Source organism: Zosterops lateralis (assembly GCF_965231275.1).
Source record: "Zosterops lateralis genome assembly, chromosome: 7".
In the NCBI taxonomy this organism is placed as follows: domain Eukaryota; kingdom Metazoa; phylum Chordata; class Aves; order Passeriformes; family Zosteropidae; genus Zosterops; species Zosterops lateralis.
The window spans coordinates 4,699,976-4,920,708 of NC_139767.1; the positions used below are offsets into that span (position 1 = coordinate 4,699,976).

At 42.3% G+C, this 220,733-nt stretch overlaps 4 protein-coding genes across 9 annotated transcripts; 2 read left to right on the forward strand and 2 right to left on the reverse strand.

Moving 5' to 3' along the window:
* The first annotated feature begins 296 nt into the window (after positions 1 to 296).
* ACADL (acyl-CoA dehydrogenase long chain) lies at positions 297 to 15,804 on the forward strand. Its single transcript, XM_083864923.1, has 11 exons — positions 297 to 426; positions 1,847 to 2,008; positions 4,483 to 4,620; positions 5,033 to 5,197; positions 6,082 to 6,148; positions 7,352 to 7,516; positions 8,165 to 8,266; positions 9,524 to 9,637; positions 11,696 to 11,823; positions 13,778 to 13,864; positions 15,151 to 15,804. The coding sequence occupies exons 1-11, from the start codon at positions 353 to 355 to the stop codon at positions 15,242 to 15,244; spliced, it is 1,296 nt and encodes a 431-aa protein (XP_083721049.1). The 5' UTR covers positions 297 to 352; the 3' UTR covers positions 15,245 to 15,804.
* Positions 15,805 to 16,595: 791 nt separating this feature from the next.
* KANSL1L (KAT8 regulatory NSL complex subunit 1 like) lies at positions 16,596 to 77,230 on the forward strand. 4 transcript variants are annotated; one of them, XR_014590572.1, is made up of 16 exons: positions 18,968 to 19,088; positions 22,392 to 23,509; positions 38,574 to 38,715; positions 42,405 to 42,602; positions 45,326 to 45,447; positions 49,703 to 49,904; positions 59,542 to 59,689; positions 62,885 to 62,995; positions 63,381 to 63,515; positions 65,842 to 65,966; positions 66,796 to 66,920; positions 67,733 to 67,787; positions 73,191 to 73,303; positions 74,763 to 74,916; positions 75,516 to 75,818; positions 75,912 to 77,230. XR_014590572.1 is itself a non-coding variant. In XM_083865384.1 (15 exons), the coding sequence occupies exons 2-15, from the start codon at positions 22,422 to 22,424 to the stop codon at positions 75,762 to 75,764; spliced, it is 2,967 nt and encodes a 988-aa protein (XP_083721510.1). In that variant the 5' UTR covers positions 16,596 to 16,804; positions 22,392 to 22,421; the 3' UTR covers positions 75,765 to 77,230. The 4 variants fall into 4 exon arrangements, 3 of the variants coding, with proteins under 3 accessions (XP_083721510.1, XP_083721511.1, XP_083721509.1); XM_083865384.1 differs by lacking the exon at positions 18,968 to 19,088 and adding an exon at positions 16,596 to 16,804 and having other exon boundaries at positions 75,516 to 77,230; XM_083865385.1 differs by having other exon boundaries at positions 18,967 to 19,088; positions 38,577 to 38,715; positions 75,516 to 77,230.
* A 6,795-nt stretch (positions 77,231 to 84,025) lies between these two features.
* RPE (ribulose-5-phosphate-3-epimerase) lies at positions 84,026 to 86,463 on the reverse strand. The gene is made up of 7 exons (XM_083864601.1): positions 86,333 to 86,463; positions 86,130 to 86,209; positions 85,917 to 86,056; positions 85,209 to 85,343; positions 84,976 to 85,062; positions 84,468 to 84,586; positions 84,026 to 84,288 (listed from the first exon to the last, which is right to left on the reverse strand). Exons 1-7 carry the CDS (start codon positions 86,452 to 86,454, stop codon positions 84,267 to 84,269), a joined length of 705 nt encoding a protein of 234 aa, XP_083720727.1. The 5' UTR covers positions 86,455 to 86,463; the 3' UTR covers positions 84,026 to 84,266.
* Positions 86,464 to 88,329: 1,866 nt separating this feature from the next.
* UNC80 (unc-80 homolog, NALCN channel complex subunit) lies at positions 88,330 to 215,064 on the reverse strand (the record flags this gene model as incomplete). Of its 3 annotated transcripts, XM_083865822.1 has the most annotated exons (65): positions 88,330 to 90,061; positions 91,082 to 91,251; positions 92,402 to 92,513; positions 93,432 to 93,513; positions 100,676 to 100,732; positions 102,742 to 102,880; positions 104,285 to 104,464; positions 105,605 to 105,770; positions 106,620 to 106,804; positions 108,357 to 108,563; positions 109,280 to 109,403; positions 111,267 to 111,392; positions 113,612 to 113,735; positions 115,994 to 116,194; positions 118,552 to 118,770; positions 119,079 to 119,114; positions 121,662 to 121,754; positions 121,955 to 122,125; positions 122,781 to 122,877; positions 124,485 to 124,623; positions 125,271 to 125,405; positions 128,709 to 128,977; positions 130,372 to 130,552; positions 132,187 to 132,288; positions 132,643 to 132,732; positions 133,597 to 133,691; positions 134,298 to 134,481; positions 135,228 to 135,314; positions 136,863 to 136,963; positions 138,220 to 138,363; positions 138,862 to 138,993; positions 140,001 to 140,187; positions 140,707 to 140,838; positions 141,205 to 141,386; positions 144,725 to 144,863; positions 145,575 to 145,682; positions 147,740 to 147,937; positions 150,623 to 150,723; positions 152,198 to 152,401; positions 155,847 to 156,012; positions 158,066 to 158,199; positions 160,775 to 160,910; positions 163,744 to 163,956; positions 169,656 to 169,828; positions 173,984 to 174,083; positions 174,574 to 174,680; positions 175,213 to 175,421; positions 177,479 to 177,580; positions 178,280 to 178,446; positions 180,804 to 180,952; positions 182,330 to 182,477; positions 184,343 to 184,489; positions 185,243 to 185,599; positions 186,230 to 186,498; positions 188,816 to 188,956; positions 190,592 to 190,814; positions 191,394 to 191,528; positions 196,274 to 196,535; positions 200,132 to 200,271; positions 200,755 to 200,828; positions 202,631 to 202,754; positions 205,274 to 205,572; positions 206,494 to 206,650; positions 213,640 to 213,688; positions 214,973 to 215,064. In XM_083865822.1, the coding sequence occupies 65 exons, from the start codon at positions 215,062 to 215,064 to the stop codon at positions 89,792 to 89,794; spliced, it is 9,942 nt and encodes a 3,313-aa protein (XP_083721948.1). In that variant the 3' UTR covers positions 88,330 to 89,791. The 3 variants fall into 3 exon arrangements, with proteins under 3 accessions (XP_083721948.1, XP_083721949.1, XP_083721950.1); XM_083865823.1 differs by lacking the exon at positions 152,198 to 152,401 and having other exon boundaries at positions 175,207 to 175,421; XM_083865824.1 differs by lacking the exons at positions 100,676 to 100,732; positions 152,198 to 152,401 and having other exon boundaries at positions 175,207 to 175,421; positions 184,358 to 184,489.
* Positions 215,065 to 220,733: the final 5,669 nt, after the last annotated feature.

Sequence of the window (220,733 nt, forward strand, 5' to 3'; positions counted from 1 at the left end):
ATCAAAACCCACTGACAGCAGGAGTTCGGGCCCGCGAAGGCAAAGCGGTGCTAAGGCTGGTGAGGGCCGCCCTGAGGGGAGGGGAGGGCTCCGGTTCCCGCCATCCCGCCCCGTCCCTCACGCCGGCTGCCACCACACGAGCCGCCTTCAGCCCCTTCGTCCGCCTGTCACCTGTGCTCCCCTGATTTCTCCATTAGAAAATACTAACCATCCTGCCGTTTGGCCACCCTCCCAGCTCAGCAGCCCTCAGTGGGGAGGCGGGGCAGGGGAACTCGGGGCGCGCCCGCGGCGGGGCCGCCCTGTCCTGTCCCGCCCTGTCCTGTCCCGCCCTGTCCTGTCCCTGTCCCGTAAGATGGCGGCGCGGCTGCTCCGCCTGCGCGGCCTCCTGTGCGCCGCCGGCCGCCGGCCCTTCTCCGCCCAGCCCAGGTGAGCGGCGCCGGGGCGGCGGGCACTGACCCCTGAGGGAGGGCGGGCGGGCGGGTGGAGGGGCGCCCCTCGGCTTGGCTTCCCTGAACACCGGCGTGGATGTGCTCGGCTGCCGGCTTGGGGCTGTGTGTGTGTGCGCTGTCCGTTCTGTGTGCAGGTGTGTGTTTGGGGCTGTGGGTGCCTGTGCTCTGTGTTCGTGCAGCGTTATCACTGCGCTGTGTGTGCGGGGCCGTGCCCCCATCGCGGGGACCAGCCGGGGTTTGGGCAGCCCCGGGAGCCCAGCGCATCCATCCCCGTGATCTCCCGACCTTTGCTCCACTTTGCTCGGCGGCAGCGAGTGCCGTGCTGGCAGCCGGGACAGCGGGCGCGACCTTCCCCGCCGGGCCCCGGCCGCCCCCGCCCTCCCGGGCTGCGGGGAGAGCAGGGCGGGGTGGGCCCGCGCCTCCACAGCCTCCCCGCCGGCTCCCAGGACTGTGGCTGAGGGTAAGGGAGCAGCCAGGCCCGGCCCTGTGTGACATGGGAGCCGCAACTGAACAAAAGGTTGGGCTTAAATTAAACTCAGCATCGTCTTAAACAGCTTTAAGAATAAGGTGGAGCTCTTGAGAGAGTCACTGTATGTCTAGCATTGAGAGCATAAAATACTCAACAAACAAATTACCGTATCCCATTTTTTTCCCAAGTATTATTAGAAGTAAATAGAGTCTGTGTTGCTGGGGGATTATCACACTGGCAGTAGCTACATATGGTAGTAAATAAAGACTTTTGCCTTTACAGCAGAGTAAATAAGCATAGGCTCAGCTGTGTTCTGTAGGGCTACACACAGTTGGTGTGCAGAGAAACTGAGAGATTAACAAAATAGTTTAAGGAAAGTGAATGGCTTTTCCATGTACTCAGCTCTGTACTTAAAATTTCTGATGTTTCATGTTAATACAATAAAAGCAAGTCAAAGAAACCAATGCACAAATATGAGAAGTGAATTTTCATTTCAGCCCTAAAGTAGTATGTCCTCCTTGATGTTCCAAACCCCTAAAAAAATGTTATGTCCCCTTCTTTCTTATTTCATAAGTTTACTTCCTTGACTGGTTTCTATTCACCACTATTTCAGTTTTTATTTTTTTTGTTGAAGCATTCTTCTATTTTTACATATATTTTCATTAGGGTAATTTAATTTTTTTAACCTCTATTTGTACTATTATTATTTTTAATTTATTTGAAGTGTTAAGGACAAACCAGCCTTGCTTTACCTCCAGTAATAGTCCAGTGGAGTGCAGTGGATGTTAATTCTTTGTATTTATCATGGGTATCCTTTAGACCTAATGGTGTGCCAGAGTTGGGATGTGAACATGGGAGTTTCCTCCCTTTGAGAAGGGTTAATAGGGTGCCTTTGTCCTAACAGATGAATTAATTTGTCTTTTTTCAGTCCTCAGCAGACAGAACAACATGGCACAAAGCGCCTGGAACCATCTTCTGCCAAAACTTTGACTGATATAGGCATCCGGAGGATCTTCTCATCAGACCATGATATCTTCAGGGAGAGTGCCAGGAAATTCTTTCAGGAGGAAGTGCTGCCTTTTCATGCGGAGTAAGATAACCTCTTAAATGTTTTGGTTTGCCAATATTCATTTTTCCCCAAAAATGCTTTTTGTGGTGTTACTCCAGATACAATGGGCTCTAAAGGTTATTAGTTTTCATGTACAAGCTTTCTATTTCAATTTTACCAAATTAAAACAAACTTGTGAAAGTCATGCGTGAAGGAAAATCACACATAATCAAAATTGAATGCATCCTTTGAGCTCCAGTGTGGGCAATCTGGCATCCTCAGCTTAGGCCCATGAGCAGACAAAATGCAGAGTTGCAGCAAAGTTTCCCTGCCTCCAGGATTAATTGACAGATGTTTCTGGGGCAGAGTTAGGGGACAGTTCAGTTCCCACGCTGTTGGGAAGTAGTCACTGAAAAAGGCTTTGATGGTATGTTACTGTCTCCCTTGAAGTAGATTTTGTAGCTACATGCAAGTACATATAGCATGGTGAGGTGAATTATGTATTACCAATAAACTTGCATGAAACATCTTTGTTTGAATTTCTTTTTTTTTTAATTTCTGTGGAAATATTCTGTACAGAGTAGAAGTGTTGCAATTCCACTGAACTAGAGCTGGAGGATGGTTTTAGCCCTCATTTTAGTCATATCCAATCACATTATAGTGGTGAATGGGAAAGAAATTAGCTCAGGGTATGGTTTTGAACTGAAAGGGTCAAGCTGTAGTAGTGTCTTAAGCAATTTCTAGCTTACTTGACATGAAAACAGCAAAGGATAAAAAGGGCTTATTCTGAAATTGCCCTGCTAGATGGGAGGATCCTGACACAGCTCAAATGTGTATCCACAGACAGCTGAGGTGCCTCAACTGAGTGGGTGAAGCATCATGGCTCTGGGGCAGTAGGAGGCTTGCACCAGCGTTGGTGACAGTTTTGGGTTTTTTTTTTGTTTGGTGTTTTTTTTTTTTTTTTTTTTTTTTTTTTTTTTTATTATTATTATTTTTAATCCTCAAACCACAACCTTATAGTAATATGCTCTCCCACTGTACAGTCATATTCTGTCCATAAAACCAGATATTTTCCCTCATTTTGTGTTGGAAGGACTTCCAGGGCAGGTTTGTGTTCATGCACTGGCTCTGCTTGAGGTTGCTGATGATCCTATTTGCATCTTGCTGACACAATTTCTCAGGGAGGCTGGATCAAGTTGGACTTGTATTCTTGCATCACTTCAGTGGCTGATGAAGCACTCTGTTCTCACACCTCTCAAGTAAACAAGGAGGCTTCAGGCACAGTTTATTCGTTGTCTGGACTGAGGTGAAGAGACAAATGCAGCATACTGGACGCAGCTGTGGATTATTGTGAGGAGGAGAAGCCTTGGTGCTGGGTGAAGTAGAGACAGGAATGTCCTTGAAAGTGGGGATTAGGGGGAGAGCAAAGATGGTTAAAAGAGATTTAAGATTTCCAGTGTAGGAGCAAAAGCTCTGTGAATCAGCTTAAATACTGGCACAGGTTTCCCAGAGAAGCTGTGGCTGCCCCATCACTGGGAGAGGTCAAGGCCAGGCTGGATGGGGCTTGGAGCAGCCTGGGCTGGTGAAAGGTGTCCCTGCTCATGGAAGGGGGTCAGAAATGAATGAGTTTTAAGGTCTCTTCCTATCCAAACCATTCTGTGATTCTACGATTGTGTTTTATATGTAGGCTAAGGTACTTGGTTAACTGTGGGTAAATAGCTGTGGTATAGCTCTACTGCACACAGGTGCCTCAGAGAAATGTTTCTGATATAATCTGTTTGCCATATAATTTTAAAATTGTGGCATTGGAAAAAAAAAGGCCTTAAAAAAAGGAAACCTGGACTGTTAATGGCCATCCAACGTTCCGTTGGGATGGCAAACCCCATGAAGAGGCACTAATTTTCCAAGAAGAGTTGGTTCCTGTGGTGTTAAAGTTTGCAAGCTGTCAGCAGATAAGCCTCAACTATCTATTAACACAAACTTGAAAGTACCTTAAAGCAGTAATTTACCAAGATGCAGACTGGTAAGAAATGCACAGGGACAGACTTTTATACAAAACTGACTAATATGGTATCATTTGGTTCTGATAAAGCATTTTTCGTTGGTAGTTGAGTTGGTAGTTGGAGTTGAAGCCTTTGACTTGAAAGATACTGATGTGTTTTACTCATTTTTTGTGTGGGTAAATTGAATATAAGAGGATAAAGACCTGCCTGTAATTATCCAGATGGCTGGGGCTAAATTGCCTAAATCCCAGTCTGGTGTAAGAGTCATAACAAGTCTTAATGAAATCTTGTCAGTTACACATTGGAAGCAGGAGTTCAAACTTGTTTTACAGTGTCATCTCTGGACTTGAAGATTACAAGCTCTGTGATTAAGCCACTGCTTCTTGGCTTACAGTTGTCTGTGCACCTCCACACTGCCTGTTGGTGTTCCAGTGTGAAGCAGCAGCTGTGGCAGATAAACAGCAGCACGTGGGGAGTTCAGTGAGTGACCCTGGTTTTGTGTTTGTTTTGCAGATGGGAGAAGGATGGCCAGGTGAGCAGGGAGCTCTGGGAAAAAGCTGGACAGCAGGGTCTGCTGGGTGTTGCCATTGCTGAAAAGCATGGAGGCATTGGAGCAGATATTCTCTCTTCAGCCATCGTCTGGGAGGAGCAGTGAGTACTGCATGCTTCAGGAAGAATTTCAATGATCATGTTGTTTGTGACTAGATTTTTTTTCCCCATAAGTTATCCTCATTATGGACTACATTTGCTTACAGAAAATGATGGTATCTTTCCTGTTTACATGTATGTAAATCCCTCCTGTTTTAAGTATCCTGGATCATTGTTTGGGTAACATTGGCTTTGTGACTGGGGGGAAGCTTTTTTTTTTTAGCCTGGTAGGTTATGTACCCATTTGACTATGAAATAAAATTGTATAAATAGTGATAAAAGTGCCAGAAGATCTCTGAGACTTCTGTGTAGTGGGGTTTTCTTCATTATTGGGTCTGTGTTGAAACAGTGCAAATTCAGTGTTCAAGTCTTTGGTAGTACTTTTTTCTGAACCTCTTCCCTCCCTTTTTTTCAGGATGTATGTTAACTGTACAGGCCCAGGGTTCAGCCTTCATTCAGATATAGTCATGCCCTACATTGCAAACTATGGCACTGAGGAACAGATTAAACGCTTTATCCCCCAGATGGTCGCAGGCAAATGCATTGGAGCTATTGCCATGACAGAACCTGGGGCTGGCAGGTAAGCCAAATGCTAAAACACTAGTCTCAACATTATTTGCTGTTTATTTGTCAGTGAAAAACATTCTGAGCCTCCTGGTTAGTTGCTTTACAGACTAGATTATCCTACATTATAGGTAAGACTGGAAAGACCTGTTATAGATTACTTTATTACAACATTTCAAGATAGTAGCTCAGAATCCATTTCTGTATTGTCCCACTGTGGGCAAATACACTTTGTTTTTGTAGTCTGAGTTTATAATTACCAACTTGCTTGTCATGTGAATATACTTACAACATGAAACATGGTCAGCAGGAAGTTGCATACTTTGGTAAAGAAGAATTTGCTTTACTATTAGTTTTTTCTGTAGGACAGAACACCTTGTTTTTCTGTCCTCTGAATCCTTTCAAAGAAATGTCCCTCCTTGCCCATCATATGTCTGGAGTAGACACTGCTAATCTGACCAGTTTCCAAAAGATAGAGGGCACTCAGGAAGTGCAAAACCTGTTGGTGTCATGTTTCTACAAGTGGCAGATGTTGCTCGTGGCTTTTCAGAGTCCTGATCAGGACTGAGCCTGTGAAGAGGATGTGGTTTTATCTGGCATTTGTTGTCTGGGGCAAACTGGTGAAAGAGGATGCTGACCTGCTGATGTCAGTGCTTGTATTTCACCAGCTCCCACAAGCAGAGGTGGGGAAATGGGGCCTCATGCTCCTGTATAGATTTATCATCCTTTTCCACAGCATGCTTGGGGTTTCTGTTACACTCAGCTACGTCTCTCTCTCCATTCACTGAGCCCATGTCTGGATGCTATAAAATCTACCTTATTTTGGACTGGGTAGAATTCAAGGTACAAATTGCAGATTCTTGAATGGTTTTTTGAAGGACCTTTTGAATTTTGTTTTAGTGACTTGCAGGGAGTACGGACATATGCAAAAAAAGATGGAAGTGACTGGATTCTTAATGGGAGTAAGGTAAGTGCACTGACAATACATACTGCTCATAGGCTTTGGGAACTGAGTACATTTAGCTGAATGCAGCAGGATGTGCACCACTCTCAGCATCTCCTCCCAATCATTTTACTTTTTTGTGTTTGGGTTTTTTGTGTGGGTTATGTTGTAGGTGGGGTTTTTTTGTTCCACTTAATTTTTTTATAGGTTTTGAGATATGTCTGTTGTAGGCAATTTACAAACTAATTTATGAGGCGGGCTTGTATACGGGGGTTTTTGTAGCTTTAAAACCAGCCAATTAAAAGGCCTTATTTTCCCTTAAACTGTGAAGGGGAGGGGAAAAAATGTGCTGTGTAGTATGAGCAGTATGGTTCTTAGTACTGATGTTTAACAATAAAATATATACATTACTGCTGTGAAATCTTCTGTGGCCTGACTAAAAACTTGTGTTGCCATAATGCAAGCTGTGGAATCTTTATTCAGGAGCTTGCTGGTCTTCTTATAAAAACACCAAAACAGCTGCCTCAGATGCTCTCACTGTGTTGTCAACCTGTGGCAAAGCAGTTTTTTCACTACTATAATGAAAAAAAAGAAGGCAGGAATAGTGTTGAAGTGGGAGTGTGGGTTCAACAGACTGTTTTTTTGAAAGCTGTGAAATGTCTTGATCTCCTTTTGTACTGCTGCTGATAACACAATATTGATAGAGACTTCTGGTCATAGCAGAATTTCAGTGGGGAGAATGTGTGCAAGCAGATCTGTATCATAGGTGCTAAAAAGGTGCTCATGCCACTCATTTGAAGCCAAACAGGATGGAAAACTTTTTTTTACTGGACTTAAGATGGATCCATTTGACAGGCTCCTGAGTTGTTCTGCAGGATAATAGTAAGCAGTTTTGACAAGAAACCATTGATAGTTCTGAGAGTACTGCCTTACTAATTTCATTTCTAGACAAGAAAACCTCTGTGTTTATTTCATATCTACATTTGATACTGTATTCCTTCTTTACCATGGGACAGACAAAAGAAACAGATCTGTGCATTCTTTAACTTCACACATCTGCCCCACAAAATACTTCTCAAATTAATGTCTGCCTTGTTCCAAAACACTTAATATCATAAGCTTGAACCTTGCCTTTGAAAGTGTCAATGTAATTTTACTTTCTGCTCCTTGGTGATCTCTTCTAACCTCTATCCACCTTGCTTTATTCTGGGTTGTGTTTTTTTGCAGGTGTTCATCACCAATGGTTGGATGAGCGACGTGGTGATCGTGGTTGCAGTCACAGACCGGGAAGCCCGGTCCCCTGCCCACGGGATCAGCCTTTTCCTGGTGGAAAATGGAACAAAAGGTTTCATCAAAGGGCGCAAACTGAACAAGATTGGCCTGAAAGCTCAAGTGAGTTCATACAGCATCTAATGCAACAGACTTGAGGAAAGTCTAAACGCACTTAATGCCTGGCAGCTGCTAAATAAATACAAGGTGGAACTATGGTTCTATTCTAGTAGTTAGACTTCAGAGCACAAACATGCAAGATATGTATCCTGATTTTGCCTGTGGAAGCCTGAAGGACATGATGTGCAAGGAGAGGCTGAGGAAGCTGGATGCATTTACTCTGAAGAAGCCTGGAAGAACAGGATCTTACTGAAGTGTTTAGCTGTAGAGATGGTGGGGCCTGATCCTTCTTTGAGGAGCAGAGTGAAAGGAAGAGAGGCAAAGGAGACAAGTTATGTTAAGGAAAATTCTTAGAGGAGTTATTAGGAAAAAACAGTCCACCAGGAAAGTGATTGGGTACTTGCACAGGGGCTGAGAGAGGTCCTGGAACCTTGATCTTTGGAAAGCTTAACTAGACAAGGCCCTCAGCTGATTGTTTTTCTGGAGCTGCTCTGAGTAGGATGTAAGCTAGATGACTTCTGGAGGATCCTTCCAGGCTAAATCTGGGATTTCACATTAAAGTGCACAACAGCATGAAAATTATAGGGGAAAAATGAGTTTAATGGGATGAGAATGTCAGACTCTCAACTCCTGCATTTCAAATCCTCTTAGGACACAGCAGAGCTGTTTTTTGAAGATGTGAGGTTGCCAGCCAGTGCCTTGCTTGGAAAAGAGAACAAAGGCTTCTACTATCTGATGGCAGAGCTCCCTCAGGTAAAAGGAATGTGAGTGTTTGCTGTCTGCAGGAAGAATACAGAGACAGTTTTTGGCATTTGTCCTGAAGTTCATGTTATTGTGGTGTACTGGATGCCTTTGTAAAACCCCCAGACATTTCTATGGGTTAAGCTCACAGGAGAAGTAGCAACCAGATAGTCTCAAGAGGTCAAAGTTACACAAGTTTACTGGCAAAATATAGAAAATCAAGGAACCTTGACAAAGGATGTGGTGCAACATCCAATTAACATAAAACACTTACCTTAGCATTAACTTAGCCTGTTTAGTTAAACATAGCATAAACTTAGCAACTTTAAACCCATCTGATTTATGTTAACTAAAATGTTCCATGAAAAGAGAATTAGAAGAAAAAAAGGAGAAAGATAGATAGAAAAAACACACATACAACTACCAACTCCTGAGTTCCAGTGAGGATGAGGTTCTAGCTGTTCTAGGTCTTCTGCAAGTAGAAGCATATTAAAGTTACATGGGGCTCTGTTCATATAACAAAGAAATTGTTCAGCTGCCAAAATACCTTGCTAGTTTACAACTCAGTTTATGAATTTATTTTGGAATTTTATTCCATTTTTGGAATTATTTCAGAGGACAAGGAGGCAATGACATTTTTTTAAAATGTGTCTGTGCTTTGTCCAAGCTATGATGTATTTACCTCATTTGGTAGGGATCATGTTTTTAAATTTCATACTGTGAGTAAATGCAAGACCTGATCAAAGGAAATCTTTTACTGCTTTAAATAGATGTGCTCGTGAACAGGTTCAATGCAGTGCATCAGACTGTTTCAATGTTGCCAGAAAAAATTGTTCTGCATTTAGTTTTTCACCATGCAGTGAAGAAGGTAAAACTAAGCAATTTTTGTAGGCTTTTTTTCACCAAGAGTTGTCCTACTGAAATTGTTAAGTATAGTTGTTTAAACTGAGCAGTGGAAGCCAATAATTGAAACAGAATCTGATGTGAATTCTTCAGGTGGTAAGATTCCTGTGGTCAGTCTGTAGCTATTTTTTGAGTCATTGTGATGAAGCATTACATCAGTAAAGACTTAAAAGTGAGCTTTAGACAGCAAGGCATTTGTCCAACTCATTAATTTCAGTAATGCAGTATGTCTGGTTTGATATTTTATGTGACTTCTGCTCCCACTCCCTTAATGAACAACACTGAACATCTGTGTCCTAATTGTGCATCTGATGCAGAGAAACGTAGGACTAACTCAACTGGCTTCTGTAATTTGTGTTTCAAAAGGAAAGACTGCTAATTGCTGATATGGCTCTTGCTGGCTGTGAATTCATGTTTGAAGAAACAAGGAATTATGTGAAGCAGAGAAAAGCTTTTGGGAAGACAATTGCACATTTGCAGGTGAGTTAGAACTGAGCCATTTTTGTACAGATTTGAGTACAGATTCTAGTGTGTGTTTGTTGTACCAGCTGTGTATGTGAAGTAGTGAACAAATGAAAATCACCGGGCTGATTTGAAATGGTTATTTTCAAAGCTTTCACTGTGTGCCTGTTTTTTGCCTCCCATTGTTCATTTTTGAAATGCAAAAATAATAATTCTGTAAGAGCACCAGAAAAGCCTTAATGTATGTATTTTATGACTTGGGTAGGTGACATCCCAGCAGTGCTGCTTCTGAGAGGGAAATAGGAAGCAGGAAATACAGTGGCTCCTTGCTGCTGCTGAAGGACGATTCCCTTGATGATCTTAGGCTTGCATTTTACTGCCTGAATTCCTAATCACAGGGTCCCTCACACCTGCCTGTGTTTGTGTGTGCCTGAAATCCTGGGGGCTGCATGTGCAGGTACCATGTTCCTCTGCACAGTGCAGAAGAATTATTTTGGAGGCTGCTGGAGGAGGGGAGTCCCAGCAGTGACCTTGGTGCCCTGCAGAGGTGCCTCATGAATGCTGTGATGAGATTCCTCGGGCAGCAGCAGTCTGGGTGTTTGTGTGTGACTGCCTGTGGAGCTGTTGAGTCATGTTTTGTGGGCAGAGCTCACTCAAAACTGAGTTTTGGGATGTTTGTGCCCACACTCTTTAGCTGCAGTCATAAAATAGATGGTGCTTTCCACAGGGTTGCTATTCTACAATTCTCCTCTAAATGACATTAACTGTTAGGGCTGAAGGAGGCCAAGCTCCTGCGTGTTTGGTTTATAGGACAGAGTTGACTCCTATGGGCTAAAGATGTTGGCTGCCTCTTTTTTTGATATACTTTTGAAATAATTAACAAAAAAAAAATCCATTTCTACATCTTGAGACTTTGTAAAACTCAAATCTTTAGTTGTGAAGAGCACCAGAACTGAAACTTCTAGAGGCTGGAAAGCTAGGATTTCCTTCAGGAGATCATGATCTTCATCTGTTTTAAAGTTGACTTTCAGGAATCCGTAATTCCAGATGGAATTTAATATGCACACTGTGTGACTGAAACACAAAAGAACTGTATTTTAACTTTTTTAAATGTAGGTAGGGGATGCTTCCTATTTGTAGTAGTTCACTGTGCAGAGATTTCCAAAATAATCTCCTTTTTTAGGCTAGGCCACCAGCAGGTGGACAATAAATTTCATAAAGTATATTATTTTGGCCAAAATAATAGATCTCTGCGTATCTCTTTAATTTCCTTTTTTTGTTGCTGATGACTTGAATGTGCATATTATAAATAATCATTTCCAACTAAAACTCTGCCTTGGGCTACTTCATTTAGTCATACCACATTACAACATTTGAAATTAATTCTTTCCTTGTAGTAGTACACTGGTCCAGTATGTTTATTGTCAAGGGAAGCAAGATTTTTTTTTAATGTATACATTTCTAGAACTGAAATAAAAAAGAACTTTTTTATTACTGGGTGATGTTTTTATCCCCTCCCTGTCAGAATTACAAGAAGGTGGTTGAATGCCTGCCTGCTCTGGTTTTACATGACCTTATCCAATGTGACAGAACTCAGTGCTGAAAAACTTTCTGATAGTCTAAAATGTCTTTTTTTTTTTTTTGCTTCAATCTCTTTGCACGTAGCTTAAACTCTGAAGAATACATATAAAAAGGATTCAATAGATGGTGAAATGTTACTAATTGGGAAAGTTCATGCCTCCACAGAGTGAAAGGACGTTCCCTCACAAGAGGGAGCCGAGACTGACAGAGCACTCTGGGCCTCCTGCCATGTGCTCTCTAGGAATTTGTTTTCCCTTTCTCTTGTGCTTTTTTCCTTAAATTTGTGTTTTGAATTGACCTTGAGAAGTAACTTTGTCTAATAAGACTGGTGCATACATAACTGACTGGAAAGTACAGTGTCTTCTGATGTACAGAGCCAAAGTTTGAAATAGTGATTTGTAGCGATCCTTTTGGGAAAAGCTGCATTTTCTACATTAAGTATTAAACTGCACTATACTTTTTTTCTCTACCCTCTCTACCCACATCCAAAACAAGACAGTACAGCACAAGTTGGCTGAAATAAAAACACAGATTTGTGTGGCCCGAGCTTTTATGGACAACTGTTTGCAGCTCCATGCAGACAAACGCCTGGACTCTGCCACAGCCTCCATGGCAAAGTACTGGTACGTTTTGCTTACAGTCATCTGGAAATGTTACTTGTATGATCTTACCTCTTATTATGTGGTCAACAAAAATCAGTTACATTGAAAACCTGGGTTGGTTAACCAGATCAGTTGCAAAATAAAGGCATACTTTTAAAATAGGCTTCCATTAATAACAAGATCTCTGCTTTACCTTCAAGTAAAAGTGAGTGCTCTATTGGTATCTAGACAAAAATTTACATTTTATTGTTAGCAATTTGTTGTTTGGTGGTTTTTTGTTTTCCTTGGTTTTTTTTTAATGGGATATATTGCTTAGTTTGGGTTTTTTTAAAGCAACATTTGAATATTTGGAGCCAAATTTAAACATATTTGAAGCTCTATGATACTGTTTAGTTAATGTTACTTAACAATAGCTGTTTGGCCTAGCCAGTTCTCAAAGCTATCTGGTTTTGGGAAGAAATAGTTGCCTACAGCTGTTGCTGTAACTGAGACTGAACAGTGCTTTCCTTTATTGTCCAGAACTTCTTCTGCCTCACCATATACTTGGTAGTGTTACATGTTAACTTAGTTTTACCAGAGAAAAACTGGAAACATCTAAGGTAGTGGTACCTGAATTTGTATAGTTTTAGCTTGTTGCAAAAATGGGAGAAAAAATCACATGAGACATGAGCAAAGAAATTTATAGAAGATACTCATGCTTACAGTTTTTAGGCTTTTCAAAGTAAGTATAGAGGAAATGAGCAGAAATATTTACAATGGAAGGAAGAGGTTTGAGTGCTATTCCTGGCAGTGATTGCCTAGAAGTACCAGGTACAGAAGCAGAGGCATTCAGCTTTGAGGAGGAGGAAACAACTAATGCCAGCTGAGATATGCAGACTCACTTGCTCAACAAATTCCCCTAAGCAAGGCTTTTGAAAGTCCCTCCCTTTCACAGCTGTTTACCATCATGATTTATGGTGGATTTCCAATTTCCTCAGTGGTGTCCCTGTGACCTTCCATAAGACTAGGTCTAGAAAATGCTTGCATGTAGAACTGCTTTATTCCCTAATGTATTGGGAGAGTCTCACTGGTTTTGAATTTTCCTTCAAACTTTTTGTATAGACAGTGGCTTGATTAGAGCTTTTTGGATTTTAAAACCTGGTTTTTGCATCTCTTTTATCATATCTAGAGAAAGGTCTGTAGGGTTGTTTTGGTTTGTTTTTTCTTGTGGTGACAGGTTGTGGTACATACCTAAAAGAATTTGAGAATATTTTTAGAAAAGAGTGTTGCAATAACTCACTGCTGCAGAATTACAGTTGATATAATAAAGCGTAAGGATTTAAATGAATGAGGGGATGGTTTGGGAAAAAGGCCATTATTCCAGGAGAAGCAATTGGCTTGTCATTTTCATTTCCTTTGTTGCCACTGAAAGCTGTACACTTAGAAAGTGGTTTTTTTTTTCATGTCTTCCAACTACAGCTTGAGTTTCCAGTACAGTGAGTTTTTTCTTTTTGCTATTAAATCCGTATTTTACAGTTAAGAAATGCTGTTGGAGAATTACAGTATGTTTTAGAATTGAAGGCCATTGTGGAAAAAGCTATTGACAAAGTTTATTGCAGGAAATAAATTATGCCCAGGTGATGAGTATGCTCAAAGAGTATCCTGGTGTGTTGCTAATGACAGTGGTGGGGGCAAGCCTGGTTCATTGTTAATTTCTGACAAAGCTGAGGGATTTGGCAAGGAAAGAGACTGTTTTAACTTGCTTCACAAAGGGATTTTCTTGGCCTGTGAGAAAGGTAAACAAGCCTGTCTTGAAACCTTTCCTTTTCTGAAAGCTGTCACATAAAGGGAACAAACCTTTAATGCATTAAATTGAACAGTATTTATTTCTTACTATATCATGCCATGTTTTTGTCTTGTTGACATATCTCTATCTTTTGTAATGTCTTGCACCATAATGTCCTTCTAAAAGCAGATTTCCTTTTGGCCATTTAAGGTGCTCTGATCTCCAGAACATCATCGCCACTCAGTGTGTACAGATGCACGGAGGATGGGGGTACATGTGGGAGTATCCAATTGCAAAGTAAGTGTAACAGTTCAGATTGTATGATAAAACATTACCAGCAAAGTCAAATGAGACACTTCCTTCCAGCTGTCTGTTGGCTGTTTAGTATTAGTAGTGATTTTACTGTTCCTTTTCTCATCATGTTTAATTGAAAGGGAATCTACTGTACAGATGATGTCTGCAGGAAGGCTTTGTTTGGGTCGTCCAAATAACTTATGAGCTGTTCAGCAATTATTGTCTGCTTTGTTTCTTGTTCTTTTCTTTTCACAAAAGAGAAGCTTTTTTTTAGAATAAAATGTTAATTGAAAAAAAAACAAAGGAAAACTATAAAAGTAGAAATGAGAGGAGCTGCTTCATGTTTTATCTGAAATTAAACGCACATGAGTGAAGAAAACGTTAATTAGATATCACTGAGTATCAGATTGTCAAATCAAGAGCATAACTGGCTACATTCAGCTTTTTTACACCTTTTAAAATGAAAAAGTTAAGAGATTTTTATGTTGAAAAAGGAATTTGCCATTCCCATTTTTTTTCCCTGACTTTATGAATTTAGAGACATTTATGGAGCTTTTATACTTATCCTTGTGTATTATCTGTGAAGTTTGTGTACAGGTCATGTGACACAGTAAGCAGAGATTTTGGGTGCTGTTTTTATTTAAAAAATCAAAAAGGTGGTAATCTGACAATAGCAACAGCAAAACCAGGACTGCTGTGCAGTTTTCATAAGTAAGCTAATTTTTTTAACTGAGTAGGTTTCGATTTTTTAAAAAAATTAAATACCTTGATTATGAAAGGATGCTTTAAAATAACTTGAAGACGTGTTTGGGGTGTCCTTGAACCCCTGCATGTCTGTTTATTATCTCTGTGGTCCAATAATATGTAGACTTCCAGAGAATGCCACATGTCTCCTGGGCTGCTCTCTGTGTGATGAAGCAGAATGAAGGTGGAAAAGCTGTCATCATCCTGTGTGCTGCCATTAGGAACAGGAATTGGGAGTGGAGGAGTAGCAGGTTTATAGGGCTTTATTTTTTTGTTTAATTAGAGGCAATAGTGGAGACTTTACACTATAAACAAGCAGGGAAGGGATACTGACCCAGTTCCTGGTTGGCACACAGCACTCTGGAAAGTTGTAATTTTCTGGGTAGTTGAAGTTTCTCAGAAAACAAGAACTACTTTATAAAGAAGGGTATATTTTGAAAAGAGGGATCTCTAAAGATAAAATGCTCTTTGTTTTTTGATTGTATGTTCATTCTGAGGTGTTGTTTGTAATATTTCCTTCTTTTGTTCTTTTTTTTTTCCCTCAGAGCTTTTGTGGATGCCCGTGTTCAGCCAATCTATGGTGGCACTAATGAAATAATGAAGGAACTTATTGCTAGAGACATTGTCAGTGACAAGTAGGGCAGATGCTCACTACTTCAGAGTCTTGCAGAATCCTTTTCTATATTAATAAATGGCATTAAATCAGACATCAGAATGTAAGTAAAATAAATGTGCTGTATTATGTTCTTCAAAGGAAGAGACACTTAAAGTACATGTTAGTAATAAGTGTGCTCACATGCAGGATATATAATATTTAATGAACTTAAAATTTAAATGTCTGTACAACACAGAGTAGTTCTCTGGGTGTTGAGAGTTGTGGTAGTAAAAGGCAATTTTATGTCTAGAATGTTGGGTAGCTTGGTCTTTCAGACTTGAGCCCATTGTGTTCAGTCCAAACCTGATTTTCAGAATCAAATCTCGAGAGAAACCATATTCTTAACAAGATTAAATATTAATATAACTTTGAATGTGTATTTCCCCTTGAGAAGCAGAACTTGACACTTGCTGTTGTTGCCGTACACCTGCTCGCTGCCTGGCAGCCGCCTGCTGTGCAGCTGACCTCTATGTTTACATCTAACCCAGAATGCCTTATTTTAATTACTTTGGTCAAATAACCATAATAAAGCATTTCTATGCAATCTCCTGCTCGTCTGCGGTTACTTCAAAGGCCGCGGGGAAACGGGACTTCTTCCTCCATGCCCTCAGGGCGCTGAGGGGGGAGTTCGGAGGGGGGGAATGCGATGCAGGTGAACTTGAGGGCTGTTTATTGGCGACAGTCACTTGGAACGTGTGTGTGTGTGAGGGTTTTGAGCTCTTTTAAGCGTGCCGGGCGCTGCGGGGCGAGCCTGTCCGGAGCGGGAAGCGGCGGCGCGCCCTCCTCTCCCTCACGGCCCCGGCGCGCGGGCGGAGCAAGGGCAGGGCGCTGTCCTCGCGTCAGGCGGGGCCCCGCCAATGGCGGCCGGCCACGCCCCCGGCCCGAGCCACGCCCCCCGGCGCCCCGGATTGGCCGCGCTCCTCCCCCTGAGGAGCGGGAGAGGCCCCGCCCCGCCGCGCTGCGCTTTAGCTGGGCGCGGACTCTTCAAGAGCGGCAGTGCGAGCGCTGGCGGGCGGCGCGCCGCGCGGGCTTGAGGCGGCGGCGGCGGCGCCGGCGCCGCTGCGGAGAACCCGCCGGACGCGGAGGCAAGCGCGGGGCGCGGCGCGGCCGGGCGCCGTGAGGCGGCGGGGGCGCAGAGGGGCCGGGCGGCGGTTGGTTCCCGCGGCGGGAGCGGCGGCTGCGCATGTGCGGGGTGGGGGCGGGGCGGGGGTAACGGTCCGTGCGCGCGGCGGGGCGGGGCCGGCGGCCCTGAGGCGGGGGCGGGACCCGCGCGCGGGCGGGGGCGGGGCCTCTCCGCGCCCGCCCCGCGCGTCCCGCCCGGGATTTAAAGGCCGGATGGAAACTCCCCTCCGGTAATCGGCGTGTGCCCACCGCCGCGTGTGCCGATGCCTCGGGGCCACCCTGAGCCTCCCCAGACTTGGGATGGAGTAGTTGGCAAAGCTCTGCGGAGCACCTCAGATCCTGGTCCCCCCGCCTGCCTTGGGAGTTACCCCTGAGCTGGTCTTTCCATCCACTTTTTACAAGCTTCCTGCTTGCAAAATGAGGTATCTCTCCTCCCGTAAATGTAGTAGTGACTGAGGTATTCTGTACCTACCCCTCTCTAATGAGTAGCAAATTAAAAATGGGAATTTTCAATTTCCGATTTGCAGTGTGAGCCAAATCAATAAAAAATCCAAATTATTAAAGTACACCTTTTGTCAAAGGGTAACTACTTCCTTTTTGTGCTTATTTTAATAAAAAGGAAATGCTAAAAATTACCCTGGATAGAGCCTGATGGATGTACCAGCTCAGAAAGCAGTCTGTGTGCCTCCTGCTGTATTATTGTTCCATGGTTTTAAACCTGGGGAATGTTCTGGGGAGCTCAAACTCCAGTCGTGTCATTTAGTGTCTTAAGGGCTGAGTGGGTCTCATTTAAGACCGGGTTTTATAGCCCTCTCTTCAAAGGGTGAAATCTACAAGTATCACTGAAATGTTGATAGGGAGTTTACAATGAAAGGTATTGTAGATATTTATGTTAGAGACATGTGTATGACTTACTTACAGAGGCACCTGTTGTACTACAAAAGACATTTAACATATATTAAAAATTGCTAAAGTTGTTGCTTTGCAAATATTCTGTTATAGACTGAACAAGAATTAGTTGATAGTGTGGTAGTAAACTCAGAAGTTCTATCGATTCTCTGTTCAGAAGCAGATCTGAACAAGGAGGAAAACAAACCTGTTCAGAGATTTTAGTGAGTCATGGATTTATCATAAATTAATACCAATGAGTTCCACCTTCAAGTGCCTCCTTTCTGATGTTTTTTTATGACTGAACCTTTGGGTGGTCTGTCTTAAATGGAGATCCCTTAGTGTTCAGGGAGTCTTTTTGGGGGGAGAGGTGTTGTGCTGCTTTTTGGTGTTGTTTTTTTTTTTTTCCAAGTAGGAGGAATTTGTGTTTGTATCTTCTGGGGTGTACAAAACACTGGATTGCAGTTTTGTCTGGATAATTGTGCCTGCACAGTCAGTGCTGCTGAGCGTGGAGACTCCCCACATAATCCTGTTTGGGTTTATAGGGGTTTTTTTCCAATCTATTAATAGAACAAAATACTAGAATGCTGCTTAAATAAACATCATGAGTAACTGGTCTGCTTTTGAAGTGAAAACAAAAGCTGCCTACTGAAATTATTTTTTTTCCACTCTTAAAAGCTGTTCCCAGGTGTGTTAAATATGGACTTGTTTCCTTTCTCTTTCACACTGCTAACCAGGACATGCCCAGCGGGACCAATATCTGTTTTATGGCTGTTGCTGCAGATATTCCGTGAGAAAACACAGACTATGCTGTTGAGCCATTCCTGCTATTCTTAGCCATCCCTGTGATCCTGTAGGTTTGCTGAGCCCCGGGAGCAGCAGTAAAGCCTGAGGGATCCCCCCCGGCAGGGAAGGCTCACAGGAGCTGCCCTGGGCAGGCCCCGTGTGCTGCACCGAGCTGAGGCAGTGCCGCAGTAGGGCCTCTCTGCCAGAGCACTTTATTTTTGTCCACTCATTATCAGGAGGAGCTGGGGATTACAGGACAAACTGCACAGGGCTGTAGGAAACCGGGTTTTGGCAGTTGTGTTGCAATTCCCTTTTGTAGCTGCCCTCTGTTCTGCAGGTTGTCTCTAAGAGGCCTTAAAACAGGTTGAAATGCAGTATTTTTGAGCATTCTTGCTGAGATTAATTTTGGGTGTTTCACTAGAGGCTGTCTGCTGTCAGGGACTTTGCTTTGCTCTTGAAATGCCACCTAGGCAAGGAATAAACAGTGGAAGTTGGCTTGTCTGAAACACTGTTAATCTGTGAATAAAATGGAAACAGCCATATTATTTGAAATGTTGTTTGTAGGGTTCTGAGTTTCAAAAGTAAAAGAAATAATAAGCATAAAAATCTCCTCCTTGTCTCAAGGAATCTCATTAGTAAGAAGAAAATTTCAGGTGTTTGTGATGAGTAAAGATTACTCAATTTACAAGGAAGGAAGGCTGCTACAGAGAAGCCTTAAAAAGTCTTAAAAAGTGGAGTTTTATTGTCATTGGAAACGAAAAGATCACAAACAAAAAAAAATCCACTAGTGGACAAAGCAATCCTCCCCCCAAGCAAAAATCCCCCAGAACATTGTCTGCAGTGTTGTGTAACCAAAGTGATAGTGTTATGCAAGGGGGAGAAGAGTCAAAAAGTGAAAGGATTGTAAACAAAAGCTGGGAAGGGAGGGAGTGCCACCCTGTGTGCTGGGTTTTGTTGTGTTTCTTTTAATAGGGTGCTGCTAATCACCAACATGAAGACACTAGCTTCAGGATTTCGGCACATTGTGTTGAGGTAAACCTGGCAGGGAAAGGGTATAAGGAGGAAGTGTCGAGGGAGGAGGAAGAAATCAGCAGAGGCAGAGGAGCAGGATCACTGGGGGATTAGGAACCTGTAGCTGCAGTGGTGGAAGGGAGCAGGGCGCAGGTCGGGCTGTGGTAAACTGCAATTCCCAGCTGTGTCCTCCAGGGTCATCGAGGCATTAGGGGAGGATAAGCATAAAGTCACTTTAAACATTGATTTAAAGTTGCTTTACTGTGTATATCTGGCACTTGTTTCTTCCCTTCCCCAGTACTTATTTAGTGTCAGTTTTTCTTTTTACAGTACTTCTTAGTCTTTCAGGTGGAGTATTTATTCAGCAGATGAAAAGCAAACTGTTTGACAGTTTAGCAGACTTTCAGCTGTTCCGGTTTTGAAACCTCAAGTAATACACAATGCAAAAAAATAAAAAATCTGTGAAATGATTTACCTATGACAAAAAAGCTTTTCCCAGAATTAAAGTACTCTTCCAGTATACCATTTTGCAGTACTTGTCTTCCCTCCTTTGCCTTTATTTCTTTCCCCCCTTGAAGATAGTAGGTTTTGCTCTGGAAACTCACTTCCAGTGTGGGTGGAATGAAATAATTTTTGCAGCTTTCTGCCAAAATTAAATAAAATGCATAAAATTGTAAATTGTATAACTTTTTGTCAAGCCAAGTGCTTGTACTAAAATTTGTTTATAATTTTTTTGCAGCTGATACTTTGTTTTGCTTCTGTACCTATGATATATTCTTTTGTGTGTGAACTTGTTGGAGAAATGCCAAGGGCTGGACACTGTGGCAGTACCAGCTTTTATGAGTTATTTTTGATGTTACTGTAGTGAGGTGAGCACACCTGAGTGTCTCATACTGTCTTCAGGGCAGAAACTTTGTATGAAATTTCCAAGTTGCTGGTTAAGGGGTTGAGTGATTTCCCTCTTCAAAAACATTTTACTTATTTTTTAGCTACATTTAAAGTTACTACTTAAAGTAGTTTAAGCATACTTGGTCACGCACTGTAAATTAGCTAGTGATTTGTCAATACTGTTTAGTTCAATGTTTGTCTTCCATGTGAGGGTATTTTGATTTCTTCCCCTCTTTCCCTTAAAAGAATTGAAAAGAAGTCCCCGCTATGGAAAAAAAAAAATGGAAATGGTATTCATTGTGATTCTGGAAATTTGAAACTGTACCAAAAGGGAATGTGGTGTTTGAGGGAATGTGATGGAGTTAAAACACAGCACTGTAAAGTTTTGTGCTGCTAGTTCTTTGAATAACCTCCATCTTCACACAGGTGTGTGACCCACATTTCCAAACTACTTTTTTTGCCTGAACAGCTGCACTGTGTGTGGATGTTTCCTGGGTCTCAGGAGTAGCAACCTATGCCTGTTAAAGCACTCAGACTAAGGGAGGTGGATGCTAAAGCTGGAACAGTTACAAGTACATTGCTAGGTGTGTGTAGATACCAGGCTGATGGTGCTCTCCTTGGAATTCTCAGGAAGAGGTCAGACACAGGGACTCCTAAGCTGACATTAACCCCACAGAGGAGCTGTTCAGTTCTCTCTGTGTTTTAGCCATGCACAATTGCTCTGACTTGCTCTAGTTATTTGGCGTTGTGCTAGGGGCATTGGTGTCTGAATTCATGCTCCTTTGGATTTACAAATTCATAGGCCTGCTAGCTTTTACAAGAGGAGAGACAGCCAGGTGCTGAGAGCATTGCTGAGTCACCAGAGCCTTTGGGATTTGGGGCTCCAGTTCCCAACAGTGCATTTCCCTGTCTTATCCTAGAATGGGCTTCTTCCTCAACAGCTGTCCACTGGGAGGGCTTTGTGCTGAGCTCCTCTTTAGGCTGAACTGATTGGCTTATTTATAAAGGTTAAAATCCTGAGGATTTTAATGGTATCATTTATGATTAGCAATAGGACCACCAAACCTGGTCCCAGTGATGTTAGGAGGGTGATGTATGGAGGTGAAAACCCTAGAGATGAAGTACACATGATGGAGCAATGAAAGGTGAATAAAGCGTAACAGAGAATGGTAAGGCAGTACTGGAGCATGTGGCTCTCTATGTTTTGAGGGTTAAAGAGCAAGTATCCAAACTGGTATTTCTCAGTTCCCTAGGTTTCCACATCTCACTTTAATGTTTGCACCTTCAATGTAAAAAAGAAACTGTAGTTATAAACAAGCTAAGGCTTCAGACAGATCTTTTCTTAAGATCCATATGTGGCAGCCTCAGAATCATTGACCCCTTATGGGATGTGTGCACTGAAAATTGCTGAGCTAGGCAGTTGCTGTGGAGATCAGGGAAACTGGAGACATTAAAAGGAGGGCAGTGCAAGTGCTGCTCTACTAGTGCACGGTTCAGCAGCATTTACTGTGGCATTTCTGTGCTGCACTCACTTTTCCTACTGCTCTTTTATGGTTTCTGGTTTTGTCTCTAGCTTCTAAATGAACAGCTCACAGGAACTTATCTTTTGGGCTTCTGCAGGCCATTTTCAATTAAATTGGGTTTATTTAAGCATCTTCTAAACAAAGCCGTAAGCACTGTGCAAGTGATTGCTGCATGGAATAGATACAGTGGCTTGGCAGCATAGCTGTGGATAAGAAGGGGTGAAGGTTGACATTGGTCTTTTGATCCCAAAGTCTGGGAACCCTTTGTTAATTGTCAAGCCACAAGCTAAAGGATTTGTCAAAGAGAACTGTCTTTTCTCAGTTTGTTATGAAAAATAATCTGTATGTATTAGGCAGACAGTGCCTGATGAATAAAGGGTGGTATACAAAGGCACAGGAAAGAATTCTTTTTTGGTAGGAAACTTCAGAATTTTCTGTTTTGAAAGCATTAGCCTTGCTGATTGGTTTCTAATGTGTATTTATAAGAATATATAATAATTAATCAAATAGTTGCTTTATATAGACTTACAGTAAATATGTTTCTCGCAATAGTGCCAGTGACATTGCTCAAGGTCATGTTTTTCAGCTTGGGCAAGGTTAGATGACAGACCTGAACTTTTTGGGTCTTGTTTCTCAGACTGATAGAATCAAAAATGAAATGAGGTATGAACAGTTATTCCCCTGAGACGTAAAGGCTTTCATTGCACATGGAACAGCCTCTGAATGAAATAAAGAAAAAACAGAAAGAGTGTTCTTGTTTGACTTGGGAGGCAACATAGTCTGTATTCTGTAGATAATGTCCTTTTTATGGAATTTTTGAATTGCATTGAAAGAATGAAATGTCTAACAGAGTTGTTGTATTTGTACTGTGTCACAAAAATGAGAAAATTTACATGGCCCATGTTATTTTCAGGTTTGCTGTAAACTACCTACCATAGCTATAATGACACCAGCCCTCAGAGAGGCAACAACAAAAGGTCATGGTATCCACTTGTCACCTTCTTTGTCCTCTAGAGCTATGGAGTCTGATACAGCTTTGTGCATGGAAAATTCCAGAGCAGTGGAAGAGAAGATAAAAGAGGACTCCATCGCACAGATTACTTGCTCAGTCCTGGGGTTCCCCACTGCTGAGCCCAACCTCAGGAATGATATCTTCAGTGTGCAGCATTTTGGTTCCCCACCATCCTCCAAGTGCTATCAGTCTGTTTTGTTAATGAGTACAAATTCTGCTTTTAGCAACAAAACTGGTAAGCAGATGAAAGCAGGAGAGCCTGGCTGCTCCAAGATGAGAAAGCCATTACATAATGGTGCTGACACGTCATTTGGTCCTATTTGTCGTTCAGAACCTGAGCAACAGGTCAAAGGGGCAGCCTTTCCAGAGACCACCTCTCCAAACTTGGCAGCAATGCAGAGACTTTCAGGGTCAAGTGTAACTGAATCCAGTAACACAGAAGAAATGCAACTTTTAAATGGTAAATGGTACAAGAAGAATGGGGTTTTGGGTAGGGCTTTGGAAGTCTGCACTGAAGCAATGAAAGGGGATTTATTGCACCAAATTCTTCAAGGGCCTTCAGAAGGGATTTCGAGCTGCCCCCAGGAGGAGGTGTGTGCTCGCTTGCTCCAGTGTGTCACTAAGCAACAAATGGAAATCAGTCGCGCCAAAAGAACTCAGAAGCGTTTACAAATGCTCCTGGCAAAGCACGTTATCAAACACTGTGATCAGCAGCTGAAATGCTTTGTGAAACATCAGCTTCAGAGGATGAAGGTTTTCCATGAGCCAGCTAGGTTTCTGAGCAATAGCTCCCTCAGATGCACTGAAGGTTGGCCAGAAAACAGCACAACTACTTCGGAGAGTAGTTTGGGTGTGGATGTACAGAACGGAGTTGGCGTCGCGCCGGGCGAAATCCGTGGCTTTGCACTTTCCACTGGAGGGCTGCTGTCCCGCGTGGAGAAGGACCTGGACTCTGATGCAACATGTAGCAGCTCAGATGACGATGGTGAGGAACAGACTCTAAGAACAACTGTGGAAGCGTAAGTGTTAAATTCCTGCTTAGACTTATGTGCTTCTTACTTATAAATCGGGATGGAAAGGTCTAGACCTGCAGATTCCATCTTGTGTGAGTAACTTGCTCAATAGGTAGTCTTGCTGAAATCAGCAAGGCTGGCAGTGTGAACTAGCTTTGGCAAAAAGTAAGAACTTCTAGTTAATGCATTTAAGGAGTAGTTGCTTTACTAGATTGCAGAGAACTAGAGTTTGTACTGCACTCTGTCAGTTTGCATTACATCAATACTGCTAATACTCAAATGGTGCTGTAAATGATAGCTGTAAATACTTGGGGTCAGAATGAAAATAATTTTACTTTTACTCTGGAGTTATTAAGAGTTAGTCAGTATTAGGATCTTGAAATCCACTATGTTGTGATAAAGAGTAAAAATTAAAAATGATCATCTGATGCAGGTATCAAGCCATCCGGAATTTGGTGGTTGGTATATTGGAAAAGTTTGGTTCTTTAACTTCTACTTCTAAAAATATGAATTTACTTACTGAAGTCACTCTGCAACTATGAATGTAACTAGCAATGGTGTTTTTCTGCTGCTGCTATCTTTTTCAAGAAAACCTAGAGGGAAATTCATTAACTAGTAGTGTCTTAAGTTGGCAGGAATCCTGTCACTACAAATTACTATGGCTTTGAAAATCAGTGGTGAGTAAGAGTAAATAGTAAAATTGCTCTCTGATAATGGTACAACCTTTTTTCTTTTTGTTTTTACCTCTCCCTTGCTATACTGTTAACACAATCTCTTCAGTCAAGAAATTTTAGGAGGCGGTGAATGGACAGCTGCTTTCCTGTTCCCAAAGCTGGAGAGATGAGCATGTCCTAAGGTTTATTGGGGTATAATAGTCAGGGCTGTGATACACAGAACAGAGCTGCACACAAATGCAGCACCTTGGTAGGAGCTTCATGGCACCCACATTTCTCATGGGCTCCTAAAGACAGGACAGGGTTTGTGTTTACTGGTCTTATACCCTTTGCTGTGAGAGTGTGTCTAGAAAAAGAAAATTAAAAATACTCAAAAACACTTACTTCCCATTCTGCTTCCTGAAAAGCGTAATGCTCAGAAGAAATCAAGTAAGCTTCTGAAACTGGAAGAGCTTTGCCCTATTACGTGTTTACAGCTTCAGTCCAGCGAGGCTGTATCAAATCTCTGCTGTTATCTCTAAGCTCTGTAGGTCTGAAAAACAGAGGAGAAAAGGTTTTCATTTTCTTTTATGCATTGTCAGGATGGTAAATACTGTGCTGAAGTCCAGCCAAAGCATGATGACTTGTCAACTAAATTAGGAACACCTTCAATATTTGAGTTTGCAAAATAATTATTCTTTTGAAATATTTTAATAAAAAACATCATTTGGGCTCTCCCCAGCACAGGAGAATCCATGTTCTTCTCCTAACTGATATACTTGAACTTCTGAGTAGTAGCTCTGCCTCTAGGATTCTTATCTTGTGATTGCATGAACTGAAAAAGAAAACTCTTAAGAAATTCTCGATTCTTGAACAGTAGTGGATAATGTAAAACTTGAACCAAAGTTTTGTGTGATAGTTTTCTTTTTTCTTCCTGCCAGGGACACTTGAATTTCTAATTCTCCTGCCAGTCCATTACCTTTTTTCCTTCTTATGGCTTTTGGTAGTTATCTTTCCACTTAAGGCTTACTCAGTTAACTTTGTTGCACTGATGAAAAAATCCACAGAGGATTATTAAGTGCAAACCCATTACCTTTGGCTCAGGAAATCCCCGAGCTGCTATTGCTGGCAGCTGAGGGAATGTTGGGGGAAGCTGCTCCCTCCATGCCTGCGCTGTTGTAACACTGTTATCTCATCTATGGCTAAGGGGCAGGAGAACCGGGTAAGATGATCTGTAGTCTGACTCAGTGTGGCCCTTTATTTTGGGTTGTTTATTCTTCTCCCTTTTTTTATGTTCTTTACTGGTGAGCAGTTGTTCAGCAGTGGCGCCCTTGCGACATTGGCAGGGAAAGAATCACTGGCATTTGGGGTGTGCTGCTGGGCCAGCAAGCTCAGAGTTTAAGTGCTGCCTGATTTAAGCTAAAGACTTGTCTGTGTGCCTCGGCTGAGGCAATGCTTGAATTAACACAGCAGTGAGGACAGGCTCTCTCTTATTTGGGTTTATCGTTATCTTCAGCTCAGAATGTTTTTCTTCATTTCTCCAACCTTCCTAAGATTTGCCTTTGTGGCTAAAATGCTGTCCCTTCTTCTTCTGGGTAGCAGAGGTAAATCAGTTATTCACCAGTTCAGGTGGTGAGATTTGCTGTTTCCTGAGCCTTGCCACTTTCAGGCCCTCTGGATTGCCTTTCCTCTGGACAAAAGAAACTAAGTTAATACCCATTTTTATTTCTGCTGAGTGGATTTACGTGCTTTGAATTGCCTTTCTTTTCTTGGGAACTGGCCTAAAGTGCTTTCCAGAAATAATGGGATCCTGTAGGTGAGACAGTATTAATTTCCTCACCTGTGTGGAAATTTTAATTTTTTCATAATGAGGGCTTTTACTCTGAATCCCTCCGTGATGTTTTTCACAAAACTGTAGATACTATAAGGTTCAATGTATGATAATGTAGTGATGAATAGAAGGAATGTTTTGGTTTTGCCCACATCTCAGTATACTGATTGCATTTAACTTAAGGGTATAATCACGCTGGTAACTGATCATTTGTGACTGTGTGGTTTTCACTCTTTTTGTGGCGGGAGGAGGTATCAATCCAATGTGCAGGGCAAGAAGGAATCTGCAGTTACCGTTTTTACCTGAGAACAGTCTGTTTCCCATCAGGAGGGAGAAGTTGATTCCAGCTCCAATTCCTTGTGCTAGTTAAAAAACCTGGAGTTATTTTTAGCATTTTGAACCTGTTCATTCTCATTATCTTGAAAAGAGTTTTTCCCAATGAGTATTGACATAAGCTCTTCTGAGCTGTATCTCAGTGCTTTGTGGCTCAAGTAAGATTGTCTTTATCCATCTATTTCAATACCTTTGTTGTTTAGTTGCAAATAGCAGTTGTAAGATATTTAAGCCATTGTTCCTGCATTACATAGATTCTGTCCTCAAGGCAAGAAAGATCCTTGCTCTGCTGATGGAGGCAATTCACAGTCCTTGTCAAACTTCTCTAGTTCCTGGAGTAATTGGAAAGGCTCATCTCATTTCAAGAGCTTAATCAAAACGTGTTGTATTCTTTTAAGTGTCTACTAAAAGGAAATATGAAAAAACAGTTGGCTGTCTTCAGGACCTTTGTCATTTTGCTGCTACTGTCAGCTCATGAATGACTTTAACCTGTCAGTTTTCATAGCACCACATTTCCAGCAGTAATTTTTGGTGTATTTTATAGTACATTCCATCTTTTGGGCACAGGCAATTCCCACAATCCAGGGGAGTCCTTCTCTGTGGTTTCTCAAAGGCAGCTTTTAGGTGCTGCTCTCTGGCTCACTGTTAAGTATTAGAAACCAGAGCAAGACACAGTGCCCAAGGAAGGAACACAAAGCTGACCATGAGTAATTCCTTTAGGGATTCATGACTAACACTTGATACGCAACGTGGACAGCATTTCACCTGCTGAATTTAATTGAAACTTGTTGATCTTTGTGGTTCCTGAAGATGAAGGATTATACATAGAAATAGCCATAGATTTCAAACAAGGTGAATTGGATGATTATGCGAGCTCAGAAGTTTTTCAACAGCACAGCTCCACTCTGGGAGCAGTGTGTGTCCTGCTAGGCCAACTCCACATTCCTACTGATGTATTTTGTGTCTGTTCCTGATGTTTTTGGAAATGCAATGTACCACAAAGAACTCTGATGCTCAGGTGGTCATTTGGGAAACCTTCAAGCCTTTGCAGAGTGCAGTTTTTATTCTGTGTACACTACATGTGTGATCTTCCAGAATCAAAGGATACATCACTGTGGTTCTTTGAAAAAACAGCTGCTCACTCCATCAAACAGTAATACATGTGTCTAATCAATTAGACAGAAAAACTGCTTGCAACAGATTTTTCTGCAAAATAAATAGCTCTTTCTACTCATGGCAAGTCCCATGCCTTGTTTTCCCAGTTCTCCTTTCCCTAGCCAAATACAATCCTTTTGCATCATTTGGTGGGATTTCCCCTCTGAAATGTTTTCATGCTTTTTCCTCTGATTTCTGAAAGACATGTTTTACTGATTATCCTCCAGCAACCTCAAGCCTGACAAGGACGCACTGTTATATTTTTCCATGCCCACAGGGTTTGTTGTGCCTGGAAACTTTTATAATGAATGTGAAGAGATAGTAAATCTTTCTTTTCTATTTTTTTCCTCCTTTATTTTTTTCCCTTTAGATTGCTAGTTGGAAAGAGAAGATGGGAAATCTGCCTTTAGTACAAACATGTGATGGGGAGGGGAGTGTTAAGGCAGAGAACATACAGGAAGGAAGAAAAAATTATGACTAGTATCTCCAGATCCAATCTGTTTGTTCTAGATTATTTTCCATTTTGCCTTGCATTTTTTCTTGTGGCTAACTGAGCAACATCAGTACAGGCCTGGCTATACACAGCACTGCTTAAGGGACAGGGTTTATTGCAAATCCTGGAGCCACATTGTAAAGGGAGGCTGTTTGTTTTTGCAAGGTCAGGTCCTAATTTTCCACACTGAGCTGTAATTTCACTTCATATCTGATGTGAGAACTGAATTACAAGTTTGGGAAGGGGAGGAAGAGAGTCTGCCAGGACAAAGTGCTGCTCGTAGGCACAAACCCCCACTTGTTTCCTGGTTTTAAGACTTTTTAGTTTATGAGTCCAAGAAATGTCTTATTTGCATAGAAGATTAATATGAGGGCTTTTGAATAAGTATAAAATCATTGGTGCAAATAATATGCTGATTTAAGAATGTTTTATATGTTGCTTTTCCAAGAATTCCATTTTCTCAATTCTTGGCTCCTATCACTAGGATGTGGGAGGAGAATCAAGGAAAAGATAGCTTTAGTTTGCCTTCTGTTTTAACTCTAAGGATACATGTGTTATTTCAGAATATATTTAACCTCACTTGGTTGGGTTTCCATAAGATGAATTAATAACTTCTTTAGGGTCCCACATGCATTTACTGTTTGGCTTTAGAGATTTCTTATGCAGCAATAAAAAGTTGCTGTCTAGCAAGACTTTGTTCTCACAATACCAGAGTAATGCTCTTGTGAGTGGGGATCCTGATTTCTACCCTGTAATTACATTCATTTTTTGGAGCTGCTGAAGGCAGACTGGAAGGTTTTAGTGAATGGCAGAAGGTTCGACAGGTTTTAACCTGCAAGAGAAACTTGGAGCTGGTAATCTCAAATCTTTTAAGTTGGATGGGTGTTGAATTCATATTAAATAAAAACTTGGCATTACTCTTCTTAATAACTTTTTAATACACAGTCGAGATAGTATAGTAGAATAGCAAGTCTAATAAGCAGGCACATGTGTATACATATATAACCTTGTATGCTTAATTAAATTGGAGACAAGAAGAATTTGGTGCTTGATGTCAAGTGCTGATTAATCACTGTTTAATGGCTAGCTTTTTTCTTTCACTAAGCCGTGAAATGTGTTTGTTTTAATTAAGAGATTTGTTTATAAACAACAATGAACTGTCTTTGTAACTTCATGTGAAGCAAGGGCAGTGTTATTTTGGTTTATAGCTAACATTGATTTAGTGAGAATCTACTTCAAAGGGATATACCCAGTGCCTTTGAAAATCAGCATACATGGGCCCCTGATACAGGAAATAATTTAAGTGCTTTCCTTTTCACATGAAGTAAAAAGTGTGCATAAAGACTTCCCAAAATAGGAATGCTCTCCTGTAACAGGGTTTCATTCATACTGCTAAATATGGGTTAGGAATGTGATGTTAGATGCTGGATTTAAATATATTGACCTGTGCTCTTTTTTACTGAAATGGTTGTAAATTATATTATTTTCATCCACACACTTTGCCTAGCTCTTGTGAGTCAAAACAAATTTTCTGTTGGGGAATTTAAATCAATTTAATTTTCAGTTAGCAAACTTCTAATTACTGATTCTGGCATTGGAAAAACAAATAAACCTGTGTTTGAATATCTGAGCACTATAAACTCCCTTTCTTCCCAGCCCATAGGGTAGAGTTGAGCAGCAGAAAAACTCAGTGAAATTCAATCCCAGGCTCCTACAAAACCCAAATACCACCAAACTGTTCAAACTACATTCATTGCACTCCCCAGCCCTTGTCCCTGCAGACCAAATGGCGAGGTTTAACCTCCTGCCTTGCCCAGTGAAGCCGCCAGGTTCTCTTTGGCTCCTCCTCTATTACCTCACCACACAACACCAGCAGCAGCAGGGGGGCCTCATGGCCTGGATTTCTCCTGCAGTGGGGTGAGGAGTGTCCCGTGTTCTCAGCACGGCTGCTGGGGCCCTGCTGCTGCAGGTTTCACACTCAGCTCAGCCCCCGGAGCTTCCTTTGCCTCGGGGTCTGAAGTGGGAGCCCTGTCAGAAGTGTCCAGCTGCCCTCCCGGCCAGGCGGGCACTCTGCCAGCTCTCCCTTCAGCCCTGTCCCCACAGCACATTCCCAGCGGTGGGACATGGACATCGGTGTGTGGTGGTGTCTTTGCTGCTGCTGCTGCTCTTTCTCACCTGTTTTCTCTGTCCTCCACTTCCCCACCTGCCGCAGTCCCAGCTGGGACAGTTTCCTGCTGCTCTATTGGGCTGTAACCTCTCCACTGCCAAAAGCCTGCTGCTGATTCCCAGTGCAGCTGGCAGGAGCCTTCCAGCTTCAGCTCTTAGTTTTCCAAAATGTCTCAAAAACAGTATGGTTCTTATACATTTTACATTGGAATATGAATCTATTTATTCATATATATATGTGTATACTGACTTATAAGATGGAATTGGAGCTTACATGAATACCATACCCATCTTTTCCTTGTAAGAATACACATACAAATTTTGGAATAAACTTCAGTGGCTGGACACCACTGTTATGCTGCTTGTGTGCTGTCACAATGTTTCATTTGCACAAATCTTTAAAGGAATGTGCTTTTTAAGTTCTACCTTATTTATGTTGAGCATGGGCTACAGATGTAGCACTACTTGGTTTCTTTTTGAAGGGCAGTTGTGTAATACTTAGAGAGAATTTCTAGGCCTCTGTTCCTGGTGTTTTGTTGTTAGTCTATTGATGTTGTGCCATTTCAAAGGCAAGAAAAGAAGCTCATTTCTAGGCAGCCCTGCTGTTATTGAAGTTTCTTTTTCTGCATTTTAGCCCTACCTGCTTCTCTGCTTCACGTGGGACTGGTGTACAGCATGTTGGGGTGCTGGAGCAGACAATAGAACCTTAAAAATTAATATTAAAATATTTTTAACAAAAGCCATTAGCAGATACTCAATTTACAGCATGTTTGGAGTTCTTTTATTTTATTAAGAGGAAATGCTGCTGGTTGTTTACCTTTTGCAGGTTTTTTCTTTCTGGGCAGTTAATGTTCTGACTGACTCCGCCTTCACTTAACCCACTTGGCCTTTTATAATTAACTCAGCTCTAAAGAATTATGTAAACAGAACTGAAGGTGAAGAGCACTTCCCAGGTTGTGAAGCCAGCCATTGGAAAGATTCAACACTAACAGATCCTGTAAGAAGCTGAATTTTTAATTTATTCTGTCCCCAAATTGAATTAACAATTCAGTGCAAGTTAAAAAGTTCAATTTCTAATTTAAAACAGCAGCAGTAGTGTAATCCTTTGCAGGGACCCTGAAGCAGGCAAATACTGTCTGTGGCATCTCTTCAGTTTGGAAGATGTGATTTCTCAGATGAGGGAGCATAACTAGTGCACCAGTGAAATGTTTATGAAATCTCTCCCTTGCTAGGGTATCTAAGCACAGAGACTTTCCCTTTTCCTATTTTCATTTTTTTTCTACAGCCTTTTTTCTGAATATTGATTTTCCTGTTCTATCCTTTGCACTGTCCCTTCTCATTTTGTGGAAGATGTAAAAATTTTATTCCATTGCTCTTTAATTCCTTGCTACTTAATTTTTTTTCCCTCATGAATTTTCTCTTCAAGAGAAAAATCACAGGTATGGTTGATAATTTCAGGTGTTACTGCATACATTTCTCAGGCCCGATGGTGTAGCAGAAATGTTCAGCTGGATACAGTTTTTTGGTTTGGGAAGATAAGATGTATATTATGTGTTGGCATTAACATGCATTATTGGATGCAATTCTGAAAATATTAAATGGCCTCAGTGTGTCAGAGATGGTGGGACCAGGCATGGGAGCCAGAAATTATTGTAATTAGCAGTTGCTGATGTCTGTAGATGATAGGGAGAACTACAGCCCATGTTTTGGGAAGCTGTGTAGTGTTTCAGAGAAAAATGTCTGCCAGGTAAAAATTCCTGTTAATCACCAAAGGATCCAGAAGAATGACCTGGCTGCAGATCTTCAGAGAGATTACAGAGTAATTCTGAGCACCAGAGAAATTCCCTTGGTTGATTTTTTGCAGTAGGAGTGAGGGGGTGGGGAGTGCATAGCTTGGTTTGGTGCTGGTGATTCCAAAACAGCAGCACAGGGCTCCTGGATGGTCTGAGCAAATGCTGAGAGTGACCTGCCACAGTAAATAGTGGTTTTTTGTGTGATGTTGATCAGCCCTAATACTGGTGATCGCCCACAATCGTTACAGTTTAATCTTTTTTGGACTCAGGAATGCATAGAAGAGATTGCATTCATAAAACAGCACACACTGGCTTTTTTAGTTATGTAGTTATTAGGGGTTTAACAGTTAACTGATCCAGGGGAATTAATGCTTCAACAGCAACTGAAGTTAGTCCATTCTGAAAACAAACATTATGTAGGTGTGCTGGAAGAATTAGTCCTTGAGAAAGCATTTACGGGTCATTTAATAGTTGGACGTATTTGTTCAGCTCTTAAAAGTGTTGGAGGTTTTAGTTGGGAGTGGGCACACACTTTTATCTTATGACTAAAATCTAGATAAGGTTATCTAAAATACAAGCATATCTAAATTCACCTAATTTGAATATTTTATATGATACAATCTTCTAGTCTTTGTAGGTAATCTCTTATTTACTGTCAGTGTCTGCAGAGAGAAGAAAAATGGATGCGTTGAATTCCTCCACCATGTTGACCAAAAGTATCAGAAGCTCTGAGCCCACATTAGTGGCTTGTAAGAAAATACTTACATTCAGGACAGTTGCTTTTTGGGCTTTACCGTGTGTAGTCAGAGAACTGAGTGTAATGCTGGTGTCAAATTAGGGGCAGCTGAGGAAGTTCACAGCTTATCGGCTCCAGTCCTGGAGGGACCCCCACCACACTGGTGTACTGTGGACCATTTGTGGGAGAGTGCCATGGGGAGAATATTCTGTATTTTTGTACAACTGAGTGAGCTTCCCAAGAGAATTGGGGAATGAGTGATTTCTTTCCCAATGTTTCATGAAGTTCATGGTGAGCCATGTGATGTCTGGATGGAACTTAGAGACTGGAGAACCTTCTGGTTTCTTTTTGCTTTTCAGTTTCCAGAGATCAATCCTTCATAAAAACAGTAAACTGCCACTGTTTTCAGGACTCCCACTAAAGAGGGTGATCAGCTCTTTATCCTGAGGGTGGAGTCACTCTGTGACTGAGCTGCTTCTTGCTCCCAAATACTTCCCTGCTGTGTGATTGGCAGTAGGGCTCTGTCAGCCCAGGAGTTCCCAGAGAGAGGAGATGAACCAGCAGGGATGGCAGAGGTCACTTTAGGACTGTATCATCTAAAAACTGAGTGCCAGAACAATGTGGATTAAACCAAAGGGAAACATCACCTAGCAGAAAGAGCAAAATACCCCATGCTGAGAGACTTAGCAGAAATATGAGGGGATGCCAGGAACAACTGCCCTTCCTATGTTTAATGAAGAATTTTGGAATTGGAGGATTTTTTTTCCCACCCACACTATGTGAGTGCCTTGCTCTCTGGCTTGTGTGCATTTAAGAGTGTTGTTACTTGAAAACGTTTGTGTTTTCAAAGCCTTTTGAAAGGTGACTGTGTTATGGGTTGTCAAATGTTTTTTTGAGTTTTGATGTGGGTCTGTTGCAAGCATTCTCTTTTCCTGTTTAGCAGGAAGCATCCTGTCATTGTCCCTGCAGACATGTCATGGCAGGGCATGTTACTTGTTCTCACTGGGAGTTACAAAGGTGGAAGGCTTTAGTTTGCTTTTCATTTTCAGCATATAAGATAACTTGTGGAGAATCTTGCCAAGGTCACAGGGCTGCACACTCTAAAGTACTCTTTCCTCATCACACCTGCTTGAACCAACCTTCCTGGACACTTACTGTCAATCCCAGGTTCCGTGTGTTTTGTGCATTTTAAACACCACTGTGTTTCTCCATCATTTCTGAAGTTTTTGGGCGTTTTGTTTGCTTATAAAAATAAAATACACCTTCAAGGTTTGAATTCCACCTCTTCATGTCTCCTGCAACCAAAAAATCCCCAAACCCACGCACAAACCCCAAACAGCAGTGTGTGTAGCACAACAATTTTATCTTGGTTACAGCTCCCTTTTGTGCTCAGCTAGGTTGCCTGTATTTGTTGTTTGGGACAAGCTGATCTTAATCACAGAATCACAATGCTGAAAGAGACCTTCAAGATCATCGAGGCCAACCCAGCCCTGACAACTCAACTAAACCACAGCACCCAGTGCCACATCCAGTCTTTGTTTAAACACATCCAGGGATGGTGACTCCACCACTTCCCCAGGCACATTATCCCAGTCCTTTATCACCCTTTGTGTAAAAAACTTCTTCCTAATATTTCCTAACAATTGGGAAAACATAAATCTCACCCAAAACACAATGGAGCACTGGAAATGCTTCTGAGAGTCCTGTTGTGTTCTGCAGTGTTGGTTTGGTTGTGTAAAAGCGTGGTTTGCTCTGGGTGTTTCCCTTTGAGGGAAGGTGAGGGTGCTGAGGGGTTCATCTGTGCGTTCTGTCCTCAGGTCATGGCTGAAACTTCCTTCAGTTCCAGCAACAGACCAGAAATACTTAGTGCTCTTTACTTGCCTCTTCCATCTCAGCAGAAGCAACTAGGTTTGATAAAATGCTTATCCTGCCTCTGCTGTTGCTGGTGATCCCCAGCTGAACTCTTTTCCATACTTTGGGATGCCCTACTACAGCCTGAATGTCTGTCTGCTCCTAGCTAGGTTTTTGATCATACTTGTTTGCATTTGTGACTGTGCTCATCATGCCTTGTTTGTTCTGCTGCATTTCTTTTCTTTCCTTACCTTGTAAGTTGTGCAGGATTGATCTGCAGTCCAGTCAAAATAGAAATGCAGGCAGGTATTTCACATGGAAACAAGTTGCAATTCCAGCATGTTTTCCTAGGACAATTTAAATGAGATATTTTATTGATAAAAAAAAAAAAAAAATCAGTGTTTCTCTGTTCTCTTCCAATTCTAATAGTCCTGGATAAATGTAGGAGATCATCTGCAGATTTAGAGTCATTGCAAGAGCAGTAAGTTTATATGCAAATTTAATATTCCATTGTACTACAGTACTGAACATGAGAAACTTACCAGTGTGACGTGGTTTATACTGAGTTGGTAGCAGAAGAAAGATTTTGGAATTCCTGTGGAGGTTGTATGATCTTAGAGCCAAAAGCACAGAAACTTAGTAAAGATACTTAGTGGAAGGAGCACACAGGAAGCAGGACAGACAGAAAAGTATTTTTTCTTGTCTCATTCCCAACAGAGAACAAGAGCAGGAGCTTCTACTTTAGCACCTGCCTCTGACTTCCTCCTTCAGTGACAGGCCTGGTTATTTTTGTAACTGTGGTTGGTTTTTTGGTTGTTTGTTTTTTTGTCTCTGGGTTTGCACAATTAATGAATTCTCTGAAGCCACCTTGAAACAACTTCCTTTACTGAGTGAATGTTAAACTTTACTGTCTAGCATCCCAGGAACAGATTTACCCAGGTTTGGGGTTTGTTTCAGGGTTGGTTTGGGTTTTGTTTTTTTTTTGCAGAAATAGGTTATCATTTGTCACTTGAGCGACCATACTACTTTGCATGCAAGCAGCTCATTTTAGGAGTGTGAGGGTGGCTCACAGTGATTTTATCTTCCTTAGGAGTTACAAGCTTTACTAAAAGAGTTGTAGAGATGTAGGCTTAGAGGAAAAGGTAGTTAGAAAATAATGCAAGATCAAACAAATATGAGTGACAGGGATGGGAACAGAGTTGAGCAATGCTTCTGTCTCTTACCCTGGTCTGCAACACATCAAAACTGGGAAAGGGATCTAGACTTCAACTTGCTTCAGTCATGCTGCCCCTAAAATTAAAATTAACCAGGAGCAACTCTCTAATCCATGTCACTGCCCAGGGCTTTGAGCAGGTACTGGGCATGGGGCAGCCTGGGCTAACAAGGTGGAGAAGCTAAAATTCCTTCCTTTGGCCTGAGCGCAGAATGTTTGTGCTTAGTTCAGTGGAAACTTTTCCTTAGAGTGGGGACTAAGGACAGTTTTTACACAGTGTGATTAAATGCTGTTATTTTAATTATATAATAGAATTTAAAGCCGTAAGAAATACTTGCATAGTGTTTTGGAATGAAGCAAAAATGTTTATGTTTAACAGCTAATGCAATTGATTGAAATTAAGTACTGTGTCTAAGGGGAAAAAATCCAACCGTTTTTAAAAAACAACTTGTGATGTAACTTTGCAGAGGATTCTTGTTTGTGTGTAACACAGTAATAGACAGAGGTTACAACATTTAACATTCCTTCTACTGACAGCTGTGGTCTGATACTGGTTGTGGATTCCCTTATGCCACACTGATTTCATGCAGTGTAGGTGGCATAAGAGCAGTTCGGGCCCTTTCCATTCTGCTTCTTGTTTCCCAGCTGTGTGCAGGACACATAACTTCTCATTTGCTTCCTGCTCCTCCTCATTCTGTTTGAGAGTAGCTCACCTTTCTGCCCAGACTGTTGCATCTTGTCTGGGAGGTGAATCTGTCTGTGTACTTATTTCCTTTTACCTTGGCTTTCTTTTTACAATGTCCTGGTTTGTGGGTTTCATTGTTCGTTTGTTCAATTGCCTTTTGAGAAAGGAGCACAAATAAACACCTCACTACTCCTGTTGGGTTTTTCTTGGTTATCCTCATTATTCCTCTTTAATTTTTTTTGTTAAAATTATTAACTGAGGCATTTTTATAGACTCACCAAGCAGCTCTTTCTTAGGTTTACCTTTTTGCCAGACCAGGGTCCTGAGACAAGTCTCAACTATTCCAGCCAGCACGCTTGTGTGAACACATTTAATTAAAAGCTTGGAATTCAGATTCCCTCCCTTTGCCAGCAGAGTGTATTTTATGACTTTCAGGAGCCCAAACATGCAAAAGCTGTCAATCCCAGAGAAGTTCTTGTCAGAAGACCTGGTTCAAGCATAAGTAATTGGGACTCTTTACTCTTTGCTGGTAATAATGGGAAGATAAAGAGAAATAAAAATAGGTCAGAAAAATAGATTTTCACAGGATGACTTCATATGCCTTGTTTTCCTAGGAGAAATTTACTAGTAGAATATGTAAAATGCAAGTAATTTATTATCATATATATTTACAGAGCTCTTTGAGTTTGTTTTTGATAGTAATCCACATTGCCTCCTTGTAAAATTTGTATTTAAATAGGATGTTTCAATCACTATTATTTCATATGTTCATTTTTTCTCTATATGAGAGGGTTTAAACTGGTGATAAATTATGTGGGAGGATAATTTATGTTAAAAAGGGAGAAGGTTATGTATTTTAGAGGTGACTGTGTCTATCCTTACTATTTATGATAGCTAAACTAGACTGAAAGTTCTGAAATTTTGAGTTATATTGTGTTTTATAATATTAGCCATGAAAATTTTAGGATTCTCAAATTTGATGATTCCTTACTCGTGCCAGGACATGTCTAGCATCTTCTGCTGTATTATCTCTCTTTGTTGTTGAGATAGTTGACACAAAATTCTGCATGAAACAATTACATTTGTATTATGTTCCTCTGCCAGTTCATTGGCATCTGCTATTTCTTGTATCTTTTGTGATACTTCAGTGCTCTTCATTGCCTGGGGAACAGGAGATCACATATTCTGCATGTGCAAACTTAGACTGTCATCAAGGATCTAGATCCAGTAATTATCCCAATAATTTGAGGAAAAGCACTTCTTTTCTAGATGTTTGATTTTTGTTTTTACAGTTTTTAAGGTTAGCTGTGGCAAACTACTTGACAGCTTCACTGGAGGAAAAAACACCAGTTGCTTTCTGTAAATAAATGAGCTCAGTTAATGGTAGGATAGTAGTGGAAGTTACATACTAAAATACTGCTTTGTCTTGTCTGTGTTGCTTGAACTTACTGAATATTAAGATTGTTTGTTGCATGGTATGGTTTCCTCATTCATTTGTTTAATGTGTAGGTGGGGTAATGTTTGCTGATAGCAGTGCTGAATTTAGCATAATAAACTGAAGGTGTTCACAATGTCAAGTGCCAGGAGGCATATCTTTTTGTATTGCAAAAAGCATCTATTTTAAACAGTAGTAAGAGTCATCTGACTAAACTAAACTGACACAGATATTGATGAAACAACTTGAATAAAAGAAATTTAAACTACTTAATTGGGATTTTTTGGGCAGTGACCTGATATCTAGCTGGTCATTGCTGGATGTTTTGTTAGATTCTAGTAGTTAGCAAACAATATTTGTGAAAGCTTGTGGGAGGAAGTGTAGTGTAAGAGTTTGGATTCTTGCCGGTGGAGTTACTGGAATTCTTTACACATCTGTGATCAGCCTTAACTGATATGGTTTGGTAGTTTATCCAGCCCTGAGTTTTATAATCCAGAACAAAAAAACTAGCTTAGTGTGGGAATAGCCAGTGAGCATGGATTGTACTGGTTTGGGCTAGTTCTGTTGCCTCAGAAAGAAGCTGATGTGAAACTGGATGGGTATAATCAGATATCTTCTGAAAGCAACTGAGATGCTTGCAACATGAGGCAGAGCAGCTGTCAAAAATGTTCTTGTGCAAATGTGGTTATCTTTATTTTTGGACTAACCAGCATTTTGTCTTCACAGCAGCTATACTTCTGAATGGAAGTGGCTTGCAGACAGAGCTAGAATTGGCAGCCGTTGGACATGGCTTCAAGCCCAGATTTCAGAACTAGAATACAAAATCCAACAACTAACTGACCTTCACAGGCAAATACGTGCCACCAAGGTATTGTCTGTAAGCTCATACATGGGCTTTTCAAATCATCTTTTGACAGTGTTTCTTGTAATATTTATGTATTTGGTTCCTTGTTGCTGTTCTTTTTTTTTTTTTTTTTTTTTTTTTTGCCTTAGACTTCTCGTGTCTGTGCAGGCTATCACCTGCAGAGTTTAATGGGAAAGACATCAGGAGTTAAAAACTATTGTACCTTAAAGCCACCAGTATAGGGCTGTGATTTGGGAACCTTTGTATCTGTTCTAGTGACTTTGTTAGTGGCTTTCAGGGGCCCAGCACATTGTAGTTATCACTGGTTTTTCCTTCTGCAGGAGAGGCGAGACTGCCTTTTCAGATGGGATGGTTAGTTATTCATTTTTGTGTTGTGGGCTTTCAGGGTGGGTTTTTTGTTACTTGCAGTGCATGTTTATTCTGAGGATTAGATGGTTAATGTTTGTACAGCACTTTGAAGAGGTCAAGGATTAATAATTACAAAAATTCCAATGTGTGTAATTCATGTACTAGTTTTTGTAAATGGAACTGCCTAGACAGTGGGAAAGTGACATTCCTAAACCATTAGTAATCTAGCTATCAATTTATTGGGTTCCTCAGGTCATTCTCACACAAAGGAAGCCAAACCTGTGTGTGGTGGTGTGATAGTGAGGGGTTTTAGAGCAGGGCTCTTTGACTCTTCATCAGTGAGCCTCATGTAGGTTCTCTGGAGTGTGTAGGGTCAGATAAGCACAGCTGAGAGGAGTGACAAGATGCTTCAGAGTTTATGTGGCTGAACATGAGACTTAGAGGGAGTTTAAAAGGAGAGGAAAATCACCTCAGAGAGCATTTCCCTCTGAACAAATAAAGAAAAATTATTCCATCTTCTCCTTTTGCCCTCAGAGCCTTTTTCATATCCAGCTTGTCCCCAGTTAGGTTTTCCTTTACAAACAAATGAAGAGTCTTTGTCTAGGGGTCTATGTAAGGAGATTTTATATTTTGGTGAAGGGTGAGAATGCCCATGGTTTGGTGTTGTCCTAAATATCAGATACATGCACACTCTTATACCCAAAAGCTGTTGGCCTTTATGATACTGTAGGTCAGATGAGCTACAGAAGCTCAAGAAATAAATATCAGAGAAATAAGAGGAAAAACATTTTTTGAGTCATTCATTTCCTTTAGGTGGTATGGTGGTTTGCAGCCAAGTCATCTTCCTGGTGGAGATTTTTAGTGACATTCCTTTCTGAAACTCCATGCCCATTTCACCAGCTGTGGTATTTAGTGTTTGGCATTGTGTCCCATAGTGAAGGCAGGCACCTACTTTCTTCAGATGGGATTTTTTTTCGTGTGTACATGTTTATAGTGCACCAGTGCAGCAGCAACAGAGGGACATGTGGGCTGATAGAAGAGCTCTTTGTTTTCATTTAGTGGCTGCAGAGGAATGACACAATATCATTAGAATTTGTATGCTGTTTAATGGTTTCAGAGTGGTTTTGATGTGCTTTGAGTGGAAAAAAATGTGATTCATAGCCAGGGAACAACGGTTTCAAGCAAAAGGCCACTCCTTAAGCACCATAATGCAATAGGAAGGGAGATTATTAACTTGTGGGCTGTTTCCTGGCCTGCTACAGTGTGTCTTCTCCATCTCTACAGAAACAGAAGTAGCGCCTCTGGATCTCTGAGAGTCCTTTCATTAAAAAAGAAATCTATATATCTGCAAAACAAAACAATTTCATTTGGGGAGGAAGGCAGTCATTGCCAAAACCTACTGATTGTAACCTATTTAACTTATAATATAGTCTGTATTAGTCTTCTAATTCTTTACTCTTCCTCTTTTCTTCTGTGCCTGTTCCATCTCTCCCGTTCCATACACTCTGTCAATTTTCCTTTTCTGCTTTCCTCTTTCTATGCTTGGTAAACTTTTTTATGCTTTTATTTAAAAAAATAAAATTCCATTGGAAGCACATGTGTGTGTATGTCTCTCTTTTCAACACTTTTAATGTGTATCTTCCCATTCCTCTGACCTCAGAATTTCAGTTTTAGACATTTTAGACTCTCTGTGGTTGTGACTTATGATCCTTTTACTAAAAAGACCTGAAGATTCTAAATTCTAAAAGGGTTCAAAACTGTTGATGTAGCTTGTCCTCCTGTTGTGGCACACAAAATTTAGTTCTCTGCTTGAATTTCCTTCAATGTACTGCCCGTAGTATGTTACTGGTCTGGATTTGTGTCCATCTGCTGTGATCTGTGCGGAAAATCTAGCACTGACTTGATGGACATTCAGGATCTCTGTGCCCTTTTTAGACATTAAACCAAGTATTCAAGCACCTTTGTTTATTTTTCGAGAACATCTTTATTCTCAGCTTTGAGTTTATAATTCAAACAATGGAGTTAGGCACAATTAGAACAAGACAATTTCATTTTTACTCCTGGTCTCCTCTTTGAAGTCTCTTTGAGACTTGCTTTTATGTTTGAAGGCCAGTTACTGCTGAGGCAGCAGTAAAGGTCTCTGAAACTACAGGGTCCTTAGTTTTCCACAGCCACAGTCTAGGTGATGTTTGTCTTGCTAAAGAAATAGCAATACACCTTCCTTGTGTTCACATTATGGCAGTCTTCCTTGTTCTTTGATTGAGTGGAATATTCCCATTAGAAAGACAAATTTGAGGCAGAATTATAATGATCCCATTCTTTTACTATCTGCTTGATATTTGAGTAACAGTTACTACTTTAAAAGCAAATAAGTTCTTTCCCTTTGTCTTTGAAAAAAGCCTGGAGAGGTTTGATAGCCGTTTTTGGTACTAAATTTATTTGCTCACGATAATGACAAACCAAGGAGCTATTTGAGGACTGGGTTTGACTGTCACAAGGTTATTTTTGCTTTTATTTTGTTTAACATTTTAACTTCTTAAACCAACTGATACGTTACCTAGGATTGTACTAGAGACTTCTATTTTTCTAATCTGTCACATGGAAAACACAATAGGGATATTATTTTTCCAGTTCCATTTATGAAACTGTTATTTCCCCACCATATAGAGTTATATTTATCTTATTAGATGACGTTCTAGATGGTACACCATAACTGATACCGTATTTCTGCAGCTGGTCTTAAAAAGTAGTGACAGTGCTAGAATATTTAGAATAGTTATTTCTAATTATGAAGCTGTAAAAATGCTCACCTTAAAAAAAGTCAATTATTAAATTGTAAAAGGCTTTTGTTTAGTATTGTGTAATTTCTGCTACATAAAAATAACAGCCTTGATGTTTTTCATAGAACGTGGATAGGAATAAGAGAGAGCACTTTAAAATGTCTTCAGCAAAGTTTATTGACTGCAAAGACAAAAACAAAGTTCAATTCAAAGGGCGATTGTTTTTTAGGGAAAAACTACATCTTAATTCAGCAGGCAAATTATCATATAATATTCTAATAAGTATGAATTTCTGATTTGAATTTTGGCACAGATGTTTAAGCAGTGGTATAACCCTGGAGTGACAAGGACTAGCTTAATTGATGTGCTTTTTTTAATTTTTTTTTTTTTTTTAAGCCTATTATTTCTATATTTTAAGCTGAGAAGTTTATTTTAAATCTAGCCAAGTGCTTGAAAATTGTCAGGAAGATTTAAGAGGAATGTGCCAGGTTTGAATGCCCCTTAAAAATTATTTAGGAGGGTTAATCTGTTGTCAACCAACTGTGTTCAATTGCTGTTGTCTAGGGGATGGTGGTCTTAGAAGAATTCCCATTTCCAAAAGACATTTTGAAGAAGCAAATACAATTGACAGACCAAGAAGCTTTATTAAACTCCACAGGGAATTCACAAGCTGCCATTGAGAGACAGGATTCTCTGCCGGAACATGACTTTGAAATGTCACCCAGCAGTCCTACTCTGCTCTTACGGAACATAGAGAAACAGGTAAAGTAAAACAAAACTGACCTGTCCCTGGAGCCAAATGACTGACTTCAGAAACAGCGATGTTCCATGGTGATGGCTTCCAAAAAGAAAGATATTTTGTGGTCCTGGCATTGGGTGGTGATCAGTTGAAGGGCTTAAATAGCTACACTGTACACCAGGTTTACAAATTAACCTTTTATTTCTGATGTGTCTGTGTTAGCACTTTGTTTCCCTCCAAGCAGACACGAAACAGCCTCTAAGAACCAGCCACAAACCTGCCCCTGCTTTATAGCTGGGTCAGTGTAGAGTTTGCACAGATTGTTTCAGGAAATGCTTAATGTGAGGTGAAAGAGGACAGCTGACAGTGGAGATATATTGCACTTGAAATTAATTAATAAAATAAAATTTAAAAAAGCTCCAGCAGAATACAATGGTTCATCTGCCTTTTTAAGCATTGTAGGACTCTGGTTCAGAGCTGAGGAATTCCAGGTAATTGCTGGGTACAGTGGAGATGTAGTTGTGAGCAGAGTTTTGCTTTGCAGGGTGTAAAATGGCTGTTTCCATGGTTGATTCCAGGTCATACTATGTAGACTCCAGCAGGGTTTTCTTTTGCTTGAAAGTACATGAAGGATGTAGTAGTATCACTTTGCTGAAGGAGATACTGGAAATTTGTTTTTCAGAATGAATTTGTGCAGTTTGTGTAAAACAAATCTGACAAAGCCACTGTGGGACAATAATGTTGCTCTATGTAAATTCCTGGTCACACACACATTTTTTAAAAGGGGTATAAGTAGTAGCATCAAGCACTAGTGCCTGTTCCTGAATCTCTGTGCCAATTTTTTCTTATTTGATAGTCCTACTTTCCTGTTATTAAAATGCTTCCCCTGGTTGATAAATCTTATCCACCACAGGCAGGAGTGAGGAAGCAATGAAACAGGAAATTTATATACTCAGAGCTGGCAATTGCATAAGGTAACCCAAAGAGCGTTTTAGGATGTGATTAATGGCCCCTCTTCAAGTGGTGGCTTGGAAAATTAAACACACTTTTCAGTAAGACTTTTGATGAGTCAAGGGATAGTGGTCTGTTTCCTGGTCCCCAGGTAGCTACACACTTGGTCCAAGAACTTTGATGATCTGAAAATTACTTGGAAGTAGACTAACACATCTCACACAACACACTGGGTTTCTTCCCTTTTACATTGCTAAAAGCCTTGGGGTTCGATTTCCTTTTTGACTCCCAGTTCTGTTCTTGATTCTGAAAGTCTGAGTTTCTTGTTCAGTGTCAGGAGCAACAACAATGCTGCAACCTGAAGTACATCTACAGATATTCCCACAGAATTCCTCAGTCTGATGTTAGAGTATTTCTTTGTAAAAAATAAGTAATTTTGCTTGTGAACCAAAAGAAAAATCATGTAGAATAAAAGTGACTAAGGCTGGCGATTTTTATTAATACTGTTTTCAAGTCCTTTTCATAGCTACATGTATGTTTTTCCTTGTATTTTGGAAGTCTGCATGTTTTTAATGCTCTTATATTCAGTAAAAACTAATCCTTACAGAATGAATTTTGCTGAGATTTTTAAATCAGTCTGCTATTTTACTGGTATCTTGTTTGCTTTGCCCAGTTCTTTTATAATTGACTTGCTATTTCTGTGCTTTAATATCCATCTCTGAATTTTATTCTGATGGGAAATTTTTGCCTGACTACATCACCTAAATGTTAACAGAAAGTATGTGAGTTGTAATGAAACAAAAAAAAAAATCTCCTCTTTCTGCATAAATACCAAAATGTATAGAAAACTTACTAGATAACCTCTAGCAATTCATGTTTTAAATGTTCTTAGTTCTGAATGAAAATCCAACAAAGTAATACAAAAGGTTGTTTTTTTGTTAAAAAGAGTATGCCATTACAGATACATTTGATTTCTGCTCAGTGTGCAGAATACAGTTTCCTCTAAGCAAGCTACATTTATTGTGAGAATAGCCTTTAAGATCTGACATTTAAAACAAAAAATCATTGTGAAATGTTTTTGGAGTCAGTCCACAATTCATTGCTTTGGAAGGAGTAATTCTTAGTCTTAACAAATTGGCTACATTTGTTTCATTTGTTTTGGGTCAGTTTTGAAAACCAGGTTTTTTTCAGGAGTAGGGGGGTGGTTGTTATTTTTGAGGTTACCAGAAGATCTTACTCATTCTGTCTGTCACCACAATAGTCCTCGAGTAGTTACACTTCCTTTTATAAAAACACCTTTGTCAATCTGTAGTAAGCAATGAAGAGGATTCTTTTAAGAACAAAAATACTTTGAGTGAACAAAATGTACAATGAATAGACAAGTTGACCTTTTTTTTTTTTTTTTCCCTGTTGAAATGTTTATCAAATGGCCAGTTAGCAGCTCTGGCTGCAGCTGTTGTAATATCAGCTGTAAAGTGTTCTGGTTTCTTTTTTCCTTTTAAAGACCTTTGGTTACTAAGATCACTAATGTATTTGGGGTACTACTTCAGGCGTATAAACAATGTTCAGGGTTGTGTTGGTGTTGTGTTGGTGCTTTGTTGGTGTTTTATTTGGGTTTTGGTAGAGTTGAACATAATAATTGTGAAAGAAAAACCATGCCAACATGGTTATTCACAGAAAGAAACTAAATATGATTATTCCCTGAAATCCTGCATAGCAAAACAAGAACCCAGGACCTTTGAGCTGTTGAGTCTGGATAAAAGCCTGACTAACTTTAATTTTATTTTTTTTCCAGAGCGCACAATTAAGTGAAATCATCAGCAGCCTCATTGCTCCACTCAATCTGTCTCCAGCTTCTTCATCTCTTTCATCCAAGACCTGTAGACACAGACAGCTGGTCAATGGCATCTCCTTCAGGTGGGTAACAGTGTGGTAGGTTTTTTTGAGAATAACTTTTGGCAGAGTTACCTATATGGAACTAATAATCATTACAATGATTATTGCATTACAATTACATTAAATAAGGAAACCAGAGCTGCTTTCTGCAGGCTTCAAGAGGAGTTAAGTCTTGGTTTTAAGGTTGAAAATAGTAGGTTTTGTGTTGTTCCTAAAGAGATCATAAACATGTAGTCACTATAACTACATTTTAGTACTGGGAAGGTGAATCTGTGAAGTAGCGAAAGAATATAGGAACACATATATTGTGACTGTTTGAGACTTAATGCATTCTGTCATAACAAGTGCAGCTTTATTTCTGGAAAACTGACAAACTAGATTAGTAGGATACATAAGCAATGTGTCTCAGCAGGGGTCAGTGTCAGGGTAGTAACGTCATTAATTTTAAGCAGATCAGTCTTCAATAAAAGGCCAAGTTTATCTTTGTCACCCACATTTTCAGGAATTTGGAGATATTACTTTCCATTCAAGGTATTTTTTTCTGGATGGACATACCTTCCAGGATGACTATGGGTTGAAATTAATATTTTATAAAAATGTTTTGTAGTGCTAGTCCATACTACTTAGTAATTCTATCTTTTATTCAGAGATTTTAAGTACACTATAGGCTGTAATAAGTATTAGTTTCAAAACAACATTAATCTAATTTAATATAGTTACAAAAGGTCTAGATATGTTGGATATTTCTCCCGAGATACTTGTAATGAGATTTTTGAGGCTGCTGTTATTCACAGGTCTTAATTAAGACCAGGTGGATGAAGAAACTGTTCCCAGCTAGAGCTGGGGTGTTTATGGCAGAGTGTGCAGCACAACATAATTCCCTGGCTCCTGACTCCAAGAAGAGCTGGCCACACCGTCTGTTTCAGCTTTGCTGCAGAGGCTGGAGCCTCCCACAAAGAGATTAGAGTGAGCAGCTTCTTTAGCTGCCGTCTGTTCCACACTGATTGTGTGATTCTGCCCTAAATCTAAGGATGAAGGGGTCCTGGCATGTGACATCCCTGCTCCTGGTGTGTCAATTGTTTATAAATGATGTAATAGAAAATCAGAAGGTTCCTCTCAGAGGTGGACTAAAAATAGCCCTGAAACAGGAATTGCTAATAGAAATGGGTATATGGAAGAAAGTAATTTAGGCTGTGCCTTGAATCTGACATTTTCATGAGACAGATGAGGAAGAATTCCTGCTTTTAAAAATGTTTTTAGGAGTGTAGGAAGTTAACTTCATGATGAGAGACTCTAATGATGTAACTTCAAGCCAGTTCTCTTCTTATTTATTGGTCATTGTCCAAAGTTAGTCTTTCCATTTCATGAGTAACACATTGTTTGCTCATGGACCCCTCTCTAAGGTTGGTTGTTTTCTATTTTAAAAACTCCAAAGAAAAATGTTAGGACTTGAAAGATTTTCTCAGTGCCATAGCTCTAAACTGGACTTTGGCAAGTTAGGCGTTGGAAGGGAATCTGAGAGATTTTAGGACTTTCTAGATGCTGTCTTAAACATGAGTTAAACAGTTATTTTAAGTTTTCACTGCTTACAAAGTGTTTTGAAATCTGCCATTAAATACTGTTCATTAAAGATGCATGAAATAAAGTGGTTTTCATGAGAATCCTGCAGGGAAATTCACTACCTCCTACTTCTTGGGGTTTTTTGAGCAGGTTTCAGGTTTTTGGTGGTATTTTGTATAAGGTTGTATGTTCAATTAATTGAATTAACTTATTACTTAATTATTAACTTACATGCTGCAATTAACTTAATTCTTAGCTGCTTCTCCCTTTCCTTTTTCTAGAGTTCATTCTGACTGTATTCAGTATTTCAGAAAGCAGAAATCAAAATCAAATGAAAAATAAGGAGGTTTTTTATTTTTGAGATGGGGGAAAAACAGATGATAGCAATTTTCACTTAAATAAGTTGTTAAAATTAGTTGTAGGCCATTGATGTGAATGACACAATATTCCATTTTTAAAGTAGGTTTAAGCATGAGATGCTTTGGGGTTGGTAACTGGGGTTGCAGTACAGTTGGTACATGGGCTGTTCACAGGGGAAGTGGAGGTGCATGGACAGTTCCTGGCTGACTGAATATGGGCAACTTGAATTGCCATTTGTCAAGGCCTAATTGCATTAGTGCCTTCTGGGGTTTTTTGTGTGGCTTTTCCTTGCTCAGTTGAATCTGGGTGCCAAGATTAGCCCAAAGCATTGCATGAAGGTAGATGCTCATAGAAGCAGTTCCTGGAGCTAGTGATACCCACTTTCTTAATGAAGGAAGGAAAAATTTAATACTTCAGGACAAATAGTGCCTGTCTGATGGCTCGCTGTGCAGGCCTGCATCTGGAAGTAAAGTCAGGAGCAAGAAAGGCAAACCTATGAGCTTTGAAAAGAGCATTCTAGCCAGTTTATGACTTTCACATCTGGCCGTGGTTCATTTTACTCTACTGTAGAATCGCATTTTTGAAAACCACACAGACTAAGATCAAACTAAATGGTAACTCCAAGCTTGATTGGGAAACCTTTTACACAAGTGGCAGGAAAACCCCACTGCCATGTACTTGAGCTCCAGGCCACAAAGATGAGATCTTCATCTGAAACTGGAGCAGTGCATTGCTGCAAGGCACAGGAGGGTAAATAGAGCAGATGTCAGAGACTGCAGAGAAATTACCAAGGGCCTCAGCAGACCACCAGAACAAAGGCAGGAATCACACAAGTTGAAGAGCCAGGCTGAGGAGCTTTTTGTTCTTGTTTATCTGTTCAAGTTGTCCCTCTTAAGAGAGAGGCATGTGGAAATCCACAAGTTGAGCTTGGGACCATCTGACTTAGAAAATGTTTTTGAGAATTCGGAGAGAGTACTTTAAGAAATCTTTTCCATGGACTGTAAACCTTGTATTTCTTTCTCAAGCATTAAAAATGCAGTGTTAACATTAAGAATGTCATGCCTCAGTATTTTGGGCTTTTTCTTGGCACTTCCTGATATGTTCCTTTAAATACTTTGTACAATCCCTCTGTTAATTAGCGTGTTGTTTTCATGTGTCTGTGTTGCTTATTGGATTATATTGATGTGTAAAGCCTTGTTACCACTCCAAAACAGCATGGGATGGTGTTTAATCACACTTCCATAACAAACCCTTTCATTTAATAAAAGAAGAATACCACCTGTCAAAAAAGATTTATAAGTGGCCTTGTAATAAATTCATTTTCATGTTCTATTGTGTCACAGCTTTACTAATAAAACTGTGGGTTGTCATAAGATAAAATATTAATTTGTGCAGATAGATGACCTGCTATGAACCAAGGCCAGAATACCTTGTGTAGTTGCACTGCTCAGACAGTTCAGAGATGTGATCAAGGTCTTCAGTATTGTAAAAATAAAAGCACACTTGAGTGTTTTTTTCAGCAAGCCTTCAGCTTTGCAGGCAGATATTGCTGCAGGAATGAAATAAAATTAGGAATACCTGTAACAGGAAAGTTCATTCTTCCCATTGAGTCATTCCCACCACCCAACTGGGAGAGTGTTTTAAATTCTTACCTTGCGATGATGCCTGTTCTGGTCACCAGGCAGGGTGTAGGTTGGTTGGGAATGGTGTGAGGTTGTTCTACAAGTGCACGCAAGGGCTTCTACTGCTTTCAGCCTCATTTTCGCACTTGATTCTGACACTCTACACTTGAAGCTGTAGAGAGTTTGATACAATTTTGATACAAATGATTCACAATGAGTTGCAACCCTGTGTTTGAATGAGCACTGCTGTGTAAAGGTTTACTTCAGTTTCAGTTCTTGAGCAAAACCAGAAAATATTGGAAGTATTAGGACAGAACTCTAGGTCTCCTTTAGGTTAGCATGACTGCTGTCTTGAATGGAACATCAGTATGAAAGGAAATACTAATTGTAACTTGAAACTCATACCTGTTAAAAATATTAGAGTTCTTGAGTTTGTGAAAAACAAAACTCGGTATATGCTTGAGGGCTTAACTGCATTTTGACATTTGTTTCCATGAGCAGAAATGTGAAGAAGAATGATAAACTCCCTGTCCTGTCCTGACATGGAAGTAATTAACTAGCAAACAAAGCACATAAACAATTGTCTGAAACAGCATGCTAAAACCTTGTGGTGTTTATAAAATTCTCTGAGAATTAGATAGCTGATGCTAATCAGTGTGTGAAATCTTGGCCTGTGCATGTGGAGCATATCTGACATTTTGTATTTCCTTTCCTCATTATTCATGCAACTGCAGAGCTTCAGACAATAGAGAGGTATCCTCTTCAGGCAGCTGGCTGCTTGACCATCAGCACATCAAGAAAAGAAGGAGAGACAGGACAAGGCTCAGATCTGTCTCTGTGAATAACGTGAGCACATCTGCCCGAACAAGGCCACTTCATAGCTTCCAGAAGAGGAAACTCTACAGAATGCACAGTGCCTGTCACTGGAATCAGCAGGTAGGCCTTGCCTCTTTTGTTTGGGAGAGAAAACTAAAGAGTCCATGGGCCAGCATGTGTCTTGTCTGGTGTGCCAGAGGATCGTGCACATTGTGTGCACTGTCTGTGGTTCAGGGGCCACAGAGTGTGTGCAGTGCAGTGCTGGATGTGTCTGCAGGAGCTCTGAGTTAATGACTTGAACAGAAAAATTAAAGATAGCTCAGAATCCTGCTTATCCAATCAGTTTGTTCTGTGGCTGTCTTTAAAGCCCTTGTACAATCTAAGAGACAACTTGAGAGTTCTTTGGGAGGCCTGACTGCTGAGGAGGCAGGATACAGTGTAAAGCATCTGCCTGCTTATTTTCAGAATATTTGTTTTAACTACAGGAAAGTTTACACAGCTGGTGGCACATTATTTTCTAGAAAATTGAATTGTGATATCTTAATCTTGTTTCCATTTTTGCTGTTTCTGATTAGTTACATTGCCTTTTTCATGACACTTAAAGAATGCTTTAAAACTCTCAGAGCTTTCTGCGTTACATAGGAATTAATATTTTAAAATGGAAAAAAACACATTGTCTTGTTCAGGGCAAGGCTATCTGCTCACATCTGATATTAATAGCATATTGCTGGTAAGAATATATAATGAGTTTAGCTCTGGTGCTTAAAGAAACAGTCTAATTTGGGAGCAGAGACAGTCTGAACTCATTTTTCAGAGCAGTGCTAATCCCAAGAGGTTTTAATTTCTTGGTTTTACTTTACCTTTTTAAAAGTAAGTGTACTATTGAGGGAAATCTCCGTGTCTCCTCAGCTAACTGTCTTAGGGATTTACTAAGTGTGTCAGTGGTCTGGGGAGCAATTTCCCAAGCAAGGATGTTCTGTGCTGATTCAGCATTCTCTGCAAAATGGCAGAAGCGTCCTAGTTTTATTTTAGCAAGATACTTTATTGAAAAACTGTCCAGTTTCTTATTCATTTGAGTTCCAGCTTCCTGGCAGTGGGGTTTGAAGACGTGGCAGCCTACCCACCTGCATGGTTTGGGCCAGAGGGGCTGGGGGTGGTCAGTGAGTCTGGGAGCTCTGCCTTCTCCCAGGTACTGAATATGCCTTTTCATCTTCCTTGCATTGACCAAGGAGACTGTTGTGGACTTGGACTTACTGTTTCCCATTCAATCCTGCCACAGAGGCTGGAGCCTCATGCTGTGGCTGATGCCTCCAACTGCTTCTTGCAGCTGTGATGAGAGCTGCTTAGCAAGAGACTGGAGGACTTTCCCTTCCTTCTTCTTAAACATGAAGAGTTTTCACTGCAGAAGCAGTTTCTAAATACCAGGCCTTTCTGGAAGCCTTTGTCTTGCAGGTTTAAGTATTTCGTATTTCTACAAGCCCTGCCTATCTCTCTGTGTTCTAAGAAGTGGGCCAGAGTTAGTGAAGTTCTGACATCAGTGAAGGCTTGTGATCAGAAACTCCATGTCTGTAGCCTGACAGCAGGAGTTCAAGGCAGAGTTTACATTTTTATCTTCAGCCAGATACAGAGCTTAGCTGCTTTGCATGCTTAATAGTTTACCTTGACTTGTAGGCTGCAAAGAAAGATTTATAATTCACCTTTAGTCTTGCAGCAGATGTGGAATTAACAAATTCCAGCTTGCCAAAATCAGAGGAGAAAACTGAATCTTCTGAGTGTTGCAGCTCCTGTGGTTCCTGGTTTGAAGAGCCAGTGAGCAGTGTCTGGCAGTGCTGAGGGAAGATGCTGCTCTGCAGAGTAATTTGAGCAAGATGGTGACTAAAGAATTATGACTAGAGAATCAGAGCAAAATGCAGACCTCTATGTGTGGGACCTTAAAAATTGCTGGAATAGCTTTGAGGAATCTGCAATTGGGTTTTCATTGCAATGACAGGTTATATCCCTTGTGCATCTGAATGGTGTTCAGAGTGTCACCCCCCATATCTCTTCAGATTCATTTGGAAGCTCATTCTCCCCCTTCACCCCCCTAACATCCATGTTAGGAAAAGTAAAATATGAAACTGTGAATTGCTATGCCATCTGTCAGTTCATAAGGTCACTGGGAAGACAGCCACATTTTTTCTCTTATCTGCTGCCATGCCACATACATTTACAATGAGTGTGTATGACCCAGAAGCCTCCCACTGCCTGTGGAGAGATGCCCTATATTGTCCTCTGCTGGTTCTTTTCTGAAGAGGGCTACACCTTCCCCTGCTGTGCTAGTTAAATAATGCTTACACAGGGTAGTGCCAAAAAGAAAACACAGAAGTCTATGAAACTCTAGAAGGCCTTCCAGACTGACAAGATAGAGTGCAGATAAAACAGGATGCAGGGTGTTTGGTGTGTCTGTCACTGTCCAATATCCTCAGGAACTTGAAACATCCTTTGGGGCCAAATCCGCTTGTCCCCTAATTCAGGATGACAGACTACCACAAGATGATCCTTGAGTCATCATTTGGCCCTGGAATCTGTTTTGTATCTTTCTTCTTTATCTAAATAGCTTTGTAAGAGCTTAGGTCATTTCTTGATTGTGAGTCATGCACAACAAACCCTGGGATTGCAGTCTGTGCTTCAGTCCAGAGGACATGATTGCAGTGGTGCATTTCTTCAGCATGATGTTTGAATGAATGAATGATAAAACTTTCAGGCAGGACAGCACAAAGGAGTAAGCTGCAGGTGTGTTCTAATAGGAGGAGAAAATGTTTGCAAGGTGGGAGTTGGAAGTTTGAGAGTGCTGTATTCAAAATGTTGGATCTGTCCCTCGTTTGTGTTGTTACAGCTGGCAAGCCAAGACCTCTGGGTCATTGTCTCCTCCTACAAAATGTGTGTCATGTAGTTTTAATGCTAAAAATGAAAGCCAAAAGTATCTAAACAGTAAAACCCAAAAGTCTGTAAGCAGCTGATGGGTGTCAGGACTGTAAGACACAAACACCTATGGAATCATTTCTCAGTGGTTGTTGCATTTATAACTGCCTTCCTCCTTCACCCCAGATTCTCCAGTCTAATGCCTCGTGCTTCTGCAAATGCTTTTCCTGCAGTGAGGAACATTGTAGCTCTGTCTCCTGCTATTTTTTTATCTGCACTTGAAGGAACTAAATTATCTGTGACATACTAAAATTTTTAAAAGTAGACAAGTATTGTACTAATCAGAAACTCTCAGAGAGGTTTGCTTAGCTGACATGCCCTGATGTTTTCTTTTTTGCTATTTTATCTGTGTGACTTGCTGCAGGATTTTTTTTTAATAACAAGGATTTTGTTTTGCCAGTATATTCTGTTAGTTTTTCATTTAATATCCTAACAAAGGATATTAGTTCCATTTTTTTCAAGGCATGTTTTGCCAAGAGATGCCATTGAGGCTATGTAGACTTTTAATCTATAAAAACTTTATACAGCTCTAAGTAAAGGTAAGAGCCAATAGAGCAGTGAGATTGGAGTACTGTCAATTTTGCTTTGTCAGTTTATTTGCAGAGTTGTAGAGCATGGTGAGGTTTTTTAATCTGAAAATTCTCATTGAAATTGTTTCCCACCTGCTGGAGAAAGAATTGGTTGTGGGGACTGAAGCATCCGTGGAGAAAACAGAATTCAAATTTGCAAAGGTGCCAGCACCCTGAAAGTTGGGATTTGAGGTGCAAAAGCTTGCATTTTGGATACCACAAGCAAACAGTTGGTATAATGTTGCCAACTCTTGCAGTTGCATATTGCCACATTTTCTTCTCTGCAGTCTCAGCTGGCAGCTAAGTAAAAGCAGAAGAATATCTGCTTTCATTTAGGGGTTTGGAAAAAAAAAAGGAAAAAAAAAAAAAAGTGAGTGCTTGTCCAGAAGACTCCAAAGTAGACAGGAGAAAAGGATTTAAATTCTAGCATATGATTTTCTTATTTTGATTTAAATCTCATGCTGGTTTTGTGATTTTTATGTTCAGGAGCATTCCCAATCCATGTCTGCTGCCAGTAGTATTTTTTGTCAATGCCACTTGATAAATACATAGGGGGGCTTTCCCCAAGTCTTGTTAATTTGCAGGTTTTTGGAAAGAGCATGTATATTTTTTTATTTATATCGATATGCACACACATATAATTTGTACTATATCCAGCATGCAGAGCCTTTATGTTACTTGCCAAATGTCTGCTGTTTGCCTAGGGGTCTGTACCTGGGATGAAAGAAGTTGCATTGAGTGGAGTCTACTGGTTGTCACCCTCTTCCTTGGTGTCTCTAGATACTGGCTCCACCATCTGCTGCAGCATAGTTTCCTGGCATTGCTGACTTCTGAAAAAGTGTTGTTTTCTTGCCAAGTCTCCTGCAAACTGGTTCAGTGCAAGTGATATGGTGCCTCTGTGGATATGTCAGTCTTGTGGTCTGGGAAGGAGAATCCCTTGGTTACCAAGTTTGTAAGTGAAAATTATAGTTGATGAAATTGCAACTTTAACCCTGGAAGTTAAAAACAGGTCTTCTGTTAGTTAAAAATCAATGCAACCTGAGTGCCAAAAGAAGCTCTTCTATGCATTCAGCTCTTCTGAATGTGTGACAAGATTTCTGTCTCTGGGGGAGGGAGGGCATGAAGGCAGACAGGAAGGGGATGGACGCCTCTATCTTTGCAAGTCTGTGATACTGCCTGCCAGTAGAACTAGATCCATCCTCTGAGGTTTGTGGCAAGCCAGAAAGCCTGTGAATTCTCTTTTTTTTTTTTTTTTTTTTTTTCCTCAGAATAAAAAAACCTTCATGCATTCTACAGTCTTGCACCTTTAGCACAGTGGCATTTCTGTAGTGTTTTACTGATCACATCTACTCTTAATTCCTGCATGGTGTTTTTGAGAAGATATCCCTGTGGATTAACATATCTTTCTTTCTTTTAGTTTAACTGGTCAAAAAGCAGTTAAAGAGCACTAACCTTGGTTTTTCAATTGACTTTCTAGTTGAACAAAACATCTTTGTTTCAGGATGTAGAAGACAGCATGCACTTCTACAGGGCAGGTGAAAGTTCCTTTGGCTTATTGCAGGATTAAAGAAACTTAACTCCATGTATGCTTAGGAGAGGTGGGTGTTTTCTGAGAACAGTAGAAGGTATCACTCCTTGTAGGATATTGACCAAAACCACTGAATTTGTGACAAGTTGGATGCTGAGTAAGTTTTCATTAGTGTTTTATGAAACTCCCCGTTCTCTTCTTGGAAAAAATTGGTCTTTGCCATAGGATCTGCCACTTTATTGCCAGCTTTAGAGGGCCCAAGGCAGATGAATTTAATTTGTTTAAATCCTGAGGCAGTTTGCATCCCTGTACCTGCATGGGAAAAGTCTGTCAATTTGACTTCTGTAGAAACTTCATCTGGAAGGGAGGGTCTGACATGGCAGGGTGTGTGTGTGTCAGCACCATCTCTTGTGCATCTTCCCACACAGGGATGTCTTTGCCCACCCTCTCTCCTGTTAATAAGAAACAAGGTCCTGGTGCTTTCAGATGAACCTTTCACTGTCTGTGTATTGTGTGCTGCCCAAAAGCACTGAAGAGCTGCACGTTTACTTTGTGCAACAGAAGGTTTCATGGAACTGTGTGTTCTGCCAAAGGGACACAGCTCTGCTCAGAGCAGCTCTTGAGTGCAGAAGAGGGAGACCGTGGAGGAGTGGGCTCTCATTAAGGCAGATGCTAAAGCACTGAGACAAGCAGGCCACTCTCTTAGTTTGATCTGTACACAGCAAAGGATTAAGAGCTGGTGTGTTTGGTATTCAAAAGGTTGGTGTGTTTGGTGTCAGCCACCCACACAGAGGTTCTTTTGAGTCCCAGAATTAAATCTCTGCAGTTTAGTTGGCTACTCATTTACCAAAGAACAATTTTTAATGTTGAGGGCTGTAGCTTTTCTTTGAAAACTGAGAGGGTAGAGAGAATAAATGCATTTTTCCTTGCCTTTCTGGGTTTAATAAGAGTAATCAGGAGCAGATATGACAGGTATTCAGCAGAGTGTATTTGAATTAATTTAATTAACTTACTGGGTTCAGACACAGTGGCATAATTGAACTGTGGCTCTCTGTACTATTACACTTGGGCATGTTTCCAAAAATGGCAGGAGTTTTAGTGATCAGTAGCTGAAACCACAAAATGAACATTCACTTCACAATTTTTTAACTGGGAGCACGAAACATTTTTCCTTTCAGTTATGGCATTCTTCATAGACTGACACTTTTCTCTGCAGAAGAATGGGATGGCCAGTAGAGTTCAGCCTTCTGACCCTTCAAGAACAGAGGCATGAGCCAGTTGTACTTTGTCTAATACATCAGTCTGTCACAAGCAAGCACAATAATTGTTTTGAATATCAACATTAATTGCTTTCTATGTTTTCTGTAACCCAGTGAAACTGTACTAAGGGGGAAAAAATCCAAGTTCAAAATTCATAATACTCTGGAAAATTAGTCTGTTGGTAGACATCATTTCATTTCGTAAGTTTCATAAGTTTAAACCAGAGCTGCTATTTTAGTTGAATATTTAAAGCTTGCACACTCCTCACTTCCTCTTAAATACAGTGACTTCTCTCTGATACAATGAATTTTTTGTAATATTGTCCTTCATATCTGCTTGAGCTCAGGAAGCATGAGGTTTTGTATTTCAGTAATGAAGCAAAATGTTTCAGGAGATGTATAAGGTGTAGTATAGCAAGGGGAAGGGGGAAGATTGATAAGTTCTGTAATCTCTCTTGCTTTCTGAAGGGTTGGTAGTGTGGTCAGGTCTGCTGTAGGGGTCTGTGTGCAATGATGTTCCTGTGTCACTGCTGTGGCTGAATGGATATTATATGTCACCTTGTTTTCAGCTGGGGTTTGATGGATGTTTTTGTTGCTGTGTTAAACTTTCAATAATTGACTGCTGTAAAAGGCAGTTGTTTTGTAGCCTGTATTCTATTTGGAATTGGAAGCAAGGAGAGCTTAATTTTCCAACAGTTCTTCCATTTTATTTCAATAAAAGTTGGATCACTTTCTTTGAGTAAAATGCTTAAATTCCGGTGCTAAGGGCTTCTGAAGATTTTTATCTAGAGTTGATTAAGTCAACATTTCTGAGAAACATCATGATTTCACTAATTCAGCATTTTCCAGTGGAAGACTACTCCATCAGAAATTTAAACCAGATCTGGTAGCTGGGAACACAGACACTGACAAATTTCTTGGCTTTTTTCCCCTAGTAGCTTCACAGGCATTTAAATAAAATTATTCTTCCTTCTATGAAGTCTGTATTTTCTTCTGGATTACAAACTGGCTTAATGAAAACGTTCATTACTGAGGTGTTGATGCCAGAGCATGCAAGACACAAATTCAGGCATAAGGTTTTGTAATTCCCACCACAGTCAAGTTGAAGAAAAGAATTTTTCCATTTACTGATATTGGCAAATGGATTTTAATATAATTTCAAAATGGATTTTGACTGTGAGGTTGTTTGACCATGTATGCATGTTTTTGAGCTGGCTCAGCTTTAATAATCTGGTTGTGTTTGGGGCTAAAGTAAATTAAAGCAAGAAAAAGTGAGTAAGGGCTAAAACACTGGATGTCAGAATGTCTTGGTCTTATCTATATACTTTCTAGGTAATTTTACTGATTAGTTTTTGGGAATTTCTTTTTAAAGGATGAGTGAGATACTTATCTACTGTAACGTGGATTCACTTCTATTAAAGAAAAAAAAAAAAAGAAAAAAAGACAGGCAGAAGTGGTGCCATTGCAGCTTAAAGAGTAGAGATTGTGTAAGTTACTTCATTTCTAATACCCAAATATCAAGATGAAATATGCTTTTGTGCATTGTTGAAAAGCAAACCCTTAGTGCATTGAGGTAGAGCAACTACCTAAAAAGCTCTTTAAGCTTTAGTGTAATGATCCATATAATGGGAAACATTAAGTTTGCTTTAGCATTTATCCCTCTAGTGTTTTCAAACACAGGACCCAGTTCTGCCAACACTTTATGGATGTTTAAAGTTTAACAGATGAGGAGTCCCATATGCCTGTCACAGGAAAATAACAGAACATTGATTTGAAGGAGTCCTGGGCTAGGAAAGAATTCTTTCCCAGTTCAGTTGAAAGCACTTGTGCACACACCTGTGTATGCAGATCAAGGTGGATTTGGGACTGTTAATGTTTTCCCGGGAGAGAAAAAAGTGTTAAATACAAGAACCTCCCCTCACCATCACTGTGTTCTCTTCTTCAGCATCATAACATGCTTACTTGATTTTAATAGTTTCTGAGATACAGTTCCAGCATAGAGAACTCAGTAACTGAGAAGAAAGGAAGAGATAGAAAGGAGAACTTCTTAGTGTAATATTTTCTGAGATAATGTGGGTTGTGAATATTGATGCCATGTGGCAGAAGGACTACTTTCACTAAGTAGAGGGAATTTTATGTGCTGGATATAATTGCTGCATCACTAATTCATGAATGGCAGTGCTAAAGTGCAGCCTGGAGTATTTCAGGCAGGAGAAAGAGTTTTCTTAGATTCAGAAAGCAAAAGTACAGAAAATAGAAGTCATGTTCTTTGATAGTCTCACCTTTGGTGCTACACATTTCCATAAAAAGTAGTAAGAAAGTGTCATAGTCATTCTTACAGTTTTTTACACTGTAACCGTTTCCCTGAGGTTGGTAAATGTGATTGTTGGCAGTGATAGGCTTGAGACCCCTAAATACTCCAGTGTCCCTTTCTTTCCCTTGCCATTTGCAGGATCTGCAGCATTTGGTAAAATATCAGAAACCCATAGGAGCCTTTGAAAATGTCTGTGTCTTTGAGGTTACTACCCAAAGTATCCAGTAAGAAAGTAACTTATGCCACATTATTTCTCTGAAGTACTTTTTGTAGCGCACGGAAGCACAGACTACTGTTTGCTGCTATCTTGTATCATCACATTTAATTCTTTCCTTCTTTCAGAGCTCAGTCTATGGCCTGCACTCTGCTGCTTATTCTTGCCCATTTTCACCCTGCCTTTTGCCTCAGTCCTGCTACCTCACATCTACCAGTTTTACCTTCCATACTTTAACAAGCTTTGCAGCCAAGCAGCTAAATTAATCTCTCATTGCACCTCTCCTCTTTCTAGTAATTCTTGTCACTACATATTAATCAGTTCTTAATGCATTCTGTGTTTATTGCTGTATGTTTTCTTTCAGTTGCTTATCTCATGTTTAAATTATAACAAGGTAAAGACTTTGCCTTTTTGGTTTGTGTATGTACACAATGTGCTCAAAATGTTAATATAGTTTCTTGCATTAAAATGTGTGAGCTCAAGGTGTCTGGAGATACTGATGCTGAGAATCTTACTGAGGGGATAAATGAATGAGACCTCTCTGTTCAGTCTGGTGTTAGGTTTGTGCATTAATATCATGCCTGTTATCCTGGAATCAAATTTTAAGGGGTGTTTGTCATTGGATAGATCAAAATAATGATTGGAAACAGTTACATTTTATCTGAAAGCTTTGCCAGCTCTTTCCTGGTCCTAACTGAAGGAACAGTTTGTATTCTTTGAATTGTGTACTGTTGTCCGGAGTAAGTGAAGGTAAGTCATATTTAGACTATCTGCAGGTTGTTGGAATATTCTTCCCAGTCACATATTAAAGAGCATCGCTCACTGAGTTGTTGGGCTTTTTTCCACTTCTGGTCTAATTTGAAGGACATGAGTAAAGGAAAAGTTAACCTTTGTTTCTGTATATTCTTGCAGGCTTTTCCATCTAGAGATGCCTCCTTTCCACATAAAACTCAGTTGCCATCCACTTTCAGCAGCAGTGAGTACAGCACAGAATCTAAAATCCTAGATTATGTGCAAGAGCTGGACTCTTCCTTCCATCCTGTCTTATCATTCCCTTCAGGTAAGTAATGCCATGACTCTTAACAGAGTGGTTGTGCTTGTGACAGCTGCAGAGGTTGTGGACTAACTTGTCTTTTCAATGATTTTTAGGACTTAGTTCTCTTAACAGAAAACTTCACACTGTCAAAATACAGTGTCAAAACCCTAAAAGAAAATCTTGACTTGATCCTGACTTCTGAAAAACGAACCTTCTGTGTTTCCCATACTGGCAATGTGCTTACAGCCTTGAAAGACTGGTCATGAGGAAAGGTGTGCTTGGGTGTTTCATGGTGTGTCTAATTGAGTCAGTGTTAGTCCTTTAGAGATGGTGCTTCTGCCAGCACACTACCACACTGTGGTTGTGTTGTTTTCATAAGCAGCTTTCTTTCTGTTCAGGCCATTTGGACTAGGTCTAAAAAGCTTTATTTAGGTTTTCTAATTATTTCTGTGGTAGTCAGCCTTTTTGCTTATCTTCGAAGTTTTATGGTTTCTTGTCATCTGATCTTTTAGTCTTTTTGGACAGTGATCTAGATGATGTTGGCTGTGGCTCAGCCCTGAAATTAGTGCAGGTGCAACTTGACAGTACTTGGAAGTTCAAAATAACAGCCTAAATGCTGTTGTCAACAGAAGAAATTGAATTTTTGTGGGATTTTTTTTTTGTTTTAGGAAAAACCTATTTCCAGGTAATTATTGACTAGTACAAGGAATTATGCTGTTCTGGGGGACTTCTTTGCCATGAAATAATTCTGAAGATGAGGCTGGGACTTCCATGGAGCTGTTTGAATCTTTAATCAAACCCAGTCTTCCCAGAATGACAGTGTAGACACTGCAGCCTTGGATTAGGAAGTCAGGAATTAACCTAAGGCTTGGTTTTGAAGAACTTTTCACTGGCCTGTAGCGAAGACCCAAGTGTGGACATGGAATCCAGAGAAAGCCTCAGCTCTGGCAGTTTGCATCCCATTTATAGGTTAAAGAGGAGATAATTGTAGGAGCAAATAGAAGAAATTTGCTCCCTCACTCCAAGAGTGCAACAGCAAACATTCCAGTCAGCAGAACTCTGTTGTGGACAGAAAAACACCACCTAAACCTTTCTTCTTTTATACACACTATCACTTCCCCTGACAGCCCAGCTGGACCCAGGGGTTTAGACATGTGTTCAAGGACAGTCTGTGCCCCTTGTCTTCATTCTTACCTCCCTCTGAAGGGAGACTGGGGCGTGTAGCAAGAACACTGACTTTTTGTTTTCTCAGAAAAAGCTTTGTCATCATAAAGTTAAAAAGCTTTGGACTGTGCCGTGGCTACTGTTGGACACTTTGCCAGGATGGAGGAGGAAACTTTTTTTAGCTTCATTCCTGTATCAAGAACATATTTCTTAAGGAATATTTATTCTCTTTTCCAGGAGCCTTGCTAATAATAGTTGAGACAGGGAAAAAGTACTAGACCTACTATCTCCTGTTCAAATGCAGTCCTTAGTTTTGAGGGAGGCTAGATTCATGCTTTACTTTGTGTACTTTGCTGTCTCTGCCTCCTCATGAAGACTACTCTTGACATTTTCTTTCATGTGAAAGAATTACTGTAAATAAATGCATGTTAGAAATTTTCCAAGTTGTAGCCTGCTTCTATTTCATGTTTTCTTTGCAGCTTTCTTGGTTATCTCCTTGCAGAGCAATAACTTCTCTTAAAATACTGCTTGTGCTGTGCCCACATCTTTATATATAAAAATTGTCAGCAGAGTAAAAGAAAAGGAGTTTGCATTCATTATGCAAATTATGTTAAAAATACATTGTTGGCATTTGTTTAATTTTGGAACTCTGGGAGTTTGATTTTTTTGTGTGCAAGAGGGGATTCAAGTTCAAGATTCAGATGTAGTTCTCTCACCTTGGTTTTTCATGTGGTTTTCTTTAAAGGTGAATCATAATTTGCAGACAATCTAGTAAATAGTTTAGTGGGACTGGCTCACTAGTGTCCTCTCATCTGGAAACATAGTTGTCCCTATGTCTAAGTCTTTCTTCCACAATTTCCAAATTATCAAGAATCTTGACTAAAGATGTCAGTGGTTCCAGTATCACTTTAACAGAACAGCACCTCTTTCAACTTGGACCTTGGTTACTGGAAAATTGTAGTTTGTATCTAAGAAGTTTGGATTTGTGGTATTCCCAGAAATCCTAGGCTGTGGATTGATTCAAACAAGCACTCCTGCTCTTTCAGTTAAGATGCAGGAGGACATAATAAAAAATTTGAGTCACTCAGGTGATTTCCCAGGTTAAAAAAAAAACCCAAAAACAAAACAAAAGACCAACAGAATAAGAGAAATGGTTTGGTTGTCTACTTAAATGTTGTGACTAATACACTTTTCAGACCTTCTTTGTTTGACTCAGAAGTGTAGTAGGAAACACAGCAAAAAATCTCAGGGTGTTTTGACAGAACAATCAGATTAGCTCCTTATCAAATTGAAAAAAATAATTGTTCATTATATTTAGCAAAATATATTGCAAGTTTTTGTCCTGGCACATCCTGAAGGCACATGAGGCAAAGACTGTGCATAAATACATGCAGTTATGTTGTTTAATGCCCACCCTTGGGCCCTGCCCACAGCCCTCTTCTCTTTCTGAGTGTAGTAGCTGTCAAGCCTACTTCTTACATTGACACCTTTTTTCAATTAAATTTTGCTTCATTCTTGTAATTTTTTTCCCAGAAAGACTTTTAGAGAGAGGTAGGGGTTTTTCTTAGGCCTTCCTGCCTTACAACAGGGGGTAGATTCCTTACCGTTGGAAATGTTTTGCAGGCTAATTCTGCATTAGAACTCCTATCAGGAAATGAATTACATTGCCCTGCTGTAGACTTTTCCAGGGAGATGGAGGGGGAATGTCCTTTGAAAATACCTATGGGCTCCCAACAGTAACAAATTCCAAAAGTATTAATTACTTTTACCCAAAAGGCTGAGCCAAAGCCTCTTCACATTACAGAAGTGCACTGTGTGCTCTCTGCTGTGCTGGGTTTGGTGCAGGAGCTGGTCAAGAGGGAAGACCCCAGTCTTATTCTCACTGAATACCCTCCAGAGTCTGTTTCAGTCCTTAGCAATATTGCTTACAGATGGTGTTGAATGTGGTGGGTGAAGCAATGCCTAGACCTCTAGTGATGGTGCATAATTCATTGGCTCAGAGGTTGCTATCTTTCTAATACAGACACTGTTCCTTTGGATTTCTTTGTTTATTAGATATTCCTCTTCACATATACTTTGAAACATTATTAAGGAAGGATGACATCAAAGGAGAACCTGCTGATACCTCATCTTTGGGAGGAGAGTTCAAAGTATCTGCTGACAATGGTATGTAAAGCAAAATATTTTAGTATTTGCAAAGCCGTTTTTCATTCGTCAGTATTTTCTACCATGAAGAGGTTCAGTTTATAAACTTGTCACAAAGCAGGTTATCTGAGAGGGTAACTGAATATGGCTTTAGTTGGAAGAGGAATCTCTTCTCAGACCACAGTGTCAGGTTCTCCTTAATTGCACTGAGCTGATTCCACCAGAGCTGTAGGGGATACTACAAGTTGGGGGAGTTTGGACCAGGTGCCTGACTGCAGCCCTGTTACTATTGGCATTCCTATCAGAAGTCTGGGGCTATTATAAATAGTTCAGCAGTTGAGATTTCCTGTAAATAGCACCAATGAAAAGTAATTTCTCAACTTGATACATGCTTTTTCTGTTACAGACTATAATCCACATGTTTCTGTCAAACAATGGAGCAGTGGCTGTTTGTCTAATTCCAAATCTCACTTGGTGTTAGGAACACCTGACCAGCTGTCAGAAGGAAGAAAGAAAAGGCATCTAAGTGAGACAGCAGTAGGTAAGAGAAAAATAACATTGCAAGAGGCTACTACATCTTTTAAAATATGTACTGCATGAATATCACTGGGCTCTGAGAATTAAAAGTTGTCTCCAAAAAGGATAGTGTTACACAACTTATGAAGAAACAGACTTAGAACACTATGAAAATAATTTGCTATTTTAAAGCATAGTAATCATCTTTCTTCTTGAGTGTACATGAAGAATGAGACAAGCTGCTGTATTTTATTTTTGGAGTACTCTTAAAGGAAACTGCTCAGCAGTTCAACTGTGTTCTTCTAATACTGGGTGTCATTCTTAATATGAAAGGGTTTTTTGTAATAGCAGTCAGTGAAACAGACATTGCTAAGTTATCTGTTAAGTCATGTGCCCAATGAAACATTTACTATTCCTGGCATCTTTGTCTACTGTATTTCATTTGTTGTGTTGTTGGTGGTTCTGGAGCCCTTCCAGACTTTTAAGAGGACTTGTGGATAGCCAGTTCTTACTGTGTTTTTATCCTTGTTACCTTTCTATTTTAAGCCACTGAATCTCTACTTCAGCACTTGATAAATTAATAGGAAGTGCCCTAAAAGTTCTGTGATAACGTAGGGATAAACAATTTACCTTACCACTGCAGAGATAAATGGCATCTTACCTCTCCAGGCTGCGAGAATGTAAAGCTAACAGATTCTGTTACAGATTCATTTATGTAACTTTTGGAAAACCTCTGGCAAAATTCTTCACAAGACATTTGAAGAAAATAAGTCACTGAGCAAGAGGCAAAACCATATTAGTTTAAAATTTCCATTAGGAAAGACTTTAAAGATATAAATGATCAGTTAACAGTGTGGAAAAAATAACTGCTTGGTGTATATCTAGACAAAACTGAAAGTGTAATCTTTCACTGGAGGTAGAAATACAGGAATTACTGCAGAGATGCATTAATAAAAAATTATGATCTGGGATTAAAACAAACTCTAAACCCCACAATCCACAACCCCAAAGCAAGACTACCCAACTAATTAGAAAATTTTAGGAGAGAATATAAGCTGTTTTGGGGCACACTGAAAGCTGCTTTGGATTTAGTTGAGGGCTGTCCTTTGAATCCTTCCCCCTGTGCAGTACAGTCTTCTCTTACACTCTGTGCCCATGTCCATCGGGGTGCTGTGCCCTGTCCCCTTTCAGCACCAGTGACCCCAGTGTTTTCCGTGACACCTGCTCCCCTGAGCACTCGCTGGTACCCAGGAGGTGGATGCTGACACAGTGAAACTGAAACTGTTTCTCAGTTTCCCTAAGTGTAGTCATGAACACCGAGATGAACAACTGGAGTTACTTGGGAGCACTAGTAAGAGAGAAAACATCTTGCTATAAACCTTTGGAAGTTGCCATTAGTCTTCTGACAATAGTATTTAGGTTTTTTATAAATGGAACCAAAAAAGCAATCTTTTATCATGAGGATCATCCCAGTGCCAGAAAGCTGTTCTGTGGTACATTCATGAGTAGGAACACAAGTTCTAGCTTATTAGTACTATGGGTGTAGTACTACATATTTATTCCTAATTTGGGCTCTGTCTAGGAGAAATTATCCATGAGGAAGGTCAGCCTAACAAACAAGGCCAAAAATAAAAGCCAGGGAGTTGGAGGGCTGCCTGGGAGATGGTAGTTCATGACCATGACCCTGTCTTCAAGATCAGTCTTACCTCTTTTTCTGTGTTGGAATACACTCATTCTTTTTGTTTGTTGGTATGTTGAGTTCTCCTTTCTTACTGGAAATTAGGTAAAAGGAAAGAGAACAGGTGGTTAAATTGTGAATCCCACTGAATGCTGCTTATACTGGGGCTGAATAGGAGTAAACAGGAATTACAATTTTTCTGGAGCAGTGAATCAGAAGAAACGACTATTTGGATATCTAAACTGATGTTGTTTGTTACCCTTGCTGCCACTTTTATGATTTATTAAGGAAGAAATGGTCAGAGAGAACTTGTGAGATGCACCCCAACTAGAGAAGTGCTGCTGGTGAGCAGAGGGAATCTAAGTCAAGATTGCATTTGCTGTGTGTGTAGTCTATGACAGCTCCCAAAAAAAAAGAGTCAGGATTTGCCCATATGAAGCTGGTTCTATGAGAAAAAATCCTTTGTAGAGTTACAGGGATGAGTTTTGTGGAACAACAATGACAGCATGAACAGCAAGTGTTTATTTAAATGGCTTTTTTTAGTATCCAGTAAATTGTAAGTGGCTCACTTGTAGGCTTCTAGAAATGACTTTATTATTAGTGTGTGGACAAATATCTGCAGTCTAATAGCCCACAGCTGGTGTGTGTTCTCTATTGCTGTTTTTTATGCCAGGCGAAAGCAGCTCTCGGTTTGAGGCATTCTCCTTCCAGCATGCAGAGCCTGAGTCCCACAGCAGTTTTACTGCCACCAGCAGTGTCAGTGCCATGTCTCGGTCCACTCACAGCTCTTCATCACAGGTAAACCAAAGATGTGTCACTGTATCAACTGAAGTATCAACAGAGAGTTGTGCAAATTCATAATCCAAAGCCACGTGCCTTTTACATCTGATTTAGTGTCATATGACAGTGCAGAGCATTTTTACAGTGAATTAAGTGGATTACATTGACTGATTTATTCCAGATGGAGTATGTGGTGTTTCTAAAACAGATACTTGCTTGTAAAAGAATTTTGCAGATCATATAACTGGAGTGTAAGTTTGATTTATTGGCATTGTGCCTTCCCACCCCCCCACCCCCCCCCCAAATTTCATTAAATACACCGTGGTTTATGTTCCCAGTTTTACACAAGGGCACTTACAATGCTTTTATCTTGGTACAGCTATATAAAATGGCCTTGTGGTGCAAATAGAGTCACAAAACTTGTTAACTCTCAGTTTCCCTATTTAAAACCCCTTGTGCAGAAATACAGACAAAGTCCCTGGTATATAGTTTGCTGAGGAGCAGCAGCATTCTGGCTCAGTGTACAGAAACACACAGTTTACTGGAATTAATGGAAAATTCACAAAGATATTCAGGTCCCATGGTTTTGCTAAGCCTAGTGGTGTTCTGGTGCTGTGTAAGTCACCATGTTTTAATGCAGAGTTGAGTTTAAATGTGTATCCTACACAGCTTAGACAGCACACACTCCTTTATTCCCTTGAGTCAATCATCATCAAAGAGCACATAAATGAGCACTTTAGAACAGTCTATTTTCATTAGAGTTCAGGCTTTCTTCTTGTCAAGTTCTGGTGTTTCTCTGCTAACATGATTTGAGCTGATGTCCTCTTGTGTTGATTCTGTGATTCAGCATAACTCCAGGAGGAGGTTGAGAAGTGAGAGCTCCTATGATATAGACAACATTGTTATTCCCATGTCACTGGTGGCACCATCAAAGTTGGAGAAACTACAGTACAAAGAAATCCTTACTCCAAGGTTTGTTCACAGCCTCTTTAATTGCAAAGACATGAAAATGGACACGAGAACATTAACTAAGAATATAATTTGCATGGAGTTAGAAAATGTTGTAATACTAAAGATGATCTTTTCATGCATTTGGGTTTTTACCTGTGCATTTCAGTTCATGTGACTGAAGTGGGAAGACTGGACAGCTGATAGTACAGGAGAATAGTCTGATATACACAGGGATGTGGCAGATGCACAGACTGGCTAAAAGTAGAAGTGGATTTATATAATCTTAATTGTAGTTATGGCCTTTAATATGCCATAAGGCTGACAAGCTCTGAATGATTTTTTTGAGATTGTTATCTTTCTTTGTGTGTTCACAAGAAAGTAGTAAACTATTTTCTCTAAATTAACAGAAATAGATTTAGCTTTTTAATTATTTTTTAATTTAGTCATTCTAATACAGTAGAATAAGCTTATTTCTTTCCATACAATGTAGGCCTGCAATCCATGATTCTAGAGACTTTTTTCTCCTTTGTTTTAGAAAGAGAACATCTTTAGATTTCAAAAACAGGGTGATTGGTCTCCTCTGCTTCAGTGTCTTAGTAGCACTTTGCCTGAAGTGCTAAATGTACTTGTTCTGTACTTTAAATCCATAATATGTGTTTGCTTTTTTATTGTCTTTTAAATAAAAAAAAATTATTTCAACTGTATTGGATATCTTAAAGACTGTGTTAGGAAAAGGAAAGGTTAGATACCTTGTTGGGAAAGGAAAATATAAATTTCAGGCATCTGTTACCAGCACCTTAAGTTTAATTTGATTTTCCTTGTCTTATTTCTAGCTGGAGAGTTGTTGAACTTCAGCCTTTAGAAAAATCTCAAACAGATGAAGAAGAGGTAGGCTGTATTTTAATTAAACCACCATGTTTATATAAAGTAGATACAATATATAATTGGGGTAATTGGTACATACTTTCTGAAAACACTGACTTCATAAAAATCCCAGTAAGTTTCAACTTTCAAAAATAAAGTATTGAGTATCAGATTGTGCAAATGATTCTTACCTCTACAGTGGAAGACAGAAATGCAAGTATACCATTAATATTCCTTGTTCATTGTTTGTCTGGCTCTTCTGCCCCTTGTGCTGACCAAAGGGTCCCTTGGGTCAGGCTGTGCCACCCTGTTCCTGAGCACTGTAATGCTGCCTCTCCCAGTGTCACTGTCTTCTGGGGCCACCAGTGCTGTCCCTCCCTCTCATCCCCTCCTTCCATGGCCAGTTCTCATGGCTTGTTGCTCTTCATGTGGTCATCAGGCATCTTGCTTGTGGGTCCAACAAGTTTCCTCAGTTTTCTTTTCAGTATTTGTTTTCCTGCAACCCTCCTGTTGGGAACAAACTTTTCTGCATTGTCAGGAACAACATAACCTTCAGCATTTCCTGCCTGCCTGCCTGCCTGAGGCAGGAATGCCTGTTGAGCTAAGTTTGCAAGTCATGGGCTAATTTTGCTTCCTCCAGACATAAGAATCTACCTTTTTCTTCAGGGAATGTCTGGACTTTGCAGCTGGGGGGTCCCTTTCTCCCCTAATCAGGGGTTTAAGGCATTTCCTAACCTTGGGGTGAATGTGTCAGCAAGTCTGGTCTCTAGGCTGATTTTCTGTCCTTCCAATCTTCTTGTGGCTTCTTTTCCAGAAACCTGTCAGTTTTGCTGTCCTTTGGACATCTTTAATCTCCCTCTAGCCTCTGCCACTATCACCAGTTGTAACTGTAGGATTTGTATTCCTGCCTTTATCCACAATATCTGTCCTGGAGCTGCTATTTGAGAGAATCTCTACAGCAGAGGTTTAGTTGCCATAGCGGTAGAAAAAGATTGCATTTAGGTAGCAGTGCAGAAGGTTACAGTAAACTCAGTAAACAAATTATTATGTCACTCCCTTGGGGTAGAAAATACAACTCTCCACAAAGGCACAAACTGCCTCAGAGGTTTACTAGATCTGCAGCTACCTGCTCCAGAGCCTTTCCTTTAGGAGAACATCATGGTCTCAACTCCTTACCTGGCATAGTTGCACTTACTTGGCAGCATACTCTTGGGTTGGAAGGAAAAGCTTTCTTTGTCCCTGCCTTTTCCAATGCAGTTGAGAAATTCCTGTGGAATCTGAGGTCAAATTTATGTCACTCCCACCCTCCGACTTCTGGGTTGGTACATCCCACCTAGCAGGAAACATGCCTGTCCTTCCTTTGTACCGAGAAGGTCAAATTCCACACACAGGAGAACTCTCCTGCAAGGATATTTAATTAAACCATTTGGATGATAACTAATAAAGGCAGCAAGGGCACACTGTCCCTTGAGCATCCACTGTTCATTGCTGTCTTCATCATGGTGTCTGGAGGAGAGTGAAGAATTTCAACAGTGGTTTGCACTCAGGGCTTCAAGGAACTTGCATGGAATAAGTGGATGTCTTGTTTAGATTTCAGATCCCATAGAGATGACTTGTCTCATGCTTTTAGTGTATTTTGCTAAGGGAGTTCAAGGTCTCTCTCTGAAGCTCATGGACTAGTGTCTGAATTAAAAGCCCACCCAGTACATTTGTGTTTCCGTGACTCTCAATCCTGCATGATTCATCCTCTGGCCAGGAAATCACTTGAGTTAACAATACAGCAGCTTTGCCTCCTGCTGTGGCCCACTGCTTCTGTATCATCTGTCAGCTACTGGGGAGAATGAGGGGAAGAGATGTCAGACAGAGAAAAACGCTAATGGTCTCGTTTGTGTAAATCATCCTTTGCCAATTTCCCCCTTTCTTTTGGGATCGTGTTAATTAGTTTGGATGTTCTTCAGAGTACTGAGAAAAGGTGATTGACCACAATTCTTCAACTTCCTCTAGCTTTTGCTACTGAGTAAACTTGTAAAAAGACATGAGGAAACAGCACTGTTACCTGTTGGCATTTTCTGCACTCATGCTCTGACACTCTTGAAATTGCTCCATGTGCTAAAGTCAAGGCAAGCTTCAGTAGGTCATTCATGTAACACAAGAGAAAGCAAAATATACTTTCTGCTTTTATATAAAAATATACTTTCTGCTTTTTCTTTGTTTCACTGCATAGTAGCCTGTGGTGGTGTTGGAGATTATTTAACTTTAAATTTTTTTTGTGATACTACATAATAGTTTCTTTACTTCTCTCTCTTCTGCATAATACCTTCATATCTTCTGCATAGCTAATTTAGAACTTCAGAGTTGTCCCTGTGTCAAGAAATAGTCAGGGATTTCTGACACTGGATAAGTTTTCTTCTTCATCTTCATTGTCTTTGTTGTCTTAATCTTTGTCTTCTCTGTCTTCTTCATTTAGAGGCTTTCAATGTAACAACCTCTATCCATGCACTAGACCTGCATCCAGCATTTACTAAGTTACAAAAAAAGTAGGGTCTCAAATTTGTTGTGCTCCACATGAGCCACACTTCCAAGCATGGGAACTCAGCACTTTCTGGGAATCAGGCCTATTCATTGTGCCTTTGAGAACAAAAAGCTTACCTTTTATGGGTGCATTTTTGTGTCTGGAAATTTTGCCTTATAAGAACAAAATTGGTAATGCAAAAGTTAATCCACTATCTATGTCTGCTCTGTTACTTGCTCTAAAAATACTTTCTGGAAATAGAACATTTGAGTTTCCTGATTTGCATGTATGAATTTGCAGTCTTATTACTTTAAGGCATGGGAGGGTGTGGCACAGCTTTTCCTGTTTTGTTTTGGTTTTCATTTGTTTTGTCCAGTTCAAAGCTCCTGGAAAGGCACAGTTGTAACTTTCAAGATTATTTTGTAGTTGTTTTAGTAATGACAAATTCTTTGGAGTAATTCCTTGTGCAATTAGTTTTGCATAAATGTTTTTGTGGCCTATGACTCAGTTTCCTGTGGAGCCAAAGAGTGAAACACAGATTTGGTTGTTTTGAGAACCTTTCAGAAATGTTCCTGGTGCTATTCAACATTAATGCACAGTGTGTTGTAGTGTCATGGGGGGATCCAAAGCTTAGTTTTCTTTGAGTGAAATCATTAAACATCCCTCACAAACAGGCCTTCCCCATAACCTCCTCTCTCAACATCACTGCCAGATCCATCCACTGAGGGATGACTCTTCCTTAGTGAGGAAAAAACACCAAATTTCTCCTGTTACAGAACTTTAAATTAATCTAAAGCTGTTAGAGGAAATGCTGGGGAGCAGCAGAGGTGGTAGTGAACCAAGTAAAGACCTTTTATTCTGATGTCATGAAATTTTTATCCATAGAACAGATAATAATTTTTAAATAAGAAAATTTACTGTTCAAAAGAATAGGGTAGAACTCTCTTTAAATAAACAAATGGTTAAATATGCTATCACTAGATATGGAAAACAAACAAGGCTTATTTCTGTATTTTTCAAAACTCTTCACTTGGAGAGGAATGTGGACTTTGATTTTTGAATGGAAACTTGTTAAAATGAAATTTCTTCCCAGCATGAAAAGTTTTGGCAATTTGCTAAGAAAAGTATTTTCAAATTCCTAAGTTTTTCTTTCTAAATTATATTTTGCTTCCAGTTCAAAGGAAATCTGATCACAGAAAAATCCTGAATTTTCTCCAAGGGAATAACACTTTTGTACTTCATAAAATTCTCACTTTCATGCTATGCATCATTGACCTTGGAAAGACAGAATGTGAACTGAGATGTAGCCCTGTTTGGATGCTCTCCAAGTGACAGAGCTGCTGAATTTCAGAGAGAGGAGGAAGCCCATTAAGTTCACTTGCATGAAAGGAAACCAGCAGCTAACAAAGTGGTTTGTGTTTAACATAAATAAATAAAAGCGATGAAGGAGCCTTCAGCAAGGAGTGATGAGATGAGCAAACTAAGCAGCCTGTTTGTCTGAAGGTTCTTGTCAAGTGCTGGGCTGAGGAGAAACTGTGCAGCCACAGTTGTACAAATGGGTCCTGTGTCTGATTCCAATCCAAATGAAACTTTTGGGGTCACATTGATAGGTTGTGATACTTTGCCACTTAGTGGCTGTGATCACCTCAGTGCTGAGAGACTGGATATGGAGATGGCTTCCACAGAAACACGATGGAGTGGAGCACTGCCAGTGTCTCTATGGCACTACCTGGCGCTGCAGTGAGCACCCTACATTGGGTTCTCTATTTTGTAGGCTCAGTTGGAAGATAAATCGTGTTACTTGTACAACACCACTGAAGATTTTGCTTTAGAAAAAAAAAAAAAAAAAAAATGCAGTTTATTTTCCATGAGCCCTCCCCAATTATTAGTATAGTTCTTGTCCAGGACTGATTTGGCAGTGCAGCTTCACAGCTCCTATGACCAGGAATTGTTCTTTCCAAGAATTTTTCAGCTTTTGATTTGGGACTAAGCTGGCATAAAATCCATGGCTGCAGCACTCAAATGCTCCTGCCAAGCTCAGCTTTTTAGGTGAACTTTGAATGGTTTGGAGCACTTTGAAACAACTGTGAGCTGTACTGGAGGGATGCAGCCAAGAACTCCCCCTGCCATCAGGGGAGTGAGGGGGAAGGGCAGCAAAGTGCTCCTCAGCCAGCCCTGGCTAAGGAGCAAACTTCCTGGTGTGTTGCCATTGGAGAAACACAGATGGTACTTTCACAGTGAAATAGCTACATCTTTTACCTAAAAAGCTGGCTCTTGATGTACGAAGAGCAGGTAAAGCACTTGCAATTAGGGCTGGTTTAAGCTGTACTTGGGATCATGCAAACCATTGGGTAAGAAATAATATCTTCAAAGCAGAAGACATTTTCTGCTTGGTTTCACAGCAGGAATGTGGCACCTCAGGTTCACCGAGTTCCTCTCTGTGGAGTTACCAAAGTCCTTGGTGATCTCAAACCTATTTCTCAGGGCTTAAAGAGCACCTGGCAAATCCTGCTGCCTCCCAGCCTCCTCCTAAAGCAATCTGTTGGAATTTTTCCTTGTCTTTTTAATGTACTTTTAACACTGCCTTGATTTGCAAATGAATACTTGTCCTCTAAATTTTCTGCCTCTCACCATAGAGAAAAATGTGTTAGTTGCGTGGAGGGGGTCTAACTTGTATATCCATTCAGATCAACCACAGACATGTAAAGAAATAAAGCTAAAATGACAGCACCCCACACACCAGAGCTCTCCTAAACTAAAAAGGCATAAATGTGCCTTTATAGTGAAAGCATGCATTGTGTTCCCTCTCCTTGTTTGTTTGAACAGACCTTTGCAGAATTACGTATGATACTGCTGGTGTTGTTTTTAATGTTTTTAATGATGTTGATGGCAGCTCTCCCTGTGTGTGGTTATAGGCAGAAGACCTGTCAGACAAAGCTTTTTCCTCGCGCCACACCAAGTATGAAGAGAGAGAGCGCGCGAGGTGGTCGCTGTGGGAGCAGAGCCGCTGGCCCAGGAGGAACAGCAGGCAGGTGTATTAGCTTTGATAAGAGCCTTCCTCTTGAACCTGGTGTGGGTTGTGGTACAGCAGTGTCAGAAATGCTGTCACTGGAGTTTGGAAATGAGGGCACCATTCGTTAATTAACTCATCAGGGACAGTACCAGGTATGTTTAACTTTGTGGCTGCTAAGGGAAGGCAGTGCTGAGGCATGCACTCTTACAGAAATTGGGCTTGTTAGTGATCTAAACAAACATCTTCCTCACAGAGCAGAGAGCTCTGCTACACTCCCAGTCACTATGACTTTAGCCACCCAGTGTATCACGAGTCCTTCTTCACTCACCTGCCTCAGATGATACTCCACAGTGTTCACAGATGTGTTTCTGAAGGGTCCTGGGCTGTGCCAGGGGCCTTACACTTAGAAAGTCATTGTGTGAATGGTTCATTCTCACAGGCTTGCCATCTGGTGCAGAGCTCATTGGATTTAAATATAACCACTAAAAGTCTTGCAAAAAGTAGTGTATATTGGAACAAACATCAAAAACCTGCATCTGTGATTTGGCCCTGAGAAAATGATTCCCATAAACCACTTTACAATCTTCCAGGGTAAAAAGCAGCCTATAAATGTTGGGATAACTTTTTCTGCTATTTATCATATGCTTGTGTCTGCTCTTGTCTGAAAGTGAACCATAACACTAGGAATAAATAGTCAAAGATAGCTTTTTTAATGCAGGATAAAAATAAAACTAAGCCATATTGAGGGATTTTATTTTAAGTAATTTTATATTAAGTAATCCCAACTTTAGAAAGTGTACTGAAAAATGAAAAGTTCTGTATGTACCTTGATCTTGAAACTGTGAACTCCTTGTAAAATCTTAATGCTACTTGAATTCAGAATTAAACTGCTCATTGACCTGAGCAAGGTCAGGCTTCCACCTGGCATTTCAGATGCATGCCACTATTTTATATCTAGTTTAAATTTCTATTAAAAGTCAAAACTTTTAATCTTGCTACATTTTTGATTGCTATGGACTTGAGTCTGGAGCAGAAGTGGTAAGGGGGAGGCCCAAGGGCTTGTCTCTCAAGTTGCACTTGGCACAGTGCTGACCCCACAGGCTCCTGTGGGTGATGCTGCCCTCCAGAGTGGAACAGCCTGTGGCTCACTGCTTTCTTTTGTCCAAACTCACAGTTCTGGTGAGCATGTGGAGCAAGATGTAGGAGTGGGACTAGTCACTAGCAGGCTGCAGGCAGGGTTTGCCTGTCCCACACATTTTATCCACTTAGTTCCTCCACATAGTGCCTTGCTTTGGCTCCAGCCAGCAAGGTCAAGAACCACACCAGTTTTCCTCTGCTCTTTTGGTTTAATTAAGCAGAATGAAAGTAGCATGTATGGAGAAGCTGAACACTTTGAAAAGAAAACATGAACTGCTCATGACAATGTGAAAGGTCAGGGGGTAGCTCTTGAAACTCCTTTCTCATTCTGCACTAGATCTTACAGCAAGAACGCTGATGGCCGGCACAGCCAGGACTCGATGCAGAAAGACCATTGTGCTGCTGACCCTGCTCCTGACCCAGCTGCAGAAGCCCACAGCTCTGTTTGTTCAGGGATGGCACCACTCTGCAGGGAGAGCCAGGAGGAGAAGGTGGGTCCTTCCAATAGCTTCCAGGTCTGGTCAGGTCTTCAGTGACAACAAAGAAAACTGAAGATATTCTCCTGTCTCACTGATCAGAATCTCAGGCTGTCACCCTAGATTAATGTGCACTGAACGTAGTACTCCTGTTTAGAACTACATTGCTGTGCTTTGTAAATTAACCCCAGATCTGTCAACAAAGGTTTCATTGCTCAGTACACATGGCACATGCTTTTGAAGCAAATATGGGAAGACTGGGTTCAGAGCTGGGTTTTTTTCCAGGGGTGTTGGCCAAGGTTCCAGATAGGCCTGATCGTTACGGGGTCAGGCATGCTGATGGTCTGGCATTGGGAAAGGAGTTTCCTTGCCTGTTCAAGGGTAGGTCTATTATTAGTTCAAAACCTTATGCAGCCAGCTTACATCTTCATGCCTGGCAGTGTTGTTTTGTATTCTTTATCTGAAGAGCCCTGCAAGCACTGTAAAGACACTCCTTTGTTACTTGATAGCACATGATTCTGCACACAGTTGATCAGTTCAGACTCAACTGAAATCCCTTTTTATCCTCTATACTCTTTTTCCACCCTCACTCCTACTCTTCTGCTTCCTTTCAGTCTGGGCTGTGGGAACTTCGAGTTTTTCCTCTAAAAGATGAAGAGGTAGAAGCTTTACTGTGCCAAGATCAAGTAACGAATCAGACTGAAATGTCAAGTGCAACTTTCCCCAGCAACTCTCCCTGCACTCCAGGCACACCCACTGCTTTGCCAGACAATGGCTATCCATCAAGGAAACAATCTACCCAAGAGTCAGAAGACTGCAAAAGCGTTTGTCTGGGAAGCAACAGTACAAGGAAACAAAGGTGACAGGGAATAATGTGGTTCATTAAGAAAGCCAATTAAGGTGGAGAGAAGTGTAAGGTAAAATCTCTCGTTCACACAGCATATGACAGCACAATTCAATACCTTTATGTTAGCTGCATATAATATATTTTCTTTCTTGCTTTGTAACAGGCAGGATAAATCCCAAAGACAACACTTTCTTCTTCCTGAACCCCAAGAGAAAGTAATTATTTCAAGCTGGAAGTCTAATATTCCCAATGTCGGGAGTGGGCGCACATAAATTGCTGGCACCGTTCACTTTCTGTTGTCATATTGCCACATTTGTCAATAATCATCCTTTTCTGTTTGTTTGTTTTCAAATGCATATCTGGTTCTAGGTGGACTCTGGTGCAGCAGGAGATGCTGCCACCTTATCCAACAACTTCAACTGAACACAGAAAAACTACTTGAAAACAGTGGGGATAAGCGTTAGCCTCAGATTATTCTCCTGTGTGGCATGGCCATGGGGCAAAACCCTGTCTCTCTAACTGCATGTGTAAGGTCAGGGTAGGTGAGAACCAGCAGGTCAAGCCAGGGGATCTGGAAGCTTCAGGGTGTCAGTAGTGCCAGGGCATGTTTCATATTGAAGTCCTCAAGCAATAAGGTAGAAGTAGCCCAGTGCATTGCCACAGTCAATGGATCTGACACCCACAAAGCAGGGTCTGCTTCAGGCCCATGGGGAGGGAGAGGCAGGAGGAAAGAGGGCTTGAGCCAAATCAGTGGAATGTTGTGGTTTGGATCATCTTACTTCCTTAGTCCTTCAGTAGCTAATGAGGCTCATCATACTTTGCTTTAATATGTTAAAGTCTTGTTCCTATTTCTGTACAGTGCCTTGTACGAGTCTCATAAGTATGCCAACATTTGGTGACTAGCTGGAAGGGAAAAGATGATTGATGTCTTGAAGAGCAATAAAAAAAGCCCCAAAGCTTTCCATTGTGATTCTGGATAGATTTTTCATTTCCCAATGCATTCACAGTGAGAAAACAATGGCAAGTTGTTTAAACTTGCATCTAAATAGCATAGCTTGGAATGTATCTGCAATCCCAAGAGGTATTAACAAAGATTAAACATTGAATGTAGGTGTAATCCATCAACAGGCAGTTTTTCTGTGTAGGACAGTTGAAGGCAATTTAATAGGAGTCTCTGTTTTTTGTGCAGTTTTCTTCCATGTGTAATACCTGGAATGGCACTGGACAGATGACCCAGTTTTATTTACAATTTTTTTTTGGTCAAAATGACAGGAATTACAGACTGGGCATATGAAAACAGTTCAGTAAAGTTTCAACACTACAACCTATTGCTACATTGTAGTTTATTGCACATTCTGATTATTTTTAAACACTTTTTTTAACACTGGTTTGTCTTAAACTTGAATCTTGCCTCAATGTCTGATACAATAATCTTTGATGCAAGGTTGGTTTTTTAATTAAAAGTTATTTCTATATTTGTTGCATACAGTCTGAATTTGATGGCTTTTTAGAAGTGAAGAAGAAGCAGCAATACTTCTCTTGGCACAGAGCTGTGCTTGGCCTGCAAACCCACTGTTTGCAGATGCTGCACTTATGCTGTGAGGCCAAGGGCCCCCTCAGTGCCTCAGTACACAGGTGTGTGTTGCCCTCTCTCTCACCCTGCATCTGCTTCCAGGAGGAAGTGTCTGAAAGGTCAGTGTCTCAGGTGTTTTGCAGGTCTTTTCCATACCCCTGTCTACTCCTTAGGAAGCCTCATCTGACCAGTTCTCACCCAGCTTTGTTGTAAGGTGTGGGCTTCCTGTGTTGTCTTATCCCTGGGGCAGAGGGAGGAATTCCTGCACTTCAGGAGAGGGGACAGACCAAATAAACCAGCCACTGGAGGGTGGAAACAGAAGGGTGTTAAAAAGGAGGCCAAAGACCCCCTGTGTCACAGGAGCTGCATTATCCCAGTTTGGTCATCCTGGAACTGCAGAGCATCATCCCTGCACTGCAGGTCAGGTCCCAGCTGCCCGTGGTGCCAAACCATCGTGTGGCTGCAGGGTCAGCCCTGGCGTGGCTAAAGCAGCTGCTGGGTGCTTTGTCCAGGGTCTGCAGAGGCAGGTGGTGTCTGAGCAAGGGAACCACCTTTGCTTTGTCCCCTCTTGGATGTTCCTGCTAGCCCTTGTGGGAACCTGCTATTGCTTCGTGATAAAAACAAAAATAGCAATTAGAAGGGTAGTTAGAGAAAGGCTGAGCAGGGACAAGACAGAAGCAAAATGTCTGTTTGGTCATTACCACTCATGGCAGAAATTATTGTAATAAGTTACGGGAGACTCCATTTTCCTCATGGGGGAAAAGCCAATTCTTTATTCACATCACTCGCTTTACACAGTTTTCACACACTTTGTGTGCAAAACCCATTGGCTGGTACTTTTCTTCCCACTTCATTTATTACTCAGAAGGTGATTTGTGTGTATGGGCTGAGATTCAGGTTGTTTACATTTTTTCTTTATGGGTTCTCATGGAACAGATCTTACTGTTCACACAGATGCACTTACTTTTCAACCCAAGAATAGGTTGTTGTGTTAACAAACCTTTCATACCAAGATTGTTTTCATATGGGAAATAATAATTAATAGCATTTAGCCTTGCTCAAGAAGGTAACAGAGCATTATATTATTGGACCTTAACTAAACATAACTGCAAATTAGTACCTTTAAAAGTTATAGACACAACAAGAGGTAGCTTATTCTACTGTTATTAACATGAAAAGAAAATGAAAAAGTGAACAGTCCGTAAGAGAAATAACAGCATGATGATGTACTGGAGGGATAAAAGTCACAATAAGCATATTAAACTTACAAGTAATTTAGTTATGGGAAAACCCATGGCAACTGCAAATTTCATGGAAACACAAATTTAGTAAGATTTTTTAGAGTGCAGAGTTACTGAAAATAAATAACATGTAAGTTGGCAGACTGCTGAACAGCTGAGTAGTTTCTCGCTATTGTATTTTGTGTAATTCCATCTGGCAAATTTGTTAACATTCCTGTTAAAGAAATCTGAGTATGCTGAAATCTTTGACAGGTAATAAGGCACTGCAGTGACTGCTTTCTGTCTCTTCAGCAGCAGTAAAAATGTAAAATATTAGAATTCAGTCAGAAAACAAATTTAACTTTAAAAACCCTGCATCAACACGTTTTCAAGGCATACACACACAACACGTAAAGCTTCATTAAACAGAGACAGTAATCAGACCCCACTCGGCGCTGGAGCGGGGCAGGCTGTGCTGCCCGCAGGGAAAGAGACGGGGGGAAAGAGAATGAAAGCTCCGGGCGCTTCCCCCGCTGCTGCTGCGGGGAAAGGGAACACCAAAGGCGGCCGCGTTGTGCTCACATCCCGGGGCATGAGATCCTGGACTCTGCGGTGCCGGGGCGCGGCGGGAGCTGCTCACTCCCGCCTGCCCCCGACACCGCGGGACAAACGCGACACTAAAACCCGCGTATAGCAAAAGGGAGAAACACCGCAAACAACTACAGAAAAGGTTAAAAACACACAAAGCGCTTGTGGCTCCCACCCCGGAGCCGCCGGGGCTGTGGGAAAGAGACACCGGGCGGGAACGGCTCCGGAACCTTCCGCTCCGGGGAGCTGCGTTACAGGAAATGGTGTCCGGTCCCTGCCATCCGCAGCGCTGTCCCCTCCCGAACGGGGCCGCGAACCGAGCGAGGCCCGGGGCTTTCTGCGGGATGGATCAAACTCGCCCGCCCGCGGCCACCGCGGCTTCCCGGGGAGCGGGGGCGCCCTCCCCGCACCGCCCCCGGGGCACTGTGTCCCGCCGGGCCCGTTTGACAGCGGCACACGCGCACAGGCCCGGCTCTGTTGGGTCCCCCCGCGGCGGCTCCACACGGCTTGGAGGGAAAGCGGTTCCCAAGTGGTATAACCGTATTTAACAGTCTTCTCAACGCGAAAAACGGCATTCAAAGGTAACACTCCCATCGGGCAGAGCGAACAGCCACAGGAGGTACTGACTGCCCCAGAGGGCCCTGGAGGCCGCGGGGGGCGGTTCCCGCAGCAGCTGCGGCCCCTTCAGCACATTGTCATTTTTAACCACTTTCTAATGAAATACCGTCTAGGTAACGACCTTGTGGCTACCATATCGTCCCCTATGACCGCTGCCCACAAAACCTGCCCCAGCTCGTCCCACCTTTCTATAGAAAAGTTATATATAAGGGCTCACACACGTATTGTCGCTTTTTTGTCCGCTGAAAATCGTGATTTAAGATTTCCCGTATTTCACCCCCTTTTTAAACTCTTAAGTCTACACTTAGACTCTAAGCCTACACGTTTTAGACTCTAAGTCCACACGTTACTCCGCGGTGTATATGCGTAATTTCGCGCGTGTTACGCTCCGCGGCGCGAAACTTCCGCCGCGTATTTTTCACCTATTTTTGGTCACCGTCTCTCCGGCTCAAGGAGATATTTGTTTCCACGTCGTATTACTTTCCGTCGTATTATTTGCACGTCGTATTATTTCCCGGCGTATTATTTGCACGTCGTATTTGCAGGGTTCTCCAGCCCGTGTCCCGCGTCTCCCCGGAGTCACTGTAATGTATTCCGCTGTAATGTATTTCCCGGCCCGGGCCGCGCTCTCCCGCGGTGCGAGGTGGTTCCTCGCCCATCTCGGCCTCTGCCCGCCGCCTCCCCCCGGCTCTGGCGCCGCAATGGATGTTTCCGTCCGTGCTCACCCCCCCGGGCGGGGCTTTCCCGGGGGCTCGCTTTGTTTCTGTGTTGGTTTCTGGGTTTCTGTGTTTGTTTCTCCCTCCCCCCGGTTCATGCTTGTGTGTTTTGTGCCGTCCCGCGGCCGCCTCGAGGCGGAGCCTTCGCTACTTTGTGTATTCCCCGCTTGGATCTCCTTTCCCTGCGGGCTCTTCGTTCCCCACTCCAGTATTCCCGCTCGGCTCGGCCTCCCGCCATCGCCCCGGCTCATCGGGTGTTGTAATAAGTTAAACGAGACTCCATTATCTCCATGCGGGAAAAGCCAATTCTTTATTCACATCACTTCTTTGATACAGTTTTCACACACCTCCTGTGCAGCACCCATTGGCTGCTTAGTTTCCTTCCCCCTTCATTTATTGGTCAGGGTTGTGTGTACATGCGGAGGTCCAAGTGGTTTACATTTTTCCTTTATGGGTTCTCATGGAACAGATCTTATTGTTTACACAGATGCACTTACTTTTCTACCCACGAATAGGTGGTTGTGTTAACAAACCTCACATACCAAGATTGTTTTCACATGGGAACTCGCAAATTCCTTAATTACACTTAGAAGAGAGGTCAGGCTAGATATTAATTTAATGGAGCAGGCCTGATTTTAATGAGGCCTTTCTTTCATAATTCTTCTGTCACAAGACGAAATCTTTTCTTCAGCAGCTGTCTCTGAGCTGGCCAGGCCTGTGACAACAAACTGCCAGAGCTGTGCCTCTTCTCCCGTGCCAGTACAGGGCTGTTCCATGCAGCGCTGGCCCGGGGCTCTGCCATCCCTTGAGCAGGGTATGTGTGTGTGCCAGGCCCCCTTCCCAGTGGGAAGTGGGTCCAGGAAGAGGCTGCATTTCCCCATCCCCTGCCTGCCCCCAGCAGGGCCAGGGGGGCAGAGCTGTGTGTGCATGGTACACAGAGGGTTCGCAGGAGGCTGCAGAGCTGTGCCCTGCCTGCTCTGTCCCCACTCTGGCTCTTGGCTCCTCAGGGAGGCACCTGGTTTTCCTGCAGCCCCATTTCAGTACCAGGACAGGGTTAAAAAACTTGCTGAGCTCAGCTTGGTTCCAGGACCAGCCCTCTCCTTTTATTTGTCCCTGTAGTGCAAGCAGCTGCAGTCAGCCCTGGCAGGCTGCTGTCCTGCCTGCAGCCCCTGTCCTGGCACAGCTGGGCTCCACACAGTTCAGGTTTGAGTGAATGGATGCTGGTGACATGAGGAAGCTGTACCTGTTGAGGGCTCAGGGCCAGGCTCATCCTTGAAGCCATAAAATGTGCAGAATCCCCTGCTTGTTCTCATTCCTTTTCAAAGTTTCAAGCAGAAAATAAAACTCCAGACAAAACCCAACCTCTCCTTTGGCTGTTAAGCTATGAAAACAGCTGTTAGCGCTGCTCCTGCTGCTGTGGCTGAAGGTATCACAAAGACTGGCAGTGAAAAACCAACTTAGAAGATACTGCAGCAAGGCCCCCTCATGCATGCAAGGGGGGGTTTGCAGGTGCACAAAGCCATTTCCCATGTGCTTCATTTACCATGTTTTTTATCACCACTTTTGTTCTGCTTCCTGCTGCTGTGGGGGGTTTCAAATGCTTCATCTCTGCATCCAGGACCTTGAGGGCATGTAAGTACAAATAGGATTTTTTAAACATCATTAAAACTGAGTTCTGTGTGTGTCTCCTGCAGTGTTTTTTCCTGCTCAGGGCTGTCGGCTGCACCACCCTGTGCGAGTGTGAGTAGTTTCCATCCCGTTCCCCAGTTCAGACAGGGCTGTGCTGTCACATCACTCTGCACACTCTCCTCCACACCACAGGCTGGACTCTCCCTCACCAGAGGATTGCAACATCTAACGGGCCCGGGGTGTATCCACCCCAAGCAGCTCTCTGGGTTTTCCTGTCAGCACTCAGGCCCAGCCCTGGCACTCAAGGCTGGTCACTGAGTACAGGAGGACAGGCCTAAACAGGCCCCAGAGAGGTCACTGCTGTAAATGTGCACAGGTGAGAAAATGAAACATTTCCTCTTCAGCATTAAAGAACAAGACTCATTCACTACTGTGATTTCATGGACATGGTCACTAACAGATTGAACCTCAAATGTGTCAAAGCTGCTGCAGCAGAAGTCGCCTGCATAAACCCACCTGGGTGGGATTCAGACAGAAGGAAACAATTTTACTTTTTGGATATAACATCTCTCCTCCAAGACTCCCAACCCAAGTCATTGCAAGTGCAAACATATCATCCTTAAAACAATTACAGAATGCCTACAGCCACTGAACAGAGAGCATGCCATAAGGTTCCACAAAGCCTACCTAGCACCATCAATTAATTAGCACAACTTGGATGTCACCCCCAAAGTAATTAGGAAAAAAGCAGAAATAGTTTGATTACCCTTTCAATCCAGCCTACACTCAACTGCAGGAGGTTAGTACACTACAGCTGTTGTCCTACTGCTTTCAACAGCATGAAAAGCCACACTCCACATCCTGAACCAGCATTTTCATTGCAGCCTGCATTTTAGCTACCACAGCCGTGGCTGTTTGTCCATGCACACACTAAACTACGCTGGTTCTTTCCAGAAGCATGGGTAAGCTACTCTAACACACACCCAACAGCCCTTGGGACAGTAGCGTTTCAGGGCCAAGCTTTTAGCAAACCTCTTCTGAAACATCTCTCAGCACAATAGGTCCAGACAACTCCATTTTTCTTGTGCTAGTTCCCAAATGGGGTTGCGAATGGAAACAGGAAGCAACGTTTGTTCAATTAAACCACAATTAACCACACAGAAAAAAATGTGGCAATTCAGCTACTTGAGGTGCTTGTCAGGAGTGTGTGAGCTCCTCCTGCTCACCCAGGGCAGTGGCCCTTGCGGTGGGGCACCTCCCAGGGCAGCAGACTGTTTGCAACCCTTCTGTAATTGCTACTTGAAGGGAAAAATACCACACAGAATACCATGACATATTTAAGAGCCAGCAGTGCTAATTAGAGCTGTGGAAGACAGGTCCACCTAGAAATGGCCTGCTCAGTCTTCCTCTAGTGCACTGAACTGACCTTCCATGTGCCCAAACAGGCCAGGCTGTGGACACAGCCAATTGAAGGGCTGGTAACTCTTTGGCTCCACAAGCTGTTTTACAGACTCACCTCCAGGCATTTCAACCTACACATCTCTTCAGCAAGTGCCTTTCTGTATGTTACCATCTCAGTCATTTACTCAGACATATGTACAAAGCAAGGAGATTGTGGAGCAAGATAAAGGTTTTCACTTATCTGAAGAGTATTAAAGCAACACTCTTCTGAGGAATTCCAACCCTTCCAGGAATTTCAGACACAGCTGCCCTAACTGGCCATTTGTAAGGTGAGAGGATATTCTCCACTTTGTGATCTGGTAAAGATGCTGCACTGACTTACCTGATGCTGGACTTCTATAGGCCAAGTACTTCCAATGCAATAGAGGCAAAGGACGGGGACATTTCTACCATCACTGGGACTTTTTTTAGCCCTCCTAAGGTGCATTTTCCCAAAACTTACTCCTAAACCTATTCATTTATGACAGTCAGCTTAAAGAACTTAACACACCAAGGAAGGGGTGTTTAATGCAGTAGTGGAAAAGTTTTGTAGGAATGCACAGATCAAATGACAAAATACAGACAGCAGAAGGCAGTTTGATTAAGAGTCTTCCACAAGAGAGATTCTTGTGATGCTACACTCTTCTAGCAAGCAACAAACTGACTGTAGTTCAATCCAGTCAGCATGAGAGGTTGTGCCCCAAAATCAGCCTCCACAAAATCAAGAGACAGGTTCAAACCATTGCATTTCCAACCCTGAAAGACAGCCAGAATGTTTCCCACTGCTGCTTGCTTCACTGCAGCGAAGGAATAACTCCTCTGTCCGGCAGCAAGGAGTCTCTGCAGTTGGTGCTGACGCAGCCCTCGCTGGTGCACGAGAAGAGGGTTCCCTGCCCGCCCAGAGCCTGGCGGGGCAGGGCTGGGGCAGCTCTCACCGGTCCAGGCTGCGCTTCTGGGCCGCCTCCGAGCACACGTTCCTCAGCAGGTTGATGACAGACCGCGGGTCCGCGCTCTTCATGATGGCACTGCCCGACACGATCATGTTGGCACCTGCCTGGGAGACACCACACGCTGCCAGTCACTCCAGCAGCCCCTGCACACAGCTGCCTGTAAAACACCTCCTGCCTGGGTGCAAACGAGTGGGACACGCATGACATACCCTTAACTACAACCCCACATCGAGTTCAGGAAACAGCTCTTCCCCCAAGATGTAATTTCTTCATCACTTTGCTCTTATTCACACCCACATAAAAGAAACTTCTTTAGCTTAGGGGAGGCTTCAATAGCCACTAATTTAAAAAAGGCACAAGATGAGACCTCAAAGAGATTTTGATATTAAATGTGTTTTATGGTTCCCTCTGAAAACTAAAAATTTCTCCTAAGCTTTATTTTCTGGAGTAAGACACTCAGACTGAGAATGCTGGCTCTGCTGCAACCCCTTACCTCTGCACACTTATGGATGGTGTCAGGCCCAACTCCTCCATCCACTTCTATATCCAAGGAGGGAAACTGTGTCCTCAGCCACTGAACCTGAGGAACCAGATAAAAAGGTGAGCACTGAGCTGCCACCCTACAGCTTCTTATACATCTAGACAAGGTTTATCTACTCCACCACTATACTCCCTACTGTTCATTCACTTTTAGCCCAATAAATAAGAAAGAGAAACAAGTTTTACCTTTGGCATCATGTCTTCCATAAATTTCTGTCCTCCGAACCCAGGTTCTACCGTCATCACCAAAGCCATGTCTATCTGATTGGCCCAAGGAGCCAAGTGTTCAACTGTAGTGCCGGGTTTGATGGCCAAGCCAACCTGCAGGAAGGGAAGCCAAACCCAAGTGCACCTTAGGATTAGTGCACCTCAGGGCAAGACTGGCCTGCGCTCAGTACAATTTCCTAGGAAAGTGATTACACAACTGTAATGGCAGGAAGAACAGGATTCTTTATTTAAAAATTCCAGATTTTCTTCACTAAAACTGAAGGCTGACTTCATGCACAGTGTGTCAGGGCTGCATGTGCCAATCCTAGACCACCTGATGTGGCAATAATGATTTTTTCATAAAACCATGGAATCAAAATACCTTGAGTTGGAAGGGACCTACAAGGCTCACCCAGGCCAACTCCCAGCCCTGCACAGACACCCCATCAACCCCACCCTGTGCTTGGGAGCGGTGTCAGAACGCTCCTGGAGCTCTGGCAGCCTCGGGACTGTGCCCATTCCCCGGGGAGCCTGGGCAGTGCCCCACACCCTCTGGGGGAACAGCCTTGTCCTGATCTCCGGCCCAAACCTGCCCCGATACAGCCGCAGGCCGTTCCCTCGGCTCCTATCACTGGTCTCCACACAGAACCTGTTAGTTAAGCAGAGCACGGCGTGCACCCCCCTCACCTTCATGCCATTCTCCCGAATGTCCTTTATCAGCGCCCCGGGATTGTCGGTGGCCTCTAGATGGAAGGTGTACTGGTTGGCACCGGCCACCGCCATGGGCTTGACCCACTGCTCCGGCGCGGCCACCATCATGTGCATGTCTGCAAGAGACAGGAGGGGCAGCGGGGCCTTGTCCCGCCGCCGGGGGCAGCGCCCGCGGCCCCCGCCCCTTACCGAAGAAGGGCTCCTGGCCCAGCCGCTTGCGCAGGCTCTCCACGACCGGGTGGCCGAAGGTGATGTTCGGAACGAAGTGTCTTGGGGCCGAAGAGAGAGACGCGCCCGCCCACAGGTTACCCCGAGCCGGCCGGGACGGGCGGGCCGCTCCGCCCGCCCCCCGCGCCGCCGGCCCGGCCGCTCCCGCCCGTCCCCGGCGTTACCCGTCCATTACATCCAGGTGCAGGTAGTCGGCCCCGCAGTCCAGCATGCGGCTGCACTCGGCGCCCAGCGCCGCCAGGTCGCTGTTGAGGATGGAGGGCCCGATGCGACACCCCGACGCCATGGCTGCGGCCGCGGGTGCTGCCGGGAGCGAGCGCGGGCGGGCCGGGCGGGCGGGGGCGGACCCGGGCGGCGCCCCCGCCATCTTGGGCCGCCCTCACGGCCCCGCTGACGCGGCATCGGCGGCGCCCCCGGCCCCGCGCTCCCGAACCGCCGCAAAGAGGAATGTAAACCCTTGTGGAGGGGATTTAAAGTTCCCAACCAAACCGAGTGTATTTTCTCCCCCCAGAGCACAGTTCCAGCCGCGCCCCGGGCAGAGCCCGGCACAGCGCGTTCCCCGCCAGGCCCGGAGCAGGCGGGTGAACATTAACAGCGCCGCCCGTAGCCGGGACAAACCGCGCACCCAAACCCCCACACACACCGACCGCCTTGCGCAACAGCCTCAAACACAGAACTCTGTCCTTTGCCGTCGTTCCTTTGTATTTAATCCTCGGGACAACGTTTGCATAAAAGGCATAAAAGGCAACGGAGCGAGTGACAGGCGGACGGGACGGGCACGGCTGGACAGCGCTGAACACGACAGGCGCTTAAGGCTCTAACACTATGTATGTAAAGCTGCATCGTTTGTCTTCACGGCAGGAACAACACCGGGGCTGGGACAGAGATACTGGAGGAAAGCACAAACCAGCTAAAGTACTGTGTATGCCCCTCGTCAGGACGGCATTAAATGCGACAGATACGACAGTAAAATGCACGGGAGGTCAGGCTGGCGGGCTGGCCTGTCTGTGCCCTCTCTCAGCAATCAGCCCACAAAACCAAAGCCAGCTGCCCACCACCTGGAGAAAACTAAATTACACATCACAGCCTTTAGAAGTTGCATTGTTTGCTAGTAGGGTAGACAGTAAAAAGAGGCATTTTAGTCCTTGCTATGGCTTACTACTGTGGATTCACCTGTGACAGTGGAAACTTGAGAATTATATACACTGAATTAAATGAAGTAAATCACAGTTATTTTGTCATCTCTAGAGTAGAGTACTGTGGGAAGGCCTCTACTTTTCATTAAGTTAAGGAAGATGCTTCCTCATTTTCTGCAGAAAAGGTCACTCTGTAAAGTGCACCATGAATTCTGTATGTGTTGTGTCCCAGCTGTACTCAGCTCATGTCTGAAGCTTTCCTCCCCCTCAGAGTGCCAGTGACCAAACCTACTTGGGACTTGAAAGTGAAGCTGTGGGTTTTTCCTCATTTGTGCGTCAGTGTTAATAATAAAACTTAACGTCTGGACTTGAGCAATTCTTGGAGTGACCTCTGAGCTGGGAGCTAATCTAAAGCAGCATCCCACAGGTAGCTGGCACTGGCTCTAGTGCACTGAGGAGATAAGAAGCAGCACAGCATGTTTTGATCAGCAGAGGAAGCAGTTTGCTATCCAGGACATCCATCGGGATGCTGCCACCTCTCTTACAAGACCAGGTCCCCTCTGGAGCTGCCTCAGAGCCCCACCTGTACACTACGCACCCCCATAGATGTGGGGGATAGAGGTGGTGCATTATAAAGAGAGTTGTTTTTTCAGCCCTGCTGCGCCCAAGACATGCTGAGATTCTCCTCCTCTCCCCAGGGGAGTGGCAGCAGAGCGTGCTCAGCACCCGGGAGAAAAATGGCTTTTGCTCTCTTCAGAGGTGTAGCGTGAGTGAGTTCCCTGCCCAGACTGGTGTGCACAGCTCCTGCCAATGTCAGCACTTGGCAATGCCAGCCAGCACAGCCCAGGGCTCCATGGGCTCCACAGGCTGGAACCTGCTCTTGGGTGTGTAGTTAATTGTCATAGCCTCAGGAAAACCTGTGTGCTGCGCTGCAGCAGCAAGGCAGCCCTCCCTAGGGCAGCACTTCAACAGATATTTCAGAGCCCGTGAGGGGAGCTGCAAGTCCTTTCTTTGGAGATGGCTGGAGGGATATCATTTCCCTCCTTAGTAAGGCTGGTTTATGATGTGTGTGTCCAAACTGCAAGCCCTCAGGAGCCAAAGTGGTAATTAGCACATTTTAGATACCCTCAGGATGATCCAAAACGTTTTCCTCTGCACAATAATGACATGATTATAAACTCCAGTTAGTCTAACGTGAGCCAAAAAAGGCAGTGTATGATTCCCAAGGGTATCTTTGGGCACTGCTGATGAGTTCATGGTTTGTTTCACAGCTATTTTGCAGTTTGCCTGTCAGCAGCTAATGGCTAAATTCACATTTCAGTGTAATTCTACAATGCTGCAGCAAAACCCCTTAACTCAGCTGTGACTTCAGCTGATCCCCCCAGGGATCTCCACCTTCTATAAATGTTACATACATTTATCTAATACTTGCAGCCATGAATGTTACATACATAAAATTGAACCTTTTAAAATACAATCTCAGCATGCCAAAAATAGATTCTTTCATCGGGTTTCTGCCCTGCAATATCCATCTTTTGTTTACAATGTACATATATATTTTTATATATAGTAACATGAAAATACCATATATAAATATCTACTTTAAATCCCTCTACATACATCCAACAGCATCAGAGGAGCAGTTGCTTGGGACCAGAAGGTCCACACATTCCAGATGCAGTTTCTTGGAGGTTCTTTTTTAAACTGTGGAGGGGAAGAGCTCAGTACATTAAAGCAGGAGAGTGTGGGCTATTTATACCACCTGCAGACCATCAGCCCCTGCCCATCTGTGTCTGTGCACAGCACATGCATTCCTGCTCATGGTATGTACTGTGTTTAGTTTTACAGAGCAAACATTTTTGTAGCACAAGGACAATATTTTACAGAGTGGGATGGGACTAACAGACAAAAGTAAACTCAATTAAAGTCTGCAGTGCCAAAAAAAAAAAAAAAAGTCTAATTGCTTTATGGTGCTTATCGTTGCTCTGCATGTTAGAAACAATGGTCCCAGGCTTGAGAAAAATCAAGCTTTAGATTGGTACTTTCTGTCAGTGTTTTCACTGTTTTCAAGGTGTAAAAGCCTTGGATTCAGCTGGTCTATAGCCCTCCTCTCAAAAACACTACAAAAATAAATCTCGGGCACAGTCTCAGAAGAGACTTCTCTGTCTCACACAGTCCAACAGCCCATTACCCAGTGAGGCTGCTGATCACAGTACATGGCTGCCAGATCAGGGCTCTGTGGACCACGTTTGCCTACACTCCCCTATCCTGAGAATTCTGTACAAATTCTCGGTTCCTGTGGTCCTGCCCTGAACTGAAAAGAGATCTCACAAACAGAAATTCGCCAGTCTGTAGCAACCGGCCGGTAGCTATTTCCTGCTCTGGGATAATAAAGTGCTCTTGTTTTAATTAGTTACTATTTAGCAGGGAACTCTAAGGAAGGGGACACATTTCCTCCCTCCTCCCACTACTGTCCTTCCCCGAGAGTTAAACGTGGGATTCATCGAGATCCACGTCGGTCTCCCCCAGCTCCACGTGTGTGAAGCTGAAGTGCGTGGCCAGCAGAGGGTTCTCCATGCCGTTGTCCTCGCTGATGTGCAGGACGGTGTCGCCGTGCTGCAGCAGGCTCGTGGTCTCCAGCCCGGCGTAGTCCTCGGTGTCGGAGAGCTGCGCGGGCGGGGTGCTCTGCGCTGTCGTGGGCCGCGACTCCAGACCCTCCTCCTTTTCCTTCTCCTCCTCAGCAGAGAGTGCCTCGCTCTGCGGGTGAGGAGAGCTGCTGGTCAGGCTCAGGGAGAGCAGCAGGGAGTGGGGGGGAAAAGGAAAGGAAGGTCTATACATTTTACCGTAAAGAACCAGGCACCTGCAAATTATAAATCCCTCAAAAAATTACCTAACAATATATTTTTGCTGGTGAATCAAATTTACATCAATGATCAGAAAGGTTATCTGGTTTGAGTCATCAACACTTCCTCATCTTTTTTGGTGTATGGCATCAAACTGAGAGGAGGTTTACATTAGCTGTTAGGAAAATCTTCTTCATACTGAGGATAGTGAGGCACTGGAAAAGGTTTCCAGAGAAGCTGTGGCTGCCCCATCCCTGGAAGTGTTCAAGGCCAGGCTGGACAGGGCTTGGAGCAACCTGGGATAGTGGAAGGTGTCCATGCACATGGCAGGGGGTGGAATGAGTCCAAACCGTTCTGTGATTCATTCTATGATCTGAAGACAGAGATCATTCATTTGTTCATGGCAAAGGACATACCCTCAAAAGATACTGGATATCTGGGTGTATAAAAGAGATCTCAGTATCACTGATGTGTTGAAGGGATGACTGGGATTGTCCCTGCACCATCCCCAGTGGGGTCCAACACAGAAAAATGTTGAAGAAAAGCAATTTCTTTTGCAATGTGATGCTTAAACAGCCCTGAGGCTGTGATGGATTCCTTCCCTAAGGAGGCACCTCTCAGGGAGCAAGCTGTGAAAACCTGTTGAGAACAGCTTGCTGTGGTGATTAGGTCCAGAAGGACACTGTACGTGATGGGAAGACAGAAAGGGAAGATGCAGAAAATACATTTTCAAGTTAAGAATCGTTGCACAGATCTGGAAGGGAATGGCTTTACAGAAGCAGAGGCTTGACAGCAAACAGCCTAAAGAGCAGCCACACAGGCGAGTTTGCTGTCTTTCCTGCGCTTTCATGACAGTGTGTAAGGGCATGCGGCGCCTCCCCGTGCCTGGGACGGAGCCGGGCAGGGACACAGCTAAACCCCGCAGGGCCGTTACCTGGCCGTGGAGATCAGCCACAACGATGGCAGGGGAGGAGGTCAGCACAGGTTTGCCGGGGGGCTCCTGCTGCCCGGGGGCCTGGGGGCTGCAGCCCCGCTGCTGTGCCGGCTCCGCGGGGGGAGCCTCGGGCTGCGCTTCAGTGAACGTCACCGACCGCTTCTGCTCCGCTGAGGGGACACAGCACGGGAAAAGGAGGGTTACAATTGGGAACAAATACACGGGAAGAGAGACAATCCCTGGGGGGTTTACAGCTAAGACGGGATTTGTGCTTCATCCCATCTTTATATAAGCTATCTAATCAGCATCTAATCTAGAAGTCTTTAACCCTGGACTTCCACTACAGCCACAGCAAGAATCTCCTGAATTCTAGCCAGCACACCTATTCTTGGTGAGAAAAATACCACCCATAACATCTTCCCATTCCAGAAGAATACACTGAGTTCAATTCCCATGTGAGTTAGGCGGTTTTGCCCTCAAATAAAAAAGAAAAACTGGCACACAAAAAGATAGGAGAATGGCCCAAGGTTTTGTGGAAAATCTAAAAAGAGAAGGTGCAGCAGATAGCTCCTCATTCCTGCAGAGTAAGTCCACCAGCCAGGAATAAGAGAAGAGCACAGAGTAAAGACAGCTAGACTAAAAACTTAACAGTAAAACTGATATTCTCATTCCTGCTCTTAATTATTTCTGGTTAACTTTTATGTTTCAAACACCTCCAGCAGTGGTGTTGCCCCAGCACACTCCTGCTGAGCACCTAGAAACCCAGAAAGTTCCCTAGTAACCTTTGCTCTTCCAGATGTTTCCTCCAAAGCTCACTGCTCACTCCAGATGGTGCAGAATACACCCACCTGCTCAGCTTGGCAGTGCTGACTCCTGGAAACATACAGCTCAGACTGAAACAGTCTGACAGTCTGACATTCATTTCCATATACAGTCCTTAAAGCTCTGCACTGCTGAGCTTATGATGGGTCAGTTCCTTCTTTCTACTATTCTCAATAGCATCTTCCAAACTTGCACATCTGGAGGTTTTGAGTAAGGCATCCTGACAAGAGGAAACCTGTCACCTGAATGGGGAAACAACAACTCTTGGAAACAAGATAATTCATTGTCCATGTTCTGTTTGACCTTGGAAAGCTCTGGAGAAACCATCCAAGTGTTTTGAGGGGGTGGATTTCTGGTAGGATATCCATATACTAGGAAGAAGTATAAAGCTGCTGGGACTTCACTTTAATGCTAGCTCTGAACAACCTACTGTTCCCTTAAGCTACGAGCACAGGATTTTGTATGGGGTGCTGTTTGTGGAGAGCAGCAGAGCCGTACCGCAGGGCTTTGGCTTGGGCTGGATGCTCCGGCGCGTGGTGGAGAGCCGAGCTCCGGGACGGCTCCGCGGTTCGGTCTGCGTCTTCTGGCGGGACAGCAGCGGCCGCCGGAGCTGAACACGGGACAGAGAGTTAGGCTGCTGTGTGTGCACACACTGCACAGCTTCTGCTCTGAGAGGGGAGCACAGCATCACTGTCTGCACCTCTGCTTTTAGCAGGTATGTGTTTTAGAGTTTCCATGGCTCACACATTCCCTTCATATGAACTTCTGCGCTTTGAGCCTTTTCAGTTTCAACACTGAATGTAATGCAGTGCAGGTTGCGTGACCATCATTTAATAACAGTAATAAGAAAAAAGCCTGCAGAGCACAAGATTGAGAAATTTAAAACAAAGGGCACCTCCTCTCTTAGGGATTTGCCTGGCTTCACACCTATGGTTTGTGCTTTGTCAGATTATTCTTTTTTCTGACCCAGAGATGGGGCAACTGAGAGGTGTTTTAAAAATTTTTATTCTATTTTCAGTCTTATGTGAAGGGTGAGACAATATAGATGTTACAATTCACACCATCACAATCAGAAGTCAACTATTTCCTAATTACAATACATTATAAGCGTTTCTTGGCCTATCAGCTTTTGCCACACAGTGCTGTTAATGCCTTAAAGCCAATCATCTAAAATTACCCCTTGTGGGTCCTACTACAGTGCACCTTTTATAGTTCTATTTCTCCAAAGTATCTAGTCTTATTTGCAAAGCCATCCTTTGAAACTATTCCATGGCATTTCTAAGTCAGCATTTCTTATCTCAAAATTTGCATACAGATGCACATTATGTGAGCCTTCTGTCAGGCTTTGAGAATTCTCTACAAATCCATTTCCCACACTTTGGTTCCTGCTAAGTCTGCACTAGTTTAGCAAAAATTAGTCAGAAGGGACACATCTCATCCACACATCAGGTCCGAACAGCCACATCCAAGAGAAGCCAAACCAATCACACAGCAGGAGGGAAGGTTTGCTCACTGCCTGTGCCCTCACCTGCCGCAGGCCTCTCTTCCGCCCCAGGGGCTGCTGCAGGAGCAGGTTCTGCTGTCCTGGCTCGCTCTGCACACTGGCCACCCTGTTAGAGGTTGACAGCATTAGGCCAGGCACAGAAGCACGCTTCACAGCTAGCAGGTGTCCTGGCAATTGGGACTTAAATAAATAAATAAACAAGAGATCGACCAACCACTAATGGCACAGTCACTTCAAAGAGCAGCACTGTCTTTGAAGGATGGGAGGGGACATGTCTATTGGGTTGTGGCTTCTGGGGCTTAGGAGAGGGTGGGAGGTGGAGTCATGGCATTCAGGACTTGGCCACGCACAGGTAGCATCCAAATATAAATAACTGCAGATTTCAGTTTTCAGTCATTGATTGGTGCATCCCACTGAGCAGCACTCACTTCTCTGCGTCCTTTGCCACATCGGTGGCAAACATCAGCTTCCTAGCTCAAAAGCCTTCTTGTTTGCTTTTCCTTTTTGCAAGGACAATGTTGTAAAAGCTACTTTTTTTCCTCCTAAATAAGACTCATCGCAGTTTTGTCATCTGGTTTAAATTTCAATTGAAGTCAACAAACAAAAAACAAACGCAAAGTGACGAAGGATCCATTCACATAATGGATGCATGAGTTATGTGAACAAGGCCCCACACTCAACACTTGCAGCCTCAAGTCTTTTTGTGACTAACAAACAAAGGAGACAAGTAAACAAAAATTAGAGAGAGAGATAAATACAGCTTTTTGGTTTTTAATATACTGGTACAAAATATCTGAAAACCTGCAGTAGAAGCAACTTGAGCAATAAAATATACTCAGCTGTTTACCATCTCATACCACCATTCAACTGACCATTCAACCTACTTAATGTAAAATACCACCCTCCCTTCATTTTTATCAAAGCACTGCATTCCTCCAAACACTGGACATTTAGCAGTCACAAAACACTTTAGCTGAGAGACTTATGACTACAATAGTCACTAACAGTTAAGAGACTTCTTTTAACTCAGGCAGCTGCTTTTTTAAAGCCAGGCTGGAATCCATTGAGCAGCATGTGCTATTAAACAACTTCCAGCTATAGCTGGTGTACACACTGTTGAAAAATCAGTATTGCAATCCATTTTGTCTTTGGCTTGCATTACTCTAAAGGGAAAGAACATTCTTTTCTCTAGACACTTCCCTTGGATCTCCCTGGAGTTTGTCAGTACCACCAAGAGAACGAAGGCTAATCACCTGACAACACAGGGGTGGAGGAGGAAGACAAACCTTGGGACATGTTCAGACAAGACATGGAGAATGGCTGTGGAGAGGCTTAAAAAGCTTTGTCTTCTGAGCAGCTCATTCTTCAGTTTGGCAGAAGGTACCGATTCTCCTTAGAACATGGAGAGTTTCCTGTTCTGCTTTGGGGCTGTCGGGGTTTAGGATTTTTCCTTTTGTTTCCTTCTCTCATGGAATTTTCTCCCATCTGTCACTAAGAAACCATAACAACTGGTACTTAGGAGAGACAAGAGGAGTTTCCATGGGAAGGGTGCAGCTGTCCACTCTTAACTGGGGGGTTACATTTGGAGAGGCAGAGACCAGCTGGGGGGTTTCACTTGGAGGGGCAGAGACCACAAGAACTGGGCTGGGGGAAAAGGGCTGGCACAGCTCCTGGCTCTCTTGCTCTCCCCACCTCAGAGGAGGACGGGTCAAGCTGCTGCTTGGGGAGGGAATTCACTGCCGCCACCAGAGCCCAGCCCTGCCCTGTTTTCTCCTATCCTGGCTGAGTGTTTGCTCATGTGAGCAGCCATTGAACCGGGACCTCATTGGCACCCTGCCTCACTGGAAAGGACCCTTGCCCTCTGTTTGGGTGCCTCAGGGGAAAAGACTGGGACCCTGATGCCATTCCCAGAGGGTGCATCTCCCCGGCTGCGTGTGGCAGCTGCTGTGGAGGAGCCCGGCTGCCGCTGCCCAGTCCCGCTGCCTTCTGCCACTGCCTCAGCTGGTTTTGCTGCACTCTAACACACCCCCCTGCCCTGCTGCGATGTCCTGTGGTTTCTGCTACAGCTGTGGAGTTTCTGCAACCTCTTTGCTACCCTGAGTGCCCGCCCTGCCCTTGCAGGCTCTGCCCCGGCCCTGCTGCAGCCCCCGTTCCCCCCAGCCCGGCCGCCATGGCCGCCCTCCCCTCAGGGCCGGGCACAGCGCCCCCTGCCGGCGCGGGGCAGTCACCGCCCTGCCCTGCCCGGAGCCCGCAGCGCCCCTGGCGGCCCCGAGCGGAACTGCACCGGGGGAAAGGGCTGAGCCCGGGAGGGCTGGGGGCTCTGAGCTCTTGGCTTGACTTGACACACGTAGTTATAGATACATATACTAGTAAAGAACTGGTATTCCTTCTCTCATATCTTTGCCTGAAAGCCCCTTAACTTCAAAGTTATAATAATTCAGAGGGAAATGGGTCATATTCTTCATTCCAAGGGAGGTTCCTACCTCCCTTGGCAGACACCTCTTTCAGACCAAGACGGGCAAAGTCTGGTACCTGATCTGAAAGCCTTATTCCTTTCTCCCTTTCATTTAAACTAAACCATATCCATGTGTTTCTATCACTTCTACAGGGGAGACAGTGGGCATCTTCAAGGAGAGAGACATCTTGGGACCCTGAAGCTCTTTATCTTTTGATTGACACACTACAGCCTAATAATCCTGAGCATGACCTCAGCAATCTCACCAAAGCTGCACTGCTTTGGAAAAAAGAGGAAAAGCTTCAGCAAGCTCAAAGCCAAAGGAAACAAGATGTATTTGAGTCCCTTTCTTCCTTAGACAGGTCTTCCAAATGAAATCACCAGTCCCTGGAACATATATCCCAGGTTTTCCACAGGATGTTGCCATGCTTTACATACCAAGCATCCTAAACACCACACAAACACTTGCCTTGGAATAAGCAGAGCCCTTAAGAGTTACCTCCTCTTAGCAGGAAAATGTTCTTGACTCAGACAGTGACTGCAGCACATATGACTGGTAAGTCCAAAAGCATCACATCATTTCTTATTAAAGCCAAGAGCCTGCACTTAAATTAGTCTTTTTATTTGTGATCCAGACTACCTGAAATTGCTCGTGATTTTCTTTAATATTAGGATTACATAAAAACTTATTCTTCTGAATTTCTAGAAGTTTTTACAGTGGTTACCACTATGTGAGCGAAGTAGGAATTAGCTGGGGAATTTATTGACAAAAAAAAGGTCTACTGGACTAGCTTTGAGAATATTGTTACAATTTCTGATGAAGAAAAGGTAACTGTTAGTTCTCTGAGTAAGGAGACATGTCTGTAGCAGAAAGACTGCAATTATATCCAGTACAAAACTGTTTACAGTGCTGAAACAAACTCACTTCATATATGATACAAAAACACTTGAAAAAGTCATTAGGTAACAGGTATCCTTAGATAACATGGACTGTGTGGGGGCACAGAGGCTACACGTGAGATAAGAACTATTCCCATGCATTCAAGACAAACAATAGGCAAGTAAAAAAACCTGGACTTTGTGTCTTCCTGCTGGAGTCTACGATTTTCAGCCTGGCTTATAACGTAAGTGAAATGAGTTAAGTGAGCTGGATGTTTACTTCCAGTACTGAATCATGACACAAATTGGTATAATCTGGGATGATCTTACAAGCTAAAGTTTCAGATACCTATTGCAGGGAAATGGCAGACCTGAGAGCAGCTGGGTTTGGCAGAGCTGCCTGTGCACAGCACAGTCCTCCTGTGGCTGTCTTTTTGCTCTCTATCCCCACATTTTGAAGAAGGAGAGAGAGAGAGAGAGAATGATAAAGACCACAAATTTCAGACGAGTGACTGAATTTTCAGATATAAGCTTTCTCTTCGTGAGGGTTTCTTTTCACATCAGAGAACAGAACTACCAATCTTGTTTCTGTGAAAATGAGTGTGGCAGGCAGAGGGTCTGCTCTGTCTGTCCCCCCTCCTTTTCTGTCTCTCCTTGTTTACCAGACCTGACCAGGAATATACTGTTTTTCTGACAGTCTGTGGAACCCAGCCAAGGAACACCAAATCAAGTGCCTTTTCAGCTGACAGTATATTTCCTCCCATCATGGCAATGTGATTTATAAGAACAATTTTCCTAAAAGACATAAACCAGATTTATTTGTGAATAAGAAACAAGATTTTTTTTCTGCCCAACACAAAGATGCTCTGTCACTGAGTATCTCTGTCAGGGGTTTATTAGCACAGTAATGTTACTCCCATTATATAGGGCAGAGGTGAACCAAAGATCAAACCAACCCAAGTCTATGGATGCACATTGCCAGTGCTACAAGGAATGACAGACAGTGCAGTCACACGGGGGGGTGGCAAAACAACCTTTGTTGGGTTGGAAAGTAAAAGAAGAGATACTCAAGAATTACAAGAAAATCAAACCATGCAGCCAAAACCAAAACCAAACACAAAACCAAACCAACCCCCCAAAAAACCCCAACAACAACAAGAAAAGAAAACCAAAAAAACTCAAAAAACCAAAGGAAGCAACAAATGTCAATGTCTATTAAAGAGATGTACATGCTTGCCACACCATCATGGTGAGCATACATACTTTGTGTCCTTAGACACATGAATGAGAGGGTTGGTGGACAAAGGCAGTGGAGAATGGGTTAAAATATATTGTATTTCCAGACACATCGCAGCCCAAGTAGCATTAAATCTGCTGCTGCAATTGCCCTGGAAATGTGGATTCAATCTGATTTTTTCCTCTTAGGGGCCATTAAGCTGGGCTAGGCACAAACATTACAGGGAAATGTGTTTGTGCAACAGATTTCCATTGCAGTGGCTTCACCTTCTTCCTTTCTGATTTGGGAAAATATCCTCTCAGATTATAACCACACCAGATCACAGTGCTCCTCAGCCCTGTACCCCAAGCTGTCTGAGCACTTCAGTGCTCTCCCCTTCCTGCCTTCCCTGCTTTTCTTCAAGGCTGCATCTAATTGCTGTAGAACAAAGGGAAACAGACTTCATTCTTTTTTGTATTTGTCACAATTTGTTTAAGATTCCTACCTTCCATAAGGGTCTAGTCCCTAGTAAATATTATTTCTTTATCTCAGTTATGACTAAACACCAGCTTGTGAATTTAGAAGGTGATCCTATAAAGTTACCATTGTGTGCCAGCCAAAATCAAAGTTACATAAGAAAAACTCAAGCCTGCTTTATTCAGAACTAATGTTCTTGAATATACAAACAAATTAACTCTGCCCTATAATCCCCACAGCACAATAACCTTCTGCAACATCTGCTTTATTACTGCTGTCCTTTAAAGGAGGAATCCAATTTTCACATTTAACAATGCAGTTGAAACATCTTTTTCTCCTCACAGAGTTCTAACCTAATCTTTTTAGACATATTTGCAGTGTCTTTATTCCTTCTTAAGGCTTTGCAGCCCTGGTGCCCATCCTTAACACATTAGTGCCTTGCTCCTTGAAAAGGATAATAAATTCCAGCAGAACTGACTCCCAAGTGCATCTGCTCACCCATTTGCTTTAGGAGATCTCTGTATCATAGAGCAGAGTGGATAGTGTCCTGGTCCCTAGAGATTTTTTTTTGACAGGAATTAATAGGAACACATTGTGCACCCAGATGGATCTGGGTGTTAAAGGTGCAGCTTTCCCTTCACTCCTGACCCATCTGTGTTTGTTCCCCTGTCTATGGGTTATAAGGAACAGCTAGACCTGAACTCAGCACTAACAGCCATTTTAGATATGTATTTATGGTGTCCACCTGCAAGATTTCAGGGTTCAAAATAAATTACTGTGTTTGAACACATTTATTGACTTGGGAGTCTCATAGTGCTCAGCCTCACCACTGTAATTAGGACTGGCTACCTTCTACTTAACAAGATCAAAACATTTCAAAACCAACACTGATGTAACCAACTATCAGGTCATTATGACCTTACCTCAGATACAGACCTTGCCCTTTATCCTCTTCCTCAACTGGAGTGTTTTTAGTGCTGCTAAAGGGACAACACGGAAGACCTTTGATTGAATGATTTCTCTTCACCTTTTTAGCTGAGATGACCATGCAGTCCATCTTACTTTGCCAAAAAACCAGGAAACAGCACCCCTGCCTCTGCCAAGAAGCTGATGTCTTTTTCTAACTGATCACAGAGCAGTCTGCCAGAGCAGGGTGCACACACACAAAGGACACCACGTTGCATGGAATGAGCTTGGTGACAGCACCGATGACAAACTCTCCTTTTTTCAGCTGAGGAGAGTGAACACACACACACAGCAGCCTGTCCCCCTCCCTATAAGCCACTACCAACATCAAAACCCCAAGCTAATGGAACAGAAACCATTCACACAAACGCCTCTCAACATATCCACAGCTTCCACTGGTGCAGGAATGAGACAGTAAGTTACCCTCCATGGTGCCAATGCAGGGGACCATGTTCTCCTGGGAGGATACAGATGCTCTTGGGACTCATAACAGCTCTCCAGCCTCAAGAGGATGGGTTGAGAGGTGGGAGCACAGCAGCAGGGCAGGGAGAATGATTAACATGATGGATCTGGGTGTTAAAGGTGCAGCCTTCCCTTCTAAGTTCACTCCTGATCCATCTGTGTTTGTTTCTCTATCTATGGGTAATAAGGAACAGCTAGATCTGAACTCCAGCACTAACAGCCATTTTAGATATGTATTTATGGTGTCCACCTGCAAGATTTCTGAGGTGTCATTTGAGAATTGAAAATGCTTTTCAAAATTAATGAGAATTATTGTAAAGCACCCACAAAATACTATATTCCACAGGACTTACTATTATCAGTTTTATCAGTGAATGGCAAAAAACCTCAGATTGATATTAAGTCTTTTTGTGGTGACAGCATTGTGAGATGAATGAAAAAAACAGATGTCTCCATTTTACATAAGCCTTCAGACTAATGCTTATAACAGGACACAGCTAATGTCTCATGGATCATCTTTCTCATGCCTTTCAAGCAATTGTTAAATGAGGGGAAAACCCCAAGGCCAGCCTGCTGCTTCATTCACTACAGCTTTTTCTTTCCCCTTCTCCGTAGCCTTCTCAAAGTTATTGGCAATCAAAGCTGAAAACTGAAGGTAGGTTGCTACACCTTTGACTTGCAGGCCTGAATATTGATGAGCCACAAGAGACAGAGATGGAGAGAGTGACAAAAGGTGAAGGGAAGAGACAGAAGGTTGGAAACAGCTCGTTTCCCAGCACACACACTGACAGACAGGTAGTGTTCACACTGTACCTAGAGAGGCTGCCCTCAGTGGCCAGGCTCGGGGAGTCATCGAGGACATTAGGTTCACTGCAGGAGGGGCAGGGAGATTAAGAATTTAGGGAAAGAAAAGGCAAAAAGCATGTGCTTGTCTCTGTTTTCAAGGGAAAAAAATATATCAACGGAATAAAAAAGTAAAAAAAGGACGGTAACAATTATCGGTCTCACGCTCAATGGCACATATGACTCAGAGGAGCTGGAAGAACATCTGATAACAGGAGCAGTCTTTAGAGAGAGTTTACACTGTATGAAGCCTTCTATAGCTCTGCTGAGATTTGGGGAGCTGAGAAGTTCAACAGGATGTGTTTCTAAAGGAAATAAGGCAGGAAGCTGTTTTCAAAGCAATTTTCCTGCAGCATTTTGATTTATTTCGGTTTACTTCCAGCTTCATAGAAAGTTTTTTTCCTTCCCCATGAGCCACTTCTTCCTTGAGGGAGGGCTGATCTATCTCCCATGAGCTAGAGACCACTCTCCTGGTGCAACTCTAAGGACAAACATCTGGAAAACTAGGTCTCATAGTGCAATGAAACTGTAAATAAACAGCTGGCAAGGGTCTTGGCACAGGGACACAATTCCAATGCCTTTCTGCACTGCAGCCATCAGGCAGGAGCAGCCTGCTCAGGCCATAGGAAAAACATGAAAGAAAGGAAGAAAGACAGAAAGTAGTCTGCTGGGTTACCAGCAGGAAAGCAGTAATAACATTACTTAGCATTAATTAGCTTACATTTGTGAGGCAGTCTGAAAGCCCAGAGACCATCCATAACTCAAAGGGCATGATGTCAAGGACTATGATTAGGCTTGCTGAGCTGGTCCTTCCCCTACCCAGATGAAAAGTGATTCTCCTGCTATACCATACACTTAAAAAGTAGACAGTGAAGCTCTGTGTTAAGTAAAGTCTTTTTTCTCAGCATCACCATGATTCGGGATAGCACAAAGCAAACATTGCTCGCAGTCAGCTGTGACTCTTATGAAGTTTATGCATTGAAGATGGTAGTGAAAGATTGAGGAAAATGCAGTCTTGCATATTAAATTTTCAAGAAACAAAGGGATTGAATCAACTGAGTTCAAGAGTCAAGTGAGTTCCTGTAAGTCCTTTTGAGAAAACTCCTGGATAAAATCTGTGTAATTTCTCTCTTGTAAATCACTTCTCCTATCTCTGCTAATACATACCACAGCTGTTAATTTTCCTTCATCTATCAAGGTTATTTATTTAATTCCAAGCAAGAATGGGGAGGGAACAATGTTGTTTGATTTTCCAGGGCTGGTCAAGACATAACGTAGAATATATTCTTTAAAGGTTCAAAGGAAATAACATAAATTAATATGTCCATTGTCAGGTATCCTTGGATAACTATGTCACGGACAAATAAAACAGTAAACATTGCTTATTTAGAAAAAAAAAAATCAAGTTTAAATGCAAAACTTCTCTCCACATCTTCTAAAGATGCACATTTCCCAACAGGCTCTTTCTCAACATTCCATGTCAACCAGGAATAAGGTATTCAAAGTTATTTGTATCAACAAGTATTTCAGGTTTAAAACAGTATTAAATCCCATCTTTGAACATAGCATTTATTTTCTGTGATAAGCTAGTTACTGTTCTAGGAAGGATAAAGAACACACGGAAGAAAATAAAGTAAATCAAACTGCCTCTGTCCCTCTTTCCCAGCTTCTCAAGACTCCTCCCCACTCCCCTGCACAAACTGGGTATGGTCCTCTGGTTCAGTGAATACCCCAAAACCACATTTCCTTTTGCTATTCAGTGGTAGCAGAAAAAAATAATAACATAGAGTCTTTCTGAAACTGTTTAAGAGGAGGGTTGCTGTGGATGACAGCTTGTTCTTTACGGACCCTACACAACACAGATCACCCTGGAAAATCACTGTTTCCAGCCCTGCACCCTTGGCCCAGCACTATTCCAGGATTAATATATCTAACACCACTATGCTGGCACCAATTCCACTATCCCACCTCTCTGATGTATTTGGGTCATTTCTGCTCTTGTTATAATGGGAAGGGTGAAAAGCCCATGTTTTTACCTTTGGCTGGGTAACATGCCCACCTCAGCCTGAGGTGCAGACATGCTGGAGAGATGGCTGGAGAACCGCCTCCTCCCAATGGCACCCATAAGGTATGTTTCTTGTTCACTTACCACACTGGGCATGCTCAAGGAGTCATCTAGAAAGAGAGAAAAAACAGGAAAGGAGAGGAAACAACCACCCAAACCCCACCTGCATCTCAACACTTGTCAAGAGGTAACAGGATACCAAAGGCGTACCCAGGATTCACTTACCAAGAACCCAAACCTGCAGATTGGAATATTCTGTTAGATTTTACAGCCACAGTGCAGAAAGACATACACATAAACCTCCGCAGGATGAGGAACCTGACAAATATGGGGCAGGGATTTATGTATTCTTTCAGCTTAAATGGCTCTCAGGAAAACATGTTTGTGGAATTCAGCTTCCACTAGGGCTTAATTCCTGTGATTAATAAATTGCTTGTTAATATACAGTGTTTCCAGCATAAAAGTTGTAATTGGATATTTTCATGCTGTGAAATAAACAGCTATGATCTAGCAAAGCACTGTGACAAAAAAGCCAAAATACCTGACAGCAAAATGCAGAACTAGCACCCTTCAGCACCCTTCAGGAAATGCATTTTAAAATGTCACCAAAAATTTGGGTAAGTTGACTCAAATACATCACACTGCAACAGAACTATGCAAACAGCTGGATTGCAATCAGGACTGCTTGAAATTTTCAGTGCTGTTTCAAATTAGATCAAGTATCCAGAAAGAAATTACTTTATTGTGGGTTTTGCCACAACAACTTTTAATTACAAGTAAAGAAAACAAAAGGGTGGGTTTGGGTAATTTTCTCTCCTCTTTTTGATCTTTTTTTCAATTCTGATGTACTGAAATATTTCACAGCAGTGTTTATTCAAGGCAGGGCTGAGGAAATAATGCCACAGTTCAGATAGGAAGATGGCACTTACCGTTCCACACAGTGGCTCAGAATTAATCTGAGGCTGAAACCGTATTTTGCCACAGCGAGTAAATATCTGAACAATGTATAAGCAGTGCAGCTCTGGGTGGTTGTACAAAGTTTAGTGATGAATCCAGCTAAAATAAAATTGGGCTGAACCTGCAAAGTTTCAGGCTAACTGCTCTTTCCCAAAAGGCAATTCTATAACTGCATGGGCCTTTCTTTTGAGTCCCCCATTGTGACTCCTTATGCTCGATGCAGGAATAGGATCCTAACTGCAGAGCCACAGCCCCTGCCCACTGTCATGATAGCCAAAGAGAGGACTGACTGCCAAGTGCCTGGTCAGCACTATGACAGCTGCACATCAGCCTGGTCTTAGGGACTAAAACCAACCCTGTGCCCTTCCCTTTGCCCTGCCACAGCTCAGAAGACGATGAAGAGCTATGTTACAACCCAAACCTTAACACCATGTACCAGCTGCTCAACCTCACGTTCCTGTGAGCCTTTGATTCACACTGGGACAGAGGCAACTCTGTTCCCCTCCCAGACGGCCTCTGGGCATCAAGAAAACATCTTCAGTGTTGGGGCCACGTACTTTCTTCATCCTCCTCATCGGTGCGGCTGAGGGTGTCCTGCGAGGCCTGCTGGGAGGGCTCGCTGTCCTGCTCCCACACCGTGCCCGTGCCCGTGTTGGAGCGGGACATGGTGGCCAGGCTCAGGCGGTAGGCAGACGTGGAGGTGCCCACGGTGCTGACAGAGGTCTTCCCTTGGTAAGCTGTGAAAGAGGGGGAAAACCAAACCCAGGTCACTGATAGCACAGGGAATCAACCGCGAGGCAAGAATTCCTGTCATATGGGGCGCCTCATTCTGCTTGGACTGGTGGGGCAGGGGGACTTTCTCACTCTCTGCAACTTCCCGACAAGAGAGCGGAGCCAGGCTGGAGTTGGCCTCTCCTCCCACCAGCAACAGGACAAGAGGAAATGGCCTCAAGCTCCACCAGGATGGGAGGAATTTCTTCATGGAAAGGGCTGTTAAACATTAGAGTGGGCTGCCCAGGGTGGTGGTGGAGTCACCACCCCTGGAGATGTTCAAGAAATGACGGGACTTGGTGCCATGGTCTGGTTGACAAGGTGGTGATCAGTCAAAGGTTTAACTTGATGATCTCAGAGGTCTTTTCTGACCTTAACGATTCTGTGACACTGTGACAGAGGGAGCAGAGGTGATAAAACACTAGCAGCTGCCTTGCTCACCTCATCTTTCCAAAATCTCTGTTTTACTTATGCAGTCTGATTTTCACAACCTGTATTTTACAGATCCAGCTTCAACATTAGGAAACAAGGCAAATTATTGCCAAGGAAAAAAGACTGAAGCATTTCCTTTTGGATTTGTTTTCCTAAGAACAAAGCACATAAACTGCTTGCCATGTATGAGCAGCAGCTGCCATCTCGTGGCAACAGGGGTGGCTGTCACCGGAGGAAAGTCTCCCCTTGTGCAGGAGAGAATTCTGACATGCCCCATCAGCTCAGGGATGCTGATCTGGATGTCACAGTAGAGAAAAATCAGAGACAAGGAGGAGGAAGATCTGCTACTGCTGAACAGCCAGACCTTTCTGCACAAGGAGCTTTGGCTTTACAGTGGCATGGAGGGGCTCGCTGCACAAGCCAGCTGAGACAGCAAGAGGGGAATGGGACTCAGACTTGGTGGAAAAACAGGTGCATTTCACAACTAACCTGGACTTCTGTTGGCTGTTCAGTGGCAAGACTGAGCATAAGCTCTAGGGGCAGGCTGGCAGGGTGTGTGTGAATTGCCCCATTCCCACTTTAGGCAGAGGCCAGGTCTGCCTCACAAGCTACTGTAGGGGCAAGCAGCTGTCCAGCCCGGGTTGGTGGCCCTGATCTCTCCCTGCCTTCCTTACCAGACCCGCTGTGCACAGCCTCCTTCAGGATCTTGAGCTCGTTGTTGAACTCGGCGATGAGGGAGCTCTTGCACAGGGGCCGTGGGATGAACCGTCTCTCCAGCTGGTCCGAAATGTGCTGCCGGGCAGTCAGCTCCTCATGGTTCTCAGCTGGCTGGGCCAGCAACTGCAAAATTGGGATGCATTAGCACTGCAGGGAGACGGTGCCCAGGGAATTGCGAGTAGTGTCCAGACTAGTATGAGCTTGCAGCCAGCAGGCTTCGTGGTCAAGAGGTTTTGACTCCGCCTATGAGGTTTCCACCTGACTTTCAGGGACAATCTTATATTTGACGGAACAGAGATCAAAACCTCAGTGGCACAGGGTGCATGGAGATGAGGGCTCCCTTATGCCAAGGGAAGCAGGAAGGAGCTGTCTCATGACAAGATCATGATCCTGTCATGAGACAGCTCCTTCTTCCATGACAATTTAGTCTGTCTGAGAGAAAAGGCAGGCTAAATAAGGTACAGTCTACCTGGTAACTGGCAAGGAGCTGTGATTAACTTAAGCCTCAGATGCCTTATCCCAGCAACTGCCTGTTCATCCACAGAAGTACTGTCAGAACCTTCATCCGAGAGATGGAAAGGGGAATGGTCTTTCCTGGCTGTTAGCTGAAGAGAGATTACTAGAAGATTTCTGCCAACACCCTCCCAGGTTCAGCACATCCACACTCCTTCCAAGTGCTTGGAATGTCTTCATTGTAGGATTAAATAGACCTGCACTTTCCCATCCAGAGGAAGTAAGACTAGCTGTATTCCATGGATCAGAGCTCCTGGATGACTGGTGTACTCTTGAGTTTTGGCTAGAGAAAAGCTCTGTGATTTAGTTTCAAATGGTTCTTAGGCCTGCTAACTTCTGAAAGGTCACTGGCTACATAGAGTTCTTCCAGAAGAAGAACTGTTCCTCTGTTCTCAGCTGGGGAACAAGGGCTCTCTGCCCTTCAGGGAATGATCTATCAGGAGCCCAAGCCACTGTTACCTTGCACTGGATGAAGGGCCGAAGGAGCACGAAGATGGGGATCCGTGTCCGCACGATGAAGTCGAGGAAATCCCAGAGGGCCAGCCCTCCCACCTTCCGCAGGGCCATCTCCTTGACTTGCAGGCTCAGCCAGTACCACTGGCTGTCTAGCTGGCGCTCAAAGCAAACAAGGATCACCTTCAGGGCTACAGGGGAACACACATCAGCAAAGGGCAGTCAGAGATGGTACCAGTGTCCCTCACAAGCACTGGGGGAAGGACAGGGAGCCACAGCGAGCACAAATCTACATGGGCATGTTTTGCATGTACATGCACATGCATGCCCAGACACCTCAGAGCCACAACTGTCTTTTCTATCAGTCTCCAAACAAGCCAGGGAAGGAGCAACCAGCCTTCTAGTAGTAAAGGCCTTCAGGATAAGGACTGGCAGCCCCATTTCAAGAGAAATTTTTCTACTTCATACCTAAATTCCTCTGTATTTTCTCGCTCTAGCATTCCCTCTCCCTTCCCTGCAGAGTTCTTTTGTCTTCTCAGAATCAGATGTTTTGGAAGTGGTTCAGAGTAGCTGCCCTGGCAGCCCTGGCTGATCAGACAACTTCATAAATCTTGACCAAGCATAACCACACAGAGAGTCACCCAGTGAGCACAATAATCTGCAGATGATTTATAGGGTGATGACAAGAACCTTTCTAGCAGTGCAGCTGCATGAGTCATGGCCATGCTGCAATTAAAATACAAATATGGTCCAGTAAGCCAAAGGCAGTAATTTACAAGAGCAAGAGCATGGCATTACAAATGAGGATGAACAGCAATGAAGTTCAAAACAATGCTCTGCATTAAAGTGGGCAGACCTGTTACTGGGCCAGCTGTTAAAACCAGGTGGGGCAGTGTTCCTTATCTCTTCCAGGCCCCATCCTCCCTCCAGGGGATCTCTGCTGTTCATGGGCCATCCAGGCTCACTGCAGGGCTGATACAATTCCATCATCCCATGGGGAGATGCTCCACCCAGGGGGAGGAGCCCAGTATTCCCACCTGGATAAAAACCTGGCATTGAGAACCCCAGCACAGCCTGTTTGCACTGGATTCCCAGAGGAAGGCTGGACCCATCTCACCACCACTGGACCCTTCTACAGGATCATCTCTGCTCCAACAGAACCACATCTGGCACTCCAGGACTGCAGCCACCATTTAATTGGACTGACCAACAGGGTGTCAGGTTCTACTCTGACTCTGTCAGCTGTTTCTTTTTGTTTGTTGCTTTTTTGCACTACTACTTTTTATTTTAATATTCCTAGTAAAGAACTGCGATTCCTATTCCCATATCTTGGCCTGAGAGCCCCTGATTTCAAAATTATAAAAATTCTGAGGGAGGGGGTTTACATTTTCAAGGGAGGCTCCTGCCTTCCTCAGGAGACACCTGTCTTTCCAAACCAAGACAGGGTTGATGGGCAGTCTGACTCGCCTTTGTGGCTTCACTGCTGTAGTCTGGCAATGTGAAAACTGAGTGACTTCTACCTGTGCTGCTCCTCCTCCAGCAGCAGTGCAGACACCACTCATCTTGTGATATATTCCAGAGATACTCCTGACTTCACACTCTGGCTCTCTGTTCAGGACAAGGCCTAAAGCAGCTCTAAAGAGGTCAGTCAGCCATCTCCTGCCTGAGATGGTTTTCTTTGGTGCTCTCTACAGCCTGGAGCAGTGCACTTTGACTGTGTCTCTCCCCATTGCCATCACTCACCCAGGTAGGCAGCCTGGCTGGTGGATTCCGCCAGCCCCTCCCGCCGCAGGTCCTTCCCAGCATCTCCCGGCGTGGAGCAGTGGGCAGGGGAACTCTCCAGCATGAAGTTCTTGCTGCGGGAAGTGCTGATGATGCGAGGTGGCAGGAGGATGTTGATAACAGTCTGGAGCAGCAGCAGGACCTCAGGCTGCTCCAGCCAGGGGCTGTCTGAGATGCATTGGGAGGGGAAAGAGAGAAAGATCAGGCTACATCCCACATTGCAGACACTCAAAAGATCCAGACCCTGTTCAGCTCCAAAATGGGGTGCATCTCAAATGTCCCCTAAGCCAAAACTCTGTCCCCCACACCTTGTTATGCTGCTTCTCCTCCTGCAAGCAAAGGCAAAGTTTATTTTAGCACCAACACAAACACACACAAACACAGAGCTAAACAGCACAAAGAAATGTCCCATTCAGAGGTCTCAGCTCCTTTTGGCATTCCCCTCTCCCTTTACTCTTTGCTTTCATTTAGGGATTTACCAGTGAAGACCCTCTATAGCAGAAAGCAAAGAGCAGGACTTGTGCAAGACAAGTGACATGGATTGGGCAAACTGTGATCCAGAGGGGCACAGTTTCTGTGACCTTTGCTCCCCTCTGTGACTTCTGCTACAACAGATTTGTCTTTCCCTGCCCTCCAGTTTCAAAAGCAGGAGCACATCTGTGTGAGACCTGACACAAGAACCAAGGCACAGCTGAAATAAAGAGAAGAAATAATAACTAATCCCAATGGGACTCTTTTCAGTCTCAGACCCAAAGGGCACTTAGCTGACATACTGCCAGTGACAGAAAACCAAATTAAAAAATAAAATAGAGAGAGCAAGGAAAGTGCAAACATCAGTTGTCAGAAAAGGGGGACAAAAATTCTTTTCGTTAAATTAGTCAGACCTTTGCTTCCAGATCCTACTGTGAGCACAAATGGAATCAGTAGGTTTAAAAGCATTCCTTCCCTTCTTTCCTGATTGGTGAATGGGGAGACGACATGGCTTAGGGGGAAATCTTCTTTCAAAGCCTGTGCAGTAATAATAAAAAAGGATTAAACGATTTCATCAGCAGATCACGCACACAAGTCACTGCAGGGAATGACCATCCCCCGGCCACCCTGTTCACACAATTAAGTTCACACAGCACTGATGAACTGATTGAATGAGATGCCCTCAGACCACTTAGTCAGGAGTAAAGGGAATTCACAGAGTAACACAGGGATCACCTGCTCGTGTCACTGCCAAACATAAGAAGCCCAGACTCCTAACTCCCAGTTATCATTAACAAAATCAGATGTATCCCACAGGAGTCAGCTGAATGTTAGTCCTAAGCTCTGCACTGCTGTGAATGGTATCAAGATCTGACACAGACTACAGAGAACAAAAAAAAGGAACAGAGGAAACTGCACAAATGACATTATCTAGATAGTCTCCTGTCTGAACATGGAGGCTATTCCAAACATATTTTTGTTCTGCCTCACTTTGTGCTGCCCTGTCATCCTCCCTAACACAAAGGATGAACTTCTGAAAAATAAACAAAATGCATGTTTACCTCTTGACACACAATCAAGCTTAAATTGAAAGGTCTTTCACCTTTTAGAGAAGGTAATTCAAATGGCTGTCACTAGAACCTTTGGTCATTTACAACATCCCAGTTGCTACAGACTTTGCTGTGAAATGAAACTGAACCTTGCAACTCCTCAAGCTTGCAGACCTGAGCTGAGAAATTCTAGATGTTTTCTTCTGGGGTGTGAAGTACTTCTATTTTGCATTCTGCTGGAAGTATTGGGAATTATGACTCGTGTTTCTCCTGATGTTCAGTTTTCATTATATTTAAGCCCACAAACAAGTGAACAGGGAGGGAGAAGAGGATAATAAAAGTTCCCCATTATTTAAAAAAATACATTAATTTGGTATTTTTTTAATAGATAATATTTCACAGCAGGTGAAAGTGGCCTTTTGTTTTCTTTTGATTAAAGAATCATTACCTCAGAGCTGGAAGAAATCTGTTCTCTTTCTGTGTCAGTTTGTACCAAAGAAGTCCTTTTGTGCCTCATGCTCTGAGGGACAGCTTTTTGTGCTGGTCCCTGTAAGCCTTCCTTCCCAAGACACCCTGCTGCTCAGAAATATCTGCCTAAGTATTCAACTGGATGTACCAATGCATATTTTAAAATGCAAGTTGGAGCTAGATAAGGAAATTTGTCACTTCTTTGGTCACCATTCAGCCTAATTTCATGCCAGTGGGGAAGGAAAGGGACACTGAGGTAGACAGACTCTGTAAAAAGTTATAGTGCTGCTATTAGAAAGGAATAGTGGTGAAATTCACCAAAAATTCTGGAACTTTTTTTTTTTTTTTAATTCTGGCAACAAGGATACCATTGCGTCAGCAGCTGAAAAGCCAAGTTGCCCTGCTTTTTGTGCTGGCACACTTCACACTGTGTGACCAGCTCAGGTAAGAGCAGAAGAGCACAAACTCCACTCTCAGTTGCACACATGGTCCCACAGGAGGACAGGAAGGGTTGCACGGATGTAACCCAAGCCAGGGCCCATCTTCCTGTGGCAGAAGTCTTATGCTAACTCCTTAGATCCTGCAGAGAATCCTGACCTGCTTGTCAGAGCCTTAGACAGCATCCATCAGCCAAACTCCCTGGACTTCAACGGCAGTGTTAAGCTGATGGATGCTTGCTGTGGACTTGGCCCCAACAGATGAATTCTGAGCTCAGTTCAAGCCTTCAGAAAGAAAGGAGACTTTTACATTTTGCTTCTCTTTAAACTTTGGCATATGTTCCACAGTTTTTGCCCAGCTTTTGCAGAAAGAAAACAGAGCACTGATGAGCTGGTGTCTCAACCAGAAGCTCTAGAGGCCTGGCTGTGGGCCAGGGCAGACACACCTGTATCTGCAATGCTACAAGCCGGACAACAGCTGTGCTGAAGGGCAGAGGTGGCGAGAGATAAGGGCTGAGATGAAGAAGGGGTAATCCGTCAGCCACACTGGAGGGTCCTACCACTCCCATCACCTGCAATACAAACAGAGCACATCACCACAGCTGGCTACTTACAGTTTCATCCATGCCATATCCTCCAACATCAGTGAAATGGAGGTGCCTTTCATTGAGCACTGGGTTGGGGTGGATCTGGCAGAACCAGCCCCCCCAGTGGTCCTTGCAGGAGCTGGGGCCAGTGAGGTGTTCCAGCAGGGAAAGGGAAGGGGAGAAGAGGGAACCAGCATGGATGGGAGGAGTGCACAGGTAACCCGGTACATTTATAAATGTACCCAGTACCAGCCCTGAATGACCAGCACTGGACTGGTGGAACAGCTAGAGTTGGAGGATATGTCATTTGACAACTGTAACAAATAAAAATCTGTCATCAAAGCAAAAAGTCTGCATTGAAAGTGGACGTCTTTTCCCTTCCCTTGCTTGAAAAATAATGTCCTAAGTCTGACCCAAGCCAGGTTTTGTACAATGTTCAGATTCCTCTCAAGCACAGCCTGTTTTAGGGAACTCTAAGCATGATTCCCCTCAGCTGACTGACCCCAGATGTCTGAAGCAGAGTCACCTCTATGTGACCTGGTTGTCTGGAACTCCTTGAATAATCACCACAAGGAAACAGCACTTCTAGGGGAGAGTTATTTGTTATGTTTGGGATGTGTCCTCAGGAGGAATTAAATCACAGGCCTGCATATGCCTGTTTCTCACCATGACCAGACACATCCAGATGACAGGAACAAGGAGAAGGTACCTGGCAGACACCTAAGCTTATGGGAGATGAATGCATGCTTCTTTTCCAAATTCAGCCTGGGGGAAAAGGCAGCAACCAGCTTTTTGCCAGAAAACCAAAGGACAATTCAGAAGGAAAGGAGTCAGAGCCCCTTCCTTACATTCACTATGGATTATCACTGAGATATTTCCCTGCCTTCGTGGGTAATTGATTTTTGGGCTTCATGGTCTACACACGATACAACATGTAGTCAGTGCTCCCACAGCTCACAGTGCACCCATAGTTCTGATAGCTAAGGGTGAAATACTTGTAGCAGTAAGAGTATCAGCACTGGCTCATTCTTATTCAAACTTCAAAACAGAAGTTTTTAGAGCACTGGCTGATTCTTATTGTGGGCCCTTGGAGAGCTTGCTGGGGTGATTCAGTCTGCCATGCCTGCTTGACAAACTCCTGCTTGAGCTGTGTAGCAGCCTCCCCACATAACAACTCTTGAGTAATTTCAGGGCTCAGATCTGCATTAGCACCAGGTAGCTGCTACCTCTGCTTGGACAAGAAAGAAATCTTATGGATTCTGACAGGCTGGAGCTTCCCTGCCCTTGCAGCAAGGAGTACTGAATTGACTTGAAGTAGTACAGGAACCTGGCATAACCTGACGTTGCATTTCAGCTGATGATCATTGTTTTTAAAGCCCCACAGAGCTCTGGTGAACCCTGAAATGTTGGGGTTTTTTGTAAGCTGCTAGATAAGGTTACAGTAGTTATGCTCTAAGGAGAAAATGTTAAAAAACCCAGTAACAGTAAATTTCTAGTGCAACCTTTCCCCCTTAATTTGTATTTTTGCACATGGAATGAAAGCATGCCTGTTTGCCCAAGTGGCTGGAGTTACACAGATATCAAAGTGGGGGTTTGCCCACACTGCAGAAACACTATGGTCAGTCACTGAATGACCAGGCAAACTCTGTCCATATCACTTGCCTGTTGTAACACACTTAGGAGCATCAACTTTACTAAGAGAGGGATCTGAATATTGTGCAGTGCAAACCTGTACTAGATCAAGCCAGGGACATTACACACAGTGGAGTCAATTCACCTTGCAAACCCACTGGCCTCTGACAGAGCAATCAGGGCCCTTCCCCACTGGGGACGGTAGGTATCCCCAGTGCCACCCTCTCCCCTCTCTACCAGGTGTGTGCAGTCTCCACCACCCCACTCTCCAACTTGCAGCCCTCAGCTCTCAGCTCAGTCTGGCAAAGGTGGATCTTCAAAGTGGTGCGTGGGAAGTAATGGGAAATAAACTGCTTGACCGCCGCTGCAGGTCACTGTATCTCCCCATGCACCACTTCAAAAATGAACCTTCCTGTCTCTAGTGTCACTTGCAGAGTCCCCTTGTGAGGGGTAAAGGGGACAGGTAAAATGACAGGAATGGGAATAAACTTGTCATCTTCACTCCAGAGAAATCAACAGCAGGGGAAGGAAGGTTTAGCGAAGGTTCATGGGGTTGCCGCTCGGCTACTCACCAGATTGACACAGACATTGATCAGAGACCTAAGGTGAGGCAGGAAGGATATGATAGGCTGCCTCTGAAGTGTCAAACAAACCCCTTCAATCAAACTGCTGGCAGGCTCCCACTCAACCTGGCGCCTGCAATAATACAACAGTAGGTGCCGTTAGCCGCGGGCTGCTGCCCCCCATCAGACGCCCAAACACGGCCACCGACACACACTGAAGCCCACAGAGGAGACGTGTCAGACAGCGACGATGTCCAGGAGAGCACAGAGAACGCTTCACCCACGCAGTCCAGGAAGGCACAGAGGCACAGAGCACACCGAGGGTTTGTCTGAGCGATGAGGAAGGCGGCAGAGCGGGCTGGTGCTGCTGACACAAACCCCTCCCGGCAGCAGCGGGGGAGCAGCTGCATTTCACTCCCTGACGCTCCCCTCCGACAGAAGAGGTGATGCCGGGGCACCAGAGGGAGCCCACACGGCGGCCTCAGGGGTGCCTGTGTGGGGAAAGGTCCCCATCTCATGGGGCTTGGGGATGTTCCCAGTGCCATGGACAAACCCCATCAGCCTGAGTGCCCTGTGTGAGCTCCTCTGCAGTCTGGCTGCTCCACCAGCGTCACTCCCGGACACAGGCTGCCCTAAAGGTAAACTGGCCCAGCTGTACAATCTCCATCTCCACCTTGTGCAGCAGGGATGAGTCACTCCCCATCAGCACCAAAGGCCTTCATTCCAGGATCCTTTCTTCCCTGACACTTTGCTTTTATCACCAAAACAAAATTTAGGGATTGTGCCAGATGCTGAAAGGATTCTCCTTCCTAATCATAAGCAGACACAGGTAACATCAAAGGGGTTCACACGTTCATCTCAGGGCCTGACTCTCTGCAGTCATTGTAGTTCACAAGGCAGCATCTGACTGCATTTACTGGGATGGAAACACAAAAGGCTGGCATAGCTTAAGTTAGCTCAATCCTTAAACAATATCCCAGTCAAAGCTCTTCAGGGCTCTCAGAGCCACACGGGAAATCAAGTGTTCACTATGCAAGTTCTTCTTCAGACCAACATACATCTCACCTTTGTGCACCCACTGTAACTAAATCTCCAGAACAGTGTTTGTTCTTGTTCTTACATATCCACTGATTGCAGCAGACACTGGGTTTGGAGGGGGATGCCCACAGGAGGCAGTGTATAAGACTCTGATCCTGGGTACCCCAAGGGATGGCTCCCAAGAGACTGCCTGACTCGATGCTTATATGTAGTTGCTGCATTTGGTCCAGTGGCTTTGCTGTCCTTTTGTGGACAAAAGAGTAATTTAAGCCAAGCATAGGTACAGGCATAGAGAGAGAGAATATGAAAGGAATTTTAATTTATGGACGCCCATTCAGCTTATATAAGGAAGAAAGATCTTCAGGAACAGAAACCCCTATCTGTCTTTGAGGCAGAAGGAAGTATGAGCAGGGAAAGAAGGAATGAATGAGAAGCAGGGAAGACATGTCAAAGAATCAAACCAACAGGAGAGAGAAGCACCAAAATTTCTGCCTCTGAGTTCCCTACAAGGGTGGAGTTTTTTGAAGCAGGTTAGCCAAAGAAAAGTGATGGACAGTGATGCCAGAAAGAACATATCACCTCCCTATTATTTGTTCCATCTTTGATTCCTACTGGGACATAATTCTGATGTTCTTTAACATGATTTGGCTTCTCAGCTGAGACTGCCAATGAAGTGCCATTCAAGCAGTTGAGGGTGTGCCCATGAGGGTGACCAAGACCAATGACTTTTTTCCCTCAGATCACTGGAAAATTCACAAGTCTGAGTGATTTTATACCACCCAGACTGGATTTGTACCACTGCCTCCAAGCAGGGATTCTCCACAGTCAACACTTCTTGAAGCTGCCAAAGCCTGTACATACCATAATGCCACTGTGTGATGCACCAGGCTTCCAACAGGCATGGACCTGAAGCAGCTGATGCAGTTCTTTGCCTTTTACTAGGGAGCAATCAGAATCTATTACAAAGCTCCTGACTACTTTTGTCTTTACAGAGGACATAACATGTTGCCATGCTAGAAATACTCTTACTACAGTTTAGCTTTCCATTAAAAATCTCACAGCAGAAGTTAATAAAAAGGCAATGAGATGGAAAAAATCTGAAGACTTCTTTTAGAAAAATGAAGTACGTTTTTGGAAGTTCTCTCTTTAGTCCTTAATAACCATGCTGCTACCAGAAGACACAACAAAAACATCAACATAAACACACTTACAGAGATAAAAAACACCTGTAATTTTCTGGTGTGTTGTAAAGACTCACTGCAACATGACAAGTTGAGGTAGATGACATACCCACACTTCAAGGCTTGCAACATCAGAAACGGACCCCAGAGGGTTTCCAGAGTACCTGCTCACCTCAGAGTTGGCATCTTGTGAATTTTATTGAACATACGATCCAATCTCTTTAGGATGAGGATCAGGGCAGGTCTCACCGCCTCGGCTGTCCAGTCAGTGATGGGCAGCATCTCCATGATGTAGCGCCGGAGCCCGCGGCTCTCCATCGTCTGTGTGTCGTAAGGAGCCAGCTTCAGCAGGGAATGTGCAATCTCTGCCAGCCTGGAGCCACGGGTCATGGAGAGAAAAATAGATACAGCTTGCATTGCTATACACTTTCATTTCTGCCAGGGAACTGGCATATAAATATTCAGGAGCACAGTAAAAAGACAATGGTGCGAAAATCAGTTTAAACTCTTGGATCTGATACCACAGTTCTGGTCTGTTAAGACTGTTTTGCTGGAAACACTGTTTATATTTAAGAACACATGAGTGGTCTAAATATTACTTTTACATTAAATGCACCAAGGGAACATCAGGAATCACAGATTTGTGTAGGTAAAACCAAAGTAAGACTACAACATTGCAAATGCCTGTGAAACACAGACCTGAAACCCCCTTTTTATCAGTTAATGAGTGATTTGGTTTTGTTCTGTGCTTGTTTTTCAGCATTACCACTTTAGGAAGTATTACTGTGCAATTTTAAGGCGTTAAATTTTAAAAATAACGTGTCCATAGGTTTACAAAACATATCTTTTATAGAACTGCTCCCTGCAGTTTTCATTTGTTTCTCCTAACACCTCTGCAGATTGTGTTGCTCTTGCTTTTTCCACTCTCCCAGATGGCCTTGCCAGTGGCATTTTTTTCTGTTGACTGTGAAATATCATGGCAGCATTTAACTTACACTTGCAGTTTGACAAAAATCTACAAAATGCTTGGATATTTGTGGTAAGCAAAGACCAGAAATAAAACATGAAACATCAACAGACTTTGTATTGCATGATTACAGTACAATCCTGTCCATATTGTGGGGGCTTTTTCTGAAATTCATGCAATGAATGGAACATATTTCTACTCTCTTTATAATCTGCCTAGTAATATCAAGGGCAACAGGTTCCTCAGATTAACCAAAAGTGGTATAAAATTGGGTTTTTATCCAGTATTTATTTATTATTCCTTTTTAAAAACTGCTTTGTCCTACTATGAAGTAGGTCTGTTTTCTTATATGCTGTGAAATTTAAATTATCATAAAAATAAGCTTCTTGCCAGCAATACAATACCAGTTCCATGCAGTGATATATAAAAACTTCCTTATGCATTATAGAGTGTGAGATCCATTTCATTCAACTTGAAACATCAATCTAAATTAATCTGCTAGCTCCTTCCTAGCAGAAATAAGCAACCCGGGAGATTCTTATATTCCTAAAATACTGGGATGAACAGTTGGATGAGCATCTTTCTTTACACTGGGTGCAAAAAGGATCTTTATGACTTTTTGCAGACTAAACATTTGACTTTTAAATGGCTAAAATAGGGTGAGATGAATCCTGTCTGAAGTGACTAGGTATTATCTTGTTTCCTGAAGCCTCTGAAATGGCACCTGTCAGCCTCCCAAGGCCATGACTGTCACATCAAATTGTGATAAATCTGTTCTCTGTGTAGAACTGAGTTTGTCCTACAGTGGTTAAATCCTGTCAGTCATGTCACTGATACTTATGAATTTATGTAAGGATTGAGATATGTTGCTTTTATTTAGAGATAATGATTAAGCATTTTAGGTCGCAACCCTGACAAAGCAGCTATTTCTACCACTTTCCAGAAGACTTACAGGAATCAGAACACAACTCATTATCTGCTGTATGTCAGTTTTACTGCTGTAACCTCTGACCATGAGAGATCTTCTCCCTTGAAAAGAGTGCAGTATTTGCCAGCTGTTAGTGTAAATGAAAAGCTGACATAACAATCAGATCTATTCCCTCTTGTCCCAGTTATTGCTTCTCAGTAGAAATTTGTGTTATTTTGTGTTTACCATGAACAGCAAACACAGAAAATCAGGTCCAAAGTTCTAGGAGGCCCTACCCCCAACTTCTTCCAGTACCATGCAAAGCTGCTTGCAGTGAGCATCCAACCCGTGAGCAGCACTTCCAGAAAAGACCTGTGCATCTGCTGCATCACATGCTGAGGTGCTGGCCCTCTGTCCCATCCTTCCCTGCATTTCAGGCAGTTAGAAGTGGTTGCTCTGCCTTTCTTGCTTGTGAGCTGCTGGCTCTGATGCACAGTGCCACTGCAGAAGGTAAAGGTTTGTATTCAACGAGGTAGGCAGCTTCCTCACCCCTTGCCCTGCAGAGATAAACTCATCTGCTTTGTTCCTTGCTGCCACTTGTCCTGACACATCAGATGGAGCTGTTTCAGATGAGGGTCAGAATGAGAGCAGAGGAAAGCTTGAGAAACCTTTTTTATACACAAGCAGCATCAGTATAATCTCAGGAACATACGAAACAGCCTCTGCACGTTTCAGACACAAACATGCAACTACACCACCAAAAAGTGATTCCATCTGCTACTATGAAAAAGAAAGAGCTAAGAAGAAAGGAATCCCCCTGAAATGAACAAGTAAAAGCAGAATGCCTGTGGAATACCTCATGTGAGACTTCACATCCAGCAGCTCCAGAGAAGTCACTCGGGGCTCACCAGCCAGATTCTGCAAAATCTTCAGCCTCGGACCACAGTGCTTGTAAAACTCTGTGCAGATGTTCAGCAACGACTCCCGTGGTCTCCTGAACTCCTCCCTGGCAATTCTCTCATCCAGCTCCTCTCGGGGAAGACCCTGGCCCTCCTCCATTAGGTGAAGGTTCTCCCTAGAGGATACAAAGTAAGACACAGAGTGTTATATGCAGTACATCACCAGGGTTAGATTGTAACAACCTCTTCATCTTGTTTTTGCAACAGATGCTTTCCTCTGCAATTGAAAGAAAGGTAGTTGCATCTGCAATTAAGAAACAAAAAAGGGAAGTTATAATCTTCCAAGTCTTGCTAAAAACGAAAATATTTTCTATGTGAACTATCCTTTCATATGTTTCCTGAAAAAAGGCTGCCTGTCACAGCAACTGTGTGTGGGAACGGTTCATCACACATCAGGGGAGACTGAGATAAAATTTTACTGTACCTGATGAAGTGTAGTTTGGCTCCCTGTTCTGGGTACCTGGGAAAACAGAAACAGTGAGGTTGCAAACAGCAACTCAAGAGTGCCTAAACTTGCCTTTCTAAAAGAAAATGAAACTGTTCTAGCTCAGAGGTTTACACACTATGGTCAGCACGCTATCTTGTGTCACAGGAACAATGCCTACACATAGTTACTGACCACATTGAATTGCCTTTATCTCCAAGCTTCCATCAAAAAACATATTCCTAGAGTTTTTGGCACTGTTCTGAAAGGAAAACTTCAGGCTTAAAAACCATAGCTCTCTTTCTAGTGATTTGTCTTACTGATTTTCACCCCAGTGCTCAGTCTGTTTCACAAAACCAGAGCTCACCAAGTGAAAAGAATACCTCAGAGTGTTTTGGTTTTTTCTTTAATTGTTATTTTCTCCTGTTACTTCTTTTTGAGAAAGCATTAACAGACCCTGCATCACTTGGCTAAGATGTCCAAGACTCAAACAGGAATCATTCTAACATCATGAGACTGCTGGTGTTGCTAGCAAATGTCTGCCGCAAAGATAACATAACAGAAGAAACAAGTGCAGGAAACCTGGAGCAGCACAAAAATATTTTGGATCAGAGGCTGAATCTTTGATAATTAGTAAAATCTGGAAATGTAAGATGCCTGAGTCAAACTGCACTGGGAATGTCTGCACTGTCTGTCAGCAGATACATATTAACTGCTCTCCAAAATCAGCAGATAGATAATAAAGTACTACTTTCCATTACACCTTACTTTCCTTATACTGAGCCATCTTGCAAATGAAGTAAATGGCATATGTCCACTTCAGACTCCAGCATGTCTGGTTTATCTGCTGGTTTGTCATGTCTGGAGTTTATCTGCTTTTCAGATCAGGGATTGAAAGTCAAAACCATGTTTTAACAATGGCTGAATAGATTTTAAAGAATAACAGACTGATGTTAGGTGTTACCAACCAAGATGTGTACACATTTATAACCTCACATAATAGCCCTTTGATGATCCATGCAGAAATTGGTTTCTGAATCCCTTGAGAAAAAAAAAAAAAAAAAAAAAGCAGGTAATAACTTAGAAAACTCCAGAAAAACAGCTACCCCAGCTTTTGCTAGGCTACACTTCCCCTTCCAGGTCAGCATTCAGATTTTTAGCACAGTAAGGCATAGTCTGGCCAGAAGACTGCCTGCTGCAAAGAAAAAACTTCACAATCCCAAATGCTCGTGGGTGGATTAAGCCCTTCTTCTATGACCAAGTAAATTGTCAGTGGCCTTGTCTAATTTGCAGCAGCCTAACTGGAATGACCACTATGGCCAAGGATCAGATTTACAGTTCACTGGTGCCATGTCCTTCTTTGTTTCCTCCTTCTGTGACAAAGTTCTTTGGTGTTTTGTTTTGTTTGCTTTGGGTTTTTATTTAAAGAAGGACAAGAATATTTCCAGGCATCCTTTTCACTTCTCCCAAATTGTCAGTTACCCTTCCTCTGCTATCTGTAACTGCAAAAACACCCCAGACCAATGTGGAGGTAAAGATCATAGAAAGAGACCATAGGGAATGTACATAGAAATGGGAAAGGAAACAAAAGAAAGCTAGAGGAGGTGCCAGTCTTTGTGAGCCTCAGTTGATAGGCAGTTTGTGTTTGTAAAGGTGTTGAGCCCCTTAGAACTAGGCCAGAAGGATCTGACCCTTCTGCTGATGCCTTCAGTTTTAGCTTTCATGTTTTTCACATTCTGTGCTGCCTAGCTGTTTGGTTCTGAGCCTCATATTAAGTGTCAGTCAGCTCTTCACAGAGTAGGGAGACAAAACAAATCCTTTTCTTGCTGGAGACCAAGAACAATGGTTACAAGTTTTCAGGCCCAAAAGCACAAACAAGGGTGGGCTGAAGAGAGGTAACAAGAAGGATGAGACCTCACAACCTGAAGCTGTAATTGGACAATTAAATCCCAATATGCAAATACACCAAAACTTATAAAAGTGTGAGACTTTGTGACCATTTGTCTATTTTGTGACCATTTTGGGTCCACGCTGGGTGCAGCCCTGGCCAGGCTCTTGTCCTGCCCAAGGTGTACCCTTAAAGGCCCTTCAATAAATATCTACTTTATTCTCTAGCCCTGTCTAGTCTCTGTTCCAGGTCAGCCTTCCCAAGGCATCACTGCCATCCAAGCATGCTCTGCCCATTGGTCACTTTGACAGTGGACTGAGCAGGAAGAAAAGCAGAGAATGAGTGAGCTTCAGCAAGATCCTTCTAGAGGGCAAAAAGGGCAATTAATAATTTAGGATGCACGCCCTCCATTTTGATACCCTGGTCTTCTATTTAGATGCATTGTTTTAAACTAGAAATCCCACTTTTGGGTATTTTGGGGTGCAGTCCTGGGGAATGTGCTCTTTTGATGTGACTGTTTTCTCCCACAGTACAGTACCCAGAGCACTCCTCAGCTGTCTGAGGCCAAGCACTCTAAGCAATAATATTACCTTACTGAAAAAAAAAAAACAAAAAAAAACAAAAAAAAAAAACACAAAAAAAACACCAAACCCAAAAGTGCTACAAAAATTGAAAAAAAGAAAGAAAAGCCCTACCTGGTGTTCACACCTGCTGACATGGTGTGGTTTGCTGTTGTGGTGGCTTTATGGCCTTGGTCACATCGACTCATCTGTGGGGCTGTCATAGGCCTGGCAAAGAGAAGGTGAACAAACACACTACACATTAAATCTGACAGGCACACAGAAATTCTGCTCTTGCTCTGGAAACTTGCACTAATTTTACCAAGTCTAAAGCTCTAGCTAAGCTGCATGTTGCAGCTTCCTATGCATTCCCTCTCCCTGCACAGACAAACAAATACAGGCTCAGCCTCTTGGCCCACATGTGTTACCTGGTGAGAACTTCTACACTGTACAGGAGGGCCTGCAAAGAGGTGGCAAGGGCACCCATAGAAGCAATCTCCTCACGAGCTGCTGTCCCTGTGTCCACTTGAGAGGTTTGTCGCTTCAGTTTTTGCAGGTAACAGGGAACCAGGGCTTCCAAGACCATCAGCATCTGGAGGCTGGAAAAATAACAATACTTGGTCTGTTTTGTTTTGTCATTCCTCACATTAGGGAGAGGCTTAGGTTTCTATCTGAAGACCCTGGATCTGTCACTAGGCATTCATTGTTTCTCACTAGAAGTCTTGAGCCAAAGAAACAAAGGGATTAGGAACTTCAGGGGGAAACTAGATGATGTATGAAACAATAATATTAACAAAACCCTCTGAACTTTCACGTATCTCCCAAATATGTCACCCATTTGCTAACCAGCATTTTCCCTTCCAAAGACTCTCTTATTCTCTGATTCCCTCTTGCAAACTAACATTTTTACTTAAATAGATTTGTTATCTTCCTGTTCTCTCCAGGTGCCAGTTTCTCCCCTTCCAGTTCCCTCTCCAATGCTCCTCTGATGACAGAGACCAACAGGACATGGTGTGATCCCCCCTGGGGAGCATGGCTTACACATTGCTGCTGTGGCTGCCCTCCAGCTCAGTGCTGCACCAGCAATGGGCAGGATTTGGAGCTGCTGCCCTAGGAAAGGGCAACAGGCAGAGACTTGGTCTGGGAATGCATTTCTGTATCCTCCGCCTCCATTTGCCAGCCTTGCTTTCACATACCATATGCAGCTCTTACACCTTTTCTGTGTCTGCACAAATCAAGACAAGAGATGATCACCTTCTGAATGACTCAGGAGCATAAGCCACCACTGTCACACACAGCTTGATGGCTTCACTGATGGAAAAGGTCAAGTCTTCATTCCCATAGCAGAAGTCTGAGGGAATAAAGCAATGTGAGAAGACTATCACACAATCATACTAACTATGAAAGGAGCTAACACTTCCTTTTCTTCCTCTATTGCTTGCTTTTCATGTTAGCAGTGCCCAATAGGCTCTTGGACAGATTAAAATCTGTCCCTGTAAAAGAAACATTTGCTGCACACCTACTTGAACCCTACTACCCATGACCTCAGTAGGTGAAACAGCTCTCATCAGGTCACTCACTGCTGAGCAAAGGACCCACAGAGTCCTGTTTCAGACATCACCCATCAAAAGCTAAGTCTTGAACTCATGTATGACAAGGACACATGCCAAATTATTGTTAATTTTTATGCGCCCCATGCTTTTTTCTTAGATGTTCCAACCACACAAAAATTAATGGCAGAAGATAGTTTTATTTCTCAAAAATCAAGCCACTTTTATACTCATAGCTACATGGATGCCTGCAGAAAAATGACTGTGTTGTGCTAGTGATTTCAGAAAAAGGTTTTGAAAGCATTTAAGTCACATATTACAAACATCACTTTGGGCATAATTAGTTCTAGGCACTAAGAAACTAGAAAGCATAATACTGGTAAAACAATATTTTTGTTAATAGAACTATAGTCCTGTTTTCAGAAGTGACTTTGTTATGCAGGAGCCCAAGTCAAAGTTAAGGTCCTAAAAAATGTAAATCATAATTCTGATCTTCATATGGAATACACCAGATACACAACATTCTCATCCACAGTCTCATCATCAACTCATACTTGAGAATTTTCAGAGATGTTTTCAATAGCTCTCCACAGAAACTTCCAAGATTTTATGCAGATGTTTGGTAGAATCCACACAGAGTAAGAAATATCTTCTATTTCTGTACCAGTTTATATTAAAACTTTCTATATAATTGTGCAGAATCTTAAAATCCCACTTTATTACAAAGCTTTAACTGTAATGCCAGACAGACTTCACAGTGCATCAAGATAACTAGTATTTAAGAGAAGTGCAAATTTGGAAAACAAGATGAAGATCCTTATAAAAATCAGCAAAAATCACAAAGCAGCCAAATTATTAAATGCAGCATTGCATGGATAATTATCAAGAGACAGAAGTCCTGGATACACCATACAGTCATATATATATATTCTGCTTTATGATAAATCAACATTCCCCAGGAGCTCAGCACTGCTGGATGTCTGAATTGTATCCATCATTATCTACTAGTCACAGTCTGCCCATGGGAGAGGATGCTTTTGTTTCCTGTCCGTATGGCGCAGAACAGAAGATGACACTGATCTTGTCAGCATAATACAATTCATTAGGCGTCTTTATTCTTCACTAAGATGCATTAAAATTCAAAATGCCAGAGGCTAGTCTCAGACTAGAAGGCTTAAAGCAGAAAAAGTAGCTTTGGAATAAAATTAATTAATAATTCCCCTCCTGCAGGAAATATCAAAAGGATGATGGCGATAAAACCAGTCTTAAAAGCCCCATGAGGCACAGGAAACAGATAGGACATTCCTAAAGAAGAGAAGGGCTCTGAAGAAATCATGCTGCATCAAATGTCTGTTGAATCAATAAACAACAAACCAGAATTACTGAATAAAGGGTGCTTTACTATTACCTAATGACTTGAGAGGCTTTTCTGCTTTCACCAGCTCTAAGATGTCCAAAATGTCTGGAGTCTCTCCCTCCAAAGACTGCAGCAGGTCAAATAGGCACTGAGCTGACACTCCTTTGCTGGTTCCATTGTTTGTAGCATCCTGTTCCAACAAGAGACATTTATGTCACCCCAGAAATGTTTATCTGAAGGTGTGGACAACCTTTGTCTTTCACAAAGGGCCCACATGGAGTTCAAGAGCTCATTGCCTTGCCTGACTCAACAGACTGATGCTACAGTGGGGGCATGAGCTGAAAGCTGCACACAGATCTTTGCTGCCCTGTGAAGGACAAAGATAGGAATCCTTCAAATAAGGATTCCATTAACATGCCCAAAATGTTAGAACATAATTAATGAATATTTCAAAACATGACTAATCTAGTGTTAGACTTCACATGTACTAAAGCTTGGTCGACTTCACAGGTAGTGCTGGACTTTACATGTACTAAAACTAAAGCTTTTAATTCCTATTGCTGGATTATAAGAACGGGTTTGCATTCAAAGAGCTGTAAGTCATTACTGTTCTTTTTTAATGTGTTTATACACAGAAATTTAAAGTGAGACCACAGTTGCTGGCCTGGGCACCAGCAACCTGCCATCTCAGCACCCTGCTCCATCCAGCAATGCACGGAAGCATGCAGAAATAAGTGGGGACTTGGTTCTGTGCAGTGCTCTCTCCTTGTGACCTCTGATGGGGGTGGCTGCACACCCTGGCTTCCCCCCTGAGACAGGAGGATAGCTCCTACTCACAGGGAACTCCAGGAGAGGGGCCACACTGGCAAAGAGCTGCAGGACAAAGGGTTTGCGGTGCAGGACGTAGAACTGGCGGCAGGCGAACTCGATGGCCTGGCGCAGCTGCGGGTTGCTCTCGTAGTCAGAGTACACCTGGGAAAGTACACATGGAAAAGGACATGAAGCCACCACCCCACTGCCATTCCTGACACACTTGTAAGGATGGAGGGAGACTGGGCCACCCTCCTTGGCAATGCATTTCATGGACAAAATATCCCTAGGAAAATATTTGCTTTTCATGCCTGAACATTCCTCACATTTTTAATTCAGTGGTTTTGGTCCTACATATTGAGGTTGATTACTTCCCTCTCCTTCCTAGAAGCACTTTAAGTGTTAGAAGCCAGTTAGTGCTTTGTTTCTGAATCTTCATATTTTTTAGTTAATCAAATCTTCCAGTCTTTTCTCACAAGACTACATGAACATCTCTGTTTTCCTGTAGTCTCTTGAGTTTACTGATACTCTCTCTGCGCTGGATATAGCCAGTACTTCCAGTCAGGATGATAAAAGCAGAATTATTCCATGTTTTTCACAAGATACAAATCTGTACAGTCACCCCAAACTGGCATTTGAGATATTTTTCTCTTCTATCCTTCAGCAGAAGAATGCTGTTGATTCATGTTTGGCTTCACATCTATAACTCCAACATTCTGTCCTGCAGAGGTGCCACTAAATCACTTTCCTTCCCATATTCTGTGTCTGATGATTCAAAAGTAAAGTCACTAACTGGTTTCGGTTTTTTCTCTTTTTTTTCAGACTGCATCTCTGGTTTGTCATGATAATTTGTACTCCTACTCTGTCCTCCAACACAGTGACAGTGCCACCCACTTCTAAAACATTTTAAGTTTTTTAGAGTGGCATTTCCTTCAGGGCTGGCCACTGAACCATGCAGAGAATATGATGCCAATTTTGGGGATTTGTTTCTCAGTTATGTAAATGGCATGAATTCCTAGGAACAACTTCTCTGTGTGAGATCTCTGCAGAGACTTCTCAGTGCCATGGTAGGCTGAGGAAATTTGCGTGGCTTTCATACAAGCACAACCCTCTAGCATGGAGATGAGGCCTGTCAATTACCAGCAATATCTCATTTTCCTTAAAAAATGGAGATAATTAACTGTATATGCATTTTACCATGGAAAATGGAAAAACCTACAACAAAAAAAGAACCGTGTGGGGAAATGTGTGTGTATGCATCAGGAACTGAGCTTCAATTACTGGTAGAAGAATTGAACACAAACAAACTAACTGATCTTGGGTGCCTGGCACAGAGAAATTAAAATCTGCAAAACCAAACAAGCTCAGAAACACTTGCATTTTCTTTTGGAATTGCTTTTTTACCTCCCAGAAGTGGTATTCTAATAATTCAGTAGTTGACAATAATTGAGAGTGAGGACAGGAAATTACAAATTAATTTCTCTCAATATGAAGTGAAAATGAAGGGAGAATCCTTTGCAAGACGGAATAGTTCCTGTTGAGGACTTCAAATTATGTTATTAGGCTATTTTATTTCAAAATGTTTTGTTTCTAATTAATAAACCCATGCACTGCTGGCCTGGATCCAATTAATACTTATCTAATCATGTAAAGCAGGATGTCAGACTTTCCAGTTACTACAGAGCTGGTTTAGATAGCTAAAATAACCACTAGTTCTAATTATTGTTCTCTGTTAACTGTGTGGAAATTAACATGTATAGGGATTCTTCTTTTCTGTATTTGCATTGTAATACTAAATCTCTGCTTAGATACTGCCTTTGAGTCCTACAGAAATAACCCTTTCTATCTGTAAAAGAACTATTTTTAAAATTTTCTTTTCAGTAGCTGATTTTTTTTTCAAGAACCAACAGGGAAAGAGGCCAACTTATTAATCTCAAAGTGAAAAGAAACTCCACCTCTGACACTTCCAATATTTGTCATCACTCACGAGAAAAGACAACACAGTTTTTCATAAATGTTTTGAGTTATTTTCACACTTAAAGTGAATATAATTTAGTTTCAATCAGCAAGTAGTAAATCCAGATATTTCAACTATTTCCCAAACTTCAGCCATCCCTGAAGTAAAAATCATGGAGAGATGCCCAAGATCCTAAAATTTTCCATTTCTGTGTGGAAACACAGAGAAGCAAAGTAGACATTTGTTTACCTAACACAAAGGAGAACAGAAAATTTAGAAACTTAGCCAAGAAGGAAACAGAAAGCTAATTTGGGCCACCCCACTCTGCCTTCTTGGGGCACCTTAAAAGCTCTTATGAGGACTCAGCAAATCAAAGTTTCCCTGTTAAGCTTCAACTCCACATTGCAATCACAGGTTGGTTTGGGTTGTAGGGGGCTTGAAAGGCCTTATTATAGTCTGGGTTGTAAGGGACTTTAAAGCCCATCCAGGTCAACCCCCTGCCATGGACAGGGACACCCTCCACTATCCCAGGTTGCTTCAAGCCCTGTCCAACCTGACCTTGGACAATCACAGGGATGGGGCAGCCACAGCTTCTCTGGGCAGCCTGAGCCAGAGCCTCACCACAACACCACCTGTTAGACATGCAATGTTACAGAACAGAGCTGCCATCATATTTTATTTTACTGGCACATGGGCATAGTTGTGAGGAATTTAAAGGATTGTGTTGTCTGACCATTCAGAATCCATCCACAAACAGCTTCAAAAATTGAGAGATTTGGCAAATCAAATTAAAATAGATGATGGATCACAGTTAAACAACTTGTTTGAAGAACAGAGTTTTGCACCTTAGCTAAAGGAGCTTTGTAAAATAGGTTTATATGTATTAATTGTTATAGTGACAATATTAGTGATAGCGCCTTGTGTACTTCACTGTGTATGGCAAATGATGAATAAAGCCATCAAAGAAATTTTTTCCATTCAAGAGAGAGGGAGAAATGTGGAAAATGGATTTGCAGAGAATTCTCAGAGCCTGACAGAAGGCTCACATAGTGTGCATCTATATACAAACTTTGAGATAAAAACACTGACTTAAAAAGGCCATGGAACAGGACAGACGTTGAGAGAGAAATTGAACTATAAACTAGTTCCAAATGATGACCTTGCAAATAGACTAGATATTTTGGAGAAATAACACTATGAAAGATGTATTGTAGCAAGACCCATGCGGGGTACTTTAATAGATGATTGGTTTAGCAGCATTGTGTGGCAAAACCTGACAGGCCAAAAAACGCTTTTAATGTATTGTAATTAGGAAATAATTTGGCTTCTGATTTTGATGGCATGAACTGTAACATCTGTACCTTCTTATGAGACTGAAAATGGAATAAAATCCTTTAAAACACCTCTGAGGAGCCCAGTCTCTGGGCCAGGAAAAGGGCTAATATCCAACACTGCTGCCTGTCAGCAGGACACAGCAGCACTCCCTGGGATGACCCTGGCAGGCTCACCTGCAGCATGCTGGGCAGCACCCACTGGTAGCCGCTGAGGGAGAAGAGGTGGTTGAAGTGCACGGCCGTGTTGATGACGGTGGCGGCGTACTGCCGCAGCAGGGCACTGTCCTCGGGGTGCAGGATCAGGGCACCGTTGAACACGTTCAGGAACAGCATGATCTCATCCCCCCATGGGAACTCACTGGGCATGCCCAGGAACATCTCCTCCAGCAGCTTAATCCACAAGCTTTTCTGAAGGGTGTCTAGGCCAAAGAGCTCTTTCCCAGCTGCAGGGGAGAAGAGAAATCAACAGCAACAGCAGTCAGCTCTGTCCACCACAGCCAGCCTCACCTCCCTGCAAAGAACCATCCCACAGCAATGACCATCCTTCTGCCTTTTTAAAATTATTTCATCCATCCTTTCTTTAAGATGTTTCTTTAAGAACCCACAGAGCTTGAACAAACCTCAACTGAAAGCATCAACATGAAGACAAAGAATGATGAATAACACACAGTTCATTAATCTGCTGGTTGGAGACTCTTCCCTTAAAAAGTGAAAAATCTGAGCTTGTACATGCATCTGCCTCAGAGGCTGTGCAGATTTATGCTCATTTTGTATGTTCCAGATGGCCCACGCATTACCGGAAACTGATGCAGAGTTACAATAATGCTTCTGAAATCAAGTGCCTTTAGAGTTGGTACAGAACTTGCCAATGCTTACCACTGTGTAACAATGGCCTTTTAACCTATTTAACATCAGGCCGGAAACCCTGCTTTACATTCTGAGCAAAGTTTTTATGTGGACTCTTTCTTCAACCCTGCTGCAGATTTTACCCAGTCTTCATTAGATGATGACTGCTTCCTCAAAGCAGGTGGCACAGGACTTTGAGCAATCTGTTGTAGGCAGTCTCATGCATAATTTTAATACTCAATTAAAACTTAATCTCATTTGAGTCTGAAGCAAGTAGCCTTGTCTGGAGAATTCTAACAGTGAAGCCCTTTCTGCTGCTGTGTTTACAAACCAACAGTTCTCTATCAGTTTCCCTAGGAAGAGATTTATCAGCTTCCAGAAAAGCTGCAAGCCCATCTGTTTCCAAGGCAAATGAAACATCCATTGAAACCTTCTGGGCCTTGTACTGTGATACAGCTTAACACGTGGCTAGTGTGTTATGAACCACCTGTTGATGTATCAATCTCTGAGGTCCAGCCCTTGCAGATTGGCTTAAAAAAATTTTAGCAAGATTGCTCTTCAGAGATGTTTTGTAAAGCAAAAGGTTTAATAAGTGAAAAAAAAATCACACACTACAGAAAAAAAATGAGAAGCCATGCACAGGTGTCTGAGAAAACCTCTGACACCTTGCTAAAATACTCCAGAAAGCCCCTTACTTCCTTTGGGCTCCTTCCTAAATACTGAATGTTTTAGGAGGGACAATTTGGCTTGCTGCCAATAGGGAGAGATACAGGATTTGAAGAACAACAGAAAGGTTCAATAGATGGTTCTCTCTTGGCACTGAGCCAATCCCTGTCAGAAGGGTATTGAAGTTTCTGGGTTCTTTCCCTTATAAGAAATGCAGAGTGTGCATCTTAAACCTTTCCCTATACAGAAAACAGTTGCTGGGTGTGGGAAATGCATTCCTACAGCAATGCCCTCCAGGAGAGCTGCCCTCCAGGAGAGATCCTACCTTGGGGATCACTGAAGAGCGAGAACTCGGCGTCAATGGCGCTCCGGGGGAATGACGGCAGGCGGAGCAGGTCCTCCTGCAGCATGGACACGTGGGACTGCTTGTGTGCTGGAGGGATCTTCTGTGTCAGGGAGATTAGAAACAGCACCCTCCCCACCTCCTCCAGCTTGCGGGTGAACACCTGACACAGAGAGAGAGACCCTGGACTGAGAATTTCTGACTTTCTGTGCTGGCAGGCACTGACCCCCAAGAAAATGCTGCATTTAACCTGAGGTTTTGGAGAAGGCTTCCAAAATTGCATGATAGCACTGGTATTATGGGTGTGTAGTTTGAATAGAAGTGTGTGATATCACATGGTGGAAAACTTAGAGTTTAAGACTTTAGAATATAGCAATATATATATATATATATTTATATATATATATAAAGCAAGATGGAGATTTTAGGGCAGAGGCGAATCCTTCTTTTTCACCTTCTTCATGGGTCTAGGTGGTATTTTGTAATTGGATAGAAAAGTCCAAATTGCAGGCCATGGGTGGTTGGTTATTGGGTTAAAAGTAAAAATAATTGAGGTGTCATTCCTCAGTTGGACAGTTTATCCTCAAAAGGCCTTGTAAAGAGATAGAGACAGCTCCATTTTTAGTTTGTTAGCTAGAAGTGCTGTAGAACTCATGGCTTGTGAGACTGTAACATAGATAAGAATTAATAAACATCTGAGTCTGAATGAGAAATACCGTCTTGAGCATTTAATCCCAACCCTGGCAATAAAGAAGATGAAAGCAAAAACACTGATCTATATCAGCCTAATCTAAAAGCTCCTTCAAATGTCTATGCACTTCACCAGGTTCATTTCTATGGCTTTCTCTGATCACAGGGATGCTGCACCCATGGCTCAGAGGGTCATGATGAAATTCACAGGGCTGCTGCTGCACCTTCTCACTAGAATTTTTGTGACCACAGTTCTCCAGACCAGGTCTGCAAAGATGGGTTGTGCTTGTAAAAATGGTTCTAACAGCATTTTCTATTTCAGTCTTCTGGAGGACCCTAAGTGGTTGTGGAACAATTTTCAACTTTGCCTTGGGGTTTTCTGTAGATTAATGTAAGCCCCAAGGTGGTCAAAGAAACCAACTCCAAGCTGAAAGCCACGTGTTTGTATTTCCTCTCTTCAATGTCTTAGACTATAGTCCACAAGAAGTTGGAATTGCTGTCTACCTTCTGGGATAAGGCTGACTGATATCTAACAGTAGAAATTATATGTATAATTGTATGTATAAGCAACCAAGAGGATCCCAAGTAATTTCAGATTTTTATTTTGCCTTCCTACTGACAGGTGCAGCACATGAAATATTGTCTTATTCTGTGCCATACACATATGAGATGGCATTGACTTTATTTTCCATTATTTTAGCTACTAGTAGCTCTTAAGCAGCCTTTTATAACCACTCCTGATGATATTTTCCTACTCTCAGTAAGAACACAGTTACAATAGCTGATTTTTGGCTAGAAAAATACAGCTGTTAATATCAAATGCATAATGTTTAAGCACATTCACACACATATTTTTTAAATTTTCTGCAAAATGATCCACCTAAAGAAAACTGGCTGGGTAGGGGAGGGGGAAAATTCACATGCCACTCTAATCTTCCTGCAATAAGTACAGTATAAATGGCCCCAAGACAGATTTCACACTGATTACTACCTCTCCAGCAAAGCTCTTGATCTGCATGCAGCATGAGGGAAAGCCTTTAAAAAGAAAAAAAGGATTTTTTTTCAGGGTTTGTTTCTGGGAAGAGATATTTGGTGACAGTAAGGTACCTGTTTCTGAATGAGCTCTTGACCCTTTTCTGGATGCATCTGCACCAGGTTGAGCTGGGGAGAAACTGACCTCCGGAAAGGATAAATATCACGGACGTAGGTCTGCCAGGAAAGGGGAAAAAAGTGTATTTTAAACAAATGTAATCACTATGGCATCACTCAACAGAATGGAAAAAAGGGCCCTTTTGCCTTTTCTGAAGGGCAGGGGCTTTCAGACATTGTCAGGTGTCATGAAAGAGCACAAACAGAAGAGAAATTTGATCTTTTCTAAGAAAACTAGATATTGTTGTCTTCTTCCCTCTTCTCTCAGATTCCAATCTTTCAACACACACAACTAAAGATGTGGTGCCCACAGGACAGAATTCTATAAATAGAGTTAGATAAGCCTGATGTTTAAAAAGCAGCAAGATGAAAAGTCACAAAAACAAAGTCACATGGACTTGATCTTTGCCTTACCTTGTTGTAATGAATGAGATTCCAACGCTTATCCATTAAAAAGTAATGAGAAGACTGAGTTTCAGGTATGTTAAAAAACTCCAAACACTCCTGAAAAGAAAGAAATCAAAATATCCTGTTACTTTTTGTACAAATATCACAACATCCAAAAGAAGAATATCTATCTAATGATCTATAAAGGCACGAGCATGCATGTCTCAATCAGATTAGCACACTTTTCTGGCTTTAATTATTTCTCTTTTTAATCATGAAGTACCTGAGTATGTTTGTGATAATCAAGGCATGCTGACATCACAATCCTGAAGACTGGTGTTACTTATTTTAATGTCTTCATATCACACATTTGTCTGACTGTAAGAGCCATATGGTCCTGGGTATTTATGGGGATTTAGTGACGGGGATGTGCAGAGACACTGAAGTTCTGACCCTTCAAAACACTGAGATGTGATTCCCAGTGGAATTTAACATAGTCAGACAAGCTGAAGGCTTTTACAAATCTGTTTCCTATGTAGCTCAATTAAAACCATCCAGGAAATTTTTTGGCAGAAAGTGACCACATAGCTCCTGGTTATCAAAATACTGTTGTGGCTACTGATCATTTTTACTCTGATCTTGATCAATCTCTCATCTCTAGTGTTGATAAAACCAAACATTTAAATGATTTGTGTATTTATCAAAAGTATACAGCCAATACCCAACAAGCTGCAGTGTCTCCAAATGTAGTTACATTTGTGAGTTTTGGGCTTTCTGTGAGTTCAGGGCATTTCTATTATCCTTAAACATGGGATCCTGTTTATTGCAACCAAGCTCCCCTCACAGGGAGACAGACATGCCTGTGAGCAGGATTTCCCTCCCCTGACACTGGAACAGGATGATAATGCAAAATGGATTGCTGGCATACAGGTATGGCAGGTAAATGTAAGCAGTTTGTCCAGCTCAAAAATTCACTCCTACCTTCAGAAGAGCCTCAAACTGTGTGTCTTCGTGGACCGGTAACTGCGTTGGGATGTCACACTCATTCTGTCCATGCACAACAAGGGTTTTTGTGCCTAGAGGAAGAAAAGTTGTATTCTCTCTGGCCTCTTTAATTAACTCAATTTCATGAGACTGCCCATGGAGTGGCACTTGAAATACATTTCTGGACAGGCAGACAGTCTATGCAAGTCCTGTCTGGAACCATTAAGTAGTGTTAACTACTTAACACTTCCACAGTTTAATGAGAAATTGATCTGTTCTTAAAGGATGAGCTGACTTTAGCAGCAACTGTCAACTCTGAGGAAGAAATACAGGCAAAAGGTGAAACCTGTTTGTCAGCAAGATATCTCTTGTTGGACTCAGGATGCTCAGAGTCTGAATGGTGGAGTTTGACAATGATGCTTCTGTCAGCCTTTCACAGCCCATCTGGCACAAAGCTCTAGGCTGAAATTGTTCTGTTTCTGTTTGCTTCTTTTAGAGCTCTTAAAGTGTTTTCTGGAATCTCAAGGAATCAGCAGTAGAATTTACTGACTGAATACTCAACTGAAGAAAAACTGCCTTAAAATATGCATCCATTTGTAACAGGTCTTTTTCTCATCCAGTTCTGATATATCTTCTTTTTGGTAAAGTGGGCCAGAAACTTTTAAGTGAAGGAGATTTAAAGACTTATTTTTTTATACCTGGCATTGAGGCAGTCACCAGCAGCTTCACTTCACATTGTTCCTTCTTCATGGTCTGTTTGAGATCCTTGAAGAAGAGTCCTTCAACATAACCCACCACTTCCCAAAGGAAGGTAAGAGTGGCAGAGATTGCATCCATGCCCCACTCACATGGAGTCCGTACAAAATACATGATCAGTCCCACCTGCAGGTAATAAGTAAGAGGAATATCAGGTTGAACACACTCTTTTAACTGTGCAGAGCATTGTATAAACACAGAAACTGTACTGTTCTACCTTTCTCCATTCAGAGGAATAAACTCATTAAACTTCCATCCTGAAATGTTATACATATTAAAGAACAATCTGCCTGTAATATTCTTCCTTTTTCTAGAGATCATGAGGATTGGGGGCAAAACATACACTTGCAGTACAGTCTTAAGCACCACTGCAGATGGGGAAAATTAAGAATATCTGCAGTTAGAGACTTCCTATACTTTCTGCTCTGAAGTGCTGCCATGTAGACAATTCACAAACTACAGAAGGCTCCCTGGAGAAGTATTCACCTTGTCTGCTCCACCTCCTATCTACAACATTTGTCCAAATCTTGAAAGAAGCTGTTAGATTTGCTCCAAGATGACTATCTATCAGCAAAGCACTTCCTGAATCCAAATTAAGTAAAATAATTAAAAGTTTCTGGTGCTAGGATCCTTCTGATTGTCTTTAACTTACTGGCTAAGGTTCAGTTCAGAAATCCATGACAGGTTGCTTAGGGGTTTAATAAAAAGAAAGGTTCCTTTTCCTCTCCAGAAAGGCTAGTGTAAACCTGGTGACTTGCACCCACAAACAGGAGCAAGTATGAGCTATTTAAAGAAAAATTAAGTGCAATTATTGCACACATAAAGACAGAGGAGAGATTCTGGGCTGCACAGTTGGCCCACAAGCTACTCACCAAGTAGTTAAACAGGATATGAGATGTCTGGGCAGGAAAGTCTCCAATGTTCAACAAAAGCTTCCTCAGCATATACATCAGCTCATCCTGGAAGAAAAGCAAGTTTTTTCTTCCCACTAAAAAGTGAAGAACAGATTTCTCCTTTTTGTCCTTTCTTGCTTTGTTTTTTCCAACTTCTCCATTGTCCCTTTTTCAGCTTTATCCTCAGTGCATGAAATAAAACTATACACCTGTTACTGCTCCCACATATTGCAAAACAAGGCCCAGGGCACAGCACCCAGGCCAGTGTCTTTCCCATTTTATCTCAGAGATGCCAGTACCTCCTGCTGCAATTTGTACTGACTGTAACACTAGTGACTGTGCACTCCTGTGCCTGTGATTATCCCTGCTGACTACCCAGATGATCTGTGAAATCTAGCTCATCTCACCTCAACAGCTGTGGCTGTGGGGTGAGAGGTGTGGGCAGACTCTAACTTCTCTGCTTTTGGAGACTGCCTGTCTTAAATGTAGACTAAGATGTTTCTCATGGTGTGAAGGGATTACAGAAGGGACAGAATCTCATTGCCAGTTGAAGAGAGACAGATGGTATCACAAATGTCTTCTCTGGCCCTTTTCCTCTGACCCCACAGCAGAACTGAGCCAACTGAGTGTTGGAGGCAGGGATATGCACAGGACAATCCATGCCAATGATACACCTGGCAATAGCTTCCAGGGAAATGAACCTGTTCTCTGTGTCCTGTACTTGTGGTTGTAGTAGACCTATGAAGAGATGGTGAAACAACAGATTGCAATGGCTCAGAAATCTCTGAGGCTGGACAGATCACAGCTTTCTTCTCAAAGGTACTGAACAAACAACTTCTTTGACCAGAGATGTTGTGGATGCCCCATCCCTGGAAGTGTTTAAGGGTAGATTCAAAGGGGAGTTGAGCAGTCTGGTGTAGTAAAAGGCATCCCTGCTAGGGGTGGGGGGCTGGAAGTATGTAATATTTAAGTTTGCTTCCAACCCAAACAATTCTATGAAACAGACATGACTTTCTGACCATAAATAAAAGCTTTGTGATTGATTGCTGAGAAGTCTCAGGAATACTAAGTCCACCAATACTTGCTTGCTAAAGGAACAAAAGGACACCCTTTCCTGACATTTTTCAGGTTTAATATTCATTTTAGAGTCAGTTCTTAGGTAGTAGCTTGAAAGCTGAAGCTAGCGATACCAATATCATACACCAAATATGCAGTTGAGAAAGTGACATGGAGAGTCTCCCTGCCTTCTGCACAGTCAGAACTAGGATGCTTCTCTTCCATAAATCTCAGCCATGCCCATTGAAGCAGTCTAATAAGCCACAGAGACATAATGCCACCTCATCTTTCAGAGAACCTGAACAGAGTGGCATGAGTGAAGGCAATACTGCCTATGCCACGTTCAGGAAACAGCCACTCAAAGCTTGGCTTGGAGCAGGTCAGATCCTTAGTGGTGATAAATAAGCTGTGTCCTGTTTACATCAGAGATTGAAGCCAAATGCTGCACTGAAATAGCAAATGTTTTTCTCCAGTGCTGTCCACGAAGGGAATCTGCTGGCAGCTGTGCTGCCCTGCCCTGAGGAGCTCTGAGAGCTGCTGGGGAGAGGCAGAGGGTACCTGGCGATTGCTGATCGTCAGCTTCTCCAGGAAGTGGCGCAGAACTGTAGAGGGGTCTTCAATCAGGCAGTTCCACAGGACCTGCTGAGCAACAGCACTTACTGTAAGAGAGAAAGGAAACCAGGTCAGAACTGCCTCTAGGAAAAGCCATGAACTGGTATACTTAAAAAAACATTCCTAATCTTCTTCCTTCCTTCCTCTGTCAGATTTTATACTGAAACACCCCAGACCCCATTTGATGCACTAGAATTCCTGGTAACCAGGGCAGTGAACCCAGTAGTAATAATCACAGGTCACAGGAAGCACTTCATGACTGTAACAGAATGATAATGAAGTAACTATTTGTATTCCTAACTTCAGATGGACAAAATCCAGCAACCGAGAGATAGAACTTGTTTTTGTCCAAGCACGTAAGTTCAATTTCATGGTGATTCACTGAGTGATTTTATCTGGTATTGGTGAACAGTATTAGTCAGCAGGGAATTGTGTCCATGATCAACTCCTTGAGATGCAATTAATTGCAATCCTCTGAAGGTTACAACACAGAATTATTCATGATTTTGTTTTCAGTACTCAGCTGCTGATCACAAAATCACACATACATTGTTTAGAGGGCTGGCTATATATAGGCAAAACTGAATAAAAAATGTAATAGGAAGTTAAATGTGCAACTAGCTGACATGGTGAGTTAGAAATAAAGGAAGCAGAACAGTCTGCCATGTATTAACAATTTCAAGAAAACAAATACAAGGAAATGAAGTACTAATTTGCAAATATAGACCATAACCAAAATGTTCAGGCTGTGTATAGGTGGCTTTCTGCTTGTCATAGGAACCAAAAAATACAAGTGGGAATAGATCTTCAGAGGTCTTCAGTCCAAGCCCTGCTTGGAGCAAGACTGTCATCTACACTAGGTATGTTAACTATAGCTGTGAACAGCCAGGGTTTGAAAACCCCTGTGCATGGAGAATCAACAGAAATTATACTCCTTGTGATTAACTTAATTCACAGTTTCTAAACTGAACTTCCCAAGTTGTAACCTCTAAGTCAGAGTTCTTCTAACTCTTTGTTTCCTTTCAATCACACCAAACAATCCCAGCTGCTACAATTACTCCTCACAGAACACTTGTGTCAGGCCTGTTACCATCCTTGTATGCCCCCACTAAACTTTTTTCAGCTTCTCAATATTTATTTTGAATTAGGGGCTTTTTTAGGGTCCTGAAAGGAGGAAAGCCCCTCAAAGCCAAACACAAATAATTCAGAAAAAAAAAAGGAAAAACCCTACAAAGATAATAGTTTAAAACTTGTTCTGCCATCCTTAAGCAACAATCCCTTGAAGTTTAATCAAGGCCAATACCAGCTACTCCATCCTCCCGGACTTCTCCATCTTCCATCAGGTGGACAATGGGGAGCACTGCTGCACAAATACATGCTGGAAACACAGCCTGAGGTGGCTGGGGCACGTGATGGTTTGGAGTGTGCTCCGTGGTGTGTTCTTCATCTGGAGCAGTGAGAACAGGAGGAGTTAGGGAATAATACACTGTGCTGCTATCCAGGCAGATTAGATTAACATTTATGCTCTACACACAGAACAAAGATCAGAACACTGTTCACTGCACAAGCATGACTGGTTTACTGCTACCTCCAAGTAGAAATGGAGCCTTCAGCCAACTTCTTGATCAAGAATTTTTACTATAAATATGTAATCTGTCAATTTACATTTCTTTTCTTTTAGGCAACCTAGTTCCTTTCAATAAAATCCCTTTTTTCAGCTAGAGTGCTCCCAGTGCATTACTCTCCAAGTAGAACGTGAGAGGCAAGAGAAAGTATTGTGACAGCAGGGATGAATAAAATAATGAAGGGCAGTAACTTATTATAAAGTGGCTCAAGCTCGGGAATATATTTGGCAAAAAGAAATGTCAGAGCTTTATGGGTCAACAGGAAAGGCTTCCAATGAAAGAAATCCTAGGATGGAACACTCCAAAGTGAAGTCACCCACCTTCTGCACTGACTGCTGAGCGCACTGACCACACAGAGCCACGGCGGAAAGAGTAATTCCTGTGGGAAGTACTGGAGGTGCAGGAGGGACTCACAGAGAGACGGCGGGAGGCCAGGTTGGCAACTTCTTCTACTGACAAAGAGAATACAAAATGTCAATCCAGATCCAGCCCACAGACTGCAGGGGATTTTCTGAAGGACAGCAGTTACAAGCAAATCAGAACACTGAAAAGTCAAGTCAGGTAACACTCAAAAGACACAATTTAAAAGCTATAAAGATCAGTCAGACAGGGCTCATGCTTTGGGAAACAGCAGAACATTGGTCCTTAAGAGTGTTCAGTGCTATGGTGCATCACATTGTAACAGAGCTGGCCCTATACTCCTTTTCATCCACTAGCTGATCACCATCATTGTTGCTGGTGATCAGTTTTTCCTAAGAACTAGGATTTCTGCTCACAGCTTTTCCACTGTATGCTTGGATCTCATCAACCTTATATTCACCTAATGGCACATACCTTGGAATGCCTTTAATGAGGTCTTTGTGCTCTGTGAGCCTGGGCCAGTAAAACTCCTCTCCCACAGACCAAGCTTATTGTGACTCATGTCATGTAACTTTGGAAAGTTTGGTACTGAGCTTGATCTAGTCACCTGGGCTCCCCCACTGTTCACCATAAAGGCAGAAAACCCCAGAGGAAATTCAGTATATTCTAAGTTCTGTTTCTTAAAGACAGATACTGCCAAAGAGCAATGACTCCCATCCTCTAATTATTTAAGAGTTAAAGTTAGGAAAGACAGATTTCATTCCTAGTGTTGCATATTCTCTTGTGTTAAATCCTGCAAGAAACTGGGAGCTTTGAGATATTAAATGCTGGCAAGTTCCACTGAAGTTGTGGCACATGGGGCCAGTGTCTTTATCACCCAGTAAGAACTCAATATATCTGAGGTTTTGTCTCTTTTTTTGAACTAATTTTCAAATACACTTTTTCTCCATGACTTGGACCCTTCAACAAATGCATGTGTTTGGGACTTTCCCCACACTAAAAATCAATTTTCCAGGACATTGTTGCCCTAAGCAGTGCTCTATGTTTGTGGGAAATGCTCTCAGGCTGCTGCAATGCAGTTCCTGATCCCAGAGCACACCTTCCTCTTCCTGCTCAGAGCTTGGTGTGCAGGATGGCTCGTAGCAGGCCTCCTGAGTGATGGGGATGGCAGTGATCAGACTGGCTTCCCGGCCCAGGCGTTTCTTCTCCTCCTCCTGCTGCAGGTTCTTCAGGATATGCTCAGCTCTCTGATGGGAACGTGACACAGCTCGGGCAGAGAATGATTTCTGTTGGGAGGAAGAGAGAAGAAACACAGTCTGAAGCTGTTAGTTAAGATGCACACAGATTTTCTGACAAAGGCTTCACCTCATGTTCAGCAACTCGGTTTCTAAATATAAACCAGACTAGTGCCAGCTGAACAGACACTCACCAGGAGAATTACTGGCAATAAGCCTACAATAAGCTTTGGTGCAAACTTCTCCCAAGAGACACCACGTGAAGCAGTGCAGACTAAATCATCTCTCAGGCAGTTCTATTGAAAAAAATCTTCTCTTGGAGAGAGAACAGCTGTGTGCTCCTAAGATCTAGGCTCTCACAGGGACATGAAGTGCAGTACAGTACCTCAGTGAACAAACAGTAAAGCTTGATGCCCATGTAGAAAATTCTGTGTCCTACGCAGACTATACTAGATTTTTTCCCAGCTGGGAAAGACAATTTCGGAGGTTAATCCACATCTTTTGGCTTAACTTACCACAAACCTCTACAGAGAAAAAACAGTGCTTATTCCTCTCAGGATGTCTGCTTACCGACTGATCTTCATTTATAGGATCCTGCACACTTCCACTGCACTGAGGGACCCAGGGAGGGTCAAACATTGGCACAGATGGCATCCCCAGCACAGGAGAAGGCAGAGTGAAGTTTATACTTGGAGGAGGAATCTAAATGAAACCATGGAAAACATTTTGTTTCAGCAAACTATTATTGTCAGGATTGTTAATTAAACATGAGCACAAGTACCCAAGACATAAATTAACTCTGCCAAATTTTCCCACCTCTATATCTTACTAGACTGTAAGATACATGATACATATCTTCTCTGACGTATCTCCTGACTTGAGTCCCCATTTTATTTTCCCTATTTCACACAGAACTTCTTCAAAACACCTCTCCCACTAGTGAGACTTATACAATCGTTTTTTTCCCTAAACAGAGTTTCAGGAAATTTCATGGCAGTCTGTCATTAAACATCTATCCCAAAAGGCAAGTTGTAAATGTTATCATTAAGCTTCATTGGTCTTATCTACCTTGAAGATCTGCTGTGCTCCCTCTTCCATCCTTGGCCACACCTGATATCTGAACCTCCAGAGTGTGTGAAATTTCAGAATGGCATTCAGTCTTTGCACTGTTTCTGGGTGATGAAATTCGGACATCAGCATGTCAGAAACGGCTTCTGGCACTTTCACAGCACACAGCAGGAACATGGCAGCTGCAGGGAGAGAACATCTGATCACCTGTATTTCTCAATAATGTGTTAATTTGGCAAAGAAAAACATCAGGTGTACAAACCCACACCAAAAGAAATCCCATCTTGGCTCCATAAATAGGATCACCAATCTACCAGGCCTAGAGAAAACTCTATTGCTTCATGAAACCAAGCTCATGTGATTCTACCTTTTGGAGCCACACAGCATTCCAGCTGAAGCTTGTAAATTCTTCTGGAAAACCCGCTTTTTAAAATAAAGTACACCTCTGACCTTCTCAGCCATGACTTGTTTAAAGTAAGAACATCTCTTGAAGTAAAGGGACTAATTGAATCTGGCTTTCAAAGGTTCCACTTTCAAGTGATTTCTGTGTTGATTAATCAAGGCTGATTTAACAGAAACTCTGCCTTTAGCAGAAGCTCTGGAACAGGAGACAGTGCCCCAGCAGAAGTCACCTGGCTATTTTCATGGCTAAAACCAGTTCTTAGTTAAGTGGGCTCCATGCAACGATCCCAATCTGTCTCCAAGAGAAAACAGAGCAAGGCAAAGGACCATGCAAAACAGCATAATGGTCACTGAGGCAGGACACTCCCCTCTACCAAAGAGAAGCTTCTCTGCCCTGTCCACCATCTGGTGCATAGCTCTGGACATTCTTCACTCCCTCCATGAAGTAAGGAGATGTCTCAGGCCAGACAAAGGTCAAGCAGTGAGTTACCTGTGGTGCCAGGAGTGCAACTCCAAATAAACAACTGAGTGGAAAACCAGATGTGAGGAAAAAAGCTAGAAATTCCTGACTGAGAGACAGTTTAAAAATCTACAAAAGCTCCACCAAATTTCTACAGGGACAGAAGTCTCCTGCATGCTCCCTAAAACACTCAGGGCATCTTCTCCTGTGAGGTCAGACTTGACTCCCCAGATACTTTCCCTGGGAATTGAAAAGTCCTGTATGTACTCCATCATCAGTTGGGTGGTGAGTACATTGGATCTTAAGCTGTACTGTTTCTTTGCTGGCTGTAATACAGGTACCTCTATCATGCTCTGTATGTTATCCACTAGCAGTTCTTTTTGTTTTATTCCTGTGTAGTAAACAGTTTAAAATCTTACATCTGTGAACTTTGTGTCTATTAAATAAATAATTTATTCTATAACAGACCAAATCAGCCATTATTAAAGAACTTGTGAACAAGATTGGGTTTTGAGGTGCTGGCCACCCCAGCAAAGCTCCTGCTTGCTGCCAGAGGCCTGGACAAAAGGCAGGGATTTATCTAAGCTCCCACCTCCATTTCTAACAGGAGCTGAGCTGACCCATTGTTGTTTCAATGGACCATATTTGAATATAAGCAGATATTAATTAAAATACAGACTGATGGAGGCCAATCAATGCAGATGGTGTCTGAGGGGCACAGCAGGAGACAGAAGCAGAGGGATTAGTGCTGCTGTGGGAGTTTAGTGGTGTTAGAGAATCCGTGGCTTCTTTGACCAGTAGCTCACAGCAGAGCACTGAAGATAATTTCTCTAGATTTGGTGGCTATTCCTCCACAGTAGCAAGAAGACATTTGCCATCATGTTTTCTTCAATGCTTAATCAGTAGGTGCCAGGCCCCAGAGCAGTGCTCACAGGAGGCAGTGTGACCACTGCAGGAAAATAAGGTTCCTTCTCTGACTGCCTGGGCTCCTGGTGCTGCTCCAAATCCGTGGGGACCTTCATGTTTCACCAGCTCCAAGAATCTTCTGTTCTCTAATCTTCTCAAACTGTAACAAGTCTTAGTAGGACAGATGTAAAAGCGTGAGTTCATTCTGAAGCAACCAAGAAGGAGCAGAGCCCTGGGAGAGGTCACCAGATGGTGCTGTAGTACATTAACAAGGCATTCTTTTTACCCAGCTTCTGTGTAGCAACACTGGGGGTTTTCAGTGTTTGACCTCAACAAATGCAATTTATGCTTTCGCTGCAATCCCTACTACTAAAAAAAGCTACTACCGACCCTCAAATGGATTTTAATCCTCCCTTCAGGAAAGGGGGAAGAAGGAAGATGTATTTCAGAGGCTGCTTTGAAGGAGCAGCCAGCTAGCACTCCTCAGAAAGAGTAGCAATGATTTCTGTTCAGCTCACATTAGCACACACTGACTAAGAGTCTTTGGACAGGACAGTAAGACTAAAGAGGACTTCTTGAGCCACATCATCAAATTTCTTTCACAAGCTCTTAAACCAAAGGGCTTTTGCTTTCTTCTCTGATGATTAGAAATCTGTTTTCCACATGGAAGTAGTCAGAAAAAGTTATCACTCATCTTCATTCTACTCTAACAAATTATTCTTAAATATTTGATGAATAATATTTATTTAAGTAATAATTAAATAATACTTTCTCTTTTTCTGGTCTTCTGTCATTATGAATAGTAAAGATATCCTCTCTCAGTCTTCGTCTGAGAAATTGAACAATTTCGTAAATATCTTATTTCAGTGACCAAAATTGTGCTTTTAAAGTGCTTTGTTCTAGGTAATTGTACATCATGCTTTACAGTAGCATTAATACTTTGAATTGCTAATGAAATACCTCTTCTGACACATCCTGTGTTGATTTTTCCACAGCTGGTCATTAGGTCAGTCATCTTTTGGCCAAGGGATAAACTCTGAACCTAGATAATTTCCATGGGAGAATAGCCAAGCTCATAGCAGAAACTTTGCAACAAAATATATGATTTTATATTTTATTCTAATAAATTTCATCCCACATGTTTCAGAACTTCAAAGTACTACTTTCACAGGTATATGATGTCTTAATCATCTGTCTTAAAGATGCCTCTCAGCTATCATCTGTATCATCTGTGTCATCAGCAATCATCTGTACACTTTAAACCAAGTGGAAATGGAAAATATAGATAGTCCCATAAAGTAACAGCACTTAATGAGCAATGCTGCTGTCTCCATGCGACATGAGAATTTTCCTTACAGCACAACAGGAGCTATGACAGTTTCACTCTCGTTCCCTGTGTCAGTTTGTGTATGAGCCCTCAACTGGTCCTAACATTTCCATGAGGCAACATACAGAATGCTTTAGTAGACTCCAGACAGACTGAATCACTATGTTTCCTCTGCCTACAAACCCAATTGAATACAAATACTCATTCTGATGTTCTCCAAACATCCACCACATCAGAGAGAGTGCCCTCCTGATCTTTCTGACCACATCTTTTCCACAGAGCACACAAAGGTCTATGAAAACCAAACAGCCCCCAAGAAACCCCTGGTGGCATTCAGATTCCTCCACTGCAAAACTGCAAAGCCCCATGACTGACAGTGAGCTGTGCAGCCACAGCAGCCATTCTGAGTGGTTTGGTCCTCTCACCTGCTGCTCCAGCCATGTGCTCATCCACACTGAGCAGGAGCTCCCAGGCTGCAGGCTGGATGTCCCCATACATCTCCTCTGTGAGGATAGGAGCTGCCTTGATGAGCAGTGACAAAGGGGCAGGGGAGAGGCTCATCACCTGCAACAAACCAAGCCATGCCTTAGGGCTGAGCTGTGCAAACTATCCACAGGGAACACCATCAGTAATTTTACCCTGGTTTTGGTCTGCAAATTACCCACCAATAACCTCCAAGTTTATCTATTTGTGAAAATGCTCCATAGAGGGGATGTGGCTTTCAGCCTATACTAAAACAGTAGTGTTTCCAAGCTAGTTCCTGGAGTCTTTTGCTTGTCCCTCACATCACCAAAACACCAAAAGAGAGGACAGAAGGAAAGCCAAACTCCCGCAAAGTAGTGCAAAACCAGCAATACTGGTCCAGTAAACTCTCACTAAGAACAGGCTTATGAAGAGTCTTGTTTCTTCAGGAACCTTGAACAAGTAAGAACAAAGAAAACTAATAATGTAAACCAACAGGCTGCAGTTAAACATACATATCTGTGAATTCTTTGGCTTTTTGTATCCTCAGCCTTAGTGCAAATGTCACTATGGAAAGCCAGAGATGAAGACTCTGATTTAGTGGAGCTAAGTGTTTAAAGGATTCTTTGTTTCCTTAAGAAGTTTAAATTTAGTACTCCTCAGCTTGGGAAAAGATGTAGAGCTGAACTGATTGATATTCAGGAACAGTTCTTCACGTGGGCTTGGAGATCCATATATATTTACCCTCTTGTTGCATTTTAACCTGGCACCCATATATCTGCCTCCCTAACTAGCATATGGCCTAATCAGTACCTGATTCCTGATGTATTTTAGCATTCCAGAGTCCTTCTTCCCTTCCAAGTTGATATCAATCACCCTCTTTTTAAGAGAAGGAGTTCTCAAGCATGACTTGTCTGAGCACTGGAAGGAAATAAAAAGAAAGTAGCATTCACATTGAGAAATATTTCTCAAAATGTGGAAAAGGAGATTACAGACAAGAGGAATTTCCATATACTATTTCCATCTGGTACCAGAGCTGTAGCACAAAGCCTTCTTCTTTGCTGGCAACAGGCCTAGTTATCAGTGAGACAACATATATACAATTTTCTTCTATTTTTTACAATGCTTTTCCCAATAAAATATTAAGGCAGAAGACAGTAAACCAAATGAAGAATGTGAATGTTCTCTGTGTAATCTTCACTGGTGGCACACTCACATATTTAGTTCAGTAGGTTGGGGGCAAAAAGCCTACAGCTTCCCTCTAAAAAATTACCAATGGAAGTGCTGAGTGTACACAGTGATTACTCTCACAGAATCATAGAATTAGTAATGTGGGAAAAGACCTCTAAGATCATTGAGTCAAACCAGTAGTCTAATGCTGCCAAGTCCACCACTAAATCATGTTCCCAAGAGCCACACCCTTACATTTTTTTAAAGCCCTCCAGGGACAGTGACTCCACTGCCTCACTGGGCAGCCTGTGCCAGGGCTGGACAAACCTTTCAGAGAAGAAGTTTTTCCTAATATTCAATCTAAACCTCCCCTGGTGCAACTTGAGGGCATTTCCCCTCAATCATGTCCCTTGTTTCCTGGGAGCAAAGTTCAACATCCACCTGGCTGCACTCTCCTGTCAGAGAGTTGTGGTGACTGAAAATGTCCCCCTTGAGCCTCCTTTTCTCCAGGCTGAGCTCTCCCAGCTCCCTCAGCTACTCCTGGTGTCCCAGCCCCTTCCTCATCTCCGTTCCCTTCTCTGGACACACTTCCATGTCTTTCGTGGACTATAAAAAATCCAAAGACAGTCAATTGCTCTCCAGAAGTGAGGTCTGTGCAAACACTCTGCACGTGTTTGTAGGAGACCTCACTGCCTCTCAAAATTCTTTTTTCCTGCTGTTTCTTAAATGCTTTGATGGTTTGATGTATGATGAAATGTGTATCTCTGTCTTGCAATTCAAAGTTGAAGATGAAACAAGACAGAAATGCACAGTTCTTTTGGTACCTTTCATGAGACATACCAGCTACTCTTGCCTGCCTTCTGACAGGAAATGACTGCCTCTCTTTCTAAATAACTCATGCTTCTCTGTGCTAGAAGGAAAATATGGGTTTTACAGTTTTCAGGAAAGCAGAAATATTAGCTTCTGTTTCACCTGCTGTGTGCTTTTCTTTCATGAAAATATCCTTCAACTTTCTACCTTGACAGGAAACAAACAATTTCCTGGCTGATGAAGAAACATAATGAATTTTTCTCCTTCATATGCCACTGCCAGGGATGATAGCCTCTTTACCCAACTGAAAGCTTCATGACAGTTCCATGAACATTTTTGCTTTCAATGTTACTGCAAAGCAGTTGAATGGTTCTGGCCATTACAATTATTCAGGATAATTGTAGTCTGCCTGCTGTGGTTTAATTGCTGACATGATTCACTTGCTGCCTGGCTGGGCACTTTCCTGAAAGCAGAAATGTATTTCCAGTAAAGTTAAAAAAACACTTTTACATACAAAAAAGCACAAATTTATCTGAATATCCTACTGAAATGGTCATTAAAAGGAGACAAATATTGAAGACTAATGTATACAATTCTTGGAATAGCTGAGAGCTCAGACCTAAAAGAAAGAAATTGCAAAGATTTTATGAGAATTTCAAGAGTGATTCTTACTAACAGACAAGAAAAAAACATGAACAGAGACAGAATCCACAGGATAATAAGTAGAGGCCACAAGAGAACACTTAATTTGAAATTAGGTTGTAAGCTGTTTAAATGATCTTATAAGCAACTACGTTTCATCCCAATCAATACAGATTACATTCCTTACATAATACTGAATGACTGTTTCTGGGTTTTTGTACAGCAAAGCTGAGCCTAGGAAAAGCTGCATTCCTTTTGTCATGAGACAACCATATGAGTACATCAGGCAGTTTTCAAAGGCAGTTATGATGTGCCTGGACAAATCCTAAAACATTCTGCTTTTTCCATTTACTCACTTCCTTTTGTTTTTTGCCTCTGGCCACATTGTTCAGCGTGCTGTTTTCTCTCAGGGAGTCCACTGTGTCTCCATAGAGCAGTTTGATGGCCCGGACAAGGCGAGCACAGGAGCGGCTGTGATGGAGGTAGCAGTGTGGGTGACAGTAGTCAATGTGTGTACATATGAAACTCTGCTGGTTGCATAATAGGATCATAACCTGGAAATTAAAAAAAAAAAAAATAATTGCCAATGGAAAATGAAGTTACACAGGCAGGGATTGGGATTTTCCTCAGCCTAGCTAGGGAGGTGTGAAGCTCAATACAGCTTTAAAAAGGTGTGTGTCTGTGTACATCTTTGTACTTAGAAAAGGTTAGCCAACTAGCTGGGCATGGCTAAAGAAACATTAGTGATAACAAAGCAAAGAAACAGAGGTGCTGTAGATGCATATATTCAGCTGGTGGCAAGGTTAAGGCTGAGGAAAACAACATCCTCTCAGTTTGCAGAAAAGCTATCACCACTCTAAGATGAGAGCTTGGACTGGAAACCATCAACTAGCCAATTGTTATTAAAGCTGCAACCCCACCATGTTTGAGGGCTAGTTTCCTTCAAGGGGAGCAAAGGGAAATATCTCAGCTTTTAAATAGAAATACGCTCTGCATATGCTTTCCTCACTGTCATTGGGTAGACCCATCCAGCCCAGCTCTGTGGTAGCTGGCTCAGTTGCTATTTCTACTAGTGTTGCCATACTCCAGCAAGGAGTAGTAAAACTTACCTAAAAATCAGGTAAATATTTTGGAATTCAGCTATTCTGAGCCATGCTTTGCTGCAGCAACACTGGTATTGGTTCCCAAGTTACTAAATTAAAGTTAGCCTTGGCAAGTCTACACTTGAGTGACTGCTCTCTAGTGTAACTCAGATGGTTTCTTGCCAGAGCAGCAAAGCCTAGCCCAGCAGCTCTTTGTACATTGATCTTCACATTACACACAAACCCAGGCTCTTACTAGCACTCTGAGGAAAACACACAGGCAGCTCCAAGCCATTCACACTGTAGGTCTTAAGAGGCCTTTATTAATCTTTCTCTTCCCCCCATAATCCAGTTCAGAAGTACCCAGAGCTACCAGAAGGAAGCTATCCCAGTTTTCCACCCACCGTGTCTACGTCTGTGCAGCTGCAGTCTGCTGGCTGTCTCTCCAGGCTGCCACATCATTCTCAACTTTAAAATACTTAAGCTTCTAAAAATGACAGGAGCTTCATCAAAAACAAGTCTGCGCAATGTTTCCTGTGTTTGCCACCTTGTTCTGGCCTCCTATCATTGCGGGGTCGATAAAAAATAACTCGGTATTTGTATCAATGTGCAAACTGTACAGCAGCACTGGCAAGCTTCTACCAGCCTCTGGTCCACTCTTATAAACTGCTGTGATGGTACTCTGACACACAGTGAGGACACCATGCTCCAGGCTCCCTAAAGGACATGTAAAGGAAACGTTGGTGCCTTCATAGCAGCAATTGGAATCAGTGATCCTTTTGAGTTGTTTGCTTGTGAGAACTAAGTAGCGAAGCTTTTGTTTTGCCTGCAGTTTTAGTGTCCAACTATCCATACCATCTCTCTAACCAATGAAAAAATAGCATTTTCTAGTGTAATAGTGGTACTTGTGTGTCATAACTGTACCAGGTGATTTTTCCAATTTTCCTTTCTCCTATACAAGCTAATCACATGTATAGTGAGACAAACATCTCAAGTTTCCTTCAGAAGTCATGAGTTCATGCATCTTCCCACACTGAGCAAGGGCACCATGATTTATCTTAAACTGCTAACTAGGAAAATTCCCTTACCCTCTAGGGATGCAGCATCTAATACATATATTAGTCTAACATACTCAGTTTGGTACACTGGAATTTCCAAATGAGGTGTAATCATTACCAAGAGCATTAGAGTACTGGCAGAAAGCAGAGCGGTCCAGGGATGGAGGTACTAGATTGGAAGACATGGCATTCAAGTTTGCTGCCCTGCCAGCCTCATCTAAAAAACACAACTATCGAGATCTGTTTCTGACATCAAAGTATTAGATTAAGCCTGTTCTTGCCCGCACCCCATAGGAATGGGGCAGCTGAAAGCAGTCAGTGTGAAGTATCTGGGGAAAAAATGAAGTTATCTAGTCAGTATAGACAGCTGTCTTGCCCAAAGGCAGCTCAAAAGCCAAAGGGTGTCTGTGCTCACACACACACACCATCATGGTACAAGGTGTGTGCAGGACACATTGGCTACACTGCACCATCACAAGGCAATGCATGTCAGGGTGTGCAGTCCTTGGACACCAGTGGATGGAGCAGTGCAGACTTGCCCCAAATGATTTCTGGCAAGTATCAGTCATGGGCACAGAAATTGCCCAGAGGGATGCCTTAGACCCTGCATGGCCAAACCACATCTGCACTGTTGCACTCCCTGTCTGTTGGACAGAGTCAAAACTATACAAGGCTCTGCTGGCTTACACGAGCAGCTTCTAAAATGCCACTTCTCAGAAGCCAGGAATGGCCCAGCTCACACTGCAGCCCACTCTGTTGCTCTCCCTGAAATACACACTACTGGCCATACTGGAGATAAGGTACTTTTCTACTTGAGCTAATGTATTTTTCAGCTGTCCCTGCACACTTAGGGAGAAAAAAATATATACATATATGAACTAGAGAAAAGGAAATTTAAGTCCACTTCAGAAATGGCAAACACACAATTTCCCAAGGTCGCAGCTTACTCACACTTGACATCCGTTATGCTGTATGGGAAAAGCACAAACTGTGATCTGGTTATTGCCAGACAAAGGCTGTTCTATTGAAAATACCATCCTTGAGAGCACTTTGAAAATACCATCAGCACTTGAGAGCACTGCTGGCAGCCTGTACTTACGTGCAGCCAGGACATGTTCCGATGATAGTTCTCCTCCAGGCCTGTGTTGCTCAGTACCTCATGTTCAATGCTGGGCTCGCTGGCACTCCAAGGGCTCCCTTCTTCAAAAGAAAAATACCCAAAAGGTTGTTGTTTTTATTGCTCCCTATGTGCTTTAAGACTAGGGACAGCACTTGTAAGCCAGGCCAGCCTTGTGGGAACAGATGAGAGTACACAGAATATGTCACACTGGAAAGAGTGCATTTGGACATTCCTCCCCAGTCCTGTGCTGGCTTGACACTTACAAGAACTATTTGGAACTTGTCAGTAGAAAACATTTGTCCCTCCATTTTTTTTCCCTTTAATGGAAGGGAAATGGATAATCTAAAACCATCACAAACAAGTTCTTTGCACCATTCAGATGCTGCAAATGGTTGGTTTAGTGATCTGCATTGACTGGGCTCTGTGGTTAAAAAGGTCAACAAAAATCCAACCAGAAGTGGCATCCAACTGGAAATGCCAACAGGCAAAGTCCCTGCTAATTGCCCATAAAACCTGCTAATGTCATGGGGACAAAAGGGGAAAAAAATCCTGATTCTAGCACACTAGAACACTTTAGAACTCAGCCAAGAGACAAATTTCCCTGACACTTTCACTGACCCCTGTGTTTCCCCTAGCTACTTCATACCCTATGGGCCTCCTATAAAACTAATACTAATGATATTGAGTTGGCTGGAGATGACTTTTGGTTTACCCTTTTTCTCCTCTTTAAGTAAACTCGTCTAAATTTACAGAATTGACAATCCTACTCTCCATGTTTTCCACTAAACTTGGGAGGTTATTTAAGTCCCAAATATATCCACAGTTTTTGGTTAACACCAATAGCGAAGGGAAGCCCTTTAATTCAACTGTGATGGAGATTTCACAGAGTAGGATGCACGTCTTGTTTCCATAATAAATGCATGGATATCCGTCTTTTAAATACTAAGGAAAGCAGCTGTAAACCACAAAAATAGATATATGTGCCAGTATGTAAAAATATAGTATGCAGCATGTGAATGTTATGTTCTGCATATAGGAATACATCTTTTACATGTCGCCTGACATGCTTATGACATCATATCCAACACAGAATATGAAGTACATGCCTAAAAATATATGTGTTTATATATATACATATATATAAAAACACACATATAGCCAATCTGCTGCTATGGAGAATAAAGTATCAGATATACACATGACCTCATGCAATCACTATATCCTGTGATTTAGGGGTGTGTGTATGTGCATATACACAGGAGCATGTCCTACCCTAAAGACAGCAACATTTAGCTGGCAGGCCAGCATTCTAAGAGCTCATGCTCCAACACGGTGCTGAATGGACAATCTGTGCACAGAGCCGACACTGCACTCTGGATTTGTATCGTGTTCCTCCCAGGCCCTAGTCCAAGACAGTCCCTGAAGAGAGCTCTAGATTTTTCCTGGCCTGCAGAGGTGGGAATCTCTGGTTATTTCTAGCTCTGCTGCAATCACGTCAAGAGTTTAGGGTCCTTTCTAGTGTCCCCTCCCTTTCCGCCCACTCATCTAAGTTACCTATATCAGTGACAGTGTCCCTGCTGTGGGACAGCTGCAGCTCCTCATTCTCAGACTCTGAGTCCTGCCGTGATAACTTGGTGCTCTTTAGGCTGCCGGCCCGGCGAATGCTGGAAAGGGAACCCCCCTTCTTCACCCGGAAACTGCGGGTTCCTTTAATCTGGAGCAAGCGGGAGCCTCCTATCCTGATCTTCCTGCTCGGAACTGTATTGAAAGAATAAAAGAGGACTTTTTTCCCCTTAATTTTTCCCCATTTAATAAAGAAAGAGATCCTGGCCCTCCCCACCCTCCCGACCCTTTGCTGCCAAGCCTGTATTGCAGCGTCTTCTGCCAAGGAATGTGGGATCAGAGGCTCCCTCCAAAGCCAATGCCAATGCAGCTCAATCAGTCAGGGAGTAAAGATGCTTCACAAAAATGTGTTCAACACCTCATATCCTGGAGATCTGGTACATCACCTCAGGGTTGTCTGTATTTGGAATTAGCCCTTCAACCACCAGCAAGTAGAGTCATCTGCACTAAGAGAAACCCAAAACACAGACAAGAAAATCCTACAATTCACACCCATCTGAATCAATTCCTGCCAGGAAGCAGGATCTACCCAATGGATGTAAACTGCAGTTTCCTTTGCCAGTGCTCAGAGTTTACATTAGTGCAGCATCACCTCTTGGTATGGATAGCTGGCTGAAAGCACCTTGGACAAACCTCTTTCCCCATGGGCCTGGGTTCTGTTAACCTCACTGAGCTCTGCAGTAGGATCAATGATTTATTTATACAGTGTGTGTGACTGCAGGAGGGGAGTCTGCTACATGAGGCTAATGCACAGGGCTTCTTTGAAGAAGGGTTTGCATAAATCCGTGTCTCTGCACATTATTCTTCATCTTTAGAATGCTTTAGAGGAAACAGAAGCATGTAGATCTTCTCCTTCAGACAAATCAGCAGCTTTCAGGCATTAATAACATCCATTGACACTCTGCATTTTTGATGAGCACAGACATGGAATGGTTCGATGTTTAAAGCACCAACTGTTTGCATTTTCATTCTCCTCTTAGGTCAAAGGCAGTACATGGCAGTATGTCTGTCCAAATGTTGCAACACTCAGTCATTTTACTGCAGATCTAACCAGGCAAGGCCACGTGTGATCAATTACCTTTTGGTGTGTGGTTGGGAATGAATAGCACAGAGTCTTTTGAGTAATACCACGGGGAAGCAAAATATTTAAATAGAATTGTATTTTGGCTTCAGGGTAAAGCAAACACACCTTTACTCCTGAAATTGCCCCCAGCTCCTACAGAACGGAATTCCCACTCCCATTTCCGGTGGCTAACATCCTGGTCGGTCAAAGACAGCTGGATATGTTTTGAGAGCTACCCCTCAGTCCCCACAAATCAGATGGCAAACCACTGCTGAGTTACCAAAGACTCTCCCTCCAAGTGACCATGCTAAGTTCCTCAGCAATTGCTACTCTTCGGGTCAGCTCCACCAATCCCAAACTGCTTAAGCACTTGTAACTGCATTTCATGTGGTCTGCAGAATCCCATTTTGGCACCCAAAGAGTACATATGATGATCTGAGAGCCTGCATCTGCCTAGCTGTGGTGTCTGTATTTCAGACCTACCTGGAGCAGATTCTATAGAGTAAACCCGTGGCTTTTGGATAGCTGCTAAGCCATGCCTGGGGGGAGCAATGAGAGCAAAGCTTTTAACACTCCAGAAAAATGAAGGGAAATAGATTAGTACTCATGAAAGAGTTTGAGGTAAAGAAACCTCTCACTGCAGGCAAGCAAAGTTTAGTTAAATTCACACAACAACGTTTTCTTATATAGAAAAGTGTAGATTATGAAAGATGCCTCTGCATCTGTAGTGTTTGGCCCAGGTGGATTCCCAGAAGAATATGCTGTGGCCAAAGAAAAGAAGATATAATTACTGTATATTGTTAATAGTATTGTATATTATTAATTTAAAATATAACATTACCTTGCATTTGTTAAGCTTCTAAAATACTAGAATTACATTTTTGCTACGGTATATTAAGATTCAATCTTCCTACCACAGTCACTTTCCTCATGTCTAAAATGCAGTAAAGAGGCAGCTTTAGTAAAGGAAAACTACATGACAGCTTAGGGAAAAGGGATAATGGAAGAAAACTCAAATAAAACTGCAGGAAAATGTAGTTCAATGGAGAAAAGAAGCAGAAAGTCAATACTATCTTTGCAAAAATACATTACACCTGTAGCACAGTAACATGCAAATGAACAGCTAAGTCAGCACTGTCTCTAAGAAAAAGAGGCTACTTTGAGAATTTCTATCAGAATTTCTCAGCAGGACTGCCTGCTTGAAGGTATTCTACCACTCAGGTAAAGTCCCAGTGGGCAGGACTGTTCCCTGAAAAGCTTAAAAATGGTCTCAAGCAATTGTAACTATCCTCAAAAAAAACCCCAACCCAAACTTTTTCTCATCTAAATAGGTAGAGACATCTTATCCCACACATCCTAGACTATCAGACAGACCATAAGGCTGTGTGTTTTTCTGGACTGCCAGTATATCAAGAGCAGACAAAATGAGGTTGAGCATCAATTTATCCAGCTCACCTTTCTTAGGACCCAGCTGTCTGCGCAGAAGTAACTGGCCCACCAGACATACAGTTTTGGATTAAGTTTTATACCACATAAGTCTGGGAAGCATTTCTAATATTTTCTCCAGTAATTGTAGCAAGGTCACAGCTGAAGACAACACAAACTTTATCCAAAGTCCGTAGAAACCAATAAAAGTTCCTCCAAATCATTAATAGACACTACAGTTCTGAGCGGAAAACCAGCCACAGACCTCACTGTTGTGAAACAATCACTAAACATTTATCCTTTTCAAGCAATCATCAAAATTATCATTCAAATTCCTGCACTTGTAAATTACTACTGTGAGACAGAATGTAAATAGTTCTAGGAAACTTGTTAGAGGGTCATCTAGAGGTATCTGGCAGTTTAGTCTCTAATTGCAAATACACACAATGACTATATTGTATTGCAACACTTGTACCATCAGATAGAATGTGAGTCTTGCATGGGATGGCTCAAAAATGGAAACGATCTGCTGCTCTCAGCAAACACGGTGAGCTTGAAGTTTGCTTGTATAGTATAGAGTATGCTGGTAACATCAATCTGCTTAGCCATCAAAAGCCACACAGTGTATTTTTCATGTGGTAGCAAAGAATTCAGGAGACCAATCACACTGATTTGTTGTGATGCCATGACTTCCAAACAGGTACAGATTTGCCTCAAAAAAAATACCAATCTTCCCTTCTATCTGTGATTTCCCCAAAAGGAAAAACTATGATCAGAAAAAAACAAACACCACTTTTGATCTTTATTTTTATAGTGAATCAAATAGTGATGCTTCTCTCAGCATCCCACTAAGAGACAGCTTCAAACAAGCCTTGCTCCTTTTTAGCAATTGTGCAAAGCTTTTGATCGATTTCAGTCATAGCACTGCTTTATAAAATTTAACATCTTTGCTTCTCACATTAATTATGTTGAACCTTGAAGGCCAGAAGCGTTTTGGCTGCTTTTTAACACAGCCTATGCAAATGAAAACACAAAATTCAACCACCACTTCACAAGCCCTGAGAATACAAAAGCCTTATTGTCCTGACAAACCTTTTTTCTCCTCGAAGCCAGCCTCAGATTTGAGGGTGTGGCTGCTGCTGTGCAGGGAATCCTTTGAATCTTCGTTTTCATCCAGCACCCCAGCAAAGCTGATCTTTCTCTCATACCTGTGTCGGTCCATCTCAGGGTCCAGACGTAGCCTGCAGGTCTCCAGGTCCTGTAGCAGAATGCAGACCGCATAAATGTGCCAGCACTGTGAGATCCCACTGAAAAAGCCTTCAGGAAGAACTGCTTCAGATGGGGTTTATTTTAATCACACCTATGCCAACTGCTCTTTGGCCTTGCAGCAGGCTGAGCCACCCACCAGGATGGAAGAGTCACCAGGTGCTAACACACACTGGTGATTAACATTCCCTAGTGTATTAACTTTTGCAGGAGGGGAAACACGGATCAGGGAATCACAGAATAATTAGGATTGGCAGGGATCTCTAGAGATCATCTAGTCCAACCCCCCTGCCAAGTCAGGGTCATTCAGAACAGGTAGCACAAGAATACATCCAGGTGGGTTTGGAATGTCTCCAGCTGAGCACAAAATGAGCTTGTATCTGCTCCATGATCAGTAAGGCTTTGGGTGAAACTTCAGAATGTCCACCTCACTCAGCCCACAGCCTTGGCAGGTCTGAATGCTCTCTTGGTAGTTAAACTAATTCACCAAAACTAGTTCAGCTGTGTTTCAGTTCCTCAAGGCTGTGCTCCTATCTATGGAACAGGTATGCCTACAAACACCAGTGGAAGTGAGATTTGCTCTGCTGAAATTCCAGCTACATGGATCATAACATTATGTACCTGATCTACTTGGAAAGGGAGCACCACTCCAAAAATACAGACTTAATATTTTCATCTAGATTATTGTTGACTCTGTACAAAGTTAGAATCAGCACTCTATGGCCATTTTATCTTACAGAATCCTGCATAATGTACCCTTAAGGTTTCTTTCACCTATAGCTCACAGAATAATTCCTCCACCTTTTCTCCCACACAATTCTAGAAAGTGATTAACCAGTTGCACTTCTAGCTCACATAAAAGCACTCATTTCTGTTGACCTTCATTATCCAACATATTCTTAGTTCCAAGCCTAACTACTTAATGAACCATGGTATTATCCTGCTTGTGAAGACAGTAATTTATTATCATCAGTGTGTTTAAGGAGGATTTTGCTGAATTTCTTGCTTTTTTAATTGTCCTTCTTGCATACTTTGGGGCTGGGCCACTTCATCAGAGGTCATCTACAGCCTTTGGAATCATTTTCACAACCTAAATGCAATACTATCTAGATAAATCATCCTGTCAAGCCTAACTGCCACAACTAAAATTTCATCTATCATTAACAAAACCCAGGATGGTAGAGCTAATTCCTTCATGGATATTTAACTTGTCTTTTATATATATATATCATTTTTGTTCTGATTTCTTAAAAAAATTTGGCTTGAAAGCTGAAACATGTCATTCAATTCTCATCTCATTCCACCTCTGAAGCTGAGGGTCACTGTCAACTCATCAACAGATGACTGTGTGCATGTGTATTTTTTGAAACAACAGGCTAAAACTAACATTAAACCACAGTATTAGACATAAGAAAATCCACATAAGAATGAATCATTGAAAATCAGTTTTCATGTGTTCTGCTTTTCACAGCATTAGTTGTCACTAACCACAGTTGTTTAGCTTAACTGTTTATGCCAGAATTTGCCTGTGCCTCTCTGAGTCTCATGGAGTTGTTTTTTTCCTTTCTTTGCTTCTCTGTCCCCATCTCTTTCCTTTCTTCCCATTCTCCCTGCAATTCTCTGGGTCTAACCCAATCTGCAGCTTTAAAGCTCTGGAAAATTCTCTGCAAACCATTCTGTTCCCTTCCCCTAAGTGCCTTGTTCCAACCCCTGACCACTGGCCCTGCTAATCAGTTAGTGAGCATTTGAGCCTGTCACTTCCTGTAGTCTATCTCCCACACTTCCCAGGTCCCTCACCCTTGGTTTCTCAATCCCTCTTCTCTCTTTGGAAACTTTCTTTAACTCCCAGCAGCCCATGTTGTGCTTCCATGGTCTCACCTTCCTAATCAACCCATTTCATGTACCCTGACTATCTTCTATTCCCCACACAATGGCTCCTTTCTCCCTGCCAGATATCCACTGGAGTTTTTACCCCACCCTACCTCTCAGCAGAGCCTGGAATCTGTGATGGGCAAAGCTCTCTCCAGTGTGTGTGGTCCACTTACCAAAAGAGGCTCGGGCCGTGGTCTGGGCATGTACGGAAAGGTCTCTCTCAGGAATGTGGTTATCTCCAGGAGAAGCTGGCAGGCTGCCATTTTTAGTGCAAAAGGACAACAACATTTGGTAGGGTTCACAGTGCCTAGGAAAGAATATTTCTGTCATGAACAAGGAGTTAATGCAAGGTCTGGAACCTAGAGGTGATGGACACTGCCACATATGGTGCACGATGCAAGCTGCACTGAAAAACAGGAGACCCCACACTTCTGTGCTACTTTTCCTACACTAAAACAAACAGAATCAACCAAATAACAAACCATGTATTTACCAGCACAGGAAATAATACTAACATTGATATTATATTGATTGTATCATATTACATTACATAATTTTTGATATTACATTAATTCTACTGTATTATATTGTATACTTATTATATATTTATTATATTAGAGTGTATTACATTGAACTAACACAATAATTGACTATAGAATATAATATAGTATATTATGTTGAAGTACCTACTAAACTAACGACAAATTTACAGCATTTTGTATAGATGTCATCTAAAGCTAATACATGTTAAGAGGTAGATGCCCTTCTTTCCCTTTTCAGTTTTGCATTTAGTCAAATCTTTAGCAGTTGTGGAAAAGAACCACTTCCAAATATGGAAAATTATCTCAAAATAATGGAGTTATGACTAGCTGTTCAAGAGATACTTTTCCTATTATTATTAATTACTCCCCTGATAACTGGAAAAGATAGCCTCCTTTGAAGTCAGGCTTCTATAATTGTGCAAGCAATCCATATGTTACATGCAGATAATCAAGGGAAAAATCAAACTACTTAAAAATTTACATTCAAATTCTTAACTTAAATCTAAGAGGGAAAGGGAAGAGTGATTATCAAAATACTTCTAGTTTTGTATCAGCTGATACTTCAAGTTTTGTATTGAAACAATCAGATTTAAAACTATACCCTCTATAACCTATCTGATACAATTCAAAGCTTAAAACTATGAGGGGTTCTTCAGTGCTTGATCAATTTGAAAAGTACTTTTTAGGATAACAGACAGGAAAAAAAAAGTAAATAGAAAAGTTAATTGTGACCAACAACTAATCACACTCATTTTTAGTTATTCCTGATATTACCATTCACATACACTTCAGAGAGATTAGTGGTTTTACTTGCTTTTCTCATGTGTGATCTAACTGCTTTTACAAAGAAAAAGACTGAACCAAACAAGAGAAGACACTGCAGGGATCAGATAAAACCAGATCCCCTGCACACATCACCAGTAATGAATTGTGGATTTCGTAAAGATTAAAATAATCTGAAGTATCAAAAGGAAATGAGACACACCATGTAATGGAATAGCCATTCCTACAGCATATAAAGCATCTTTTGGAAACTCCCTGCCTACAGCAAGACTACTGATCAACTATTTTCTGACACCACTTTTCAGGAGAGCACTTGAGCTTTTAAATGGCTTTCTAGACCAGAACCTGATCTTTGCTTGTCGCAGGGTACGCTTTTAAAGCAGCTCCACAGCGCCGTGAGTGCCTTGTATGAGTGGCTGAGCAGGGAAGAGAAAGCCCATCCTGCCATTCAGTCACTGCAATGCAGCTGCTCATTTTGTGGTGCAGAAGGAATCTTTGGTCTGCAACCTCCTCCTGCTTTGGCTACATCCCCTAAAGGGATGATCCAGAACAGGCACCCATGTTCCTGTAGCTGCTAGCCCTGGCACATCACACAGGGGCACATGAGAAGGTCTAGCTTAGGGCCAAGACCTTCTCTTGAGCTCATTCCTTATAAATGCCATGTCACTCATCCCACCAGCTTCTCTCTACTCCTAAGGGGCCTTTATGCAGTGATAAGAATAAACCCAGAGCCACGGGGAGGGAAAGCAGAAGATAAAACAGTGCCAGCACACTACATCCAATGGGGAACAACAGTACACACAGACAAGCACCAGTAAACTGCAGCACACATGTACACACAAATGGTGTCTAAAGAGCACATCATGTTTGTTACCACCTTCACCTAGAGCAAGATGTGTTTTGACAATTTATTTTGGTTCACAGGCTTTGCTATAACTTGCATGCCTACACAGACCTTCAGAATCAGTGATCTGTCACAGCTCTTCCACCCTTGTGTACACACAGGCACAAATGTGTGTGGTTTCATCATCTTATTGTAATACATATTTTTAATTATGCTTTTTTATTATCAATATTTCTGCCTGGAAATCAGGCAGTATACTAAAGTCAAGATTTAAAAGCCTTTAGCAGAGCTGTGCCAATTCACATCAGGTGAGCTGGCCTTTAATGTTCAGAAATGGAAAAGCAGCTGATCTTACACAAATATTTTGGCAGAATTAACTGTGAGGAATGGAGCCGGAACCACTTCTGACACTCAGGTAACAGCAAGGCTCAAAAAATAAATTATGACCCTGCTTACAACTGCAGTTTCTGTGTCCAGGAATTGCAGCTCACTGCCTAGTTTCCCTTTTCCATCCAAGTCTTTCAGTACTGCCACACATCTGTCATGTTTTACATCCAGGCACAAAAAGAACAGGGGAGGAAGCTGGGGTGAAAGTGAGGGACTGGGAAATACAGCTGGGTGGCAAGAAAATGAAAAGAGAAAAAAATATTAAGTGCTCCTAAAGCAGAGGTTCTTACAAGCGGGGTTTCTTGTAGTAAAGGGAGTCTCCTTACTGTCATCTAAAAAGTCTTCTTCCTCATCCTCCTTTCTGAGGCGCCTCTTGGTCTCCTCATCATAAATGAGGCCAAGCAGGTTGGCAGGGCTCTCGCTCTCAGCGTGGCACAGCTCGTTGAGGCGGACACCAATTGCCTGCAGATGGAGCAAGAGAGAAGCACAGCAGGTGAGAATTTCAGCCCAAACAGAACGCCCTGGATTTGTTTTTATCGTCTGAAGAGGAGAAAGGGATGACAGAAGACTAATTGCTATTGAAACTAATTTATTTCTCCCTTTTTGTCGACAAAAATTTGCCAAGTGTCAAATTTCAGGGTGAAAACTTTTAGTAAATTTAGTTAAACAATAAACCCCTCCAAACTGGTACATAACAGGCAGAAGGCGATTAGGTCATTATGAAGTATTAATTTCTTCCACTTTTCTTTGTTCCTTTGACATATTTATTCCAGATTTTTACTAAGTCTTTCCACTGAGAATGTAGGTCTTCTGCTTAAGAAACTACGCTGTGAATTAGGAATCCAGTAACAGTCTTTATTTCCTCCACAAGACAGTGTAATGCCCATGGGAAAGCCTGCTTCCATCCTTAAAGGAGAAACTCCCTGATGCAATTTCCAAAAATGGGCTGAGAGTATGCTTACAGGAGCTGGGAAGGTGCAAGGGTAGGGAAGATCCGTGGAAAGAGCAGAGTCAGTCAGATTTCCATTTCACATTCTCCAGAAAGGAGAACTGTTTATCCTGGCTGTTGGCCAGCATCACCACCAGCATGTGAACAGCCCTCATGCCGCTGTCAGCAAGCTACAGGTAAGGATGTGTTAGCAAGAATGTTGCTTTCCTGCTAAGCCACTTGAGAGCTCTTAAGAACTGTCTTGATTTTCTTAGCTGCAGGTACATGAGAAGAACACAGGTAAGAATGTGAAATTTTATCCTGTGGTATCATCACTTTGTGAGGGAAGGGATGTTTTAAATTACAGAGTTTTCATCAGCACTAACCATTTGACCCTTTTCAGTATAGGATAGTTTTAGACAAAGATACTAAGGAGGTTTTCTAAATATTTTACAAGTCAGAACTGATGGTCATGCCAGCACTATATAATTTTCCCACCGTGGCTGAAGTGACACAGAAATACATAAATGGTCACTTACAATAACTGTTCTTGCTATTAAATACTTCCTCTGAAATCCAGCAACAGAGGAAAGGGTAGACTCTGCTACATAAAGAGAATAAGGTGATCCTGTTGTGGTTTGCATGCTGCTACAAATAGTTGTCAATCTCAGCTATCTCTGAGCCTCTGTAATCCTATGCTCTCCTCTTAAAAGGAGCTCTCAGAGGAGTCAGGCTAAGGCAGTGACTTCATGGAACATAGAAGCAAATACCCTCACCCTATTTACTTTTTCAAGGAACTTTGGTATTTGTGCTATTATTACGATAATCTCTTGTGTTTGAGACTTTACCAGAGAGTAGGATCCTCAGGTAGCATTTTCTGAGTTAGCTTTAGCAATGGAAGGAGGAGACCTGTGAAGATACTAAGCTCAGGTTCTAACACCCAAGTTGGATTTTCCCCCTGGGCTGTTCTGTGGTGGGAAGGTACTGATATGGTCAGCTATTTTGAGGTTCCATACAATGTGCTCCACTGAGAAGTAGTGTTGGTTTAACCTACAAGAATTCAGGTCAGCAAGGCAGAAAATTATTTTAAAATTCCATAAGCACTGGATTTTATGTCTTCTTTTTTTTTGGGGGGGGAGGGGATGACAAAGAGGACAGGAATCATAATGCTCTGTAAAAATCACTAGTTTTCAGAACAGGTGAGAACCACAAAGCCTACTTCCAGAATGACATTCTGTAACTGGTCAAAGGAACTTCTCTCACTAATTAGAGTTTTGAGAAATGACCTGTATACATGTCAGACACTCAGAAATTATATCCTGGGGGCTTTACAAGGAAATTGCAAGTGGCACTCACAAGGCCAGATAAGGCAATTGCCTTGTTCCTGTATGGTAAGAGATCATAATCAAATAAAACTTCAAGGATTCAAGTGCCAAACAAGAAGAGATAATTCTTTACATGACTCATAGTAGCTCTGTAGAATTCCTTGCCAAAGAGTAAGTGCTAACAGTCTGTATGGGTGCAAAGAGGAACTGAATTAAGTATGGTAAAGAGAAACTCATTACTAAATATACAGCACCACACTTAGTTCAAGGAGCCCTAAGCTAAATATATTTGGAAGCAAGAAAAATAGAAAGTAGTATCATACCCCATATTTTCCCTTTTCCTTAGCTATTCACATATGCCAAGTGCTGGAAAAAGGAGAATGAGCCACACAGATCCTTGGAGAGAACATGTCCTAGCAAAGTCATTTCTCTTAGGGGAAGGAGTGATCTTGGCAGGCTATGAAGTGCAAGTTGGAAGGAAGTCCATCTTACTGAGTCCTCTTCTTACAAGGACTGAAATTCTGTATAGGATCTGATGCCTTAAGTTTTAGCTTTCATGTATTTCAGGTTCTGTGCTGCCCAGGGGTGCAGTTCTGAGCCTCATATTAAGTGTCAGTCAGCTCTTCACAGAGTAGGGAGACAAAACAAATCCTTTTCCTGCTGGAGACCATGGACAACTTTCAGGCCCAAAAGCACAAACAAAGGTGGACTGAAGGGAGGAACAAGAAGGATGGGACTTGACTTAATAACCTGAACTGTAATTGAACAATTAAACCTCAATATGCAAATGGACAAAAACTTATAAAAGTGTGAGACCTCATGATCAGTCATCCATTTTGTGACCAGTTTGGGTCTACCTTGGGTGTAACCCTGGCCAGGCTCTTGTCCTGCCCAAGGTGTATTCTAGTGGCCTTTCAATAAATATCTATTTTATTCACTAGCTCTGTCCAGCCTCTGTTTCAGGTCAGCCTCCCCAAGGATCCAATTACCTTTATATTTTACTGTAATTTTTAACATAGCTGGAAGAGAAACAAACACTTACATCTCCCCACTGGTAGAAGAGCTTGGCTGCATTCCACTGCAGCTTCTGGTTCCTTTTGTTGCCCACAATGGGAGAACGGCCTCGGGACAGGCCCTTTTTGGTGATGTTGACGTGGTGGCCCTTCATCCACTCGGGCCAGCTGCCACGATTGCAGCGGTGGACAAAGCGGGCGCACTCCAGGAACAGGGCTGCTCGTGCCACCACCGGAGCTTCCTGAAAGGTTGGCAAAAAAAAACACCTTAAAAGCAAAAAATGCAAAACTCCCCGAGCATTAGAGTATTCTGCACCTTAAAAATTGCTTTGCGAGCTTGCCAAGGAGTCACATGGTGTGAGCAAGCTCTCCACACAAAGTTGACACCAGAGTTGCTCTGCATAAGTCTCACCTCTTGAGGTACTAAAAGCAAGCTCATAAATACTGAACAGTCTCTCAGTCCAAACATTAGAGTGGCAGAAAGAAACACAATATAAACTTAAAAAGAGCATTATACCCCTCTGTAATGGTTCTCCTTCGCCTACCATCTAACTGCAAAAGCAGAAGCGTGCATCTAGCACTGTCACTGCACAAACAAATCAAGTTTTAGTTTCACCTTTGCTACTAAGGCTGCAAATACTGCAGGAGCAAATGACATCATGGCCACACAAATCCTAGCATTTGTCACTTTAGGTTCTGCTTCTGAATCTTCGGGATGAAAGCATAAATAGAGCCTTGTTAAAACTAAGAAAAGCACTATTTTGCAGTTATAATTAATACCTGTGGAGACAGAACACTGGCATAAGTCAACAAAATTTCACTGGCCAAATTTCAACCACCTTAGCAGGTGTCAGGCAATTCAGTACTGAAATAACAACAGGCAGCTGAGTTTTGAAGGGACTGACTAGCTTCCAGAGCAAAATCCTCCTGTCTCTGGCTTGGAAGAATCACCTTAATGGGAGAAATTATATTGAGTGCATCTTAGTTTGTATTAAATAACCCAGCAGGACACATGTTAGACCAATAAAGAATGCTTCTGAAACTTTCTGAAATGTTCAAAAAATGGACAGAGTAATTTTGTTTCCTAAAGGGTAGCTTAGACTCCAGAATAGCTCTTTTTCCCAGCAGTCTAAACTGCCAAAATAACATCCTTACAGACATGGAAAGTGACTAAAAAGCAAATGGTTCTCCTCATTTCCATTTAATTTTCCCCTTTCTTCCTGCAATTTTCACAACCAAAACTCCTGCATTCAGCAGTTTCTAAAACTAATACAACAATATCTATAGTTTACCAGCTGGCTTTAAAAGGTTCACTAACGGGGATTTCACAGAGCACATATGTGTGTTACACACTTTTAGATGTTGACAGCTTTAATGAAATAATTTAAGCAGATCAGCATCTACTTATAAAGAAGGGCTTGTCAAATGTGGTCTGTAAGTACTAGACAGGCCCCGAGACCCCGTAAGATAGTCTGTTGAACATTATTAAATAGAGCCTCCAAGAGTGTCCCAATCAAAAATTGAAAACAAGAAATTTTGGACCAATGCTCCTGAAGTTCAATTTAAGAAATTATTGACACAACATCTATTTACAGCTTTTGCTCACATTTTTACAAACGTTGGGGGGAAAAAAGCGATTCTCTTGAAAAGGAAGATTTAAGATGCCATGATGTTCTGATGAAGAAGGCAGAAATCTGAATGCAGACACTTACTAACCAGAAAAAAACTAACATCTAGCACCTGGAAAAATATTACAAACTACTGGTTGATTACATGCAATACAGAACACATAATAGTTGAGGATTTTATTATTTTATTCTCACTAAGTAAAACCTTAACCATGGAGACATACATGAAGAATTAAAGCCCCAGCTTTAGCCTGCTATTGGTTTAGTTCACTGGCAAAAAAGTCAAAATTTCTTGGCATACTGGTATCCTGTGAAGAAACGTGTTGCGAACATTATGAAAGCACACAACTACCATGATTAAAGGAGGATATGTAGGATGGGAGGCAAAGGAGAGGAGCAGGATTAAAAATCACTATATTATTTAAAAATCACTGAAAAGACCTGCACAAAGGACTTTCTGAACATCATAAGGCACAAGCTCCCTGTGATTGCTTACCTGAGGCTCTGAGAAACCTGAAGCAGCAGCAGCAAGAGAAAGATGAAGATGTGACAGAATGAACAGAGATGGATTCACACAACAGAGAAACACATCACAAATGGAGAGAAATTAATCAGGCAGGTGATGGGAAGCTGAAAAGAACACAAGTTACCATGGTCACTGTCAAAACCTGACACAGCAGCAATACTCTTATAAGTCTGTCCATGCCCATGCAACTGTTCACAAGTCCAGTTTTAACATTAGACTTACTATATTGTTTTGCACCTTGAAAATTGTTCTTTTACTGTATAAATTTACATGAATTCGCCAGTTTGTTAACAATTCAAGTCATCCCACTAAGTTTTTTCAACAGACAACCTGATTTGTTCTAAAGAGCAAACAGCCTGGGTGGAAGGAACCAAATACACAATGGATTCGGAATTTCACAGCATCACCTTACTGTTCATGTAAACCTGATTCTGCAGATTTATGACTACAGAGACCCTATGTGCAGTTTTTTTCAAGAACAATGACTTTTACCACACTAATCAATCAATGGTAATTTTCCTTGAGTCCCTTCTTACAGTTAACATGGCACTTTGAGCAAAAATTCATTTTTGGCTCTAGTCTTTTCAAGACAGAAAAGAAAGGCATGTAATACCAAAAACATACTTCTAACAGATGCCAAAGTAAATTTGAGTACTCTCAAAAGGTGCTGACTGGATAGCTCTGCTTTGTCTAAGCAAAAGTCTGACATGAAATTTGTCTTAGCAAGTACATGAAGACAGATTGCAAGTAAATTATTAACTAGTGTCTTGGAGAATTGCCTGTTTCAAGTAGTTCAGACCTCTCTGATTATATCTACAAAATGATCAAGTACAGTCCATGACACAGCTCTTTGTTTTTGTTCCCAGTCTTTTATTCTGGGACCTGTTTGTAGCAATCTCTGACTTCCTTCCCAATCAGAAGCACTTCCACAGAGAAATATTTCTGCCATGGAAACAGGGACATGGCAGCAATAGAGTCTGCCTAAGACTCAGGGTGACATGGAGTCAAGATATTGACAAATATTCTTGCAATTTAGACTTTGCTTCTACTGTCTCAATACTTAGCAGGTCATCTTAAACACAATCCTCCCAGAAAACAGTACAATTGTTGCATTTCAACAAGGATAAAAGATTTACATGTTACAACAAATGAGCTCAGACATCTTATTGGAGAAAGGTAATGATGACAGGGTCATGGTCAAAGAAAAGCTGGTCATTTACAGCAGCCTAATTAGGATACTTTAGGTAAATAGTAACACAATCCTAGACAGCAGTTCATTGGAACCCTCAACACTAACTTAAGCATAGATTGAAATATCCCAAAGTAAATCAATTTTTCTATTGCAAAGTCTGGATTTAAGCTGGGGATATAAAGATGAAGCTGTCTGCAATATATCAATTATCACTGAATGTTTGCACATTCATATATTGATTGTAGTTTTAAAAAATTATTCAAGTATGGATGCTGCTTCTAGGAAAATAAGTTAACTGCATAGCTGCTAAACCTAAGGCAACACTCATTTTAATATACAAAAATTATTAGCTGCATAAGGATCTATCATTTGCTTCACTGTTCTAATTCTTTAAATCAGTGTGGCAAGCTCATACAAACATCCAGGCTGATCAAAAGATTTCAAAGTTGTTTTAAGAATAGAATTGTGCAAAACTGCATGAAAAATCATACTCAGAAAAATTACGGAAGAACTGAAACTGGAACTGTTTGCCTTTCATTTTTTAAAGGTTGCTTAGCAACTAGGCTAGATAAAATGACTTAAGAAGCTTTTCATTTGCATCAGACCTGATTCAAACTATGACTTCAAAAGCCTAAAAACAGAAGTTAAAACACCCAGAATGCTTCCTTTTGGGTGTACTCTACTGACATATAATGTGGGAATTTTCCATTGCCATTAACCAATACAGTGAGATAACAGGCTGTCATCTTTTAAAATATACACTGCATGTGACTGCCTAACTTCTATACATCTCCAATACTTGGTAGACAAAATGCCAACTGAAAAGGTACTTGGAGTCTCCCAAGGCTATAATTAGAGAAGCCTTCCTTCATCTTTAGCTGAAGACCTTTTAGAAATTAAAATACCAAAATTGTCTGCATCCTTCAGGGGAATGGAGAGACGGTAACACTTTAGTTTGTAAAAGTCAGCTCTGGAATTTAAATATCTTCAAACAGCTCACTCTGACTGGTAGTTTCCAGCTGATTTCCTGCATGGGCATAGAATAAACTGGTCTGTACTTAGGCATTTGGAAAATTTAAAAATTAAGGAGGATATTAACAGGCAATAAAGTCATAATTGCCAAACCCCATTTTATCATCTGATTTATTAAATCACAGAGTAGTGCATCTTCAGAAGGATCCTGGTGACAAACTTGCTAGGAATGAGCTCTTCCTGCCCATGTACCTTACTGACTCTGTTAGTGTAGAATTTGCAATGGGGTGGCAGCCTGGAAGCCTTGAAGACTGAGGTTGGGTGTTGCACAGTCAGCAGGTTACAAGCCACCTTTTCTGAGCTCACTGCAACCCTGACTGGTAAGAGCCACTCTATCAGCCACTGCATCTACAGCTTCCATCCAGAGGAACAACAATCTCTGGCAGGAAGTGTGGGAAACAGTGAGTGGAACCTGTGTCTGTTGGAAGATAGATGAGGAGCACTCCAAACAGCAGAGCTAAATGGGAACTGACAACAACAGGAACTCCAGACCAACACTAATGCAAGCATGCTTGAATTTGCAGACCAAGTATGCAAGGTTAAGATGAAGGTGCAAAGGAGTGGTGCACAGAGCATTACATCCCTACAGCCATGGAACAGGCAGTGCAGCAAAGGTCAGGGCACAGGGCTAGCAGGAAGGCAGAGTCCATGAGCCTGACACCTCCAGCAGTGAGCAAAGAAACTGAATTTGAGCACAAATGGCACAGCAGTCACACAGGTGAGAGGTGGGGCGTGGGAAGAAAAGGGATAGAGAGCATGTGAATGCCCTGAGAGCAGTGGTTTTTAATCTTTTTTCAGCTTGCACACAGCCAAACACTTATAGAAGGAAGTAGAAAAGCAGCATGCAGAGAAATTGCTAATGTTTGCTTGGTTTTTCATAGTTGTATTTGTCACACTCCTTGCTTGTCACATAAACACCTCACAGAGCCCCACTGGCTCATGAATCACAGGCTGAATGCCACAGTTTTAGTAATGGGAAGGATTGTTAAAAAACACAACTGCAAGGATAAGAAGGAAGGAAGGAGATACAGAATATCAGGAAGGGACTGAATTGTGTCACTTTGATTTGCACTGGCGTATCAGCAATATCCACATTTAAAAGCACGCACACGCTGATTTTTTTTTTTTACACCGACTGGCTCTGGTGACTATTAGTTGAGTGTTGCCTAATGTACTTATAACTCTGTCAGAACTCGAGAGTGGAATTCCTGCACCTCTCCAAGTAGTTTATCCAATCTTCAATCATTATTCTGTAGATTGACACTAGGAGCAGAAACAGAGTGTCTGTGAGCGAAGCATGAAGACAACAATACAAGCTTTGCACTGGCAATAACATAGTTATGGGGAGCTATGTAACAAAAAAGGATCCATTTTGTCTGCAAACTTGTCCACTCACAGATGCTAAAGCTCCACCTAACACTACCACAACCAGCAGCAGCTGGCACTGCTGTGATGCTTTACATTCTTTCTGTGGGGCACGAAGAGCATTAGTTAGTGACTGATGGTGGACCACCACATATGCACATGCTCCCAGCAGGTAACAACAGACCAAGAGTGACTTACAAGATCTAGAGCTGCTGCCAGAATGGAGGCATCAGGGATAGTGCCTGGTTCACAGCAGTTCAGCAGAAACTGAAAGCGCTTCATGCCTTGGCGGATCGCTCCCAGGTTCACAACATTCTTGGATTTTCCTCCTTCTTGTTTGGAGGTCAAGTGATCATCAAAGCTATGGCAACCTAAAGAGGTAGAGAGTACAGAGGGGATGCAGGGAGGGGTAGAGAGAAGGGAACACAGTCTCTCACCAGTAAAAAATGGGGAACAAAAATCTTGATGAGTACAGTCTTAGTGTAAATCCCTTACTCTGCTTCTGTTATCTTGAAGACAACAGGTTCATTTTTACAACATTCATGACTTCCATGAAACAGATATACAACTAGTCAGATTCTGTTATTGGTCATACTGATATCTGCACAGACTAGTTCCACCACACTCAGTGGTGGAACTACTACTCCAGCACAGGTGAACTAAGATATTGTCTTTCCTCCCCACCTCTTTAATATAGATCATCTTGTTTACAGTCTTTTTTTCCTTAACAAGCTCCTACCTTACTTCTCTATTGCCTTTGAGTCTACTTTAAAGTGCAGAATGCATAACCCTTATTTCTTATGGATCAATTTAGTAATATGTCATCTACTAGGACAGAAAAATCAGTGTGACTGTGTAGTCTACATGGAAATCAAGTTCTGTCCTTTTTTCAGGCATACATCTGCAACTACCACAAGAGTAAAGAGGAAACTGAGACTGGTCTCAGCTCCTAGAATATCATCATTTCAGCCTCTCTCCCTTGAAGAGTCTTGTACACTTCAGGATGGAAAAGAGTTCCATTCAAAAATGAAGATGGCATCCCACTTCAAGGACAAGTTTAAACTGTATAGAGTTCACATCATAAATCAACTAATCCAAATTAGCGCTTCTAGTGCAGAAGATCATTATTGCAGTTGGTACCCAGAGTTGAGAGAATGGTAGAAAGACAGAAATTAGAAATAAGGAAAGCTGTTTCAAGGCCAAAATGTTTGATTAAAAAAAAAAGATAGTCAGTTTCTGGGCTTTCTGCCAGAATCTCCCTGTTTACACCTGAAAGTACAAAAGTTTACAGAACACTGAAGGATAAAGCACTGAAGAAGAGCACATGGAGTGGAGAATTCAAAATTGGATTTTAAAAGTAGATTATTTGAAAGACAAGAGTAAAAACATCAGCTCTACAAGACTTTTTGACTACTTCAGGAAAGAAGAACAGCTGAAAGTCAAAGTTCTTTCACACAGTGTTTTGGGCATGCACTCCCTAGAATTACTTGGAAAGCATTTATGCACCACAAAAAAAGTCACAACAGAAAATGACAATGTAGATCTCCTCTTTTCCCTTGAAGACAGAGGTATATCAAATTTCAAGAGACTTCTTCACAAATTCCTTGTCTTTTTTTTTCTCTCCAGTGAAGTTGTACCTAGTTACCAGCAACAAAATGTTCCCATGTCAGGAAAATATTCCACCGAAATGGATCAAACCAAGTAGAAAGAACAAGTAGAACACTTACACATCCAAGCAGTCACAAACATCCTTCCACGTCCTTCTGTTTTCTTATAGCTTTTATATATCTTATCTGAACCTTCCTGCTATGACTGTCATAACACTAACTCATATTTGAGGTACAAACAAATGTTTCCTATTCAGGGCCCTGTTAAGCCTGTGCCTGTATGAGAAACACAAACCTGCCTGAGGATGTCCCTAACCCACACTATAGAGCTAGCAGAGCTTTTGTCCATCTGAGCTCAGTGGCATACCTTGCATTCTGTTGAAGCTTTACAGGACAATTCTTCAGAGGCAGCTGGTGACTGTCCCTTGTAATGCACACCCTGGAGTAGCCTTGGTGAGATCAGGGCAGCCCTCACTGACCTAATTCATGCAACTCAGGCCTGCAGAAGACCTCGCCCAAAGAGCAGAGACCATTTCCTAATGCAGCAGGAGACACAGGCTCCTGCCCCACAGCTGCTCCCTCTGTGACCGTGAGCCCATCCTTCAGAGCAAGCCTGAGCTGCTGTGCCTTGATCACCCTGACAACTTCTGTGGTCACTCACAGCGTCCTCAGTCAGTGCCCAAAGGAACATAATGGGTCTCATGTAAGTGCTCTGTAACTGTACACGTCTATGTGCTTTGCTCTTAGTATAGGTAAAAAATATCATTAAAATAAATATTTTTACATATGAATGTGTAAATATATATGTGTGTATATATGTATACATATGCACACATACAGATACACCAACATATGTATGCTTACATACATATATAACACAGAATTTCCAGTGGTCTACATGATAAATCACAATGAAGACTACAGTTCATACATGATGTCACAAATTATTCTACATTTTATAATTTTTAATGTAATTTATTTCTCCTTTATCCATTTCCTCTTAAATTTGGTCTATTGTTAAAAAACCCAAAAACACAAAAGGAAACACCACATGGAAAAATCATGAGCAAAGTAATAGCATAACAGCATGAATGACAAAAATGAGAAGCCAGAGAGAGGTTCCAATATAATGCTTCAGGATCAGATCTTAAGGGAATTAACAGTACACCCATCCACCACTAGAAGGCTTTTATTCTCTCCTTTTAAGCACAGAAAAACTGATCATCTGTATGAAAGACAGAGAAGCACAGAAAATTTGAAGGCTCAATATACTATTGCTGTTCTACTGGGTTACACAGGCCTCACATTGATATCTCTGTGCACAGCACAGACATACACAGGGCAGATACAATTATTTTTGCCAAAGCTATGTGGCTTTCATTGCATATCAAGATCCTTGTAAATACAGTGATACAGTGTCCTTAACTGTCACACTTTGCTTAAAAAGCTTATATCACTCTTGTATTAGCAAGATTTAAAAAAAGTTATTTTCTACAACAAAATATGAAGGTCATCTCACAGGTGTGCTTCTGTAAAGTTCTCACTGCCCCTCAGCCATTTTTTATTAGCACTGCTAATAAATTAGCCTTCTCAGCTCATTTTCTCTCCCAGTGAGAGCTGGGAGGAAATATGGTGGAAATATTTCATACCTACTTCAGCACAAAGCATGGATGAAGAAACTAATTCCTCCCATTGCTGGGGAATGCTACCAGACTACAACAAAGTGCTAAACTGATACATTCTCACAAAGAAACATTGCTTTTCATCTAGGAGCTACCTGAAAAGCACCACCACTCACAAGTGGCAGATAATGACCAGTTTATAGTGACAATATGTATATTATCTTATATTTTGCAAGTATCACTTGCCTTAAAAATTCCTTACACACATTACACTGCAGGCCTGGGACAGGTGATGGCAAAATACACACAATGCAATAGCAAAGTGAAGAAAACCAAACATAATGCCAGAAAATGTAGCATATTGTAAAACTACAGAAATCATGCTAAAAATAAAACTGACTAAATTTTGTGTGTTTTTGGGAATCAGGTTTTGATGTCTTTAAAAAAAAGTAACGGAACTTCAAGATCCAAGGTTATCCCCCTGACAAGAAGGACGTGCTTTGAGCTGACATGAGCATGTCAATGACTGCATGACATTTTAAAACAGATTATACCATGACCTTGTATTATTCATAAAGGCACTTTTCAGACACTGCTGACTTTGAAAATACATAACAATTAAATACATTTCTCTGGAAAAGAAAAGGAGTGTTTTTATTATGTTGTGTGCTAAGAAAAAGGGACAGCATCCCTAACAAATGGTATGCAGAGACTAGACATGCAAACACAGAAGAAAAGAGATAATTACAACAAGGTTTGTGTAGGGTTTTCCATTTCTGTGCTGATATTCGCTAAAGCTGTCAAATAGTTACAAATTGAAAAAACAAAACTAAACAAAAAAACTGATGGAATTGTTGTATTGGACAACAGAAGATTTACACACCTAATTTTGAACTGAATGAGTGCTTTGAAGCAAGCATTAATTTTTCAAGTGTATTGACCAAATTTAATTTGATTTTAAAAGCTCAAATGTTGCATCATATAATTTATTTGGATAGTCCAATTTTTTTAGAAAAAAAAAATTACCAGAGCTTTTTTCTAAATCAAAATAAAAGAAAGAAGGAAGGGAAAGAAAACAGTTACAAAGACTAAAAAATTGGAGGAGGCTACAATGGAGACAAAAACCATGGTGAAAGCAGGAAAAAAGGGAAAGGGGTAAAAATACAGAAAGAAACATATTTTTAAAAATGAATAAAAAAAGAAAGAAAAAAAGGAGACGAGAACCCTGATTTCTAACCATCTTTTTCTTCTGTGTGATGAAGCTTGGATGGGTGTCTTCGGCAGGTGCGCCATTTACCAAGACGCTTGAAGAAATTCTCCTCTTCGTCTCGCCCGTTGTCCAGGCCTCCTCCTGGCCCCCCTCCTTCAGACAGCTTCACTGCGCTGGTGAACTTCACCTGTGCAGGGACAGAGGGGCTGGTCAGCCTGTGCCACAGCACGGGCTCCCTGCTTAGACACAAACACCTACAGAAGGGCTGCAAGGGTCACCAGAGCAACACAACTGGGTCTGCACAGAGTTACATACGCTGAAGCGCTTCATCTTTTAAGCTTTCTGCTTAAAGGACTGATCTTTCTTGAGAGGCTGTGAAAGGACAAAGAAGGAAGGAGAAGTGTGACCAAAAATTAAAGCTGAAGTGTGTTGACAGAGCCTGCACTTCCCTCTCAGTGCACCAGAGCAGACTCACCAGCACAGTGTAAGTTTACCCTAGTCTTCACCATGAGTTACAAAAGTCCAGCGTCAAATTCCCATGGCTCTACTCTGGAGACTTCTGTGACAAGTCTCGTTAGCTGCAAAGTCCATACTGAATAAAAATGCTACCCTGTGCAGCTAAAACCAGTCAGATCTTGCCTTTTCAAGCTCTCTTTAATCCAGCCTGACACATTTACCTTGGAGCTCTGCCTGATGAAGGAGAGACGGTCAACAGAGCTGATATCTAGCAGATCTTCCACTCCATCAGCCAGGCCAGAGAGGGAGGAGCGCTTCAGCCAATTCCCTGTTGCAGAATAAGCCACTCAGTACAAATCTAAAAAATTCTTCCTAGAAGAATCTATTTCTTAGCAATTCCAGTATATTTCTCCACAGTGGCCACTCTAAGGCATGGGAAAATGGGAAAAAAGCATAAGGTAACATTTTCATGTAAGCATGTGTTAACTACCATGCAAAGCCAGGCCCTGGGAATTGTAACAGATATATTCTCTGTCTAACAAATGTTAATCTGGAACATTTATCTTCTACAGACAGGAACAGTGCCTGTAAGATTACAGTACTAGCCTACTACTTTGGGGGAAAGTTTCAATAATATTTTTTGACAAATATATCCCTGGTATCTTTGGCAAATTGCTTACATTTCCCTTGGCCTCAGTTCCCCATCTGTAAAATGGACAGAGCAGCAAATCACAGCTTCCTCTGGGAGAATATACAGACAATAAGGAACTGTTTTGCAGTATTTCTCAAGACAGCTCTATCTAGCTGTATTTCTCTGCACATGCAATATGTATATAGAATAGAAAGAGACATACATTTACCTATGGGAAGTTTGAGTTTCTTTCGAAGGGAGATGCGTCGGGAGCGAGAGCGGGAGCGCCTGTCCGTGGTGGTTCCGGAGTGAGCAGTGGTGCACTCGGATGTGTCCTGCTCAGATTGGCTGCTGGTGTCACTGGCTGCACTCTGGGACTTGAACATCTTTCTCCAGAAGTCCTTGCGTCCCAGATTGGCCCCTTGGTTTTGCTCATCACTGGAACAGAAGGTATGCAAAGCATGAACTGTGTTTCAGTGAAGTTTGAATGCTCAGAGAAATGAGACCTCCTTTCTGCAGCCCCCTTCTAACCTTTCTATTACTTGAGGTTGTTTCATTTCAAATTTCAAATATACTGCTGTTCTTAGTTGGACAGAAGCTTGGAAACACACTCAATATTGTTCAAGACACAAAATAACCATCTTTGCAACCCTTAGGTGCTTTTCCACTGTGCCAGAATGTTGTTCCTCCCACCACCACAGAAAGCTTATCTGCACTTTCCACCAGCTGGTGCACATGGGTGAGATAACTCCCTTTTGAGCATCTGCCCAGTGTGGGTTATCTCTGGTGCCAAAGCAGTGAGACCCCCCCAGATGACAATAAACATTCCTTGAGAGCGAGATGTAAAGAGGTAAGCAAGGAATCATTAACTAAGAGACACTTTATTTTGCAACTATAAAAGCTACACAAATTTTCATGGAGGCAGAAGTCTCATCCACATTCCATCCCTGGCAATGTGCAGGGCTCCCCAAGCTTGGAAGCATCTTTGTGGTTACTTCTCCAGAAATTGAGAGCAAAAGATCTCTTATGTATGCCCCATCAGAAACTGCATGATAAGATACATTGAATCCTAATCTATACTATTTCTTCTTCAGCTGTAATAGAGCTATTCAGTGGACTGTAATAACCTTATCATTACAGTCCACTGAATTGCTCATCTACTAGTAATGTTTCTTTTGTTTATCCTGTGTAGTAATCTGTTAAATCTGTTAAAGTCTTATGACAGTTAAATTTGTGTCTATTAAATAAATAATTCATGTAATAGACCCAATTGGCCATTATTAAGAACCTAAGAAGTGAGAGTGCTCTGGGGTGCAGGTCACCCCTGAAAAGAATTACTGCCAGGAATGTGAGTCAAAGGCAGGACTTAAGATCTCCTCTCCATTCATAACATCCATTGAACAGGTCATCCAATTTTTAATTTCTACATATGAAAGTAAACCACCCTCTTTAAATCAAAATGAATGACCAAATAAGGAATTTCTACAAGCATTTGTACCAGGAAGCTTTAGAACATCATGACAACCATTTGTGAACCTGTAAGTACTGGAATTGGGACAACATTTTTTTACTATATTCTTGAGATGTCCCAAGGCTATGGCAGGGCTCAGAGAGGAACAACTTGCTGCAATCCTGCAGAGCAGTAAAAGGCTTTGTGTTATTCTTGCTGTCTCAGATACAGTGAGACTTTGCAGGCTCAATTAAGGCAGGAGAATATGTGAAGTAGAGCTCTGGGCCCTTGTGCAAGCCATGTCTTCATGCAGTGCATCTCAAAGCTCTTTAACAGGACAGACACGTTTTCAGAGGAGTTACATGACTTGACCAAAATTACTTAGGGACTGGTGGCCGTTTGTACAATTTCCTAAAATTCTTAAGAGTATTGTTTAAGTTTAATTCAATAGTAAATGGCAGAATTCTTTGGACATAGATTTCAGTTGTACAATGCCAACAGCAGGTTGATTCCCTGTGCTCAAGAGGGAACTACAGCAATCTTTGGAGACTACGTGCCCAAGGCAGGTCAGGAAGAGGATGGCTCTCACTGAAGCATTAATGGAGTTGAAAATTAATAAAATTATTGCACCCAGGAGTACAAACAAAACTTGGAGAACAGTTGTGGTTAAATCTCTGAGGAATTAACATGCTATGGCAGTATGGTACACAATATTGACAAATCTACTGTAATTTGAAAATCTCTGCTGTTTCCCTATCAAAACCAGGATGGGTCCAGTTGAAAGCAGGCATTACCACTGAAATTGAAAAGCACTGCCATTGAGATTACCATTGCCAATGAAAACAGGCAGTACCATTACCACTGAAATTGAAAACCATTGCCACTGAAAACAGGCATTACCTGGTTGTTTGCACTAGCTCCTGTGTAGACACTCAACAGTTTGTTGCACCATCCAAACATCTAATCCTGCTATCCCGTCCATTAGTACTAACCCCAGGAGGAAGCTGCTGGCGCTGACACATGGAACAATTCAATATTAACTTACTGTTCTGGAGTTTGCATGGGGCGGCTTGAGACGTAACTGCGGCATTCATCAGGGGCAGCTGAGGCCTGGCCCTTGTCAATGATGACACTTCCTGCCTCAGATCTGCACATACAAGATAAATCATCAGCCAAAGGAAATGGATGGCCCATCTCATGGTCACCACATAGGAGCGAATATGGAAACCTGAAAAGTAGCTTTAGACATGTACCCTCTCCTTAGCAACTTACTGTCTCTAAATACACATTATTCCCAAAAGAGGCATCAGCTCTTAGCAGCAAAGCCAACATTTTCAGGACTTTATCAACTTTCTTAATCCTTCTTCCCAACATTTTAATAAGACAAATTCCTCAAAGCACCAGAGGAAATTTCTTTTTGATAAAGAAGCATGTCAGCATTAGATTTCTTCTAGGACTTGTTTTACATACCAGGGTTTACCTGTCAGAAAAATAGGTACACATCCCAAAGGATGTGAGGCATATTAAAAAGTACATCCACAGAGTGTTTTGAGAGTGATACTATGCTTCTTAGTTCTGCTAACCTTTCCCTATCCCAGTGTTTCCATGGCAGCATTCTCTTATGCTTGTTATATGAGACTGCCAATGCTTTACTCTGCAAATTTGTTGCATTCTCAGATCATTAAATTTTAAAGGAGGCTGCTGCCACAGCACAAGTCTGTACATCAAGAACTGACATGCTACAAAGACAAAACAATCCCTTGGCCTTCCTATATTTGTGTTCAGCACAGATAGTCATAGAGTCATGTGCGAGTCAGCCATTTACCTTCTCCCTCCTGATACCCACCTTTTGCTCCCAGAAGGTTTTGGCTCTTGGTCTGCTTCCTCTGTCTTCTTTCCTGGTATTAACTTTTCAGCACTGTCCAAGAGGGCACTGAGTGCCACCCTCCGAAACACATTCCCATGAGCCTCCTTGATAAACTGGACCAGCTGTCGGATGTCACAATACAAGCCCTGAGCAGCAAGACACCATGAAAAAGAACAAATTCAGTCTGCAGCTTCTAAAGAAGCAGTGAGAGTCAATACTTTCTGAGGTACTACTTCACCAGGCCATTACTTCTCCTCTGGCTGTTGTGTGATCTACTCTTCAGGTATATGGTTTGTGGGTTTTGGCTGGAAACTCATAGTGCACTCAGAAGAAGCAGACAAGGAGGAGCATTATTATGGAACATGATCTGCAATGGGATACAGCAGATGGAGAGGTATCAGAGGCTAAAAGAGCTGCGAAATGAGGGAGCTACAAAGATGACTTAAAGTTTGGTTTATACCATTCACCTAGACCATAAACTTAAAAGGCATGAAATAGCTCAGATGTATGTGAGAGGACGTAGAGTACAAACAACTACATGTTTTTTCAGAATCAGTGCATGTCTTTGGATTTTTTTTTTTCATTATTTTAGAGTTTCACATCATATGAAGAGAGAGGAATGACTCACTCATTCCCCAACCTACCTCCTACACTTAAGGCCCTTTTTAGTTCTGAACATTCATACACATCTGTGATGTACAAGCCACCTCTAAATCTGAGGGCAAGGGGATGGAGGAAACAGTTTTACAATCTGTGAGCTTCCCTGAAAGACCTTGGACTATTCTGAAAATTCTCAGCAAGGAGCAAAGGAAAACAACAACAAAAAAATACCCAACAAGCTCATAATTGCACCTGTATCCTGATTAAGACTTTTTAAAAAGTAAGATATTGACCACAAGATTGACTTTAAAGAATGATAAAACAGCAACAAATCTGCACACATCCTCTTAATTGTATTCTCCATACAGGCACAATTAACACTGTTACCATTAGGGATAACTTCCACCTTACACACTAAAAAAGGGTCTAGAAAGACACATAATTTACAAGAAAAATTTAGATTTGGTGCTCCTAATCTAGGTCCAATAATGGGGCATGTTTTTCTGTATGCCACCAAATAATCTCTCATGACAAACATTCCAAAGGAGGAATATCCATAAGAACTAGTGGATTCGGTAGACAACTCTGTTGGTTTAAGGCATTAATGTAGTTTTCCTTCTCCTACTCCCTTCACCTCCCAGAGCCCCTTTAGCTGGACTTCAGTGTCTCTACAGCTCTGCTGTAAGGATGGAATACAAGAATGTTTCTTGTTCGCTTCCACGAAAAATCCTAATTTCTGATAATAAAGCAGGTGGCCTGAGTACACCAGTTTGGAAGAAGAGAGCTCATGTCATCCAGTCTACTGACTGCTCTGGAAGACAGCACAAACACAGCAAAAAGCAACACCTTCTTTCCCTCCATCATTGTTCAGTAAATTGAATGTCTGTCTAAACCTTGGGAAGAACTACCAAGCTGCTGTTCAGTAATTCACATAGTCTGGCACCAGCGGGCCATGTAGTCAACCAAGTGAACTGCCTCTGGTGAAAGTTGATTCATGGCAGCTGTGGTCTTAGAATCATAGAATAACTGAGGTTGGAAATGACTGCCAAGACCCTTCAATCCAACCATTAACAGCACTGTCAAGTCCACCAAAAAAATCATGTCCCTGGTTCCACATTCACATATCTTTTAAATCCCTTCAGGGAAAGTGATTTCACCAGTTCCCTGAGCAGCCTGTTCCAACACCTGACCTCCCATTTCAGTGGAGAAATTTTTCCTAGTATCTAATGTGAGCATCCTCTGATGCATCTTGAGACCATTTCCTTTTGTCCTGTCACTTTTACCTGGGACAAGAGACTCACCCACCCCTTGCTACCACCTCCTGTCAGGAAGATGTAGAGAGCAAGGAGGTCTCCCCTGAGCCTCCTTTTCCCCAGGCTAAGCAATTCTGTTTCCCTCAGCTGCTCCTCATAAGACGTGCTCCAGACCCTTTCCCAGCCCCATTTCCCTTCTCTGGACATGCTGCAGCACCTCACTGTCCTTTAGTGAATGGCCCAGAACAGATCCCAAATCCTGGGATGCAGCTTCACTAGTGCCCAGTATAGGGAGACAATCACTGCCCTGGACCTGCTGGCCACACTATTGCTGATACAAACCAGAATGTCATTGCTCTTCTTGTTCATTAATTCCTCCAGACTATGCTACTTATCCATTTGGAACAACACAGAAGCTGCTTGAACAGAGAAGAAATTTTCATTCAGACTGCACAACATTTTTCCTGTTTAAGTTCCCAGGTGCCAAGCCAGACATGCATAAAGGACATCACATTTATATAATTTTTCAGCTGTGACTGCATCACTTGCTACATGGATTTGGTTGAACTCAATGAATTATTCACTGTAAAGTCTCACTCCTGACACCCAATTGAAAAAGTAACTTTGTTAAGGTGGTATCAAGTGCTTACCAGGTTTTCTGGGCTGTGGAGCTCATGAGTGGTGGATGCACAGCGAGTGATCAGTGACTTGAACATGGCACTCACAATAATACCCTCTACACTTTGGGCTGTAGACTTGTTGTCCACTGTGGTGAAGTTATTCCCAAATCCAGCCTTATCTGTAAAATTCAAGTATAAGCAAACCACCTTGTTGGGAGCAAAGAGAGGGCTTAAAGACTCATGTAAAGGGACTATGATACATGAGACAAGGACATGTCCCCCACCTAATATCCTATGCTCAGTTCTCACAATCCCACCCCACAAAAATATAGCAGAAGCAAAGGGTAAAATAAATGATAAGTATGAAAGCTTCCCAGAAATAGCTGTATTACAAAAAAGGATTGAAAATATCAGGACAATTCTAGCTTTGTTTAATCCACATCTCTCATTTAGAGAAGTGCAGAATAAGGCTTAAAATTTGAACAATAACTCCAGCTTTTCTAGTTACTATTCTAAGGGATAAGAGATGTTTGATTAAGCAGAAAAGTGACAACACCCATGAAATGAAAATCTTCTGAACTATGGCAATGCTTTTCTTGGAAGGTACACAAGGACACCAAGCTCTCAGAAAGACTCAGAAAGAATTATGCATTTACATGAATTTCAAAAAACATCCCAGTTTCCTCAGATCATAGAAAAGACTTTCAAGAGTTGCATGAGCTGCCATGCTTCAAAGAATAAGCCAGGCAATAAAGGATGAATTCTTAGGGAAATGTTGTATGGGAATCTTCTTCATGAAAGCTGGCTATATAAAAGCAGTGTTTTTGATGCTTTCTCTGAAATTCCTGGCATCAAAGACAGGCTAACTAATTAGTCAGACTCCCCATGTGTTTCAGAGTAGCTACTCCTACTCTGTAAACAGTCACTCTTAACTGTTGTTTCATGCAGTGACCAAGCATAAATGTTTGATTGTTCTAAAATAGCACATATTAGAAGATGATTTTCCTAACCTAAAAAAAAAATAAAATCCTCAAATCCCCGTATACATACACATGCACACACATTTGTAACTGCAGGCATATGTATCTGTGTGTCCATATTCTTGTTCATTCAAAGCTGCTCTTGCTGCTTACTGCCTCATCTGAGGCATCACAGAGGGTTTTAAAGCTCAATTATACATCTCCATTCAGAGTAAACTGTGTATTAAACATTCCACCTGGTGCCTTGGCGTGTCATGAAGCAGAAAACTTCCTGCCTGAGGCATCACTGAAAAAAAATCTCTTCCATGAAGAGCTATTCACAAGAGGTAAGATGAATCAAAGAGAGCCCTTCAATTTCAGGTGCACTGTGTCCTACAAGATCTCCAGGAAAGATCATTGGGTGGTCAGATCCAAGTGGTCCAATTCCCTGACCCCCACTAGCTATGGATACAGTTTATGTAATCTGAGAACAGCAAATCACATTTTTTAGTTTGTAAAGGACAAGAATGTAGCTTCTTTCTGATGGCACAGTTTAAGAACAGAGAAGTGACATTTTCTGATGCCAGGTATACTTACTATCAGTGATTGGCTCCATGCAGAAGCCCAGTAAAGCATGCAGGAAATCCACCACATTATTGAGAGAATCCTTGTTCACATAATCTCTCACAGTCTGCCGGAATTGCATCTTATCCAGTTTGTACAGTTTTGTGAGGCAGTTCTGGGCCTGCAAGAGCATCCATCAAATCATATCACATCAAAGTACATGCTCAAGTTCTGCTAGCAAGAGCAAGGTAATTTTGCACTTAGCCAGTGCTCTGCTGTCTCTGAATAGTCCCATAACAAGGCAGGTTCACCTCTGCAGTCAATGAAATTCAGCACAAAAGAGAGTGCACCAGTATGGGCCACTGTTTGAGGTGGTGATTCAGCCACTACAACCTGTATCTCAAGTCCTCTCTTTCTTTGTCCAACCCCAAAGTAAAATCTCACAGGATGTACATGAACTAGGAATGTACCACCTCTGTCAATGCTCAGTGCCTTGGTGGAACACGTTCTTAGCCTTTGGCACCTGATTTTCACCCTCCAGCTCAGACCCAACCTATTGAAAGCACCTATACCCAATGACCAATTTACATCATATGAAACACTAACTTTTTACTTAAAAGCTATTAATTGTCAACTTCTTATCACAAAACTACCCATCCTACTGGGACCCCATGCAGCCCGGAGTTAAAAGACTCTAAAATATCATCTCTATGGGAAATATGAACTCTCCTGTTAGCTACAATAGGGTGCTTAACTTTTCAGTACACTCAGACATGATTGTCCACGCAGTCAACACAAATACTGCATGCAAAGAAGTTTGGCCAGACAAACACACAGAAAATGCAGCAGACTCACACATGTAGAAAAATACTTTTCTCAATTCGATGGGCCTGATAAGAGCCTTGGTTCCAGGAGACTTATTCATTTATACTTAATGTTATGCATGGGTTTAATTGTTTTACTGGCTCAGCTCCAACAGAAAAGCCTAACTGACATGGTGATGAATATGGTCCTTGTTCAACCAGTGCTCTGTGCACAACCTTTCTACTGTTACCACCGGGATTCTCTCATGCTATCTTGTCCAATTGTGTCCACTCCTTCAGTACCTGGAAACCTAGCTAACACAAGGACACTGCAAGGATACAGAGCAGCCAATCCATCTCTGAGAAATCAACCTCAGAGTCCCATGACCTAATTATAGCTCTGTACGCATGGCTCAAGCTAACCAAAGCCATGGAGAACAGTCTGGTTCATATGCACCCCATGGGATTAGTAAACTCTAATTATAGTCATGAAAAATGCTTCCTTCTGCAGGCACACAAGGTGAGGAAGAGGAAAGCACTGAGAAGGTCTTTGAAAGGCTCCCATTTAACAGGGAGTTGGGTTAAGGAGGCAAACTCTTCTGGATTAAATCTGATGTCTGGACTACATTCTGGGCACTTTCCAATGTCTTAACTGGGGAAGAACCAAAAATGTCAGGAATCAACAGTGATGACCCACTGTATCCTTCAAAAGAGCAGGAGTGGGTCTTTTACTTCCTTACAAAACAATAGAACAAGTATAGTGCAAATACAGTGCCTTCCAACTATCAGGAGCTGATGGAGCAGCCCAGCAGCAATCAGTCATAATCACCACTAGGAAAGGTGGACATACTTACACCTTAGACTTCTGGATTTGCACAGGCAGCCCAAGGTAGCTGCACTCCTTGTAAATAGCTTACTCTTTTGGGGTATTGTCCTATGAAAAATTACTAACACCAGCTCACACATGGAATTTGCTCCCAAGTATTGTCCCAACCCATCCGCTGGAGTGGTCAGAAGCACCCTGGGCCCCAGGTGTGCTCCTAGAAAGCCCCAGGGACTGGCAGGCAACACTATAGCTGAAAATCTGCTCCGGCTGGGCTGCAACACAGTCTGTGAGCTGGGGCAAAAAAGCAACACATTTACTGTCAATACAGGGAAAGCTACAGAGGGGACAGGCAGCGATCTCAGCAGCTGATGTCAAGAGTACAAGGGGGTACACTTTAATGAGCTTTAATTCTCTTACATTCTCCCGGAATACCTGGAGTCTCAGGCGGTCTCCAGAGAGCCCTCGGTGTCCTTCTCCACAACCATAGGCACAACCCAAGGACTTCACAATTTTGATCAGCATTGTGAGGGCCAGCCTATGGGTGCTGATAGATGGGCCTTCATCCTGAGGGTCACAGAGGGAAAGATGGTGTGTAACTCTGGCACAACCACTGGCATTTTGTTAGCATTCTACTTTTGACAAACTGCTTTCCATTTCTAATCTCAGACACTCCATTACTGAGTTGTTACTCTTGAGGTGTTCACTCCAATTGTTTTTCAAGTTTAGAGACCAGCCCCCTCCCTTACAGCTCCCATCAAAGAGTTATGCTAAAAATGCAAAGTCCCTACATGCTGCTATGAATACCATTCAGAACTTCAAAAAATTAACCCTGAAAAACAGAGAGTTGGCTTGGGTGAGTAGAAAACCAAGCATCTTTTTAAAATGTCTTAAACATTATACTACTATAAGTTGTAATTTTAGATGTCAGCAATATAGTATCTCTTGTCCAATTCTTATAGCAATACTGAAAAAAATTATGACTTCTAGTAATCAAATAAAAAACTGTGCTCACACACTGGGTTCCATTTTTCCTTTGCAAGTTATGAAAAATAAACCTGAAAAAAAAATATTGTGATTGAGAGTTTCAAACACTTTGACAAGATATTGGAAATGTCCATGCCAGGCTCACAAACTCTATTTTTGACAGCTGCTTCTCTGGAATAGTTACAGTGGTTGAATTGCTAATCACGTTTCCTCAGCAGAACCCCAAGTGAGGACCAGAGCAAAACAGAAGGGCAGTTGCATACACATTCTTACTCAATCCTAACAGACATTACAGTACATTTGGGATTGTATAAAGAGAGAAGCAAGACAAACCTTTTCCTGTTTTTTGTCATTCTTCTCATATGGCCCTCCTCCTCCACCACCTCCATCACCTCCACCTCCTCCACCTCCACCACCACCTCCTTCTTCTTCTCCATCTCCAGCTCCACTAATTGGAGGTGGCCCAAACCCACAAGCTGAACCAGAAGCAGCCCCTTTAAGCTGGAAGGATCCTTCACTTGGTCTCTTTTCAGGGGCCTCATTTTCTTTGTTCTCACTCTTTCTCCGAACTTTCTCCACACAGGGCACCACACCAAGCTGCAGTAAACATTCCACAATGTTCAGAGCCACATCACAAATCCGGGAACTGATGTCGTGGTTCAGAACCAAGTAAACAGCCTTCAGGACCACCTGAGAGATTCAAACATCGTATTTAAAGTCAGAATTACTTTCTCTCCTGGTAATATTCAGTGCCTGGAAATTCTAGATTCCAGAGACTCATTACAGTGGGCACAGTACAAACTCTGAACAAATAGTACACAACCCTAAGTACCAAATGCCTACAATCTAGATGTCAGACAAGAAACCACAGGCTGGGCACAGTCAGGCTGAAAAGGAAACCATGAAATAACATCTGTGAGCCTGAGAACGCTGCTTCAGTGCACCAAGAGCTGGCAAATCATTAAGGGGAAAGCAGAAAAGGTGAGGTTTAAGGTGCTGGAAGAAAGGTGCTACTCAGTCTTACACTATTTTTATAGGGAATTTTGTGCATGCCCCAGGAACACAGCCATTAGGAAATACCACTTAAGATTTGATGTGTGCATTCCACATGCACATGCGCTCCTTGCAAGGAGTAACAGGAGTTGCAGTTTCTCAGAGGAGACTTTTAGGATATGCACAAACGTATCTGACTGACCTTTACACACTGCTGAGAGAAGTGATATAAAGAGGTGGAGGAAAAGCCCATCAAACCCCTGATCTCAATGGTACAGTTATATTGACAGAAGAGGGACCTGGCTTTCCTCGTTCCTTGCCATTTACCGAGAGATCCAGCATGCCATTCTTGTGGACAAAGCTGTTGGTTCCATCAATGTGATCCGTGTCCTCCAAGCAACTGTAATTGATGCAGGAGTCTGTCAGGCTCCGAGGGAGGTTGGCACATGCAAGTGGCTCATGGGGCATCTCAGGGATGGGCACCTGGTTGCAAAGCTTCCTCATGTGCTCGCTGAAGAAATCGGCATAGCCCACATTGAACGAGGCCAGGGTGGTGTTGAAGGTGGCCACAGTGATGGTGGAGATCTGGGACCGCACTGCAGGGAGGAGGAAAATGTAATGGTGTGGGTTTGGTTTTATGTATGTATTTGTTCCTTGTTTTATGTTGTTTTATGTTAGTTGTAATGGTTTGCCCCATGTCACCCGTGTTCAACTGTTCTTGGTTTTACCCCAACCCCAGTTATATGTCAATCATAAGTTATACAGCCCCTGGGTCTTGTCTGTCACTTTGGGGTCTCTCCCAAAAGTCTGGAAAGTTCCAGTGAGGGCCTCAAGTGATTGGACAAGACTTTGGCTGTCTCCACATCCGAGTTATTGATTTGTTATAATATGTGTAATTTACCTGCAGAGACATATCCACATGATTCCTGATTTGTCCTCAGTTAAACCCATCCCTGAGTTCCTCCCCCCAATAAAAGATGTTACTTTGGGGGGTTTCCTGCCTTTTTCCCACTGCTTCTGCCAAAGGGTCACTTCTGCTGAGGGGTGTCTGCTGAGGCAGATACCCTGAACTGAGGTTTTCCCCACTGAGGGATGAATAAAGCCAGCAGTTAACCCTGAACAGACTCCCTCTTTCTTTCCTGCTGTCATTGCTTCACTCCTTCGGGCAAACCAGAACCCAAGGGATGGGTGAGGTTCGTCCTGGTACCAAGTCATCCTCTTTACTGTGGAGGTGTCAGGGCTGGCCGAGGCAGAGAGACAAGACACCTCTACAGGAAAACAGCTACCTGTAAATTTCTACCTCTGTAACTATGGAATGGAAGATTGAGGCTGAGATTGTCTAAAGGGAGCAGCTCTTAAAGTGGTTTGTAATGCCAAAAGAAAACACAAGTTCCTAATTCCTATCAGGCATACAGGGACCAAAGGTAAACTCATTTCTTCTTACAAGACAGTGTAAATTAGAACAACCCCCCAGGCCTGTTCTAGCAGTTCAGTTTTCTTAGCAGCTTAAGCTGATCTCAGTTAAATGGGCAGTCAAGTAGTTCAGGCAACTCAGACATTCTAAATCTAATCCAAAAGGATTTTTCTCCCTGCATTAATCCAGTGCCTCATCTTAAAAGCAGCAGTGCCCTTGCAAGGCAAAGAGAAAGGACTCTGCAGCGGAAAGGCAGGGGTGAAGGTAGTGGAACAACACCTCAAATTTGAAACAGCTTTCCAAATTGCACCCATTTGGAAAATTTCATCACACCAGTTGGAAAAAACAGTACCTGTGACAGTCTAAAATGCTTGGAGTCTAAAATCTCCAAAATGCATAGCTGTCTGATGAGAAAAGTACTGCAGTCTTAGGCTCACAGTGCTCAGAGACAGAAACTTCCAATTGCTCAAGTTAGCAGTTTCAACAATGGTTACAAGTTTCAGGCCCAAAAGCACAAACAACTGTGGACTGAAGAGAAAACAAGAAGGATGGGACTTCACAACCTGAAGCTGTAATTGGACAGTTAAACTCCAATATGCAAATGGACCAAAACTTATAAAAGTATGAGACCACATGACTGGTCATCCATTTTGTGACCATTCTGGGGTCCACCTTGGCTGTAGCCCTGGCCAGGCTCACCTCCAGGGTGATACTCTGCCCAAGGTGTATCCTTTAAGGTCTTTTAATAACTATCTACTTTATTCTCTAGCTCTGTCCAGTCTCTGTTCCAGGTCAGCCTTCCCAAGGCATCAGAACCAGGTCCTCGTTCATCTCCACTCACAGAGCCCCACACCTATCATGCACCTGGGAAGGCAGGGCAGTCACAGACCAGATGTGTCCCACTGCACCAGGCAGGGACTTGTGCCATTGCCCCTATCCCTTCTGTCCCTATGTTGAGCCCAGGCAGAGATAAGAGAAGAATTCCTCCCCTATCATGAGCCCTGTCTATTGTCTCTGCCATTTGCAGTCACACTGATATTGCTATTTCTCCAGAGGGGCCTCAGGGAGACTTTGAGTAAATTCCAAGCCAGACCTCCAAATGGAATGAGGAGAATTAAATAAAAATCCTTGTGATTTCAGCAAAATCCAGCAGCTGTTTACTGCATAGAGACATTAAATACCACAAAATTCCCTGTGAAACCAATAAAGATAGCAATACAAAGTTCCGTTCCTGTTCACACTTTCGTGTTGTGTTGTGGTAAGGCAAGAAAACCCCAAACCATGCCTTCTCCCTACTGATGGCCACCAACTGTTTGAATAACCGTGCCAGATAAACATGAACAGTTTGAAACATTTTTCTTCATGGTACCTCAAGAGATATAGACAGAAAAAAGGAAAAATCAATTAGTCACATGCTCACACACAGAAACAGTAACACTTCCTTCCATTTTTTTGGTTGATATTTCAGTGGAACGTCTGTCCTGGTGTGTGAGATTTACCTTCTTTGACCGTGTTGTCTCCGTGGCTGTTTGAGGGGTCTGGCAGCTCGGAGACCAACGTGTGATGGGAGTGCGAGTGCCGGGCGCTCAGACCCTCCATCTCCGTCGCTGTGTCAGAGCTCCCTCTCCTGGTAAGCTTTCCTAGGGCAACGACAAAAACAGGATATTTTGTTTAGTTACTCCGAGGGGTGGCTGGCCATAGCAGGCTGAGGTTAAAAAACTAAAGGATTGGAGTCAGTAAAAATCAAGGCTTTTCATGGCACTGCGAAGCAGAACCAAACATTAAGGTGGGATCCCTCATGCGAGTCTCATTGACTTAGAGACCAAACTCTCTGCAAGGCTCTTGCCCTCAGCATATACTGATTTAGCTGACACCAGCATGATGCTTTAAGTCTATACTGTTGTTAGATGTTTACTGTTATTAGATGTTTATCTATTGTTAGATGTTTATTATTGTTAGTTGTTTACTATTGTTAGAAACTTATCTGTTATTGAATACCTATTATTAGTAGATATTTAGAATTGAGACTCGCCAAGAAAAAGGCCTTGTCAAGCCTCTAACAGGGGGAAATGATGCATTCAGTTTTAAATTTTATGTTTTTCAGATTCTGTGCTGCCCAGAGGTGCAGTTCTGAGCCTCATATTAAGTGTCACTCAGCTCTTCACAGAGTAGGGAAACAAAACAAATCCTTTTCCTGCTGGACACCAAGGACAATGGTTAAGAGTTTTCAGGCCCAAAAGCACAAACAGTGAACTGAAGAGAGAAAACAAGAAGGCTGGGACTTCAGACCCTGAAGCTGTAATTGGACAATTAAACCTCAATATGCAAATGGACCAAAACTTATAAAAGTGTGAGACCTCGTGACCAGTCATCCATTTTGTGACCATTTTGTATCCACCTTGAGTGTAGCCCAGGCCAGGCTCTTGTACTGAACAAGGTGTATCCTTTAAGGCTTTTTAATAAATATCTACTTTATTCTTTAGTTCTGTCCAGTCTCTGTTCCAGATCAGCCTTCCCAAGGCATCACGCATTCTTAACCACCAGCACCTTCAAGAAAATAAGATGGGTGAGCACTGTATGACTCCACCCTTTGGGGCATATTATAGAAATTTAGTTTCTTCTCTTGCCCCCAAAGATAAGTATATTAGGATGAGGAGTGCTAAGGCAAAGGAAATTCTTCAAGAATACAAAGAAATACTGCTTAGTGAACTTGGAATCTTGAAGCAGTGAATTCTTAGGTTTAAACACTGTACCCCTGCAAATCAAGACAGTATAAGCCTCGCTGAGAAAATATCCTATTTATATTGTATCCAATATGCACTCCAGGAAGTCTGTGAATAGAGCTCTTTGGCATACTAATGACATTGTTAATGATACTAATGACACTGCTCCTAATAATTGCCATACTAATGATACTCCTGCCTCTCCAAATATTTCTCGTTTAAAGAAGGGAATGCAAACATTCTTTGAATCTATCTGAAGCTGCGCTAGTGCAACACTTGCTACCACACAGGGAAATGCATTCAAGTGGAACAGAGATCACTACAAGTTCCCACAGTGGCTATTATTCCAGTAAAGATAGTTAGTTTTCAGAGAAAAAGTGAACTGAAGCATTAGTCATTCAAGGTCTGCTGCGAGCAGTTACCAAAGATGTGTAACACTGCCAACAGAACCAAGGACACAGGGTGACCAAAGGGTGGGATGAAGGAATAGCTGTCATTCGTTGAATGTTCACAACAGGAATGACACAGAACCCAGAGACAGCAATATCTCACCCAATATGGTGGTTTGCCATCCTCCTCTCTCGATGCCACGCCTGTCCTCCCCAATGCCAGAGAAGCTGCCGAAGGAGAAAGTGCTGCGGGTGGGCGAGACATCCAGGTGATCCTCGTGGAGGAGGAAGGGCACCCCCATCCGCCGCTGCCGCTTCTTCCCGGTGTGGTGGAACGGGATTGACCCTTTGCGCTCCCGCTCACGGTCCTCTTTGCGGCTCTTGAACTGCAGCAAGAGGAGCATAGACAAGCTCTGAGGCATGGAAAACAACCACTTAAGGGGAAAAGATAACGCAGATACATTTCCCAAGTGAAACTTCCCACTCTGAGCGTTTTATCTTGGCCATTTCCCATGGCAGAATTTAATTGCATGCTGGAATCTTGTGAGTGTTTGAAGGATTTCAATCCTGGGATGGATGCCCTTGGATAATTTTATGACATCCTTTGACCTTGAACACAGTATGGATGGTTGGAAACCCAGAGCTAAGATGAAATAAAACAATCAGAAGAACTCACTGAATTAGCTGGAACACTGAGCACTGGCACTTAAAATTCAGCACTGTCTGAGCAGCCTCCTCTCATACAGTTTCATCAGGACAATTATTTGAATAAAGACTTCAGTATTATGTTGGGCATGAGCATATAAAAACCAATGTAATAACATACAGAATCAATTCCAATGAAAAACTATGATAATCTCACATATGGCATGCACATATATTCCAAGCAGACCTTCAGCAGCTACTTAGGAAGACACTGAGGTGCTGAATCACAGTAAATTAAAGTGCAATTTTCTTTCACCCACCTTTTTGAAAATGTTCATCCCCAGGTCTGTGGAGAGATCTGGAACCGCTGGTCTACGCAAGTTGGTCAGCGAAACCTTGGAAAATGCCTCTGTGCTTAGTGATTTTTCTTCCTCATTACATTTTATAGTAAGATCCTGCAGCTCCCAAAAGAAGACAAGCACAAGGAGAAATAGAGGATAATCAGCTTTAGAAAAGGAGCTACTTCCTAGAACTGTCATAGGAGCACTGTAGAGGAAAAAGACCTTCAATTCATTACACAAAAAAGCCAACACGTTTAAAAATGAACAACCAAAATTTAGAAACTTCCAGAATTATTTACTTTGTCTAACCTTTCAGTCACCAAAGGCAAAAAGTACAGCATGCTATGGAAAGCCTCAGGCATTGCTGTCAGCCTGGTCTGGTGGCACAGAAGAACATGTTTGATTCTGATCCCAGGTATGACTAAGTAACTTATGATGTCTTTGAGGTCTTGGTTTACATTGATGAACAATCATAATGGCTACCCTTTGCAAAGGATTTCATTTAAGATCAATGCCCTTAATAACATACACATTTAAATTCCTATTTTGGAACTAAACTGCAATAAGCAGCACTGTCCCTTTAGGAAACTTAATTTTCAGAATATTTATTTACTCAACAAAGAAATCTAAGACTTCTAAACCAGTAAACACCCTTTGCTTGCAATAACAGGGCTCCTTGTCCATCATTTTTAATATGAAACTTCCCTCCTTCTTATAACACAGAATGTCCCACAACAGCAAAAACCATGAGGCTCACTCACCCCAGCTTCAGTAGAGCTCACTCACCTCTGCATCAAGCAACACATGCTATACCTGCCTGCTGCAAAGAAGGAAACTGGCACAAACTCAGCTTCCAGCCATCTGCTCTCATAAAGACCTAATGCCAATCTTCCATGAGACTGGTTTGTGCAGCTGACCTGACCAAATCCCCTCAGGGTGATTTTGTTCTGCCTAAATATCAGCTTGTTTCCAATGGGATGCTCTTTTTCTTTGCTGTCCCCACCAGAAAAATTCTGCTGAAAAAGTGGGTCATGTTAATACACCTTTCTGCTTTCAAAGCAGTGATAGCCATATGTCAGGGATAGATGCAGTGACCACTATGACAGGTTTAGATCCTGCCCAGGCAAACTGCAAATTTCAGACGCAGCCAGCTTCTGCAGTACAGAAGTGTGCAGTTTTATGCACAAAAAGGTCCAGCAGAACCCAGTGACAGTCTAACACCAGTTACAGTGTTTGCAGTACCAAATATTGGGGATCACACGTTTTTCAGAGACTCTTTATATTAATCAAAGACTACCCTTGAATCCTCCCTCTTAATTTTATCAGCACAAGAATGTGGGAGACACACAGCAGCAAGGCTCCTCTTCACCACTGTTTGTAGTACAGGTATGCTCATCTATCACTGCAGAGGAGTCACATAAAATCCAATACACGGTAAATCAGGATTCAACCCCAGCTGCTCTCAACAGTGAGCCCAGTAAGTATTTAATATAGCTTTTTTTCTTGGCTTTTATAGCTCCCTGGCCTCTTCTGGCTATAAAACATTGTATGAATCTACTTTGGATTAAGTATCTTTGTCCATCGGTTACTAAATCAGTGTTTTAGTAGGTGGTTTATGATCACCAAAAGACAGAGCAGGGCCTACAGAGACACAAGCCATGCAAACACACATGCTTTGAAATCTGCTCAGGGTAGGTATCAAGCAAACAACATCAGAGAAGCAAATTACAGAATTACTTTAAATCTACAGTGTGGTAAATGATACATCTTAATGAATCAATCCTGTCGAAGAGTGATGAAAAACGTGGCTATTCTGTGCAGCAGAATATATTATGATAAGCATAAGATTGATAAGACAGCAAAACCGTTTGGGTCTGGGGGCTGCTCCTCTAGATTTGTTGTTTCTACTGTCTTCCTCCTGCATGACTGTGTGTACCAGCTCATTAGTGCTTCTCCCAGCTCTCAGGATATCACATTTGAGACTCCGGGCTTTCCATCAGCATTGCAGTGAGCACTACAGCTGCATTGTTGCTATGATTAATTTTTGTCTCTTTCCCCTACAAAGGAAGTGCAAGACTGTAGCAGCTTGTGAATGTCTGAAGGTTCCATGTCCTACACCTGCCCTAACAGTGAATTCACTGCATACAAGTGCCATGCACGTTTCCTTTATCACACTTTACCCAGTCTGAAACATGTTTACACCAAAATCATTTTTCAGAGGCAGACAGCATTCATTTTATTCACACTCCATCCATCCCCACTTTTCCCACACAACAAAGAGTGCCAGAATGCTGCACTGAAGCTTTTCTTACTTTGCTATTCAGCTTACTAGGCAATTCATGAAGGATATTCCTCATGTCCTCTCAATCCCCACTGCTTCAGCTCAGGTTTATATCTGAGACATGATTTTACACACACAGTTCTCAACAGAGATTGTGAGTTTTGCTCAGGGAGGTGCAGGATCATCAGTTTACTGGTTATCCTGATAAACTGCAGAACAATAGAAACAATGTTGATTTGCCACAAAAATCTACAGCTCCTTGATGTGATTTGCAGGCAGATGTGTTTTTTTTTACTCAGTTTTTGCCTGCCATTTTATATCTATCCTGCTGAAACAGAGTGCCAATGTTTTTGAGAAGTTAGTGATCAACCTTTGAGTAGAATTTCTGATGTAGACCAAAAAAACCCAGGCTTTAAGCATAACCCTGTGTCAGACAAACATGTGAAGGCTCAGCACACAACCCCTTGTGTTAACAGAAGGGACAAATCCTAGCCTTTGATAGGTGGCATTCTCTGCTCTGAGCTAGCAGACAGGCTTGTATGATAAAATTTAATGTAAGAAAAGCACTAAAGTTCCTACAGTCGGCTAAAATGAGCCCAGCTGCTTCTGTGTGTTGCACGGGTTTCAGTCCTCAAAGTTGTAAAGAAAGAGGGCATGAGTTGAAAGTTTTGCTGGCTGGAAGACCATTTCACTTCCTCCATCACAGCTTTTTGGCTTAACAAACTGGAACCCTGAAACAGGATTTTATTTTGATGAAGTGTGGCAAAAATATACTGGACTGGACACAGAGGTTACTAAATGCAATCAAACTCAGCCTTAGAGAAAAGCATGCCCTGGACAGAGTCCTCACATTAACAGCTACAATGTACCCAGTGGAATTGCCAAATTGATTTAACAAAAAAATATTAAAAAAGAGCGATGGAGTCTTCTGCAAAGCAGTATTCAGCAAGCAAAATAGCCTAGAAAATCAAGACATAGCCAAGTGTGTGAAAGGAACAAAGTGGTTTACAGTGGTTTAAAAGAGAAGAACCAGGGCAACACTGGTGCAGCCAGTGCCTGTGGAAGACAATCTCATTCATACTGCCTCTGCAAACCACTGACTGCACTCCCTGTTGCACTGGGAGCTAATCTTGCTAATATGCAAAACAACCAGGCTGTTATGAGCAAGAGCAAAGGGACAAAACATGCATGGAAATAGTGAAACACATCAACAGCAATATATTTCAATTTTTCTCTCAAGGAGATGTTATTAAAGAGGAGTTTTTGTACACACACAGCAATTCTATAAAATCTCCATGCACAGGTAGATTAAGATTGAATAGTAATTCTTATCACCTGGTCTTAACGGAGCCTTGTCAAGGCTTTACAGAGATTAAACATGTTATAGGAATGACACTAAAGTGTAATACAATTTGAACAATACTGCCACTGCTGAGCCTTTAGAACCCCACGTTACCACCAGCTCTCATAATAATGACAAGCATGTCTATAAAGTCCTGAGATCTAAAATTAACAGTAGAAATATTTACATTGTTTAGGCTTGTCTTCTAGATTTTGAGCATCTGGAGTCTACTGGAGAAAAATTATTTTACCTTCCTTCCAGTCAAAATCTGTCAGAGCCCTGAAAGCAGAAATTTTAGGAAAAACACCAAAAATTCTGATATTTACAACTCAAAAAAAGACACTTGATAGCAAAATGAACAGGTGTTTTATTTGAGTGTGTCATAAAATTGGATGGCAAAAATAGAATCTCTGCTAAATTTTGTTAGACATTCCACTGACTAAGTAAATCAGCATTTGCTGCTAAAAGCCCACATGACAGGAAAAAAGCACAACCTAAAAGTAGCACAAATCCACAAGGAGATTAACTGAAACTGCAACAACATTCCCTTTTTATCCCTGGGACAGGTGAGCAACACAAAATAAAAAAAAAATATTTAAGCACAAAGATCCTTACTGCAGCAATGTCAGGAGTACAGGGTTCATTGCCCAGCAAACAGGGAGCAAGAAGACACCTCTTAAGACAGTTTCTCTAAGAAGATAAACTCTTTCTCTACTATTTTTTGGCAAATATAAAAGTTATGTCATAAGAATAATGGCAGAAGATGTAACAACATGGAGAGATTTTGCTCACTGCCACTGTTTGATAAGTCTAATTCAATATTTTTTCAGACAAGTGTTTGTCTGAAGTGTGTAGTCCTGTACTAAATACAGCTCCTTTTCTTTCATTTGAGGAAGTACACCAGAGAAGCTCAGTGGGTCCTGACCATTACACTGTAATGCAAAGGCATTGGTAACCATTTCTTCTGACAACTGCATTAGTACATTCTCACATTAAAAACTGTTATCCCAGATCACCCTAGATTAATTTTCCCATATCAACACTCCAGCTTTCAGCAGTCACCAGCTCTGACCCTCTGCATCAGATTCTGCCTTCAAAACACTCATCCTTCTCAGGGTCTCTGACCTCTGTGCAAGTGAGCCAATAGCAAAGCTGTGCCTGTCACCATTTGTTCAGCAACCACCTCACAGCATCACCACAACAGCAGTTATTTCCTCACTGACAGCAACTGCTTACCTGTGTTTTGTGGGTGTTCACCAGAGAGGGTGCAGCAGCCACCATGGAGCTGCTGCGGGGCCTTGGCAGAGGGGTAATCTCAGGCTCAGGGGGCTTCTCAGGCTTTTCCTGCAGCATGTGCCTCAGCCTCTGCAGGTAGTACATCAGTGACCACTGCGTGCCCTCCTCAGACCAGTGTGGCTGCAGCAGGCAGCGCAGCACGGCCACGTCGAAGTAGGTGGCATAGCGAGACTTCTGGCACGGCGGGATCACCAGGGACACCCTGCTCCAAAAAGCAGGAGTAGCAATGTTAGTCAGCAGATAGATCCCTTAGGCCTTCTTAGGTGCTCTGCATAAAGAAGTGACTCTTTGGGACTAAAGGGACCTAACTGAGGAAAGCATTATGGAAGACACGTAACTGGGTATTTAGCTTTCAGATTCCCAGAGGACTCCAGTACATGCTGTTAAGTGTTTTCTTGGATAGGGCTGATTTCTTAAATTGTGATCTGAAGGCAAACCTCCAGCACCTGTTCTAACTGAACAATTTGTTCAGCAAATTATTCAACAACCCTTGAGCATCTCTGTTCTGATACTAGTAACATACTGATACTACATATTTAGGAGTGGTTTACATTTGCACATACCAGGGCCTTGCTTAAGAAAAAACAGGTGAGGCAGCTAAGTCAGTTAACCTTTTAGGCTTAACCTTTTAATCTAATTAAATTGATTCCTACATAAATAAAAGTTACTATTATGGGCATTCTTTCCTGAAGTGTTCTAGAGAAAAGTACCCTTTTAAGCCCTCACTGTAATTTTTTTCCTCACTACTAATTTCCTTAGGGATTTTAATCTGGAATTTTCTAAGTGTTGTAGAAATTAGTGCAAACAAAAGCAAGACATCTGCAGTGAGCTTCAAAAATGAGAATCTAGAAAGTTCAGATTTCAAAGCAATGAAATGCCCCAAACTTTTTATTCCTAATCTTTCATACCACTTTTCTCCCAGCAGAGTACACTTGGCCTGGTCTACCCTCTGGACAGACCAAGAATAGCTGTCAGGAGACAATCTGTCAGAAAAGAAGCAAGTGAAAGGGAGTCACAGGAATGAGAATCACATGGTAAGAGAAGGTGTGAAATCCTAGGGGTAATGCAGGAACTCGGAAAACCTTTTTTTGTTGTTTTAGTCTGCTGAATACACATTTTTAATGTTTCCACTCTGTATCAGAAATACATCTCTGCGACCTGCTTTATTTCTGGGATTCTATAAAGAATAAGAGTACTTTCATGCACTGTATTCTCAGGCATTTGAGAATCATCACAAGAACGTCAAGTTGGTATTTTGTGGGTTTTTTTTGTTAAAAGTCATTTTTTATTATCAGCTCTGCAAAACAGCATACAAACAGTGTGGACAGATCATCCCCATCTCCAGCTAGATGCCAGTACATTCTGAAGAGATGGGTCTAAGGCCACAGTCCAGAAAAGCCTTAGGGCAGCAGTACTGACCAGTGGGACCTCTGAGTGCTGAAGTACATGTGTTAAGCACTTTGCTGGATCTCTGCCCTGTGCCTCCAAGGCAGGTATGGAAGTGGTAAAGGACAAAAAAGTGTGCATTGAACACTGACACCAACTGGATTCACACAAACCCTGCTCCATCTTACATGCCTGGAAACGGGGAGCAGGTGTCAAGGCTGGGCTTGGATCAACACATGGATCTAGAGCTCCAACTTGCAGGAGCTGGTTTGCTGCCAGCCCCACAAGCCAATGCTGGAGGCACTTGGAGACTGCAGACCAGCCTGTGTCAGCATATGCCACACTACATGAAATACACAGATTCAAAGTTTCTCCCCTAGTGCAGTATTCCAGGTAAAAAGGCTGCAAGTTTGACAACTTTGAAATGAACTGTTACAAAAACCAGAAAAACTGGATTATGAAAGAAAACAAACGTGAAAGGGGAATATGCTGTAATATTTTCCCCATGAACCTGATGTGAAGGGTGGTTTTGTCAAAGTTTAGGTTGTGTCACGTAGATTTAGCCTGCAAAAACCCAGAAAAATACTCAAAAGTATCCCAGCAAAGGAAATAAAACCAGTAGGAGTTGTGAGAGGTGATGCATTGCTCCCTGGTCTCTGCAGGACCCTGAGCAATGCATGAGGCAGTTTTCATGCTCTGCTCATGCTTTCTGTGGCACAGGCAAACCTGAGGCATGACACAGCCTGGAGCAAGGCATGTTCTCCTGATGAAATATTTGTAACTAAAGTCCTCCTGCAAAGTCTGTTTTCCCAGGCAGCCTGTTCAAGGTAGCAGCTGGATAAAGGGCTGTGGTTTATTTACTTCAGGATTAAATTTTATCATCTCTATACAGAGAATTACACTGAGTGGAGGAGCAACACTTAGCTAGGATCAGAACAAGCCAGTTGTTTAAACAGTTTCTGAAGGAACAGAAATTAAACTCTGCAGTTCATTTTGAGGAAATCTAGTGCTTGTATAATTGGCTCGTGGTTGTCTGTGACTGCAGGGAAAAGTGGAAATGCAGCCTTCCTTCAACCCTTGGCCAAGGACAAAGGAGTACTTAGGCTGTTGGTAAGCAGAGTAAACAACATTTGTTCCACAGTTATCTGTTGCTTGGCAACCAAAGCTCCCTGTACAGTTTTAACTCATCAATGAGTTCTGCAAATGAGGAGGCATAATGATGCTCTCTTCAAAGCCTGTCTGAAGCTTCATCCCCATGGCAACCACCAGACCCTGCTTGACAAATTGATCACCTGATTCTGTTTTCTTAAAGGCTGCTTATTTTTTTTTACAGCTGTGCACTCTCTGAGCAGTAGTGTTCACACACAGAATGGCAGCTCTGTCCCCACCTTCAGTTTTACTGGCTCACATTATTATAAATTAAATACAGATCCAAAACTGAAAATAGGCTTGATAAAAAATCGCAAGGGAAGCTTCCTGATGGTACAAGAGCCTTAACGAAGAGCTTTTTCCTCTGCATCAGTGAAAGGATGCCCTCAGCTCCCATTTGAGAGATCAGATGTGTTCCTAGCTGATATCCAGAAAAATCACTCCATCCTATACTTCTGTCACTGTAATGAAGCTATTCCTTAACACTGCAGTGTTTCAGACATGACATTTCTCAAAAGAGATAAGCAACAGGACCAGAGTTTTCAGGTGTTTAAGTGACACTCCTAAATCCATAGAGATTTTAAATTATAGCACTCCCTCTCCAAAATCTCTGAAAACATTCATCAGCTTGATTTACTTTATGGCACTACTTGAGTGTCCAGCACTACTGAAAATCCAGTTCTACCTTTATGTGCCCAAATCTAGATGAATTTGTTAGTGCCAGACTGGAAACCACAGCCCAGGCACTGCAGGACAAGCTGGAAGCATGTTTGCATAGCTGTGCTTCTTTATTAGTGTGTTCCTTTGGGTCAGTAGTTTAAAGCCAGCCATGCAGCAGGATGAAAAGGAGGCATAACGAAGGCCATGGAGAGAGGCTTGCAGAAATTCTTTGTTGGGGGGAAAGAAAATCTGGTCAGAAGAAAGCCAGATATTATACCAGTTGCCTGAAGCGGAATCTAGCCTAGAAGGGGGGAAGCTGAAGGTTATTTTTTGAGTCTTTACTTACAAGAAACAAACATTCTAGAAAAGACCAAAGGAACTGTCCCAACAGGCCAGCCAGAGATTTCCCTGAAGAAAGCACATTGAGTAACAAGTGCTGCTATCCTTTTTTTATCATCCAGAACTGAGATTTGCTGAATTAAGAATTTGATACAAACATCCAGCACCCTCAGCATGTCCAGACAAAAGTAGAATCAAGATGGACCTGTGTGACCTTCACCACCGAATCACATGAGCCCAAGTTTCTCCTGAAGGTCTCTGTACCTGGGATGTGCAGTACTTCTCTCCTGGGAGGTTTGGGAGGATACACTTCCATCCAAGGAATTTCCAGGATGACATGCTGAAACAGAAGCCTTTGGAGGTACAGGATCTGGCTGCGTTGTCTCACAGACCACCTGCAGTCCCTTTGCGTAGTTGTAAAAAAAAGAATAGGTATATAAACATATTTATCTCTCCCATGTTAGCTTTATAACTGCAATTTCAGCTTAGACATGACTGTTCCTTACACCAAAATACCATGAAAAAACTGATCCTGGGGCTTCTCAATACAAAGCACTGTACAGGCAAAGGATATATTATACATTGTACAGATCTCTTGCCCAGAAGAATGTTTTGGCATGGAAGGAACCTTAAAATCAAACTCCAACCTTCTTGCCATACACAAGATCAGGCTTCCATCCTATAAGGATAAGGCTAAAGAGATCCAGATAGATATACCCCATACTCTTTGGTTCCACTGCAAACAAGTTTAGGAGCCTTTGCTGTGAAGAACATTAATTTCTGGAGATGGAATACTTTAGGGTGGTAACTGCAAGCTCTCCTGCAATACTTATTCCCCCTCCCTCAGCACCTTATTCAAGCTTGTCACATCTTAGCACAGAATTTACCTCAGTACGTCCACTGTCCAGATTAGGGGATTCACAAGTCACACTCTGATTGTTGGTGGGAGAACTTCTCTTGGCTGAGAAAAGAAGTCAAAGCAGGACATTTCAGGAAATTCCTCCTACACTATAATGTACCTATTATAAAGTATTATTATAAAAGGATAAACCAGAAAAGAAAACCACCATCTGCTGCAAACTTCCTAGGCAGTAGTCACAGCCATAAAAAGAAAATAGGAGTGGGTTAGTTTTTTCGGTTCTTTCCACTGTATTATCAACAACACTGTCTACTGAAAATCTCTATTTCTTTAAAATTAAATTTTAATATAAATTTCATCCTAAATCCATTCACCATCAATTGTGTTTTCCTGTGCAGAGCAGTGCCTTTTATTTTGGAGTTCTTCATCCTATTTGTACATGTATTCAGGTCCTTTTCTAGGTTACATCACTCAAAGTGTATTTTGATTTCAAATTTCCCAAGTGCCTTCAGCACAGGAAATACACAGATGTCATACAGAAAGGCTGATTTATAGTACTGTAGCAGACTAAGGGTATCACACAGACTCAGACGACAAACTGTGAAATCCTGTTGAAAGCTGTGCAGGTTTCACTTTGAATCAGAGTGACTGCAAAACACATATTGCAAAGCTTCTTCATTAGATTTTTTCTTATACATTGTTTGAAGAAGAATTTAAGTAAATTTCACCTTCTTTTTTCCCAGTTTGAGACAATGCTAAGATAGCAGCATCTTCCTAGACATAAAAGACCTCATTCCAGTTAGTATTTCTGTCCTGCTGAAAAAGCTTTCAAAACATAATGGAGAATTTTCTTTCCAGAATTTACTTCTGAAATTATTTTTAGGGATTTTCTGACCACACATAGACATATGGAAAAAAAATCCAATAGTCAAAGAAAACTTAGAACTAATTCCCTTTGTTAGTTCCAGGGCTGAAATACTGTATTTTAATTCTAGAGGTTGAAGCAGAGGGACAAAAAGCAAGATGCAAAAGACTGTTTAAAATCATTTGGAAGACCTGATCTTTTTAATTCTGGACTATCCCAGTAGGTCTACAAAGCTTTCAGAACAAAATATGACATCCAAAATGACCTGCTATCAGAAAAATCTAATTTAGTGAATTACATTTTCACTATGGTGAAAATCACAGTTCCATGCTTTTGAGAACTGGAAGTAATGCTACAGCAGTGTACCTTGCTCACTTTGAATTCATCTTCTTGCAGGAATTACAAAAGACTATTGTCTAAAACATAACAGTAAAGAAATGGTTTTTAGGACTAGGCCAGACAAAAAGACTTGGAAGCCTAAGCACCAAACTCCAATCTCACTATGGCTGAAGCAGAAAGGAAAAACAAACCCTTCCAGTATCCAAAAGTGAATTTACAACCCAGGTCTTCATTGGACTCTCTTGAGACTACGTTTTCTAACTTCATAGCATGCTGGAAATCAAATTTTAGATAGCAGAATAACCACCTATGTGCTCTTCCCTGTTCATTTTTGTCCAGTACCAGTTTGGAAAAGATTTCCTTGCTCATGTCAAGCTGATGTGTGATACTGCCTTTGCCCTTCTTAGCAACTAAGTAACAAACAGAAATTATATGAGGCTGACAGAAATAATGACTCTACTGACAAATTATTAACTTCCTGTTTGTGATGGTTCTCCCATCTCCTATTTAATTATCATGCAAGTGTCAATTGACTCTAAGGGGAAACAGCCTTAAACTACTCTAAGGTTTGACTAGTTCCTGCAGGAAAAACATATTCCTCCACATCCAATGGCTACAGAATGTAAGGGCAGCACCAGGCAAACAAAGGGAAAGATTTCCCAGGTCTCAGGAGCTACATTGCCATAGCAAAGTCACAGACCTGTAACGATGTTCCTGATGGGTTTTACAAGAGCATTGAAGGCAGAAACTTCAGGCTGCCTGTGCTCCCACATCGGCTGCCAAATGACAAGGCCACTAGCCAAGCGGAATGTCAAGTCAGACTCCTAAAAAGAGAAACACAAATGTTGTTTCCAGTCTGCAAAGACTGTCATCTCTCTGATGCACAGATATTACAAGAAATAACTGATACCATGTGCAGTTGTCCAGTCAGTATGTGCTAACTCAAGGACTACTGGCAATACTCAGCAGGCTCTATACATGTCAACTATGGCTAGTAAAAAATCACAGGGAAATTTCAGTCCAAAAAATATACAAAGGTTTTATTCAAATGAAATTTCTATTCTAGTCATGGAACCCTGCTTTTCCCAGGACATTAAGCTGTAATAGAAAAGGCCATTCCTGTCACAAAGTATCCCTTTTAATTATACATAACCACTTTAGGTTTAGTATTCAAGCTCAACTTTAGGATTTACACTCTGAGACTTGAACTTCTTTCCCAAAAGAGTAAGAATACTAAATATTAAAGCATCACTTAGAAATGTGATGAGGAAATGTGTAACAGATTACTATGAAGTAGTAGTGTACATTACTGTAGTTATCATTAGCACTTTAGTACCTGAACTCTGTCAATACAGAGAGACACTGGTACTGCTTACACTTGTGCTATAGCTGCATTACACATGCAAGCAGCTGAAATCATATGAATTAAGAAACAAGTAAATCTTAGCAGAATCAAGGGTCAGCTATGCACTTACCTGACCTAATGTCAGATCTACATCATGAGACAGAGATGTCAGTATAGCCCCAGCTATCCCCATATGGCAAACATGGTGACAGCAGTTTTGGTGGTATAATTATAGGTGCACAACACTCTCCAATGGAGACACCCCAGATGCCTTGGCAGTTGGAATGGATGATGCAGACAGAGCCAAAGGAATGGCAGGAACTCACTGCTTGTAGCTCTCCAAGCCTTCTATTCCCTACCCTCTGTTAGTGCTCTCTCATCATAATCAACTCACAAACTTGGCTTAAACTAAGCTTGGTTTTAATTACTGTTTATACTGACAGCAATTTGCAAGGCTTTTAGATCTGCTAGCAGTGACTTTGCATTTTCACTTTGCACTGCTAGCTTGTGGTGATGTGCCAACACTTCTACCTACGGCTATGCAGTTAAAGAATTACAGTTAAATAATTACATGCATCCCCTAAAGCCTGATTTAAATACATTTTGCTCAAGACACAAATCCTCACAGAAGTTAGGAATTCAATAGTTTAGGTCTATCTGTTCAAAAACGTGTCATCTTCCTTGAGCATTACTTTGGCTATCAGGTAGTATTCTTCCCCTGAGACTTACGAGACACTGAGAGGACAAAGCTCACTTAGTGAACCATTTACATGCCTCATTTAACTCCTTTCCTGCACTTCATTTTGATGACAGAAATGTGCACGTTTTAATTGGCTTTTCAGTGTTCATCACCACAGTATTCCAGAGATCTCAGAGATTTTCAAGGTAAAGTTGAGACATTGTTATTAAGCCCATCTTGAAAATAACATGCCAGAAAGATTAATACAGAAGATTGGAACTCCAGTCTCTAATAGCCAAGGTCTACCCCCAGTTCCATTTCATTTATTCAAATGGCAGTCTGCATGTTTGTGTGTAATGCTGGAAGAATTCAGTATTTCTTCCTATCCTCTCCCAGTAGCCTACAGAAAACTAGTAAACAAGTATGACAAATTTGGACTGAATAAATTAAGCACTACTGTACAGGAACTCAGTAGCAGAAGTGGAGAAAGAATCTAGTTCTCTAGTCTTGCTTTTCCCTGCCTTAATCAAGAGATTGTGCTTTATCTCCTGTTCCTTCCTACCTTCTTCAAGTGTCACAGCACAGAAGGCAGGATTAGAACAGGTTGCCCCATCATTTCATGACTTTATAGCCCTTTTTTCAAGGACCTACTCTTTTCCAAGCCCTAGCTGGAAACATAAAGGCTAAATGGCAGCCTTGCAGAGGCAGGAGTTAGAGCATGAAGAAAATGTCTTTTCATCACACAGCAAAGCTGATGCACTCATCGTAAAATCAGCAGAGGAACCCCAGCAGACAGGAAGCCTGCAGCCTGCTTCACACTTCAGAACAAAGGAATGCTCCATTGCCTTTGCCACTGCCATGCTTAAACACCATCCTGGTAATTAGCATCAAGATGATCAGTAATGACAACAACAAATCCCAGTGGCAGCCCCACAGTGGAATCCCTGAAAATCTAGCAAAGCTTTTCTGAGCAATGGTTGAGAACCACTGGAGCAAGTTAAAGCTCATAATCCTTTCTGCAGTTTTCAGGATCCCAGAGACTTCACAGGGGCCACAGACCTTTGCTGCTCCCAAAGGCTAAAAATGGCTCACTTTGTATTTTTTTTGTCTTTGTGCCTGCCTGATGCTGCGGTGACTGTTCACATCACTGGAAGGATTTCTTCCCAATGGCAGCAGTATTCTGCCAGCTTGGTAAAATATTTCCAGCAGTACCCCAGAGTGTACTGCAAGCTGAATTAAATAACAATCCCAAAGGCAGAATCATTCCTTTCCTGCTCAGAGCTGTCTCCACACAAGAACCTCACCAGTGTACCACTTACTCTAATCCTGTGGACAAGGGGAGCAAAGAGGAACACAAACAGCTCTACTGTGGCCATGGAATTCTGGAAGAACTTCCTTCTGTTATTCTCCTCCTCATCAGTGGTGGCACTGGGCCGAGGATGTCCTGGTGATCCTTGGTTTTCAGCCTGGTGGATAAAGGCACTACTGCTCCCTCCCCAGCCAGAGCTCCTGTCTCCTCCAAACCGGTCATTGCTGCAGTCCTGAGGAGCCTCCAGCAGCATCCAGTGAAGAGTGTGAAGCAGCTTGGTTTCAGCTACTCCAAGCTTATCCTGATGTCCTGTGTGGAAAAACACATCACAGTATCTCTCAGGGTTTCCATTCATGATACTGTTGAGATTGTTCCAAAGTTGCACTGGAGGCTGGACACCCAACTCCCGGATAAACATCTGAAAATTAAAATTCTACAATTAAGAGCACCAGCATTCTCTCTCATTATATTTGAAACCTCCTAAATCAAAAGGCTCCATTTTATTTCCCAGCATTTGGAGTTCAGTCTCTGCAATGTCAGCTGCAGGGCATGGACAGCAGCACGGACATAGAGTGGTCCCAAAAGAAACTAACTCAAAAGTCTTGTCTTGTCTGCTTGACTTTGTTGAGAAAGACAAAAATGCCAGCGAGCACTGCAAGGTGCTCAAGCTGTGTCTTGTTAATACTCCCTGCTGGCATGTCTCAGGAAGCAAATTCCTGCTGAAACCACTGCTGAAATCAGTACAAAAGTAAGTAAAGTAAATTGGATTTGGCTCTGCCTCTCTGTTGTCTGATTGACTATATGCCGAGAGTCACCTGCATTGGTCTAGATAGAAAGAAAAGTAGGAAGAAAAACCCCCCAAAACTGAAGATATTTGAAGTGCCTGCTGCAACTGACCACGACAGCATGCCTTGAAAGGAATACATATTCTCTGAAGGAATCCACACTTGCTGAGTGCTAAAGGAAGTTATATTATTGCTGGGAAATAACTAGCAAAATGTTATTGAATATCTCTGACTCTTTAGCTCATCAGATCACTAACTCCACTGGGGAATTTTTCACAGGTTTCCCTTCTATAAATGAGAAAGACAATCATTCAAGAAAGGCAATCCCCAGAAGAAACTAATTAGGATTCTAAGTATTGAGAATTTGTTGGCACCCTGAGCAGCAATCTGTCATATTTTAACCGATAGCTTCAATAATGGAAAACAACCTCAGAGGAGCACTAACCTAGCTTGTTCCTGTTGGAGAGCAACGTTGCAGTGCAGTGCAGCACATGAGGGAGTGCAGCTTGGACAAGTTCCCAGCGAGAAATGCTCTGAATGGCTTCAGACAGAGCTGGAGAAAGGCCATGCAGCTTGTTTTCTACTAAAACTCGTTCAAAAGACTAAAAAGCAAGAAGAAAAAAAAGACACTGTGTATTATTTCTGCACATTCCTTCCAGTACATGAACATCCTCTTTTTGAAATCTCTAATCATATAACTGAAGCAAAATTTATAATATTTGTATATTATAAACTTTATAATATTGGTATAATATAATAAAATAAAAAATATAATATTTGTTATTTATAATTACTAAAGCTGACCAGAAAAATAGACATACTTGACTAAGAAATTAATGGACCATAAAATATATTTTCTGCAATATAAGAGAATTGAAGCAAGTATCATCTGTATATTGGTAAGTGCTGACATCAAGCCAGACTTGCAGCTGTGCTGGGTAAAGCCAGTAATCCTGACTTACAGTTGTGCTGGGCATGCCAGTAATCCTGTTAGAAGTCACAGGAATTTGAAAAGCCTGTATTTGTGGAGCTGAGTGCTGGATATCCTTAAACACACATGCTCTTTCAGTTTAGTGTAACATAAAGGGCAAACAAGTAAAGGTATATGGGCCTTAGGAAATGTTTTCACACCCTGTCACAAAATTTATCAGTGTACAAAATTTTTTTGTCGAGCTATGATGTAATGGTTTTGTGAACACTTATGGAGCTGATGGCTGCAGCAAGTTCATTATTTCCACCTCAAGAAACACTAAATAAGGCTATCTGCTGCTGAAATCCCTAAGGAAGCTCCTTACTGTTAGTTGCTATAATAAATAAAAAAAAATTAAAATGTTTCAATAAATTGTTTCTCTGATCAGATACAAAGATCTCACTACAGGTCACAAGTGCAGTTATATTCCTTCTCTGAAGTACGTATAGCAAAGATAATGACAATGCATGTCCTTGCTCTAAACCAGCTTAGCCTCATGGCTAACTATTTGCTCACAAGCTGTGTCACCATATTTATCGAGCTCTGGGCAAACAAGTAACTGTTGCTCAAAAGGTGTTTCAAAGGCCCTCACTCCAGACTCATAAAGCTTACCCTGCAACACTAGTCACATCAATTTTTTTTTTCCTGTAAATTTGAGGGGGTGGTAATAAGAACAGTTACAGAGAAAAAGAGCAAAACGAGCATGTCAAAACATGTTCTCCTGAACCAGCAGCCCCTCCCAAGCATGGCATGCTAACCTGTGGTAACAGGCACTCTCCTGCCTGTCCCAGCAGCTGGGCACATTTGTTCTCTCAGTTTGTGGTGTGGGCAGACATGAGCTCCTCTACCAAGAGGCTGGAGGTGTCCTGATGCAAGCACAGCGCTGCACTATTGACGTTTTACAGCCTCCAGTTCTGCTCTGGCCAGCACAGAGGCACAGAATCACACATCTATCCATCAGCCAGGACTAAGACTATGCCAGCCCTGAAATACTGAGAATAACCACCAGAGCTGCCAACAGAGCTGCAGTGTGCAGAAGGTGACACTGCCTGCCCACCTACTAGAAACACCAGGTTGCAGTCAGAAAATGTAATACACTTTCCTTATGGGCCAATGGCTGAAACTGGAGGGCATTTGCTGTAATACATGGAAAAAAACCCAACCACACTGGCTTCCTGAGGATTAGTCAAAAATAATGCTTCATATCATCAGCAATATGTGGTTCTTAGCACCAGGAATAGATAACCTGTTTACCAGAGAAGGGATGCTTCAAGTTACCCTTACAGGGATCTGCTGGAGGCCACAGCATCTGAAAGGAAAAGAGTCACCTGCCATTCAGTCCTATCAGTTCAGGAATGGGGGCAAAATGAAGGGATAGTGATGCTTTGAAAGCCTGGACAGGACAGGGAACCAAGTACCCATTATAAGGCCTGATTATTCTGTTCCAGTCAGGATTCACAGCAGGGCAGAGAGTGCATTAATATAAGGACAACAGAGATTTAGAGTAAGTATCCCAGTCAAGAAATATTACATAACAAAATGGGAAGCAAAGAAGTAAAGCATCTCCAGAAGCAGAACAAGAGGTGCATTGTTAAAAATAGCACAAAGTTTGAAAGAGCCAGTGAAAAACAAGAGGTTTTATTTATTTTTATCTAAAGAGGACACGGACTACTCCTTAGTCATTGCTCCAGCCACACACTCCTATTTCCACTCATCCATCAGCTCTGGGGCTCACTGAATCCTTCATTCAGCCAAGCCAAGCCTCTACACAAGCCAAAAGGAAGATCAGTACAGAGGTAAGCAGCTCCTAGCCATGTTAGTGAGCTGGATTAGCGCACTGAAAGGCCTGCCAAGCAACAGTGCTGACTGAAGTTTATTGAATTGAATGATCTCACCTCCAGCACAAAAGTCGAACCATAAGCTCACACTTTAGCAGAGTTGACAAAGCTGTTCAGTTTGCAGGGCAAAGAGATTAAAAAAAAAAATAAATCTCTGGGAACACCAACTCTATTCTGAAGTGTGACAGAAGACACCTTGTTGCTCCCTGGCTTTCTATTCAAGGTCTCATTCCTGGGTACTTCAATGGCATCAGGCAGAAAGTTTCCCAGCAACTGCCTTCTGCAAGCTCTGACCCACAGTCTGCAAGCTTCAGAAACTCAAGAGGTAGCTAAGGGGTTTGCAATTATGTCTTTAGATTAGGCTTGTATTTAGCACAACAGTTAAGGCTGCTGAGCCCTTGTGAAGATGTCCCTACGTGGTCAGCCACCAGATTCTTCTGTTCTTTCCAGGCCTGAACAGAAAGCTAAATATTTCTGTTGCTACAGTGAAAGATTAGCTTTTGGAATAGCTTATGTGATCACAAAGATCAGACAGAAGACAGAGACAGAACTATCATATGTTGCCAGAAAAATGCAAATGCAAAAGCTGCTGTATGGAAACCATGAATGTCCATGACTGATGCAGGCACTGCCTGGCACAAAACTGCTACTGTGGAGGTACTGACAGTACACCAACTAATTGGCACTAAGCCCCACACTGAGAACTGTCACAAGCAAACCAACAGGAACATGCAGTTCTTTGGACAAGCTTTCCGGTGGAATTTGTCTGTAGTTCTCCATAAAGATGCAGCTTCTGTCTATACCAGACACTCGAGATGCAAGGTCCTGTGCTGCTTCTGGAGAGGCTCCTTTTTGGTGTGCTATGGCTTTACTCTTTCAGGATCAGCTATAGGGAACACATAGACACTGGGGCAGAAGACATACTTTTCACCCTGCGTGAACAAAGCAAGTGCTGCTACAGCTGAGAGGAACTCCATGCTTAAATAAGAAGGCCGGATGAGAATGGTTGAATAAGGTCCCTGTAAGTGAGTCAGAAGACAGATACTGTCATGCTATGGATATGTCTAGAGCCACAGCCTCAGGGCTCAGGGGCTGCAGCTTGGCTAAGAAAACAACTACCTACTTACAGCAGGCTCCTTCATGCCTGCAACACCCCACACACACCAAAGGCAGATAAAGAACATCTGCCAAGGGGATAGTGAGGGGAGTTAGTGACTTGGCTGGAGAAACAGGCCCTTTCAGCAGTGCTCTGTGTGTGTTCAGCTCCCTCAGGACCACTTACACAAGCATTTTTCCTTTTAGCCTAGCAGTGACAGCTGTTTTCACAGGGAGTGGTGGCCAGCCTTGTCTGGCTGCCTTCCCACTGCAGCAGTTCTCCTTTTACCTTCATCTCCACCAACAACCAAAGGTGCTGCCAAATACCTTGTGACCAGGATCAGCCTGGGTGTCACTGTCTGCTCTGTCCTATACTTCTTGCCTAGGCATCTTCAGGCTACCTGTTCCCATTTCAGCAGCATTCTGGCTGGGCTTTGTCTTGGTTTCCCAAACAGCTTTGCTTGAGCTGCACGAACTTCCCCTGCTCTAAGCCCAGGGAAGTTGTACCTGCAGTGAATTACATAAGGCAGGAAGAGGTCAGCCAGGGGTTGACAAAGGATGCTGAGAGGTTCCCAGATTTTGCCACGGGTTCCCAGAGGTTACACCTGAGGAAGCTGAGCACCTCCTGTTACATCCTGGAGCACCAGGGAGTATCCCTACAGGATTGCCCAGTGCAGGTACAGAAGTACCATGGCAGAAACACAGAGAAATGGTTAGAGCTTCTTGAACTCAACTTGTGTCCTTGGAGGGGACCTTACTGCCCTGTCCTCCCAAAGCTCAGTCTGCATCATGGAGGGAAGCTGAGACCACTGCTAGAGTCATTTCAGACTGACTGGAAACAGCCTGAAGTGCAGGCAGAAAGTACCATCAGTCTGGGCCAGGTCCACTGAGCAAGGAAGAGTTCCTAGAAAGATCTAGGACCCTAGGAATTCATAGCACAAGGGATGGTAAGACTCCATTGCTTACTAAACATAGCAATAGCATATACATTGTTTCAAGTAATGAAACACAGATGCCAAACACTTTACATACAGAAATCCAGCTTTCTGCAACCATGTCCACTGGTTGGATAAAATAAAGGTGGCCTCTTTTTGAGCTTTGTTCCATAGCTATACTTTATTTATTTATATTATCCATAATTACAAGACATGCAATTATATTTTCAAAAGCAAGGAAAAACTAACAAACCCACTAAACCAAAACAAAACCAAACAAAAATCCAAAACAAACAGAGAAGAGGGAAACTTTGAATTTGCAGGATCCTCCAGAAAATATTTGAGTTCTTCCATGGCTAATGCAAACCAGAGCAGAAGAATTTAAGCATATCTTTGAGTTCCTTACCATCACCCAAAAAATGCATTAGCTTTGTAAAGCACTCACATGCTTTCCTGTGAGGTCACTTACAGCTTTGACTCCTGCACATTAGGAATAGCCTCATGTTAGGGCAGAGTAACTTCAGAATGGGGAGGAGGAAGAACATTAAATGCATACTGTGGCACAAACACACATAGATGTTGTAAAACAATGTATGAGGGAGGGTATTTATCTTCAGCTTAAAGGCCATTATTCATAGACCAATCAAAGCAACTGTGATGGCTCAGGTAAAGAGAACAATCCAATGAAAGGGCCATTTTTTCCCTCAAGTATTATGGTATAAAAGCAAAGCTCAAAGAAGCAATGCAAAATGTTTTTGCAGACCAGATGCTGTACTTGCTGAATCTCAGACTCCAACATCTGCTTCCTCAATGCAAAACATGCAGCAAATTCTACTGCAGCAAGTTTGGAAGCAAGAAAAATCATAGAATACTGCACAATGTTATGTCATACACACTTGCCAGACAGTTAACAGCCTACGGACATGCCAACAACACTTCTGGCTAGAGAATTATAAAAATATAGCTCATGTAACAGGTGTATAGCATTGTTAGGCACACTAGTCAATACAGGGGCTGTTAGACAGTCAGCAGGAGTTTTCAGAAGACAAGTCAAGTACCTGTCAAGTTCCAGAAACCCTGTCTCATCCATGCATGCAGCACTCTGCTGCTCCACTGGATGTGTTGGTGTGCACAGACACTCCTGTGCACCAGTAGGTAGAGGAAATGGACCAAGCAGAAGGCAGAAAATGTGTCAGTTCATGCTGTAACCCACAAATTTCTCAAAACTAAGTTCTACCTCTGAAAATTTTCTACCATAATTCAAAGATTATGTTAAGAACTGGAGAAGAATCAAGTTCTTCATCCAAGAGGTGGAAATTTATTGGATCTTTATGAAACACCTTTTTTCAGAGCTCCCTTTCTCTTGGCTGAAGCATGTGATTTATATTTAGGTGGGTTTTGGGGTGCAGTTTGTTTTTAACACTTGGTAAATTCCAGTATGTGATCACAGAAGCAAGGTGTTTTAGAATTAGCCTGGGGGACCTGATGCCAACAGCACAGCAGGAAGCAAAGGAGGTTACAGGCAGGTACATCACAGAGAAGGAAGCTCTGTCCCTCTACCCAACACCAACAGGTATGAGCCCACAGATGAAGCCACAGCCTCAGATTAGAGGTGCTCCAAGCATGGCTCCTGCACACTGCCAAGGCTCCTGGTAAAGGACACAAGCTCCATTTTCCAGCCTCTCAACAACCAGATAAAAAAAAACCAGATAGTTTTCCAGATACTCAACCAGTGGGCATTAACCAGTGATGATGCTTCTTGCTGCATATGCTAGAATTGAACATTTTACTCGCCAACACACTCAGCCAGCACTCCTCTATCTCTGTTTGGTATCTAGCAAAAACTCTGAAAAATTTATGGATTTCTTAGAAGAAAATGACTCAGCAACAGATAAAGCTTCTCCAGCCTAAAGCCTTGTGAGAAGGAAGTCAGAAAATTGCTGTAGAGTGAACTAAGAACTTAAAACTATTAAGATATATGTCCAGACCGAATTTTTCCACTCTGTCAAGTTTGGCTGCAATTGACTAATGTACTTTAAGTAATCTAAAGACCAGCGACCATTCAAGGAATTCTGAAATTCTCTAGATACTCATCTTATTTGAACTTGCTTTGTGCCTCCCCTTTTTCCTTCTTTTTAGCAGTAACTTAAGGCTTTATTTGAAGCACAATCAGAGATAAGAGTTATTTGTATCTGCATAATAGCCTCTCCTTAATCATTCTGATAAGATATGCTCCCTCTAATTTCCAGTAGAAGTGTTTCCTATGTTGCACAATGGTAAAAGTATTGTTCAAAGCCTGTTAGCATTGTTTAGATTTTCCATATTATAAGCCTGAAAAACCTTCAGCAATCACAAACAGAAATGACATCAATCTCATATTGAAGCACATTCACATAGGATGAACTGAAAGGTTAGACCCAGACTGTCACAGCTCAGTTTGTCTATGTATTTAATAGACAACTATTAAATAGTAAACTATTAAATAGTAACTATCACTGTTACTGATTAATTACTTATTGCTAATATCCAAATAAATTATTTTTGTTGTGTCTAAAGATGGACATGATACTCAAATTCTCTATATAGGAACAACTTTAAATCCTTCATGTGATAAAAGTACAAAATGAGGCTGAATGGACTAAACCCACTTCTGGTGTAATCTGAGAATCTTGCTGATCAGCCACTATGGTCAGATTGATTTGCATGAAAAGCTAGTTACTTACAAGTGTTGGAAAAGAGACACATGTACATACCACACAGGAAGCTTCATATTGTTTCCCCAGTTTAGGTCTTAAAAATGCACTGAAAGAAAGGAGAAGCAGCATTAGAGACACAGGATAACAACATCTATTTATCTTAGTTATTTTTAGGATTCTTCTCATGTCAGAAGGTTGTCAAAAGGCTGAGAAACTCAGTGTAAAGGAAGACATAAGCCAAAACTATGTTCAGATACCTGTTGATGATGTCTGATAAATGCTGTTATCTTTTCCAGAAAAAAAAGTGCCCACCCTGATATGTCAAGAGGTATTTAATTCAGTCCACAAGTTCCCAGGGATAAAATCTTCCATCAGACAATTTTCAGCCATTTTACCTCAGTGAAAGATTTTCAACACATTATGTTTAAAAATTGTTAAATATTACTGAACTTTGCCTTGCCTCTATTTTAAGCCAGAGATGAGCTTGCCAGCTCTGTATTAAATATTTTTTTCTGCACAGCTGCTGATGTGGAAGGCTTATGGTGAAGTGCAGGCCTGCATGCTGCATGTAGAGAACCTTCTATCATTCTCCTCCAGAATGAGATCAGAGTAAATATTAAAAAAAAATAATCAGGTCACCTTATTGCAGGGTGGGTTTTTTTTATTTTATTTTGAAGGACACTGGCTGTGGCACAAGGGGATTTTGTGACTGTGGCCTTAAATTAGAGCCACAACCTTCAAATCTTCCAACCTCCCCCACCGCCTCCACAATGTTTTCGATTCAGAATCCTGCTAGGACAGGAGACTCACAGGATTCACCAGGAACATAAAGCACCAGCCATGCATTCAGCTAGTCCCTCACACATCTCCAACCCCTCACTGTCCAGTCCTGTGAGACAAGGTGAGACTTTGACATGTCTGTTTGCATGCCGACCTCTCAGAGCACAGATTACCCCTCCAGGAGGGCTGCAAATACAGAGAGAAGCAAAGCTGCAGGTCTGGTGCAGCACTGATGGATGCTGCTTCTGGTACAAGAAGCTCCATGAGTTCTCTTAAAAGATGGGGAATGGGGGGGATGGACGGGATGGGGAACATGGGACAGGGAGGAAGGGAAAGGTGAATAAAGAAACATACACATGAATGGCTTAAAGTCAAATCAAGGAGCTGCCCGGGACTGCCACTAGGTTAAGCTGCCTTGAGACCTCCTTCCACATCTGATACACACAAATTGCTCTATGCTGAGTACAAAATCCTGGGTTTTTTTCACGCCTTCACGTTGCAGCTGCAGCAATAACCACATCCTCCCCGCCACTGGGCAGCAGCCGGCCCGCACCCCCCTCCGCACTTGCGCTGCCCTGTTGCAGCTGTATCCCAAGTGCGCTGCTCTTACCTGGTTTGTCTCCACAGGAAGGTCTGGATGGGCAGAGGGATGCCACGGCCACTCTCCTGCTCCTGGCCCTCTGAGCTTTTCCTTTTCACCATGATGCCGACGACAGCTGCCGCAGTCTCAGCAGACACAGCAGCCGGGATCTCCCATGGCCGCTCTCGCTCCCCGCAACTCTTTACCCTGTCCCCTCCGTTCCCCGCAGCCCGCCCCCTCCCTCAACTCCGCGGGTGCAAAATGGCTGCAGAAGGCAGGGAGGAAATTAAGGGGGGGGAGAAGCGAAGATGTCCGCGTCCTTCAGCTCCCTCCCTGCCTTCAGCACCTCCCTCTGTGGACAGCTCCCCGAGCCCGGGCCCGGAGCGGGCGGGCGGTGACGAGCCCGGGGGGCGGCGCGGGGGCGGCCCCGGCACCGCCCGCCAAACTTCCCGCACCGCGCCAGCCGCGGCCACACCGCAGCAACAGGGCCGCCCGCGCCGCCGAGTTGGGAAACGCCGCCAGGCCGCGGCCAGGGGGGCTCGCAGAGCATCCCAGAGCCTTCCTGAGACAGCGACTTCCTCCCTGGACCCTTCTGCCTTTATCCTCCCCGCCTTCCAAATGAGGAGAGAAGGGAAGTAAGTCATAAACACTCCCTGAAAGTGAAGACTGGTGTTGGGAGCAGAGAACTTTGGGCAGTTATTCCACGGATTTTTCTTACACAGAAGAGCCGAGACAGAGGTGGAGAGAATGGGAAGTGCCAGAGCAGATTTACTGGCGTTTTCCAATTAGACACCAGGCTGATTTGACTGATAGGAGCATAGGTTTGAGTCAGGTTTGCTGGAAATGTTTCTCAGGCGCTGTTAGATTAGCTCTCCTTCTCTACCTAGGGATGTCAGAGGATAGTACACTACAACAAATAGTTAACAGAATAAAATGAAAGACCAATGCAAGTTCATCCCAAACAGTTTTCCCTGTTTCAGGAAAAAAAAAATAATTACATTCTGTATACGAAAATATTGAAAATTTAGCGAGATGGTCCAACAAACCAAGGCCATAACCCTCTCTTTCAATCTTCCTACTAAATGTTAGCCACCTAAAGATTCCCCAAGATCATTCCTTCCTGGTAGAGGAGCTGAACAGATGAACACCACCTATTTACTTCCTATGGGATACTTTAAGAGGCTTGCTGAAAAATCCAGTATCACTACTTAGTGTGGCAGCTTAAGGGGGAGTAAATTTGAATTTATACAGTTGTGTTGTGTTTGGGCAGGGCTAGCTAGAGGAGCTGTAAGGGAGACTTCTTGAAGAATCTCAGTTGAAATGTTTTCATGCTATTTAAAAGCCCTTAAAGAAAAAACAGGGCTTTCCTAGGCTTCTCTAAATGTTTACATTCCTTCTACCTGACAGATCCATTTGGGAAAGGGTAGAATGAGTGACATCCATCAGTGCTAATCTGCTGTGACTGGTTGTCCCATGGGAGAAAGGGTTTTCCTTCATGATGGGTCGGTTCTGCCAGGACAGAAGCCTGCTGTGGAAGAGTGAGATCTCGAGGATGTGGCAAATGTTTTTTTCCCTGCTCTGGAATCTACATTTAGGAGCTGTTTGCAGCTTTGCTCTTGGAAAGGCTGCTGCACAACAGAATGGCTTGACACACTCTTGAGAGCCTGGATCCTGCACAGAGAGTTCAGATAAATAAGATGTGAATTCTTAGGAGTGTGTATGGCAGGGATTGATTGAGGGTGGGGACTTGGAGAACATAACCATGGAAACAAGTGCAAGGCAGTGAGGTTTGAGCATTTCCTGCTCTGACCACTCCTGTGTAAGGTGGAGGCTTCATGCTCAGGTTCTGCTCTGGGTCCCCACTCTGTGCTATGCTGCCAGCCTTGACTGTTTGTGGATCAAGACTAAATCCTGCTGTGGTGGATTGTAAACATAACTGGCTGATGAATAAAGCAGTGACCAAGCAGAATCGTGATCTGGAGGCACATCAGACTCCTCTTGCCTGCAGTAAGAGAGGAAATGGGTGGATGGTGTCCTGGGCATCTTCTGTGGCTGAGCAGGTGCATGGGCTGGAAATTGTTGGAGTAGGGCAGAGTTTGCTCCACTCTTCCCTCCCCTGCTTTCTGAAAGCAGAGACTTTGTGCAGTAGTCTTGATCTTTGTGCAGGCAGACTGACCCGTGTTTCTGTGCCAGCCCAAGATGCCAGTGTAGTCTAGAGAACAGAGCACAGGTGAATTTTCAGGACACTTTGCTGTTGTCCTACGGTAATGGCCTCCATGAAAAGTCTGCTTGTTTCCTCTCCATCCCCACCATAAGGGAAGGCAGGGGACTGATTGGCAGCACTTTCCCTTTGTAGCATCCCACTGTAATGTTAGTAATCAGGTGTGGTCAAATGCTGACTGCAAATCTGAAAGCCTTTGCTGCCAGCAGAACTTCAGTATAGAGATAAATAAAATCTTCCAGGTGGTAAAATTTCTTCTTCTCTTACACATGCAGTTCATTTTACTTACAGAGTTACAGCTTGCTTCAGCTTTGTGTGTCCTTTGTGGTGGCAGGCATTGTCTCCAAAACAAGGCAACAACAAAACTTGTCTCTAGCCACTGTGAAACCTAATTTAAACCACCTTTGCCACCTCCTGGGTTTAGTGCTGGTCATGGTCTGGCTGGATTTGAGATCTGCATCTTCATGCATGCAGTTTTTGTGACAGAGCCAGCTGTTGATAATGTTTCCTTTTCTCTCAGATTTGTTTTGCATCAGAAGTTCTGTAACTTCAAGCCTCTGTACAAACAAAGGGAGTTATGTGTCTTTTTTGACTGGGTGTAGTTGTAGAGCAATATGCTGCACTCAAATGGCAAGCTTGACTAGAACTGCAATTTGCAGTTATATTTTCAGTTACTACAAAGTAATCATAAACAAAATTCCAAGTAGGGATTTAGTTTCCTCTCAGTGCTGAGCTATGTGTCCTCCACTTGCTAATGGCTTGTGACAGGGCAAGGCACTGGCTATGCACAAAGAAAGAATAAGGTAAATAATCCTGAACTTCAAAGCTGTTTGTTTCCTCTAGAGTTGGAGGACAAGGGAATACAGGTGATCTCACCCCTGATAAATAACAGCTGTGTTAATTACAATACAGCCTTGCCACAATGAGTCACAATAAAGATAAATGTGATTAAAGGGAGTGGGTTTGCTGGTGAGAGGAATCATGAAGGAGAAGGAACCTTGAGCAAGAGGAAACAAGAATAATGAAGAAGCAGGCTCCTGGGCAGAGAGAATCCCTGCAGTGAGGTCAGTGTGGGTGTGCAGTCAGAGCCTGTTGTTGAACCTGCAGTCACAGTCTGGCTGGGGAAAAGCTGCAGTCACAGGCTGCAAACTGATCCCTGCAGTCAGAGCTCAGCAGGAAATGAGCAGCAGTCAGAGGCTGCAGGGGAAACCTCCAGCAGGAGCTTGGTGCAGGCAGAGTCAGTGAATGGTTGGGGTCAGGATGGCTGAGGTGTGAAGAGGAATAAACCAGGGCCCTTTTCATGCTGTGGTAAACATGAAGTCTGTGTCTGGGCTCATTTTTATCCTCTAACAAGAGAGTAACACTCCAACTACTCTCTGCAACAAAGAGTCTTAAAGGATGTGACAGAAAGCCAGGTAGAGGCACTGGTGTGTTGTCCTCCTGCTTTCTGAGTGATAGTTAACACTGACAGATGTGGAGCTGATGTGCAGTTGCCCTGAGTGTGCTCCACTCCTGTTCTTCTTTGGATTGTAGAGAGGCTGTTTGGATTCCCCTTTGGAGGCACAATAAAGTGCTGCTTGTGAGCTTCTCTGCTCTCTGAGACAGCTTCTCTTCAGGGCAGCAATGATGGTTACCTGTGTAGGTCTGAAACTGATGAATGCCATTGTTTTTCAATAAAAATCGGTGGGTTGGTTTTTTGGGGGGTTTTGCTTGTTTGTTTTGCTTTGTTTTGTTTTGTGGAGTTTTGTGTTCACATTTTCATCCCTTTCAGTTTACTAGGGAGCTGTCCTGGACTGAGCACATTAAGTGCCTCTAGTGTCCCTGTCAGCCAGGAGAATCATTAGGATATTTTGGCTGCAGTCTGGAGCAAGCTGCAGTGCTCTCTTTTGCTCTTGGCTTTCCTGTTGCATAGCAAAGCTTGGGAACAATGAGCTTAGCCTTAGAGAGACAAACTGGAAACCATTGTGGCTGTTCCATGAAAGAAGGAATAAAGAGACATACCCATTTAAAATCAAACAAAACCCAAACCAAACACATCTGAGCTGTGCTTACCAGTTACTAAGATAATGCAATTGCCTTAGACTCAAGGTAGGTAAATATTATCACTGACTAAAATGGCACTAATTTTGAGAGTGGGACTATACAACACTTAAAACAATACTAAGATAAACCACCCCTGGCCTCTAACCTTCTCTCTATCTGAGGGATAGCAATCCTTCTGCCTGAGGGAAAGTTGTGAGCCCTAGTTAGTGCTATTGTCAACAGCCATCAGGGAGACACTGACCTTGCACTTCTTCAGGCCTCAACAGCTCAGTTCACTTCTCCTTAATTGCAAACAGCATTAAAACTTTTTTGTCTTCATACTTTTCCTGGAAGGACTGGGATTTGCCTGTTTGGCAATTACTAAAACTCAAAAATATTAGACTTCAGATTTGCTCAGCATTATTCCTACTGCATAGTGCTTTACTACTGACTGTTGAGAGGCATTCTAGAGGAAATCAATGCTCAAGTTTGCTTTCCAAACTGTCCAAAACAGTTTGGAAAGAAGACAAAAGTCTTGGATTAATTTGGCAATGTGGAGTAGGTAAACTTAATACCTGCCTTGCATTTAAAAGTCAGCTGGTTTTTTTTCTCTCTGTATTCTTACAAGATTTTAGAAATAAAGATAATTTTGTCCATGTGCAGTTGCACTTAATGGAAGGAAAGAACGTGGTCATTAAAAGCTTTGCTGTCTGAACAAGGTAATCCTATTAATGAAAAGGCACCAGCAGCACAAGTTATTGCTAGCAAAGAGCCCAGCCAGACTGGTTCAGCATTTCAGTGCTCAGGGAGATGAGTGATTTTAATTATACAGAACATTTTGGTTGCACTCCTATCTTTTACTTAAGAGATTGCCTTCTAGTTAATTGTCTTACTATTTCTTTTGTTTAAGAGGGGGATTTTAGCAAAGTGTAGATCACATGAGGTCCTGTTCTCCATGACTGGAGGTCAAGACTAGCCTAATTCACTGCAAAGAAGTGTTGTCTTGGGCACCAGAAAAAATGTTATCTTAAGGGGGATTACAATTACATACATTATAGGCATAGCTACATAGGACACGATGGGAGGGAACAAAATCCTGGAGATGACATCGGGGGATTATCTGGACAAGACTGGGAGAAAAGAAAAGAAACTCAGCTTTTGCTGCCAGGGTATCATGAGGGCTCTCCAAGCTTTGGTAGTGACTGAAAAACTTTTGCTTCTTTTGGGAAGAAAAAAGGCAACAAAGCTCCCCTCAAACCCTGCCCCACCCAACCTTTTTTACCTTCTTCCTAAAGAAGTGTGGATCTCTTGTTCCACTGAGTTCCCAAACATGCCTTCCTCTCTGTTGCTCAGAGAGAGCTGAGCACCACCTCCCCAGCATCCTTCTGTGTCCAGAACAAGGGTTCTCACACTAAACCAGGTTTGGGAACCCTCCACCAGTGCCACACTGTCTTTTAGTCCTATCAACAGGGAATTCTGCATGGCCAAACACCTCTAGGTGGAAGGCCTTCCTTCTGTCTCTTACCAATGTCTTTGACCTTCGCCTGC

What these genes read in the sequence shown, in the direction of transcription:
- ACADL (XM_083864923.1), top strand. Translation starts at nt 353, where the DNA reads ATGGCGGCGCGGCTGCTCCGCCTGCGCGGCCTCCTGTGCGCCGCCGGC. An exon ending in GCCATCGTCTGGGAGGAGCA is followed by an intron (nt 4,621 to 5,032) that starts GTGAGTACTGCA and finishes CCTTTTTTTCAG; the next exon opens with GATGTATGTTAACTGTACAG. An exon ending in AGACAATTGCACATTTGCAG is followed by an intron (nt 9,638 to 11,695) that starts GTGAGTTAGAAC and finishes ATCCAAAACAAG; the next exon opens with ACAGTACAGCACAAGTTGGC.
- KANSL1L (XM_083865384.1), top strand. Translation starts at nt 22,422, where the DNA reads ATGACACCAGCCCTCAGAGAGGCAACAACAAAAGGTCATGGTATCCAC. An exon ending in TGTCTTATCATTCCCTTCAG is followed by an intron (nt 59,690 to 62,884) that starts GTAAGTAATGCC and finishes TTTGTTTATTAG; the next exon opens with ATATTCCTCTTCACATATAC. An exon ending in CTCACAGCTCTTCATCACAG is followed by an intron (nt 65,967 to 66,795) that starts GTAAACCAAAGA and finishes TCTGTGATTCAG; the next exon opens with CATAACTCCAGGAGGAGGTT.
- RPE (XM_083864601.1), bottom strand. Translation starts at nt 86,454, where the DNA reads ATGGCGTCGGGGTGTCGCATCGGGCCCTCCATCCTCAACAGCGACCTG. An exon ending in CACCTGGATGTAATGGACGG is followed by an intron (nt 86,210 to 86,332) that starts GTAACGCCGGGG and finishes TTCGGCCCCAAG; the next exon opens with ACACTTCGTTCCGAACATCA. An exon ending in CCATCCATAAGTGTGCAGAG is followed by an intron (nt 84,587 to 84,975) that starts GTAAGGGGTTGC and finishes GGTGTCTCCCAG; the next exon opens with GCAGGTGCCAACATGATCGT.